The sequence below is a fragment of the Symphalangus syndactylus genome, chromosome 12 (assembly GCF_028878055.3).
Source record: "Symphalangus syndactylus isolate Jambi chromosome 12, NHGRI_mSymSyn1-v2.1_pri, whole genome shotgun sequence".
Classification (NCBI taxonomy): Eukaryota; Metazoa; Chordata; class Mammalia; order Primates; family Hylobatidae; genus Symphalangus; species Symphalangus syndactylus.
Genome location: NC_072441.2, coordinates 94,799,439 through 95,043,636, shown reverse-complemented (window position 1 = coordinate 95,043,636; position 244,198 = coordinate 94,799,439). Strand labels below are relative to the sequence as shown.

Here is a 244,198-nt window from a genome sequence, read left to right as displayed (position 1 = left end):
AAACCAGCTATTGGCTTCTGCCACAGTTGCCTCTTCCTAAGTTCCACATACCCTCTCCATTTTACAGATGAGGAAACTGAGGCTCAGAAGCAGAAACTCATTGGAGGTAGCATTGCTAGTAGGTGATGTAATGAAGATTAGACTCAATTCTGTCTGATTCTGAAGACATTGCTCTTTCTACTTGAAAACGTTTTCTCTTGATCCCATGAATGAACAGGATGGTGGAATGGAGGACATGTGGGAGTGGAGACAGAGTTAAGGTTTTTTGTTTCAAATTTGTAAAATTTGTATATGGCAGTTGTTACTTATAATACAGGCATCTCAGGTATAACAATATATATGCATTTCTGAAAAACCTTGCATTCTTCAAAATCACACACTAAAACTAATAGGACGTACAGGAAAGTTAGGATTAGAGGAAGACCACATAAAACCAATGGAACTTTGAAAACCAATGGGCCTTTGTAGCCAGATCACTTTCAAAACATTAACAACCCTTGCGAAAATACAAGTGATGTTAAATCTTGGTGCTAAATCTGTTAGCACCAAGCATCACAGTCAGTCACCCTTAATATGGGCACTCATTTCTACAGAGACCTACTCATCACAATTAAAAAACTATCAATTCATCCACTTGTCTATCTTTTTGACAATACTGCACTGTCTTGATGAGTGTAGGTTCATGATATCATCATTTTTCATTGTAGAGTCCTTTTGATTATTTAAGATTGTTTTGGCGAGTCTAGATCCTTTGCTTTTCTACATAAATTTAAGAATCAACTTCTACATTTATAAAATATATGCTTACAATTTTGATTGGGATTGCATTTAATTAATAGATCAAGTTGGGGAAAATTGACATCTTAATATTGAGTCTTCAAATTTATGAAAATGACATATCTTTTCTATGAATTAGGTCTCTTTAATTTCTCTCAGAGGTATTTTTTAGCTTTTGCTGTAAAGGTTTTGCAAGTATTTTGTTAAATTTAAAAGTGTTTTATATTTTTGATATTATTATAAATGATATTGGTTCTTAAATTTCTATCAGTTTTGATTAATTTATTTTGAAGTTCTGTTATTAGGCACACACACATTTAAAATAGCCATGTCTTCATATTGAATTGGCTTTTGTCAATAGAGAAATATTCCTATTGATCTCTGGTAAATTAATATGACAACGTTTTTATGCCTATTGTCTTTATGGTATTTTTTTCATTATTTTACATTCAACCTATCTCTGTTATGATATTTAAAGTGGATCTTCTTTTTAAAATCCATTCCGACAATCTCTACCTTTTAAATTGAATGGTTTAAGTCATTTATACATAATTATTGATATAGTTTTTAAAAGTCTACCATTTTGCTGTTTATTGTTCTATGTTTTGTTCTGAGTTTCTGTGGTTACAGTTCCCTTTCCCTCCCTATTTTGAGTTAATAAAATATTTTAAAACATTCCAATTAAATTTTATATTGGATTAGTAATAATACATTTAAAAGTATCTATGACATATATATGTAGGGAGTATACACTTAACTAATTATTAGTTATGCTTTAGTTTCTCTCTCAGGAAAATGGGACTTGATATATTAATCTCATACAGTTCTACTGAGAGGCTAGAGAAGATCTGTCTGGCTGAAAGGTAGCTGCTGTAGCTCATATAGAAAGCCTGTGAAAACAGGTCTCTGATCTCTTTCAGCAAAACCTGCCCTCCCTGTCTTGCCCAACAAAAAGTAAGAAAGAAAAAAAGAAAAATTATGGGAAAATCCCCCACTTGGGTCTCAGCATTATTCCTAAAGTCATTGCCATTTTTATGGGATGGGATATTCACCCAGAGTTGCAGAGGAACAATCATGTATTGGGAAGAAGAGAAAGAAGGAGAGAGGAAAGTGATATTGGGCTAGTCTAAGGAGCCACCAAAGTGAAGGCTGTAATTTCTAGATTATTTTGGCATTGCTGACCCTGATTGGTATGGCAGGGCCTAAAGCTCCTTCTGATCCTAGGCAGCAAAGATTGTCCCCTCTGACCTTGCCAGGAGCCACACAGCTCCACAGTTGCTCCTCTTCCCTTCATGAGGAGAGTGCCCATCCAGATTTTCACCCTTACTGTCTTGGAAAGTCATTCCCTCCAATGATTAGAAGCTGCTATTCAAATGTCTGGGAAGATAAGCCAATGAGTTGAGGTATATGAAGGCCAACAGCCATGGTGTCTTAGCTGTAGAGCAGAGAGGTGACCAACTCAAACTGAGGTCTGAGTAGCTTTGATCACCAGATGCCAAGGGAAATGAATCAAGGGCAACATGCCTGACCCGTTGAACTTGTCTCCCCTCTACTTCCTTAGCTTTAAGGCAGGAGAAATTGAAGATAAGAGATAGTGAGAAGGCAATTGATACCTACTCAATAAAGTTCAACAGAGACAAACTAACTTGAACTATTACAAAAATTTTCTTGTCTGCTCCTGGAACTCCTCCTTTTTATTATTTGAATAGTGACACATCTACTTCCAGCAGCCAGATCTCTTAACTCTTCTTTTATATTTTCCATTACTGTATTCCTTCCTAATGCCTTTTGGGGAGTGTTCCTTGACCCAATCTTCCAGTTCACTAATTCTGGGATAGAGGCTGGCTTAGTTTAGGTTTCTGTGAAAGCAGAGCCTGAGATCACAATGCCTGTCTTACTTAGGAGATGATCCCATAGCCATAGCCCACTTCATAACACAGGTTTTGTTGACTTTTTTTCTGTCCCACTTTTCTTGTTCCATCACTTCTGCTTCCTGGGCAACTAGGGCTCATTCTACTAGGGGCCCTCTGATAAACTGTAGAATGTGCCTCAGGATTGTAGCACTGAAGTGAGGAACAGCTGGGTCATTTATCTACCACTTCCATCCCATAGGGATCTACTGGCTAAGGGCTGTTTCTGGGGCTATCACCTCCCCCACACTTCCCAGCTGCCCCCCATAGGCTGGTAGAAATCTCCTGAGGGAATAAAGAAGAGTGTAGCATGCACTTGAGTAGGTGCAGAGGCATCATGCATGGACCTGTCCACTATAGCTGAACTAAAAGCAGGTGACCAAGGGAATGAGGTGTAGGGACCACAGGCACTTGCCCAGGCCCTCAGGGTGGACAGCCTACAGGCTTCCCCACCTCAGGGAGACCCTGACCCTGGGAGACTGCTTATACCTCAGCTTCAGGCACTGCTCCTCTTCAGAAGCCTTCGCTCCTGATTGCAGTCACTCGGCCTCAAGTGTGGGCTGCGGGGAGTCCCTCTCTTGTTATTTTCTCTGGCGAGGCACCCTCTTCGAAGCTTGCAGCTGATTCCTGTAGTGTTGGGCTGCAGCAGCCCCTCTTCTCTTTACCAGCAGTAACTGGACAGGGAATAATTTGCTCAGAGCAATACAATGAAAAGAAAAGAGCCGCTGAAAGTTTTTCCCAACCCAAGAATCCTCCTAGACGCCACTTTCTTTTTAAGTCAACTAGTGGCCAGTTTTGAAGATATTATCCATTTAGCATCTCTCCTATGAGTCTTCCTCCTCCCCATTCTCCTTTCTGTTGCAGCATTGTTCTGGGGCATAGAGACCTGGCCTCATCTGCTTATATATTCCTGGTTTGGAGCAAACCTTGTTTTCTGCTCATTGGTAGCCCTTCAAGCCAACTTTATGCAAAACCAGGGAAGTGGCCTCTGAATGGGCAAGTGTCTAAATTAAGCATTTCAACCTTCAGAAAAGGATGTCACCCTAACCCCACTCCACCCTTCTTGGCTGGCTTAAATTTAAGAATATTTGCACTTAAATCTAACTAAGAATATTTGCAACCCAGAAATTTCAAGAGATTATAAGTTTGGACTTACTGCTGACCGATACATTTCAAAACTTCCAATAAAAAATACTTACAGAGAGTTGTACAAAGTATAGAATATTCTTTACTTTTTCCTTGTCTCAAGCCAAGTCATCGGATCTGCATCTTCGGTTGGAATCACTCTGAGCCCCTCTGGAATTCTTTTACGTAACTACTTTAACGTTATTCCACTGGGCATCATTGTAGGAAATTGTTAGACGCAATATTAGGTCTCTCATTTTTGTATTTATCGTTAGAGTATTGTTGAGGACACTGCTCACTACACTGTAAATTACTTGTTCATGAAAATCCACCAGATAATTTTCTCTCAGGTCTGCTTACTAGGAAGATTTTTGCTGCTAAGTTTTTTTTTTTTTTTTTCCCACGATCTTGGCTCACTGAAACTTCCACCTCCTGGGTTCAAGCAATTCTCCTGCCTCAGCCTCCCAAGTAGCTGGGATTATAGGCGTCTGCCACCACACCCGGCTAATTTTGTATTTTCAGTAGAGACGGGGTTTCACCATGTTGGCCAGGCTGATCTTGAACTCCTGACCTCAGGTAATCCACCTGCCTCGGCCTCCCAAAATGCTGGGATTACAGGCTTGAGCCACCGCACCCAGCCTCTTATTATTTTTTTTCTATTCCCATTAGGTCATAAGTTTTTGCTACACATAAGCAAATCTGCTATAGACACATTGTGTTAAGGACACCATGAATTATATACAACTTGTGCTTTCCTCATTGCGATGATTGCTAGGAAGTTCAAAGTCAAACTTATATATGTCAAGGAACTGGTTAGGATTTTTCTAAATGGAGTTGGTGAACTAACTTTGTCCATGATTTCATCTCTCTCTCTCTCTCTCTCTCCCTCTCTCTCTCTCCTTTTTTGCCCTCATTGTAGCTTCACAGTGATTTTGACTTTATTTAGTTCTCATCTTTTATGTATTTGTGGAATCCACCTTAAGTCCTCTTGAAAACAAGATGGGATTGAGTAGCAGTGAATATGAATAATAAAAACAGCTGTGGGGAGTGAGGTTTAAGCGCCTGGAGCTGGGGTTGGGGAGGGAGAGTTTTGGCTGATTTAGCTCCTTGGGAGTCACAGGCCTGGATGAGGGGCACGACATGGAGGACATGGCCTGAGTGAGGGTGTGCGGTGAGAAAGCAGCCGAGCACGGGTTCCGAGGACAGCTTTATAACAGATGGAGGAGACGACAGTGAAAGGCCTGCAGCAAGGCTGGAGGAAAGCCCGAAAGAGGACGGGCTGGGAAGCAGGAGAATATAGGTTCTTCCCTTTTGAAGTATTTTAAACAAGCCCATCATGTTTCTATTCTGCCCTTTTCCTCATAAAATCAACAAGAGGAATTGCACAGTTGAAAGACTTAATTGAGCATAGTTTATTTGGCTTGGCAGGCTTCTATGATTTTTTTTTCCTCTCCTGAACTAAAAAAAAAGGCTACCCACGGAGAGAGAAGCTTTTCTGTTTCCACCTAAAGTTCACTTCCCACATTCCCAGCAGCCTTGGCAGACCCCTGTCAGTCTGGTCTATGGCGAGAGTAAGCGAGCTTTCAAGCACTTTCAGTCTGAGAGCACGCCCTGGTCTACCAGCGGACCCCCCGGGGAGCCAGGGCCCAGCCTCTCCAAGCTCCTGTGGCCGAAGGTGACGTCAACACCCACTGCGCGCCTTCAGAGCGGCAGCGAGGCGGAAGTGGATTTCTGTAGAGAGGCACCTGGACTCATAATTTAGTCTACTTTCACTGCCTCCCCCACTTGGCAATCAAAACCGGAGATGCTTTTGAGCTTTCTTTTGTGCTGCCCGGAGAGGAGATGGGCTTATTGTGCCAACGGGCAATTATTTCGTATCGCTCTACAGAGCACAAGGCTGCAGCTGTCTTGGAGCAGTAGCTTTGCAAGGTGGATTCAAAGTGTTTCGTCTCACCAGGCATCCAGCAAGAGGCTTCAAACACCCTGCGGGAATACTTAGTGAGCAACTTTCTAGACACATCAGCCTCAGAGAATCACAACTAGTCAGTCTCCCTGTCTCAGTGTCTTGCGGTGTGCATATACCTGCTAGAGGTTGTCCAGGGTGGGGACAGCATATTAGAGAAACATGAACAGTCAGGTGAGGAAATGAAAGAAGAACTGAATTTTATAAAGCATATTCAAAAGCATGACCCATTTTAATCTTCACAGCCACATTATCAGCCAGGCATTATTCATCTCAGTTTACAGATGAGGAAACCAAGGCTCGGGATATTAAAGTGACTTGTCAAGGATCATGCAGCTGGTTAGTGACAAAGATAGAGCCCAAACTCAGGGCTAACTATTTTAGTTCTGGGCTGTCTTATAGATTTTTTTTTTTTTTTTCCCAGAAAGAGATTGAGAACCCTTAAATAAAGATTAGTTGCTTAAGCACAATTCATACCATGAGCCTTAGTCTCTCCCTTCAGGAGCAATCTATACAGTTTATCAGCTCAGGGCAGCCTTCCTCCTCTCCCAGCTTGTTACTTTCATCTTCTTATTCCGACTTTTCTCTAACTGGCTTTCATTGTCTTTTTTATGAAACTAAAAACATCCTGCAGTCCCTTTGAACCTATTCCATGACAGAGGAGAGCTCTGTGGCTTGGCCAGGGAACAGTTAAGCAGAGCAGAGAAACAATGCCACCATCAAATATTGTCCAAGGTTCCACTAATAAGGGTTGTTCTCCAGACCAGACAGGACCAAAGAGCAGGGTTGCATTTGTGTTATTTCTGCTCCCTTAGCTTCTCTACAAGTTTGATGCCATGGAAATAATCGAGGAAGACCTGAAAACCAGGTGCTCTGGCTTTGTGTGACTTTGAACAGTGGCAAAGTCTCTGGAGTTTTTTCCCTCTTATTGGTAAGAGAATGAGTCAGGAAGAGGTTCAAGATCCTCTTCTAGCGCCAACAGTCATCTGTATGGAAGAAACCAGCATTTTTACCTCTGCTTTTGACTTATCAGTGGGGTTGACCTGCAATTTCTGAATATGGCAAATGGGAATATGGGGAAAATCATATGAAAGAATAGTCTAGGCCGGGCGCGGTGGCTCACGCTTGTAATCCCAGCACTTTGGGAGGCCGAGGCGGGCGGATCACGAGGTCAGGAGATCGAGACCACGGTGAAACCCCGTCTCTACTAAAAATACAAAAAATTAGCCGGGCGTGGTGGCGGGCGCCTGTAGTCCCAGCTACTCGGAGAGGCTGAGGCAGGAGAATGGCGTGAACCCGGAGGCGGAGCTAGCAGTGAGCCGAGATCGCGCCACTGCACTCCAGCCTGGGTGACAGAGCGAGACTCCGACTCAAAAAAAAAAAAAAAAAAAAAAAAGAATAGTCTATTCTTTTAGAGATGATCTTTCAGCCTGAATCAGGAGAATAATGTCGTTTCTTTTTCCATTACTTTCTGAGGAAGGAAAATATGTTCACTCTTGTAACTCCAGTGCCTAAAACAGTGCTAGGACTGAGCGTGCGTTCAACAAATATTACTTGAATTAATAAATTAATAAAATAAACTTAAATATCCAAGAAATCCAATATTTCTTAAAATTCAAGACTCTAATTAATATTTGAAAATCTTTGTGTTTTTGTCCATGTGCTAAGTACATGTCTGTGACACTCCATGGTCCCCATACCCCACCCTCCAATTGAGTTTCCATAGGACCTGAGGTCTCTTTGGCATTCAGATCTTGCTAGAATTTAAGGCTGTGTTAAGTAACAAAAGTATAATAACTTGAAGCATGAGGAAAAGCCTCATCAGAGACACGAACAGACAATGCACAGGAAAAGAAGTGAGAATTACACTTAACCCTGGGAAAAGATGCTCAACATCATTCACTTATAAGTGTAAATTGAAACTACACTAAGATACCATTTCCCACCAGTAAGATTGGCAAAAATCCAAAATGTGGACGACATACTTTATTGGTGAGGCTAGGGTGAAACAAACACTCTTCTACATTGCTGGTAGGAATAAAAGATGGCATCATGATGATGGAGGGGAATAGGGGGAAATTTAGCAAAATTATATGTGCATCTACCATTTGACTCAGCAAGCATACTGAAATTTATCTTTTAGAAATCTAGATTTTAGAGCACTATCCCAAAGCCACAGTAGCAAAAATATGACAAGATGTACGTACAAGGTACTGTTACAGCATTATTTGTAATAACAAAAGACTGGCAACAATCAGAATCGATAGCACAATAGTTAAATAAACAATGCTTCAGCCACATAATGATACACTGCAGTGTAAAATGGGGATTATCTCTATACAGTAAGTGATCTCTAGGGTATATTGTTAAACGAAAAAAGCAAAGTGAAGAAAAATATGTGTAGTAAGCTACCATTTACATATGAAAGAAAGAGTAGAACCTATCTACCTATCTCTGTAGGTATGCATTTGCTTACATTATAAAAATCAATAAAAGAATAAAAACTATTTTTAAATAGCTGTATAGAAGAGGAGAGGGAGGAATATCTGAATATTCCAAAGATTTGTCTTTAGAAACATAAATTATTTTTTAATTATAAAACAAAATTAAATAAAAACATAATCCCCCAAAGCAAAAATAAATGTGATTATATTTGTGTAGACAGTAAACACCATTATGAAACAAAGAAAAATAATTTCAAATGAATTTATTTTATTTTATATTTTTTCATGTCAGATGGGTAATGTGCCCATGCTGTAACAAAGTTCGAGGGTGGCACATCTCACACATGCACATGCAAACTCAATCATCACACTTAAGCTACAAAAGCAACCTCAGGCCAGGCGCGGTGGCTCACGCCTGTAATCCCAGCACTTTGGGAGGCCGAGGGGGGCGGATGACGAGGTCAGGAGATCGAGACCATCCTGGCTAACACGGTGAAACCCCGTCTGTACTAAAAATACAAAAAAAATTAGCCGGGCGTGGCGGGCGCCTGTAGTCCCAGCTATGCGGGAGGCTGAGGCAGGAGAATGGTGTGAACCCCGGGGGGCGGAGCCTGCAGTGACCCGAGATTGCGCCACTGCACTCCAGCCTGGGTGAAAGAGCGAGACTCCGTCTCAAAAAAAAAAAACAACCTCAAATGACTTTTTGTTTTTTTTTGAGACCATGTCTCCGATCTTGGCTCACTGCAGCCTCCACCTCCTGGGCTCAAGCAATCCTCCTCGAACCTTCCAAATAGCTTAGACCACAGGCGCGTGCCATCACGCTCAGCTAAGTTTTTAACTTTTTTAGACACAATGTCTCACTATATTGCCCAGGCTAGTCTCAAACTCCTGGTCTCAAATGATCTTCCTGCCTTGGCCTCCCAAAGTACCGCGATTACAGGAACGAGCCACCACGCCCAGCCTACACATGACTTTAAAACAGCAATTTGGCCATGTATTCCCATTGAGATCAATCCTAAGGACAAAAAGAACAACAAACACAAAAACAAAACCTTGAACTGTTCTCAGTAGTCATATTGTTGGTGGTAGAGTTGGTATTGCTATTTTGATACTACTGTGTTGTAGGATAAAGAAAAGTGATTATTTGGTTTCATTAAGAAATATATATTTTTGGTGTGGTTGAAAGGAGATATAGATTCAAGATTGATAAGTTTAAGTAAGAACCTGTAGACCTGTATTTCATTTGGAGTATCTGTATGAAATCATGACGTGTTTGATCTTAAAAACATATTTTCTAGTTCTGCCTACTGAAGAAATCCAGACAGAGTTTCTGACTGTAGTCAGGGATCCCCAAGACCAAACTCAGGTTCAGTGATTCTCTAGAAAAACTGGCAGAACTCAGCAAATCTGCTGTACTCATGGTTACAGTCCATTACAATGAAAAGATACAGATTAAAATCAGCAATGGAAAAAGGCACATAGGGCAGATTGCAAGAAAGACAAGATACAAAATTCCGTTTTTCCTGTCCCAGTGGAGTCATATGGACAGCCTTAATTTTTCCCAGCAATGATGTGTAGCAGCACATACAAGGTAGTGCCAACCACAGAAGCCTTTTTTTTTTTTTTAAATCTGGGGTTAGTAATATGGACATGAATTTCCAAAGGTCAACTGATACTGCATGGCCCAGGGCATCTATCAAAAATCACATTGTTAGCATAGACTACCCGGTATGGCCCAAGGTCCTACAGAAACAGACATTCTTACCAGGAAAGACATCCCAAGGCCTTCAAAGTTATCTCCCAGGAGTTGGTCAAGGGCCAAACTTTCTGTGGAATGTACAGGGTTTGGGCAACCCATGCCTGCTGAGTCAATCCTTTGCTGCAAACTGACGGCAAGGCACCACTAGTACACAGATTGTGGTAAATACCATTGCTGACAAACAAAAATAGGGCTTTTTGGAGAAATGACTGAATCCAGGTCTAGGGAAGGTGAGCCTAGAATATATTCAACTCAAACAACTCAACAGGAAGAAAACAAATAACTTCATTAAGTTATTCGTGAGCAAAGGACGTGAATAGACATTTCTAAAAAGAAAACATACAAATAGCCAACAGGTATATGAAGAAAATATCCAACATCACTAACAATCAGAGAAGTATAGATCAAAACCACAATGAGTTATCATCGTACCTCAGTTAGAATGGCTATTAAAAAGGAAAAACATCAAGGAAGAAGGAAGTTATCAAAGATTATTAGAATTGTGTCACTAGGACTCAGATGTCAATCTAAATAAGTTTCCACTGGCCAAAAGACAGGATGACTTAAGCAATGATAATAAAGATAATTATTACAGTAAAAACTTTAAAACCACATATCCATTTTTATAATGATACTAAAATAACCACAACAACTCATTGGTCCCCTTTAGAAGATACTAGGAATAGCTCACATTATTAATTTAAAGATAGGTAAATAAAACATTTGTTCTCTTTTTCTTAAATGATTAGAAAAACCAGATATTTGATATGGTGTGTTGGTAGAGGGGCTTCTCTTTGCAAAAGTATTTCCGCTGAAAAGAAAAAGAAAAAGAGAATGGGATAGAATTATAGTATCCTTATGTTTCAAAACCTACTGAAGTAGTGGATTTGGGCAATGATCATCACTCTCAAAAAAGAAAACAACAGAGACTGTCCCTCCTATTAGAAATACAAACACCACCTGTAAAGGCCTGAGGTGGGGGAAAAATGTGACCAAGTATCTAGATGTAATTACCAGTTCATAATTACCATATCATAAGTGATACAGGCCAGAGGAAAACATGTTAAATGATCTATTAGGGCAGCCATGCAGTCAGCAAAATCCAGACTATAGGAAACTGCAGTATAACTATGGAAAATTACAGAGCTTGTTTTGTCACAAAAATTCTTAAGTTTGCAGAAAATAAAGCGGGAACCTACAGAATAAAAGAGACACATCAATAAATTAGAATCTATGATACTTATTTGTATCTCAATCCAAACTATCAAAATGTAAAACAAAAAACAAAACCAAAATCATTTCTAAGACAAGTGAGAAAATGTGAAGACTGACTACTGAATAATATTAAGGCATTATTATAAATTGATTTTAGGTGTGTACTGAGATTGCCTGATCTTTTGGGTTTGTTTTTGTCCTTTTTAGTCCTTATCTTTCAAAGGCACAGACTGAAATCCTTATAAATTAAAATAATATGTTTGAAATTTGCTTCAAAATAATCTGGTGGGAGGTATAGGGAATGGGTAGGGTTATAGGTGAGACAAAATTTGCCATACTTGTGTTGATAGCTGTTTAATCAGGGTGAGAGGTACACTAGATTCTTTATATGTTTTCTCTACTTTTGCATGTTTGAAACTTTCTATAATAAAAAGTAAAACCAAAAAAAACAACAATAAAAACAAAAGCCCTGTATCAAATAACAAGATGGCCCCAGCATTTTGATTGAAAAAAAGAATAATAGGGAATCTCCCTTCCTTCCTTCCTTCCTTCCTTCCTTCCTTCCTTCCTTCCTTCCTTCCTTCCTCCTTCCCTCCCTCCCTCCCTCCCTCTCTTCCTCCCTCCCTCTCTTCCTTCCTTCCTTCCTTCTTTCCTTCCTTCCCTCCTTCTTCCTTCTTTCCTTCTTTCCTTCCTTCCTTCTTTCCTTCTTTCCTTCCTTCCTTCCTTCCTTCCTCCCTGCGTCCCTCCCTCGCTTCCTTCCTTCTTTCTTTCCTTCCACAAATATTTATCCATTATCTACTCTGTTCCAGGCAATGTAAAAATAGCAGTGAACAGCTATAGTAACCAAAACAGCATGGTATTGGTATAAAAATAGACACATAGACAAACGGAACAGAATAGAGAACTGAGAAATAAAGCCACGTATTTACAGCCAACTGACCTTTTACAAAGCCAACAAGAACTTACATTGGAGAAAGGATGCTCTCTTCAACAAATTGTGCTGGTAAAATTAGCCACATGCAGAAGAATGAAACTGGACTCCTAGCTCTCACTATATACAAAAATCAATTCAAAATGGATTAAAGCCTGAAACATAAGACCTGAAATTATAAAAATACTAGAAGAAAACCTAGAGTAAACTCTAGGACATTGGTCTAGGCAAAGAATTTATGACTAAGACCTCAAAAGCACAGGCAACAAAACCAAAAATAGACAAATGGGACCTAATGAAACTAAAAACTTCTGCCCAGTAAAATAAATAATAAACAGAGTGAAGGGCCAACTTGTTGAAAGGGAGAAAATGTTTGCAAACTATTCATCTGACAGGGTACTAATATCCAGAATATACAAAGAACTCAAACAACTCAACGGAAAAAACAACTCCATTAAAAAGCGAGCAAAGAATGTGAATAGCTATTTCTCAAAATAAGACATACAAATGCTCAACAGGTATATGAAAAAAATGCTCAACATCACTCTCAGAGAAATGCAAATCAAAACCACAATGAAATATCATCATACCCCATACTCCTTTTTATAATGGCTACTATTAAAATGACAAAAAATAATGGATGCTGCTGAGTATGTGGAGAAAAGGGAATTCTTACACATTGTTGGTGGGAACGTAAACTAGTCTGGCCACTATGGAAAACAGCATGGAGATTTCTCAGTAAACTAAAAATAGATTGACCCAGCAATCCCACTACTGGGTACCTACCCAAAGGAAAAGAAATCAATATATCAAAGAGATACCTGCACTCACGTGTTTATTGCAGCACTATTTACAATAGCAAAGATATGAAATCAACCTAAGTGTCCATCAGCAGATGAATGGATAAGGAAAATGTGGTATATATATATGATGGAGTACTATTCAGCCATAAAAAAGAATGAAATCATGTCATGTACAGAACACTGATGGAACTGGAGGTCATTACCTTAAGTGAAATAAACCAGACACAAAAAGACAAATATTACATATTCTCACTTAAATGTGGGAGCTAAAATATTTGATTATGTGGAGACAGAGAATAGAAAGATAACAGAAAGGGTGAGTTGAGGGTAGGTGAAGTTGAAGAGAAGTGGGCTAAAGCACCAAGTGTACAGTTATATAGAAATAATAAATTTAATGTTTGATAGCAGAGTAGGGAGACTATAGTTAACAAAAACGTATTATACTCAGGTGATGGACACCCTAAATACCTTGACTTGGTCACTATGCATTATATATATGTAATAAAATTTCACATGTACTCCATAAATTTGTCCAAATTAAAAAAAAAGCAGTGAACAAAGAGAAAGACGAATTTCTTTTCCCTGTGGTGGGAAAAGGTAATCCTAAATAAAATGAATGAGTAAAACAAAGTATGTCCAATGCTTAAAACTATAATGGTGGATAATAAATCAGGCCAGGGGGCTACAGAATGTGGATAACTGCTATTTTGAAGAAGGGGTCAAGACCTCATTGAGAAGGTAACATTTGGGTCAACACCTGAAGAAGGTGAGGAGAGAGGTATGCAGATATCTACAGGAAGAGCATTCTGGGCAGATGAACCACCTAGGGCAAAGGCCTTGAGGCAGAAGTGTGCTTGGAGTATTTAAGGAAGAGGAAGGAGGACAGTGTGGCTGCAGCAGAGGGAGCAGAGGTGAGTGTGGGAAGCAAGGCCAGGGAGATAGTGCAGGGTCTTAGTGGCTACAGAAAGGACTTTGACTTTGAACTTTGACATGACTTAAGATGAAGAACCAGTACAGGTCTGTTTGTTTTTAAGCAGCTTTATTGAAGTATGCATTAATTTCCTGGAGCCGCCAAATAAATTGCCATCAATGTGTGGCTTAAAACAGTAGAAATTTATTCTTTCACAGTTCTGGCAGCAAGAAGTCTGAAATTGGGAAATCTGGAAGCTGAGCTCTGGGGAACTATAAAATTTTGAGGAAGGGAGATAATGAAAGAGCAGCTAAGACTGAAGAGCAACCAATAAGGCAAGAGAGAACCAAGAGGATGCGTGGTCCTAGAAGCCAAGTGAAGAAACTGTTTCAACTGTGTCTACAAAATATTGCTTATAGGTCAATTAAGTTGAGGACTGAGACTTGGACCATTCGATTTAGCAATATGGAAGTCACTGGTGGCCTTGATAAGAGTAATTACAGTTGAGTGACATGGACAAATGCCTGATTGAGTTCAAGAGACAATGGGAGGAGAGAAATTGAGGACAGGAAGAAAAGATAATTCTTTTGAGAAGCTTTGCTCTGAAAGGGAGCCAATAATGAAGCAGTAGACAGAGAGGGGTTCAAGGGTTATTTTTATTTTTAATGAGAGAACTAATTGTACAGTGATGGGAATGATCCAATTGGGAGGGAACCATTAATGATGCCAAAGAGGGGAGAACTGCTGGTTCAACACTCTGAGTCTGGGATAAGATTTAGAGAAGAGGAGAGTTATTGGCCTTAACAGGAGCACCAACAAGTTATTCATTCTAACAGGCAGGGTTGAGGATGGAGTGGGGGACACAGCATGTGGTGGTGAGAGCTTATAGAAGTTCTCTTCCTCAGTGAAGTGTGAAGCTAAAAGTGAGGATGGGAAGGAGATGTTGGCATTTTAAGGAAAGAAGAGAAGGTATGAAAGAGTCATCTAAAAGAAGAGTTAGCGAATGAGTGGACTAGGGAAAGAAAAGCATGACTTGATAGGCAGTGGATGAGGCAAATGCAGTAGTGTTAAGGGCTTCATTGAGGGTGGTGGTCATGAATTCACAGTGAGACCAGGTAGCATGGCAGTGTGCTTTTCTTCAGCGTTATTCAGATGTGTAGGTGTTGGTGTGAAGTAGGCAGAGAATTGTGTTTAGCAAGGCTTTAGATTGTGCCACACAATTGTTTAGTAAGGGAAATGGGAATGTATACCAGGGACTGATCATAACACTTGATTGTAGACTTTGAACATGGTAAGGGTCAAAGTGTGAACAAAAGCATTGTATGACACAGGAAAAAATATAATTAAATTAATGGGTTGTAGGTCCCATTAAACCTACAAGTTCAAAAATAGGAGAATTGTTTAACTTGGGGTGCCAGAATTTATGAGCTACAAATGGAGGTGGTGAGCAGAGAGTATAATGTTGAAATGGAAGGTGTGGAGTTGTATTACTGGTATATGTCTAAGAAAGTGGACAGTAGAAGCAGGGTGAAGGGCAAATTCCTGAGGAGAGGATGTCAAAGAACCAAGACATCTGATCCATGAGAAGATCATCTCATGGAGACTGAACTCTCCAAGAACTAAGGCAAAAGTAGTGTTGGAGAGTGTGACAGAGCTCAGAGCTAAAATAATCAAAGAATGAGTGGGAGTGATCTGGTGGAGTAGATGACAGCAACAATGAGGAAGAGTGGTGACATAGTTTGTCAACCTGACCTTCCCCTGAAGTAAGTCATAAGACCCTCACGTGAGAGGTGCCCTTCCTCTACCTGGAGGAAAAGGAAAGGAACATCCTTATCTCTGAAGATCAAGAGATGCCAAAAAGCATATGAACAGGCAGGCCTCGCTAAGTTTCTCCCAGTTCATTACCATTAGACCATACCAATTCATCCTATCATATTTCTCCATGACTATCCATTCTTTATAAAATCTACAAAAAAAAAACACTCAGGTTTAATTGTTTATTCGAGTCTTTATTTCCTTATCAAGGCTCCCATATCATACAGAACTTATAAATGTGTATGCTTTTCTCTTGATAATCTGTTTTTGTTACAGGATCTCAGCCATGAACCTAAGATGAGTAGGAGAGATATCCTCCTCACCTCACATAACAATTTCCATTTTTTCAAAGAAGGAATAAAGAATATATGACTGTATGCTTGATTGTTATAGTTCTATAGGTGTATAATACTTTGGAAAAATACCCAACAACTGGCCACATTGATGTCTTGGAGAAAGGAATTAAGTACATGGGGACAATGGTGTCATCCCTAGGGGTTACCATGTATCCCTGGTAACTTTTGAATTTGAGCTACATACATACAATGCCAATTACAAATAGTAATAGTGATATTAATTTAAAAGGATGTCTTTTTGTTTTCAAGTTGGGGAGACAAAATATACATACACTTCTTATTATAAAATGGAAAGTGTTTAGTGTCCTAAGAGAAGCAGATATGAGATTGCATTCCAGGCTTGGCTAGAAAGTCAGGGCTGGTGGAAATTTAGGTACAAGTGTGAGTTTGTATTTTGTTTAAATATACTTTAATGGAACTGGAATGAATGCCCCAATCTCCAAGTTCAAGTCATGTGCAGCAGTGCTTTAGCCTCCAACAAGTTTTTCGATTAAAAGCAGGTGCCAGAAAATTTGTAAAGTTCCATAAGTGTGCTGCTAGCATCTGGTAAAAGTCAAGGGTTTAATATTACTAGTTAAAAGCTTTTTAAACACTCATCACCCTCTTTTGTGACCTGTTCCAGTGTTAAAGTAGCTGTGCTTAACACCATTGTGTGCCAGTGGGAGACAGAAAATGCATGTTATTTTTAGCAAAGTCTAGTGCAAATGGTGGATGCTCTTTGGACTCTGCTGGCAGATTTGATTCTTAGCTCCTGGAAAGCCAAATTTATTTAAATTGCCATCCTTGTCTGTCGTCTCAAAGAGTGAAATGAACTTTTCCAGTTCCTCAAACTGTGATGTGGTGGGTGAATAAAATCCCAAGGTGGCATCCAACTAGGACTGGATTGAACGTTTCTTTCTTTTTTCTTTTTTTTTTTTTTAAAGCTAAGTAAGGACACAGAGTTTCAGCTCAGCAGCTGATAAAGACATCTGATTTACTGGGAACGCACACGGAACTCTTCCACCTTTATTTTCTAAAACAGGAAAAGTCTCAGGCAACTCATTAACTCTAGCTCTTCCAAAATCAACTGTCTTAAATATTAAGATACCCTAACTTGAGAGAAAGAAAACTCTACTTCAATATTTTACTGCCCAAGTCACCAAAAAGCCTCTCAAAAAATTTCTCTTTATTATTAATTAAAGAGAAAGGGTCTTACTATGTTGCCTAGACTGGACTCGGACTCCTGGGCTCAAGCAATCCTCCTGAGTAGCTGGGACTACAGGTGAGCACCACTTTTCTTCCTTGAATCTATTAATATGGTAAATAACATTTATAGAATTTTGAATGCTAAATCATCTTGCTCTCCTGAAGAAACTCAACTTGGACATGACTTTTTAAATATATTGAAACACTATATTCCTTGTAAGTTTAGAATTCAGTTGTTAAACTGTGTGGCTTTGGCATTTTATTCTTTAGAATACTTTAAACTATTGTTTCGATTTCTCTGTTTCAGGAAATATAGGCTTTCTTTCTTCCTGAGACACTTCCAGTGAATTATATTTTTCTGGGAATTTGCTTCCAATTCATCCAAGTTCCCAAACTTATTGGTATGGAAAGTTCATATTATTATTTTATGTCCTTAACCCCTGCTGGTCTGAACTTAATGTCCCCTTTTGGAACATAATGTTGTTTGTACCTTCCCTCTTTTTGCTTGCTTTATCTCACCAGAGTTTTATCTATTTTAATATTTTTCAAAGAGCCAACTTGGGCTTTGTTGAACCTATTATATCTTTTCTATTTCATTGATGCTTTCTTTTTATTATCACCTTCCTTCTATATTTAATGGGCTTATTCTTTTTTCTAACTTCTTAAGTTGGTATTTAATTGTTGAATTTTCAGCCCTTCTTTACTTGTAATATAAGTATTTTCTCAATACTTCTATATTCTAATATGTAGTGTTTGATTATTGTACAGTTGTTAGGAAGAATTTTTACTATCATTTAGTCATAAGAAGGTTTTAGAATCCATTATTTCTTTCAGATGTACAGGTTTTAAATGTTATAAAAAATTTTTATTGATAGATGAATAGTGGAGAAAGAACATGACTGTATGTCAATTTCTTGAAATTTATTGAGATTTAATTTATGGTTTGGCCCATTATCATTTTTTGAAAAAGTTCCATGTCTGTTTGAAATGAACGTGATTGACAAATTGTCCATTAGATCAAATTTGTTAGTTTAAAATTTCAAATATTCCAATACTTACTGGGTTTTGGTATGCTTGACTTATCAATAATAGACTTGTGTTTAAATCTTTTGGCATGATGATGGATTTGTTTGTTTTTCCTTATATTCTATTAGTTTTCATTTTGCATTTGTTGAAATTATTATAATAGGTGTATAAAAGGAAAAATCATTGAATTAACCAGGAAATATAAAAATGTTGAGTATTTTATATTTCCTGGTTAATGCAATGATTTTTATACTAAACACTCTTTTATTTGATATTAATATAATTATAACAGGATTGGTATTTCTGTTTATCTATTTTTAAACTTTTATTTTTAGGTTCAGTATATATATTTTTTATCCTTTTTCTTTTTTCTTTTCTTTCTTTTTTCTTTTTTTTTTAAGACTGAGTGTTGCACTGTTGCCCAGGCTGGAGTGCAGTGGCACTGTCTCAGCTCACTGCAACCTCTGCCTCCCAGGTTCAAGTGATTCTCCTTGTCTCAGCCTCCTAAGTAGCTGGGATTACAGGCACCCGCCATCACGCCCAGCTCATTTTTTTGTATTTTTAGTAGAGACAGGTTTCACTATGTTGCCCAGGCTGGTCTCAAACTCCTGACCTCGTGATCCTCCCGCCTCAGCCTCCCAAAGTGCTAGGATTACGGGGGTGAGCCACTGCGCCCAGCCTATTCTTTTATTCTTCATCTTTCCATAGCAATTAGCTTTAGGTATAAATCTTACAAGCAGCATGTTACTGGATTTTTAAAAACTCAGAATGGCAAACTTTTAACTGGTGAGTTTAGTCCATTTATATTTATTTTAAGTATTGATATGTTGCATTAGATTTTACCATTTTACTTTATACTATTTTCCTTGTTTCCCAACCCCATGTTTTTCTTTTTTTTCCCTTGCCTCCAGAGGTATGAGTTAATTTTATTGTTGTTGATTGCATTTTTCCTTATTCCAATTGTTTTCTATTGGTTTGGAATTATTCACTTTATTTATATTCCCTTAATGGCTACCTCTGAAATTTTGCCACACCTATTTGACTTAATAATATCAAGTGTAAAATAATATATTAATTTTTTAATAAACCATTCTAATAACTTAGAATACCTTAATTTCATTGAACTCTCCTTCAGACTTACATGTTATTATAGATCCAGTATTTTAGTCCCATCCTTTTATAACCTCACAAGTTAATAAATATATTAATAATTACAATTTTTATACAAACAATATTTGTCTAGATTTGCACGTTTGCCATTTTATGTCCTTGCTATCTCATCATGCATCTCAGACTGTCCTTCTAGGATAATTTCAGAAGTCCTTTACTATTAGTTCAATTGGTGGCAACAGACTTTTAAATGTATACATGTATTTACTTGATTCTCTTTTTTCAAAGATAGTTTATTGGGTACCCAATTCTAGTTTGATAATGATTTTCTTCCAACATTTTGGAGATATTATTTCACATCTCCTGACTGCCTTTGCTGCTGCCAGAGTTTTCTGTCACTATCCCTTTGTAGGCAATATTTTTCTGTGGCTGCTTTCGAAGTCTACTCTGGTGTTCATGAATTTTCCCTTCAATATCTTTGGGATAGGTTTTTATATTTATCTTGAGGATTCATGTTTTTCATTATTTCTTACAATTTTCTGCCATTATCTTTTTAAATATAGCCTCTCATCCATCTCTCTATTCTTAAACCTCATCTTTTTCCTTCATATCTCTTAACATTTCTCTTATGTTCCATTCCATTGTCTCTTTTTTCTACATTTCTTCAGAACTATTTTCCAATGCAGTAATTTTCTTTTCAGTTGTGATTAACTTCCCATTGTGGGTTTTTTCACTTCAACAATTCTAATTTGTTTTATTTCTGGAAGTTCCTTTTGTTTCTTGTTCTTCAAATACACCTGCTTGCTCTTCTTTGTGAATGAGTCTTTTATGTAAACATTTTTATGCATAGCTCTTTTATTTTCTACGTCTTGACAATTTCAGTATCTGCAGTGGGTAACTGTTACTTGCTGATTCTACTCTCACAGTGTGTCACCTTTTTTAAGGCTTTGTTTAGTGAGCTTACTCCTTGATTTTAATCTGTAGGAATCTTGGGAAACTAAAATGGACAAATATTTCTTAAGAGAGGATTGTTACCTGTTTCTGACAGTGTCCAAGGGTTGCCACCAACCTGATACAATTTCACCTCCCTGAGAGGCAGAAGTCTCAGGCTCAGGCTCTCTACTTTGCTGCTGGCCCTAGGCTCAGACTAATGATAGCAGTGCTATTTGCACTTACCCCCAACTCCCAGGCCATCCATTCCCAACTTCCAAGCTTCCTTAAAATTCCTTCAGTCCATCTACAGGGGTCAAAATGAGGCAGACATGCTTAGAGTAATGACCGCTCACTCAAAAGAGGTCTAATTGAACTAGTGTACTGCTTCTAGGAGTGCAACTCCCATATCCTCTTTAATCTCATTGTCACGAGTGACGAGTCACAGAAACTCCTAGTCTACTAACAGTCGTAACCTTCACATCCTTATCTGCTTTGACTCCACCAGGACCAACTTTTTTTTTTTTTTTTTTTTTTTAAATTTTTATTTTTTTTATTTTTTATTTTTTTGAGACGGAGTCTTGCTCTGTCGCCCAGGCTGGAGTGCAGTGGCACAATCTCGGCTCACTGCAAGCTCCGCGTCCCGGGTTCACGCCATTCTCCTGCCTCAGCCTCTCCGAGTAGCTGGGACTACAGGTGCCCGCCACCACGCCCGGCTAATTTTTTGTATTTTTTAGTAGAGACGGGGTTTCACCGTGGTCTCGATCTCCTGACCTTGTGATCCGCCCACCTCGGCCTCCCAAAGTGCTGGGATTACAAGCGTGAGCCACCGCGCCCGGCCAGGACCAACTTTCTTATGTCCTTTATCCTTGTTTATATCAGTTACTACAAGAACCACTAGACTCCTAGGTCACTGCTCATCTCCCACACCCAAATCTCCCTAAGGTTCTGCACATCTCTACTGCAGCCTCTTCTCCTCACCAATTCCTGAACCCTTCTACCATGCCCCCTACAACTTATGGTTCATTATCAGCAAAACTGCTTTAATTTCAACCATTTTTCTTTCTTTTCTTTTTCTTTTTGTTGTTGTTGAGACACAGACTCACTTTATCGCCCAGGCCGGAGTGCAGTGGTGCAATGTCAGCTCATTGTAGCCTCAACCTCCCAGGCTCAAGTGATCCTCCCACCTTAGTCACCCCAGTAGCTGGGGCTACAGGCACATGCCACCATGCCTGGCTAATTTATGTATTTTTTGTAGAGATGGAGTTTTGCCATGTTGCCCAGGCTGGTCTTGAACTCCTGAGCTCAAGTGATCCACCTGCCTCAGATTCCCAAAGTGCTGGGATTACTGGTGTGAGCCGCCGTGCCCAGCCTCAAGCATTTTTCTGATTTCTCCCTTCACTTCCTTGCTAAAACTGAAATCTGGCTCTTTCCTGAGAGCAGTATTCCCTTGTAGCCTTCTCAACTACTGGCTATTTTTCTTTCTTATACCTCTGTTACCACTGGGCCTGGAGGTGAGATAGTGCCTTCTTGTTTCTCACTGTTACTTTCTATCTTCCTTCTCTCTAAAACTCTCAGTTTTTTCATGTCATCAGATTTTAACACCTATAACCCTCATTTTGATGTCACCTATCAACCCCTGGGTTAACCCCACCTCCACCCTCCATTTTCTAAATAATTTTGGCTCCTGGGATACTACCACCCTCTCCAAGTCTTAATTACTGGTAATTTCAATGTACATGGAGATGATTCTTCCAACATCCTGACCTCTCATTTCTTTAAAAAAATTTCTATTTCCATAGGTTATTGGGAGAAGGTGGTGTTGGGTTACATGAGTAAATTCCTTAGTGGTCTGTGAGATTTTGGTGCACCCATCACCCGAGCAGAATATACTGCACACAGTTTGTAGTCTTTTATCTATCACCCCCTTCCCACCCTTTCCCCCTGAGTCCCCAAAGTGCATTGTGTCATTCTTATACCTTTGCATCCTCACAGCTTAGCTCCCACTTATTAGTGAGAACATATGATGTTTGGTTTTCCATTTCTGCGTTACTTCACTTAGAATAATAGTCTCCAATCTCATCCAGGTCACTGCAAATACCATTATTAATTCATCCCTTTTTATGGCTGAGTATTCCATTGTATATATACACCACAGTTTCTTTATCCACTTGTTGATTATGGGCATTTGGGTTAGTTCCACATTTTTGCAATTGTGAATTATGCTGCTATAAACATGAGTGTGCAAGTATCTTTTTTGTATAATGACTTCTTTTCCTCTGGGTAGAAACCCAGTAGTAGGATTGCTGGATCAAATGGTAGTTCTACTTTTAGTTCTTTAAGGAATCTCCACACTGTTTTCCATAGTGGTTGTACTAGTTTACATTCCCACCAGCAGTGTAGAAGTATTCCCTGTTCACTGCATCCATGCCAACGTCTATTATTTTTTGATTTTTTGATTATGGCCATTCTTTCAGGAGTAAGGTGGTATATAACATTATGGTTTTGATTTGTATTTCCCTAATCATTAGTGATGTTGAGCATTTTTTCATATATTTGTTGGCCATTTGTATATCTTCTTCTGAGAATTGTCTATTCATGTCCTTAGACCACTTTTTGATGGGATTTTTTTTTCTTGCTAATTTGAGTTTGTTGTAGATTCTGGAAATTAGTCCTTTGTCAGATGTATAGATTGTGAAGATTTTCTCCCACTCTGTGTCTACTCTGCTGACTGTTCCTTTTGCCATGCAAAAGCTCTTTAGTTTAAGTCCCAGCTATTTATCTTTGTTTTTATTGCATTTGCTTTTGGGTTCTTGGTCATGAAATCCTTGCCTAAGCCAGTACCTAGAAGGGTTTTTCCAATGTTCTCTTCTAGAATTTTTATAGTTTCAGGTCTTAGATTTAAGTCCTTGATCCATCTTGAGTTGATTTTTGTAAAAGTGAGAGATGAGGATCCAGTTTAATTCCCCTACATGTGGCTTGCCAATTATCCCAGCACCATTTGTTGAATAGGGTGTCCTTTTCCCACTTTACGTTTTTGTTTGCTTTGTCAAAGATCAGTTGGCTGTAAGTATTTGGGTTTATTTCTGGATTCTCTATTCTGTTTCACTGCTGACTTCTCAGTTCCTTAAACGCCTCTACTCCAACGATCTTGTTCTCTACCTCCCTCAGGAACTCATTCATAAAACAATACCCAGATTATCTATCAGTATCTGTGACCTTCTATAATCTTAATTTCATGCATTGCACTCTCTGACTACCACCTCCTGTCTTTCTAGCTCACTCCTCCTGGTACCACAAAATCTCTATCTATCCTTCAATCTTACCTCCAATCCATTGATCTAGTCATCTTGATACTTTATTCATCTTCCTACCCAGTCTATATTTTTTACTGAGGTAAAATAGACATAACAATTTACCATCTTTACCATAAGTGTACAGTTCAGTGGTAATAAATACATTTATATTCCTTTTGCTCCTTCATGTCCCCCATGCCCTTCCCCTTCCTGGCCTATGGTAACCACAAATCCAGTATCTTCTTCAGATCTGCTTTTTTAGCTTCCACGAGTGGGAACATGCAGTATTTGTCTGTGTTTGGCTTATTTCACTTAATGGCCTCCAGTTCCATTCATGTTGCTGCAAATGACATGATTTCATTCTCTTTTATGGCTGAATAATAATATTCCATTGTGTAGATATACCACTTCTTGTTTACTGATTTATCAGTCCATGGCTATTTGGGTTGTATCCATTTTGGGGCTATTACAAGTAATGCTGCTAAGAACAGTCACGTGCAAGTTTCTGTAGAAACATGCACAGAAATGGAATTGCTGGATCATATGGTCACTCTGTATTGAATTTTTTTAGGAATTGCCAAATTGTTTTCCATAGCAGCTGTACCATTTACATTCCCACCAGCAATGTATGAGGGTTCCAGTTTCTTTACATCCTTACCAACACTTATTTTCCTTTTTTTGATGATAGTTCATCCTAGTGAGTATGAAGTAGTATCTTTTTTGTTTTGATATACATTTGCTAATGACTAATGATGTTGCACATCTTTTTGTATGCTTATTGGCCATTTGTATTTCTTCTTTGGAACAGATATTTGAAATATCTTTTCAAGTCTTTTGCCTATTTAGAAACTGGGTTGTCTTTTTTATTGTTAAGAGTTCTTTATTACTCTGTATACTAGACCTTTATCAGATAAATGATTTGTAAATACTTTCTGCCATTCTGTGTGTTGTCTTTTTCACTTTCTTGATAGTATCTTTTAACGCACAAGGCTGCTTTTTAGGACTTAGTTTTGATGTATTCCAAATTATTTTTTCTTGTTTGTTCTTTTGGTGTCCTATTAAGAGACTGTTGCCTAATCTAAGGTCATGAAGATTTACACTTGTATTTTCTTCCTCTAACAGTTGTATAATTTTAGCTCTTACATTAGGTCTTTAATCCATTTTGAACTAATTTTTGTGTTAGGTAGGGTCCTGTCTTAGTCCATTTGTACTGCTATAACAAAATACCTGAGACTGAATAATTTATAAAGAACTGAAATTTGTTTCCCATGATTCTAGAGATTGGGAAATTCAAGATGAAGGTGGTGGCAGAATTGGTGTCTGGTGAGGGCTGCTCTCTGCTTCCAAGATGGCACCTTGTTGCTGCATCCTCTGGAGGGAACACTGTGTCCCCACATGGTGGAAGGGACAGAACAAGAGTGTGCTTCCTTCAACCTCGAGCCTTTTTACAAGGGTGCTGATCCATTCATGAAGGCTCTGCTCGAAGGCCTCCAAAAGGCTACACCTCTTAATACTGTAGCATTGGGGATTAAGTTTCAACATGAATTTTGAAGGGACATCATCATTCAAACCATAGCATATCTAAATTCATTATTTTGCATGTGGATATCCAGTTGCCCTAGAACCATTTGTTTTAAAGACTATTCTTCCCTCCATTGAATGGTCTTGGCACAGATATATGGGTTTATTTCTGGAATAGACTCTCAATTCTATTCCAATGATTTACATACATCTCTCCTCATACTTCAGACCACTTTTATTAATGCACTGTAATTGTTTACTTCCCCCATTAAACTGTGAGTTCCTTGAGATCAGGAGCCACATCTTTATTCATCTTAGTATTTTTAACTCAGCATTTAACAGACTCTCAAAACATGTTCACTGAACAAATGAAACTAACCACTTAGTTTTGAGGAAAAGAATGGGAATGGAGTCTACAATAAAGATGGTTCCCTTTCCCATGTAGTACCTTACCTTATGAAGTGGCTTTGAAATTCTGACATCCCTGAGGAGCGCCTCTGCGCAGCCGCCCCGTCTGGGAAGTGAGGAGCGCCTCTGCCCTGCCGCACCTTCTGGGATGTGAGGAGCGCCTCTGCCTGGCCGCCCCGTCTGGGAAGTGAGGAGCGCCTCTGCCTGGCCGCCACCCCGTCTAGGAAGTGAGGAGCGTCTCTGCCTGGCCGCCCCATCTGGGAAGTGAGGAGCACCTCTGCCTGGCCGCCCCGTCTGGGATGTGGGGAGCACCTCTGCCCGGCCGCCCCGTCTGGGAGGTCTACCACAGAGGCCAGAAGCAATGTGGGGGCTGGACGTGGTGGCTCATTCCTGTAGTCCCAGTACTCTGGGAGGCCGAGGTGGGTTGATCACTTGAGGCTAGGAGTTCGAGACCAGCCTGGCCAACATGGCGAAACATATGAAAAATAAAACTGACAAACCAACCAACCAACCAAGCGACAACAAAACAGGTCTACCCTGGAGTCATACTCTAATTTTTTCTATTTTCCTCCCTTTCTGATCCTTTATCCCACTTTCTTTTTCTTCCTCTTCCTTCTTCTTTGTCAAATAGAGGATTGAGTTATTATCATTGATCCATACAAAGTCCCTCTCTCATTTATTTTAATTCCCACCCCCCATTTCTATTCCCCGTCTTCCCATGTGCAACCTTCCTAATATGTTTGATATGCATCTTTTTGTTTGTATGTACTTTTAGAAAATGTTTATTGTTTTGTGTGCAAAAAAAAAAAAAAAGAAAAGAAATTCTGACATCCCTTCTCCATTACTCAAATTGGCAATTATTGATTCTAACATGTAGTGAACACCTTCTCATATAGAAATATGGGCACCACAAAGTTTGCAACTGAGAAAAAGAGATGTTATGAACCAAAATAGCTGTAATTAAAAACAGTTAAATGTTATAAGATAATACAAAGGAAATACTACTGGAGTTAGAGGGGGCAGAAATCACTGTCAACCAGGATATCCATGAGTATACCAGTCACCTAGTTTTCCTGAAGGGCAATTAATACTTAAAACTCAATGCCAAAAGATTTTTTTTTAAAAGAGAAGACAGGGTTTGAATTTTACTAATGATATGGTTTGGGGATTTTGATTATCTTTGAAGGGAAAGACCAGCTGTTCTCTTAAAATAAATCCCTGGGCCCTATTGAATTGTTTTTGTTATTTGACATATACCTCAAAAGTACAACCAATACTATTATTTAAATTAAAAAATTAACTTGAACAATTCACAGAGGACTGAATTAAGGTGACAGAGAATAAGACTTAGGTATTTGAAGTCATGAGTCTGAATATTTTAAGCCTTCCTCATCTTCTCCACCCAATTATTGATAAGCTGAGTTTTTCAAAGTTATTATTATTAGTTTTGTAGAGGCAGGGTCTTGCCCTGCTACCCAGGCTAGAGTGCAATGGCATGGTCACAGCTCAATGCAGCCTTGAACTCCTGGGCTAAAGTGATCCTCCTACCTCAGCCTCCCTGGTAGCTAGGACTACAGGCATGCACCACCACGCCTGGCTAACTTTTTAACTTGTTGTAGAGCTGGGGTTTTGCTATTATGCCTCAGCTGGTCTCAAACCCTGTCCTCAAGTGATCCTGCTGCCTCAGCCTCCCAAACTGGTGGGATTGAAGGTGTGAGCCACCACCCCCTGAATAAGTTGATTTTTAAAAGACACAATGGTTTCAAAGCTTTGATATGAAGTTTTTAAAGAAAAAAAAACTACTAGAAAATATAATATATAAATTTAGTCTATGAATTGTTCTTGTTCAAAGATCTGGTATCAGAAACAGATGAATGCGAGATGGAGGACAATATAGTGTATTAGGAACATGATCTATACAAAAGGTCAGCCAATTAAAAAAAAAGGAACATGGTCTTTGGAGTCAGACTGACTTGGAATAACAACAGTTCCTTCAGTTAGGAGCTATGTGACCTGAGCATTTTTTGGTCTCTTAACATGTATCGCCTCCTTCAGAGTGGTAATAAGGATTTAATAAGATGACACATATAAAACGTCCACAAGGTAGGTACTCAACAGTTAGTAAAGGAAAATATGGGTATTAATAAAAACCAGAGGCCCAGGACAGTCATTCTCTGTAATCAGAGGGACCAGAGTTTGGGGTCAGACAGACTTAAATCAAATTGTTGCCTCTGCCAATGTCATGTGTGGTCTTGGCTTGTGGTTTAAAGTAAAAGGGGTTACCATACCTGTTTTACTCATCCTAGGTTATATATTACCCCAGGTTGAGAACATAAGCCGGTTTAAGTCAGTCAGAGTGAACACCTGACTCAATATAATACCTGCTTGCTTTGCAGTCGGATGGATAAGAAATTCATTCAATATCTAGCCATGTGATGTGATTTAGGGTATATTACTTAACCTTTCTAATTTTTCCTTCTCATCTTTCAAGTGGCTTCTTTTGCCAAAGTAAGTATATTTCAATAACTTTTTAAGGTAGCAAAACTCTGTGTTTGTTAAAGGCTAATTTTCTTAGTTATTTGCAATAAAAACAGCCTGCAGGTCTCTAGTGTAAAGTTCCCATTTCATGACAGGAAGAAACAGATTAACACTATTTTAGAACCTTTCATAACAGATATTCAATACCTTTATTATCAGGGGGAAGAATTATCAATCTCTAACATTCCCAAAAGTACAACTCTAAAAATGTCAGTTTTGTTCATATAGGACTCCAAATTTTAATGATATACCCATCATACAGCCAGGAAGCAGAACAATCCCTCAAGAAAAAAAGCACAAATGCCAAGATGCTCTCCAACCACAATTTTTTTAAATCTATGAAACAATTTCCTTACAAGTTAAGTAGTTTTTATAGTAGGGACACTTGTCATTGATGTGATCTGTTTAATATGACTCTAGTAAGAAGGAAGTTGGGCCTGTTATTGTTTTCAGAAATTGAAAAGAGTATCATCATTAAGATAAGGAAGAGAAAGATTTGTATCCATCTTTTTGGGACATGTAAGGTGAGAGTGAAGTGTCACAGTTGGAGAATTTGTGGATATTGCTGGAGGAACTGGAGATGCTCTCTAGTAAGCGGGTAATCCCTCTTCCCCGAACCCTGCTGTTTTGGCCAGAAATTTTCACCCTAGATGGGTAGTCACCTAGGATATTGAAAATACGAGAAAAGAGATATAGCAATTTTATAATTTTATTACAAAGAGATGCCTCAATTAACTGACTCATCCTACTGTAGGCCTTTCACTAAGCCATAATTCAATGGGTCAAGAATAGAAAAATGTTTTTGTTTTCAGCCCAGGAAACTTTTAATTGAAGTTCTTTAGGCACCACTTGAAATTTCATGTTACTAGCTTTTAAAGTTTCTCACCCCACAAAAGATATCATTAAAATCAAAACTATAAAGCTATTGCTGCTACAAGAAAAATAGGTTTTCTTTTAAATGCCCTGACAAATTCTGAGAAGTTACAATGCATCCAAGTGATGCAAAAATGTACACATCTAAATTGTTCAAGGTGCTAATGCCAAATAAAACCCTCAATTCAACAAGCTCCTTATATCCTAAAGCTAATTTAGATATCACTGTTTAAATACCACACCCTGGGATCTTAGTAATAGGCTCTAACATCCTTTAGGTGCATTTTTGTAAAATATAAAAGTTGCTTACCAATGGGTGTGTTTGATCTTTGTTCCTGATTAGAAGAGTTGAAATGAGAGAATCCTGAACTCCCCACCCTTAGCTTCTGTAAGGAGCAGGAAAATACCAGGGGGAAAAATGTTTATTTCTTATCCATTATTGGATGGTCTGTCTTCAATTTCATATTACTCTTTAAAAATGCAAACTAATACTCAAATACTTTTCCAATGTCTTATCAATTTTTGCTGCAAAGAGGGGGGGAAAATAGGATAGACTTTGGAGGGAGATTAGGAATTACAGGGTAAAAAAGGGTTTGCCTTTTTTTTTCTAAAGGTGAGATTATAGCACGTTTGCTGATAATGAATTAGAACAGAGGGAATCCCTGATGATACAGGAGGGGAAAATTACTGAAGCCATGTCCTTGAGTGGTAAGGGAAGGAAATCTAATATACAAGTAGACAGATTGGTTTTAGATAGGAACACAGAAAATTCATTCATTAAAATAGGAGTAAAGCAGAGGATATGGTAGATGCAGGTAGATGAGTGGTAGGAATATGTAGAAAATCTCTCCCAACTGTTTCTATTTTCTCAGAGAAGTAGGAGGCAAAGGAATCAGCTACAGCAAAGGTGAGGGAAGAGATGATGAAATTTGAAGGAAAAAGGTGGTGAGAAATAACTGTCTAGGAGAGTAGGAAATTAATCAGACTAGAGAAATGGGTATCTGTCAGGCAACAATAAAGGCCCCTTGAAGTTGGTGGTGATGAATAGTCAGTAAGATCGGTCAGCATGGTAGTTCCTTTCTAGCCACATTTAGTGTCACAGGCATAGGAAGAGAGTAGATGAAGAGTTACATGTAATCAGGGTTAGTATTTGTCAGGTATGATGAAAAACAGAGGGCCAATGGAGTTGACAGTGCATGCAAGGCAGTGGAAAAGATAGGCCAAGGAATCTGAGTTGGGAAGGAAGGAGGTGAAGGGTAGAGACAAAGGTGGTAAAGGAGAAGACATGAGGCTACAGCATTACTAGTGTGAATGGTGCCCTGGGGTTGTGCAATGAAGTGGCCCTGTAAGGGAGTATAAAACAGTGGAGGCATAAATGAATTGTACATCCCAGTAGAGACTAAATAATTGTTCGCACAGGGGTACTAGAAGATGGTGGTAGTCTGAGAGGGGGATGTTTGAAATTGAGATTATGAAGGAGGTACCACTGAGGTCCAGGATACGATTGTTAGGTAGAAGACAGGATTATTGAAGGAGAGGAAGTCGAACTGAGAGGTTAGGCAGTTGGAAGGACTATGTGTAGGGAAATTGAAATAATTCTGATGGAAAAACCAGTTTTCTGGATCAGTGTTCTTCTAAGAACGAGGGGAACCAACTCAGGAGTCTGCTGACTCCAAAAAGGGGCCACTTGGAGTCTACTGATTCCAAAAAGGTACTACATCCTGGACAACAGGAAATTCAATGCCTAGGAATTTTGGGGAGACTGTATAAAGAAGTCTGGAAGCCACAATCAAGGACACTACTTCAAATCTAGGCCCATGACACATGAAGAAGAAAAAGATGTCACCATTTGAAAAGGCTAATACAGAAGCAGTGTCCTTAGAGGAGGGTCAAGTTTTAGTTAGAACCAAGAAGGTAAATAGACTTTCCCCCAAAGAAACTGAAGATACCTGAAATTTTGCTGATAACTAAGGCTGAGAAAACCCACAGGAAAGTTTCTCAGGAGTTGGGGAGGGCTGGGAAATAGGACCAGCCAAATAAGACGAGTCTGGGAGATGAGAGAGAATCTAAGAGTCCTAGGCTTCCTATAGTAACTGATGTAAACAATGAAAAGGCACATTATTGAGATTAATTCTGATGATGTGAACACAGATGGTGGTGATGAAGCTAAGGAAGGGTTTCTCAACCTGGGCACTAATGATATTTTAGGCTGGAAAATGCTTTGTTTTGGAAGGCTGTCCTGTATAGATACAGTGCTTAACAGCATTCCTGGCCTTTATCCACTAAATGCCAGGGGCACCCCCTCCCCAGATGTGACAACCAAAAATGTCCCCAGGCATTGTCAGATGTCTCATGGAGGACACAAAATGGAGTCGAGAACCACTGGGCAAAAGGTTTAAAGGGAGGGTAGAGAAGGGTCTTGCCCAGAGTACATATGGAGAGCTCTGAAGTCCTTCCGTTTTTATTTTTAAATTATCATACAGTAAAACTTTTTTCTTGGTGTACACATCTATGAAGTTTAACATATGTACAGACTTGTGTAAACACCACAATCAGGATACAGAGCCATTCTATCACCTCAAAAACCTCTCTCATGCTCAATCCCTTTACAGACACCTTGTTCCCACCCCTAACTCCTGGGAACCACTAATTTGTTCTTGTTATAGTTTAGTCTTCAAAAAAATGTCATATGAATGGAATCATACAGTATATTCTAAAGCACGGAATTTTGGAGACTGCTTCTTTTGTTCAGCATAATTAACTAGGATGAATCTAGTTGTTTTTATCAGTAGTTCATGCCATTTTTTGAGTTTCCTTTTCACTAAATGTTTATTTTAAAATAACGATATTTATTTATTATCTATTAAGCTCTAAGGCAGGGAGGCCTTGGTATTGTCATATATTGCTGCATTTAATCCTAACAAATACTAGCCCCTAATATTGTTCTTGTTTAATACATAAAAAATTAGTACAGAAAGTTCAAGTATTGTGCATAAAGTCACAAAGCTTATACATAGCAGAACCTAAAATAAAATTCAGGAATTCTGACCCTAGAGCCCATACTCTTAACTGCTATGCACTTAGTGGTTTAGAGGCCTACTAATAAGTAAACAGCAGGGAGGGAAGGAAGGTGGTAAGGAAATTAGATAGCTTTTAATCAAATCCTAAATCAGGTCTTAAATATTTTTGAAGTAGATGTTTAGAATATTTATATTACTTACATTCAGATATTTAATTTTTGGAATAAATCTTTGGAAATGTTTTACATAAAGACTAAATACCAGTTTTAACTTTCTTAAAACTTTGTTAAATTCGTAGGAAATATACCAGAGAAAAAAGAATTTTACACAAGATGCAACCGGATTAGGAACTGTTTGACATTCCATGAAGGACTTCAAAATAATGTTTAAGGGGAGGGAAAGAACCAAACAAAGGCTGATCTTTTGCTGCTGTTGGCCAGAATCACATTGAGTAGAACAGCTAAAGAAACCAGCAGCTCTTAAAAGTCAGTTCCTTACCTGGTAACGCCCTGCATCCAATACAACCATTTTGGGTGTCACACTATTGCTGGCCTCATAATCTTGTAGTGGTACATGAGCCTCTGTGAGCTGGATTCCAAAGAGAGTGGCCAGAGAATTACTGATGCAGTACCTTTAAAAGAAATAAAAATCTCACTATCAGAATCTAATTTAATTCATCTAAAAGTATTTGTATTTTAAAATCTCTAACAAAAAGAAAGCATCTGAGATACTGTTATAAACTGGGAAAAAATAAATTTGGAGATTCAGAGAAGACATATAAATAAATAGCAATACATATAGTAAAACAGGTTATTACTGCTAAGCAATCTTTTGATTGCCAGATAAAATTTGAGGTTCATTTTAAGGGCATGGCAAGGAAGGTAAAGATTACCAGGATTCCCAAATGTTTAAGGCAAGGAGATGGCAGCGGCAGAAATAAGACTATAACCATAAGCACTAATCTATCCTCTGAACTAATATCACCCACTGGGCTACCAGAGCACCCAGATTATCTAGGGCTCCAGGTACTTTCACTACAAAACGAGAACAAAAGACCTATGTGTTAGAGTACCCCAATAAGGAAGTGGTTCTGAAGGTTCACCCATATTGCTAGGAGAAGTGACATGGACAGAAAATAAAAGGAATATCATGTACAAAACCACCTTTATTTTTATTTTTTATGAGTACATAGTAGGTGCATATATTTATGGGGTACACAAGATGTTTTGATACAAGCATGCAATATGTAGTAATCACATCATGGAAGATGGTATATCCATCCCTTCAAGTATTTATCCTTTGTATTATAAACAATCCAATGATTCTCTTTTAGTTATTTTCAAATGTACAATTAAATTATTATTGACTATAGTCACTCTGTTGTGCTATCAAATACTAGGCCTTATTCATTCATTCAAACTATTTTTTGTACCAATTAACAATCTTTACTTCCCCCTCACCCCTCTAGTACTCTTCCTAGCCTCTGGTAATCATTCCTTCTACTATCTCCATGGGTTCAATTGTTTTGATTTTTAGATTCCACAAATAAGTGAGCACATGAGATGTTTATTTTCCTGTGCCTGGCTTATTTCACTTAACATAATGACCTCTAGTTCCATCTATGTTGTTGCAAATGACTGAATCTCATTTTTTTTTAATGGCTGAATAGTACTCTATTGTGTATATGTACCACATTTTCTTTATCCATTCATCTGCTGATGGATACTTAGGTTGCTTCCAAATCTTGGCTATTGTAAACAATGCTGCAACAAACATGGGAGTGTAGATATTTCTTCAATGTATTTCCTTTCTTTGGGGATATACCCAGCAGTAGAAGTGCTGGATCATATGGTAGCTCTATTTTTAGTTTTTTGGAGAACCTCCAAACTGTTCCCCATAGTGGTTGTATTAACTTACATCCCACCAACAGTGTATGAGGGTTCCCTTTTCTCCACATCCTTACCAGCATTTATTATTGCCTGTCTTTTGGATATAAGCCATTTTAAACCAGGGTGAGATAATATCTCGCTGTAGTTTTGATTTGACCCCCTTTGTTTTAAAAGAGCATTGTGGAAACAGAGTTACCTGGATTGCCAAAGCTATAGCAAGCAAAATAGCAGAGAATAATTTAATCAGAATACAGTATTATGAAGAAACTCCTTTCCCCAACTTACGCAATCTTCTTGCAAACAGCTAAAGCACAGAAGAGAATATCATTTTCTTCATGCCACTTGCACCTGTACAACAAAATGGACTTTAATATCCTAACTGAAGTAGCAATGCTTAAAGGTTTTTATATGCCAGATTTCTATCTGAAATCTTTTAAAAAATAAGGTTACTTGAAGGTTAAAACTTCAAATTTAACACAAAGATTTTTAAAAAACAGATTTTAATGCTACATTCTCTGATACAAATTCATGATACTATGCAACCTACACATAACCATACAGTCAAATTTTACCTTGAAATAAAATGAGTGCTTCTGGCACATTAGTGACATGCACTCATTCAACATTTATTCAATGTACACTATTTGCTAGGCCTTGTGGTAGGCACTAGAAATACAGTATTGAAAAAATAGAAATTATTATCCACACAAAACTTACTTTCTAGTGGGAAAGAAAGATCAAGAAAGATACGCAAGCATAATACACAGTAAATTGGAAAATTGGGAAAGTTCTAAAGAGAAAAAAATAAAAAGATGATATAAAATATTGGGGAGGAACATTTTAGATAAAGTGTCAATGAAAGGTAACACTGAGAAGGTGGTGTTTCAGTGGAGATCTCAGGAGGTGATGTTGGTGGGGAAACAACGGAAATAATTTGTGTAAGTCAATACAAGGTTACAGACACTAAAATAGCACACTTTCATGACAAGAGCTGTTATAAACTTGTGTATATCTTTCCAATGAGTACACAGTCCATTAAGACTCATAGCAGCTCTACTTGTACAATACAAAGCTTGCCTAAACTTAGCAAAAGTCTTCATTTAAAATTATAAACACACTAAACAGTGTAAAAAGTCCATTATTTGCACTGGATGAAAGTTATTTCATGCATGGATGAATGGAAGACCACTTAAAAATAAAATTAAGAATTTCCCACTGTTTTTCCAAAGAAAAGTGAGCCTATAAATGTGGTAGTTCACAAAACTGTAACATGAAGCCTTAGGTTAAAAGTTAAGTTATATAAACATACTATGTATCGGCAAAAAATAAAAATTAAGAAAACAAAAAAACTCTAAACTGGCTGGGCACAGTACTCTATAAAGTACTCTGCCTTTCTACACAATCTTCTATATCCTGTTAGAGCTATTAGTTTGCTTTTGTTCCCTGGATTATCTCATTCTTCTGGATTGTGAGTTGTGGTCTATTTTGTTCTTTTTCATGTTGCAGGCTTTTCTTGAATGCCTGATTATCCTTGACTGCGTTCATATTTAGATATGAGGTGCGATCTCTGCTCACTGCAACCTCCACCGCCCGGGTTCAAATGATTCTCGTGCCTCAACCTCCTGAGTAGCTGGGATTACAAGCATGTGCCACCACGCCTGGCTAATTTTTGTATTTTTAGTAGAGACAGGGTTTCACCATGTTATCCAGGCTGGTCTCGAACTGCTGACCTCAGGTGATCCACCCACCTTGGCCTCCCATAGTGCTGGGATTACAGGCGTGAGCCACTGCGCCCGGCAGGCTTTCATTTCTCTGAGTCACTATTCAGGCCATTTTTTATTGGAAAGGTCCCCCCTTTCAACCCAAATCTCTGCTCTAAGAAATTCTATCTTCACAGAAGAAACAAATAAAACATTTATTCCATATAGTAATTAATAGTTTTAAAACCCTCACAACACTTAAGTGATGTCTTCTGCATATGATTTTTCATAACTTTTTGAAACTCTTTTGGAATTCTACCAGAATTTACCATACATGACTAGTATCTTCACACTAGAGTCTTATTGGACAGGAGATTCTGAGGCCAAGGATGATCGTGTCACTCTTTCCCATATTTCCCACAGAAACTCTCCCATACAAGTGCCTTATACACAAGAGCAGCTCCAATCCTGCTAAGTATCAAAAGCTCATTAAAATGGACTAAGAAAAACTATTCTAAAGTGATAAAGTATAAAACTGCATCTCTTAATACTATCATTGCTGGGGTTTCTGGTTCAAGATGGTGAATTAAACACCTGCACAAATTTACCTCTTCTTGGTCCTAAGATGCTGTGAAGATGACAGTCAAAGAATAAAAATGGTAGATGTCCACAATAAAGGAAAAAAGCAGGAAGAGGCCTCCATAGAAGACATTTTAACAAATCTGTGGCAAGTAAAATAAATGGTAACTGATGAAGCTGGAAAGAAGTCACAGTCTTCAGTGCTCAAGAGGCTAACAGCAGAAGAAGGTCTGCCTATCAGAACTCTGGAGAGGCTCTGGACTTGTTAACATGTCTCTACTCACAGAGCAGAAAGGGAAGACACGAGGCTGAACTTCTGTAAAAAGAACAGTCTACTTCCCTGACCCTCCATGCAAAAAAGTAAACTGTTCTTGGAAAACCAGGCAGCAAGAATGGCTGCTGGTACCCTAGAGCAAAGCCTTTCATGTTCTAGCATTTAGGATTTTGCCTCCAACTAAACATCTCTCTTGTCTGCTTTCCTTACAGGAAAGCCTCATCAGTTAACAATCCCCACTGAACAATATGGAACACTTGGCTTTGTAGCCTCATTTCTAAATATGAATGCAATCAAGAATAATCAGGCATTCAAGAAAAGCCTGCAACACGAAAAAGAACAAAACAGGGAGACCACAACTCACAATCCAGAAGAATGAGATAATCCAGGGAACAAAAGCAAACTAATAGCCCTAACAGGATATAGAAGATTGTGTAGAAAGGCAGAGCACTTTATAGAGTGGTAAAGAAGACCAACTACTTCACAGGAATTTATGAAATTATTACATCCAGAATCCCAGTTTTTTCTCATCTGTTCAACCCTCATCAATACTGATCATGGCTATGATGATTTGTATAACATAGCAACACTTACAGGCTGAGAGGTACTGAGACTTTGAAAAGCCTCTGCCCACATTTTAACTTGTCAGAGCTCATCAGGGCTTGTGCCAAGTCCTCTTCTCTTTCTACTGTTTGCCGAGGTGATCTCATCTACATGTTGTGAGGTCCATCAAGGCAGAAGACTTGTCTTCCTGTACTGTATCTTCAGTGCCCAGCACATAGTGAAAAGAATGCTGACACTACCCAAACCACTTCACTGCACTCTAGCAGGACGACAGTTGCTTGCCTGCTATCTCCAGATGTGATGCTTCACCAGGACCTCAGAACATTGTAACCTTGCTCCTCTCCTCCTCATCTATCCAGTAGTATACACCAGAAACCTGGGCGTCGTCTTTCATTATTTCTTTCCATTTTCTCTCCCTGGGTCCAGTCCATCAGCAAGGTCTACTGACTTTAACCTATCTTAAATCAACCTATTCCTTTCCATCTCTCCTTGTGTTCTTGCACGTTTAAAACTTTTTCTAACGGTTTATGACCTCCAACTGCTTCAACCTCATCTTGTGCATTCTCCTCTTCACTTATTACTCCCCAGTCACACTGATTGTCTAACAATTTCTAGTAAATACCAAGCCTTTACCTCAAGGCTTTTCGATCTCTGTCTAGAGTGCTCTTCTTACCATTTTTTTGCATGGCTGCATCTTTCTCCCACTTCGGTTCTAATGTCACACCCTCAAAGTCTTCTTGACCATTCTATAAAGTGGTCTACTTTTCTATACATTCTTCTCTGTCAGAGTGTCCTGTTGATTATCTTCTTAGCACTTATCACAAGCTAAAATTACCATTTTCTTTATTATGTACTGTATGTTTCTTTCCTACTTAACGGTTAGCTTCTTGAAGGCAGGGACCACATTAATTTTGCTCACCTTTGGATCATCTTCTGGCACAGAGGAGGTGCTCAATAAATATTTGACTAAATAAAGGCTGCCATGTTTAGTCAGCAGATCATAGACAGTGAATTAGTCCAAGAAGAATTATGACAAGAAGCATCAGGAGAATAGGGGACCTATAAAAATTATAAATATTCTAGCCTCCAAAATGCATGTTATTAACAGACTGTTTACTTAAGATTCTAATATTCAATTTGTCTAACTGTACTCAATTTCACCAATACAAAACCTACCCATTTCTCTTAGAACTAGACAAAACATTTATCACAAATTTATTACAAACTTTAAGGTCTTTTAGTAAGCATTTAAGAGCAGTGGTTGGAATAAGTTTCATTTGCTTATATTAACAGATTCTAACAGTTTCTATTGTACACTAAAATCCAAACTCCCTTGTAAAATATCATACACTTGAATCTTGTTATGTTATGAAGCTCAATAAAAAGTAGATCCATCCTGTCCAAAGAAGTTTAGTAAAGTGCCTACAGTACTATGTAAGAGTTTTACCTTTAACAAAATCCCACGGCATGGACCTCAAATAATGTCTTAAACTAGAGCTACTCTAATCTTGTTGTAGAGTATAGCTACTCTGCTGAACTCAATACTGTATTTCTTCAATTATAAAACACATTTTCTTGACATTCTAATCAAAATTAGAATGCATCTTAAAATTGAAGGTATTGCACAATGTCTATTTGACAGTCTAGAAATAGTTGCCATTATCTAACCATGTACAAATTTAATTATTAATCTTGATGGTAACCAGACATTTGCAATCCTTCAACATTTTAGTCAATAAACCATTTAAAGATTATTTGAGGACATATTAGTTTGTCCCCGAAAACTTTCTTTTGACCTCTTCTGAAAAGATCAAGAAAGAACTGGCATCAAAACTTGCAGAAAGGGTATGCTTAGAAGAAAACCCCAGAGACAACAGTGGAATTCTTTTTTAAGAAATGCTGTATCGCCAACACTCTTAATGGCACAGAGGACAATAATGTATAAAAACATGGACAATGAATGACTCAATGTGAAATTTTAGAAATACTTCAGCCTGTAACTGAGGTAATGGTACATAAATCCAAATATCTTAACACATCATCCATAAGCTTTACAGATTAACAAGAACAACAACCACAAACGTGGTGGGGAAAACAAAATCTACACCTACAGCATAACTAGAAGAACGCTACAAAACTCAGTTGTCTATAAATAGAAAAATGAAAACTGTAATTTCCAATGGAGCAATTTCTCAATCTCCTACCCCAATCTTTATATGGAGTAGAGTCCAGAAAAAAACCATGGGGAAGAAAGAAAGAAAATGGAGAGCCTAAGATTAAATTAAAATCATTCTTACAATGAGGAAGCCCATTCTTTACGTAAATATTCAAACAGTCCTAGTAGATCAGAGCACTGACTATAGGCAAGTGCCATGCTAAGTGAAAGAGGAAGGGGGAAGTGCCCTTTAGAAATCAGGTGGAGAAAAAAAAGTAAAGGGGGAAATTTAAGATCATGCAGGAAATAAAATTCTAAGAACCTACAACCACACTCCCACCACCCTGAAAACATTCATTAAAGAACCTGTACTTTGTCACACTGACAGAGAGGAAGGTTCTTGGAACAAAGACTCTCAATCAAACCTCCCGCTAAATTATCAGCCTTGTCCAAGAAACGCAAAGGAGCAATGTATCTTCATCTACAGAAAGCTATTATGGGAAGAAAACAAGCTATTATAAGAAGAAAATAGCCTGGCATGATGGCTTGCACCTGTAATCCCAGCAATTTGGAAGCAGGAAGATCACTTGAGGCCAGAAGTTCGACACCAGCCTGGGCAACACAGCAAGATTCTGTCTCCACGACAAATGAAAAATAACTAGGTAGGCATGGTAGCACATGCCTGTAGTACCAGCTACTCAGGAGACTGAGGCATGAGGATTGCTTGACTCTAGGAGTTCCAGGCTGCAGTGAGCTACGACTGTGTCACTGTATTCTGGCCAGGGTGACAGAGCAAGACTCTCTTAAAAAAAAAAAAAAAGAAAAGAAAACAGAAAAGGAGAATCAAAACATTTTAGCTGATAATTTCTCATACCCCCACCCCCAAAAAAATATGAAGGAGGGGAAAAACGTAACATTACTGTGTTAGTCTGTTCTCACACTGCTATGAAGTAATATTTGAGACTGGGTAATTTATAAAGGAAAGAGGTTTAACTGACTCACAGATTTGCATTGGTGGGGAGGCCTCAGGAAAGTTACAATCACGGGAAAGGCAAAGGAGAAGCAGCCACCTTCTTCAAAAGGCAGCAGATTGGAATGAGTGCAAACAGGGGAAATGCCAGATGCTTATTAAATCCATCAGATCTCATGAGAACAGCATGGGGGAACCGCCCCCATGATCCAGTTACCTCCACCTGGTCCAATCCTTGACACGTGGGGGTTATAGGGGTTACAATTCGAGGTGAGATTTGGGTGGGGACATACAGTCAAACCATATCAATCACCATTCCATGTTAAATTAAATATCCTCAAAAAGAATGTCAGAATATAAAAACACACCCTAAATGAGAAACTTCAAAACTAGAAACAGAAATAAACAAAAAAGAAGAAATTACGCAACTCAAGAAAGAGAGGAGAAAAAAGACAAAAACATTACAGAAAAGAACTAAATTACCAACTGCCCAAGGCTGAACAGATTCATTTGTAAAGTTAATAAGAGAAACTGAAGAAAGCAGAAACTATCATGAGAATAAACAAAGTAAAAAGGGTCAGAAAAAGTGATTAAAATGAAAGGCAAAGAAGATCAAACATACATATATATTGGACTCCTTATTTTAAGAAGAAACATTAAACAGTGGAACAAAACTAATATTAAACTATGATCTAAAAAAAAAAATCTCCAGAAATAGAACCTGATTCTGTATATTGAAAGGACTCACCAAATGTCTCAGAAAATGGACCTGCATATAAACTCAGAGAAATAGCCTAGTAACAGTATTAGACTTTAAAAATGAAAAAAGACTAAGGTCTCCAGGCAAAATGATCAACTAACTCCAGTCAAAAAGATCAGATAACTAAGGCCAAGATAACTAAGGCCAAGAGAATTAACTGACCAAATTTCACAAAAGGAACACACAAAGCCATAAAATGAAGTTGCATTTTCTAGAAACTCAAGGAAATATGGTGTAAACCATTAGAAAAAGTTTTAAACATGCAAGAACACAGGGAATACTCTTCCATGAGCCCCTGATCAATTTACTGTATCAAGGTTCAGCAAACTTTAACTTTTACGGCATCAAATATCACAGCAGCCAGCTTACAACTACAGGAAATGCAATGAAACACAGACAGAAACACAGTAATAACAGGAGATTACTGTCAACACAAGACATATCAACTGGATAAAATATAACTAAAGAAAATGTAAACAATACAATCAATGTAGATGACATATGTGTGTGGATCTCAAATGCTACATCCCGAAAAGAAAGTATATTCTCATGCCAAGAGAACAGTCACAAAAATTGATTATATATTAAGTCAGCAAAAAAACCCCAAATACCAGTAACTTCCATAAAGTAAAAATATTATAAACACTTTCTGACCACAATGTAAAGACATTGGAATTTACTAAAAGAAACAAAATGCAGAAAGCCCTTTTCACCTGGACATTTAAAAGCCTTGTTTTAAAGAGATGGTGGTTGAGAGTTAAAATGACATAATTTATTTAAAATGGCAATTAAAATATTGCATGCAATAATCTACGTAATTCATTGAAAACAATGATTAAGAGAAAATTCACTCTACTAAACACATAAAAAAAATCAGGCAAAAGATAAATTACATTTCCAGCCCCCAAAACTAGAAAAAGAACAACAACATACAAAGAGAATAACAGCAAAAATTAATTAGGAAGAGAATAGAAAAACAGGTCTAATAAATTAAAATCCTATTGTTTTGAAAAATTAAAAGACAACAGATTTGCTTACAAAAAAATGAGAGAGCACAAATATACAATGACAAGATAACCATTGAAACAGATGAAATTTAAAAAAATTTTGAGACCACACTTCCTTGCAGGTCTTTAAACAAATAACTTTGAAAAGCTATATAACATGTATCATTTTCTAGAAACATACAGATTACCAAAATTTACTCCATTAAAATTAGAAAGCCTAATAAAACCAATTTCCATAGAAGAACAGAAAAAGTTATCAAGGAACTGCTCCTACAAAAATGCGCCAGTCCTAGAGATGCACAATATGTGTGAGAAAAATTTTAAAACATATCTGAAAGACACAAAAGTAGATTTGAACAATGGAAAGATGTCCCTAGTCTTTGGAAATAACTCAACACTATAAATATTTCAGTTATCCCCAAGTTAAGTTATAAATTTAATGCAATCCTAACAAGCTTTTTTTTAATGAAGCTAGAATAAAGTGACACTTCCTAATATTATTTTTGTTTACAAAATGGAAATGCTTTAGACATTCAAAAGCTAAATTAGCAAAAATGGAATACAAACAAGCAAATGAACTTAACTATTAATATATTCCAAAAGAGTAATTTGTACTGAAAGGGGAAAAAAGAACCTAAATAACTTCTGAACAAAGTATTTTGACTATATACTTTCAGACTAAAAGCGATTATAAACAAACTCTAAACAGTTGTATGTCTTTTTTTAAAAATAGTGGTACCATATAATTCTAAAAAATACTTACAGCCAGGGTTCTCATTCTCAGAGAAAGGAAGTTTTTTAAAAAGTAAAAAAACTAGAGAACTCTATGGTATTGGATTGAAATTACAGGTTAAGTGTGAACTCATGATAAGATAGAGATGGATAAAAAGACTGAGAGACCTAGCTACAAACAGATGTATATGGTGTGCACGCACACACACACACACACACACACACACATTTCCTAGCTCTCTACTAAGGGGATCTAGAATCAATGATACTCTAGTAAGAAATGAGCACATCTACTACCCAGATTCTATCTCCTAACTATTATGCTCCACTAAAAGAAACCAGAGTTTCTCGGGAGAAATGGCTAATCCAGGGCTGGAACAAAGAAAGTACAAGATAGGCCTGGAACATATTGTGCCAAATAGAAAGCAAAGAAGCACTGTTAGATAGAAAGCAATGAAGCAGTGTCAAAAGGGCACACAAACCCCTGCTTGAAGGTACTCCCACTGGCCATATATGGAACAATTTGATCATAAAAATAAATTACAATAATAGATTAAAATGTATTGAATAGGAATCCATGAGTCCATGCTCATATAAATGAAAAAAAATAAATAAATGGGTAAAAAGGAGAAACTTTTTTTTTTTTTTTTTTTTTACAGTGGAATGCCAACCAATAAATGCAGAAGGAACAATCAAATTAGAAAAATCACCTTTCACAATGATAGTAACAATTGACTCAGACAAAAAGCAGCACTTGATACTAAAATTTGTATATGAAAGTTTGAGGAAGAGAATACAATACCTACCCAATTTGAAAGTATTTCCCCACAAAATATTTATTAATTATATGGTAAAAAGCCAGGAGCAATGGCTCACGCACGTAATCCCAGCACTTTGGGAGGCTGAGACGGGCGGATCATGTGAGGTGAGGAGTTCAAGACCAGCCTGGCCAACATGGTGAAACTGCGTCTCTACTAAAAATACAAAAATTAGCTGGGCATGGTGGCGGGTGCCTGTAATCCCAACTACTCGAGAGGCTGAGGCACGAGAATCACTTGAACCTGGGAGGTGGAGGGTGCAGTGAGCTGAGATTACGCTACTGCACTCCAGCCTGGGTGACAGAGCAAGAGTCTGTCTCAAAAAAAATATGTATATATATAATATATATATTTTGTAATATATTTATAAATATATATATAAATATATATAAAATAAATACATATATATATAAATATATATATTTGGTGTGTATATCTATCTATATATATATATTTGGTAAAAAAAAACCAGTAACTTTCCAATAGAGAAATATTGATAGGTACTATCTTAAACAAGTGATCAAAGTTATCATCATCAGTAATGGGACAAACTGACATCATATGCCTCCAGATATGACACACTGAGCAGTCAGTCACATAATCCCTTCTGTGGTATTCCTGCCAAAAATGCATAATCTCAATTTAACCATAAGGAAATAAGGATCAACTAAAAGTGAGAAACATTCTATAAAATAACCGGCCTGTACTCAAAAATGTCCAGATCACAAAAGTGAAAATAAGACTGAGGAACTGTTTCAGATTAAAGAGATATAATAACTAAGTGCAACATGTGGTCTTGGACCGGGCTCTAGAATTTTTTTGGCTATAAAAGACATAGTGGAACAACTAATACAATATGAATATGGTCTCGGATTAGATAATAGTATTGTATCCTATATTCAATATTCCTGATTTTGATCATTACACTATGGTAATATAAATTTTCTATACACACACACGCGCGCATGCACACACACAGTAAAATCCTACAACACCCAGTATTCCCAGGCAGTCTCTCATCTAAGTACTAACCAGGCCAATCCCTGCTTAGCTTGTGAGATCAGACAAGATCAGGTGTGTTCAGGGTGCTATGGCTGTAGACTAAACATTCTTATTCTTAGGAAACACATATTGAAATATTTAGGTATAAAGAGGCATAATGATAGCAACTTACCCTCAAGTGGTTTTGAAAAAGTGTATATATATTTAGAAATAAAATTATAAAGAAAATGTATTAAAATGTTAGCAATTAAGGAAACAGAATAGTAAACTTTGTATTATTTTTGCAACTTTTCTGTAAGTCTAAAATTATCTCAAAATAAAAAATACTTTTGCCAATTTATTTCACTTATATATTCTTTTACATGTAAGTACAAGAGTTCTATGTAATAAAAATCTGTCTAAATAAATTTAAGGACATTCTCTCATCAGTATAGAAATTCTAAGTCATAAGAAAGAACAGTTTATTTGGCAGGTTTGTTTTTAGTGATACACAAATAACAATATATCTTACTATCAATGAAATTTTATATTCAGGGAAATACAATGATTCTAAGCTGTTATGGGAAAATATTGCATAAAAAGGCAAAAATAGTCCTACCATATTTTCTCAGTTTAGGAAGTAAGTCAAAATGACTCTAAAACAAAAATGCTAGCAATACCTTGTGTTGCTAGAATAATCCCACATAGCCACATCTAGGAGGCTTCGAATCCAAGTCTTAGAGGGCTCCTTGAGAAATTTTTGTTGGTAGATCCCCACCACAAGATCCTCTACAGTGAGAAGTTGTAGATCTTGCCTGATTTCTTCCATTAGGAAATGGAAAAACACATACAATTAGTAAATTTAGATACTTGGAAGATATCAAAGTGGAAACAAATACAGATATTAACTATAAAGCACTTCCGCAGCAACCCAGAGTTTTACTTACCTGATGCCTTTGCCATATGCTTCAAACACCAGTTGACTCTGGTTCTATCATCAGACTGGAGAAAGCAAAAAAGAAAACAAAACAAAACAAAAAAACTACTTGTAACTTCTCCTACTTTGAATGACTTCTAATGCTGTCCTTTCAAAATGTGGGGGTTGGGAGGTAGGGGGCACAGGAGAAAGACTGAAGAGTTTGTGCCAATGAAATGAAAACTACAAAAAATTGACACATATTAGAAAAGACTACAGCTATTATTAGTCAGTTACATTTATACAGAAATGTTAAGATACTTTATGAGAAGCAAGAGAGACCTAGGGTATGTAAATGAAGAAACCAATGTTCAGAAAAAGATAGATAATCACCTCACAGTTATACTAAGTATCAAGGTTAAAACCCAACTTTTCAACTCCAAGCCTGGAAGAATATAATCTCTCTAAATATTACAAACAAAGAAGGAAGGGATTGCTACAAAGACAGTTTTGAAGAAAAGGTATTCTTGTTTGGAAAGATAGGTGTACAGAATAGAATGGAGCATCCATTCTTAAGAGTAAAAAGATATTGCAGATATTTCAGAAAGAAGAACTCAGAGAACATGAACTCTACCAAAATAGAAATATGTTTAGCTTTTGCAGTCTTCAAAATCCCTCCAAAATTGGAGACATTTTTAAAATAGGCACTATACCTAATTACATTCAAAACAATTCAAAATGAATGTGTTTTAAGACACACAATATACAGACAAAAATACACAGGCAAAAATTCTTTGTTTTATGGATCTTTTGGTACTATAAATTGATATCTTAAAAGAACTTCTTAATCTGAAATTACCTTGCAGTAGATAGGTGGCCAGTTCCCTGGGTTGGGATGAATAAATCTATAAAGGTTTTGTAACACAGTTGCTTGGTTATGCCCACGTTCAAAATTTGAAATAGGAATCTTGTGACTAGAATCACCTGAGGGAAATAAAAAGTTCAAACTTTGAGCAAGATAAATATTATGGGGTAGGTATGGAAGTGGGGGTACAAGAAGAGAGTAGTGGGTAACACATAGTTAAGTACTTGTACAAAGCCCCGTTTTGGTAAGGATTTTACATATTTTAACCCACAGTCTTACAGCCATTCTATGATGTGATGTGATATGTGTGTGTGTGTGTGTGTATGAGAAACAACTGAGAATCACAGAAATTAGTAAGTTAATAATTGGTAAACAGTTGAGTCATGACTTAAACCCAGGTTTGTTCAGTAACCAGGCCTGTGGTGTTTTACTGTTCCCATGCTGCCTTTCATACATTAGTAAGGCTTGAGAACTTAATAGTAATGACTGCTTTATAAAAAGTTATATGATGACACCCACTTCACAGGAAAAAAAGGCCAAGTAATTTAGACCAACTTTCCCACAGAAAATAAAAAAGCGTAAGGATATTAAGATCACATAGAGCATTAAGGAATTAATGGGTTAAGATTAGATAATGTATCAATTCAGAGACGTGAGATTAGCTTTAGGGAAGTTTTTCCTCTGGATCATTTGCCAATTCCGGAAGAGGAAGCTGAATGACTGAATAGAGTGCTTTTAACAGCTTCTGGGCCTGGCCTTCTAGGCCCCCAGGTATCTTAAAAAAGCAAACACAAACCCTTTCCAGAGGAAGTTAACATTATCATAAGTCTCAAATTACTCTGAAATCATTACTTTCACCAAATACTCCATGAACAATCAGGTACGCAATAAAACAACAATGAGAACGAATATATAGTTGACAGAAAGATACCCACAGGTACTCCAGATTTTGAATAGACAGATTTTACATAATTATGTCTGAGGAGATCAAATTACAAATTTTAGCATAAAATTGTTAATTATATATATTAAAAAAAAGATTCAGGAAGCCAGGTGTGGTGGTGTGCACCTGCAGCCCCAGCTACTTGGGAGGCTGAGACTGGATCAATTGAGCCAGGAGTTTGAGGCTGCAGTGAATTATGATCATACCACTGCACTCCAGCCTGAGTGAATGAGCAAGAACTCCATTCCCCTTTACTCTCCCCCAAAGAGATGCAGGAGTTGTTCAACTTCTAATGATAGATTAGGGAAAAGCTGAACAAATAAAACACCTTCGAAGACCCACAGAGACAAAAACACGATGAGGAATCATGAATCATGGGCCTAAAATCTTGGAAAGCAAGAAATCTTAGAAAGCTGAATCTGGCAGTTGGGTTTGTTTCTTCCCAGGGCCAGTTACCAATTCTGGAAGAGGAGATTTAGAGGCTGAGAAACAGAACAGAGTTTCCAATAAACTCAGACCTGGTAAGAACTATTTTATTGCAATATTACTTACCTAAAAATTTATAATTAAAAAAATATTCCATTGTCTTCTGCCTTCCATTGTTTATGCTGTGAAGTCAACTGTAAATTTTACTAATAATCCTTTGGTGATTACCTGTCCATCCTTCCCCCTTTTTCCAGTAAAGGCCAACTAAAAATTGACTTTTGTGATGTCTGAAACCCAATTTAAAACCACCTCAATCCATGAAAATGCATTAAGGTAATCTGAGATGCTAGTGACTCCAGCTTTCTGACAGACACAATCATAAATCTTCTTTGGAGAGAAATAACAAGATTTCATATACACTGTTTAGCACTCGAAAATAACTAGACAATATGAAGAGATTCTGTTAGCTTGACTGAACATCACCATAACCAACAGACTATAAAATCAGCTCCAAAAAGAAGATCCCTATAAGAGGATTATCCGACATAACACTTTAAAATAACTAGGCTTATTATGTTTAGGGAAATTAAAGGCAATATTAGTAATTTCTGTAGAGCCATAAAAAAGAATCAAATTCAAAATCTTAAAATCTATTCCCAAACCCATTTTATAATGGCAAAATAACCTTGATAATAAAATTAGATAATCTTAGTCTTTAACATAAATGGAAAAGTCCTAAAACAAAATAGTAACAAACAAAACTCGGTATATTGTATGTGAAATATATAGTGACCACGCTGGGTTTGTTCCTGGAAGACAATGTTCGTTTAACACTAGCAAACCACCACATGAGGCCGGCGCGGTGGCTCACGCCTGTAATCTCAGCACTTTGGGAGGCTAAGGTGGGCAGACCACTTGAGATCAGGAGTTTGAGATTGGCCTGGCCAACATGGCGAAACCTTGTCTCTAATAAAAATACAAAAATTAGCTGGGCGTGGTGATGTGCACCTATAATTCTAGCTACTCAGGAGGCTGAGGGACGAGAATCACTTGAGCCTGGTAGGCAGAGGCTACAGCAAGCTGAGATAATGCCACTGCACTCTAGCCTGGGTGATGGAGTGAGACTCTGTCTCAAAAAGTAAATAAATGGCCACATGAACAAAAGGCAAAAATCATACGACATGCAGAAAAAGTATTCATTAAAATGTGCAACTGCTATCTCCCTAGCCAGATAGGGAATATAAGCATATCTTGGAGATGCTGTGGGTTTCAGTTCCAGACTGCCACAATAAAGCAAGTATTGAAATAAAGTGTCACGCAAATATTTTGGTTTCCCAGTGCATATAAATGTTTACTGTACTCTATAAAGATATGACTATATTAAGTGTGCAGTAGCATTGTTTTAAAAATGAACATACCTTAATATAAAAATATTTTATTGCTAAAAATACTACTGATCATCTGAGTCTTCAGTGACTTAACAATCTTTTTGCTGGTGAAAGATCTTTTTTAAAAAATGTTTTTATTTCCATAGGTTTTTGGGGAACAGGTGGTATTTGGTTACACGAGTAAGTTATTTAGTGGTGATTTGTGAGATTTCGGTGGACCCTCACCTGAGTAGTATACACCGAACCTAATTTGTAGTCTTTTATCCCTCACCTCCTTCCCACCCTTCCGCCCCCAAGTCCCCAAAGTCCCTTGTATCATTCCTATGCCTTTGCATCCTTATAGCTTAGCTCCCATTTATGAGTGAGAACATATGTTTGGTTTTCCATTCCTGAGTTGCTTCACTTAGAATAACAGTCTCCAATCCTACCCAGGTTGCTGCGGATGCCATCAACTCATTCCTTTTTATGGCTGAGTAGTATTCCATCATATATATACACACATATATATACTACAGTTTCTTTATTCACTTGTTGATTGATGGGCATTTGGACTGGTTCCACATTTTTGCAATTGCAAACTGTGCTGTTATAAACATGTGTGTGCAAGTTATCCTTTTCGTATGACTTCTTTTCCTCTGGGTAGATGATATCCAGTAGTGGGACTGTCAGAATTTTCAAATGGTAGTTCTACTTTTAGTTCATTAAGGAATTTCCACATATTTTTTCCCATAGTGGTTGTACTAGTTTACATTCCCATGCTGGTGGAAGATCCTGTCTTGATGTTACTGGCTGCTGACTATCAGGGTCATGGTTGCTGAAGGCTGTAGTTGCTGTGGCAACTTCTTAAAATCAAACAATGAAGTTTGCCACATTGACTCTTCCTTTCATGAAGAATTTCTCTGTAGCATGTGATATTGTTTGATAACATTTTACTCACAGAACTTCTTTTGAAATTTAAGTCAATCCTTTCAAACCCTGCTGCTACTTTACCAAGTTTATGAAATATTCTTAGTCCTTTGTCATTTCACCAGTGTTCACAGCATCTTCACTAGGAGTAGTTTCCATCTCAAGCAACTAGTTTATTTTCTCATCCATAAGAAGCAACTCCTTACCCATTCAAGTTTTATTGTGAGACTGCAGCACATTTTCAGGTTCCATTTCTAATTCTAGTTCTCTTCTATTACTTCCTCCACTGAAGTCTTGAACCGCTCAAAGTCATTCATGAGGGCTGGAATCTACTTCTTGCAAACAACCTTTAATGTTGATATTTTGACCTCCTCCAATGAATTATGTATATTCTTAATGGCATCTAGAATGGTGAATCCTTTTCAGAAGGTTTTCAATTTACTTTGCTTAGATCCATCAGAAGAATCATCATTTATGATGGCTATAGCCTTATAAAACATATTTCTTAAATAATAAGACTTGAAAGTTGAAATTACTCCTTGATCCATGGGCTACAGAATATATGTTGTGGTAGCAGGCATGAAAACATTAATCTCTTTACATCTCCACCAGAGCTCTTGGATGACTAGGTCTACTGTCAAAGAGCAGTAAAATTTTGAAAGGAATCTTTTTTTTTCTGAGCAGCAGATCTCAACAGTGGTCTTAAAATATTCAGTAAACCATGCAATAAGCAGATGTGCTTTCTTCCAGGCTTTGTTGTTCCATTTATACTAGCACAAGCAGAGTCAATTTAGCATAATTTCCTAAAAGCTCTAAGATTTTCAGAATGGGTAAATAAGCACTGGCTTCAACTTAAAGTCACCAGCTCCATTAGTCACTAACAAGAGAATCAGTCTGTCCTTTGAAGCCAGGCACTGACTTATCCTCTCTAGCTATTAAACTCCCAGATGGTATCTTCTTCCAACAGAAGGTGGTTTCATTTTCATTGAAAATCTGCCATTTGCTGTAGCCACCTTGATCAGTTATCTTAGCTAGATCCTCTGGATGACTTGCTGCAGCGTCTGCGTCAGCACTTGCTCCTTCACTTTGCACTTTTATGTTATAGAGATGGCTTCTTTCCTTAAACCTGATGAACCAAACTCTGCAAACTTCAAACTTTTATTCTGCAGCTTCCTCACCTCTCTCAGCCTTCACAGAATTGAAGACAGTTAAGGCTTTGTTTTGTATTAGGCTTCAGCTTAAGGGTATGTGGTAACTGGAGAATGCTGATCTATTCTGACCACTAAAACTTTCTTCATGTCAGCAATGGGGCTGTTTCACTTTCTTATCATTGGTTGTTCACTGTAGTAGTACATAAGTTTCCTTCAGGAACATTCCCTTTGCATTCACAACTTGGGTCATTTGGCACAAGCAGCCTAGTTTTTGGTCTACTGCAGCTTTTGATATGCATTCCTCACTAAGCTGAATCATTTCTAGCTTTTGATTTAAAGTCAGAGACATGCTCCCTTTACATAACCCTTCCTTTCACTTGAACACTGAGAGGCCATTGTAGGGTTATTAATTGACCTAACTTCAATATTGTTGTGTCTCAGGGAATAGTGAGGCCCAAGGAAAGGGAGAGATATGAGGCAATGGCCAGTCAGGGGAGCAGTCAGAACACATACAACATTTATTAATTAAATTTGCCATCGTATATGGGCATGGTTCATGACACTCCAAAACAATTACAATAGTAACATCAAAGATCACTGATCACACATCACCATAACAGACATGATGATAATGACAAAGTTTGAAATATTGCGAGAATTACCAAAATGTGACACAGAGAAAAGCAAGCACATGCTACTGGAAAAATGATGCCAATAGACTTGCTCAATGCAGGGCTGCCAGAAACCTCAATGTGTAAAAAAATGCAATATATGCAAAGTGCAATAAAGTGAAATGCAATAAAACAAGGTGTGCATGTAGAAGGAAACATCTTTATCCTGATAAAGGGCACACACCAAAAACGGGGGCGGGGAGAGAAAGAAGAAACTACAGCAAATAGCATACTCACTGACGAAACCCTAGAAACTAGAGGTCCTGGTCAGTATACTAAGACAAAGCAAATTTAAAAAATTTTAAATGAAGATATATAGATTAGAAAGAACGAAGTGATTTAACTTATATGATAAAGTAATTTTCTAAAAACTCAGAGTTTACCAATGGGTGGGACAAAACCAAAATATAAAAGTAAACAATTAGAAAATATAATTTCAAGGGATATCACTTATAACAGCAACAAAAGGCATGATAAACTATAAATTTAACGAATGACATTCAGATTGTTAATGGAGAAAATTATAAAATTTTACTGAAAGACATTACGGATCTAAAAAATAGGAGGGAAGCCCCATGTTAACAAATATAAAGATTCAATATAATGAAGATACCAGTTTTCTCCAAAATGACCTAATGTAAAACAGGAAGAACTGATTCTAAATTGTGTTTGGAAGAACAAAGGGTCAAAGCAGCCATGATATTCCAAAAGAACGAGGTCGGTGGCTTATCTATATCATCAAACTACTGTGTTTAAGAATATGATATTGACAGCAAAAAAAGTAGAACAGAACAGAATAAAGAGAACAAAAGATCCTCCCACACACAAACAGAAACATGATATGATACAGGTGGCACTACATATTGGGGTACAAATTGATTATTCAATAAATGAGGCTGTGATAAATGATTATCCACATGGTTAAAAATTAAAGTGAATCTCTCCCTCACACTATACACAAGTCAATTCCAGGTAGAATAAGAACTTGAATACAAAAAATAAAGCTCTATAATTTTTAGAAATAGAGATTATTTTCACAACCTTGGGGTAAAGAAGAATTCTTGAATAAGACACAAAATCCCACAAATGATAAAAAATATCGACACATTTACCAAATTAAAAATAAAAACAAGCTGGCACAGTGGTGCATGCCTCAAGTCCCAGCTACTCAGGAGAGTGAGGCAGGAGGATCACTTGAGCCCAGGAATTCGAGCCTGCAGTGAGCTATGACTGCATCTGTGAACAGCCATCATGCTCCAGCCTGGGCAATAAAGCAAGACCCCATCTCTAAAAATCAAAAAATGTTTAAGAAGTCTGTTCATTAAAAGACACCATAAAGAGAGTGAAAAATACAAGACACAAACTGAAAACAGGTATCTGCACACAATTTTTAAAAATCCATCAGCAGATAAGATAAACTTCCACAAATCAGTAAGAAAAACAAACGATTCAATAGAAAACGAGTGAAAAATACTGAGTTAAAAAATACAGGAAAGGAAATATATATATCACGCTTGTAAAACCCGCGGCATGCAGGCCTCATGCGGCCCAGGACGGCTTTGAATGCAGCCCAATACAAATTCATAAACTTTCTTAAAACATTACAAGATTTTTTTGTGATTTTTGTTTGTTAGGTTCAACAGTTATTATTAGTGTTAATGTATTTTATGTGTGGCCCAAGGCAATTCTTCTTCCAATGTGGCTCGGGGGGGCCAGGCGCGGTGGCTCACGCCTGTAATCCCAGCACTTTGAGGACCCAGGCGGGCAGATAACGAGGTCAGGGGTTCAAGACCAGCCTGGCCAACATGGTGAAACCCTGTCTCTATTAAAGATACAAAAAATTAGCCGGGCATGGTGATGCACACCTGTAATCCCAACTACTCAGGAGGCTGAGGCAGGAGATTCACTTGAACCTGGGAGGTGGAGGTTGCAGTGAGCCGAGATCGTGCCACTGCACTCCAGCCTGGGCGAGGGAGTGAGACTGTCTTAGAGAAAAAAAATGTGGCCCACGGAAGCCCAAAGATTGGGCACCCTGATACATACAATAGGTTAGTTACATAAACATTGAAACAAGTAAAATTAAATACATCATTTAAACAAATATGTACATGTAGTAAAACTATTCAGAAAATAAATACACAAAATTCAAACACAAAATTCAGAATCATAGTTTTCTCATAAAGAGGGAAGGGAATGCCATCAGGGAGAGATATAGGGACTTTCAATGGCACTGGAAATGTGCTATTTTTTCAGTTGACTTGTGGGTGTTTTTTTATTAATGTTCTTTATACCTTAAATAAATGTTATAATCTGCTCTGTGTGTAGAAGCTTCCTTTGAAAAGCTGATGGACCTTTTGTATAGGAAACTGAAAGCAATTTTCAAAATGTTGATGTTTTAAAGCAGAATTTCTTTCAAGAAAATCATTAACCAGTAAAATGGAGAGAAGCAGAGCTCATCTGGCTAGAGTGGGGAAGGAGAAGAACCAGGACCTCCTATACTCTCACTCATAGTTCATAAAAGATTAGATAGCACAGGAGTATTTGAGAGATCCATATGCATGTTCCTTAAATATCACTCAAATTCTTCACATCCACATGTAAATTTGTTCCAGTGTGTTACTATACAAAACATGGTCTCCTCCAAATCAGCTCAATTACATTAGCATAAGCATTTTTAGTTATTATGGTGACAGGTGTCACTCTAATAGTCATTTATCTTATTTAATTGGCATATTTCCCGGGATCATCAAATTGGCAACTTAAGACACACTCAAATTGGTAAGCTCCAAACATTTTAAGTTTCCTTGAATGAGAAACATTGTACTCAGTTTCGACTAGGTTGAATAATAAATTAAGAAAACATTTCTAGAATCTTTAATAGATTTTTTTAAAGAATCATGCTTTCTGTTAATCTGATTAATTTGAAAAGGTTGTAAAAATAGGTTGTCAAAAATAGATTTTTAAGAAGGATTTAACAGAATCAAAATAGCAAAGAAACAGTAAGCCAGTGACAGTCTCAGAAATGAATGTCTGGCACATAGTAGGGATTCCAATGCATTTAACAGATGAATAAAGCTGAAACAGAGTTTAAGTAAAAACGTGAAAATTAATTCACTGGCTAAATTTCCATTTATTTATTTATTTTTTTAAACTGCCATCTAGGTCAATAACCTCAGATGATGTAACAGTTGGGGATATTACCTATGTTCACACTTTAAAGCAAGTACAAAATTGTTCTTCCATATTGTAATTACTTTCCATTCAAAGCTATGTAAGAAGGAACTACTGCCAGGCACGGTGGCTCATGCCTGTAATCCTAGCACTTTGAGAGGCTGAGGCGGACAGATCACCTGAGGTCAGGAGTTTTGAGACTAGCCTGACCAACATGGAGAAACCCCATCTCTACAAAAAATACAAAATTAGCCAGGTGTGGTTGTGCATGCCTGTAATCCCAGCTACTCAGGAGGCTGAGGCAGGAGAATCGCTTGAACCCACGAGGCGGAGGTTGCAGTGAGCCTAGATTGTGCCATTACACACTCCAGTCTGGGCAACAAGAGCAAAAGTCTGTCTCAAAAAAAAAAAAAAAAAAAGGAACTACTAAAACAATTCTCCCTTACATTTCTTATTCCATAGTCTACAACCCTGATTCCAGTCAAATAATGAATTAGTACATATTAAGAATTCAAAATATACAACCAAATATAAGTCCAAAATATGTTCATTTATAAAGAGCAGTGTTATAAGTATTATAGCTGCTGGTTGTGGCAGATATGAAAAACTTTTTTTTTTTTTTTTTTTTTTTTTTTTGAGACAGAGTCTCGCTCTGTCGCCCGGGCTGGAGTGCAGTGGCGCAATCTCGGCTCACTGCAAGCTCCCCCTCCCGGGTTCACGCCATTCTCCTGCCTCAGCCTCCGAGTAGCTGGGACTACAGGCGCCCGCCACCATGCCCGGCTAATTTTTTTTGTATTTTTTAGTAGAGACGGGGTTTCACCGTGGTCTCGATCTCCTGACCTCGTGATCCGCCCGCCTCGGCCTCCCAAAGTGCTGGGATTACAAGCGTGAGCCACCGCGCCCGGCCCGAAAAACTTATTTTTAATTTCAAACACTTCTACAGGCTAGCTGTCCACATTTTTAAGTTAAAAAAAAAAAAAATTACTGGCTGGGCGCGGTGGCTCATTGCCTGTAATCCCAGCACTTTCGGGAGGATGATGCGGGTGGATCACGAGGTCAGTAGATGGAGACCATCCTGGCCAACATCGTGAAACCCCATCTCTGCTAAAAATATAAAAATTAGCTGGGCATGATGGCATGTGCCTGTAGTCTCAGCCACTCAGGAGGCTGAGACAGGAGAATTGCTTGAATCAAGGAGGCAGAGGTTGCAGTGAGCCGAGATCACGCCCCTCCGTTCCAGCCTGGTGACAGAGCAAGGCTCCGTCTCAAAAAAAAAAAAAAAAAAAAAATTACCTTATAGACAGGAATCATTAAATAGTCCCTATGCACTGACACTTTTAATATACATTTAAAAATAAACCTATTCCGATTTTCATTCTATTTAAGCAGAAAATCACTTAAAACCTAATTCCCAGAAAAAGGGTTTAGTTCAAGGGCTTAGATATACAGTCATGCCCTTTGGTTGCAAAATACTTAGAAAACTGTTTTCCTCATCTAAAAAATTCAGAACTCTTTATTTTTGAAGTATTAACTTTTAACACATAACTGAAATGGATGTCCCTGAAAATAGTCCTAAATCTAGATAATTTGAGACCTCTTAAAAGGCTTTCCTAAGTACCCAGCCACTAAGAACAGCCGACCTTGAGGTCAAAGGATATATACAGAAAATAAAACAATTCCCTGAAAAGGGACAGTATATTATCAGTCTATAAAAAATTTAAAGATCACAGACACCATCTATCACATCTATGCAGATTCTCTAACAATAACCTAAAGTTATTTTCCTCTTATTTTATAGTTTGTGTGTAAAAGGAGTAAGTCTAACCAGATATGAATACATTCAAGTCGCAAATCCTACCCCATTCCTTTATACTTACTTGCAGCCTGACAATGAAATCGAAATCCTCGTGGAATTTCACCTGCAATACAAAAGATCGTGTTAAGAAGAAGAAATTTCAAAGTTCTCTAGTGCTACAGTAATACTTTATAAGATGACCAAGTTATCACACAGAAAGGTAATTTTTTTTACATGAAAATACAAAAGATTAAACTTTTATAGGGTTTATTTTTAACCAAAGGTATGAAAACTGTTAAGGAATTTGGTATATTGTCTAAGCTACTTTTAAAAGTAAGTTACTCCTTACAGAGAAAGAAATGCTAGATAAAGAAAGCATGTGTCAAAAGAGTCTTAGCTCCACGTCCATGCATGGGCCTTAGGGGGCCATAAGGGCGTTGATACAGCAAGGTGTATATGCGTTTCTCAGAGTAAAAACAGTCCCCAAATTCTGTCTTTTTAATATTTTACAACCTATGTGGCGAAAAGCAGCTCTTTGACTTGTCCTAAGTAGCAACACTCACAAGTGTCAGTAGGATGATTATTAGTTTTTCTGTCATCTAAAAATGAGGAGGAAAAAGTGCTGGGATGTCCTAATTAATTTTAAAGTAATTGATAATTGACAAAACTAAAAATGAAGTCATGTCCCCAATCTCTTCTCCCTATATATTTTTCCTACTTACCTTCAAGGGTATCAAATCCTATGTGTTCATACCTACCTTGCTTTTTAATGGGATGGAACAGTAGGAAGAAGAGATGCTGATAATATCTGAGAGCTGATTAAGTATTAGGCTATTTCCATATTTGTCATCTATTCCTTAGAACAATCCTCCAATAGATATTATCCCCACTTTACAGATGAGCTAATAGGTTCAGAGAGGTTAAGTAATTTCTTCAAGGCTACAAAGTAATAGCAGCTTAAAAAGCTAGTTACCACTGAGGTGAAGGATGAGGCAGAGAAAGAAAAGATCATGGCATACACAGCTTTTAGAAAATCCCAAGATGTAAGGCCATAGGTAGGTGAATAGCAGGCTATGAATTGTTCAGATAGTCTATCCATCTGATTTTAATGGTAACTTGAGGTAAAAGCCTAAACCAAAAAACCCTTTGTCAACACCTAATTCCTAACAGTTTTTCAGTAAGTATTATGAAGTCTTGTTACATTAAGAACACAGCTGTACATGAGCTTGTAAGAAAAAGTACTATTACCAAATAAAGTCAAGATTAAAAAAAAAACACACACGTTTAAGCTCTAGCATCTACTCTGACTACTTACCAGGATTTATAAAACTGTGGAAATCTGCCATAATACCTTCTTGGAGAGAATACTTAACACAGCCAATTTCACAAGGGAGGAAGCGCTGTTCACAATGAGGAGGTAGCTCACCATGGCTAAAAATGTTCAAAAAATAAAAAATGCCTCCAAGGAGAGCTAAAAAATAAATTGTAAGATAAAATGAATAAATGAAAGTCTCAAATTTACCTCTTCCACAAAAACCTCTTTAGTTGAAGGGAAAAAATGTTTTAGAACAATTTTCTTTCTGTTCCTATATTCCTAAATGAGCTGGAAAAGAGAAAACCAATCAGCCGTACCAAATAAAGAAATCAAAATTCTTCTAATTACAATTATCAAGGATTAAAGTAACCACTCTTTGCATGAAGCAACAAAATTATTCCAACTTGCAGCCAGCTCTACATAATTCGGCCATAGATAAGTCCTGAATCTCAGGAATGATATAGAGCAGTGACCCATGTTCAACAAATATATAGGTCTGGGAAACGAAGCTGAGCAGAATCAATGTAGAAAGATTGATTGTTCATAGTTCAAGTAATATGAACTATGAACAATTTAGTTCATTCTTTTTTCACTTTTTACCAATACATATAAGACCACCTATAAATCCTCTAAAGCAATAAAGGAATGTGAGAATGTGTGAAGTGTTATTTACCAAGATTGGCCACATTTAAGACTGTTAAAAGTTTATCAGTGTTCAACAAAGGCAGAACACAATAAAAACAGCCAGAAGGAATAGCAACGACCCTTATTAACTATGTTCTCTTCTTGGCAAGTTCCATAATTCATTTGTATCTTTATAAGCCCCCTCCACCACCCAGGATTTTTAAATATTTTATTCTTAATTGACAAATAATAATTTTTATGAGGTACAATGTAGTTTTGATACATGTATACACTGTGGAATGATTAAATCAAGCTCATTAACATATCCATCACCTCACTTTTTGTGGTGTGAATATGTAAAACCTACTCTTACCAATTTTGAAACATACATTACATTAACTGTAGTCATCACACTGTAGAATAGCTCTGAAAACGTTATTCCACCTGTTTACTTTTGTTTTAAGTGTATTTAAGTGTCCAACTGTAAACAAGTCTAAAAAATACCTATGTTTAACAACATATAAAGTGGTAGAAACAGACCAGATTTTTGTTAAAAAAAAAACCACTCTCCTATTTTATTTCAACAAATTACCTAATCTTTTATCATGTCAGTACCACAATATTTAACACTTGCAGTTATTTACTTTGAAATGGTGGATCAAAATGAACAGAAAACATTTCTACTGACAAATATAGTGTTTTGGGCACTCAAATTTATCTAAGCAAAATATTTCAGGATTACTCTACCTTGATCACCTTTTAAAGACAAAGTTGTCATATCTGGAGGTGAAACATTCTGCTTTGGTACAAGCATGCCTGGCTTCCTCAGTGGTGTGAAAACAGGTTTCTAAAGAGGAAGAGAATGATTGGCTACATAAACTCTTGCTGGACACTTTAGACCATACATTAAAATTTAGCTAAATAACTGCAAAACAGCCTATAGATTACCAAGGTCAATGAATCCAGTGAATAAATATATCTGTCAATAATACCAACACCCAAAGGCAGAATAACAAATTATAAATATTCTGAATCAGAAGGGGAGTGGTAAATAACCAATGCCACTACTACTGAAAGCCATTTTGCCCACTACTGATTATCCAAGATAATCATCCTGAGCCACCTACTACATGCCAGGCCAGTGGCCAAAAGCACACCATGCCCCAAAGTACTCTAATGTTGCTTGTTTTTCACTTAAAGTCAAAACCAGATTATGTTGTCTCCAAGTCTCACATGAGGTACACATACACCATAGCTTAAGTTTTGAGGAGAGATATCTTGTAAGAATAAGGCTTGCAAGTATAAGTACAAACTCAACTGAGCTTCTACTCATAAATCCACAAAATAAAACTATCTCTTGAGTTTCAATCCAATGTTGACAGTTTAAGAATGGAATTTTACCATGTAAGAATGGAAAAAACAAAGGGTGGGGTAGCACCAACAATTACCTTGCACTTTCCTGATACAAATCAACAACAAATTTTATTTAGTACTTTTAACATTCTGCTACACAGAAATTTGCCCAAATAAACTTCAACTTTCTTTTTTTTTTGATACAGTTTTGCTCTTTCGCACAGGCTGGAGTGCAGTGGCGCAATCTAGATTCACTACAACCTCCGCCTCCCGGGTTCAAGCGATTCTCCCACCTCAGCCTCCTGAGTAGCTGGGACTACAGGCGTCTGCCACCACGCCCAGCTTTTTTTATTTTTTACTTTTAGTAGAGTTGGGGTTTCCCCATGTTGGCCAGGCTGGTCTCAAACTCCTGACCTCAAGTGATCTGCCCACCTCCGCCTCCCAAAGTGCTGGGATTACAGGCGTGAGCCACCGTGCCCAGCCTATTCAACTCTTCTAAGACATACACACATACACCAACTAATCCAAGTCTTGTTATTTCAATATTCTAAACACAGCAGCTGGCTTTGTTTCAGGTGTCATTTTTAAAAGAATGGTATATTTTGCTAAAGAAAAAAAGACAGAATGGTCTAAACTACTTTTAAGCCCCCACTGCCCACCCCCCACCCCCGCTAAGGCTCATTAATCACAGAAGAGTTGAAAGGGACACCTTGATGTCATCTAGTACAACCCCTAGATTTTACACTCCCATTACTGATCAAAGTGTATTGTCTGCAGGTTTCCTAACAGGAATTCCCCAGGCCTTTCACCACCAAATTACACCAATGTGTGCATGCCCTAGTTGTGGAGGCTGTTGTTTTTTTTTAACAGGCATTCTGACACCAGGGGAAAAGAAGAACGTCGTCTTCGCACTAACTGTACCCCCAAAGCAGTCTACCCTTGACATTCACTCATTCACTCATCCAGCCTTTACTGAATACGCCTATGTGCCAGGCAGATGGCGGCTCTTCTCTTGTTAACTTTACCTGATTCTCTGAAGGCCCAGAGTCCTTTCCCTGAGCAGCCCTCCACTCTCGAGCCATTTCTGCGTATTTCTCCTTTTCTTCCTCCCTCAGAAGCTTTTGGAGATTGAAGGGGCAAAGAAGAGAAACAGCCGTGAGGATCCCGTGCTCCAGGGCCCGCAGGCAGATGCTGGGGCATTACAGGGAGGTGGTTCTGGTGTCGGTTTGCCCAGGGCCACAAACAGGGGCCTTCCTCTTCCTCTGGCAGGGCCAAGCCGCCTGACCTCCTCGAGGCCTTCTGCCCTCCCGCCTCACCCTCCGGCTTGCCCAACTGCCCTGCTCAGCCCTCTCACTCCGCTCCAGCCTTACCGTCCAGTCTGCGGAGCAGTAGGGGATGGCATCAGCAACGCGAGCCACAGGCAGGCCTCGTCGCCGTAGTTCGGGGATCTTCTCCTGCACGAAGAAATAGTAAGCATTCCGGCTGGCCTTGCGGTTCGGCATCGCAGCGCGGACACGTTTCCTGGCCTTAGATAGCACAAAGCACCGGCGCCCTCGCCGGGCTCCCGCCCTAAGTAACCGAGGTAGGCGGCTGCGCACGCAGCCCGCAACTCTCGGCCAATCAGGAAGCGGCGCGCAGTCGCATTGCCCTGCTGGGGGAACAAACAGCCTGAGACTGGAAGATTCCGGCTCGGGCCGCTTTGGTGAGGTCGGGGGGAGAGCGTGGTCGCAGGTGCCAAGTGCTCTGATTGGCTGGGTGCATGGCAGGCGGAGGCATTGTCACGTGGGAGGCCTGGAGCAATTTCTGTACATTATTGCGTAATGTGCGACAAAGTAGGTAGAGAAAAAGAGGAGCTGTGGGTGTTTACGTGTTTTACAGGTACAAAGGGCCAGCCAGCTTTGTGCCAAGCACTGTGAAAAGTGTTGAGGAACATGTATGAGGAACATGACAAATAATATCTTCCTTGCCCTCAAGTTTACAATCGAATGAGGGGAGAGGATGACAAAAACCAGTGAACCAACGAAACCGAATTTTTTAAAAGTACATTTAAAAATAAGTGTTAGAAGGAAACATAGAGGAAGAGCTTGAGATTTAAAATATCCTTACATATTTATAGATTTCCTCATAAAACTGTTTCTTTTTTGTCAATTTTATTCCTAATTAACAATGAGTTTTTATGAAAAATTTCTTTAAAAAAATTGTATTTTCTAATTGGTTACTGCTGATGTCTAGAGAAGGTATTGATTTTAGTTTTGGTCCTATGTATTTAGTCACACTACTGATCTCTTATTTTAGTTTACATCGTGCTAGTTGGTTCTCTCGGTTTTCTAATTATGTTTCCCAGAGAAAATTCCTTTCTCGGGTCAGCTTTCTAAGTGTGTGTATATGGGGTATGTATGTGTTTTAAAATCAAGAATGGCAGTTGAAATTTGCTAAATTTCTGGATCTTTTCAGGTAATCACACGGTTTTATCTTTTAATTTTTTTTTTTTTTAGACAGGGTCTCAGTCTGTCACCCAAGCTGGAATGCAGTGGCACAATCCCAGCTCACTGCAGCCTAGACCTCCTGGGCTCAAGTAGGACCTCCCATCTCACCCCCCGGAGTAGTTGGGGCTACAGGTGCACACCAACAGGCCCCGGTGATTTTTCTGTTTTTTGTAGAGACAAGGTCTCCCTATGTTGCCCAGGCTGGTCTCACACTTCTGGGCTCAAGCGATCTGCCTGCCTAGGCCTCCCAGAGTGCTGGGATTACAGGCGTAAACCACTGAACCCAGCCTAATTTGTTAACATAAAGAATATTGCTAGATTTTTCTAACGTTGATGCATCCTACCATTCCTAGTATAAACTATAGTTGATCATGAGGCTTTGCTTATTTTTTAAAAAACATAATATAGAATTTTGGCTTCCTTGATTATAGTAATATTGAATTGTATAGATTTTGTGGTATTTTCTTTACCAAATATTGGTATCAGGGTTGTGTTCAGATAGAATAATAGATGGGAATTATCTATTCCTTGACAGGTTGGTAGAGCTTATTAGTAAAACTCTCTGATCTTTTATATCTTTGGAGGGTTAGTTCACCTTTAACTACCATTTCAATATCTTGTGTATAGTTATTAGTCTTCTCAGTTTTCTTAGTTTTCTTCACCTAATTTTTGTAATTATATTTTCCTGGAAAAATTGTCTATCTCATTTAGATTTTTCTAGTGTATTGGTATAAAATATGGCAAGGATCTGAAGCAGCTGGAACTTTCATACATTATTGGTGGGACAACTGCTTGACAGTTTCTTATACTTATCATAGGACCCAGCAATTCCATTCTTCTAGGAAAATGAAAATATATATCCACAAAGCCTTGTAGATGAATTTTGAGAGTAGAACTATTCATAAGAGCTCCAAGCTGGACAACCCAAACGTTCATCAACAGGTGAACTGATAAATTGTGGCACATTCATATAGTAGACTACTACTCAAGAATGAAAAGGAATGAACTATTGATATTCGACATGGATGAATTTTGAAATTCTGTTGAGTGAAAAAAGGCATACATAAAAGTATACATAGGATGTGATTCAATGTATACAAAACTTGAGAAAATGTAAAACTGTAGTTATAAAAATCATATCAGCAGTTACCTGGAGCCAGGAGGTGGGGAGGGGAGATTGAGAACTGACACAGGGAACCTTCTGGGTTGTCAGAAATGTTCTCTACCTTAATTGTGGTGTTGGCGGCTATTAGTAGTATATATTTGTCAAAATTCATCAAACTATGGACTTAAAATAGGTGCGTTTCATTTTAAAGTCAACAAAGCTGACTTTAAAAAACATTGGCATAAAAACAAATGTAACAGTTGATTGTAATTTTAAACACACACACACACACACACACACACAAAGTCCCCTTCCTTTTCATTCCTATTTATGCCTTCCAGATTTTTTTCCTTAATACTTGCCAAATTTTATTTTATTGATCTTTTAAAAAACACTTGTAGTTTTATTGATCCACTTTACAGTTTTTCTTTCCCTTTTCACTCATTTCTGCCTTAAGTTTATTAATTCCTTCTTTCTACTTCAGGCTGTTTTATGTTTCTTTTTTTTAGTTTCTTGAATAAAAAGCTTTGTTCAATTTATTTTCTTGCCTGTTTATTATGTTTCTAATTTTTTCCTTCTCTGTGTTAGCTGGATTGATAAGTATTTTTTGCTGTACTTTCTCTTCCACTGGTTTTAAGGTTATACAATCTATTTTTCTTCATTCTGCTGTTACCCATAAATTTTAGTGCACTTGTTTTAAAACTTACATTTTTATCACAACTTTTACAGCTAATAGGTATTCACATCCCCTCTTCCCAAATAGACAAGCAGCTTAGAAAATTATTACTTCTTCCCACTCAGACTTTCCCACTCCATGCACCACCATCCCACTTCTGTCTCCCACATTGGTATCATCTGGGATTTTAATTTCACGTTGCTTTTTTTTATAACAACATTTAGATATGACTGAAGTATAATAAACACAATATGTCTAAAGTGTATAATTTATTGAGTTTAAACTTATGTGTACATCTGTGAAGCCATCACTGCCATCAAGATAATGAACATATCCATCCCCTAAAGTTTCCTCGCTACTCCTTTACGCTGCTTGAAGTTGCCCACAGTTTACTGATGCTCTGTTCATTTTTTTCCTTCAGTCTTTTTTCTCTGTTTCATTTTGCATAGTGTCCATTGGTGTCTTTGTGTTTACTAATACTTTATTCTGTAATGTCTAATCTGCATTAATTCCATCCAGTGTATTTTTCATATCAGATTATTTATTTTCATCTCTAGAAGTTGATTGGGTATTTTTAAAAAATCTAAAAATCTTTAAGCATATCTCTACTTAACATAGTCTATCCTTCCTCTACGTTGTTTAACATGGAATACAGTTGCAACGTGTAATATAATAACCATTAATTCTTGTCTACCCATTGTATTATCTGTTTCATTTCTGGGTCTGTTTCTACTGATTGATTTTTCTTCTTATGGATTATGTTGTCCTGCTACTTTTGTATGCTTGGTAATATTTGATTGGACGCTGGTCATTGTAAATTTTACCCTGTTTAATGCTGCATATTTCTATATTCTTATAAACATTTTTGGGCTTTGTTTTGGGACACAGTTCTGTTACTTGGAAACAGTTTGAGGCTGGTTTTCACTCTTTTTCGGCTTACTTTTCTGCTTTGTTATTTGAGATCAGAGCAATCTTTAAGGCTAATTTTCTCCTCTACTGATACAACATCTTTCTGAGTACTGTACTTGATATTCCATAAAATTTAGAGCCAAATTCCACTTTGGCTGATGGGAATACAAACTATTTCTAGTCCTATGTGAATTCCAAGGATGGTTACTTGTAATCCTTTCAGGTTGTTCTTTCTTTGGCTCTGTGTAGTTTCTTCCCACGCATGCACTGATCAGTATTCAGCTCAGGCTTCAAGGGAGATCCTTACCACATCTCCAGAGCCTTTTTTTTTTTTTGGTCATTGTGCTGTTCCCTTGTTTCTGGTACTCTGCCCTGCAAACTCTATCCACTGTGGTGCACCTGGACACCCACCTCCATCTCCTCAACTCAAGGAGATGCCACGGGGCTCTGCCTAGGTAACCCATTGTGATACTGCATTCCGGTACTCTCTCCAGGCAGCTACCTGTGGCAATCACAGAGCTCACCTTGTTTGCTGTGGTTCTTTCAGGGGTTACTCATCTCTACTCCCCAATGTCTAGTGTCTGGAAACATTGTTTCATATATTTTGACGTTTTTTTATTAGGTTGGTGCAAAAGTAATTGCAGTTTTGTTTCAAGCTACTGGATACATTCATTTCCTGTTACTCCACCTTGGGCAAGATGGCTTTTTCATATTTTAACATTTTTAAAACCATATTTAGATTTAACTACCAAATTTTTAGATGGGTGATCAGGGCAAACCTCTATGAGGAGCAGGTGGCTTTTATAATGAGAAAGGATGGAAGGAATAGAGCTAGTCATGTGAAGAATTGAAAGAAGAGAGTTCTAGACAGAGGAAACAGTATGTGTAAAAGCCTCAGGTGATAAAGAATTGGGTATCTCTTCAGAACAGATGGAAGACTAGTTAGTGTTGCTGTACTGTATCTAGTCAGGTGAAGAATGGTGCTTGCTGAGGTTGGAGTGATCAACAGAGATTTGGGCTTGACCATGACCATTGTAAGGGGTTTGAGTATTGCTCTAAGTACAATTGGTGTTCATTTAGGGGGGCTATTTTATATTTATTTATTTATTTTTAATTGACAGATACAAATAGTATATATTCATTGTGTACAACATATTTTGAAATATGTATATGTTGTGGAATGGCTAAATCAAATGACTTAACATATGCAATACTTCACATACTTATACTTTTTTTTGTGGTGAGGACACTTGAGAGCTACTCTATTTAAGGGTTTTAAAAAAACGTCATGTTTTCTATTTGGAGAAAGAGTTCAAAGCATTAAGAATGGGCATGGTGAGACCAGTTAAGAGGCTCCTTCAGGAGTCCATGTGGGTGATGATGGCAACCTCGAACAAAAAGGAAAGGCTGGACTCAAATTGTATTTTGGGAAAAATAGAACTAGCTAATGGATTGGTTGTAGGAGTAAGAAAAAAGGAGGAGTCCTAGGATTTTGGCTTGAGTAACCCACTGGCACTTAGTGCTTTTACTAAGATAGGGAGGACTTTGGGGCAGAGGGAAACAGTGCTAATGCCAAGGAGGGTCCAAGGTCCAAAGCTCCCAATAATTTCTATTATCTGCTCCTCTCCTCATAGGTCCATTTTTTTTTTTTTTTTTTTGAGACAGGATCTCATTCTGTCAAACAGGTTCGAGTGCAGTGGCGCAATCACAGCTAACTGCAGCCTCAGTCCCATGGGCCCAAGTGATCCTCCCACCTCAGCCTCCCAAGTAGCTGGGACTACTGGTGTGCGCCACCATGCCCAGCTAATTTTTGTATTTTTTGTAGAGAAGGGGTTTCGCCATTGCCCAGACTGGTCTCAAACTTCTGGGCTCAAGTGATCTGCCTGTCTCAGCCTCCCAAAGTGCTGGCATTACAGGTGTGAGCCACTGCTCCTCTCCTTCTTTGATAAAATTGATTTTTTCCTATTTTAGTTAAGTCCTACATAAACAGAATAGCTTTCCCCACTTTCCAACCAGATTGATTTTTTTCTATTCAGAAATTCTAAAGGGTGGCAGGTTTGGGTTGAAATATGTGGAGGGGGTGGATCAAGAGTTCTATTATGGACATGTTCATTTTGAGATGCCTACTATATATTCAAGTGGAGATGTCAAGTAGGCAATTGACCATGTAAGTCCGGAGTTCTGGGCTTGAGAAAGAATTCAGAAGTAAGCCACATAAAGATGGTATTTAAATTCATGAACTAGATGAGATCATCTAAGGAGAGTGAAAAAAAGGATCCACGATGGAGTCCTGAGGAACACTAGCATTTAGAAGCCAGAGAAGGAAGACCCAGTAAAGATGACTGAGAAGAACATGTGAAAAAGTAGGAAGAAAGGCAGGAAAACCAAGAGAGGGGAGTGATTCCAGTAGCAAGTAGTTCATTTATTCAATAGATATGGTTCATTTATTCAATAGAGCCCACTGAATACTAGCCTCTATTTTAAGCACAAGAATAGGTTGAATAGAAAAAAGCTTATAGTGGAAAAAAAAACAGGTAATAAATAAATAAACTATTACATATATAACAAGATGTCAGAACATCCTTTTGGACAATAAGTCCAATGAATAAAAATAATGTAAGATATGGGAATAGCAACAGATAGAAGGTACAATTTTAAGGTTAGTAAAGGCCCTATATGAAGAAATGAAATTTGAGCAAAGACTAGAAAGAAGAGAGCAAGCAAACCATGAAGATTTCTGGAGAAGAGCATTCCAGGCAGAAAGAATAGCAAGTGCAAAAGCTCTGAGGTGGGAGCATATCAGGTATGTTTGAGGAACAGCAAAGTCAGTCACATGGCTGGAGTAAAGTGAGTGAGAGGGAAAGTAGAGAGAGTATTAGAGAGGGAGCTAGGGCCAGATCATATAGGATTTACAGGGCCACCATAAGGACTTTAGATTTTTGTCTAAATTGGGGGAAACCATTGGAGATTTGGATGACTATTACTTTTTTTTTAAATTAAGTATTATGAGGTGTGATTTTCAACCAAGTATGTGTTATGCAAACCACTGAAGAGCACCACAAGTGTTCTTGGAAAATGTGGCTGAGTTTTCTCCTGATGGTAGTTTAAGTGAAGGCCAACATTATTCAGTGTGCATCTTCCCTCCTGTGCTAATAATAATAATAGTAGTAACAATAGGTGACATTCATTGCAAGCTACATCTGGCTTTCTGCTAAACACTCCACAAGGGTTATCTTATCTCCCCTTCACAACAACCCTATGAAATAGATTCCATGATTATCCCCATATTGCAGAAAAGGAAATTGAGGCTGAGTGGTGAAGTGACTTCCACATGCCACACAGCCTTTGAGTGACTTTGACATCTATGAGATCCCAACTTAACACTCATTCCAATCTGTTTATCTTAGATGTTCAAGGTTGTTTATTACCTGATGCTTTGCCAAAGTTAAGAGATAAATTTCTGAGTACCATCTAGACATTGTTTGAATGTGCTCTCAGATTCTTTAGTAACTCAACCTGATGTCTGGTTGATTCCTCCTGCTTGCAATATACATGTGAATTCTACCTCTTGTGACTCCTTGCAATGTCTTTCTCAATTGATGTTAGCATTCTCTTCATGCTGCTCCTTGTTAGGTGTTTGTTACTTCTTGAGCTCTTGTAATGAGCTCTCCCATGGAAGAGACCACAATCTGTTGTCTCTGTCTCCATCAATTCATCCTACACCCTGTGGCCAGAATAACTTGGCTGAGACACAGGTCTGATCTCGTTCTACTTAGAAATTCTCATGGATGGTACATTGCTGGTGGAATTACGTGCAGATCTGCTAGCCTGGTTTCCTTTGGTTCAACTTCAGCCTACCTTTCCAGCCTTATTGCTGACTCTGCCTTTTATAAACCTATGCTCTGGGCAGCAGTTCCTATTCTCACCTCTGCCTATTGCTTGTGTATCTGTACTACCTCCTGCTCCCTTTCTGCCTCTAGAAATTCTGTCCAGATGATGTTAAAGCTTAGCTCAGGGGTCACCTTTTCATGAAGATATCTCTGACCAGGACTACTGATAACTAATTGACCCTCCCCCACTTAATTTTCCTACCATATTTGGTACATGTCCTAATACAGGCCCTGTCACACCATCATAAAGACCACATATTTGCCTCCCTCCCTCCCTCTCTACACACATGGAGACAACTCAGATGTAAGCTCTTTGACATAAGGGGCTGTGATTCATTCATCTTTGAATTCATATTCATTTTTAATTTCTAGATAGCATAGTGTCTAGAATATAGTAAGTATTCAATAAATGTGTGGAATAAATGAATGAATTCAGGGAAAAGAAAAGGAGAGGTGAGGAAAAGGGAAGATGAATACCCCGGGGGTAGTTTGTAATTAATTAGACAAGGACACATTGATCATCTCTATGTAAAAGGCACCTACTCAGAATTGGGGAAGGAGTATAGAATTAACACTTCTGTGAGAGATCCTCACCCCGCTACTTCAACACAAAGGTCAAGGCTGCTGTTTTCTAACCCTGATCTTTAAAGCCCACATGCCACTTCTCTTGCTTGAGCAGTTTCTTTTCATGGTGCTCGATGTTCTGGCCTTCTCACTCTAGCTCTCTTCTCTGTCCATTTGCTGAGGGTGAGGTCATCGGATGACATATTTGTTCTGGCTCATTTCCCTCTCTCAGGTTCTGTCTTTGACCTGTGCCAGGAAGAAGGCCTTTAGGAGAATGTGAAGGGCTGGGCTCTGAGAAACAATCTTCTGGCTAAATCACCAAGACCCAGAGCCCAAGGCAGCTTCATCTTGTAAACTATAGGCAGCCAGTTACCCTTTCTTCCTATAGCCTTTGGGCTATAGGAAGCTGCTTGACCACTAGTATAAGAATTGCTCTGCTGCTCATCTGGGGGGCTGTCAATGCTGTTCTGGTCTCCAAAGGATGCTAACAATGAAATAAAAACAGAAACAAAAGCAAAAACTGGAGGCAGGGCTCCTAAAAGAGCAGTAACCTTCATCTCTGGCTCTGTAACTTACAAAGAAATTATAGGTTGCACTGTCAGTAAAAGCTCCCAGGGCTCAACTGCTCATAATTAACTTGATTAACTGCTCACGAATGAGACATAATGAGAGCAGGTGTACATGTGGGGGCTTTGTATCTGGCTGAAGATACAGGCCTGACAAAACACCTGTCACTCCTTCTCCTTGCTTCTCTCCTTTCTGCAGGGATGTCCTAGAGACTGGAGGACAAATTTACAATGAGTAAATTTTGGCATGGGCACAGCTTTTGTCCAGCATCTTTTCCTATATTACAGAAATATTAGAGGGTATAGAAAGTTATAGGCTGGGCACAGTGGCTCAAACTTGTAATCCCAGCACTTTGGGAGGCTGAGGTTGGAGGATTGCTTGAGCCCAGGAGTTTGAGACCATACTGGGCAACATAGCAAGATGCAGTCTCTAAAAAAAAAAAAAAAAATTAAAAATTAGCTGGGCTTGGTGGCATGCACTTGCAGTCCCAGCTACTTGGGAAGCCGAGGCAGGAGGATAGCATTGAGCCTAGGAGTTCAAGGTTGCAGTGAGCTATGATGGCACCATTGCAGTCCAGTCTGGGTGACCGAGTCAGACCCTGTCTCTAAAAGAAAGAAAGAAAGACAATTATAAAGAAAAAATATAAATGAATGATGATCTTCCCAGAGATAACCATTGTTACTCATTTGTTTCCTTTGTCCCTTTTAAATGTATTTTTTCATATTCGATACCAAGCTCTAAATATACTTTTATGTTCTATTTTTCTGCACATTATCCTTGGATGGACCTTTTTAGGGAATGCTTTGGTAGAGAGCTAATTCAGGCAAGGGCTGCCCCCACTGTTGAGCAGGATCTAGCTTTAGGATGGGGCACACAAAGCATCACCTAATTCAACACCCAGCACCACTGCAGTTGGATTTGAAGCCTGAGACTGCAGGTTCTTGGATTAAATCTGCTGGAAGTACATGGAATTTTCAACACATTGTCCCAGCCTTTTACCTTTTTAAATTTCTAGATAGTATGGTGTCTAGTGTCCAAGTTCAGATTTTGTTTTGTTTTGTTTTGGCATAATGCATTTGTATACTTGCATTTCCTTTCTTTAAAGCATTTTCTTAATGAAACAATTTATTCAACATGAAAGGACTTCAAGATTGAAAATGTTTTTGGTTTTCAGTATAGGGTGCCTAGAGTCTCCAGTTTTTTTAGTTCCTTGGTTTTTTTGGTTCCAGTTTTTTTAGTTCCTTGGTTTAATTTAGTTTTTTTTTTTTAACTTATAATTCATTGAGGGTGGTTTTGAAGGTATGGAGGATGGGAAAGATAGCAAACCCAAAAGGTAGCAAGAGAAAAAAAAAGATGGACCAAACTTACATGAGAAAAATGGTATCTGTTTCAGAGTCATACTTCATATATTCCTCTTGGAATGCAGGATCAGAGAGAAGTAGAAATATAATTTTATCTGTGTGCTTTAAACAGACTCACGTTAAGCAGTATTCATGTGCATGCATGCCTGTGTGTCTGCAATGAAATCATGTTTTAAAGAGGATTCAGCTACATTATATTTATAACTATGTGGTTGCTACCAGCTACCAGCATGTCTCCTTGCGGTGGTTCACTTCTCTTTTCTCTGTGTCCTAATTCTGTTCTATAGTGTAGAGCTTTGCTGAAGCAGCCTGTTAGTCCCCCCACCACATACAATCCCAGCTGTGGCTTCCTGGGAATCTTGTTCTGGTCCCATACAGGTCCTTGTTCTGACATGTTTGTCTCGTTGCAGTAGAAAGTTTGAAGTATTGCAGATCCAGACCCCTTCCTTGGCTGTGATGAATCAATCACTCTATTTGGGGTCCTGTCCTATTAGGTCAGAATGAATGAACAACTGGAGCTTAACCAGATCCAAGGCTCATTAGAAAACATCAGCTCAACAGCTTCCCAGGAGAAAAAAAAAAGATAGGTATTGCTTCTTAAACATTACTGTGCATCGGAAGCACCTGGGGAAAGTGGTTAAATTGCAGATTTATGGGCTCCACCTGGAGTTTCTGATCTCATTATTTTTAGTAGAGCCTGGGAATCTGTGTTTAAGCAAACATAGTAATATCATCCTGATACTGGAAGTTCAGAAACCACATTGGGACTCTGGGTGCCATATCCCATCACCCACCACCAATATGGAAAAATAACACCATTCTCCCATCCTCTTTCCACCTCCATCCCTTAGGCTACATGTTTTGAATCATTGCATATACTTCAAAATTTATATTAACCCTTCATCACCTTGGTAACATGTGCAAGGTGATGGAGGGGCACACACTGTGATTCACTCCAGTTTAGCATCCCCTTCAGGATGGCCTGGGCCCCACTCACTCAGGAAGATTCAGGATACACCATGTGTACCTCTCTGGCTATAAAGTAGACATGCAGGGCACTACATGGAAAACACATTTCTGGGATGATGGACAAGGCAACTGCATTCTATGATTCATTGTGGCACAAGCTCTTCTTCAAGTCTCCTGATTCCTTGTTCAACTACACAGACACCTCCTCTGAGCAGACATGAGTTCATTTCTGTGGGCATTCACGTTCCACTTCATATACACATCCAGGCTCCCTTCACTCAGTCCATCTCCCATTTTTCACGTATATAAACTTGCTCGTATGTCCAAGTTTTGCATAAAATGCCATTATTTTTTGAGACAGGGTCTCACTCTGGCACCCAGGCTGGAGTCCAGTAGCGTGGTCACAGCTCACTGCAGCCTCAACCTCCCAGGTTCAAGTGGTCCTCCCATCTCAGCCTCCAGAGTAGCTGGGACTACAGGTATGCACAACCACGCCTGGCTAATTTTTGTATTTTTTGTAGAGATGGGGTTTCACCATGTTACTCAGGCTGGTCAAACTCCTGAGCTCAAGCGATCCGCCCACCTCAGCTTCCCGAAGTGCTGAGATTACAGGTGTGAGCCACTGCACCTGGCCAAAATGCCACTGTTATGTATGCTTGGATAATAAACACTATTCAAGCTCTTTTGTGCACTGTGTGACACACACACATAGATGCAGCAAATGGCAGAGCATAATACAAATATATCATCTCAATCTTCTGGTGTAGATGTTCTTTTTGTGGTGCAAACAGTATATGCTTTAGAGTCAGATTCAAATCCTAGCTCTGCCACTTACTAGTTGCCTGATCTTAGAGAAGTTAGTTAAATGCTCTGGGCCTAAGTTCCCTCTTTAGGGTTAAATGACAAGGTTTGTAAAACATGTAGAACTCTGCCTAGAACCTAAAGGAAACCCACAAATGTTAGGTACCTCCTATATTTTTATTTTTCTGCATATGAAAGGAAATAGTCCTCAAATTTCTCTCATGCAGTACATAGCATGAAAAAATCATCCTGGCCAAAATAAGCAAAGAGTTTATGAAAGGATATTGGGTGGCTCAAAGAAGTGCTGGGGAAGTGAAGAGCCAAGTGTAGAAGAGAGGCTAGAACCCAGAGAGCCTGCAAGACCACAGCCAAAAATCACACCTTGGAGCATCCTGGTGGCTTGACCTCTGCCACAGCTGATCGTGTACACTGGATGCTGCTGCTGCCTCAGTGACAAAATCAATTCTCCACTGTCCTTGTTCCTTATATCCACCACTTGCTCCAGAATCAAAAAGCTCTGAGGGAGAGGTCAGCCTGGCTATGCCAGGGGCCCGGGCCTGCACTCCAGCTGGGATGGTCAGGGAGGTGGCTCTAGACTTTCTGGCTTCTGCAGTTGGAATTTCTCAGAATAAGAAGGGAATTGAGATGTCAGGCAGCCATAAAAGACGGCTGTCCAGGGTCTATTCTTACCATTTCTCACATGTTCACATACATATCCTCCCTGTCTGCGTACACATTCACTCTTAGGTGTGGAGTCTGTTTGCTCCAGGAATTCCCCCTCCAGCCTGGCACCACTCTGTTTTCAGATGCTACTTGAGACCTTTCTGCTATGTCTCTTTCCTCTGCCCAGAATGCCCTCGCCTGCCCCCTTTCCACCAGGGATCCTTGAATGGCTCAAATCTTGTGCTTTCTGCAAATGCCAGCTCAGATGTTACCCCTCCTTTATCGTGGTGCCCCCTCCCCACCCACAACTAACTTACTCCTTCCTCTATGTTCCCAAGGCACTTTATGTCTCCATTATTGCACTTGACCCGTTTTACTAGGAAGAAGTATCATGTCTTTAATGGTCTGACCTTTCTCCCTTTCCTGGACCCAACATGAGGCTCCTAAGGGTAGGAAGCCTATCTCATTCCACTTTGTAACCTTAGTTCTTAGCAGCTAGTAGAGACTTCATAAATATATTTCTTAAGCAAATCATACATTTCTCAGTTCTCTCTCAATAATACATTTTGAGACACAAGACAAATCCGTCTGACAAATAGGAATAATCCATGTGAATGCGTGCTGGAATCTATAAAGTGTTGGATGGATTTAAGCCGTTATAATCATTTATCTCATTGTGGTTTTACATATTTTCTGTTAAAGGGCCGGATGCCCTTATTCTACCTCATATTTTAACAGGAAAAAGTAATGACGCGAGATTCCCGCCTACCTTTTTCAATTCTGCGGAGCCTCTTGCCTGGTTCCTTGCACTGTCAAAAAGGAAACCAGACGGAGGGGCGGGGTACCGCAGAAGCGAACATTCTAGCCTAGAGGACTTGCTAGTTAAGTCCCGTAAGAAGTTACGCCAAGTCCCCGCCGTCCCCCACCCTCGCCGCTGTCGCTCTCTCCCCGTTCAGGTTGGCTGTGGCTGCCCGCAGACACAGGCTCCCCCTGCTCGAGTCCCCAGCCAGCGTTCTCGCTGGGGTTCCCGGGCGCGGGCGTCCCTGGGAGAAGCCGCGATGATCGCTCCCCGCTCGGCGCGGCCCGCGGGGCAGCCTCCCCCGCGCCTCTCGCTGCTTGCCACCCAGCGACCCCCTCTCCCCGCGTGGCCTCAATCACTCCACGCTGACCTTTGGGCCGCCGGGGGCCAGCACGTGACCGAGAAACTTTGGCAGTCGCGGCAGCGGGCCGCGGGGCGGAGGCGCGGGAGGCGGTGCGGCGGCCGAGCTCCCCCGCGCGGCGGGCTCTGCGGCGGGGAGGCGCTCGCCCCGCGCCGCGCTGCCTGGGCGTGCGGATGCGCCGCCAAGCGCCGCGCGGACCCCGGAACCCCGCGGCAGCGCGCGCTCCGCCGGCGGCGCGATCCAGCCCCCGGCCCCGCCTGCGCGGCCGGCCCGGCGGGCGCTGCGCCCAGGGACGCCCGGTGCCCGCCGCTCCGCTGCCGCGAGGTGACAGCGATCCTTCTGTTCCAGCCATTTCCCACTTTCCTCACTCCGTAATTCGGATGGGAAGTTGGGGAAGATGGACAGGGTCTTGCTGAGGTGGATTTCTCTCTTCTGGCTAACAGGTAAGAGTCCTTTTCTACAGAAACGAATAACTTTGTATATTCCTGTATTGGTTCTGTTCTCACCGCGCCCCCCCTCACCCCCCATTTTCCTCCTTACTGACCGTGTTTAAAGCTGCTTAGCGGTCTGGTGGAAAGTGGGGGAGGGGGCAGCGTGTGTGTTTGTGTATGTGTTTGTGTGTGTGTGAGAGAGAGATAGAATGATGGGGGCGGCGGGGAAGAAGCCCAATGACAAGTGAGACGCATCTAGATGCAGGTGTTTGACTCATTGGCGCTGAGGTTGTTCTTTCGAATGCATTTCCCCTCCATAAAACGGTTCTCCTTCGGTCTTATCCTGAGTTTGTAATGCTGTGAGTCCTGTGAAAAGCCTGGCTGGAATAAAGGAAGCTCAGAGGGAGCTGATTAAATGAACTGGTTTTCTGGAGGTGGAGGCTGGAGGACTGTCTCCTTAATTTCTTCCCTAGAGAAGGAGGGGGACCCAGGGCATTCTCTGTGGCTCTCTGGAGGGTGCAAGGAACTGGAGGTTGGGAAGGAGATGGGGAGGGAACCTTCACTGGTTGTGGAGTTTAGAGTCTGGCTCTCTCTCACTTGGTATCATTTGGGGAGTGGTCCCAAATGATAATTAGAAAGCAGAAGAGCCTTTCTAATAGGTGCACTCCCCGCTCCCTGAAAGATAATTTGCAGAGAGATTTAGAGGCATTGGGCTTCTCCCCAGCATCAAAGTCACTGGTCTAGCTGGGTCCTCTGTGTCCTCCCCTCCTTTTTGGTGAACTTTCTCCCCATTCTCCTGGGGTCAGTAGATGCTCTTGTTTTTAACCCATTTCCCCACATGAGGATTCCGATTCCCTTAGGGATACGGGGCCTTCGGGTGGCCAGCCCTGAGAGATTCACAAAGCAGCCCTGCTGAAGGGAGTGGGATGGGGGTGAGGAAGGTCTGGATAACTTGAACTGGGTCAGAGGCAACCATTCAAATCAAGGTGGAGGCAGAATGATGGAAGAAATGGAAAAAGGGGTCAGAAAGGTGAGGACAGGATGGGGGTGGAAAGCAGGAGAGAAAAGGGAAAATAGTACCACATGAGAAGTTTTGTCACCTCTAGGGTCACCAGCCAGAAGATCTGGACAAAATCAAGGCACTAGGCAAAGCAGAACAAGCTTAAAACAGCTAAAACAAGTCATGGAAAGGGGGTAAAGTACATTTAGCAAGAAAAGGCAAATACCCCATTTCCCTTAGCTTCAGAATAAGATTCTTCATTGCCTAAATATTTTTCCCATTTCAAATGAAATGCCCCTAACATTGCCGTTGTCCCACTGCTGGGTTTAGGCTGGGGGAGGCACCCTCAGCAGAGTTAGCCTCTTCTTTTGGCTGCTTTGAGTTCATCCCTCCCACATTATTCAAATATGAATCATCTCTAATTTCAGGGTTTGGCTGATCCATGCCATCCTGCTCCCCTGGCCTCCCAGTGCCTTCCACTCCCACCCTCACTGATTCTTCACATCCTTAATCTGCCTCTACTCTCGGTTATCAATATTCTCAGAGCACTTAGTCCTTAAGCCTATATCACAACAGCACTGAAGTCAGCCAGGCATCCGGGGGAGGGGGTCCCTGAGTCAGAGATGCTCTTACAGACACGCTGGGGTCTGCCTAAAAGAAGTACTCTGGGGGTTTGCAGGGAGTGAGAGAAGAAGGGAAACATAGAGCTCTCTTTAGATGGCTCACAGCTTTTTATGAAATGGAATCATATCACTGGAGGGGACTACAGGAACTGTAGTTCAGCCCTCTCAGTTTACAGAGATGGAGTCCTAGAGAGGCAGTATGCACATAGCACGTTCGTGATTGATTAGGGACTAGATCCCAGTTCTCTCAAACCCCAGACCAGTCTCATTTGCCCTCTCCTAAGCTGCCTGTCTGGGCTTTTTGCTGGAGGGCTTTTTGTTTTATTTTTGTTTTGAGGGAGGTGATGCTTTGTCTGTGCCTTCTGCCACCTGCACCTGGAGAGGCTGTTCTGCTTGGAATCAGGCAACAGGTTAGTTATCAGGACCAGCTCAGCTGTCAGATGGCTGGGAATTCTTTGCTCTGAAAGTGAGACTGACTCCTGGGATCCCATTGATCATCCTCTGCTCCCTGCTCCTGCTTTCTCCTCATCCCATCACTGCTGTCAGAGGTGTGGACAGACAAGCTGCCTCTCAGCCTCAGCAAAGTAAAGGAGCAAACAATGGCGGCTGGGGAGGGGAGGGAGGAGACAGAAGCAGACAAGGAGGAGATGAATTCAGACTCATTCTTCACAGAGAACCATGAGAGGAAAGGTGAGAAATTTTAGTCCAGCCCAATCAATGAATTCTGTTTTGAGGGGGTGGTAGAAAGGAAGGGAGACAGGGAAGAACAGATTAAAAATGAGACAGAGAGCCAGGAAAAAAAACCACATTCATTCTTCCTCTCCCTCCCTTTCTCTCCCCACCATCTCTCTCCCACTCCCTCTCTATTTCTCCTCCGCTCCCCTCACCTCCTGTTTCTCTTTTTTAATGCAAGCTGAGCAATTTCTAATCAACACTTCAGTTTTTTCCTCCAGGCTCTAGCAGCTCCTTCCTTGTCTTTCATTACTAAAATTCTGTATTTCTTCCTGTTATATATTTAGCCTCATGATTCCTTATTGCCATTGTGGTGTTGCTTCCTGTAATATATTGGTTTTCTTATTGTTGCTGTTGTTGTTGTTATTTTGAACAAAACGAAATGCTTACCAGCTGCTATTTTAGCAACAGGTGCCATCTAGCAATAAGACTTGAAGGAGGGTTCATTCTGTCTTTGTTCCTGAATATGGGTGGCGTTTCATCCTTTCCTGGCAGCAGAGGCTGTGAGAAACGCTGGAGCTGTGTCGACACTCTGGGAACACTCCTGGAGCAAGCGATGTGTTTTCCTGGAGGCTTCTTTGGCTATCTCTATGATAAAGATTGCTTGATGGATTAGCATTTCTTTTTCTTTTCTTTTTTTTTTTGAGAGACAGTCTTACTCAGTCACCCAGGCCAGAGTGCATTGGCACCATCTCGGCTCACTGCAACCTCTGCCTCCTGGGTTCAAGCAATTCTCATGCCTCAGCCTCCCAAGTAGCTGGAATTACAGGCACGCGCCACCACACCTGACTAATTTTTGTATTTTTAGTAGAGTCGGGCTTTCACCATGTTGGCCACGTGGGTCTCAAACTCCCAACCCCAGGTGATATGCCCGCCTTGGCCTTCCAAAGTGCTGGGATTACAGATGTGAGCCACCATGCCTGGCCCTGGATTAGCATTTCTTTTGGTTTCACTTGTTTGTCTATTCTACAAGCACATATTAAATTCCTGTGATTTCTAAGTATTATAATAAGTGCTGAGAATGAGGCGCTGAAAGACATAGTCCTTGCCCTCAAAGTGTTGTCAGTCTAGTCAGTGATTCAAATAAGTTTTCAGCCATGCACAGTTGTTCGTGCCTGTAATCCCAGCACTTTGGGAAGCTGAGGCAGGCAGATCTCTTTGCGCCCAGGAGTTTGAGACCAGCCTGGACAACATGGTGAAACCTCATCTCTACAAAAAATACAAAAAAATTAGCCAGGCACTGTGGCTTGCAGCTGTAGTCCCAGCTACCCAAGGGCCTGAGTGGGAGGATTGCTTGAGTAGAAGAGCCTCCGGGAAGTAGAGGCTGCTGTGAGCTGAGATTGTGCCACTGTACTCCAGCCTGGGTGACAGAGTGAGACCTTGTCTCAAAACAAAAACCAAAAACCAAGTTTTCCAGTCACTTTGTCATGGTAGTTAAAGGTCCTTTGATGAGAGCCACACACCTGCTGTGAGAGCATGGAGGAAGCACACTCAACCCAAACCAGGAGTGGTGCAGCAGCTCTGAAACAAATTCCCAGAAAACATGATAGTTGAGTTAAGATATTTGTTCATGAATAGTCAGTGAGTGACTTACTCCTATGTCCCAGAAGTTATGCTGGGGTTGATAAGATGAATAAGTCATAGCCCTTGCCTTTAAGGTACTCAGTCTGGTGGTGGAGACACCAGTTATGGAGTAGCATTGTGCAAAAGCAGTGATAAAGATCTGTACTCTGGAGTGCCTTGAAGGGGCCCCCAACCCAGCCTGCAGTGGGAAGGGAGGTATCAGAGAATGATCATTAGTTGGTCTGGTTTCATGTTCAGGTAGACACCTGGTGACTGAAGGATAGGCTTGGGTGTAGAGAGTTAAAATGTTATTAGCCCTGGAGAAAGAAGAATCACTTTTAGAGACTGCTGACACCTCAACTTCCGTTATCTCTTTTCCTGTCCTGTATACCTTCCAATTTCTCCTCCTCCTCTGTTCTACTTTTCTCCGTGGAACTTACCTTATTCATCTTCTTTCATCACTTTAGCACAGCTCTCCCGGCTTGGCATCGTCCCCCAGCCTGGATGCTTCTTTCTGGACTAGGAGAGGGAAGTTGTTTGAATATCCTCATCACTGTTTACACTTTAGACATAGGAGTATTCTGGGTGGCTAGTTTATATAGACTTGGGTATCAGTATGAGTAGTTTTGCACTACTCGCACTACAGTGCAAGTACCTAGTGCTTAGTTCAGTATTAGTAGTATTAGTACCAGGACACGGTTCGTAGAAAGAGTCCTCACCTGGGAACTGAGGTTCTAGTCCCACCTCCTCCATAAATCACTGTATAACCATGGGTTTGGATCTTGGTCTTAAATATTGAGCAAGGTGATTTTTAAACTTAACTTCAGCTCTAAGATTCTAGGGTTCTGAAATTTTCCCTATTAAAATTTGATGAGTTGTAAATGAAAGCTAAAGAGTGACAGGTACATGATTCCTTTTATAATTTACCCAGGAAGAGCCATCAAGGGAGACCCAGTTATTTTTTTCTTCAGACTTTCTCAGACCATTAATGATTGGAATGAAAAACACCAGGTAGAAAGGAAGAGCTCTTCCTCAAATTTTCAGAAGAACAAATGGAGCTGTTGCTGGACGGGACAGGTTCTTCTCTGAACAATTAAATGTGATCATATTGGGAACTGGTAAAGTGAGGCAAATACTTTGGACGAGATGGGATGAATCTTACTCCAGCCAATCTGGTCCTAGAATGTCCCTTCTAGTCCCAAATTTTTGTTCTGGGACTCACCTGTTCACCCCTTCCAACTATTTTTACTCTTATGCCTTCTTTTTCCCAATGTTGTTCTCACTTATTTACATCCTATGATGCTTTTCTGTGTGTTAAATGGCTTTCATAGACATTATCCCATTTGATCTTGCCAAGTAAGTAGGGCTGGTATTACCTACCTATACTTTAGAAGACCAAGGCTCAGAGGAAATAAATGACTTGTCCAAGCCCATGATATCTTTCTGGTTAAAAGAATAAGAAATAATGTCACTGCCTTAATATGACTTGGTTATTCGAAGTGCCTGAATTCAGGGAAACATTCTTTTCTGGTTAAGGTAGATCAAACTATAACTCCTGATTTCGGTGAACATACATGGTGTCTATTATGGGGCATTGGATATTGAGGCACAGAGTTCATAGAACTCAGGGAAATAGTGCAAGAAAAGTGAGAAAGAATGGCAGTTAGTTTATTGTAATGAAATCCTAAGATCTAGTGGGAAAGGGGCGAATGAAGAGGACTCCAGCAAAGCACATGAGAGCAGAGGATGTGCCCCAGTGACAGAGCAGAAACTGATGGCACATCAGAGCCCATCTGGGACTAGGGGCTGCTGCTGTGCTCTCAGGAGCCACACAGGATGTAGCCACAGCATATGCATGCTTAAAATCTCAGTCTTCAAGATAGTTTTTGGCTTTCTGAAAATGAAAGAAAGTGTTTTGGATGACTAGAGTTCTTTATGGGCCAAGGAACATGGAAGAACTCGGAAGAACATGCTGCTTTCTCTATTCTCCTTCAGCATGTGGAACCCTACAGAAAGTGGTGCTGAATAAGGAGTAGGGCCCTTGCATTCAGCTGAGACCCTGTATCATCACTCCTTCCATGCCCTTGGCTCACCAGGAGGCAGCGTGTGTGTGTGTGTGTGGGGGTGGTGAGGCTCAAACAGACCTGGATTTGAATGCCAGCTTAGGATTTTATCTTTTTTGTTGTTGTTGTTGCTTTAATAATGGAAAGCTAACCTACCTTATAGGGTTGTTGTGATAATTAAAATTAAACTATATAAAACTTCTAACACAATATTTGGCACACAGTAGGCCTTCAATACTTATTATGAACCCAAACTAGATGTATTTGTCAGTATTTTGATGCAGAAACAAGCAGCGCCCAAATCTCAATAGCTTACAACATACACTTAGTTCTTGCTCATATTATATGAGACCTGCAGTCAGCTGTGGGTAGCTATGGATTGGCTAGGTTTGATGGAGTTGGCCCAATTCCAATTCTCTTCTTACTCCAAGACCCAGGATAAAGGAGCAGCCACTATCTGAGCATTTTGTTCTCACAGTGGAGGGCAAATGCTCAAGGGGTCAGGGCAAGGGCAGAGCCAAACCATACAAATGCCTTTAAAGCTTCTGCTTGGCCGTAGCTACGGCACATCTGCTCACAACCCATTGACCAAAGCAAGTCATGTAGCCAAGCTTGAGTCTACAGGGTGGTAAGTATACTCTGCCTACAGGGACTAAAGCAAGGATGGGGAGGAAACAAATCATTGGGAATAAATACTATAATCTGTCAACTGGGTTAAATTATTCAACACATGTATGGAGTACTTACCATGTATCAGCCTTTAGAAGTCTGCAGAGGGAACTTGTTATTAGTGGGGGAGATAGATGGCTAAATAAGAAATTCTCAGGGAAAGTGATGTGATTCTTTGGGGTACTGTGACTGCTGTAAGAATAGGAAGAAGCTTCTAGAGGCAGTGATAGCTGAGCAAGTCCTGAAGGATAAGTAGGAGCTGGCGAGAGAAGAGTGGGATGGGGGAAGGAGAATCTGCAGAGACAACAGCCTGTGCAAAGGCCAAGAATCAGGGGAGGGCATGATGTTTTCTGAAAACTCAAATACTTTAGTATGGTTAGAGTATTTAGTACTGTAGGAAGAATGGAAGGTAGTAGCCCCATCTGAAAGGAGCTTTTGTGCTCCTGAAGGCTAGAGGGAATCTTTTAAGAATCAGAGCAAGAGAGTGGCACAATCAGATGTGCATTTTAGAAATATCATGTGGATCTCAGTGTGGAGAGTATATTAGACATGGACAAGGCTTGTAGCAGAAATCAACTAGGGGACACTTGCAGAAAGCATGGTGAGACACAATGAGATCCTCAACTCACATGGTACAGTGAGGATGAGAGAACTGGACAGTGACCAGAGGTGGAGGACATAGGACTGACTTGGATGGATGTGGTGGTTGAAGGGGAGAGAGTGTCAAAGTGCCTCCAAGTTTCTGGCTGGGGACTGCTGGAGATGCCATTCATCAACATGAACTAACACAAGAGGAGAAATGTGTTTTGTTTTGTTTTGTTTTGTTTTGTTTTGTTTTGTTTTGTTTTGTTTTGAGACAGAGTCCCACTCTGTCGCACAGGCTGGAGTGCGGTGGCATGATCTCAGCTCGCTGCAGCCTCTGCCTCCCAGGTCAAGCAGTTCTTGTACCTCAGCCTCCCAGGAAGCTGGGACTACAGGCACACATCACCATGCCCGGCTAATTTTTGTATTTTTAGTAGAGACAGGGTTTCACCATGTTGGCCAGGCTGGTATCGAACTCCTAGCCTGAAACAATCTGCCTGCCTCAGCTTCCCAAAGTGCTGGGATTATAGGTGTGAGCCACTGCATCCAGCCAGGAGAAATATGTTAAGGAAGGAAGATGAAGGTTCCCCTTCCTCCCTTCCCCCTCCCTTTCTACCTTCCTACCGTCCTTCCTTCCCATTTAAAGTATAGCCTAAGCTGTTATAACTAAGAGATCCCAAAATATTGTAACCCACACAAAAGAGTGTATTTCTCTCTCCTGTAAGAGTCCAAATCTGTGGGGATAAGCCTACCATTTCCAACATGCAGCTTCCGAGACTGCTCATAGCCATTTCTCAGCAGGAAGGGGCAAGAAAAGCAGAGTTCCAGGGCAAGCCACTTATTTTGAGAGAAGTGGCCCAGATGTTACACACATCGCTTCTCCTAACATATGTTTGTCCTGAGCCTAGTCACATGGCCATGCTTAGCTAAAAGAGAGGCTAGGAAATATATACTACTTGGCTGGCCAAATTAAACCTGGGAATTTCTATTACTGAAAGGAAGAAGGAGATGGTTAGCGTCTCCATCTACAGATGGATGAGTTTGAGGTGCTTGCATAACATCCTGATGGACAGTGAAGTTGTATATTTGATTCTGGAGCTTAGGAAAGAGATCTAGACAGGAGATACAGATAACAAGTTGGTAAAGGCTGATAAGAGCTTTGTTAGGGAGTTTTTTCCTGTCTTAAGTGGCTGTTCCATCCCAGAAGTCTTACCCACTTGGAAACCAAGACAGTTTTCAAAGTACCTCCACACTGCAGGGTAAAGACTGACCTCTTTTAGCACTGCTTTGTCCCATTGGAACAGCATGTAAGCCAGCTAGATATCACCCATGAACTCATTTCAGGTATGTGGAAGATGAGGCAAATGAGACAGAAAGAAAATGTTTCTAGCTTTTACCTACGCAGTGATGGCAGAATACAAGAAAGGATGGCACACTTGGACACAGAGAAAATATGCTTGATGAATAGCAAGATTTGTGTAAACAAACACCAGAGTTATTGGCAGCAAATAATAACTATGCCATGAGCAAAAATCCACCTGGGCAGTGGCAGCACTGGTGTTTACCATGGCTCTTTGGAAAAGAGTGACATATTGCTGCTTTTGAGACTCTTGTGGGGAAAACACACGAAAATACTATCATGTTTTTAAAAATTTCAAGATGGTACATCTGGTTACCCTAATCCTAGAGTGGATTGAGCAATCAGGTATACCATGGTAACAACGAGAAACTGATTCTGGCCAAATTAAGCAGGAAAGTACTTTATTGGAAAGAAGTTGATTAACTCACAGAATCAATGGGAAAGCTGGAGAATGAGGCTCAGAAAACAGGCAGATTCCAAGGCAATGTCTACTATTCTTGGTAAAGCCTTTTTATTTTAGTTTTTTTAGGTTTTTTTTTTTAACACAAGTTTATCGAGGCGATGAATAGTTCCTATTTTGAGAAGAAAAAAAGATTCAAGCTGCATCTTCTTTGTCTTTATACTTTTAGCCTTGTCTTTAAATATTTCCCAAAATGTTTTATTCTCATCTTGACAATGCTACTAAGGGCTGAACAAGCTTTCTTTCCTTGTCTGAATTATGACCAAACCCAGAGGAGACGTTTACTCATCTCCCTATTCATCTCCTACACTTAAAAAACCTGCCCATTGGTTGTTCCTAAAAAGTATCTTAGGAAATTGGGACTACATGTTAAAACTGTAAAAACAGAAGATGAATGTCTTAAAGAATACCTAAGTTGGCTGGGCGTGGTGGCTCACGCTTGTAATCCCAGCACTTTGGGAGGCCGAGGCGGGTGGATCACGAGGTCAGGAGATCGAGACCACAGTGAAACCCCGTCTCTACTAAAAATACAAAAAATTAGCCGGGCGTGGTGGCGGGCGCCTGTAGTCCCAGCTACTTGGAGAGGCTGAGGCAGGAGAATGGCGTGAACCCGGGAGGCGGAGCTTGCAGTGAGCCGAGATCGCGCCACTGCACTCCAGCCTGGGCGACAGAGCAAGACTCCGTCTCAAAAAAAAAAAAAAAAAAAAAAAAAAAAAAAAAAAAAAAGAATACCTAAGTTGACCAGCTTGGCCAACATGGTGAAACCCCGCCTCTACTAAAAAAAATAAATAAATAAAAAATTACCTGGGCATGGTGGCGTGCACCTGTGGTCCCAGCTACTTGGGAGGCTGAGGCAGGAGAATCACTTGAACCCAGGAGACGGAGGTTGCAGTGAGCCGAGATGGTGCCACTGCACTCCAGCCTGGATGACAGAGAAAGACCCCATCAAAAAAAAAAAAAAAAAAAAAAAAAGAATACCTAACTTGAAGGCAGGCAAAGAAAGATTTATACAGATTGGGCATTGCTAATCTGAAAATTTGAAATCCAACCAAAATCTGAAACTTTATGAGTGCCTACATAATGCCAAAAGTGGAAAATTCTATACCTGATACATTTGCTTTCTGATTGTTCAACGTACACAAACTTTGTTTCATATACAAAATTATTAAAAATATATAAAATTACCCTCTATATGAAATATAAATGAATTTTGTGTTTAGATTTGGGTCCCATCCCCAAGATACCTCTTCATATATATGCAAATATTGCAAAATCCAAAAAAATCTGAAATCTGAAACACTACTGGTCCCAAGCATTTCAGATAAGGGATACTCAAACTATATTGTCATACTGAATGAAGAAAGAATCTGAAGGCCACGGTATGCTGAGGAATGGGCAATTCTGAGGTCAAATCCTGCTTTTAGTACTCAAAGAGTTAAGGGGTGGGTGAGCATTATACAGTATTTCTAAAGATGCCTGTCTCTAATGATGATAATTTTCCATGACCTTCAGCAGCAATCTTTGTTTCTCTAAAATGGGGCTGTGCTTATAGATCTGCCTCCCAAAGATGCTGGCAGGAATAGCTTACAACTAGTGGGGGAAAGGAACTTGCTTTGAAAAAAATGAAAGTGCTAAAAATAGGAATAGCATTGCCTTAGAGTCTGTGTTTGTTATTCTTGCAAGAACACAGTTCATCATATATAGAATCTTTTTCTTTACATGAGAATTGGGGCAGGACCTTTTTTTGCACATGCAGCGAGACATTGTCTGCACTTGAAGCTGATCTTCCCTAGCCTGGTGACGAGGTACCTACACCTGGAGATTAGCTGAGATGGGGGCTGCTGCTCTGGGCTGTCACTCTTCATTCTACCTTTAGGCAGCTTTCCTAGTTATTGGCCAGAATCCATTCTCTGAGCTGGGGACCACCTGCTAAGAAAGGCCCCTCAGACTCACAGGTTCGGTTTTCATTCATTCATTAATTCATTCCACATTTTTTTAGCTTCACCTGTATTCTTTGTCTTTGCTGTATACTAGGGATACAAAGTCAACCAAATCCTGGCCCCTGCCCTCAGGGACTCTATAGTTAGAAATGAACTTTATATTGAATTTCTCAAGATGAGGGACTGGTCTTTTAAATCTGTTTTGCCAGAACTTAGCGTAGTGTTTCAAAATATGTTTTTGGTTGAATTAAAATTAGATAGTCAAGGGTGGTTTTCCTGGAGGTCAGGGCACCAAAACAGTTAAAAGAATAGTCTGATGGTCTAAGAATGATGACTCCTTCCTCTGCAAAGCAGAACACCACCTGTGGTCTTCAATTCTAGTGCTTCTTTCAGTGAGGAATTCTTAAATTTTTTTTTTTTTTAGATTTAGGAGGTCTAATTTTTACAGGTGTATTCTCTACGGTATAATTCTTTACCTTGCTTCACTTCTTTTCCTCTCTTTTGCTCTCTCCCCTAAGGTGCCTCTCTATAGAATACCTGCTTTAGTTTATAGGATGAAGCACAGGTTCTTTCTGCACCTCTGTAAATTTCTTTATAGGAGTTTGAAACTCAAGTCCCATATGGTGTTACCAGTGCCTGGACTTGGAGGCCCAGCCTTCCCATTGTACCAGCGTGTGCTTGTTTATGTGTGGGCAAGACCCTTTTTCAGTGCTTCTCTATGTCTGCCTCCCAGGAACTCCTTCAGTTACATGGCCTAATATTTGCCCAGGAGGAGGGGATAACATAGTTATTGTCAAAGGGTTGGAAATATTTCAGTATGGCTGGAGCATACTGGGGGCCGTGTCAAGGGGAAAGCCTTATATGCCATGTCAGGGTATTTCAATTTTGTCCTGGAGGGAATGGGGAATCGATGGAGGCCTCAAAGCAGGAACTGACATGATTGATGTGTGTTTTAAAAACAGTATTCTAGAAAAATATGGAGAGTGGATTGGGTTGGAAGTAGGAAGACCATTTAGTTGGCTATTCTCAAACCCAAGTGGTGGTGAGGACCTGTGTAAAAGGATGGTGAAGATCTTTGGAGCCAGTCAGTCTAGTTCAAACCTAAACTGTCACCTGCTAACCTTGAGATGTTAGGCAAGATACATACATACATACATTGTCTGAGCATCAGTCTGTTCATCTATAAAACAGGTATAATAACAATGCCTACTTTATAGGATTTTGAGAGAATTCATTAGGATACTACATGAAAAGTGCTTATTAGCACAATCTCTGACACACAGTAAGCATTTTACAGCTACTATCTAGTAGCAGAAATAGAAACTTGATTTAAGGGAGTGACAGTGGGAATAGAGAAGGATCAAATTTGAGAGATATTTAGACTTAGCGACCAACTGAATGTGGTCAGGGACACAGAGGAAATTATCAAAACTAAGATTTCTATCTAGGGCAATAGATTAAGTGGTATTTTGGCAAAAGAACGAGGGATAGAGAAAGGATGAGTTTATAAAAAAAGAGCTAGGGTGGGAAAAGAGGAGATGATGAATAAGGTTTAGACATGTTTAATTTAAAGTGTTTGTTAAATATGCAGATGAGGCTTAAGGGAGTTGGGGGTGTGAGACATAACTGGTAGTTGGAACCTTGGGAGTAAATCAGATTTCTTAGATCACATGCACAGCTTATCACTACAAAGAGGCTGAAAATGTTTAATTTATCTGGAATTCAAATGTATAGTTACGTATTCTTTTTTTTTTTTTTGAGACAGAGTCTCGCTGTCGCCCAGGCTAGAGTGCAGTGGCGCAATCTCGGCTCACTGCAGGCTCCACCCCCGGGGTTCACGCCATTCTCCTGCCTCAGCATCCTGAGTAGCTGGGACTACAGGCGCCCTCCACCACGCCTGGCTAATTTTTTGTATTTTTAGTAGAAACGGGGTTTCACTGTGTTAGCCAGGATGGTCTTGATCTCCTAACCTCGTGATCCGCCCGCCTCGGCCTCCCAAAGTGCTGGGATGTATAGTTACATATTCTTATTAGCCTGTATAGACTCCAGCATAAGAAGTACTTGTTCTTGGTACCTGGTTTTTGGCATCTGACAAGTAGGAAAATTGAAAAACAAAAACAAAAACTCTAAGAGGTAGGACCCCAGCTCAGGATACTCCCCTATTCCCAGGGCAGACCTCTCGGGAATGGGAGCCAGAGAGAGGGTATCTCCAGGTCAGACTTCAGTGTCCACAGGGTACTGGCAATCCTAGTCCCCATACAAATTAGCTACCAGCTCTGAGGGGCCTGATCTATGGGGCTCCCATGAGAGGTATTTTTTGAAGTTGGATTTATAGCAGCATCACAGTTTCAGATTTGGATCAGCCATGCATGAAGGTATAGGAAACAATACACAACCCTCAGGAGAAGTGGCAAGTATTAGGGTCCCAGACAAGCAGGCCAGAGTTCAGGGCAAGGGTTCAGACCCAGTGGAGCAACTGGATTGCAAATCAGGATACCAAGGTGGAAAAACAGTCTCCAAATAAGGTAAACACAGGTTGAGAGAAAGAGATGCTGCCCAGTGGTATAGGAAACCTAGACACTCACCAGGGATCCACGGTTAGGGCCAGAAGAGCAATTCTAGACCCTACCCTCCAGTGGGAATGGGGGTCCTGATAAACTTGGTCAGGGCAGTTTGGGGACTGGATGGCATTCATCTTACAGTTTGAAACCTGTAGTGCGGAAGTAGGGATTGGCATTTTTACTTTTATCTCCAACACTTCACTCTGTGGTTCCCAAAGACCCAATAAACTCGCATTTACTTGGAATTCTAGTCCTGTCTTCTCCAGATCTACCTTTAGCTTAGAGTCCCATTGTGTCTGTATGTGTATACATGTGTATGCATGTGTGCACACACATGCAGGGTTACTCTCTACTTCTGAGTTCCAGGAGGTGCATAAGTGATGTGCAGTGAGGAGCATACCCAGGCACTGTCACTATTGAACTCCTAATGATGTATTCTAGCATTCTTGTGCAGTTTTTGCCCTGTACACACTTGGCATCTGACACCTTGATCTCTGTACTTTCGTAGCTCTAGGTTTGTAGCTTCACAGAAGTCAGCAGACTGCTCTTGATAGCCTCAGCAATGTTAGCAACTACATTTATTGAATGCTCACTATATACCAGGTATTATTCTAAATACTTAGCATACAATCTTACTTAACCCTCAAACAACTCCATAAGGTAGTTACTATTATTCTGGTTTTGCCAGCGAGGAAACTGAAACTCATCAGAGTTGAGTAGTTTGCTTGAGGTCATGTAGAGCCTGGATTCTTACTTAGGACTGACTACAAAATCCATGCCTTTAAGTATCATGCTATAAAAAGGCAGATGTTTCTGAGAATGTATTTTTAATTTTTATTTTTTTGGAGCATGAGTTTATGTTTATGTCATAGAAGCTGAGAATTGACCAACCTCTATTAATAATTGATTAAGAGAGTCCAGTGGCTTGCTGAAGTGGCTAATCTCATTAACAGAGAACAGAGCTTGGAAGGAGGTTATTCTTAGTAATTATCTAATGAACAAAACCCCAAACTTTCTCTCTAAAAAAGTAAATAAATCTCACTACAGTTTTGTACAGCACCCACCTGGGTGACGAAATGGTCTGTACACCAAACCCCTGCAACACACAATTTACCCATGTAACAGACCTGCACATGTACTCCTTGAACCTAAAACAAAAGTTGGAAAGAAGAAAAAAAGAAAGGCTAGGAAATGTGATTTCCCAAGCAGCGCCAGAATAGCAGGGGAGCAGAAAAGAGATGTGGTCAAGCACACAGCCTTGTATGGGAATGGTGCCTGTGAGTGGTTATCTAGCCTCAACCACTGCTAATTGAAGTCATTTCACCTCGCTTGTCCCATTTTTATTACCTGAAAAATTGGGGTGTAACTAAGGATTTGAAGAATAATTACAAGGTTAAAAAATTAATGCACTAGAATTTAAGGAGAAACTATAAAGAAATTTATTTTCCTAATCTAGCTGCGTAAGTGAGGGAGAATGGAATTAGCCACATCAACATTTAGTGGTGGTGAAGGGAAGCATGGGAACTAGGGTTCTTCAGTGAGGTTCCAGATGGAATTGTTTGCCTTTTGATGGGGCTGATCTATATAATCTGGATGTAATCAAGCCTGGTGGTGATGGGTGTTTATCAAGATTCAGGATGGGAGGTGAGGGGAAAGGCTGGCAAGGTGAGGGAGAATTAGCATTTGAGACCTACTCTTTACCGGTCACAGTGCTCTTCTACTGAGTCTACTCTCTGAAGGTGCCCAGTGAAAGAACGTTTGTTAACAACTCTGAGAGTAAACATTATGATGCTCATTCTATAGGTGAGGAAAATGAGTCTCAGATTGCATAAGAAACCATCACTAGTATATGGTCAGATGAGATTCAAAGCCATTCCTATTTAATGCCAACACTATTTTACTACACTTCTGACTCATTTAACTAGTTTCCTCTGCAAAGTCCTAGAAATTCCCATATTAATAGCCATTCACTTGCTCATACATTTCTTCATTTATTCTGTAGGTAGCTATTGAGCACAGGGTAGGTCCAAAATGCTTTGAGATTTGATAAATCTCAAATACTCTGTTGTATTCACTTCCAGATGTTACAGAATGCAGAAACCCTTTTCCCCAACAGGAATTAGGACCTACTTTTTCATTGTTCCTTTCATTGAATAGAGACATTGGTCTGGATGTCAGAAGATATGAGTACAAATATGTATCTTGCCCTTGTCAAGAGTCCTTCAGTAAAGAGGCATATTCATAAATAAGTTTATGCTTTAGCTGTGGGAGTGAATTGGCTTTGCAGGATGTCATTGTGAACACTGGCACTAATAAAGGACAGGACTCCATGGAAAGTAGTCCTTTTTTGCATGTCTCTGCCCCAAGCTACTTGGCCCCAAGCTGACTTAGCAGTCTCCTGGATTCAATTCAGAACTTCTTTATCATATCTTCATATTCGTTTTTTCTGCCTCTCATCGTAATTCTATTTCTGCTTCTAACCTCACATCAAGCTAGAAACTCTTGACTCTCCCATTCAACTGAGAAAGTTATGTTCCCTTTGCTTGGAATTTCTAGATCTTATCATTGAGTTCATGTGGGACCTTTGCTTCTCAAACACTCCCCTGGTCTCTCATTCACTGAAATTTCTCATTCTTTCTTGGTCACCAAGCCTCACGTTGGATTTTTTTACCACTTAAACTTCTCATCTGCTTTTTAGCCCCCCCTTTTTTTCCTTCTTTTTATTACCCTTCAAAGCTTTTGAACTTAGTCTACTGCATTTGATCTGAAATCCTCCATTTCTCTCAAAGACTTATTTTCCTCTTCATCTCTGTCCCCTTTGCTGGGTCACCAGCTGGAAGGGAAGTCACTTCCTCCTGAAGTAATACTTCCTGGCCTCATTGTCATTATTTATCAAATATTTGTTGAGTACCTATGGGCTCACAAGCTAGGGCAGTAAGGTAAGATACCTTCCACACCTGACAAGTCTGACAGGTCTGAAAGGCATGAAAAGAAATACTCGGAAGACTGTGAGAGTCAATGTCTAGAAGAAAATGCTGGGTGTACTGATAGCACAAAGGAGGAAGTGATAAACTTATTGGTCAGAGAAGGCTTTACAAGAAGCCCTTGAACTGGGTTTTAAAAGATGCAAAAAAGTTGCCCAAGCAAAGAAGTGAGGAAAAAGCATCCCAGAAACAGGAGACATCATGTGCAAAGACCTGGAGGCATGAAACAGGATATCCCACTGGGGAAGCCATTAGTTGTTTGATATTCTTGGAGCTTGGTGCTCAAAGAGAGGTGTTTCAAGAGGTGAGAGGTGAGGCTGAGGAGGTAAGAGGAACTAGATGATGGAGTACCTTGCCAAGGACTTTGGGTTTTATCCTGAGGGCTATGGAGGATGAGTGAAGGGTCTTAAGAAAGAGAGCCATAACAATCAGTTTAGAAAGATCATCTGAACTGTAGCAAGAAGAGTGTGCTGGATGTTGACAGATTAAAGGCAGGGAGACCAAACAAAGGATTATTGTAATATTACAAGGAGGAAATGAAGAGAGTCTAAGGAAAGGCAATAGTAATGGGGTTAAAGAGGAGGGAAGAAATATTAAAGATTTTAAGAGATTAAGTTAATATGACTTAATGCCTGACTGGATATAGGGAGTGAAGTTGTATTGGTCCACTCTCACACTGCTATAAAGAACTCTCTGAGACTGGGTAATCTGTGAAGAAAGGAGGTTTAATTGACTCACAGTTCCACAGGTTTAACAGGAGGCATGACTGAGAAAACTCAGGAAACTTACAATCATGGTGGAAGGCAAAGGGGAAACAAGCACCTTCTTCACATGGCAGCAGGAGAGAGAGTGAATGGGGAAGTACCACACACTTTTAAACTATCAGATCTCGTGAGAACTCACTCCCTATCATGAGAACAGCACAGGGGAAACCTGCCCCCATAATCCAGTCACCTCCCACCAGGCCACTTTTCCAATTTGACATGAGATTTGGGCAGGGACACAAATCCAAACTATATTAGAGGGCATATTTCTGCACAAGGCAACCAGATGGATATTAATGCCATTAATTGTAATTGTGAAAATGATGTTGAGGGGACACAAGTTAGGGAAGTGAAATGGAAAAGTGTGACCATGTGATGGAAGGTGAGGTCCAGGATATGGACGCTGTTTGGAAGTGTTTATTCTGTTTTGCAGCCATGGTCGAAGGCCTTCAGGTCACAGTGCCCGACAAGAAGAAGGTGGCTATGCTCTTCCAGCCCACTGTGCTTCGCTGCCACTTCTCAACATCCTCCCATCAGCCTGCGGTCGTGCAGTGGAAGTTCAAGTCCTATTGCCAGGATCGCATGGGAGAATCCTTGGGCATGTCCTCTACCCGGGCCCAATCTCTCAGCAAGAGAAACCTGGAATGGGACCCCTACTTGGATTGTTTGGACAGCAGGAGGACTGTTCGAGTAGTAGCTTCAAAACAGGGCTCGACTGTCACCCTGGGAGATTTCTACAGGGGCAGAGAGATCACGATTGTTCATGGTAATAACGCCCCTATTTTGAATCTAGGAAATGGGAGGGAGGTTAGTTTCATTCTTCCCTTCCCTTATGTCAATGTGGTGATATCCTAGCCTCTCACCCTTTCAGACCCTCAAGACTTTTATTTTATTGGAAATGGGAGCATCAAGAGACCTATCATTGCTTTAACGGGAGGGTGAGGGGGAAAAGGGTGGATCGTGTAAAATCTCCTGAAGACATACAGATGAACTTTGGAAAGAGTCTTTCCAGAGCCCAGCATCAAGCCTCAGGAGCTTGTTTTTAGAGCTGAATTGACACAGGTTTTAGGGGAAAAACTTCTTCAGCCAAACGTCCTATACCTTGACATCAGCCGTCAGGGTCCTTTCCCAAATGTGGAAAGCAGACTTTTTTGCTGGGAGAAGGGATGTATGCATACAAATAACAGAGCCAGGTAGATGCTTGGCCCAAGCCCCAGGTGGCTTTGCATCAATTCCACCGTTTTTCTTGCTCTCTAAAGCTCTGGACCTCAAAAGGTCCCAAGAGTCTGATATGATCTATTTGATTATTTGAATTTTGAAGAACTCCTGTGATTTTACCTTATTTCCATGAGTTCAGAGTAATTCTGGCATTTTCCTGGCTCTTAGGGGCCTCTGCAGGCCTGGTTCAAAGCCATCGCCTACTCCTGTAACTGGACTAGAACTAGACCGGTTTCTGACAGGCTCTAATTGTCCTTCCTTGGAGATGCTAGTTTTTGTTATGGTTCTGTTGGTCTTGTTTGTTTGTTTTAAGCAAAGCACACATCTTTCAACCACCATCCAGATAAAGAAAGAAAATACTGCAGATACCCCAGAAGGGTTCTCTCTTCCCAACCCCCATTGTTCAGTGTTTTTCTTTCAGAGAACAGAGTTTTAGGACTGAGTCCTTCTTTTTGTGATAATAGATGCAGATCTTCAAATTGGAAAGCTTATGTGGGGAGACAGCGGACTCTATTACTGTATTGTCACCACCCCAGATGACCTGGAGGGGAAAAATGAGGACTCAGTGGAGCTGCTGGTATTGGGTAAGTGAAAACAACAGGTGACATTTTCATCTTAGACCGCTTGCACTTGCACTGTATCCTATCCCTCTTCTCACTTCTCCCCCTGTGTGCATTAGCAGGTTGCATACACAGTCTTATCTTTCATGCACACTCCCTTTTAGAATATGCTCTTTATGAGCAGTAGCTTTATTTATTATGTCTTACTTCTTGAAAGCTGTGACCCCCCCGCCCCCACCTTTTATCATTGTCCCAAATATTTCTTCTACTTTCTTTCTTTTTTTCCCTCCTTTCTACTTTCACTTTAACCTTGATTTCTCTCTTGGTCTTGTTTATATGCTAATTTTGAAGAAAATGCTAGAGGCCTTTGAAGCAAGGTAGAGATTACACAGAGATAAGAATTCACTGATGTGTCAGAACCTCAGGAGACATCAGGAATCTTTTCCCACTGGATTATCTCCACTTAAAACAATCGTAAGAAAAGACAGCTGTAAACTGGAGTTTAGTAATAAAATATGCCCAATAAAAAGAGCTGCTTGGGAGATGTACTAGTGTTTAATTGGAAGCCAGATATCTTGAAACCTGAAAGTGTCCAAAGTTATTCTCAAAGCAAATACATCTAATCCTTATTAATATTAATCTCCTCATAAATGAAAACTCATTACTTTTGGCTACTTTCCTTTTTTGTGGTTTCGAGGAATGTCAGTGGGAGTTGACCTCTTTGTATGAAACTGAAAATTGAGCACATATTTTGTGCTCTATTAATGTTGTTTGAACAAGAAAATTAGAACATACAGAAATAAGAAAAGAAACTGCATAATTGTAGGGAAAAAGGTAGTTCAGGATATACACTTAAAGCTATTTTCAAAAGAAATTACATTTTTATAGCTTCCAAGAAACCAGGTGATAGCAATTTGGAGTAATCTGTAAGGGTGCCTCCTATTAAAAATAAATGAGGTTGAAGGTAGATTTGTACCCTATGTAAAAATTGTAGAGAAACTCAATCCCTAGGGAGAAAGTGGCAGTTGTTATTTAGGATTTTTAGTTTAGTCTTTATCATGATTGTGTGACTTTGGCGAAATAACTATTCTGTGCCTTAGCATTATATTTTTTATTGTTTTATTTTTAAAAATTATTTTATTTGATTTTATTTTTGAGATAGAGTCTCACTCTGTCGCCCAGGCTGGATTGCAGTGGCTCAATCTCAGCTCATTGCAACCTCTGCCTCTCAGGTTCAAGTGATTCTTGTGCCTCCGAGTAGCTGGGACTACAGGTGTGTACCACCATGCCCCGCTAAGTTTTTGTATTTTTTAGTAGAGACGGGGTTTTGCTATGTTGGCCAGGCTGGTCTCCAACTCCTGTCCTCAAGTGATCTGCCTACCCTGGCCTCCCAAAAGTGCTGGGATTACAGGTGTGAACCACCTCGCCCACCCAGCCTCATTATATTTTGTAAATTGGATTAAGGTAATAATGGGCTGCCTTATTAGAAGGTTGACTTAATTCAAACAAAGTCTTTGGGTCCAATATATAAAGTGTTAACTTGTGAGTTGTAAAAGAATGGAAATATGACTGATACTCAGCAGGAAATGAAAGAGTAAAAGGCTTATATTGACATTGTAAAAGAACATAGGGAGATCAGATCTGGGATCCACTGTGACTCTGTACATCAAAAATGAATAAAAAGACACATTTTTTCTTAATCACAACCCTAATAGCCAAGTTTGAAGGAACAAGTGGCTCATTGAGCCCACAATTAGCTAATTGTGAACATAGTTATTTGGCCAGTGCAGCCATAGGCAGAGAAGTAATTGCCTGTGCAGGAAAAGGAGGCCAGGTAAAAACCACTTTAAATAATTTGGTCCCAGTTGTTCTGCAAACATGGGGAAATGAATAGTGAAAGCTTTGTCATCTGAGGATGTGTTGAAGTGTATGAAGGGCATTCCTCTGGATCAAAACATGCAAAGCAACTTGGGCAAAAATGCTATTCTCAAGGAAAAAAAGGGCCAGCAGCGGAGAGGTGAGTAAAACAGAAGTTCAGATGACAGTGGTTGCCAATTATGGGAGGAAAGATGAAGAAAAAAAATCAGTATTACTCTAAAGGAATCATAAAGGAAAACTTACCGAGGCTGCAAATCTAAACTCGTTGCGGTGGAAGCAGCCTGTCTATGAAACACAGACATGCTAGGGCTCTTGGTAGGGAAGAAACGCATCATTCTGTTTTGTTCAACATTAGAGATGTTCAAAGCGTGATAAATTTGTCATGGAAACTTTTTAGGGCAACACTAGCTGTGTTACTTATTTAAAGGGGTTAGTTAGAAATCTACAAAAAATTTTTCTGAGTCCATAAAGCACTGTATTTACTTTCCAAATACAAAATTCTGAGTCTTTTTTGTCTTCACATCCCTTTATACAATATTTCAAAATGCTGTCACAGTTGTAAAATTTCTTATTTTGGGATTATTTCATCCTGCTGGCCTATTTGTTAAGTATTCTTTTTATGTGAGACGAGGAGAGCAAGCTGATTTCTGAGTTCATTCCTAAGGAGATGAAGACCTCTGTGGGAAGATAACTGAGACCCACAGTTTGCTAATTATAATGTTCATGAACCGCTGGCTCAGTCATTGAATTTTATATGAGGGATGATTGGAGGATTTGGTCTAGCAAAAGTGGACTTGGAGCAGGGAGCATGAGAAGTGTCTCCAAATATTTGAAGTGAAATTATATAGAAGAGAGAATGGAAACATACTCTGTCTGGCTAGATAAAATGGAATCAGGAGTGGAAGTGACAGGGAGGGAGTCTATTTCAGTGTAAAAGAAGAGCTGGAAACATCTAACATTAACAACTGGAGACATCTAAAGATGGAATAAGTATTCTCAGAAATGAGTTCTATGTCCCTGGAGGTACTTATGCACAGGAATAGGTATTCAGTTAAGTTACTTTTGAGCTTTATTTCTATTCTAAAGTTCTTGGTTTAAAAAGTAGATGAACATGATTGATGTGACTCCCTTGATGAATGAGAAAATGATCTCCCAGGAAATCAATCCTCATGACAGAGAAAAATAGAGTAACAGATTGGTTACAAGAACATGCAGGGTGATTGATGTTCATTCACAAGGAACCCAGAGGAATACACTGCGGTCTTTTGCAGTAGGTCAGGGCTAAGAGGACTAGTCCCTCAAGAGTGAGGAAAAAAACTATTGACAGTGGCTTGAAAGAGTCAACTGCTGTAGCTTTTCTTGGAGATGATCACAAAATGGGGAGCAGAAAACAGGTTGAAATTACAGAAGATTAATTAGTAAGGAAAGATGGGTTAAAGATATAAATTAGAGGCAAAGTTAAGAAGAATTTGGTTTCTTCATTATACTCAGAAAGGTAAGGATGGAAAAGTTGGTGGAGCAAGATTGTGAAGTATCTTATATGCAAGACTAAGAAGTTTGGACTAGATTCTGAAGACTTAGGGGAACCAGTGAAGAAATCTTAACAGAGGTATTGGATTAGATCTTAGGGTCAGAACAATTATTAGCAAGCAGGGTAGGTGAAGTTCCTGTTGACCCAGTTTGGTCAGTTGTCCCCTGCTTAGCCTTTTGAGACCAAGGGCTCTTCATAGTTACTTTATCAAGACACAGAGAAAAATTAATTCTCCAGAGTAAATTAAGATACTGTTACATAAAAGAAGAATAGATGTGGGATGCCAAAAAAACAATATGTGTCTACCAGAGAATGCCATTACTACATCTAGCACAAATACTAATGTACACTGAAAATAAGTTGTAGTTTATAAAATTGTTCTGTAACAATCTTGTAAGGTAGGAGGGCAGGTATTATTTTCCAAATGAAAAAATTGATGTCTGTGTTTTATGACTAATATCCTAGTTAAAAAAGTGTCATCGATCAAACTCAAGTGTTTTGATTCCTAGCCTTATCTCTTTCCACAATACCACATGACCTGTCTGTATGAAGAAGCTATAGAATAAGCTATGTTAAAAAAAAAATGTGGTTACTGCTTGAGGCCGTGGGTAATGTTTGTTACTTGCTCCAGGTTTGCTTCAGTATTTCACTTTATTTCTTAGTCAAACTGCCCACAACCATTGACCAAAGCTCTGACTTCAAATGCATAGTTGTTATTGTCTAGATTGCATTCCTTCCCACTGAGCATGACTCACCCCTCCTTCCACCCTATACATCTGAACCATCCACAAATCGCTATGGCTGGCTCTTTCAGTGGTTTCAGAAATATCCAAAGATATGTGATTCACAGAAATGGGAGGACAACCACTGATTCAACATTAAACACAAAAACTATACTGAACACCCTTTAATGTCTTTTTGATGATTCAGAAGGTAAAGTCATTGTGAAGATGGAAATGCATATGGTGTTTTGGTGCTTTAAGATGACAGTGACAGGTACCTTAGAAATATTTAGACAGTTATTTGGGATCATAGGGCCATATCAGCAGTCACGGAAGATGGGAGTGTCCAGAAATCTGCCATCCAAGATTAGAAATTTGTCTAGGATCAATGGTAAGGACAGTCTGTTTATAATCTGGAACCATGCCACTGTTTGGATAGGAATAAAGTTCCCTGGGGCATCTCCAGCTGGCAGGCAAAGGACTTCACCATTTCAGGAAGGCTCAAACAGGGAAGTTATTTTAAAATCTAAAAGCACCTTGCCTTGTTCTTATGTCTTTCGATGTACAATCTGAGGGCTTGACCCCTTCTTTCTGATGTCCTATGTGGTAGCTTATTTTTTAAAGGCCTTTAATTAGAAAAAGGGGAAAAAGGCCTGGGAGGAAATGTGACTGGCCTGTGGGCCAAGAATAGAATAAGAGGATATGAGGGAAGGGGTGTTTAGATTCACCCTAAGGAAGACATTCCTAATGGTAAATAACAATTTTTGGAAACTATGGATGGTTGAGGGAAATTATAAGAAACTCCTTCTCTGATGAACTTTTAATATGGAACAGGTTCTCTTGTCGGGGATATTATGATAAACAAGATGGTTTTTCAGTATACTTTCTATGATTCTGACTTTATTTAAAAGATCCATAGATGGCAGAATTAATTCCCTATTGAGGGTGATACCTCAAATACTGCTGTTTTGTGTTGTTTTAATATTGTTTCTGTTTTAGAAAAAAAGATACGTGCTTATTGTAAAAATTTCAAACAAAACATTAAAGTACAAAAGAAAGTATCTCCTAAAGATCTCACTATCAAAAGGTAACTGTTGTATTTTTCAGAACTCTTTTATTGTAAGGGATAGAGGCTCAAACTGGCTTAGGGGAACTCTGGTAACAGATAATTTGATTTACGTAACAGATAAATCGGGGGTATTTCTAGCTTCAAGCATGGCTAAGTCCTGGTTTTCAGATTATGTGTTAAAGAATCTCTGTCTCCTCATCTCCATCTCCTGGCTCTGCACTCACTGTGTTAGCATCATTTTCAGGCAGGATCTCTCTGCATGGGGCAGAGATGACGGCCCCCAGCAGATCCACCCTTCCATGGTCTTTAGCACCTTCCATCTCAAGAGGACAAAATGCCTTTTTCCCCATAGTTTCAGTAAAAGTCCTGTTGTTGGGGGTGGCCTGTGTGTGAGAGGACTGTAGTCTACCACCCAACCCCAACTGAACCTATGAACTGAAGGGAAAAGGGAAAAAGAGTAACTTCTTAAAGGAAACTCTGGCAATTTGTTTCCAAATGAAGAAAAGAATGTCAGGCAGGCAAATAACAAACATTAACATTTTGGGGGATTCATCCATTTGTGCTTCTTTATGGTCCAAATGCAATGCTAATCCAGGAGGCCAGAAATAGGTATGGTCCCAGCAGGTCCTTGTGAGTAGGCGCTCATTTGGGATTGAATCTTCCCCACGAATGCAAGCCCACAGAATTGCCTTTGTTTTCCTGTCACGCTCCTATTTTTTCTTCTATCTCCTCCTGCGATTTAACCAGAAGTACGTTATATTATGTAGACAAGTGGTAAAGGAATGGGCAGGCATGTGTGTGTGTGTGTGTCTGTGTGTGTGTGTATTTTAGATCAAATTATTCACAATACTGTGCCTGAAATTGTTATTCTGCTTTAAAATAAACTTCTCCGTCCACTAGTATTAAAAAGCCATATAACATAAAATTAGTGAACTCTTGGGAGGAGACGTCTCAGAATTTGCGATTGACTTTAGTGATGTTTGATGGGAGCATGCATCTTAAGGCTATGCAGAAATGCCCCTGCACCCACCCCTGTGTTACTGCTGCCTCAGTTTGAATCCTGTCCACCTCCCATCCCTGTGACTTCAGTTCAGTCTCTTCAGAAAGGCTACTTGTTGCCAATGCTTCCCCTCCCTCCTTCTCCTCCTCTTTGCCAGCCCCAGCCTGGTGCTGCTAACCAAGGAGATTTGACGATTAAAAGGGCCTCAGCTCCCAGAGTTCCCATGGCAACAGCCTCCTTGGAGGTCTTTGTTGCCTGCTAAAACTTTGATCTCTCAGAGTGGCTGCTGCTGTTTCTTTCTAAGATTTACAAACAGAGGAAGAAGGAAAAAGAATGAGGGAGAAGGAAGAAAAAGTTTTCTCCTGGCAGAAGGGAGAAAAGGAATTAATTACAGAGCCACACTTTCGCCATAAATTTGGAGACTACTTCTTTGGAACATCTTTTGACTTCAGCTGTGCCTACATTTTCATTTGTAAACTCAATTATGCATCAGATATGCTTCAGATTATGCATCAGTAGGGTTGATTCCCCAAAGAAAGCAGAATCATCCTTTCTATCATCAGCAGACACCTGTGTCTTCAGGTTTCCAGAACAGCTGAAATAATTCCATAGTTTCCCATGAGAGATAGAAAACAAATGAGGAGTGGCTTTTCAGGCCTCAGCCCCACTGCCTTTTCTCCCAGCACTCTCTCCTAGCTTTGGCCTGCTCTGCCCTGAGCTTACCTAGATGCCCCTGCTGGTCTTGTTTTTAAAAAGAACCAGACAAAAATGCATTGAAGGGATGGAGGAGAGGGAAGAGCCAGAAAAGTTAGCCAAGTGTCAACTAGAATCTGATTCTGGTTAATGACTGCCAATAATGTTCATTCTACTGAATGAAGAGTGGAGTAGGGCTTGTGGTTCCTTCAAAGATGTGGGATCATGCCTTTCATTCTTTGCAAGAAGCTTCCTTTGGCCTTCAGACCTTTCTACTCCATAATCTCAACCTTGCTCTTTGATAAGGCACCGTGGAGTGGAGTCAGTTCTGCTTCAAGTATGATTTGTATTTAAATTATGATTTTAAAAAATGATTGCTTTTTGCATATTATATCCCTAGCACAGTGAGGATAAAAAATAAAAAAATGACAGCGTCTTGTCTCTATAAAAATTACTGTCTTCTGGTGAAGATAAAAGGTATATTTCTGAAGCAGTTAGAGAACAATACAAGAAAATATTAAAGCTGTATTTGGATATTAAATATGTAGGCCATTGATTCTTAAGAAGGGGCAATTTTTGCCTTTCCAGGAGATATTTGGCAATGTTTGGAGATAGTTTTTGGTTGTCACAACTTGTGGGATGCTGTGGCATCTAGTGGGTAGAGACTAGGGAGGCTGCTAAGCATTCTACAATATGCAAGGCAGCTCTCCCATTCCCCAAAGGAATTATCTGGCTCCAGATAGAAATAGTGCTGAGGCTGTGAAACGGATCTTGACCAAAGGTCTCTCTGTCCACTGTGAACAGCAGAGGCTTCCGGGTCAGGCAGCCCTGGGCTCAGTGCAGCAATATGAACTTGGACAAGTCAATGTCTATGAGCATGGGTTTCCTTAGCTGAATAAATGGGGAGGGGTAATAAAATTTACACAGAAGACCTATTGTGAAGATTAAATGCACAAAGAACTTAGTAAATGTTAGCTCCCTTCTCCCACCCCTTACCACTCCCCACACCACATCGCCAGCGTTTCATCCCTAATCTGAGGGAACCCTCTATAGGGAATTCTACATGTGGGGACTCCTGCTAAAGAGCTGATTTTCCCTTAGCCCATTCCACAGGCAGAGGCTTTAATGGCCATCTGTGAATTGGCAATCCTATTGCTAATAGATTCACATTTTCTCAGTGACATCTGTACTGTGTTTTGCCAGTAGTGACCCTAATCAGCCCAGTGGAAATCTTCCTGCGAGTGAGTTTGAAAGCATTCTGTCCCAGCATGCTATCTTTTGGTTGCTGTTGGAAGCCCCCATTTCTCAGTGGATGACCCTTAGTTAATTGCGGGGTGTTTACTGCCTAACCTAAATACAAGGATTAGGTCACACAGGCCAGGCCATTTGATGAAGTCTGGAGGGGTCTGAAGAACACTGGAATTGAATTAGGATCTGGGTAGGCTTGGGAAGACTTTAGATAGGATGACTTTACAATTTTACAACTTATCATCCAAACTAGGATACTCTTGAGAGTGAAAAGGGAGGACTTTTAATAATTTCTGGCAAGAGAACAGGCATAAACCAGAACTGTCTAGGCAAACTGGTATGATGGTCACCCGTCTTTAGCTGCTGACCACCTTGAAGGGTCTCCATAGATTGAAGAGAACAGAAGATCCAGAGGGCTGGAGGGTAAATTAGTGTCGGCTCACCTCCACCTGCTGAACCCTGCTGCTAGCTGGCATTTCGTTCCTGGGGACCTATGTATGTGCACATACATCTCCATTCATCTACGTACTTGAATCTAGCAAAGGGGCCCAGCAAAGAGATGGGGGTTTGACGTAACAGTTGTTTTCTGAAAAATTTGCCCTAAGATTTTTGAACCATAAATGACGTCGTTCGCGGCCGTTCACTGCCCTGTGTTAAGAGAACAAATGCGGTCTTGCAGGCGCTATTTCCCGTTCCCTAAGCCCCCAGCCACCCCGGTCGCGCCCGCCGCCCCCTCCTCGCAGCCTTTATTCCGCCTCACTATTTTTGCTTCACTTGTTGCTCATCACTGTGGGAGGAAACTCGGCCTTCAATTAGCGCGCATTCCTGGCGGCCCGCGGTTGCCGTGGTTACCCCGGGCAGGAGCCGGAGCAGCTGGGTCAGCCGCGCGCTGCATTGTAGTCGGGTGGACCCGCGCCGGCCGGAGCGGGGGAGGAAACGGGGGCGGAGGGCAGGCGCGAGAGTGGGTGGCACCGAGAAATCGGCTCAGCCCCTGGAAAGAAAGAATGGCAGCTCTTGAAAGCCGGGCAGGAGACAGTTGTCCCATTTTTCTCCAAAGCCAGCTGCCGCTATTCAGGCGTGCAGGTTTGCGTTCACACGGGGGCTGTGCCTCCGACTTTGCTGAATTGGCTTCCCATGAGAGAGTCTGGGAAAGGCCCCATGGCCAACCCCTTCACACTAAGGGGGCTGGCCACGGAGGAAAGGGCAGGAACTCTGACAGTTTGAGACCTACCAAGTGTGTGCCCCTCTGTGTCTGCCTGAGACCGCCAGGGCCTTTGTTGGTTAAAGAAAGTGGCCATTCTTGCTATCTTTGTATCTGTGGTAGTCTGATGGATGGAGCAGTGACTTCAAGACACCACACTGGGCTTCAAGAAACTCACTTTCCCCCTTCCATGACATCCCACGCTCCTCCACTGCATTTTAAAGTCAATCTAGCAGTCTTCTGCATTTCACCTCAGGCCAAGTCGACCATGTTATATTTCTAATAATATTTTGTATTGATTCGCTCTCTGGGGGTGGAGGTTGAATCACTATATCACTTTGTGAAGTCAGATTACTTTGCAATCATTTTTGTTGTTTATTAGTTTGTAGCAGCATGGTGAATGCCTTTTAATTAGCCCACACTGTGTTATGATGTATTCTCAGTGATCATTTTTTTCCGGTTGCAACTTTAAAAGGTGCTGAATATTTCAGTTATCTCCAACATTTCCTACATCCAAAAATTGTATTTTAATTACATAAGTAGAGCAGTAATGCCAAAAACATGAACAAATTTCAGGGTCATTCACTACAAATATTAGGAGACTAAAAAGCAGTTGGTGCACATTTCTAAATGAAGGATAAGCAAAGTTTTGGGGTGGTGAGATATTGGGAAAAATACTGGAATTGGGGTGAGTACACCTGGTTGTATTCCTGGCTTGATCATTAGTGAATTGTGTGACTTGGGGTAAGATTCTTAACCTCTCGGAGCCTCAGATCCCTGAAGCATAGGGTAGAATATGGACTAGATGACCTCTAAGATCCTTTCTAGTTATAAATTCTGATTCTAGGATTCCGTGGGAATAGAAGTCAGCTCCTTAGGCCAAGCTTATAACTACTGCCAAAAACAAAAACAAAAAACAAAAAACCAGCCTCAAAGCACTTATTAACAGTTAATTGTAGATGGTCCAATACTAGTTATTTTATGGATAGAATTCAGTTTCAGAATTATTCTCTTTTAAGACTATAATTTAAAGTGAACTAAAATGTAAAGGACACAGAAAGAAAAAGTAAACATATGAAATGCTTAAGAACATAGTTTATAAATATATATAAAAGAAAGGGGGCTATATCCACATTTGTGATAGTCATAAACTATATTTATTAAATGCATGGTTACCATGGGAATATAGAATAAAAACTGGGATGTGTGTGCCCTTGGGAAATTTCCAATCTATTTGGGATTCCAAATAGCCATAGAAACAACTTAACACTTAAAAGCATAGCCATAGAAACATCTTTACACTTAAAAGGGCCAGAGAAAGGCATCTGTTCTCCTCAAAGACATAGGAGTGAAACATTTTGGAGGGTTAGGAGCTGACAGAACAGGGGGTGGATACAGTACATCCCTGAAAATGGATCTAGGGCATCTGAGGAAAGCTTGAAAGTGGGATGAAGCTGAGATGTGCACTAAACATAAGGGAGAAGAGGGGAACCACACGGAACTGGGGAAGAAAGGCATTCTTCACTGTCCTGAACAGAAAGTTCATCTGTATAGTGTATTGGCAAACCCTAGGAGGACTCCAGTTTAGTAAGTTTAAAGAAATGGAGATAACTCTGCTGTCAGCAGTGGTGTCATAAAGATAAAGGAAATGTTATACTTCCTTTTCCTAAGTTCCAATGCATTAAACAATGTGTTATCAAGTGATTGAGTAAGCAGGTTCTGAAAACAGGTTTGTCCTAAATCCTAAACTTCTGTACCTTCCATTGTAACGTTGAAGGCTTGGAAATGATTAGAGCTTGGATTTAAGTTTTAAGAGTAGAGACCAAAAAGTCTTTTTGGCTGAAATTTTTATGTGTATTATATCTCTGTAATGACTTCCTCAGAAATACCCTAGGATAACTTCAAAAGTGGCAGTGGCAGAAAACAATTGAAATGGGGAATTTTATAGGTAAGATAGGTAAGTTATTTTATTCACAATGCATATTTCTACCCTGATCGTTTAATCCGAAGAGTGTGAATGTGTTTAGCTCTAGAGTTTGTGACAGCATGATATGAAACTGGCACTTGTGTGTGTGCATGTACAAAGTATTAGTATGCCTGATTCGTTTGGTCTATTCAACTTTTTGGTGTGGGGTAGGGTGGTGCTTCTGTCTCCTTAGATAGCAAGATGGCATTTGGGGATATTCCAATGACTGGAGAATGCTCCTGGCATTCTTCCCTGAGTTCAGAAGTGTTAAACATTCTGCAGTATATAGAATAATGCTGCATGAATAAATGAATAGTTCTTTCATATTTTCATTAAAAGCCTACTTCCACCTGAGGTTGATAAAGTCACTATAATGAGCAGCAAATCAGAAATCCAGCAGCAAATCAGAAGTCCCTGCATACTGAACAAGGGGATTTGCTATTGGAAACACTTCAAGTTCCTGATGGGTGGGTGAGGTGCCTCCTTACGCTGGGCTTCTGGAGATGCCAAGCGTAGAGCATAGTCCCTGCTCTGGAGGGGTTTCCATCTTGCTAGTGGAGGCACTCATAAAAGTAAAGGCACATTGCAGCCACGAGATAACTGCTTTAGTGAAGGCATGTGCAGTGGTCCTAGGGAGCATGGAGGAGGAAGAACCTTCTTAGTGCAGCATTCTTACAGGGCTGTGTCAGAACATATCTCAGTCTTGTGGACTCTGTAGTAAGGAATTGAACAAAGCAGTTCAAATGCTTATCTAAGCAAGGAAAGTAAATCAAGTTTGCTTTGAGGGGGCTAACCTACCAAGAAAAAGGTATAAAAAAAAAAACTTGGGGAAATGCCACTAGGACATAATTTGTTGTGAAATGTGCAAAGATAATGTTCTGAGTAGAAGTGGGAAACCAGGCAAGGAGTAGGTCTCTAGGGAAAGGCCCCATGACCGGGCAGAACCTGATGTCAAAAATGCAAAGAGGGCTGATGAAAACTAATTTGGTGGGAAGATTTAATAGGTCTTGTGGCACAGAAGCAGATAACTAAAGCTGAGTTCTGTGTGGGCTAGACTGTGAGCATCTCAAGTGTCTCAAGGGAACACATCTTGTCCCCTGTGTCTCCACCTAGCTAAATATAAATTTATTTGTTGAATGAATGAATGATGAATGAATAAATGAGAGACATTCCAACAGTGAGCTGGTTTGCAGGAATGTGTACAAAGAGTTCAGTTGAGGATAACTTCAAGTGGCAGTGGCAGAAAACAACTGAAATGGGGAATTTTATAGGTAAGATAGGTAAGTTATTTTATTCACAATGCATATTTCTACCCTGATCACTTCATCCGAAGCGTGTGAATGTGTTTAGCTCTAGAGTTTGTGACAGTATGATATGAAACTGGCACTTGTGTGTGTGCATGTACAAAGTATTAGTATGCCTGATTCGTTTGGTCTATTCATGTGGAAATTTCTTAAAAGTAATGGGTTCTGCAAGATTTGGGGGAAACTGTTTGAGTGCTTACATAAAAACTGTATTTTCCACTGATAGTTTGAGCTGTGGTTTGAAAAGAGTAAATGTGGCCTTCTATTTGCAGGGCTTGCTTTCCATCCTTTCCTCAGGCATTAAAGTGACTTGTAATTGCCACTCTTAAACTGAATCCTGGAAGAATGACAGCGATTTACAAGTTTGGTAAAGTGCTGCTGAAATCTGGAATGTATTTACTGCAATTGTTTAGACTCTCTAAGATCAGGCCTTCATTGGATATGATAGAAGAAAAGATAAAGCATTTCTAACTAGCAATAACATTCTTAGGAATTGTTAGGGAAGAAGCTGGAAATGGAATATTTTCAGAAATATAAGATTCCAGCATAAATCCACTTTTTAAAATGCCTTTAGGTCCAATAAAATGTAAGTAATGGTGTAAAAGCTATAGAGCTTTGCACCGTCTCTGCTGTTGACATGATATATTGGGATTGTCTGCTCTCCCAAAACGCCTACTGTATTTTGAATTCTGAAGATATTTAATTTCACCCACTTTACTGCACATATCACCTACACTACCCTGCGGCTAACACTACACAGGTGCGTTATGGGAAGCACTCACCTTCTGAAGCATCAGCTATTGACTGTTGCTTCAGGGAGTATGAGAAGCTTGATGTATGTCTTCCTGTTGGAGTGACAAGCTTTGTGAATCACCTGTCCATATGTCTGATACACCCTTTCCTTATTTTAATTTTTTCCATTACAAAAGTAAAAAAGTCTAAAGTAAAAAAATGCAGGTTCCTTCACTGTTCTTCCATGCTGCTCATTCTAGCTCCCTAGAAAAAAGAAGGGCTAACAATTTGGTGCGTAATGCTATTGTTACCAATTTTAATTTGAACATAGGTGACTAGATCTTGTATTTACTATCATTCTGTGTGTGGAAGTAATGTTAGAACACCATTAAGGTAACCTAAACAGCCTATGGGGAAATGCAGCTTTGTGTTTTACCATCCCATAAATTTATGTGTGTGTGTATACCTTTCAGAGGTTGCAAACTCATGATTTCTGGGCTCTATGCAGCCTGCAGACATATTGTGTATGGCTCACCCAGTGTTTTAAAAATAATGAATTGGTTGCCAACATTTGAAAATCAAGTTATTTCACATAAAATCTGGGGCCTGGAAAATACTGAAAAATAGGATGATCTGAAACCCTGAAGACACATTTCTATGGGGCCACAAGTGGCTGGAGGTGACTAGTGGCGGCCTCCTAATGACATATCTAGCTACTCCCTGTTATATCTGGCCAGCTGCACTCATTTGCATTACCTGCTGGTGCCCATAGACGTTTGAGTTTTTAACTCCAATCACTGAGTATCAGATTTGGGAACTAAAAGTGATATAAATAGAGTGACCATATAATTAATTGTCCAAACTAGAATACTTTGAGAGTAAAAAGGGGTGCCATTAAAAATTACACCTGGACCATAGACATAATCCACAACTGTCCTAGACAAACCAAGATAGATGGTCTTTCTGTTTGTAAACTACTCCATTCAACCCCTTCATTTTACTAATGAAAAAACTGAGACCCTGAAAGGGAAAGTAATTTGCCTGTAGTAATCACCAAGTGAAGTAATGATAAAGTTGCCTTAAGTATTCTGACTCCCAGTTCACTGCTTTTTCCAATATAACATGCTCTATATAATATGTATAAGCACCACATCCTCCTTGAATGTATGGATTCTTTTTTCTTTTTTTGTATAACAAGGATGGCCTTTACTTTAGTTTCCAGTACCTTGTCCCTCATTTCCATCTCAGACCTTGTCAGAACGGTACTGGATTCTTATAGTTAATTAATTATCACAGTCAGTTTGCTATGGGAGCCCACAAATTGGTAGCTTATAACATCAATGACATTTCTATCATGAATTTAAGTAATGATTTGGACCATAGCATATCCAGAGATGTTTAAAACATTGGTAGTCTTGAGAAGTGGAGAGTAAACACTAGCAAAGTTTCTGATTTTACAAGATACACCAAGATATATATTTACAAGTGCTAATTATGCAGATTGAAAAAAAACACAATAAAAATCCACCATCAAGTACATATCTGACAACTGGATTGCTAAAAAAACAGTATGTATTGACTTCTTGATCATTGATTATTGCCTGGTCTTCAAGAAATCTCCAGGAGCCCAAATTCCCAAATCTTTGACTAGGTGTTTATTACCTCATTGAGTTTCCAAGAGATATTTTTATAGAGAACACTCAGAGAAGACCAATGCATGCTGTCTCTTAATCCCTTTCTCAAACTTTGGCCCCAAATCGTTACTAGTTTCCTACCCTAGGGAACTGCATAAGCCTTAGGGGCACCTCTTAGTCTTTTATGAAGGCTTAGGTCAAAGACTAGCCTGAGAAGACACCTTTTTCCAATGTCCCACTTGACTCCTACTTGTCCTTCCAAGAGACCTTGCAAGCAGCAGAGCAATCTTACCATGTCAGCTGCATGAGATGGGGGACAGAAAGAAGGAAGCTGTATTTGCCAAGGCCAAAAGCAGAGTTGGCCTAAGTCAGCCATCCCATACTTCCTTACCTTGGAATATACTCTGGTCTTAGCTTTTTAAACATGGGACCATCACCCACATAGACTAGGACTCATGTTACCACACTGGCCTTGTAGAGTTGAGGAGAGCCAAGAAAAAGTGAGCAAAGACCCCTCTACCCTGCTCACTAAATCTTGCCCCAGCTCCAGCATACTCCCCTAGTGTCCTGAAGGAGCCCCTTTTTCTTTGACCTTTGTCAGAGCTTCTTTTCTGTGGGTGACTTGATAGAGGAAGGGACAAGTGACCAACCATGACCTTAGATTTAAAATATGAACCACACACATGAGTAACCTTTTCTCTAATGCACCTCGACAAACTTTAACATGAAGGAATTATTTTCTAAATGAGCCATATCTATATGCATGAAACAGATCGCCAGAGCTGTGCTGTCCAATAGCAACATGTGTCTACTAAGTCCTTGAAATGACAATATTTTAGTGATAGTCACATAAGCTAAAAATAGTATCACATTAATTTCCTTTGTTTCTTTTTACTTTTTATAGTACTTCCTAGAAAAGCTAAAATTATCCACATTGCTTGCACTATATTTCTGTTGGATGGTGCTGTTCTAGAGGTATATGTCAGGTACCTAAATGAAGTAGAATTCAGTTGCATGTTTAGGTGCTACAGTGACTTTTTACCATCATCACAAGTCTGAAAGGAGGGAAATTTGCTAGTTGTTTACAGTACTACTAGTTTATTAGCAAGGCTTCAGTGTGGTAGAGATATAATGTCAGGGGCAGAAGTTCATAACAGGACTTCACCTTGATATGAGAACATGATGAAAGCATTCATCATGTCTTTCTGTAAATCAGGCTAGTTTTAAAACGGACTAATCTGCTCCCTTACGTCTTCCAGCCTCTTGTTTCCTGCACAGCTCTTTGCTTCCCAGAGCCCTTGAGGGGCACCTGTTCTGACTCCAGCTTTTAAGTTTCTCTGCCATATTATGCAGAAGGTACTTGGGTCCATATAATGCCAGCTGTGGGTGCCATATGGAAAAGCCATACCATCTACATATGTACAGTGTATTTCAGAAGCCAGAAGGAGTGTAGAGGAATGTGTAACTGATCTAGTTTTATCTTTCCCTTGCCTTTGAAAATTTTAATCATTGAAATATCTTTAGGCCGCAAATAGAATCATGTAGTGAGATAATTCTGAGTTAAAACCAAATATGTACTTTTGTTTTTATATGGACATAGGACTGTGTATGGATGTATGAAAATGTAGATTGAACATTTGGATACAGACGGGCTTGACTTTCCAATGAAGTGTATGGAGATGGATGTATAAATGAATGGAGATAGTGTATGTCAGTCTGCTGAAGCAGAGATTTCCTCCTCCTATAAATAGTTGGAGAGAAAGTTCTGTTTCTGCTTCTGCTTAGTTTAGGTGCAGAGTTCATTTAGATGGCTGCCAAAGATTGACAGAGAAAGTCATTCTCTTGTCTCACCCTAGCTTTGGTGATGTGCTTCTCATACCACAAAGAGCATGCACTAATGGCCCCACATATGGATGGTACCAACTGGAGCCAGGCTTTAGGCTATGTTTTCCTTTGGAATAACCACTTTCCTCCTTCTTTTCCTTCTACTTCTTCTAGGCAGGACAGGGCTGCTTGCTGATCTCTTGCCCAGTTTTGCTGTGGAGATTATGCCAGGTATTCGGTCATTTAATTCTTTATTTGCTTGATTTGCTGTTATTCCATCTGTCTTGCTTCTGCATTAGTCGCTAATTGCTTCTTTACTTTATTGCCACATTTGTCTATATGTCTCTGATCTTTTCTGGGATTAACTAAACCCATTGGAAGGGCTTTTAAATTGCATTCCTTCTGTTACTAGTCCTTAAAAGAATAATGATAATTATAAATAGGCTGAGATGGCAACCCAGTCCTTTGGTGTCAGGCATGCAGGCTCTTTGGCAATCTCCATGCCCATTTCAGTATTTCAGCTGTACCCATATACCTAAAAGTATTTTTAATAGAATCAGTATTTGTCTGCCTTCCTTATTTCCTAAGTTATATGTTTACCGATTCATTATTGTACAACTGTGTTACTCTGAATTGCCTTTTATAACATCATCAAACTTTTTTTTTCAAACCTTACGAAAGCTATGTACCCCTCCTCCCTTGAAAAATACACATTTGCAGACCTACATTACTTTGTACACAATTTCAGGGACTTATTAGTCCCTTCGAGTCCCTACGGGTCCACGGACCATATGTGAAGGACATCTGGGACAAATATGCATTTCTGTCTTTTTATGTACCTTCAGTTGAATCCACCAGCCTAGACAAACCAACATCAGTTTGGTCCACAGTTGAGGGAGGCACAGAGAGAAGCAAGAATGAACCGTGGGGAAGAACATATCTAAACTCAAACAGTAGGAAAAGGGATGATTTAGTCTTGTCTTGGAGGGTTTCTGCCAAAGTTTTAAGAGCTGCCTAACAGCAACAGAGATACAAAATATCCCCAGGTATTGGTTTTTAGCTTAATTCAAATTTTTAAAAACATCCAGAGTCTTCACCATTGAGCTTCACTAATTATTCATCTATGAATTCTAGTCCCTTTCCATAAGGTGGCCAACCCAAACACAGACATTCTTTTTACTGATGTTGCTCCCAAGGACACAAATGTATGCCTCTTTGTAATCCCCTTATCCAGAATTCCCTCAATTTGTAAGCATTTGTTCATCACAAAAACAATGTTACATTGCAGTGCTTGAAACTAGATGTTACATGTCCCAGTCTCAAGAAAGAGTTACTGTGTTTTTCATATCTGGCCCTATATGGCTAAATTTCCCTCCCTTTGATTCCAAGAATCCTTTCACAGATAATATTATTTTGTTTCTCACATATAACTTTCCAGTCTTATCCTTGACTGCTTGACCCAAGTTGTAGCCACCACTTCATACAGCTCATCTAAACCTAAGAGCTCATATCTATCTCAGGCTACATTACATTATTGTGCTGTTACTAAGGCTTAGGCCAAAGCTTTCTGCTATCGATTGTCCTCAGCATGAATGCTCTCCAGACCACTCCAGCCAGGCACAAGGCCTTCCCATTCCCTCACTGAAGAGAGGTTGACCTGTTTAATTTGAATGTATTTCAGAAAGATTAGTGAGGAGGGACATTCAGGAAACATGTTGTTTGTTTCCTCTCTGAGGAAATTATGATCTAAACAAAGTCATTTTGTTAACCATTATTATACAACCCATTATTTAATAAAAATATCATATTCTCAAGCTCCCAGGAATGTCCATTTAATTGAAGGAATATTTAATAATCAAAATCTAAGAAAAACAATGTGAGCTTGAGGTTCATTGTAAAGGGATTTGGGATAGATGGCTTTTAACCAAAATGAATTGCTTTAGTCGTTTTGGCTTTTAAAGGAAAGCATGGCTCTCCCCAGTCTGTCCAGGCTTCCAGGGGGAGGTTGGGTCCTATAGCCAAGTCTCTAAAGTATGATGCCGAGACAAGTCATCTGAGGGCCACAGTCATTTTTATCTAAGCCACTTGCAATTTGTTTCCTTTCTCTTAATCTTTTGGATGGGCAAATGAAATGGAATTCACATTCAGCTTCTGGCAGAGCTGTGAAAGAGGCGGAGTTAACAAACATACCCAGATATACATGTCAGCCTTGCCATTTATCCAAGCTCAGAGCCACTTGAGCCCTTGGCTAGGTTGGCTGCCTAGCATGGGCAGCTTCAGTGTGATCAAACCAAACTCACTCTCTGTTCATGGGGACAGTGTCTTCTCTATGGAGACCACGTCTCTAGTTTTCTCTAGCCATGGATTGTTGTCCTGGTATAAACAAAAGGTTTGGATCTCAGCACTGGTGCTGAGTACAGGAAAGGTGTTCTAGGGGCAATCAGCAGGGAAAGCAGGTGAATACATTACATAAGGGGCCTGGAACCACCTAACTATAAACTACATCTAGACTCCTAGACATAGAGACCGTTTCCTCAGGACTTAGACTTTTATAGAGAGGATTAACTTGACAAAAAAAAAAAAAAGTATTCACAGAACCCACCACTTCATAGCCCAGCAGACAAGGTTCTCCCTCCCCCAAGCCACGATTCTTTCAGTTCTGGTCCCATCCTTATTCTGACACTACGGTCAATAGTGTAAAATAAATCCTTTCCCCAGTATAGGACTCTGAAATCCCCACATTGTTTTGTGCTGGTTATTACATGTACCCAATATAACATAGATAACCTTCTTTCCCTCTTCTCCATTCCCTGGAACTGAGGGTCTGCACTCCTCACTCTCAGAGTTCCTCTTGAGTGTTGGGGCTCTGTCTCCTGTTAAGAGAAGCTTTCTTCCCTAGGTCCCTCCTCCTCTCCCCCTTTCACCGGGAGATGCCAATCAAAGTGCACCCTGCCCTGGAGGTGGGCTGCCTCGAGTGTGGATTTCTTTGTGTATCCTTCCAGAGTGGGTGTTTGTTGGCCTGGTGCTCCTGGGCGTCTTCCTCTTCTTCGTCCTGGTGGGGATCTGCTGGTGCCAGTGCTGCCCTCACAGCTGCTGCTGCTATGTCCGCTGCCCATGCTGCCCAGATTCCTGCTGCTGCCCTCAAGCCTGTGAGTACAGTGACCGCTGGGGAGACAGAGCGATCGAGAGAAATGTCTACCTCTCTACCTGACAGCTGTGTGCACTGGGTTCCTCCTCCACCTCCTGTCCTGCCACCCCCAAGATTGGACATTCCAGACTCTCTTCTCCACTGGGTGCCTCTGGCCTCAGGGATGACCATTCTCATTTGCCTTTTCACCTATATACACCTCTCCACACTTCTTATCCATATCTATCACTCCATGCATTTGGAATTCTCATGGACACTATTGATAAAATGGAAGGGCAGGTTTGGCATGGTGAGGTTGTGGGGTAAGACTGTTCCCTCTCCCTGGGGCATTCAAACTAGAGGAAACCTTCTCTGGTCATTCCCTTCCCATGCAGAGAACCTCCTTTTCATATAAGAAGAGTGTGCAAACTGTGGCCTTTGGGCACCCACCCAGCCACAGATTTGTTTTATTTACTCCCATGATGACATGGGCCACAATAGGGCCTAGTTCTTATTTGAGGATTCACAATTTTTACCTTACTGGCCAAGCCCATATAGACATTAAGTTTGGTACCCCTCCCATAAACCAAACACATCTTGAAAGAGAGAGGCACACCAGGTATCTTTAGTGTCTTCAGGAATAAAGCAGTTTCTAGAAGACTCAGGTTATTTGCTCTGCTTTTGAAATCACAGAGCAAGGACTATGTGCAAGCCCATTACTTGCTTTCCTTCTCAAGAGAAGGTTCAGGATCCTCCTTGAAGCAGCCCTGTGCAGTCCCTGTGCTAGGCTGCCTCCAGAGGGGCCGAGGCAGCCTCCAGACAGTGTGGGTAAGAGTGGGCTGCTGCCGTCACTGGGGATGCTGCTGTGACAGCTCCCAGAACCACTTAATTACTTAGTTGCCAGGTACTAAACATTGTAATTCCTTTTGTCGTTGCCGTTTGGTGGAGCTGGAGAGTCCAAGGGAGTGGGGGAGAGTGATTCTGATGAATCAGTTCAGTTCTAGAAGAACAAATGCTCACACATGCACATACACACATCCAGGAGCTCCCTGAAGTGCATCCTCAGGGATTTTTGGTGTGAGGGTTGTGGAGGGTGGGACGACGTAATCTCTCTTGCTCTTGATCTCCCTCCACAGTGTATGAAGCAGGGAAAGCAGCAAAGGCCGGGTACCCTCCCTCTGTCTCCGGTGTCCCCGGCCCTTACTCCATCCCCTCTGTCCCTTTGGGAGGAGCCCCCTCATCTGGCATGCTGATGGACAAGCCGCATCCACCTCCCTTGGCACCAAGTGACTCCACTGGAGGAAGCCACAGTGGTAAATGTAGTTCCAGACTGCCCTGCCCCATGCTTGTCTCGGGCCCCCACAGTGGTTCCTTGTTAAGAACAGTCAGTTCAGTGATGTGTCTTTGGAAAATAGTTTTCTCCGTTCCAGAAATGGGATCCTTCCAGCTATGTCAGATATCTTTTAGGGTACATGTCATGCTTTCCAAGGGCTGCAGGACATTGCTGACCCCTGCCTCCTCCCTAGACTCCTCAATTACTAGAACTGTAAGAAAAGAGACAAGGTAGCCCTTGAAGGTTCATTATTCAGTTAGCAAATAGTTGTTTCATCCCTACCTACAGGAGTCCACTACTACTATGAGGGCCTGCAAGAAGTGTAGGACATGGTTTCTCTGACAAGCAGCATGGCCTGGTCAGGGAGAGAATGGACCTTTATTAGGATAATCAGATGCTAAAGAGTATGCTAAAGACAATGAAAGAACTGGACTGGTCACAAAATCTTCAGGGAGGAGGTGAAATTTGAGCTGAGCCTAGAGGAATGAATAGGATATAGGAAAGCACATTCAGGGGCTGCTGAGCACCCCAAGTGGGAAGGTCAGCATGATGAAATCCCAGAGCTGGGAGAACACAGTGTGAGTATGTGACAGTGTCCAATTTGTCAGATTGGCTGGAAGAAGGTAGAAGGATATGATGGAGCCAGATTGGGGAGGGCCTTGAAACCCCTCCAGAAGATCTGGGGCTTGGAGTGAGAGCCACTGTGGGCAGGCTCCTGAGGGCAGAGGTGGCACCATGACAAAGGGAGTGGCAAGTGGGAGACAGTGGAGCCAGAGACCATGAGCTAAGGTGTGGTTGAAGTGGTTGAGATATGTGAGCATCTAAATTATGATGGAGACAATGGGAGCGAAATGTGTGGGTAAAGCTGAGAGACACTTTGAAAGAAATAATGAGATATTGGGGAATGAAGGAAAAGGAGGCTTCAGGATGACCCCAAGTTGTCTAGATCATAGATCATAGACGTAATTGAAATAAGTCGTAAGGAGAGCTGATTTAGCTGAAGGTTAGCCCCATTTGAGGCACTATAAATTTGTGGTTATAGTCAGGGGTAGGTAGGAGGTATAGGTGGAGGGGCAGCGTAGGGTGGAGAGGTGAAAGGGCATTAAAATATAGCTCTTCTGGGGGCATTTGGACAGGATTACAGGGTAGTGAAGGTTGGAAGTGTATGTGCTATAGATTTAGAAGGTTATTTTTAAATCCCTAGATGTAGATGAGCCGCTGGGGTTGGTAAAACAGACATTTCTTCCCTGGAGGTATCTGGACTGCCTCCAATGTGAAGTGGGGAAGGGTATCTAGCCCACCTAATGAGCTGCCAGTGCCTGATTGTAGAATGAGTGGCTATCCTCAGTGAGTAATTAGGATTTGTATTTTTCTCTCCCAGGAGCTATTAGTAGAATTCTGACATCTGATACAGAATGAGTCACAGACTGAGAAGTAAAAGTTAATGATCAGTGACACACAGGGAATTAGAGAAATAAAGACGATATAATCCATTTCCATGAAAGATAAAGTGGGCAAAAGAGACATTAGTGGAACTTATCTCATACTCTTTATTTGTCTTTTTTCTAATCTTTCTTCCCACCAGAATCCTTTCCCCCTTATTTTTTATTTAATGGATTATCTAATAAAACTGTTCTTATTCATAGAATAGCAAATACTTGCTCTCTCTCATTTTCTATCTTTTTCCAGTTTCTCTTTGTTGCAGTTCAACCATTTTGGTCTCATTCTGCCATACTAACCAATTGTAATTAGAAGTGGCATTAAAATAGGAAAATATTTCACATAACAAGAAATGTCAAGGTAAGGTAGTTCCAGGGTTGGTTAACAGAACAGTTCAGGTGGCAGCCCTGAAGGACCTAGTTCCTTCTGTCTTTTCTTCTGTTATCCTGAGCACATCCCCTGTCCTCCTCAACTGGCTTACCTCATGATCTCTTGATGACTGCATAGTTCCAGGTAATTAAGCAAATTCAGAGATTGAAAATGGTATTCTCTTCCTTGTACCACTTTTTTCAAGAGTGAGAAAAACTTTTCCAGCAGACTTTCCCTTTTAGTTTTATCAGCAAGAATTGGGCTCATGCCCATTCACAAACAAAATTGGCTTGAACTACTCAAGACGCACCTCTTAGGCCTAAACAACTATTTACTTTGGAAGTGAACAAAATCACGGTTCTGTTAGCAAGGAAAAAGAGGAAGGGTGGCAATCAGTGTCACCGCAGCTAGTCTGGCCCATGCTGTCATGGTCTGGTTGGTGGAGCCAGGACAGACTTCTTCATGATCCTCACCAGGCATGCTTCTGTACTCATGGTCCCATGGGGAGTGTTAGTAATGGTGTTTGGCTACTCCTCCTTTAGCAAAGGTGGCTTATGCCAGTGTTCCATGTAGATTATTCTTTAAAGAACATTAAAAATGTTAAGAAATGTTAATTTACAAAAATGTCAATTTAGCCTATTTTATATTTATGTACTACTTCAATTTTAGGGTAATTATTTCACAACAGTAATTTTTCAGATTACATTTGTACACAATAGTCTTTTGAACACTGTGTGGTTGAAAAGGGCATCTTTGATGAACTATATATAGTATAGCCAGTTGGTTCCTGAACGGAAGAGGTAAGAGGCACTCTAGTTCCTTCTCCCATTCTTCATGGCAGCTACTTGAGACCTTGTTACCAAGCAAGAAGACTGCCTGCTCCTGTGCTGCTCTGGGTCCATCCCTTTGAGCTTTGTCAAGGCTCTCTCTGTGTTGAATACCCACACTCCGCCCTGTTCCCACCTCACATCTCCATTCTTTTCGTCTTTAGTGACTCCTTCCTGTCAGCATTCAAAATATGCTAAAGTCTCTCCCATTAAAATACAACAATTCACAAAAATCCTGTGGTCCTCAGACGTTGCTTTCCTGTCCCTTTGCTCTTCTTCACAGCCAAACTCCTTGAAAGAGTTTTGAATATTAAATGTTTCCTTTCCCTCTGCTCTCACCAACTCCCCGGCTCCCTTCCATCTTGCTATTGCTTTCACCATTCCAGAAACCAGCTCTTGCTAAGATTGTCTGATTGCTAAATTTAATGGATGCTTTTCAATCATTACCTCCCTTGACTTCTCAAAAGCATTTGCCACTCTGAGGCACTCATCTTTCTTTGCCTTTCTCAGCACTGCACTTTGTAATTTTTCTTACCTATCTCCGTGTATGCTGGGTGTTCTTCCACTGTGCATCCTCCAGATGTTCCTGTTTTGTTTGAGGTCCTCTCCCTGGGAAACCTTATTCACTCCTGTGGCTTCAGTCATCATCTATATGCTGATGACTTCTGATCATTATCTCCAGCCTCTCTTTTGCTCTTTAATACTGTATATCCAGCTGTCTTCTGGACATCTCCACCTGGGTGTTTTGCAGGCATTTCAACCTCAGCCCCTAGGAAATTGAATTAATCTGCTGCTTCTTCATTTCGAACCAGCTTCTACATATCTTATCTCAGTGGATGGCATTATTGTCCACCTTTTAGCCCAAACCAGAAGCAGAGACTTCATCCTTATCCCTTCCTTCTCCCGCACTTCCCTCATCCAATTGGTCACCAAGTCCTTTAGATTGTAACTCAAAATAACCTTGAGTTGGTTTCCTTTCCTCCATCTCTACTGAAACTGTCCTAGTCCTTGCTGCCATTACCTCCCACCTTGCTTAACACAATCATCTCCCACCTGGTCCTTCCACATCTACTCTGCTTTGCTCTAATCCATTTTGTTTCCACATCTACCTGTCCTCCACCCATTCTTCATGCAAAAGAATTGAGTAGGCAAGTAGGGTTTTGAAATGTCATTTTCAAAATTAATAAGGATGTGTATCTATATATATGCCTACTGTATGTATACAGAGAATATGCAAATTGTAAGAATCACTTCTCCCACAGCTGAGCTGCTGTCACCTTGGGGGTGGAATCTGGCAGCTGTTCCATCATCCATAAACAGCTTTACTTAGCTTATTAAGATAGGACAGGAAGAACAAGGCTATATCCATGAGTATCTGCCTCAGAGACTTCTTTTGCAACTTTTACAAGTTGGATTTTGGCTGTAATGGGGAAATTAGCTGAAAATTACCTAAGCCTTAATTGGGTCAAAAGTATCAGCAAAAATCCTTTAACAATAAGAATTTTTAAAATTATAGTTTGGCATCAAAGTGAATATCCCAATATCCCCTCTCCAGTGAAATTGAAGTTGGCAAGGCTAATAAATTAGAGGAGGTGAAGTATGAAGAGCCACAGCAACCAAATGACTTGGGCCAGACTGAACTTGAAAACAGATAAATCATCCATCGATCTTAAATTGAACATCACTGGGGAAAAGTCATTTTCCAAATATGCTGAACTTTGGCCAATAGTCCAGGACATTTCTTATTAAAACATCACCATATGTCCCAGAGAGTTCTGTGATCTTCAGACAAATTACAGATAAAAATCAATTTGACACCATGCTATTTGCTTTCAAATCAAGAAACATTTAATGAATGCCAACAAATTTTACCTGCCCTCAAGGAATTTACAGTCTACCAGGTGGTCGCTGGGGCTTGTAAGTGGAAATAAAATGAGTAAGTAATACAAGGCAGTATATTATAAGATTGATCCATAATGCCAGCTCAGAAAGGAAAATCTCATCCTTGGAGAGTAGGGACCAGGAAAGGTTTTCTGGTGTTTCATATGTTCCTCAGAATATATGTGACATAGAGCTAGAGTCTACCAGGATCAGAGAATAGTTTAGTGTATTTGAACTTGTAGCTTATCATTTTTAAAAAGTCCAATAGCTTTTAAAAGGAGAATTACCCAGGTTTTTAGCTACTGAAACCAAATGGATGCTACTCCTAAAGTCAAAAGATCAATACTTTGCCTCTGTCTTTTTTGACAAATTAGAGGAATTTAGATTTCTGAAGTCATGGGCTGCTGTGACAAAGAAGTCAAGGCTGAAAGTATCCGGTACAGTGGAGTCTCTTTATAATGCCAGCACCGAAGGCAAAACTATCATCTTCATTTGAGGCTATAAATGGTTACTGTAACTTTTCAGGGACATGATAACCTATGCATACACAATCAAATCTGTATCATAATGAGGAGTGTAATTTGTTATAATGACATAGAAAACTATGCTGTAGTCCAAGTGGCAATTAACTGAGGATCCTCCAGCTGCTTCTCAGGGTAGCAACCATCTCTCACCGACTATCTCTCTCTGCCAGGGCACAGCTGGTACATTGTTCCATATAGCGACAACTTTATGGGCCCCCTCCCCCATGACCTCTAGCTCAGTATCACTGAATGTTTACCATAACAGTGCTTCAGAAATTAGAACACCTAGATAAAACCACAGCTCCAGGTAGGGTAGGCCTTTTTCATAATGCCTACAGACATGCTAGTTTTCCTTAAAAAAGAATTAATAATAATAATAATCGTGATACTTACCTAAACTTTTCTACGATCCAAGCCTTTCCCTTCTTGGTCAAAATTCTCCAATAAACCACCCATATGGCCTCATCTGCTATATGTTGTAGTCTCTTATAATATGGTTTCTATTCCCAGTTTCTCCTCATTCATTCACTCATTCCTTCATTCATTACAAACACACATATTTCAAATGTCTACAATGTGCCAGGCTCTATGCTAGGTGCTAAGGATACAGAAGTGAACCTAGTCCTTGCTCTCAGGAAGTTTGCAGTCTAGAGGGGAAAACTCTACTGAAAATGCACTTCTCAAAGAAACCATTAACCCTGCCCCGATTCCCAGGCTGACAGCAATGCAACGAACATTTTTTAAGTTCCCCACTATGTGTAAAGCATGGTTTTAGGCACATGGAGATTCAGAACCGTAAGCATTCTTTTCCTTCAAGAATCTTTGGGAAGATTAGACATTTATACAGATAACTTGAAACAAACTAGAATATATTAAGGGCCATAATAAAATTCAAACTGAATGATTTGTAAGTTAGAGGGAGAGACAGAACTTTTCAAGCTATGAGAATCAAAGAAAGCCCTTTGGCTGAGGCAGCATTTGAGCAGCTCCTGATAATGATAGAGAACTCAAAGTGCTCCACTGATTTGGTCTTAGTTGTCCTCTCATCTTTAAGAGATTATTTAAAGGTTGGGAACTATTCATTGCATTTTATAGACATGAAAACTGAGTCATAGATAGGTCACCATTTCTTTGAGGTCCCTCAATAAATAGCACAGCATGCCTGCACGATGCCCAGTTCCCCACTTCCCAGGCCAGAGTCTCATCCATCAGACATAACTGCCTCCAGAACAGACATAGCAGTTCCATGGGATAATTGCATTTTAATTGAACTGTCTGTACGACTCAGTAAATGCCTCTGTAGAGATGGAAGAATGTTTAGCTTGATAAATAAAATTATTTCTGCTAATCATTGCTTCCACACAAGAGTTATGGATCTAACCTCTGGGAGAAAGTGCCACTAAAAAGTGTGTGCTGAGATTCATTAATTTTTTTTCTAAGTAATTCCACAATTTGAGATGAATGTGGACTGCCCAGTATATTCTCATATAGAAAATCAGTGCACCTGCAAATGGGTGTGTGGGTGACTTCTGTTTTTAGTGCTTGGACTGCAATTAGAGTGCTATGGAATTTTATATTTTAATCTTCCACGTAAATAGCTTGTGTGGGAGGGCTTTGTCCACAGCCAGGGTAACATGGCCAGACACTATACAGCAGGGTTTTCTCTGAATTTACATGCAGTCATATGGTTTCTTTATGGTGTTTGCCCCACTTTGGGAACAGGGAATGTTGGAGTTAGGTCACTAGCTTACATCCCATTGAAAAGTCCTGAATAGCTGGAAGATAGGACCATGCTGTGCAGACCATACAACCCATGGCATAGCTAAAGCAGTTCTTACTCTGGGCTTTCCTTCCTTGTTTTTCTCACCTGTCTCTTCTCACTGCCTCTCTTCCTAGACTCTAGAGAGGCAAGATGCCTAAATATGGTTAAGCTTCCATCAGACTACATGGTTCCAGCCCTGGCACTGCTAAATTTTTCCTGGGCAAGTTATGAAACCCCTCTGACCCAAAATTTCCTCAAACATAAAATATGGCTGATAACAGTACTGTTTTAGGTGATTCTGAGGAACAAATGTCCATGTAAAGTATTCAGCACAGTACCTAGCACATTTTCAGTGCCCAGTAAGTACTGACTAATTACCATTATTTTTCAGTACCCATCCCATCATTCCCTTCTCTCTTTCATTTTTTCCTCTTTCTCTTATCTGTGCATTAGGCCCACTGGTATCTATCACTCTTGGGGCTGGTATTGGGATAGACTGATACTTAAGTGATGTGGGGCTTAAACAGCCTTTGTCTCTGACAATATGAGTGACAGAGATGTAGGAGATGTTGTTCTCTCTCCTACTTTAGTTTTGTTTTTTATTAAGCCCTGAAAATAACAGCTGCTTGTAACCACATCGCAGCAGGTCAAATTAATTGTGTCTAAAACACAGTATTCCTTCTCCTAAAAGGAGAATGCTAAAGAAATAAAATGGAACCATAATTAAAAATCCAGTTTGAATTTTTTTTTGTACTACTATGTATATGGTCTAGAAATTAATATTAGCTGTTATACAAAACTCAGTTTAAGGAACTTTTGCACTATCTCCTAGGTAACTCAAAGTTTTCAGGCCAACTTTGTCAAGGTCCTTGATGTTTGAGTATCTGTAAGTTACCTGTGCTCCCGCAAAGTGAAGGTGGGATCCTCAGACACTAGAGTGACGCATGTCCTCAGTCTAGAAATTGGTCTTTTTTTAGTGTGAATACGCTCCTCCAATGGAATGCAAAAGCGTTGAGAAGATGAGCGCTAAGTGGAGCTGTAGGAGGTCAAAAGATAGGAAGCAGAGGTTAACAAATGACTAAAAATAGACTGTAATGGAATTTTGTCGTTGACCTTTAGGTCCTCCATTCCAGTGGTGCCATCTGATAAAGGGGATCACAGATATGGTCCCATATGTATAAATATAGATTGTTATTTCTGGGTGATTTCAAAAAGAGTTGTTATAATTGGAAACCCTATTTTCTACTTGGTAAAATAAACGGAGGCCTCCTTCTCCTGATATTTTCCTTTTTCAGCTCACCTTCTTGTGCTTTTCTCAACAGTTCGCAAAGGTTACCGGATCCAGGCTGACAAAGAGAGAGACTCCATGAAGGTCCTGTACTATGTTGAGAAGGAGCTGGCTCAGTTTGATCCAGCCAGAAGGATGAGAGGCAGATGTGAGCATCTGTTAGTTTTCTGTGATCTGTGCATTATGCAGGAGTTAGTATGTAAAGGGGATTTGGGGGTCACCAAACTTGGGCAGCCCTGAGCTGGCAGGCTTAGAATTAGCAGGGGTGCTGGTGACACTACTGAAGAAAGTAGCTCTCAGTACACACAGGGAAAAAAAAGGTCTTCTGGTGTGAAGAGTAGAGCAATTCGGTAGCATCTTGGTTTATGTTGGTTCTCTCCATGGGGCAGTCAGTATTTCTGGGGCTGTGTTATCCATGCCCCATGGAGAGAACCAACATACTTTCTTTGAATATATTTTAAAGGGAGTAGAAGGGAAAGACTAATAAAGCATTCCAAATAGTGTTTCCCTTCTACTCCCTTTAAAATATATTCAAAGTAATGTCTTAAGATGTGGAAGCTTAAGTATCAGTTTTTTCCAACGTGAAGGGCGCTAGCCTTGAACAATACAACCACCAACTCGCTGCATGGAGGCCTCCTGAAAGTGAAAGAACAAGTCTGGCACGTGAATCTGGAAAAAAAGAGGTTGTTGCTCCTCAAAGATGCCAGACAACAGAGATTAAGGGGCGAGCAAAGAGGCTGATCCTCTTGTCAAAAGAACTTTTTGAATACTAAGTCTGAGGTGGCTGGGCCCCAACCCTTAACTCACCCCTAGCCCTTGGATACTTTGCAGCTGACACAGCTGATTCTTGGGGTGGATTCCAACTTATGTATCATGGGAGGTAACACAGGGCAGGTCCCACATGGACACGCTCATTATCAGAGGGTGCTAGTGGGTGTGGAAGTGAGGTCATTACGCTGTCTCTTTACCCTCCTCTTCTTGGAACTAACGAGAGACTTGACGGAATTGTTGGGGAAACAGTCCCAGACTAGAGGAGCTTTATTCAGATTAAGGACAACATATTCCACCCAGTTTGCAATTCTAAATTCATCCTGTCTGCGTTGTATCCATTGCTGTATCCTCCCACCACACCGACTATAAAAAGACCATTTCCAGATTGGAATGTCAGGAATGCAGATGTCACTGCACTTGACAAGCTAGTTGTAACAATGTTGTCATGGATCCCTGTAAGGGGCCAGAGACAGAGTGAGTCAGGGACCACACAGGAGACTGTGCAGGAAATTTGCGAATTTCACAGCTCAGAGAAAAAGTTAACAGCTAAGGTTAAAACTAAAAGAAGAATTCTGATTTAGGTGATGTCTTCTGTCTCTCTACTTGATTAAAATGGTCTCTAGGGGCTTAATGGTCATAAGGTAATGGACTCTTAGAGTCAAAGGGGGTCTTAGAGATGGCCTAGGTCAACCTTTGTAGTGTGCAGGTGAGGAAACAGAAGCCTAGGGATGCAGTGACACAATTAGGACCAGATTCCAGCTCTTCTGATTCCTAGTCCTGTGCTCTTTCCAGAAGAAACTCTCGGGCAAACTGTGGATGGCTCCATGGCTCCATTCTGTTCAGAGACCACAGCCTTCTAGCTAATAGGACTTTAGAATGCCAGAGCTGGAAGGGACTCTGAGGTTGTTGAATCCGTCCCCTTCACTAAGGTAGAGAGGGAAAGTAACAAGCGCCAGTACTCAATGCCAGTGCCAGAACTGGAACCCTGATCTCCTGGAACCTCAAGTTAATATTATAATAACTGCATAGAGATAAAGTAGGAATACTGTTTACTTTGAGAAGTCCTATTCCTGAAGAACATAGTAAACCATGGGCTGGATCATGGAACTGGGCAATCTTGAAATCTCATTATAAAATGGATCTCATGGTTTCAGGTTGGGGCAGGAGAGTAACAGATTCTGTAAGAATTGAGTTTGAGGTCCAGGCTCATGAATTTGCTAGCCAGTATGGTCCTCATTTGCTTTGCCCTTCTAAATGGTGGGGGTTGTTTAGGGGATGTTTTTAGTCTGGGAAGTTCTAGTATAGGGCTCAGCAAACTATATCTCCTGGGCCAAATATATTTCACTTCCTTTTTTTTTTTTTTTTTTTGAGACAAGGTCTTGCTCTGTCACCCAGGCTGGAGTGCAGTGGTATAAACACAGCTCACCGCAGCCTCAACTTCCTGGGCTCAAGGGATCCTTCCACCTGAGCCTCCCCAGTAGCTGGGACCACAGGCATGTGCCACCATGCACAACTAATTTTTTTTTTTTTTTTTTGAGACGGAGTCTTGCTCTGTCGCCCAGGCTGGAGTGCAGTGGCGCAATCTCGGCTCACTGCAAGCTCCGCCTCCCGGGTTCACGCCATTCTCCTGCCTCAGCCTCTCCGAGTAGCTGGGACTACAGGCGCCCGCCACCACGCCCGGCTAATTTTTTGTATTTTTAGTAGAGACGGGGTTTCACCGTGGTCTCGATCTCCTGACCTCGTGATCCGCCCGCCTCGGCCTCCCAAAGTGCTGGGATTACAAGCGTGAGCCACCGCGCCCGGCCTTTATTTTTTATAAAGATGAAGATCTTGCCATGTTGTCCAGGCTGGTCTCAAACTCCTGGGCTCAAGCAGTCCTCCCTCACTGGTCTCACGAAGTGCTGGGATTATGGGCATGAGCCACCATGCCCAGCCCCACTTCCTATTTTTATAAATAAAGGTTTATTGGAACACAGCCATGCCAATTCACTTATGTTGCATCTATGACTGCTTTCATGCTGCAGTGGCAGAATTGAATAGTTGTGCCAATATGGCTTGCAAAACCTAAAATATTTACTCTCTGGCCCTTTACAAAATGAAGTTTGCTTACCCCTATCCTAGAGTTACATTATGGATGTCTGTGAGATGGGGGCAGGTCGATGTTTGTGTTCAACTTGGCAGAAATTTTAGCACAATATACAACTTAGACAATCCATCACTGTGAATAGTGAAACATAGATCGTCCTCATTATCTAGATAAATAAAAAAAGTCAAGTATTCCCTGAAGTTTAAGGAAAGTTCTGAGCCAACAATGCTATTTTTCAGTAGGCTCATTTGGTGCATTTTAAAGGCCTCTTCTGTGTGATCCCTGGGATATTGGAATTCATGGGGATCATGAGAAAGGGAAAGTTCTAGATTTTATTAATCAACAGTATCTGAGTTATTTTCCTTAAAATAGGCATAGTCCCTTCTTTTTAGATGGAAGAAAAGGTTAAAAATTAAATTATAATTAAAAATCAACTGATTGCATGATAAAATTGAATGGCATTCATGGTAAACGCTGTGTCCCTGGTGAAACAGAACTAGGAGGCTGTGTTGGGAGACCCTCCCTCATCTTTGTGCAAAAATCCCCTGTTCCTCCAAGGACTCTTGGGGATAGCGAGGGGGGAAAATAGAGGGAATCTGAGACACATATTTCCACATCTTGGCCCACCTCTCACTCAACAGCTAGGCCTGAAATTTGGTAAATGTTGTTTTTGATAATATTTTGAAGTTCTAATTAAAGGACTTTGGAAAACCAATGGATTCAGTTACATTGCAAATAGATTCACTAGATTTATTTTTTAAGTAGAATGAAATTCAATACATTTCAAAGTTTTATAAGTAAATAGTTGAGTTTTTGTTTATTTTTTCCTTTCCAGACTGTGATTCTGGTCCTTGTTCACAAGTGCTTTTGCAAAAAGCTACTTAGGCCACTTTAGGAAATTAGAAAGCTGTGACTAGATACCCCCATTTGTATTTTTGGGCTGGGGCCAGAGTATAAGTAGAGGCCCACTGTTATAAGTACAGCACACCCTCCTTTTCTTCCCATACTTCCAAAATGCTGGCCTAGCCACTCATGGACACATACCCCTGGAAAACTTTTTTGGGACGGGGAAGAGGTCTGTCCAAGTGCTGGAAGTGAAGTAGGCTTGGTGGTACTTGAGCAGGATCCAAGTTCCTAGATGAGCATGGGCTAAGGCAGGGGGTTTATGGATACTAGGTACAGGTTTCCCCTTGACTATTCAACTATTCTGTGGACTTCCTGCTCTGTGGGGAGGGGCACAGCCAAAGGAGGCCAGAATGCGGTGCCTCTACAGCATATGGCGGTACTGGCTCTGAAGGTCCATCTTAAGACTGGGCCAGCAGTAAGGAAGATGCTGCGATCTCTGGCTTCTGTCTCTCTTTTTCTGTTTTTGGCTTAACATGTCTAGGATCAACACAGCTCATCACAGAATTATAAAGGAAGAAGAAAACATTTGAACAAGGATGATGATGTACTAGGAGGAGGCCAGCAACAGAGATCCTGAGTTCTGGAAAGCCTGCCTTAGGTGCAACAATAACAAACTTGTTCTCCTATTCCAAGAACAGAGCATGTAGGAACCTCCCTCTCTGTAAGCAAGTAGGCTTCAAACTGGAGCCAATTCCTGCTGAGCTAAGAATACAAACACTACTTAGGAATGAGGCAGGAGTTTCCTGGAGCCTAGGGTCTCAGCCCTTAACAGGATTCTCTTCCTGTCTAAAACAGAGAAACACATAGAAAGCTCTATCATGCCTGATTTTGTCCCTGCAGATAACAACACCATCTCAGAACTCAGCTCCCTACATGAGGAGGACAGCAATTTCCGCCAGTCTTTCCATCAGATGAGAAGCAAGCAGTTCCCTGTGTCTGGGGACTTGGAGAGCAATCCTGACTATTGGTCAGGTGTCATGGGAGGCAGCAGTGGGGCAAGCCGCGGGCCCTCAGCCATGGAGTATAACAAAGAGGATCGAGAGAGCTTCAGGCACAGGTGATGGCTGTGAGGGGCAGGTCTGGTCGGTGTGAGGGGGCAGGAGCTGGAAGGCAGGGTAGATTGGAGGCAAGGAAGATGCCATCCAGTAGCATCTCTGTCTCCCATTCCAGTTTATCCTGACACATCTCTCTTTCTACAGGATATTGAACATCTCACATTTGTCAAGACAGGGAACACTTGTGACATGTGTAGAAGTAATTATTCAAGACCTTTGAAATGGGTCCCCTAGACCCTTTAATGAACATTAATATATCTCTGCCCTTCTCATATATTTTATCCTATAACCTCTAAAAAATCCCACCCATCAGCTCCATCTTTTTTTTTTTTTTCGGTAAAGACAGGGTTTTGCCATGTTGACCAGACTGGTCTTGAACTCCTGAGCTCAAGCGATCCACCCACCTTGGCCTCCCAAAGTGCTGAGATTACAGGCATGAGCCATCATGCCGGGCCATCTCCCTCATTTTTTGATCATTTAGTATATGAAAGGTAAAATGCCAAACACTTCTCCTACATTTAATTCTCATAACTCTAAAGGGCAGCTACTATTAATGTCCCTATTTTAAGCTGGGAAAATGGAAACTTCTAGGTGCTAAGGCACTTACCCAGGTGATGTGGCCTCCCACAACAATCGTGGGAGGCTAAGATTTGCTATTCCCCCTAAATAGCACCTTCACCACTCATCTGTCCTTTACCTTAAAAGACAGTCGACATTGCCTTTCCCTGACAAATTGCAAGCGTCCTTCTCCCCTCCTGCCCCAGTAGGTAACTTGGCCCTCGGCTCTGAGGGAAGAAAAACCCTCTCTGTGTGTCACCACACGTTACAGGGACTCCTGGGACCATAACTGTGTGTACTGACACCTGCGCTGGCTTTGAGGGTGGAGACGTGTGGCTGTCAACCAGACGTCACAACATAATGACGAGAAGGCAGCCCTACGGTGTGTCAGTATTCCATAGGATACAGAATATGTTCTATCCACACAACCCCATTTTGATGCGTGGCACACGAGTGGGATAGACTCGGTTGCCCCTACTTGACGTTCTAGGGTGTGAGAGGAGCCTGGAATGCTTCATCCAGCCTGGAGCGGAGCTGAGGCTCAGGCCGAGGTCTCCTGAGCGCGGCCCCAGGAAACGATGGGTGCTCTTGGGAGGTCTACCTCGAGCTTGAGGGAGGGACCGGCCGTCTGACCCCCTCCTCCTCTGCCCGCAGCCAGCCGCGCTCCAAGTCGGAGATGCTGTCGCGGAAGAACTTCGCCACGGGGGTGCCGGCCGTTTCCATGGACGAGCTGGCGGCCTTCGCTGACTCCTATGGCCAGCGGCCCCGCCGGGCCGACGGCAACAGCCACGAGGCGCGGGGCGGGAGCCGCTTCGAGCGCTCGGAGTCGCGGGCGCACAGCGGCTTCTACCAGGACGACTCCCTGGAGGAGTACTATGGCCAGCGCAGCCGCAGCCGCGAGCCCCTGACCGATGCCGACCGCGGCTGGGCCTTCAGCCCCGCGCGCCGCAGACCCGCCGAGGACGCGCACCTGCCGCGGCTGGTGAGCCGCACGCCAGGCACCGCGCCCAAATACGACCACTCGTACCTGGGCAGCGCGCGGGAGCGCCAGGCGCGGCCCGAGGGCGCCAGCCGCGGTGGCAGCCTGGAGACGCCGTCCAAGCGGAGCGCGCAGCTCGGCCCGCGCAGCGCCTCCTACTACGCGTGGTCGCCGCCCGGCACCTACAAGGCCGGCTCGTCGCAGGACGACCAGGAGGACGTGTCCGACGACGCGCTGCCGCCCTACAGCGAGCTGGAGCTGACCCGCGGCCCGTCCTACCGCGGCCGCGACCTGCCCTACCACAGCAACTCGGAAAAGAAGAGGAAAAAGGAGCCCGCCAAGAAAACTGTGAGACTGCGTCTGCCTCCCCTCCTCCGAGGGGACTGAGCGGGAGCCGCCAGGCAGGGCGGGCAGTGTCACTGTCTGGCGGCCGGGGAGGTGGCGAGGCGGGAGGGTCCCGCCCGAAGAGGCCGCAGGGGCCTGCGTGGGCGAGTTCGTCCGCGAATGCTAGGCTGGGGGCTTTTTCAGACTGACTCTGTCCAGGGCCACGTGAAGGAAGGAAGCAAGGGCTGGAAGAGTTGAAAAACAGGCAGAAAGTTGAAGGCGTGTAGATGGTTTTACAGGGAGCATTAGGTATTTAACCAACTCAGAAGCGTTTAGCATCAGGGATTCTAGGAGCCATCACCACCACTGGCCTTTAGTGGGCTTCTGAGATCTGTGTGCAGAATCTTCAATGCATCCTTCTATGTACATTCCTCCCCAGCCCTGCTTGGGGCGAGGGTTTGTAACTTGCATCCGATTTCTAAGAATCCACATCCCAGAGAAGGCTAAGAGCCACTGCTGTTTGCAAAGGACGACTCATGTCTGTCCTCTTTTGACGTTTTATTGAGTGTAAACTGTATTGTGCCCGTATATGCGAAGGAAATCCTTCGGTCCCTACCCAGTTCATTGTCTCTTTTGTAAGGGGTCTTATATAGACTTCATTATTTTCAAAATGCCAGGAGCTGCCTACTCCGTCCCACAGCCCCAAAATGGGAGCCCTGGACCTGAGAGAAACGTTGGGGGACAGTCACAAATGTCCGCTGTGGGGTACCAAGTGCCTCTGACCCCCATGCTTTGGAGATCACTCTCCAAGCACAACTGCTTCTCCCCCTTCGCAATTACCCTGCCTCCCCACCCTTCCGTTTTTTATGAATCCAAGCTGGACGTTTTCTTTAGTGTTTAGTATGGGGAGAAGGAATATGAACAGAAAAAGGTTTTGACACAGTTATTAACCCTTCCAAAGGAATTCAGTGTATTTTATTTTTCCTTAAATAAAAAAATGCAATAACCAAAGTACTGTGAGTAGGGAAGAAACTTTCAGGTGATTTCAGGTTTATGGAATACCAACCACACTTGCTGTTGTGGAGCTCTAAACATAGCAGTTATCCTAAAGAGGATGAGAAGTTATTCTGTGACCATGGAACTAAGCCTGTCAGATGTACGCTGGCTTTAGCCTCTGCTGAGGCTTAGGATCAACCATCACAGGTCTAATGAAAGGTTCTGAGAGTCAGGGGTGCCTGGCACCGAACGGGTTGTGGACTCTGCCCAGAGAACCATCTGTTATCTGTTGTTTTCTTTAACTAGCATGTGGCTTAATGTTGGGCTTTTTCTGCTCTTTCCTAGAATGACTTTCCGACCAGGATGTCCCTTGTGGTCTGATGTTGTCAACATTTCTCTGGATGATGAGAAATCAGACATGGACTACGGGGACAAGACACAAATCCAAGAGCCAGCAGGCCCAGGACCTTCTCTGGCCATCACCTTGGAAGATTTGCTGATCTCTGCTTTGGCAAGGGATGGGAGGCAGCCTTTAAGGGAGGCTGATTTCAAACCTCTGTGCCCATCTAACTAGCTTGAGAAACTTACCAAGAAAGCAAGAATGTGTGAGAACATTCCTGCATACAGAGTTTCTCAACTATAGCGTTTATCCTGCCCAACCTCCTTCCTTAACAGAACCAGGACTCCATTTACAATTCTGAAAGAGAGTTAGCTCTGAACTGCTGAACTCCAGAAATTGCCTATGCCTACAATATGTTTTTCTATACCTCCTGTGCTATACTTAGAGACAGAAGAATTTATTACTACTATTAGAAGAAGGCCTTCTTCTGACAAGGGAAGATAGCTTCAAGTCAAAATATACCTTTTATCCCCATCACTTTCCAGTCACTAGTCAATGACTGTTGTTTCACTAAAATCAAAAGGCATTTGGTGAGCTCAGTGACAGTGACCTCTGGGACAATCAAAGAAATGACTTCAATTTGCTGTTCTGAATGACAATTCTTAAGTAGCTAGGACAAAGCAAAAGCGAGTATACCTTTTTGAAAATCTGTCTAAGTGATATTTCCTTTTCCATTCTGAGAACGTAAACTGCTTTTTCCTTTTCTGCTGCACATGTCAATATCTGAGTCTTAGACATTAAGGGCTCTTCTCTTCTTCCCCTCTCCTGGGCTTTCCACAGGTTGGTGCCACACACAGAGCCCTGCCTCCCTCTGCACTCTGATTAGATTGTCATTGGATGCCTTGTGATAAATGCTTAAAATACACACATGAAAGAGAAGAGGGAGGAAAGAGGAGAAGGCAGTAATGCACATAGAAAAGAATGAGAAGGAATTTAAAAGGGAAATAACATCATCTCATTATATTTTGAATTTGGACCATTTCACCCACAAACTTCACTCAATGTTTTCTGGTTTTGTGCTTCACTTACCGTTAATTGTTTCTGCCATCCCAGTTCTGCCATTCTAGGATATGGGGGATGTGGAACATATAGCATTTGGCCTGACTAAACTGCCACTATGGCTGCTTTCAAGAGATTAGAGATACTGCTTTCTCAGGAAGGAGTACTTCCTATTCCCACCCTTGCCTAAATGATAGATTTTCCCTAAATCCCAAAGCTAGATCTCTGGATTTTATCGTTTGTGTAGATAGCACAAATGACCACAAACTCTTTCCTTCTCATCAAGAGGTGCCATCTTTTTTCCAACCCCTTGAATCTGGAGTTGGTTATGTGATTTGATTTAGCCAGTAGCCCAACAAATGTGACACAAGCAGAGACTTGAAAAGTTCTTGTGCATGGGGCTTGTCCTCTTTTGCTGCTCTTGGGAACCTTGCAACTACCACCAGGTGAACAAGCCTGGACTATCCTGCTGCATGACAAAAGAAAAGGGCCCAGTTACCCCTGTCACTCTATCTGACAGCCCATCAACTTTCAGCTGATACAGACGTATGAGTGAGTCCAGGCAATACCAATAGAAGAACTGCCTATCTGAACCCAGCCCAAATTTCTGATTCCTACTCGAGGCATGAGAATTTGATGCATTCTTTATGTTCATTTCTCTTCAAGAACAAACCTGATTCGTTCTTGTCTGAATGTTCATCCCTGAACCTCTTACTCCATCCAAACTTGTGTTTCTCATAGCCTCCGCTATTGTTGACAGATTTTTATCAAAGCTTTTCACGCTGCACTCTTGTGGGGTACATGTTTGGGTCAAATCAGTGGAGGCTTGACTCTGCTGTCCCTTAATCCAGCAGTGGTTTCTTCCCTGTCTATGGATCCGTGGACAACCTCTGAAGATCTTCTCTTTACCATCTTTTTGGTCTTCTCCAGAGCCACCCGACTGGAGCTAGACCCTATTCTCGGAGTACCATTCCTCTAGTATCCATTTGTACTTCATGACATTTCCAAAAAAAAGTCCTATGTTTGCAATGAAATAAAGTGGCTGGTTGAGGGTCGGAGGGATGAGCTGGTATGTGTCATTGCTTGGAAAATTGACCTGCCAAAGGACTTTCCTGTTGCTTTCGCCAGTCCCAGAGAAATCAGGAAAACAGTTGAACCCAGTGCTGGCACTTCCAAGGGCTGGAAGACACAAGCCATAACCGTGGTGCTGAGTTTTAGACTTGCTGGTGTCCCTGGCCTCTGAAAGGCTAGGTCTAGCCTGTCTGTTTGGACCCCAGTTCAGATGGAAAAGATGATAAAAAACATTTCTTAGTCACCAGCTTTGGATTTCAACTTGCTCAGGCAATTTTGGAGAATATTGGGTAGCTGTGGTAGCTATTACCGCTTTATACTGAGCACTGTGTCAGGCTTTTCACCACCAAAGAGCCTCATAGCACCAGCTGCAGAGACCAAAAATAATGTTTTTTTAAAGCTACAGATGTGTGATTTTGGTGAAGGTTGAGGGTAGCAATGGGAAAGAATTAAAGAATTATTAAAATTGGAAACCTGCAATTCTAAAGACAACAAAACTACAGATAGATTGAAAAGTACGAAGAAGATAGCAGGCTACTGAATTAACCTTGGGAGTTGGGACCACGTTGTCCTTTGTAGAACTGGATAAATCATTCAGACTTCCAGGCTTTCAGTAGAGAGAAAAAGTAGTTGTTTCTGGGTATATGGACAGGAGTTAAGGCTGAGTTGACAAGTCAAAGCTTGCTGTCCTCAGCACCCCTGACTTTCCTCTATGTGTCCTTTTGTTTCTTCTCCCTTGAATAATGTGTCCTGCATAGGAAATGGTTACATTTGTTAGCTTCTGTCCTAGGTCTTATTGGGGTAAAAAGTAAATCTTGTGTAAGACATAATCTCTGTCCACTAGGACCCCGTAATTTAATAGGGGAAATAAGACATGCTCAAGAAAGGAGATTTTATACATAGAGTATGAAATAGTGCTATGGATAAATTATAATAAAACCAGATATTTAGTTTTTTTGAAAACTTAGAATACTTTGATATTAAAGTGTTGTATGTGTTTGTCCATCATCTTATTTAAACATAGACTCGGTGATCTGAAAAGCCAGTACTCAAAAGTCTGAACTGAAAAGAGGTGAATTAGGATCGGGAAAGAGTGAGCTGCAGGGGTCCCAGAGGAATGATGCATAAGCTGCTGTGCTTGCCTATGAGTCACTACTGAGTCAGGAACATGCTGGAGGAGGGAGTGTGGATGCAGGTGGCAAGGAGGTGTCCCCTGGTAGATGAGCTGCTTCTCTAGGCCATGCATGGATTCATTAGGAAGTTGGAGACAATGGCCATGGACCTCGTGCATGTCGGCTATTCCATCCAAGCACATTCACAGGGGAGCTCAGCGTGGCTGCTCCTGCGGCTCAGTTCTGCAGCTGTGAGTGCTGCTGCCCATCTTCACCAACACAGGGCAGGTCTCACGGAGATGCTAGGCTTCACATCCCCCTTCTCATGATCCTCACTGTGCACTTGACATAGGATTAGGCATACTAGAGATGGGAAAAGGCTGCCACCCAAACCCAAGGCACCTGACCACATCTGTAAATATTTCTGACTAGTCCACAAAATTTCACATAGGTAGTCTGATTAGATCTTGCCTTTGAGAGAAGCTGAAGTCACAGATACTGTTGTAATTTACCACCACTCCCCCAACCCAAATTTTTTAATAGGTGAAGAAACCATCACTGCCATTAATGAAGTCACAAACCTATTAGGTCTTTAGACTCCCAACCTCTGGATCTTTTCTGCTGATCAGTGTTTCCCAAAATTGCCTAACCATAAGAATTAACTTGATTGTTGCTGTTAAAAAGGTATTGTTGGACCCTGCCTTGGAGATTGATTGGGTGAGTCTAGAGCCAGAATTCATATTTTTAATATGCATTCCAGGAGACTCCTGGGATCAGATGCATTTGGAAATTGTTGCACTAAGTCATACCTCTGTGTACTCCAAACAGCTAGTCCTGAGGCTTCCTTGGGCCTTAGAATTTTTTTCTTCAAATGTCCTGGTGAGGTCCCTCTCAATCCTTTGGGGCTGCTGTGGTGAGTCTCTCAGAAGTCTGGCTGTGACCTGGATGGGCTCACCAGAGTACGCTCATGGTAGTGGGAAAACAGGCAGAGAGAAAGGAGTGTCAGGTGCACTCCCGGGGAGCCTGTTGTAGATATTTCCATTCCCAGAATAGTGATCTATTGTGACAGTCTCAGAACAGACAACAAGAATTACAGGTAATTTTCTCATTCCCTTGATATATTTTTAGCAAAACTTAAATCATGAATAGAAGGAAAAGATGCCATTGGGGAAATGGAAAAACTCAATCATTTTATAAAGCATACAAATTATAAGGATGACTGGCCAATAGCACTTCCACTTTGGTCTTACCTAAGGTTGGGTAGACAAGAATAATAAAAGTCCTCATTTTATATCCTTCCAAAATCAGATTTAAATGCTGCCAGCATCTTAATGGAAGTCTGAAATTGATTGATAGGATGTAGAAATCCAAATTCACTAAAATAGGGGGCCAGCTACTTAAAGTCCTAGAAGGAAAAAGTGCCTGTTTTTTTTCTGCCATTATCCTACCTCCTAGTCATCTGGGAAACTGATCTATGAAGCTTGAAGAAGGGGCATTTAACATCAGAGTGGCGCAAGGGCAATGTTGAGCTGCTTTAAGCAGCAGTCTGAGCTTTAGCACTATTTGAAGGGGAGAAGGTTAATACTAATAATATTTGTGTTATTTTTATGATATATTACTGTTTACAGAACACTTTCATTTGATCCCAACATCAACCCCTGTGATTGAGGCAGGGCAGATGTTGTGGTCTCATTACATAGAATGTAAAACTGAGGTTGAAAAATACTAAGTGACTTGTCTGTAGTCAAATGGTTTTTAAAATTATAAAGCCAGGCCTTCTGACTGTCTTGTCTAGTGTCCTTTCCAATTCCTTAAATACTCATGGGACTGGAATCTGGGTATTCCAGATTCCAGTTTCTCGTCACAGCCAGACATCTGGTGAGGAGAGCCGTAGACTTGATGCTTGTTCATATGTCATGGATGTGGTGAAGCTATGAAGACAGATACTGTTGCTGTTTCATCCAACTAAGCACCATTCCTCAAATGCCAATCTAAGAGGGAGTTGTGGCTTCACTCAAGGAGAGTTTCATTTTCTTTTTCTTTCTTTCTCTTTCTTTCTTTCTTTTTCTTTCTTTCTCTTTCTTTCTCTTTCTTTCTTTCTTTCTTTCTTTCTTTCTTTCTTTCTTTCTTTCTTCTTTCTTTCTTTCTTCTTTCTTTCTTTCCCTTCCTTCCTTCCTTCCTTCCTTCCTTCCTTCCTTCCTTCCTTCCTTCCTTCCTTTCATTCATTCTTTCTTTCTTTCTTCCTTGAGATGGGGTCTTGCTCTGTAGCCCATGCTGCAGTGCAGTGCAGTGGTGCTATCAGCTCACTGCAGTCTGAAACTCCTGGGCTCAAGCAATCTTCCTCCAACAGCCTCCCAAGTAGGTAGGACTACAGATATGTGCCACCATGTCCAGCTATTTTTTTGTTTGTTTGTTTGTTTGTAGAGATGTGGTCTTGCTATATTTCCAAGGCTTGTCTCAAACTCCTGGCCTCAAGTGATCTTCCCACCTTGGCTGCCTAAGGTGCTGGTATCACAGACATGAGCCACTGAACCCAGCCGAGAGCCTCATTTTCATTAGCTGTGCTGTGAGGGGTAATATGTGCTTCAGGTTTTCTGGGGAATCCTTCTGCAGAGAAGTTTCTGAACAAAACTACAGTTTCATCTGGATTCAGAATTCTAGGCAGAAGCTGCTTAACAGCAAAAATCTGGCATCTTCACTACATTTTAAGATTTTAGGTAGAACTAAGAGGGATCAGATATAGAGAGATAAGGAATGTGAGAAGGAAAAAGATATAGTAGTTTAAATTTTTCTTAGAGTTTCTTGGTGGGGCTGGACATGAAGTAACTAGTCTGACTCATTTCTTCTGGGAAGGCTGAAAGAGACACAAATAGCTTCTCTTTTACCTTGGCTTTAAGGAAAAGCTGTTTTATTAACAAAAGTATTAGACACGACTGCATAAGAAATTTGCTTTGTGAGAATAAAGAACAAGGGAATAGAAGGGTAGGACAGAGAAGGGTGAGAAGTTGGCTTCGTGAGGGCCACCTATCAGTTGTTTTTGTGCCTTGTTTGTGACATCAAAACTGAAATGTTTGTATTACTATTGTCCATGACTTTTTTTTTTCTGTGTCAGACATACGCATTGAATTTGGTTGTAATGTTTTAAACTTAATAAAGAATTCTTACCTACATTTGTTACCAAGAACTCATAATTAACACAACTGTGGTTAACCATGATCTGACATTAAATGGCCTCAGCAAGAGAAAAAAAATCATACGATACATGTCCTCCTCTGATTGTTGTAAGTACGGTAATAGAGGAATACATATTGTGGGGTTACAGAGGGGGCTGGTACTGACAGAGCAAAAGGTATGTTTTTACAGATTGTAATAAGCTAGATAAATTCTGTTGTCACTCTTACTGCTCTCCACAGACTGTGTAACATTCAGAAGGAGATGAAGGGTAGGAAAGGTGTTTGGATAAGGTGATGGTACCTAGCTCATTTTCAAGATGGGCACAAGCATGTGCCTGCTAGAAATTACACTTGGGGAAGGGAGGAAGGAAGCTATTCGTGGGAGGACATTTTAAGTTCTGTAAAGATTTGAGAAATTCCACAGCACCATAATTAAGAGGAGGCAATTAAAAACCTTTGTTAGCAAAAGAAGTGATAAATACTTCAGAGAACTATTAATCCTGTTTTGGATGGCTAAGCCCTCTCAAGGGAATTCCAGATTTTAGGGGCCTTGTCAAGCAGAAAATCTGTTTTTGCTTGAAGCATCTGGGCTCAATTTTTTTTCTTTAAGTAGTTAACTTAAAAATGTTAACATGTAGATTTAAAGACTCTAAAACAGTTTAACTCTGATTACCTCCTTTGTATTATTTTGTCTAATGTTTTAATTCCATCTTGGTTTTTCAGCTTTATAGAATATTTTTGTTTTCATTTATAAAGTATTTGTTTAGAATCTCCTACATGTTTTTTCCACACATCTTTTTTTCCTATATTTCAGCTCTTCCTTTTGAAATCTTTTCTTTCTGAAGAAAGTTTACTTCAGTAATGATTTGTTGGTAGGATACTCATCAGTCTTTGTTGATCTAAAAGTCTTTATTTCATTCTTGTTCCTGAAAGATAATTTCACTGATTATGATTCTAGATTGATAGTTATTTTCTTTCAGGACATTGAAGTTATTATTACACTCCCTTCAGACTTTTATTTTTGTTTTTGAGAAGTCAATTACCAGTTTAATTATCCATCCTAATCTGTCTTGTCTCTCTGACTGTTTTAAATATTTTTTTGTGTCTAGTGTTCTTTGGTTTAATTGACATGTGACCAGGTGTGGATTTCTTTTTATTTATTCAGATTAGGATTTGTGGTGTTTCCTAAATCCGTGGATTGGATTTCCCATTAAATATGGAAAACTCTCAGCTATTAGCACATCAAATATTTCCTCTTCTTTTTAAACTCTCTCTTGAGAATTCCAATTAAGCGTTAGATTTTTTTTCATTCTATGCCCTATATTGTTTAATCTATGTTTTGTATTTCCTCTCTCTGTGTCTTCGTTTCCCTATTCAGGTAAATTTCTTCAGGTTTATCTTCCAGCTCACTAATTTTCTTTTCAACTAGCTCTAATCTCCTTTCTTTGAATTTTAATTTTAATTAATATATATTTAATTTCTAGGAGTTTAGTTCTTTTTCAAATCTGCATAGTCCCTGTTGATAGTGTCTTGTGGCTTACTTTTTTTTTTTTTACAATGCCCTCTTATTTATCTGAATATCTTAATGATACTAACTTAAAATTTTATATCCAGTAATTCCAATATCTGCAGTTTTTGTGGGTCTAATTTTAGAGTTTGTTACTTCTGCTAACTTTCACTCACAGTTTTTTGTTTCTTTATGGTTTTATAGTTTTTTATTGTAAGCTCATGTGTGGTGCAATGCCATATTACATTGTGGCAGTCAAGAAAAACCTTTCTTGCTCCTTATCTGCCTTCCATTTCTCCATAATGACTCTATGTATACACAGCAACCCTGGGGGACCCAGGAAGAATGCATGATTGAGTAAAGAAGAAGTAAGTGTGCTAAATGGGAAAAAATGAAAAAGGCACACATACATGCATTTCTTTCTAACGCAACCTCTGGACTGCAAACAAAAACTTAAGATGGGGAGGGCAAGAGGCTTTAACTTTATATATTCTTTAGAGTTTGATAATATAAGAGAATGGCTGTCTTAATTATAGACATAGACTATTTTAGGGTTTAAAAGTGAACAGAAGGCTCTTAATTGTTAAGAGTGGCCAAATAAATTATGGATATAGATTTCATTCAAGAGGCCAGGAAGGCCGGGCACTGTGGCTTACACCTGAAATCCCAACAGTTAGGGAGATAAAGGTAGGAGGATAGCTTGAGCCAGGAGTTCAAGACCTGCCTGGACAGTATAGCGAGACCCCATCCTCCACAAAAAGGTAAAAATTAAAAAAGACGAGAAAAAAAAGAAGAACCAAGGAAGGACTAGACTCATAGGATGGATTAAAATTAGGCAAAACAAATAATTCATTTTCCCCTATGATTATCTAATTCTAATCCAATTTTTATATGCTTTCATTTCAAGATATAAGAAGTAGGCTAATTTCAGGTTCTCTTAGAAAATCTTGGCAGAGACATCCTAATCATACTCATCACACCACTTAGGTGAAAATTACATTTTCTGCTGAATTGGTTATAAGCATTTCCTGAATGCTTATCAGGTGGCCTAAGATGACTCACCAAAAATGGCTTGAGGTGTAGAAGTAGCTAGGAAGTCGCTTAGAGGTGAGTGAGTTAGTCTGACACGCCATCTAGTGGCACATGTCCAAGAGAATGACTCTATTGCTAATCTTCCAGTATTGGGTGGAGCTGTGCCTCACATTACTTAAGGGATGTGTTTTTGAAAAGCTACATATGAATTTATATAGCTTATTTTAATGCTATATGTGAATTTATATATATGAATTTGTTTTTTGAAAAACAAATTAAGTGCATTAGGAATTCTTTCTTTAAAAGTGTTTCTTAACACTTTGCAAGTTTAGAACTTGCCATATTATGTTTTTGAGGCAGGCTTCTGTGGGTATAATGTGGGGAAAACCATGAGGTTTCTGCTTGGGATCAAGTGGGATTTAGGCACATGCCTTTTGTGATTTAAAGCTGTCTCAAAGAGTGCTTTTAACACCATCGAATTACAATTGTTTTCTGAAGTCAGGTCAGGACTCTGATTCTGCAGAATTATGGTGAAGCCAGTTTCTCTTTAACAAGCAAAAACTATGTCATCAAACTGTACAACCAAAGGACGTAAATAGTCCATTCCCTAGTCTTCAGCTGTACAAAGATGAATTAATCTCTGTCTCTTGTTCTCTCTCTCACTGTCTCTAAAAGCCAAGCAGAGGAGAAAATTCCAGACATGTCAAAACACTTTACTTTTTTTTAAACAATCCTTGCTCTCTGGAGATATTTTCTCATATTTTGTTACAAATTTGTGTAGAAGCATAGCCACAATGGATTTTTTCTGGCTCTTTTTCTTTCTCTGAGATGTTAATGTCCAGTAGAGCAAAGCTAGAGGGATATATATATATATATATACACACACACACATATATATGTATACACATATATGTATATAAATATGTCAATTTCTATTAACACTGTTTTTGGAAAAACCCTTTGTTCAACTGAATGTAGTTAAATTATAATGGACATTAATACCCAACCCCATCCTCCCAGCCTCTTTGTGTTGCTGGTATGACTTAGGCACCTAGCTTTTCTCATTCCCTCAGGCCAAGGTGATAGCCACTGATGTTTCATTCCTTTGGCAGCTGTATTAGTAAAAAAAATTTTTGGTTGCAAATGACAGGAAGATAGACTAGCTTAAGAACAAGAAAAGGAGAAATGGAGCTCATCTATTAGAGAGATCCTGGAGTAGCTCACAGGCTGGAAGAAGAGCTGTAGGAACTGAGAACAAACCTGGGTCTCAATGTAGTAAGATTCCCTGTCCATCATCCACACCTACTTGTATTTTTGCATCAATACATTTTCTCAGTGAGGATGGACTTACTCCCAAAGGCAGGAATATAGTCACTAGCAGTCTGAGAGTCACAACTTTCCAGCTCATTTGACCAAGCAGGCAAAAGGCTTTACTCATGAGAACAATCCTGGAGAAAGACTGTGGTCAACTCATATTGAGTCATGTACCCATATCTGAGCTAATCATGTGGCCAGAGATGTGGCAAGTCTGTTTATGACCAGGAAGGTGAGACTGCGATGGACTGGATAGTGGGATAGGAAGATTTCTCTAAAGAGAGAAGAGAGGTGTTATTAACAGAAGAAGTGAGAACAGCGATGCTGGGCAGACAAAACACATACACAATACCAACGGCTGTCTGCTACTGCATCCAAAAAGATTCTTTATCTGCAGCCACAGAGCCCTGAGCAACCAGCCTTTCTGGCTTCCTTTTGTTGCCAATTCCCTCACACATATTATTTCTACCCAAGGCTTCAGGGAGGCTGTTTTTAATGCAGTTCAGTGACAAATCCTACCAGAGCCTTCCTATATAGCAGTGAATGTCCTTGGTTATACTTGTCTCGTTCTGAATTTAGAAATCCATCTCTGTGTCACTGCCTTTATTAGGACCTTTCATCTCCCCCTGGATTCTTCCGGTACCCTCATTTCTTCTCTCCTACTTCCTGTTGTCTCTTAATTATTCACCTTCTACTTTTTTTGTTAGAGGTTCTAGACAGTTTCAAGAAAAATACTTGATGCTGGGCAAGGTGCTTCTCCCTTCCTCTCTAAGTTCCATAGAACAGGGGACATTTTGCTTCTCTGTTGCTGTGGACTGAGTGTTTGTGTCTTCCCCAAAACCCTAATCCCCAGTGTGATAGTATTTGGGCATGAGGCCTTTGGGAGGTGATTAGGTCAGGAGGGTGGAGCTCTTATGATGGAATTAGTGTCCTTATAAGAAGAGACAGGAGAGAAATTACTTCCTCTCTTTCTCTGCCATGTGAGGATACAGCAAGGCATCTGTCTGCAAACCAGGAAAAGGACCTTCACCAGGAACTGAATGTATTGGTGCATTGAGCTTGGATTTCCCAGATTCTAGAGCTGTGAGAAATAAATTTCTGATGTTTAAGCCAACTAGTCGATGATATTTTTGTTACAGCAGCCTAAAGTGACTAAGACACCTATCCACCTCTTCATTCCTTTCTGCATAAGCATAAGCAGGAAAGGAGAACTACCTGGATTCCTTGAGTGTATGAAGTTCATCATGCCACATTTCAGAGTGTAAAGTAAGTGTTTATGCACCCCACAGTCTCTTTCTGGTCCTACACCTTTCACTTCCTGTTCTCAGGGATGGCCAGCACATTTGTGCTTCCTTCTCTCATGTGAAGGAGAACATGTGACTTGGGCAGAGTCCTTTCTTTGCATCTCAGCTTCAGACCAAAGTGGCCTTCTCTAACATGGTTATCAGAAACCCTGCATTTTGAGAGTTGGTTGTTCTTTGGTGAGCTCCCATTTAACTCGTAGCCTTTATGTATGTGCAGCATTGGTCATGGAAGAATAAGACTGTCACTCAAAATATATATAATTTTTACATTAGATTATGTGACTTTTAAAATGTATTTTCTTAAAATACTTACTAATTGCTTCCAAGCAACCAATATCTCACATTCCTCTGATTATTGATTACTCATGATACTAAACTTTCTTTCCATTCCAGAATTTGATACAGGAATTCAGACAAAATATTGAAAATGTTTTAGCACATTTAGAGCAACAGATTCTGGAGTGGGGAGACTCCATTTATTAAGAGATGTTCCCTCAAAAAAAATGAACAACAGGCCTACAGCACACTCCGTGAAGAGAACCTGGAGAGTTTGCTCGTTGTTCCATGGCGATTCTTGAGATGTAAATAACTCTATCACAGGAAGGTGGATTTTCACAGTGATCCAAACTCAAGTCACTCACAGTAGGCCATGGGGAATTTTCAAAAGGAAACCTCTTCTCCAGACACTTGAAGGCTCTTGTGTACATTTTCAGTGCTTCAGAGAGAAACGTCTTCAAGAACTGGTAAACAGCTGTTCATCACAGCAAATACATTTCTCGTTCCAAGGAACTCATCAACACATTTTTTTCTCTCTCTCTCAAGGAAGTTCAGAACTAAGTGGAATCATTTAAATTCTTGACTTAAGGAGACCAGCAACTTTGATATGCTGCCAAATTATCCTCACAGTATCAGAAAGAAAAAATTGACCCAAAGACTTGCGCTGTAAGAATTGTAAGTGGTGAAAGGGAGCTACCTAACCCTGGTTTTTGGTAGAGGGCAGTCTGGCAGTGGGCAGTGCTGACCTGCACAAAGGACAGGGGCAATGGGGCACTGGGCTGCATGCCATGGAGGCCCTGAACTGATGGGTGGCTGGGCCCCCTAGGTCCAGGCAAAACACTAGAGCATCACACAGTTTACTCGTGAGGTTGAGCCTGAGGGTACATCTGAACTCTCACATACAGCCACGTCATATCTTGATAAGGGCTCTCAGTCATGAAATTCCAGACCTCCGAATGTTTCCTAAGCAGAAAACTCAAATAACAAGTGGTTCGGTTGAAATTAAGATACCTGGCAAGACTAAAGTCTGACTTTGCCGCTTTCTGCTTAAAACCCTTCTGGCTCTCCATAGTCTTTTTCACATATTGTCAAGTGCCTTAGAACATGCAAAGCTCTTTGTGATCCCACCCCTTTCTGCCATCACAGCTTCATTGCCAGTCTCTACCTCTACTTCTTTTCTACTTCTTTCCTGTGCTGTAATATGCAGAAACATTTGTAGGGCTTGACTACACTGTGTTGTTCTGTACCTCTGTTCCTTTATTCCAGAATACCTTCCTCCCCCTCTCTGAGCACTTTCTTACATACATTTTAAGATTCAGCTTGGATATTGCATCTTTTAGGAAGCCCCACTCCCACCAGGCTGAGTTAAGAGCCCCAGGTCCATGCTTCCTCTGCAGTGTTCGCCCTGTCACCATGTTCAATCCAAGAACACAAAATGATCTATTTTTGTGTCTGGTTACCCACTGGAATGCAAGTTCTTTGAAAGTATTCTTTTTCTTGGTATCCTTCATACCAGTGTGGTATGTGGCATGCAGTAGGTCTTGTAGCGTGAGCTTAACTAAACCAAAATGAGATCATTTTATGATATCCTGAGAGCTCTGACCTCAGGAAGGCTGCAGAGCAGTCACTCCCACGCAGGTTGAATAAGCGCAAACACTTTTACATCCAGGTCACATCTCAGCCAGTACAAATGATCTCAGCCACTTTAAGGCTTTCAGCTTAGCCATACCCTAGAACAGAGGTTGGAAAACTTTTCAAAGGGACTTGCTAAAAAACGGATTCCTTTCACATAAAAACCTGGAGGAGCGAGGAAGGCAGGCGATGAGGATTGTTTTCACTTATAAGCCATGGGCAAAAGAGATTCTGAGATAGAGTATGGCCACAGATTTTGGAAGTAGAAACACCAGAGGCCGTCTGTGAGTTTCCAACCTTGGCTGCTCACTCCAACTGATGATTTATTTGTAGCTATAGAGGTTCTAAATGATGCTGTGGCTGGGACATGAAAGAGGCAACCAGTCCAAAAGCTGTTTGTATGTGTTTTTATCAGCACACACAATTACTATTCCCAAGCTCTAGAGAACCACAAAAAAGTATAAGCTATGTGTATAAGTTAGAGACATCAGGGTTGGACAGCTCAGAGGGGCCTGGAAAACATCCTGTCAAGGTAGAGGGGAGGGTAAGCCATTGAACTACTAGAGAAGCTACTTAATCTTTGGTAGACACTGGGTCTGCTCCCTCTCCACCATATCTGAGCCTCAGTTTCATTTAGTCTAAAAGGTAACAAATCAGTGTGATAGGTAGAAAATTTAAATGCTATGAGCACTCCTCAAATTCTTTCTCCTTCAGGGCACACCAAATGCTGAACAGCTGGCTCAGCTTCTGCAATTTTGTGGTATTAAACGATATAATGGGTTCACAAGGAAAGAATCCAGTGGAACCTGGCTCAGCTCAATTGATTTACATGGAACCAGCTGACTGTGGGAGAGAAGAGGATGAAAGAGATCATGGCCAGAATGGGCTAGCAGAGTTTGGAGAGGAAAAAAAGTAGATTTTGAGTATAACCAGTATTTATAGGAGATTTTGAGAGAGAGATAAAAAGAAGCTTTTAAAGTTTTTAAGTTTTTATTACGAATATAATCCCTTTTGGGATTTTTGAGAGACTTTAGAATGTACAATACAGGGCCATAGGTTAAACTGGTTATAACAATATTTAAAAGTCTCCCTTCTGAGTAAGGCCTTTATCTTGTTACCTAGCACAAAGGGATTTTTTCTTTTGCAGTTTTTTTGAGGAGGTGTCTCTATACTTGGCATGAAAACCAGGGGAGGAAAATACAAGATGCCCTCCTGTGTACAGTGAAGTGGGGTTTTGGAAGATGTGCTCCAGAGAAAGGCCTCTGGGCCCCCACAATCTCTCCATGTTGCACAGACTCTCTCTGACTCCTGTGATCTGGCCCTGGCTGTCCTGGAATACTACCCTCTACTCCTACAGAATTTTAAATTGTTCCACAGTATATTTATGTACATTGTTATCTGAGCCTCTGAGTAAAGCAAAACAGGCATGATGTTCCCTGTTTTACAGATGGAATAGTCAAGACCACAAAGGGGAGAATGACTTCTCAAGGTGATTTAGAAAACAGCAACAAACAGCAGTGGAATTGGAGCTAGCATCCAGATCTCCTGAATCCTTGTTCATTATTCCCCATGACACTCAGTTCTTGCTTTGTAAACAGCTACGGAGATTGTAGAAGCTCATATGAAAAGGGGGTGCAATGAACAGGAAGTGCAGATTAAAGAAGTGTGGAACCTGGAGTGTCAATTGATACAGTGCAAGCCATGTGGCTGCCTGCGTACTAACATGCAATGGTAAGAAGGGCCTGCAGATCCACTGGCAGGGGGCAGGTTCAGAGTCACACCCAAGAGAGATCTACAGACGATGGCAATGGGCCAGATCTAACAAGATGAAATGAGAAGGGATAAATGCAAAATCTCACATTTTGATCTGAAAGATAATTGCACAAGGACAAGATGGGGAGATATTGCTTAGGATACTCTTATCCTTTTATTCAAGTTATTTTAAAAAGTATTTGTTGGGCACTAATCATGTCTATACAATGGTTTGGCACTGAGCTTACAGCAGTGAATAAGATTAAGACAAATAAGGCCCCCTACCCTTACGGAGCTCAAACTCCAGTGAGGGAGACAGCCAATACACAAATACTCAAATGATTTCATAAAAGAATCAGTGTTGAAAATAACTCAGGATCATGGACATTGACTGTTAAGAGGAGGAAAATATTAGAAGGGTGGTCAGAGAAGGCCTCTCAAAGAATGGGACATTTTCAAACTGTTACTTGAAGGATAAGAAGAAACCGAGATTGGGAGGACCATCGGGCAGAGTTCTAAGGAAAGGGAGAACAAGTGAACAGTGCTTGAGGTAGGCATGATTTCAGAATTTTTGAGGAACAGAAGGGAAGCCATCGTGGTTCAAAATTAGTGAGCAAGGAAGGATGTGGGAGCTGATGTTGAAGAGGCTGCAGGGGCCCCCAACATCACCTAGATCATTTAGGCTGAGAAGGCCATTATAAAGATGCCAGACTGCTAGGCATCCTCCCCAAATCTCTTCTCTTTTTCGTCCTTAGAAAAAGACTCTTATCTGGATAGCTAACCAGAGACTAAATTTCCCAGCCTTCCTTACTGTGAGTTGTGGCCATGTGACTACAGTTATTGCCAAAGGAATGTGAACAGAAGAGATATGTGCAACACCCACCTTACTTGACTGAAGGGAAATTACTTGCCTTTAACTTCCTTCCCTTGAGTGACCAACCATGCAAATAAGGACAATGTACTAGCCTTAGGCATGGTGGAGCAACAAGATGGGAGGAACCTGGCTCCCAAATGACCTCATAGAGAACTGGCCTGCCTGGCTGGACTAAGTGAAGGAGAAATACACTTCTCTCTTATTTAAGCCACTGTATTTTGAGGTCTTTATTAGAGTGATATAGTCTTTACTGTAATTAAATCAATGAGAAATGTGGACTTTTTTCTAAGTTGGAAGCAATTAGAAAGTTTCAAACAGGTGAATGATGTGGCCTATGTTTGAAAAAGATCATTCTGACTTCTGTATGGAGGACAGATTATGGGAAGACGAGAGTGGAAGAAGTGAGAACTGTTGGAGGGCGAATGCAGATTTTGTGTGGGGGACAATGGAGTAGGATGATGGCAGTGGAGAAGGATATACAGGGTAGATTATGAATGTATTTTGGAGGTAGAGAAAATAGGCTTGTTGATTTATTCAATTTTGGAGACAGTGAAGGAAAAGGAAAAAAATATGATTCCTAGGTTTCTGACTTGAATAACTAATGAAACAGCAGTGGAATTTCTTGAGGTGGACAAAACTGAAGTGCAGGGTAGGATAGGATGCTTTGACTGCAAAACAAACAAACAAAACTCAGAAAACTTGACATAAACTGGCAAAAACAATAAGGACATTTATTAGCCTACAAAATGTAGAACAGGCTACAATAATTGGTTGTCCCAAAAGTTTAAATATGTTACCAATATCTTTTTAACTCTACTCTTTGCCATTCAAGTTTAAGCTTCATTCTAAAGCTGGTTCCTCCTGTGGTCGGTGACTGAGACAATGTGTTTCCTCACTCACCTCCAACACGGAAGACAGAAGTCATTTCTCTAATTATATAATACAAGTCTTTGTAGCCTGAACTTCCTGACTTAGCTTGTCATGTTCTGATTGGCTTAGATGAATAAGGAACAGGCTTGGAGTTACTGCCCTCTGATTGGCTTAGATGAATAAGGAATGGGCTTGGAGTTACTGCCCTCTGACTGGCTTAGATGAATAAGGAACAGGCTTGGAGTTACTGCCCTCTGATTGGCTTAGATGAATGAGGAATAGGCTTGGAGTTACTGCCCTCTGACTGGCTTAGATGAATAAGGAATAGGCTTGGAGTTACTGCCCTCTGATTGGCTTAGATGAATAAGGAATAGGCCTGGGGTTACTGCTCTCTGAGTCATAGCTGTTGCATAGAGGGCAGTATATGACACCCAGGCAAATTCAGGTTCTGTTGGGAAGGACAGGAAGAAGGATTGATTCAGAGTCTATGTTATGCACTTTAGCTTTTTGTTTCTTCTTCCTAATCTGTAAAGTGGAGAGAGAGATATGTGCAGCCTTGGCAGACAGAGGAGGTCCAGGATCTCACAGAAAAAGAGAGAGATTTTTGCATCTGTCAAAAGAAAGAAACTGCCTGGGCCTAGTGGCTTATGCCTGTAATCCCAGCACTTTGGGAGGCCAAGGCGAGTGGATCACCTGAGGTCGAGAGTTTGAGACCGGCCTGACTAACATGGAGAAATCTTGTATCTACTAAAAATGAAAAATTAGCCGGGCATGCTGGTGCATGCCTCTAATCCCTGCTACTCGGGAGGCTGAGGCGGGAGAATCGCCTGAACCTGGGAGGGGGAGGTTGCAGTGAGCTGAGATCATGCCACTGCACTCCAGCTAAAATCTCTCTGGCACCAAGGGGGAAGGTCACTCCTAATATCAAAGGGACCCATACGACAAAACTGCTGCATGGATGAGGTAATGTGAATGTCAGTGGTTGTATTTTATTAACACAGATACCTGTCTGCAACCAATGGGCCTAAGCAGCCCTGTGGGGGAACTAGGGAAGAAGGCAGCAAAATAAAACCCTGCTGGCCCTGGTTTTTGTGTTTCAGAAATCCAGTCTTTTGGCCTGTGAGAGAATGATCACAGAGGATTCTAAAACTGTCTCCCTTTTATAAGTCACGTCTATAACATTTGAGAAATCAGGCCTTGAATATAAAAAGACAAATTGGGACAGTGCCATTGAGGGCAAAAGGAACCTTAGTTCAGGATGAGGGAGGGAAGAGGAGAGGACCAGCAAGAATAATGTCTTGGTGTCAAAGCCTCACCTGCTCTCCAGGCAGACAGATTCTCTGGTTGGGGGGCTTTCTTGCTTGTCATTCTATGAATAAGAAACTTGTTCAAAAGCTGTTCATAGTTGGCCATGGAGAGGAGCTATAGGAGAAATTCTTAGTTAATGTTTGTAATAATCCTGAGGCACCTAGTGATTGTAAGGTTGATGGGCATTCGGCCATCTGTTTTCCCCCAAGAGGAAGGGAGCAGAGTTTATTTTCAATCATTAATGTTGCTGCCAAGAACCTGAAAAACTCGGGGAATGTGGAGCATTTGAGGCATTGCTCAATTAGTTTGCGTTAGATACACAGAGTATGAGCCCCTTGTAGCCCCAGACTGTACTTGCAGGCCACCAACTCTGATTGCTAAAAATGGAAGGTGACCAAAGAGACCAGGCAAAGCTATAAAGCTATTGGGGCTTTGCTTCTGCTTTTGAGTGTGCTTTTGGTGTGCTCCACCTGTCATCTTGTATTCCTTCAGGAAGAGCTTGGTCTAGGGATTTTAAACATCAGAGTAAATTGTTACAAAAGTAGAATGAAGAAGGTGGGAAAATCCAAAGCAAGCAATTTTTCATTTAACCTTAGAAATAAACTGGAGTTTTAACGTAAAAGTAACAGTAACTTAGAACTACCCATACCACCCCACAAAACAAAAGGTCTGCACTTTCATCTATTTTTTCTACTTCTGTTGGTGGCCTCATCAACTGCAGTTAATTAATACAAGTCCTAGGAATCATCACAGACTTCTCTTACTTTCTCACCCCAGTACAGGAGTCAAGTGTCTAGGTCCCAGAGTCAGACCTCCTGAATTCAAATCCCATCTTTGCCACTTTCCAGGTCTGTGAATTAAGCAAATTATGTAACCTTTCCGAGCTGTGGTTTACCCATCTTTGAATATGGATAACAACCCTATCTGCTTCATAGAAAGAAATAAATATTAGAGAATATTATAATTATCCAAGCAATTACTGAGTCCTGTTGATTTTACCTTTTCAATATCTGTTGTATTTGTTATCTATGGCAATCTCAAAGTGTGTGCAATGAGATGAAAGGTTTTATTTGTGGGGGTAGGATGCTTGTGAGAAAAGAAATCAGAGAGCAAAAGAATAGTGGGAAATGGAAAAGGGACAGACATAAACAACTCAGGGTTTTTGAAGAGCGTGATGGGTGAGGCAGCCCTGTGGTGGAGGGCATGAAAGATGGCAATAGAGAGAAGGAGGCTGCCATGGGGGGGCATGAAAGGGTAGCAATAGAGAGAAGGAGCCTGCTGTGGAGGGCATGAAAGGATAGGAATAGAGAGAAGGAGCCTGCTGTGGAGGGCATGAAAGGACAGCAATAGAGAGAAGAGGCTGCCATGGGGGGCATGAAAGGGTAGCAATAGAGAGAAGAGAGGCTGGGAGGCTGACCTGAGTGTGGAACTTTGGAGACAGATATATACTGACATTCGAATGACCTGGGTGTCTTGTTGAAAATACAAATTAGGATTCAGCACAATTTAGGTGGGACCTGAGATTCCACATTTCTAACAGCCTCCCAGATGATGTCAATTGTGCTGGATTTTAAATGACTCAAAGTATCAAGGGAGTAGAGCCAATCCTTGCATTGTCCTTTGACCTATGTAGCCATCTTTGGAACTCTTACAGATCTGTTTGCATTCTGCTGTCATGGAGCTTGTCCCAAAATAATTCTTCATCTTCCCCTAGCCCTCTTGTGGATATTCACATAAGTACCAGAGCAAGGACAAGAAGGGTTGTATGGAAAAAAGCTAATATATACATATTTTGAAATGATTTTAAAAGCAGATCTGAATGCTTGAATGTTTGGTATCAACTTAGCCATAAAACATGAAGAAATATTTGATTTTCTGAAATCCAGTTTTTTCTATGAACAAGTTCTTGAGAGGACAGCAAAAAGGCCCCTAGCTCATTTTGAATCTGCTAACTCCTGTCAGCTTGTAAAGTGAAATAGGTTATCTCCTCAATTACAACTTACACAATCACATAACCAAAGAATTTGGTTAGCACGTGCATGTTCAAATTCCCTCAGACTGTAAACTCCTTGAGGATAGCAATCATGTCTTTTTCTTTTTCTTTTCTTTTCTTTCTTTTTTTTTTTTTTTTGAGACAGAGTCTCGTTCTGTCACCCAGGCTGGAGTGCAGTGGCATGATCTCAGCTCACTGCAACCTCCGCCTCCCAGGTTCAAGCAAGTCTCCTGTCTCAGCCTCCCAAGTAGCTGGGACTACAGGTGCCCACCACCATGCCCGGCCAATTTTTGTATTTTTAGTAGAGATGGAGTTTCACCATATTGGTCAGGCTGGTCTCGAACTCCTATACCTCAGGTGATCTGCCTGCCTTGGCCTCCCAAAGTGCTGGGATTACAGGCGTGAGCCATTGCACCTGGCCAATCATGTATTTTTCATCTTTTTATTATTATCATAATTATTGGTTTTTTGAGACAGGGTCTTGCACTGTCACCCAGGCTGAAATGCAGTGGGGCAATCATGGCTCACTGCAGACTTTACCTGCCAGGCTCAAGGGATTCTCCCACCTCAGCCTCCGAAGTTGTTGGGACTACAGATATATGCCACCATGTCTGGCTAATTTTCTTTTTTTTTTTAAGATGGGATCTTCCTATGTTGTGCAGGCTGGTCTTTGAGCTCCTGGCTTTAAGCAATCTACTGCCTTGGCCTCCCAAAGTGCTGAGATTACAGGTGTCAGCTACTGCATCTGGCCTCCTTTTTGTCTTTGTATCCTTAACACTAAGTACATACTAGGGACCCAAACATTTGTTAGGGAAAAAAAGAATGTCTTTGGCATTAAGAAAAGTAAATGATCTCATCATGTCATATCATGTACAAGTGATAAGAGAAATAACATGCAAAGCTTCAGAGTGTGCCCTCCTTATCTGGAAGAGGTGGAAAGATTGTCAGATGAAAAACTGGTGAGAGCAGAAGATACATTACACGCCGGTTAGGGAGGGTGTGCTTTGAGCCACCTGGTTATCCAGCCATTCTGGACCTTTGGCTGGACACAGGCTGGAAGAGTTCTGGGAGCTACTTTGGGCCAGGGTGGGAAGACCACAAAGAGAAAAGAATAGCTTTGGGGTGGAGTTTTGGTAGAAAAGACAAAGACACAGAATGATCTGCAGAGTCGGAGGAAAGTGGATGTGGGGAGCAAGGGGCTTTAGAGAACCCTGAGGCAGAAATATTTCTATTTCAACATCCTGTATATGGAACACTTCTAAATCTTTGTCTCCAGCCAGGACTCTCTCCTGAATTCCACCTGCACTGCTTCGCAGACATCTCAACCCTGAAGACTATAGACTCCTCAAAGGCAACAGGCATAATACCAAATTCGTGCCCAAACTAGACTTCATTTCCTATGGGTGTCTTATACTGTTTAATCTAGAAACTGTGGAGTCATTGTCAACTTGTTTTCTTTCATTGTGCAGTGCAACCCTGATGCTAGCTACCCAGAATGAGTTCAAATGTCACAGGTTAAGGGCACATTCCATCACAAGACTGCCCTTACCTCGGATGCCAGCTGCAAGCTCAAGGGTTCCTAGGTCACCTGCACTTTTGACCAAATGGCTACAAATTTTGGAGTTTCCCATGATGACTTCAGGTTTAATAATTTACTAGAACAACTTATGGAACTCAGGAAAACATTATGCTTCCAATTACAATTTTATTATCAAGGTACAGATCAGGGCAAGCCAAAAGAAAGATGCACAGGACAAAGCCTGGGGAGGTCCCAAATGTGAAGTTTCTCTGTCCTCAGAATGTGTCACTCTCCCAGGACATTGATGTATATTACCAATGAGGAGGCTCACCTGAGCACTGTTGTCTGGAGTTTTTATTGGGGTGTCATTAAATGGGCATGATTGATTGAACCATTGTCCATGTGATTGAACTCAATCTCCAAGTCCCCACTCCTCCCCTCCCTAAGGTTGGGAGGTCTGGTCGGTTTCACTTGGCTCAAAACTCCCAACTTTTACTCACATAGTTAATCTTACTGGCATGGCCAGCCCCCATCCTGAAATCATCTAGTGGCACACCATGAATCACCTCATTAGCATAAATTAGGGGTGGTCCAGGAAGCCCAGCATAAATAACAAAGACACTCCTGTCACTCAGGAAGTCCCAAAATTTAGAGGTTACCTCCCAGGAACCAGAGATAAAGACCAGCCAAATTATTCAATATACAACACACACCCACAGCCAACCCATTACCAAGCCACACCAACTTCCCCTCCTAAATATCTTTTAAATACAGCTCCTCTGTTCCATCCCTACTGACACTGTGTAGGTCTATATTAGCTCTAATGTGGACTATTGCAATAGCCTCTTAACTGGTCACCTTACTGTTAGTTGTATTTTCCCACCAAGTCATCCTTTACTCTGCTATCAGAGTTGTTATTCTAAAGCCCCAACATGATCATATTCTTGTCCTGCACAAAAACTCTCAATGGTTCCCAATTGCGTATAGCAGCAATGTGCAATAGAAACATAATGTAAGCTGCATATGTAATTTCAAAGTTTTTGGGAGCCTAATTTTTTTAAAGTAAAAAAAGTAGGCTGGGCATGGTGGCTCACGCCTGTAATCTCAGCACTTTGGGAGGCCTAGGTGGGTGGACCACCTGAGGCCAGGAGTTCGAGACCAGCCTGGCCAACATAGTGAAACCCCATCTCTATTAAAAATAAAAAGTTAGCTGGGTGTGGTGACATGTGCCTGTAATCCCAGCTACTCAGGAGGCTGAGGCAGGAGAATCACTTCAACCCGGGAGGCGGAGGTTGCAGCGAGCTGAAATCGTGCCATTGCACTCCAGCCTGGGCAACAAGAGTGAGACTCCGTCTCAAAAAAAAAAAAAAGTAGATGAAGTTAATTTTAGTAATATAATTTATTTGATCCAAAATTTCTAAAATATCATTTCAACATGAGATATATATATATATCTGTTTCCATTTTTAACTTTACATGAACAGAATTAAATAAAATTAAAATTCTTCCGCTTAGTTGTAGAAGCCACATTTTACCTACTTGAGAGCCACTGACTGTCTTGTTCAACAGAACAAGCCTACAGTACAAAGAAAACTTCCAGCTTGTGGCATCCAACTCCTTCACATGCTGACTCCTGTCCACCTGTATCCTATCTCCTGCCATCCCATCCCTCCTGCCAACAGCAGCAGCACCAGCACCTTCTCTGGCCACAACAAAACATCTGCTCTTCCTCCAAACAGACCATTCTATTTCTCACTTCTACACCTTTGTCCATGCTGACTTATCTGCCTTAAAAGTTCTTTCTCTCAGTAATAGAGCCAGAAAAAGTGACATATATTGTTGAGCATTGATGGAGTTCAGGACGTGCTACTTTAAAATATAGCACCTTGGCATTTCAGAAAACAGCAGAAGCAGAAGCTACCCTCACCTTGCCATCACTCGTCTGCCCTGAAGCAGGACATAAGACCCTCATTCGAGAGATGCCCTTCCTTATGTCTGAAGATAAAGGAACATCCTTATCTCTGAAGACATAGGAACATTGAGAAGAATGGAGTATGCTTATCTATGAAGACATGGGAACACTGAGAAAAATGGAGTATGCTTATCTCTGAAGACATGAGAACACAGAGAAGAATCTGAACAAACAGGGCTTGCTAAATTCCCTGCAGTTTATTGGCATTAGATTATACTCTTTTGTCCTCCCATTGCATTTCTCTGTGACTGTCCATGATTCATCAAACCTGAACATAATAATATACAAGTCTACCTGTTTCTTTAGGTCTTCATTTCCAAAGCCTCCCATGTTCATAAATATATTAAATAAATGTATATGCTTTTCTCTTGTAAATCTGTCTTTCATTATAGGGACCTCAGCCATAAACCTAAGATGGGAGAAAAAGATATTCTTTCATCCTCTACAGTGTTACGGCCTGATTTTGCCCCCTCAGTGAAGATATCTCAGGCACTCCAGACTGAGGTTCCTCTAAGCCTCTGCACTTCTGTGGTGCTTTAATACCTCTTTTGGAGTAAACTATATTTTCTGCATCAAAGGTTGCAACACATGATTTGACACCTCTACTGACAAATAGGCAGACTATTGAAAATAAAGGGAAAATGTTTTTCGCAATTATAGTACTTATCATATGATATTGAAATTGTGTTTGTACATGCCTGAGTGGCAAGCTTCTCAAGGTCACAGTTTCTCGCCTTTGTATCCCCAGTTCTAGTTCAATGCCTGGTGGCTGTTAGCTCCTTCCCCACTTATTAGATTAAACAGGACAAATCTCTCCCCATGCATACAGCAAATACTCCTGGGACAGGAAGTTTGTGAATCAACTGTGTACGCTGCTTCTTCTTTCCCTTAACCTTCACTGCATTTTGCTTTATTAAAACATTCCTAGAATGTTTGTTCCTATTCAAGGTATACATAATCAATGACGATAAAAACTGTTACCAATTGTACAGGGGTTTACATTCTGACTTAGACTAAGAAGACAAAATATAAAGGACAGAGGGAGAGGCATCTTACAATTAGAAGGAAGAACCTGGCCAGCAGGGAGTTTTTTTGTTGGAGTTGCTGAAAGCATACCTTGTGTATACCCAGGTACTGCTGGGTACAAGATTAAGTCGTTTCAGAAAGAAACCATAGTACAGCTACTTTGGAAGTCAGTTTGGCGGTTTCCTACAAGACTAAGCATACTCTTACCATGTGATCTAGCAATCACATTCTTTGGCATTTACTCAAATGAGTTGAAAACGTGTCCACACAAAAATCTGCACACGAATGTTTATAGAAGCTTTATTGCCAAAATTTGGAAGTAACAAAGATGCCCTTCAGTAGGTAAATGGATAAATTGTGGGATATCCAGACGATGGAATATTACTCAATGCTAAAAACAAATCAGTTATCAAGTCAGGAAAAGATGTGGAGGAAATTTAAGTGCATATTACTAAGTGAAAGAAGCCGATCTGAAAAGGGCTATATACTGTAGATTCCCAACTATATCACATTCTGGAAAAGGCAAAAGTATGGAGACAGGAAAAAAGATCAGTGGTTGCCAGGGGTTAGTGGGGAGGAAGGGGTGATAGGTGGAACATAGAGGATGTTTAGGGTAGTGAAAGTATTCTATATGAAACTTTAATGGTGAATACATGTCATTATACATTTGTCAAAACTCATAGAACGTACATCAAGAGGGAAGCCTAATGTAAACTATGAACTTTGGGTGATAATGATACATCAGTGTAGATTCACTGTAACAATGAACCACTCTGACAGGGGATGTTGATAGTGAGGGAGCTTATGTGTATGTAGGGGGAAGGGGATACATGTGAAATCTCTATACTTTCTGCTCAATTTTGCTGTGAACACCAAATTGTTCTAGAGCTAAATTGTATTAAAAAAATCAATGCCATCGAATGAGGAAAATATCTGTTCATGAGCTTCTGTGATGCTTGAGGAAAAAGTAGTTTCCTACATTCTCCATGGCTCAGAAGCCTCCCTGAATCCCAAGCTGGGTGAGGTAGGTACTCCCTGCACCTGCCACCCCCCAATTCACACATTTGCTCATTCATCTTCTTTGCTAGACTGCGAGCCCCTTGAGGGCAAGGACTATGTTTGGTTTTGGTGCTGCACCTTCATTGTCTGGTGCAAGGCCTGGCATCTATTAATGCACATGTGCTCAATCAGCGAATCAGGGTGTGGACAGCTAACTGCTGACTCCAAGCATGCTGACTCCAGCCATACCTCTGGACACCTCATAGTACAGTTCTGCAGGAAATCAGTGGTGCCTGATGCTGCAAGTGGCATTTTCTCCAGGGAAGATGGGGCAATTTCTTCCTGTGCTATGTTGGGGTCTGCTTGAGAGCCCACCTGAAAAGGACGGTTTCTGTTTCTGTAAACAGCATAAAAATGGAGAAAGTAAAAACACTAGGATGGAGTTCTTGATGGAAAGAAATCTCTGTAGATGAGGAAAATAACAATCAGCCAAGGGGAAACCGATGGAGATTTGGGCCGATCTTGTTTCAGGCCCAACTCCTTCCCTTACCTACTGAGTGAAGGTGCACAAGTCACCAATCTCTGCAAGCCTGTTCTTGATGAATGGAATGAGAAAGCACTTGGGTTGGATGATCTCAATGCTCTCTTTTACTTTTGTGATTTAACAAAGCCCCACAGCAAATGAATTATTTTTAGCCTTGGTTGTCTACGTGAAGCAATTCAGCAGCTGTCTCTGGTATGCTTTCATTTATTACCTTGTTTAAAATAGTTATTATTTACAGTAATTTTTATTTCATTATGGTGCTGGGATTCTCAGTTGCCCCTCTCTAGATCTACTGCATGCTGTGCCCTGCAGACTGCCTCTTTTGTACTCCCTTGCCATTTCAGTTTGGCCAGTGGAAAGCACTGGAAGGAGACCAGTGGGCAGGGAGAGAGAGAGGCCAGGGTATTTCTTCTCCATTCCTTCCCTGCCGTACTAGTTTCCTGGGACTGTCATAACAAATTGCCACAAACTGGGTAGCTTAAAGTAACTGCAGTTTATTCTCTCACACAGTTTTGGAGACCAGAAGTCCAAAATCAAGGTGCCAACAGGGCTGGCTCCTCTTGAAGGCTCTTAGAGACCATCCCTTGCACGCCTCTCCCCTAGCTTCTCATGGCTGCTGGCAATCCTTGGCATTCCGTGGTTTGTAGACACATTACTCCAATCTCTGCCTTTATGTTTACATGACTTTTTACCTTGTATCTTTCTGTGTCTCAAATCTCCTCCTTTCTCGTATAAGGACACAAGTAGTTGGTGTCCACCCTAAATGCGGGAGGACCCGTTAAGCCCATCCTAAATCCAGGATGATCTCATCTCGAAATCCTTAAATACATTTGCAAAGACCCTATTTCCAAATAAAGTCAAATTTACAGGTACCAAGGGTAAGGACTTGGACATATCTTTTGGGGGCCACAGTTTAACCCACTACATCTGCCCTGATGTCATATCTCTGATAAAAGCAGAGACATCTAGAGGAGTGGTATCTCTTCCATAATTCAATTCTCATGAGTAACACTCCTCTCTTTGTCCCTTTTGCCCTAGGAATAGTAGTAGTTTCCCTTTATTAGCTAGACTCTGAGTGTCACAGAGACCCTGTGATAAGAGATTAAATTGTTAAGCATGCTTCTAGTCAAAAATAACAGGCTGGGCGCAGTGGCTCATGCCTGTAATCCTAACAATTTGGGAGGCCAAGGCTGTGGATCACCTGAGCTCAGGAGTTTGAGACCAGCCTGACCAACATGGTGAAACCTCATCTCTACTAAAAATACAAAAATTAGCCAGGCATGGTGGTTCATGCCTATAATCCCAGCTACTCAGGAGCCTGAGGCAGGAGAATCACTTGAACCTGGGAGGCAGAGGTTGCAGTGAGCCCAGATCATGCCATTGTACTCCAGCCTGGGTGACAGAGCGAGACTCCATCTCAAAAATGATAATAATAATAATAATAGCATAAGAATAAATTTGTATTCCTGGAAAATAACTGACAAGAAGTGAAAGTGAGCCTGGACATAGAGTTCATAAAGATGAAGCTAGGCAGGAAGATAGAGTGAATTTTATATTTTTCTTGAAGAAGAATCATCTTGTATTTGATTCACTTTTTCTGAGCATTTCTCAGAATTCACTTGTTAGAATTTACTGGGAAAATAAGAAGTAACAGTCATTTTGAGGTAAAGACTCTGAATTTAATGTCATATCAAAGAAATAGGTCTAATATGTAAGAATTATCTAGGATTTTTTAAAAAGCTATTGATTTTATACTTTAATGTTGATATACTAAATTAGAATCCATAGATATGTTCTACATATCTTTACACCAAACTCTTAACACACAAGGGATTAATTTATGAATATTTGGAGTAAGACAGTCTTGGTTTGGGTTCCCCAAAAGGCATACCCTGAAATAAGGATTTGAGGAAAGTAGTTTATTGGAGAGGGCTGGTCCTGGGAAAGTGAGACAGAGAAAGGAAGGACGTCAATAAAGAATACATCGTTAAGGCGGTTATCATTTCCCACAACTGTAGCTCAATCCAGATGGATGAATGTGAGAGGCTATATAGGAATGCCTCCTTCACCTGAGTTGAGAAGTGAGGAATCTGGACTAGTTATTCCTCAACTCCTTGCCCATCTTCAGTTGAGAACTGCTTCTGAGGGCATGACTCTCCAGAACTTCTGGCTTATCCTTTTTGCCGGGCTGAAGAAAAGTCCTCAGGCAGAACTTTTGGATATTCACGGTGACAGCATTGGCTTATAGAGGTGAATGTGAGGGGGATATAAGTGGGATACTGGCAGCAGCTGCTCAAGAAATTATTGTCATTAAAGAAAAAGACAAAACCAAAAATACACACATCCTGGCAATGTGGCAAACTTCCTTCTGTCTCTGTTCTTGCCGTTGCTACATTGTGGGCAGAGTGTAATTCACCACCTCCGTGACTCGTGTTGTCCAATGGAAGGTTGAGAGACATGATAATAGCAGATATTTTAAATGACCTGCATGCAGGAGGTTTCCTGTGACCTCCTGTGCCTCAGTCATCTCTGTTTTTACTTAGAATTCCACTTTAGGGAATCAGTTCTACAAAAATACATGCATACAAAAATTAATTATGTAAAATTATGGTCATTGCAGAATTAATTGTAAAGGCCAAAAAAATAGAAATAACATTATAATATAAGAATGGGTAAATAAGTTACAGCATATTCTTTCTGTAGAATTTTATGCAGTATGTCCTTAAATGGAAAGATGTGAATAATATACAAATTTGGAAAAGCAAATTTCAGAACTATATATAATCCCCATTTTTTAACAACAAAGATGATAATTATGCATATTCAAAGACACATATTTGCATCTTTCTTATATACAGTTAGAAAAAAACTGAATGTAAAATATATCTTTGGGCATTGCAGTTGAGGGAAGTAAAGGAAACCCCTGCTAATAGTTCTTTTAAATGTCATACATGAAACATGTATCAGAGGAAAAAAAGAAATTTTTATTTCAATAGGTTTTTGGGGAAATGATGGTGTTTGGCTACATGAATAAGTTCTTTAGTGGGGTTTTCTGAGATTTTGCTGCACCCATCACCCATCACACTGTACCCAATGTGTGATCTTTTATCCGTCACCCACCTCCCCCACTTCCCATTCCCAAGTCCCCAAAGTCCATTGTATCATTCTTGTGCCTTTGCATCCTCATAGCTTGGCTCCCTTTAAGATAAAAAATTTAATGAGCAAAGGATACAAAATGAAAGTAAAAGGTTTTTTCCTTGTCTTCATACCAGTCTCCATACCACAGATAACTAATTCTGTAATTTATTCTAAAAACTCTTTTAATGCATATGTTCACACCATATATGCATCTGTCAGTTCTTATAAAAATGTTACATGTGGTACTGCAAACTTGTTCTTTTGACTCTTGAGGTCACAGAACTACCTCAGTCTTTTCACAGAGGCATCCTTATTCCGTCATACAGGTTTACTGTTATGAGTTAACTTGCCCCCACTTATGAATACTGGGTGTTTCCAGTCTTTTGCTGTTGCAAAACAATGTAGCAATAAATATTCTTGTTCATATATTTTGCTAAACATTTGCAACTATATCTATTGTGTAAATTTCTGGCAGAGGGATTACCAGTGAAAGGAGATGTACATTTTAACTTCTGAAAGATATTGTCAAATTATCCTCCAGAAAGAACACACCAATGCACATTTCCACCAATGACTTGGGAAAGTGTTCATTTTCCCTTTAGGTTTGTAGCACTAGGTGTCATTAAACATCTATATTTGCCAAAGAGGTGAAAAAAATCTTATTTATTAATTGTTGTTTATTTGTATTTATTTAATTCTGAGAGATTAATTTGTCATTTGTTTTCTGACCAGTTGTATTCCTTTTTCTGCAAACATTAGTAACCTTTGACCATTTTCCTCTTGGGTTGGTCATCTTTTTCATACTGACTTGTAAAAGCTCTTTGATAATTGAGGAAGTTTAACTTTTTACCATTTGTTCTGCAAACACATTTTTCCAGTTTGCTATTAATCTTTTGACTGTTTATGGCATTTTTTTTTCTCATACAGCATTTTGAAATGTTTATATGGTTGAACATGTTAATTTTGTTTCTTATTGGCTTCTGGATTTTGTTCTTATTTAAAGCAGCCTTTCTCACCACAGATTATAAATTCTTTTGGAAATTTATCTTTTTTTATGTTTAAATCATTGATCCAGCTGGAATTTATTTTGGTGGAGAGGAATGTTTACTTTTAACTTTGTAGGTATCTAAAATTATTTGAGTTTTCTAAAATGAGCAAGTGTTCCTTCTATAAAAGTGCCAGTAAATGAAAACAGATGAATGAAATGAAAAGATAAGGCATAATAACCCACAGGACAAAGCCTAGAGACAGAAAGACGAGGTAAGAGGTATTTTAATCATCTCAGTTGGGCTATTCATTCAATACATTGACCACCTATTATTTGTCAGGCCCAGTGCTAGATCCCAAAGACATAATAAGGGCCTGGATTGAGAAACTGACAATGGTAATGAGAATGAGGAGAAGAACTGATGGAAGTGTTTTAGCCCATAGAATGATCACCATGGCAACGGGAGCCTGAATCATCACTATGGAGACACAGTGCTTCAGATTATGACTAGAGGGATAGTGTCATTTTGTCAGTGAAAATTTCGAAAAAGGTAAACAGGTATGTTGCAGATGTTTCAAAATAACACTATTACTTGCCAAATCGAGGTTAGTGCCCTGCTTTTTCCCACTGTTCTGTTTGGGAAGACTAGAGACAAAATAATTCACAAATAACATAGATTAAGACAAGCACAAGCTTTATTTGGTCATTTCTGCTCATGACTGCACCAGATAGGAACAGCCTTTCATTCAAAGACGTTAGCATCCAATATAACACACATCACATATATGGCCCAGTGTCCTGGACCTCTGATCCCCAGGCTGCTTAGTTGTTTGGAGAGACTACTCATACATTTCTTCCCTGCAGCAACCATGAAGACCTCTGTCCAACACTTATGGCCCAAGAGAAACACATATATCTGGGAGTGAGACTTGGTTTTAATGGGGAATTTGATTAGGGATTGAATTATTTGATTATTGCCAATATGTGGCAAACGTGACTTGCTTAATGAGTACAGCTGAGGCCGCATTCATCATTACGTCCAAATAATAATGTCTCTTCACCCCTCCCTCTGCACACAGAACTTCCAGCCTCACTTTCAGGGGCACTGAGAACTTCGGCAGTCATGGCAGCCGAAGGGGTTCACACAGGCTTTAGGTCAGTCTGTAACAGCACTGTGTTTCTACCACTGCCTGGCTCTGGTCACTGCTCACGCCACTGCCAATCCTGTCCTGCAGTGTCCAGCCACCATGTAGGCCTAAACAAAGTGACTGCTTCCCTTTTATCTGTTCACCTTTAGGCTCTTCCCTAATTCCCTGTGCACAACTTAAAGTAGATTGTCACATTAGGTGTGAATTTTATTTTTATTTTCTTTTTATTTATTTATTTATTTATTTATTTTTTTATTGAGATGGAGTCTCACTCTGTCACCCAGGCTGGAGTGCAGTGGCGGCACAATCTCTGCTCACTGCAACCTCTGCCTCCCTGGTTCAGGCAATTCACCTGACTCAGCGTCCTGTGTACCTGGGATTACAGGTGTGCGCCACCACACCCGGCTAATTTTTTTTTTTTTAAGTAGAGACGGGGTTTTACCATGTTGGTCAGGCTGATCTCGAACTCTTGACCTTGTGATCCGCCCACCTCGGCCTCCCAAAGTGGTGGGATTACAGGTGTGAGCCACGGCGCCCAGCCAGGTGTGAATTTTCTTAAAGCTTCGGGATAGCCAAAGGGAAACTTATAGCTGGTTACCAGATGAGACTGCTTTGGGGAACAAGGCCCAGGCTCAATCACCTCCATGTGACTGAGGCCAGTTTACCTCCATCTTGGAATGCCCTCAACAAGAATCTATAACTTTTTATAAAATGATTCTGTAAAATTGGTTTCTGATTTGAGCCTAGCAAACATCTTGGAATTTGCTTCCTTTAATTCAGTGTACTTAATATCTAGGCTCTCCAGGAATGTATGGGGTTCCCAGCCCACAGGGGTCCTCTGCCCTGGCTGATGTGGTAGGTGCCCTGTGCCTATTAGCCTACCACATAGGTGCCCTATCGCTTATTAAATAGGGTGTAGGGGGAAAACTATGAGGAATGGTTGCCCATTAGAATCTCTGGAGGGCTTTGAAAAATACTGATACCTGGGTTCCATTCCCCAGACATTCTAATTTAATAGTTCTGGGGAATGCCCAGGGCATGGAATTTCTAAAAATTCTCCCAAGTGATTCTAACACCAAAGTTGAGAACCACTGCTCTTATGAAAGCTATTGTAGGGTGAATTAAATAGAAATAATCTGTTCAAGCAAGCAAAGTCCAGTAATCTCCTTTGGTTATATCAGGCTCCAGAAATGATGGGCAGGCACTGCATGTTTTCTGTAGTCCCCCTTGAGCTCTCCATAGCAACCAGATGGAATGGATTCCATTGTCCTGGCCTGGTTGGTTCCACGCTATCCCCTACATGACATGGAAATTGTTGGAATAGACTAGACATTAATTTATGTGGACATGTTAAGTGTTTCATAAATGTTTCCTAACATTATTATTATCTGGTGAGAAGCTGGCTCTGCTGGGCATTAGAACACACACACACACAGTTCCTTCTTTCCAGTGTCCTCTTTTCTGCACATAGTGGAAAAGGTTGAGGCTCCTATTATTGGCATTCTGCAAAACTTGCCATGCAGGCCCAAAGCAATACAAGTACTTTGAAGTTTGAGGCTACCCAGCAGCCCATTATATCTAGTAGTGACCACCATTTACTATTTTGTATTGGGTAGGCATCCCTCAGGTTGAAATCACTGCCATGGAAGCAGCCAAATTTCATGACCCTGGTTTACACCAGCTATCACCCTCTTCACAGGCAAATGGAACATCACAGGCTTCCAACAGATTCTAATAATGCAGAAGTAGCAAAGGACACACTTCTGGAATTTTTTGTTTGAAGTTGCAAGCCCCCCAAATCCTACTAGGAAACAGAGCAAAGCCAGCCAGCTGGGTTAGGATCTACCACAAAGGTACAGTTCCACAAAGTCCATTTTAAATAACACATGGAAATTGCAGTAGTCCTAGTTTCATGTTGGTGAGGCCTGCCTCATCTTCCTGAACTGGGGTCAATCATTCAGATACTATTTTCTAGGTTTGTACTCTACAAAACAATTGGTAACTTGGGGAAAGCAACAAACTCAGGTATCATATATTTGTAATTTAAAAAGACAGGGCTGGGTACAGTGGCTTACACCTGTAATCCCAGAGCTTTGGGAGGCCGAGATTGGCCAATTGCTTGAGCCTAGGAGTTCAAGACTACCCTGGGCAACATAAAAAGTCCCCTCATCTCTACAGATGAAAAAAAAAAACAACAACTGGGCATGGTGGTACACACGTGTAGTCCCAGCTGCTTGGGAGGCTGAGGTGAGAGGCTCACTTGAGCCCGGGAGGTCGAGGGCTGCAGTGAGCCATGATTGTGCCATTGTGTTCCAGCCTGGGCAACAGAACAAGACACTGTCTCCAAAAAAAAAAATCCATCTCTATAAAAAATAAAATTAACCAGGTGACAGAGCAAGAGGAGGAAGAGGAGGGGAAGGAGGGAGAGGAAGAAAAAGAAAACAAAAAAGATTATTCTGCCTAAATCTCTTACCTATCTGATGTGCATCTAATGAGGACAGTGCAGCCTATAGAGGGGGGTTCTCTCAAAATGTGGGTGCAGGGCATGCATGAGCTCCATCCCCACAGCGTGCAGAAATCATGGAGCTGCAGGGAGGTGTAGTAGAATGTGGACGGTTGAAAGGATGGCATCAGCTACATTGGTTGGAGGGCATCAGGGAGTTTTCAGACCATTCCAGCTTGTCTCAGATGAAATCTTTGGGAAGAAATGGACAGGGGCACTTACACTAGAGTAAGCAGTAGAACATGGTAGCTAGTGTATGAGTTCTGGAATGGGGCTTTCTGGGCTTATGTCCAACTCTACTAGATGTTACTAGATGTGTAACTGTGGGCAAGTTTACCAGATGTGTAACTGTGGGCAAGTTTCTTAACTCTCTATGACTTAGTTTATCTCCCTGTAAAATGGGAATAACAATAATAGTACCTACCTTGTGGGGGTTGTGGCAAGGATTTTAAAGCATTGCCAAAAAACATATTCAGTACAATGCTTGGCGGATATTAAGTGCTCACTGGAGTTAACATATTTTTGTGCTTATTGTGACAAAATGGTCTCTGGTGTCAGTGAGATCTAGGTTCCAGTCTTAACTCTGCCACTTCCTGTGTAACCTAGAGCAACTGAACTTTCCTGAGTCTCAGTTCCCTCACTTATGGCCTGGGGATAGCAGCAATTCAAACTTCACTGGATTATGATTTGGGCATAAAGTAGTAGACCCACTTCCTAGCAGGTAGTTTGTACATATCAGCTGTTGTTATTTCCTAGAGCCTGATGAGAAAGGGCTCACAATGGGTTGCACTCTACTCTCTTCCTCATTCAGGACCCAAGGTAGGGGGTGGGGCGGGGGAGAGGGTAAACTCTACAGGGGGCCTCTGTATGCCCTGCCCTTACACTCAACTGCTCTCAGGCCCCTTTGGTCCGCAGCTCCCAGGTTGTCTCCAAATGTGACAATTCGTCAATTTCTTCCTGTAGGTAACAACCCTGCCTGTAATATGGCAGTGATTTTGAGTCGATTCCTGCCATTATTGGAGGGTCTGAAAGTCGCACCTTTGTATAACCCCAAGGGGCAGTCCAAGGGGCAGGACTTCCCAGGGTCCGTAGAAGGAATGCGCAAGGGTCAGGTGGCCACCAGAGACCTGCTGCCGGTGGCCAAGGGTATCATCCCGGGCCGAGGTTCCAGGCTGGGACGCGGAGACCCACGGCCCTCCTTGGGATCCCTGGCATCCTGGAGGAAAGGTGAGGGCGCATCACCCCCTGGCGGCAGCCGGGCAGACTCCAAAGCGGCCGAGGTGGTGCTGCGCGCCGCGCCGTCTCTTCTTCCTCTAGCGAAGGCAAGCAATGCTGCTGCAGGGACATTTCGCTCGCGCCGGGGGCCAGCTCTGCATTCTCGCTTCGTTTCTCGGACAACAGCAGCTTTAGTGCTAAGAGCAGCACTGTGCCGCCCGCTCATCCCGCCCCCAAAGCCAACTAACCCTCCCACACTCGCTTTCTGCAGGAGGCGGAGTTTTCAAGCTGAGAGGCCGTGAGCGCCTAGAATTGGGTGACCGCAGGGAAAGTCCTTCCTGAGGGACAAAGGCCGCCCGCGCCGCCAGAGCAGGTGAGTTCTTGAACTTGAGAGAGCCTAGGACGCACCTGGGCAGGTGCCTGGGTGGTGGCCCTTGAGAGTCAACATAAGTCAACGAGGCCAGGACCGAACCAGCCGGCCTGAAAGTGCGCGATGTCCTTCCTGTCCAGTGTGAGTGGGCATTGTCCAATCTGTTGAGTGCTTGACTAGAACAAAAAGAAAGAGGAAAGGCCAATTCTCTCTCTTGAGCTGAGACATCGTCTCCTTCTGCTCACTGCCCATGGTTTGGGGCTTCCTACTCCTTAGCCTTAGGAGTGCAGGACTTATATCCGTGTCTTCACCTTCCCGCAGTCGCCTCCATTCCTCGGGCCTTTGGACTAGGACTGAATTATACCACCAGCTTTCCTGATTCTCTAGCTTGCAGATGGCAGATGGTGGGACTTCTTAGCTTCCATAATCTCATGAGCGATAATAAACACACACACACATACATTTTTTTCTATTCGTTCTGTTTCTTGGCAAACTGGGAATAGAGGGTGACTTTCCAAATGTACAGCAAATATCATACTTCCTGGTGAAATGTGAGAAGGAGTGCCATGAAAGCCAGGTGCTCTGCCAAGAGGCCCACCATGAGTACCAATGCTCTGCATGCAATGGAAGTTCTGGTCTTGACCTGTTGAATACTGTTGCCACTAGCCACAGGTGGTTATTTAAATTTAAATTGAATTAAAAATTCAATTCCTGAGTCTCACTAACTGTATCTCAAGTGCTAAATAGCCATACATGGCTGCCGTATTGGAGAACCCACCTATAGGACATTTCTATCATTGTAGAAAGTTCTATTGGACAAAGCTGGTCTAGCCAACACAAGAACCAAAAAATGAAAAAAGAGGCCTAAGGGTTGGAAAGAAAAAGGCAAGTTTTTCCTAATCTGTAGACGGTATGATTGTCCACATAGAATATCTAAAAAAAATCTGCAGGTAAACTATTAGAAATAATAAAGGAGTTTAGCAATGTCAGTATACACAAGATAGGCATAGTAACAGCTATGACATACTGACTGTTACTACACATTTGGCACTATGCCAAGGCTTTCATGTACTCTTACATGTTACAATAATTTAATTTTTACAAGAACCCTGAAGTAGCATTACTATTCCTACGTTGCAGATGTGGAAACTGAGGCAGAGTGATTAAGTAACTTGCTCAGAGTCACACAGCTAAATTAGAAGAAGCCAGAATTCAAACCTCAGGCAAACTAGCTCTGTAGTTTGCACTTTAACACCATGCTATTTTGCCTCCATTGCTTTCTGAAGTCCCAACAAACCAAATTAGACAACATAATAGGAGGCTGGTCATTGTGGCTTATGCCTATAATCCCACCATTTAGGGAGCCCGAGGTGGGAGGATCATTTGAGCCCAGGAGTTCTAGACTATCCTGGGCAGTATAGGGAAACCTCATCTCAACAAAATAATTTAAAAATTGGCTGAGTACGTTGGTGCGCACCTGTAGTTCCAGCTACGCTAGATGGAGGCTGAAGTGGGAGGATCACTCGAGCCTGGGAGAAGGAGGTTGCAATGAGCTGAGACTGCGCTACTGCATTCCAACCTGGATGACAGAGCTAGACCTTGTCTTTTAAAAAAATGTCTCCACAAGAACAACATTTGTGAAAGAAATTAGGCATAATGCTCACAAAAGATGCAAGACTGAACGCCTTACTTTGGGGAAAGTCCTGGCTCTCAAGGCTAGAGAATGCTGTTTGGTATAATTGTGGCTGTAATTCCAGACAGTGAACCACCTCCTACATTTCCACCAACAAATCTGTCCAAATCTTCTGAAATTCATTTATCAAGCTCCTTCCCTGGGGTCAGATTTTTCAGGGCAACACCAGACAGCAATTCATCTTTCTGGATCAGCACTTGCGGCTTTCCCTCCTTCCAGAGGGTGATATCAGTAGCCTATTCTTCATCCAGCATAGTCTTGCTATGTTAGTAGCAACTTCAGTGACAGTGCAGCAGTTTGGAATCTCTACCTGCCCAGAGTGCCAAAGATCTCTCCAATGCTTTACCTTCATTACTATACACACTTTTTTTTTTTTTTTTTTTTTTTTTTAGCACTGTAGAGAAGCTCTTATCCACATTCTAAGTAGTGATCAAAGGCTTCAAAATTTCCAAATTTTATTTGGCTACGTGGTTACAGAGGTCTGAAGGGGTTCTTTTCCAAATCTTTCTAAACATGAAACTTCTAGCCTCCACAACTGTGGGATAATGTTTCAATTGTTTAAGCCACTTAGACTGTGGTATTTTGTTGTAGATGTCTGAATGGACTAAGACAAGTACCTATAAAACTTAAGAGGGTCTTAAGCTGGGGCTCATGGTAGAACTGTGTCCAGTAAAATTGTTCTAAATGTAATCCTATGTTATTTATGCATTAAAAAATTATTCTTAGAAGGACTCCAAAGGTGTCACCAGACTGGCAGTGAGATCCATGGCATTGAAAGAAAAAGGATTAAGAACCTCTTTACCTCCTTCCATCAGGTGTAAAATAAATAGATGTGGTATCAGGGCAAGATGACTCTCAACTTATTTTCAACCATAAATTTTACAAGGGCCTAACATATTCCATGTTTATAACCTTTAACTATATTAAAATCTGTAGACTGATGCAGACATAGAGGAGGAAAACATTACATAGAATTTTCTAAAATATTTAATTCCAGCACACATTTATGTTGAGTTTGAGCCACCATGTACCATAGTACAACCATATGTACAGGTACCATATGGATAGTTAGCATATGCATGTACCTTATGTACCACAGCATACATATAAGTATTACAAATCACAGCAAATGTTATAAGTTCAACAAGAAAATTGAATATATGATTAATAATATTTTAAAGCCAAACTGTAAGAGTCCTTCCAGTAAAGAAGAGCTGCTGATGTCTGAAATGGAAACAACTTGCACATTTGCTGACAGTGCTTAGAGAAGGCTAATGAGTCAATGGTAATGGGTAAGTGGAGTAAGAAAATCAATCAAATATTTTTGCTATGCTAGGCCCTGGCCACTGTAAAGAAGGAGTCTATGATTTATTAAAAAAACGAAATAAACTAAATCTAAATATCATATCTTGTATAAAGACAGAATAATAACTATATAATCTCCAGAGCTGGAACATCTCAGAACTCCTTCAACATCAAATCCCAATGTCAATCCAAAAGACAAGCGTTGGCGACAATGGGGAGAAATTGAAATCCTTGTACACTGTTGGCAGAAATGCAAAATGGTGCAGCCACTATGGAAAACAGTGTAGGGGTTCCTCAAAAAATTAAAAATAGAGTTACCATATGATCTAGCAATCCCACTTCTAGGTATTTATCAAAAAGAATTAAAACGAGCATCTCAAAGAAATATTAGCATTCCTATGTTCATTGCAGCACTATTCACAATAGCCAAGATGTGGAAATAACCAAAATGTTCATTGACAGATGAATGGATAAAGAAAATGTGGTGTGCGTGTGTGTGTGTGTGTGTATATACACAATGGAATACTATTAGCCTTAAAAAAGGAAGGAAATTCTGCAATATGTGACAACATGGATGCATCTTGAGAACATTATGCTAAATGAAATAAGCTAGTCACAGAAAGACAAATACTGCTGCATGACTCCACTTATATGGGTATCTAAAATAGTCAAATTTATAGACTCAAATAGTGGGATGGTGGTTACCAGAGACTGGTGAGAGGGGAAATGAGGAGTCACTAATCATAAACTTTTAGTCAAGCAACATGAATAGACTCTAGAGATCTGCTGTGCAACGCTGTACCTGTAGTCAATAATAATGTATTGTGCACTTAAAAATTTGTTAAAAGGGGGGCTCAACGTGGTGGCTCATGCCTGTAATCCCAGCACTTTGGGAGGCTGAGGCGGGCAGATCATGAGGTCAGGAGATCAAGACCATCCTGCTAATATGGTGAAACCCCGTCTCTCTACTGAAAATACAAAAAAAATTAGCTGGGCATGGTGGCACATGCCTGTAATCTCAGCTACTCGGGAGGCTGAGGCAGAAGAATCTCTTGAACCCAGGAGGCAGAGGTTGTAATGAGCTGAGATCGTGCCATTGCACTCCAGCTTGGGTGACAGAGCAAGACTCTGTCTCAAAAAAAAAAAAAAAAAAATTGTTAAAAGGGAAGATCACGTATTATGTGTTCTAACCACAATTAAAAAAAGAAATCCTAATGTTAAAAGACCAGTGCTTAATAAAATACAGAATAAGAATGGGAAAAATTAAGGAGGTACAGGCCAGGCTCTCATAAATATGTAAGTAAACTGGCTATGAGAATACACTTTTTAGAGGGTTTTCCTTTGTTTGTACAGAATTATATTTATGAAGGAAAAAGTTGTATAGAAACAGGCAGTATATATGAATAATACCAGCAATCTTCAGTTATCTATCTAATGAAATGGAAAAAGATATGGATAATATAAAGGAAATTTTATGTAAGTGGAGAATACATATACATATTTATACACATGATCCATATACTTGGAGAAATATTCATAAATACTTAGATGTCAGGTAAGGTTGGATCCTCAGATGTCTGTTCTCAGCAACTTATTGAGTTGACTCTACTAGTTACTCTCAAACCAGCTTGCAACCAGCTGGATGATCCAAAAAATAGAAAAAAAAAAAAAAAACTAGACTAAACATTTGTCAAGTTCCTTGCTCTTTATAAAGCATTTTGACACATTTTCTCTGAAGCTATTTATTAGTTGCACTATGCATTGTACAAATATTGCTATACGTAAAAGATTTAGAATTAGTTTCTTTAAAGTAACCTTCCAAATTACAAGTGGTTTTAATATTCATTTCCTTTCAAAAAAATTTGTTTTTTAAAGTCGAGGTCTCAATCTGTTGCCTAAGCTGGAGTGCAGTGGTGCTCTCATAGCTCACTGTAGACTTGAACTCCTGGGCCCAAGCAATCCTCTCACTTCAGCCTCCCCAGTAGGTGGGACTACAGGCATGTGCCACCACCCCCGGCTTGGTATTCATTTATAATATTGTGTTCGGAATTGGTTCCTTCTGGCGGGTTCTTGGTCTTGCTGACTTCAAGATGAAGCTGTGGACCCTCGTGGTGAGTGTTACAGTTCTTAAAGATGGTGTGTCCGGAGTTTGTTCCTTCAGATGTTCAGATGTCTCCTGAGTTTCTTCCTTCTGGTGGGTTTGTGGTCTCGCTGACTTCAGGAGTGAAGCCGCAGACCTTCGCAGTGAGAGTTACAGCTCATAAAGGTAGTGTAGACCCAAAGAGTGAGCAGCAGCAAGATTTATTGTGAAGAGCACAAGAACAAAGCATCCACAGCGCAGAAGGGGGCCGGAGCAGATTGCCTGCTGGCTAGGGTGGCCAGCTTTTATTCCCTTATTTGGCCCCGCCCACATCCTGCTGATTGGTCCATTTTACAGAGTGCTGATTGCTGCATTTACAAACCTTTAGCTAGACACAGAGCGCTGATTGGTGCGTTTTTACAGAGTGCTGACTGGTGCATTTACAAACCTTTAGCTAGACACACAGCACTGATTGGTGTGTTTTTACAGAGTGCTGATTGGTGCGTTTACAAATCTTTAGCTAGACACAGAGCGCTGATTGGTGGGTTTACAATCCTTTAGTTAGACAGAAAAGTTCTTCAAGTCCCCACCCGACCCAGAAGCTCAGGTGGCTTCACCTCTCAGTATTACATTGTTTGGTCAGATGTCAATTTAAGTATATTATATTGTCTAACATTACAGTTTAAGTGGACATTTAACTGAAAAACTGTAGTAAAATTAGTGCTAATAGGTGTATAAGTGCTGAGAGAGAAAGGAATATTTAATTGAGCTAGACGTATGAGTACTGTCAAGCATGGGTTCAAAAAGAAAATCTTTGAGGGCCTATATCTTTCTTCGTGGCTAGAGACAAATGAGAAACAGGGACTCTTCCTGGAAGATGTACCCAACTATCTGTGGCCTTTCCTAGTCCTGTTGAATTGATCCTTGAATTGATTCATATATATGTTTGAACTTGATTCAAGAAAATGGAGGTAGCCAACCATAAGTCTCAAAACCAGCAGAGACGAGATATGTGTAAAGGGACAGAGCCATGTGATTTGTTAAAGTCAAGTTAATTAGAATGCTGAGTGCAAGTGTGGGGGTTATGTGGGAAGGCCAGTGGTGTGTGAGGTACACAGGTAGGGTGAGTTCAGATCATGAGAAAATTTGAATGGTGGAGTCTGGAATTTGTTCAGCAGAGCGTGGGAAGCCATGGAAAACTTAAGCGGATATTTTTAAAATGTGTCAAAATTTACCCGGAGTTTTGACACAGAGAGGAAGACTTTGCCTGACTTTTGTATCTCCTTTCACCTGTATATCTCCAGTACTCAAAGAGTTCCAGACACATAATAGGAGCTCACTGTATGAATTCAAGTGAAGAGAAGGTGCCCAGCTGGCATTGCAGCCAGGACAGGGCTTGTGGGTTTAGGTTGGACAGTGAGGAAGTTGAATGAATGAACTTAAGGGGACCTCTTTGGAGAAATTACACAAGATTTAAAAGCTATCTAGGATTATTTAAAAAACTTTGGGAGGCAATTTGACAATATACACCAAGGCATTTATAAATATTCCTATCATTTGATCCAGTAATTCTATTTGTGGGACTCTATGCTAAAGTAATAATCCTAAAGGAGGAAAAGTTTTATGCATAAAGAAGTTTTGCTTCATTATGCTATATGCTTCAAAAGCAATATTACAGTATTGCTTTTAATAGAGAAAAAATGGAAACAGTCTAACAATTGGGAAACAAGTTATTGTGTACCTTCTATCTGTGGGGGTATTTAATATGTTGTCATTAAAATTATTATAAAGACAACGTAATACCACAGATAAATCCTTAAGTTTGAAAACGTGCAAAATTGAACACAGAGTATTTTAAGTCATGGGAGTGTGCGAAGTGAAGGAGAAATCTCTCTCAGTTAAGTGTTCGGGAGTGGTAAAACACTTTTTCTTTATCTTTCTGTGTATTTTCCAAATTTTACATAATTACCTCATTTACTCAAATACTTATTAAGCATCCACTATGTGCCAGGCGCTGCTCTAGGAACTGCGGGTAACAGTGAATAAAACACAACTCCTGTCCTTGAGCCATAACATTTACAAGATAAATCAACTGAATGTCATATGAGACGATTAGTGCTCGGGGAAAAATAAGGCGAGGAAAGAGTAAAACTGATACTGCATTTACTTTTTGAAATGGAGGGGTAAGGTACTCCTCCAGGCAGAAGGACAGCAGGCTGAATTCGGAAATGCCCCAGCGGTAACAGAATGAAAGGGCTTGGGACACGCCAGCCTGTCAGCAACGCTGCAGCCGAGGCGGGGCGCGCGGGTTTAGGATGGGCGCGCGACAAGGTGAAGCGGATCACGTGACTCGAGGGGCGGGAGGAAGAGAGCAGAGTTTGGCCGGGCACCTTCCCTACAAAAAGGCGGGCGGAGCCGAAAACCAAACAAACGACTTCTGAGAGATTGGGGGCGGGACTGACGGCGGCCGGCTTAGCTTCCAGAACCAAGGCCTTCCGCCGAGTTGGTTTTTGGGTTGTTGATCGCGGTGGCCGGGCGGTCTGCGGTCGGGCTGAGACGCGCGGAGCAATGGCGACCTTTGTGAGCGAGCTGGAGGCGGCCAAGAAGAACTTGAGCGAGGCCCTGGGGGACAACGTGAAACAGTAAGAGCTGCCCCAGCACAGCGTCCAGGCCAACACGCGGGTGCTCTCCTGGCCTCGGGCTGCGAGCCCGAGGGGCCTGTGCAGCCTGGAGTCTGCGGCGGCGGGGCTTCGGGGTTTCTCCGGCCGGGGCGGGGCGGGCCACCTGAACTCACCGCCCTGGAGGTACCGGGCCTCCTGGGCGCGTGGGAGACGTTGGCGGGCGCCGTTGCTCGGGACTCTCTGCCCTGGGTGGGGCGGGAGAAGCGCACTTCGCACCCAAGGGCCTGCTGAGCAGGTGCGGGCCCCAGCGCGGGCGTGCGGGATGTGGGAGGCTGACTTGGGCCGAGTGAGCCGGAGCCCTACGCGGCCAGCCAGAGGGCATAGCGCAGGGCGGCCCGCCGCTGGAGGGCTTCCTGGAGGTGGAGGCCTGTTGAGCTCGTGTGATCTGCTAGGGATTATTGGTAAGCTCTTTTGACAGCAATTTCGTAAGGCAGACGGACCCTCTGGTGAAATCAGAGTCATTGAACACTACACTTATAGTGATGATAGCAGTAGCGGACATTTAAACATTTTAAGCTCTCTAAATATATTATCTAGTCCTTACAACAGATGTGAGATAGGTACAGTTGTTATTCCCATTTGACAGATGAGAAGACTGAGACCTAGTGCGGACAAGTAACTCTTCAAAAGTCACTGTCAGAGTTGGGACCCACGCTTTTGATTGCTGACTGATGCCTTAGAGGGGCTGTAAAGGATCCCAGAGACGTCCAGCCAGACCTTCGTCCAGGTTATGGCAGGGGACCTAGTGTACCGTCAGGTTAGATGCAGAATGGCCAAGGGTAAAATCAGTATCCAGCCAAGGCCAAAGCCAAACAGCAAAAAAGGAACCTTTGGGATACAAGGAAGAGTTTGGAAATTTTCAAAACGTTATTACAACTTTATTTTTCAAAAATATAGGAAGCAAATGTAAACGTTTAAAATTATAGTGCCTGTGTTGTTGCTGGTAGATGGCTTCTCTGGTATTCTACACATTTGCATTACTCAATGGATGCATACTTTTAAATGATGTTGGTGGAGGAGCAATTTGGAAATACTTAATTTTTCCCCAATACTTTCTTTTCATCCTTCTCTGTTCTTTATTATTGCTGGATTGAAATTACTTAGCTTGGATGTCATACATGAATTTTGGAGTTTTTCTTTCATGTGAAATTTTGGGGTGGCAGAGTTGACAGCCTACTTTTCATCCTAACAAGATAATAATGGAAACTATAGAAGGATTAGAATTAAAATCTAAACTGTTATTTTAGCATAATTATTTAATTTTTTGGTGAACATTTATTTACGCCCAGAGATACGTATCACTTTTTTGGGGGGGGATTGGGGTCTTGCTCTGTGGCAGAGGCCGAAGTACAGTGGCCTGATCACACAGTTCACAGCAACCTTGATCTCCTGAGCTCAAGAGATCCTCCCCTGCTGTGAGCCTATAACTGGGACTGTAGGCACGCCCCACCAATCCTGGCTAAAGTTTTTTTTTTCAGAGACAAAGTCTTGCTGTGTTGCTAAGGCTGATCTCAAATCCTGGCCTCAAGCAATCCTCCCACATTGGCCTCCCGAAGTTCTGGGATTACAGGCATGAGCCACCACACCCGACTATAATGTTCCACCGAAAATTATCTTTCAATATTCATGTTCACTGTGCTTATTGAATTAAATATTCTTACTTATTTTAATAGGTAAAATTGACAGCTTTCACCCTAATTACTATAGCTTTTTACTTTTATAATACCGACTGATAAAATTTACCTTTTTTTTTTTTTTGAGATGGAGTCTTGCTCTGTCGTCCAGGCTGGAGCGCAGCGGCACGATCTCTGCTCACTGCAACCTCTGCCTCCTGGGTTCAAGCAATTCTCTGCCTCAGCCTCCTGAGTAGCTGGGATTACAGGCACCCACCACCACGCCCGGCTAATTTTTATATTTTTAGTAGAGATGGAGTTTCACCATCTTGGCCAGGCTGGTCTTGAACTCCTGACCTCGTGATCCACCTGCCTCGGCCTCCCAAAGTGCTGGGATTACCGACGTGAGCCACCGCGCCCAGCCAAAATTTACATTTTTAAGCACATAAGAGGCATTTCACTCTGTTCCATCTAGAATGCTTACAAATATTTGAAAGCGAACGTTTACATACCAAAATAAATCTGAAGGACCTGGCTTGTGTATGATTGCCTTTAACCCTGATTAGATGCAGTGGTGACCTCTGTCATGCCATACTCATCAGTTACAGGTTCAGGGCTGCCAAAAGTGTTTTTGAAGTTAGCATTCCTTATTTAGTTTTTAAAGGCCAAAGCCGACTGTCTGATGTTGGTCAAATACTGATGCCAAAGCTAAATTTGGTGCATCTGGAGTGTGAATCCCCACTAAAATGCAATTAAAAGAGATTTTTATGACAGAAACAGTTAATGGTACCGTATAGTTCTAAATTTGTTTTTCCATTCTCTCATTGTTCTTTTCCCTTCTTCTTAAAAAGTGCCTCTGGGTTAAATAGTCAGTAATACTGTTGTACTGTCCAGTCATTTCTCGTATTTCCTCCATGAGCAGTTTGCTTTGGTTTGCACAACCTATTTAAGTGTGGTCCTTGGTGGTAAGCAAAACATACATGGTTATGCATGGAGGCTGGATATGAGTTATTTGCTATTTATCCAGTGGTCTGAACAGCCTTCATGTCTGACTGGTTGGGTTATGTGCCTAAGCTGCTTCCGGGAAGACATGGGCTTTGCTAGGCAACTCACTTTGTATAGTAGCCAGTAGAATGCCATGTTCAAATAGGTGCCTGATTTCTTTTGAGGATTTGATCATATGTTATTTATTTATGCATTTATTTATTTATTTTGAGAGAGAGTCTCACTTTGTCACCTAGGCTGGAGTGCAGTGGTGCGATCTCGGCTCACTGCAGCCTCCACCTCGTGGGCTCAAGTGATTGTCCTGCATCAGCCTCCTGAGTAGCTGGGATTACAGGCACCCGCCACCATGTCCGACTAATTTTTGTATTTTTAGTAGAGACGGGGTTTCGCCATGTTGGCCAGGCTGGTCTTGAACTCCTGACCTCAAGTGATCCACACCCCCCTTGGCCTCCCAAAGTGCTGGGCTTACAAGCATAAGTCACCGCGTCCCGCCATGATCACGTTATTTAATATTCCTTAGGTATATCCAGTGCTTCGTAGTCTGACCCACTTACACTTCTACCCGTTGTTCTGACCTTCACAGGGATTGATTGACTTTGTTTTTGGTATTTGTCGTTAGTCTGTTTGTGTTGCTATAAAGGAATAGTTGAGGCTGGGTAATTTATAAAGAAGTTAATTTGGCTCACAGGTCTGCAGACTGTACCAAAAGCATGGCACCAGCATCTTCTGGTGAGGGCCTTAGGCGGCTTCACTCATGGTGGAAGGTGAAGGGAACCTGCATGTGCAGATCACTTTGTTTTTTTTTTTTTTTCTGGAGACAGAGTTTTGCTCTTGTTGCCCAGGCTGGAGTGCAATGGCACGATCTCGGCCCACTGCAACCTCTGCCTCCTGGGTTCAAGCGATTCTCCTGTCTCAGTCTCCCAAGTAGCTGGGATTACAGGTGCATTCCACCACACCTGGCTAATTTTTGTATTTTTAGTAGAGACGGGGTTTCGTCATATTGGTCAGGCTGGTCTCAAACTCCTGACCTCGGGTGATCTGCCTGCCTTGGCCTCCTAAAGTGCTGGGATTATAGGCATGAGCCACCGCGCCCGGCCTGCAGATCACTTTGTGAGAGGAAGCAAGAAATGGGGAAGGTGCCAGGCTCTTTTTTAACAACCAGCTCTTGGAGAATCTCTTGCAGGAACTCACAGAGTGAGCGAGGTCTCACTCATCACCACCAGGAAAGATAACACCAAGCCATTGGTGAGGAATCCTCTCCCCTAACCCAAACACCTCCCATTAGGCTCCACCTCCACCATTGAGGATTAAATGTCATCATGAGGTTTGGTCAAATATCCAAACTATAGCAGTATTGTTGAGGGAAACAGTCATTTGTCTGTGGCTATACAGTGAGTTAACACAGGGACCAGGATTGGAGAGCAAGTCTTTTAACTCTTGGTAGCTAGTTCTAGCTCTTTGGGCTAAAACTTTTGCCACTGGAGAAAATAGTTTGCGTTATTTTGATAGAGCTTCCTGGTAGAGCCTTGTTTTAGTTCTGGAACAAGTTCACTGATTCCAAATATACATTTGCTTCTTATAAAATACTGACATAGGACTTTTAAATAATAGAGTTTTTCTCCAGGTTACTATTTTTTGTTGTTGTTGTTGTTGGATAGAATGGGATAGGAAAAGACCTTTGTTTTTCTGTGGAGCTTTATTTTATTTCTTTCATTCCTGTCCTTTAAAAAAATGTATGAAAGTGTCCACTGTTGGAAAGTTACTGTTGACCTATTGACTAATGAATGTGCAGCTATCAAGTGGAAAGGGTACCAAGCTCTAGAGCTGCACGTGTTTTGTTGTTGAGTGAAATGGGCCTGAAAGATGGCAGTGTCTTGGGTTTTGGGCCACTTAAGACCCCATAAAAGCTATGGGTTTTCTCCTGAAAAACAACAACAACAACAACAAACATGAACCCAAAGCTTTGCATGCAACTACATATGACCATAGTCAATTACATATAGAGATACTAAGATGACTTGAAGCTAATCCACATACAGAGGGAGTCCTGCCATGGGCATTATATGGCAGTGAAAATATTAAATCATCCCGTTTAGAAATCTGATTTTTTTTTTCCTGTTAGGAACTCAAGTATTGAGTAATTTTTCATCCCATTCCATAAATAAGAAGCAGCTTCCTTAAGTACCAAAACAAGGGTTGTGGATGTGATGTGAAAAGTGACATATTTTACTCTGATTTCTAACACTGTCGTTAAAGTGTAAAAGGTTAAGTCATTTTTTTTCTACCAGTTATCAAGTAATTTTTATTATTAGGTGTTGATTTTCACTTTAAAAACTACCAAGTTTCTCATATCCCCAGGCATTTTCTTTGTGCTGAGATGTTTAGAAACCCATTTTTTTTTTCAGCCGGTTAGATTGAAAGTTGAGTTTATCTGAAGGGAAGGATGTCACCTAAAACAAATATAAATGACTACTCCCCTCTCCGTTAAACACACACACTTTAAAATATTAATCTTACATGCAGGATTCTGGGGAGTAGGTCTATAAGAAAGGTGACAGTGAGAAATAAGGGTATAGCTATAATAGTTTTGGGCTAAGTGAATCATGAGTCCAATTCTGTGACTACCTGCCAATTCCCTTTTATTTGTTTTGAGACAAGGTCTTGCTCTGTCACCCAGGCTGGAATGTAGTGGTGTGATCATGGCTCGCCGCAGCCCTGACCTCCTGGGCTCAATCAGTCCCTCTACTTCAACCTCCCAGGTAGCAGGGACTACAGGCATGCACCAACATGCACGGCTAAGTTTTGTATTTTTTGTAGAGAGGGGGTCCTGCCATGTTGCCCAGGCTAATCTTGAACTCCTGGGTTCAAGCAGTCTGCCTGCCTTGACCTCCCAAAGTGCTGGGATTACAGGTATGAGCCACCACACCGGCCAGTCCCCTTTTAGGGAGGATTTTCCTTTCTTTGTTGGTATTCTGATTCCTAGGTGTATTAGTTTGTTAGGGCTGCCATAATAACAAAGTACCGCAGACTGGTTCGCTTAAACAACAGAAATTTATTTTCTCACAGTTCTGAAGGTTGGAAGTCTGTGATCAAGATGTTGGCAGGAGGCCTCTCTCCTATAGATGACAGCCTTCTTGTTGTGTGTTCACATGGTTATTTGTTTGTGAATGTATCTGTTTACTAATTACCTCTTCTTATAAGGACCCCAATCATATTGGATTAGGGCCCACCCTAATGGCCTCATTTTAATTACTGTTTAAAGGCCCAATCTCCAAATACAGTCATATTCTGAAGTACTAGGGTTAAGGCTTTAACACAGGACTTTTGTGGGGGGACACAATTCAGCCCATAGAACCAGGGAATGCAAAATTTCCTTTCCTGAGAGTTGGAGCATGTATGCTGAACTTGGGGAAGAAGCAAAATGTGTTCATGCTGTAGCCTCAGCTACTCAGGAAGCTGAGGTGGGAGGGTAGCTTAAAGCCAGAAGTTCAGAGCTCTGATTGTTCCCCTGCACTCCAGCCTGAGTGACAGAATAAAAAACCCTGTCTCTTTAAAAAAACAAAACAAACAAACAGAAAAAACTAGAAGCAGCCAAATTTGTGGTTCTTAGTATTGTTTCTGCCTCTGCAGATACTGGGCTAACCTAAAGCTGTGGTTCAAGCAGAAGATCAGCAAAGAGGAGTTTGACCTTGAAGCTCATAGACTTCTCACACAGGATAACGGTAAAATAATTATCTGCGGAGTTGTTTTACTATTCTATAGTTTTCCTAGATTTGTAGTAAAGTCTTTTCCCTTTTTAAAAAGTAAAATTTTGGTTTTGTGGTGTATAAGGTTATCTTAATAATGTGGATATTTAAAATTAAGTATAAAGCATGGCAGAATAGGGGATATCCAAAATCTTGAGAAGCTAGACCAAAGTTATGATTTCCTTATGTTGAAAATGTTTTGAATTTGATTGTCACTATCTTTCCTTTTTCAGTCCATTCTCACAATGATTTCCTCCTGGCCATTCTCACGCGTTGTCAGATTTTGGTTTCTACACCAGGTAAGGGAGTGGAAATACTTCCAGTGTGTTTAAGTCAGCAAAGCACTAGACTTTAGCTTTCTCTAATAGACACAGCTAGTGTTTGTAAAGCAGATGTTTTTGAACTGCTCAGAAGAGAAGTTTTATTAGGTAGATACAAATTCTTTTACAGAATCTTTTTTTTTTTTAAAGCAAAAACTCTTTAAGAAAAAGGTATGATTTCTCATGTTCAATTTTTGGCATACATTTTAATTCTTTCCAGTGGAACCCAAACCTCCTGAACCCCTTTCAGTGTCATCCAAAGCTTGAATTTCTATTTCTGGAGAAAAAGTCTGTTCACAAATTAGCTATGCAATTTGATCACAATTTTTGACACCAAACTTTTCTTTGCCAAAATTGAATAGTACAACACCAACATTTCCTCTATAATCTTCATCTTATGATGCCAGCTCCTACATCAGTAAAGTGTTTTTCAGCCAAGCCAGATGTGGGACTACTCTTTTCTAACACCCAGAAGGAAGGACTATCTGAATGTTCGTTTTCACAAGCGCTTTCTCCCTGGGTGGTATTGTGTAATCTTAGGCATGTCCAAGTCCTAGCCCCCGTGGACCCCTGGGTCCGGGCGTGTTATGCTGGGAGAGCTGGGCAAGGCTGCTCTGTGTGCCACCCTCCCTCACAGGCCAGTTTGCTAAATGGGGGAAATGGTGGTGTCCCTCAGAATGGGGCTTGAGAAAGCCAGAAGGCAAGCGAGGAGGTAGCCCAGGAACAGGAGGGCGCAGGGTGAGCACCGCAGCAGGGACTGCCCAAATCTACGGAGCCTTGTAAAGCAGGCTATGTCCCTGTGCTTATATTACCTTTTGATATTGACTCCCCACTAGCTACATTTTAGATTACTTAAGTAAATGAGAAGTGAGGAAGAGGGTGGGAGGTCAGGATGAAGAAGGTAAGGGGGATGAAGACAGGGCAGCTGGTGTTAGGTGTCCTGTACCTAAGGGATAGCTAACTTGAAAGGTGTCCGTAGCAGGGAGGTGGGGGAACCCAGCATATGTTGGGAACCTGGACTTCCACTATGTTCTTAGGTAAAATAGCACCTGAAAGGTCAAGCTTCAGCACCTGTGTTTGGCAGATTATTGATAGAGAACAAGAGGTAGGGGATAGTAGCATGTTGAGGGAGTAGGTGGAAACGAAACCTGTCACTTTAACCTGAAGAGAAGATTAAGCTATAAGTCACCTCTTTCAACCATCTTATTTTAATCAAAAACAAGTAATTAAATACATTGAAAATTTTCCTCATGATAAAAGTCATCCTGGATTTTTAAAAAAAAATTAGGCCAAATGATTTATTCAGTAGTTTTTATGTTTCTAAATTGCAGTTTATCTCTATTCATAAGACTACGAAAGTTACCACTACAATTGTGCTTACCAATTCCCGTTGTAGATTAAATTGAAAATTTTTAAGGGCTTAGGATGATTCTGATGATCATATGTCGAAAGCTCATGTTTTATATATAAATGGCTGGTATTTTTTGTCCTCTCTCTCTGTTTACTTCTACTGTATGATAAAGAACTCACAGCCAGGGCATGATGGCTCACGCCTGTACTCCCAGCACTTTGGGAGGCCGAGGCGGGCGGATTACTTGAGGTCAGGAGTTCAAGACCAGCCTGGCCAACATGGTGAAACCCCTACTCTACTGATAATACAAAAAAGAAAATTAGCCAGGCGTGGTGGTGCACATCTGTAGTCCCAGCTACTCAGGAGGCTGAGGCACGAGAATCGCTTGAACCTGGGAGGTAGAGGTTACAGTGAGCAGAGGTTGTGCCACGGCACTTCAGCCTGGGCGACAGAGTGAAACTGTTTTTTTTTTTTTTTTTTTTAAAGAATTCACATAAGATCTCCTAACACCTCGTTCTTTGACCCTCAAAGAAGTCGTTGTTAATGTGTAGTAAACTGTGAGCACTTGCTCGTGGGGTTGTCTTAGAGAACAGTGACTGCCTCCCTCCCCTCACCACACTCATCACCACACATTCTTACACCGTGTCAGATTTTTGATGTGCTATTTAATTTATATACAAGTAGACTTTAGCCATTCCTTTTTTATGTCAAAAGTTAAATCATAATCTATTTTGTTGTATAAAATTTAATTTGATCAGTAAAGCCAGTATTGTGAGGATTACATCTTACTTTTTAGGGAAGCATATTGTAAATTGCCACATATGCCAAAGATAAATGGAGTGATCAGAAATAAAAACCCTGGTTGATAAGAGTCAAGAGACTTAGGTTCAAGTGTAGGTTTTGCCACTAGCTTACATAATACAGTTACTTGGGCTTTCAAATTTATAAAATAAGCACAGCAATATCTACCCCGTAGGATTGTGAAAAAACAGATGAAAGAACTTATAAAAATAAAAAATGCCAGTCAGACACGGTGGCTCAAGCCTGTAATCCCAGCGCTTTGGGAGGCCAAGGTGGGTGGATCACCTGAGGTCAGGGGTTCAAGACCAGCCTGGCCAACATGGTGAAACCATGTCTCTACTAAAAGTACAAAAATTATCCAGGCGTGGTGGCAGGCATCTATAATCCCAGGTACTAGGGAGGCTGAGGCAGGAGAATCGCTTGAACCTGAGAGGCGGAGGTTGCAGTGAGCTGAGATTGTGCCACTGCACTCCAGCCTGGGTGACACACTAATACCCTGTCTCAAAAAAAAAAAAAAAAAAAATTGCCAAACAAATGTTGAAGTGGTATTCATAAGTACAAGTGACTGATTTTAATTAGATAAAAACCTTTGATATTCTGAATGGTTGTTGATAGTTATTTTAAAGTAAATGAAGAAGCATTTGGATTTTGAGAATGTATTCTTCCATTGAGCACCCCAAACTTCTCAAAATGAAATTAATATTTGTTAGCAACAAAGAGAAGATTTCTATTAAAAGTAAAATATAGTTCTTTGTACCTCACAATTTTGGATGCGTTTTCTAGTTTTCTAAGCTAGGCAGGAAAGATGATATTAATAATAATATTTGTGGAGCACAGCACACTAGACACTTTATATGCATTATTTTTAATCCTCACAACAATTCTGCAGGGTAGGTATTAGCCTGTTTTTATAGATAAGGAAACAAACTTCAGAGAAGAGAAAACAAAACAAAAGAAAAAACTTGCCTTAGGCCTTATCCAGCTAGTATTTGGATGTGTTGGATCAAAACTGAAATCTAAGTGCCACTAAAAAGCCTTCCCTTTTGTCAGGGTTAGGCCTTACCATGCTTTGCTTGGCCACACAGCAGCAGCTGGTAAGCTCTGAGTTTGCAGGCCTGCTCCTTTGCATCATCATATGCATGTCCAGCCTACTTTCCTGTCATCACTTAGCGTCGTTTCATTTATCAGGAAGGGATTTCTTGGGAAAATCATCTAAGATTGGTTGACCTTATCAAGTGAGATCTGTGCATGCCAAAGATAGGAACCTGACTTCCCAAACAGTTCTTTTTAAACTGAGGAATCTGGAATATTTTTTTTTTCAAAGTGTTAAAAACGTTTCTTTCCAAAAATATCAAAATTGTAGGAACATTTTACTATGATTATGGGTGATATTTTTCTTTCTTAAAAAATTTTTTGAGTTTTCTTTTTTTTTTGAGGCGGAGTCTCGCTCTCTCGCCCAGGCTGGAGTGCAGTGGTGCTTTCTCGGCTCACTGCAAGCTCCGCCTCCCAGGTTCATGCCATTCTCCTGCCTCAGCCTCCCGAGTAGCTGGGACTACAGGTGCCCACCACCACGCCCGGCTAATTTTTTTTTTTTGTATTTTTAGTAGAGACGGGGTTTCACCGTGTTAGCCAGTATGGTCTCGATCTCCTGACCTCGTGATCTGCCCGCCTCGGTCTCCCAAAGTGTCGGGATTACAGGCTTGAGCCACCACACCCGGCCTTGAGTTTTCTTTTTAAGTGTACTATAGTGAGGTTGTATTACTTTTTTTTTTTTTTAACATTAAACAATATATGTTCATCGTTAAAAAAATATCAATAGCACAGAAGGTTTTATGATAAAAGCTTGTTCCCACCCCTAGACCTATTCCCAAAGGCAACTACTTTTTGTTTTTTGTTCTTCTGGTGGGACCTCTTTAGCCGTTATAGTTGCTTAAATCTGTTTCTGGATTTACTGATTTTAACATCTCTGTCTTATTGCTCTGTGTTTGAGATTTCCTGAACTGCTTGGGCCTTTCTGTTGAATGCATTCTTTAATTCAGCAATTTTAGTAGCATCTTGTTTCATGGATAAACATGTTCTGAAAGTTTTCTGTGGATACCTGTTGGAAATTTATCAGAATTCTTTTGCATTTCCTGTCTAGGACCTCTTTTTTTTTTTTTTTTTAAGCTTGCTCTTTCTTGTCATGTGAAAGAATATTGTCAAATATCTGGTGATTAATTGTTGTCCTTTTCATGTTTAAGAATGAAGCATAAAACTGCCTAGAGACTTTGCTTTAGAGTAAGCTGACAGGAAGGCTACTGTAAAACTGGGGGTCTCCCAAGTTCCCATATGCAGAGAGCTTTGCTGTAGGGTACCAACATCCATACCAACTACCTTAGTAAATCCCAGAAATTGTGTTCGGTTTAACTAGAGAAGAGTCCTTATTCCCTCCCCACCTTCCTTCTAACCCCCTGCCCCAGCTATTATAAATACCCTGCTCTGTGTCATTCTGTGCATGGGAATGAGCCTTCATGGGCCCGTGACCTGCATTGCACAGAAGGGCCCTGCACTTGGTTTGTACCATCATTATCTTGAAATTCTTAATTTTTGAACACGAGGCTCAGCACTTTGATTTTGTACTGAACCCACTTTTGGGGGTGAGTGAATGGGTTTGTGTGGATGATTTAAGGATATAGACATTCCATTAATTTTGTTTTTAGCCTTACAGATCCCTCCTGGTTTCCACTCACTCACATTCTCCCAATCCGGGTTGTGGGTTTCTTCCAGGCAGGTTGACGTGCTTCTGCCTCACTTGCCACCTTCCTTGCCTAGCCTAGGTTACAGCTTCCATGGGTCTGCTTCACGAGTCTGCACCCTTTTAGTCCATCCTAGAAATTTATTGACATCTCATCGTGTCTGCCACTCATTTTCCTTTTTAATCTCTGTTGTGCAAGTGTGCCATTTACCTTCCTTACTTTCATATTTTGTAGCATCTTGGGAGAGGAGATAAATACATGTGCTCAGTTCATCATCTTAGACCAGCAAATTCTGTCCTGCATCTATAATAATACTACTGCTAATAAACAAAACACCCAATAAACATTAATTGAAAATATAAAAAAATTTGTCTTCCTAAAAAAAGTTGCAGCTAGGAAAAAAATGCGATTTGAGAGGATCGATAATTTTATTTAGAGAAGTAGAAAGAGAAGGTTTTGATTTAAGCATTCATTAGTTATTTGCATTTCATGAGCATTCCATGCTTTTTACCCCAAATGAAAACAAACTTAGCAGCTATCAGTTGTCATTATTTTTACTTATGGTTATATATTTCTGTCTCCTAGACGGTGCTGGATCTTTGCCCTGGCCGGGTGGTTCCGCAGCAAAACCTGGGAAACCCAAGGGAAAGAAAAAGCTTTCTTCTGTTCGTCAGAAATTTGATGTAGGTTGTTCTTTAATACATCTCGATAATGACTGATTGAAGTACTGGCATGTTGGGACTAGCTTTAGTTTTTAAATGAATATTAAAATACTGGTAGTAGAGTTGAAAAAAAGGGAGTATGATTTGGGAAGAAAAGGGTTTCAAGGATTGTGAGTTCTAGGTGTCTGAATTTTTATAGTTCTTGTTTGTTACTGCTTAAATATTAATGTTATCATTAGTACCTAATGATTTTTCAGTTATTCAAAACAATGCCTTTGTCTCTCCTGTTAAGTATTTTTCTTGAATGAATAATGTTTCTTGGATGAAGACATCTGTCTCAAGGGCTCAGGCAGCCTGGAGGCCTTTGATGGGATCCTGGTGATGCCCCGCTGGGCCCTGAGCCTTTTGAGGACTATTAGAGATGTCATGAAGGCATTTGGCTATAAAATTTGTAAGCATTTTAAGACAAATTGCTTTTTTCAGTGTATATTTAGGGAAAAAAAGCTTCCCCAAAGTAACCCTTTTATAGGTTTATGGAGTATTGATAGCTTTATTGATTAACATCAATAAACATTTATTTTCACCTTGACTATATGCTTTATATCAGTAAGAATGTAGAGGCCTTTGGGATCTCTAGAGAGAGATGTCTGATTTAAAAAGACATGTTCAATACAAAGTAGTTTTGTACTTGGAAAATGGAAAAATAACTGCGTTGTTTTCATAATATCAATTTCAAACAGGGACAAACCATCTTCACTACAAAATCTTTTATATTAGCCTTAAGCAAAAGCTACCGGGGCATAACTCCCAGTGGTGATGGAGAATATGAATGGGCTATCAGAATCTCCCTGGGGAAGGCTGAGATTTTTATGAATGAAAAAGACTGAGAAAAATAGTCATGACTGTATCTTAGGTTCTGTGTTGAGAATTCTAAGTAGAAAATAACAGCAATTAAATAGTTACACTACATAGCATTATCTTGGAATATTTGTTACTAGATCTGCCATATTGGTTAGCTAGGCTTTTTAAGATTTAATTGAATCATTCATTATATATTTATACTTTTAGAACCTACTTACCGTTAGATTTAAAATGCTCTGACTTGTTTGAATATAGTTCAATACTTCTCCTTCTCCCTCAGTTATTTTTAACACAGTGCCATACATTCTGTGATCATCAAGGTATTAATTGAATAGAATAAACTACTACGCAAACTACCATTATTCCCCTTAATCCATGTCTTCATTATTACCTTGTATTGGATGTGAATCTGTGATTATTTGTGCATGAATTAACTCTTTTTTTCCTTAACCCCTGTGGTATAGTTTTGGTGGCATTAATTTGTAGGATCTCAACTTCAGTACAGGAGTTTACTTTTGTGTCTTGTTTGCCACTGTAATGAGTAATTTTAAAAAGTTTTTCTTACTCATAGCATAGATTCCAGCCTCAAAATCCTCTCTCAGGAGCCCAGCAATTTGTGGCAAAGGATCCCCAAGATGATGACGACTTGAAACTTTGTTCCCACACAATGATGCTTCCCACTCGAGGCCAGCTTGAAGGGAGAATGATAGTGACTGCTTATGAGCATGGGCTGGACAATGTCACCGAGGAAGCTGTTTCAGCTGTTGTCTATGCTGTGGAGGTTGGTTTGCTGTTGGGAGAAATAATCTTACAGGTTGAATGTGATAGGCTTGTGTGTTGTTTAAAGTCGGTATTGCAAGAAAAGAATCCAAATGTCACTCTGATTTCACAGAATTGTCATTGTTGAAGTTGTTTTCTGTTTTTTTTTTTGAGACAGCATCACTTTGTCTCCCAGGCTGGAGTGCAGTGGCATGATCATGGCTTACTGCAACCTGGAAATCCTGGGCTCAAGTGATCCTCCTGCCTCAGCCTCTCACGAGCTGGGAGTATAGACGTGCGCCACCATACTCAGCTAATTTTTAAAAAAATTTTTGTAGGTATGGGGGTCTCTCTCTGTTGCCTAGCTGGTCTCGAATTCATGGGCTCAAGTGATCTTCCTGCCTTGGCCTCCCAAAGTGCTGGGATTTACATGTGTGAGCCATAGCACCTGGCTAAAAGTTGTTTTCTTTTAAGAGGAGAAACTCATTATAATCCAAATAATTGTCTTCAGTTAATAGACTAAGCTTTTCAGAAAGGTTATTTATGGCATAACTCTTCTGGTTGATCTGATGTTTTGTCAACAGGGGAACAGTTTTTAAGGAAAGAAATGAAATTGAGAATCCTAAAGATTAAAGTCACTTGTTTTTGCTGTGGTACAGCACTGAAGAGTATTAGTCTTGGCATCTGAACAGCAGGTTTCTTGTCTCTGCACATGATTTCATTTGTCCATTCATTTTATTCATTTAGTTACTTGACAAAACTAGTTTGATGGGGTCTATAATGCACGGGTACAGTCAGGCGACATTGGATTTTCAATTCTCTGAGTCCTGTTTTCTTCATCTGTACCTCAAAAATAATAACAGTTGTCCCATGAAGTTATAAACATTAAATGAATTCTGCGTGCAAACCAATTTAAATAGTACAATAATGTCTTGATATAAGTGTATTTTCCTTGGTATAACTGAAACACCCTGCCTGATGCTGGCTCCCCTACTAATAATGGTAGCCTGGGATGAGTTCTGTCACTCTATTTTCACAGGCTTCCTCAACCTTTTCTTATATACTTGGCTCTCATGAAAGTGAAGAGAAATCAAGTACCTAATTTATTTTGTGTTTATTTCCTATATATCTGTTGTTTATGTGGCTTTTGAGAGAGCCAAGGTTCTTTTCACGCAAGGATTTTGGTTCCAATGATACCAGATCTTAAAACTTTTTGTCCTATTTTAAACAAAGTTTCAACATAGTTTGTCTCTTTTTAAAAAGTCATTTTTGCTCATGCCTGTAATCCCAGCACTTTGGGAGGCTGAGGTGGGCAGGTCACCTGAGGTCAGGAGTTCGAGACCGGCCTGGCCAACATGGTGAAACCTCGCCTCTACTAAAAATACAAAAATTAGCCGGGCTTGGTGGTGGGCACCTGTAATCCCAACTACTTGGGAGGCTGAGGCAGGAGAATTGCTTGAACCTGGGAGGCGGAGGTTGCAGTGAGCTGAGATCGTGCTATTGCACTCCAGCCTGGGCAATAGAGCAAGAATCCATCTAAAAAAAAAGGCATTTTTGTGTACTTCTTTTAAAGCCATCTAAAACTCAATTTAGAGATGTAAAGACTTTTCAAATTTCATGTATAGCAAGCCTGTCTTAAAGAGAACTATTAATACATGAAAATAAGCATGTCCCCCTCTTTCCCATACCCTCCTACTCCTTTGGTGTGGCTCCGTGGCTCTTCATGTGAACATTCATTTGGTTCTAGCATATACTAACCTATTCTGTATCTCCATCTAAATGCTAATAAGTGTTTTTTTGGTCAATGGAAGTTTTATGATTTGCTTTTAAAGAGGATATCATGCTATTTTTCTTTTCTTATTTTTACAGAATCACCTTAAAGATATACTGACGTCAGTTGTGTCAAGAAGGAAAGCTTATCGGTTACGAGATGGTCATTTTAAATATGCCTTTGGCAGTAACGTGACCCCGCAGCCATACCTGAAGAATAGTGTAGTAGCTTACAACAACTTAATAGAAAGGTAAATGAAGTTTCTTGTGATTTTGTTCCATCTTTTGCTAGTAGTTTATACTCCTCTTATGTAATAGACCATTGTTAAATAATTGATTGTTTTCATAGGTTTAAAGTACCTTTAATAGGAGTACAATTTTATTTTTTAAAGTCCTATACTTGCCTGAGATCTAGTGAATTATTTTGGTACCCTTTTTATGAGAAGTGAAGTTGCAGAGTTTGGCTGCTGCATGCGGGTTTAATGTGCTTGTATCCCCGCGCCGACTTTCTTAGGTGCAATGGAGTAGTGCATAGGCGGTGCATCCTGAGGGCTCCTGTGGGGCATCACCTGCCCAGTGGGGACGTGAGCCTGCTTTCATTTAGAGGCAGGGCCTGTGATTGTTGGGTCACAGCTGGGTGTCTTGGTGGTGGGAGGAGGAGGAGTGGTAGATGTTTCTCCAGGCCCTCATCTGGTTCTTGTAGGCATAGCTCAAGTTAGTGGCCTGTGCCTGGTGTCATCACTTGCTTTTGGCCTCCTGCTGTGCAGACATGGTCTCTCAGCTCACCTCTGGGATTCCTGTGTCCTCTTCCCATTGAGGGCTTCAGGGTGTCTCTATGTTCTGAGTCACCCCTTTATGAAACAACCTAGATTACCTTCATCCCTGTGTTGTCTTTCTTATGCTTCCATCTCCCTTTGTCCTCCACTTCCCCCAAAGGGAATTTAGTCTGAATTTTAAGCCTTTGGGAAAAGAAAAAAAAAAACAGTAATGTAATTTTCTGTATGGTTACTGAAGTGACTTGAATTTCTTGTGATTTGCTGGACTTTGCATATCTGGTTCGTTTGGGAGAAGAGAGGTAAAGAGATAACTGGGACTTGCAAGTTCAGAGAAAAAAGTATGTATGACTGGGAAGGGTGGCAGGGTGATTGGTGAAGTAACAGGAAGGGAAGGCAGGAGGTGTAGGTGGGAAAGCTAAGAGAGCTGGATAGAGAGAGTGTTGATACCACATGTGGGAGTTTGTGCCAGTGCCCATTTCATGACTCTGAAGACCTTTACAGGGGTCATGGGCCTATTTTAACCCATCTTAAACTGGTTTCACTGTTTAGATTGCCATATGTGGTGATTTATTGTCTGAATCACATTCAGGCCTGTCTGTTTGGGATCATTCTTCTCTAGAAAAAAACAAATCCCCAAAAGTGGCTTCTTGTAGTGGGTGATGCTGGGAGCAGCGTCTGGCCCTGGCGGGACTCCCAAGCCCTCTTTGCCCTGCTGGCCAGTCTCTGAGGGCTTTTGCCTTTCTATTGGCCACTTGTTACTGTAACAGGGCTGCTTTTGTCTGATGCTTCAGTCCCACGCTGACGTTCCACTGTGCCTTCCTCTGAGTTACTGCTTTACTCTTTTGTTTTACCTCTAGATATGTCCTCAGCATTGTGTATACCTCCTACTGGGTTATGAAGTAAAAACTATGTCTGACTTCTCAGTTTGTATCTAGCGCTATTTTGGGAAATTGGCAGGTTCTGGATTAATTTTCCCCACTCACCATTTTTGCCTGTTGCTTCTGTGCTATGTCTTCTTTTCTTCTCATTTATTTTAGAACCAGTTGTCTCCAGTACCATTCACCTCCCTCTTTACGTTATTTGTTTTGAATGTTATATTCCTGTAGTTAGGTCTATTAGTTTTTTCAACTGGAAGTTCAGTGTCCTGAGCTAGGTAAGTATTTTAACATTGTAGAAGAAGGAGGGTAAATATAGTTGTATTATGTTTTATTTCCAGCCTTTAAAAATTAAAATTACAGACTATTCATGTCTACAGGAGTAGACATTGAATGGATTTCTAATCCAATTAAAGATTTTTTAAATAAGATTCTAGCAGGCCACTCCTGTCCTTGCTCAGTTATCTCCATGCTGGGACTATTTCTGAAATTTTTATTTTCAGCCCTCCAGCTTTTACTGCTCCCTGTGCTGGTCAGAATCCAGCTTCTCACCCACCCCCTGATGATGCTGAGCAGCAGGCTGCACTCCTGCTGGCGTGCTCTGGAGACACTCTACCTGCATCTTTGCCTCCGGTGAACATGTACGACCTTTTTGAAGCTTTGCAGGTAAGTCTTGGCTCCTTAAACTTTACCTAGATTTATGGGTAGGTTAAGAGATTCTTTAAGTCTACAAAGGTATTCACTGGGTTTTTCCACTTCTTGGCTTCGTGTTTTTCAGTTTTGTCTGTTATAAAAGCCATTATTAATACTAGCCTCATTTTTCAAATCCTGAGCCCATCTTCTATCTCCCCAATAAAGAAAGAAAAGAAAAAAAATCCCTTGTTCTCCTATTCCTGTTTCAGAAGCTTGTTATTTCCTTATTTTATTGTTATGTAATTGGTGATTCATTTTATTGTCTGACTGAAAGTTTATAGGTGGTGTGTATATTTTGTTGATGTAAACCCTTTTATATGTCAGAAAAATAAGTCTACTGAAGTATAATTGGACACACGTTAATTTTTTAATCCCAGGTGCACAGGGAAGTCATCCCTACACATACTGTCTATGCCCTTAACATTGAAAGGATCATCACGAAACTCTGGCATCCAAATCATGAAGAGCTGCAGCAAGACAAAGTTCACCGCCAGCGCTTGGCAGCCAAGGAGGGGCTTTTGCTGTGCTAAATTAGGATTTGAGGGTGTGGGACCCTCACCAAATTCATTGATTACTGAAAATTGAATGTTTTTTGGGTCCACATTTCAAGGCTGAAGTGTATAGTGTATATATAACCTTTCCTATGGAAATGTGACATTGAGTACATTTTGTGTTGCTATTGTGAAGCCATTAATATAAATCTTTGGTAATGACCCATCTCTGTATATATGTGTTCCCAGTTGTGGGAGCAGGCACTAATGAAATCCTGTGCCTGGAGTGGAGATATTTAGGTACCTGAGGCTTAGTGTCCTGTGGTCTGCATGTAAGACAGATGACATCCGAGAACAAAGAAGCTGTTGTAACTTAATCCCCCGATCAGCAGGATATCTGTGTGTTCAGTGACATCATACATTCTGTATCTAGAAGTCCAAAATTTCTGCCTTTCTCCTAAAGAATGTGTTCTTGCATTTTGGTTGAAATAACCTACACAGTGTTAAAAATCAGATACCTCCTTTAGTGACCAGTTGAAATTTTAATAGCGATAGGTAGCCCCTGAGAAATTTATCACTATAACTCCACAGGAAATATGACTTGGAAGTGCTCTGTGTACTAAACAAAATAAAGCCCCTCTTTGCATTTAAAACCAAAGTCAAAACAAAACTCATGTAATGCAATTAATTAACTTTGTCTTCCCATGACTCGTTTTGTTAAATATGCCCAAAAACTTAGATTGGCGGTTTCTTCAGTTAATTATTCCTATAGAATGTATTTTAAGAAATCTATACAAATTGGATATATGCTTGGTAATTCCCAGTTTCTAGGAGGTACCTGTTTCTACCGTTTCAAGTGATAAAGTGAAAATAATTTACATTCGATAGCGTTACTGATAACAACCTACTTTTTTTAAAGAGATATGTTGCTTTTCACTTAAGGGATAGTGTTGATAGATAAATTAGAATGTATAGATAGGTTTGTGAAAGTCTAATGACTGTATAGATATGTATATATGGTTCACATATCTGGATCTGTGTATTTGATTTTGTACTTTAAATGTGACAAATAAACCTTTTGGGAGAAAACTTTGTTGTTTATTAAACATTATAAGGAATACTGCCTTCTACAGAAATATGAAAATTGCCTGCTTTATGAGGGCTTGGCAGAGACTTCTCAAAATAATGTACTAGATGAGAAAGATTAAAAAGCAGATTCCAATTAAGGTATGTCATTTCTTTTTTTTTTTTTCTTTTTGAGATAGGGTCTCACTGTCACCCCAGCTGGAGTGTTGTGGTGTGATCATGGCTCACTGCAGACTGGACCTCTGGGCTCAGGTGATTCTCCCATCGCAATCTCCTAAGTAGCTGGGACTACAAATTCACACCACCATGCCCGCCTAATTTAAAATTTTTTTTTTTTTTTTGTAAAGACACGGTTTTACCATGTTGCCCAGTCTGGTAATGAACTCCTGAGCTCAAGCCATCTGCCCACCTTGGCCTCCCAGAGGTTAGGATTACAGACCTGAACTACTGCACCTGGCCAGGTATGTAATTTCTTATGTATAGATTAAGACTTCTTAAAAATAAATTCAATAGCTTAGTTTCAGTTCTTGGCACAAGCCATTAGTTTTAGGTGAGAAACTACGTAAGAATTTTTAGGGCTTGGAAGAATTTGAACTGATACTCGAATATAGTTTTGGTTTGGACTACTCATATACCTGGGCCTTAATGCTGCCTAGGGAATATGTGTGAAATTTCATAGTTCCATAGATGGAGAGGCAGCCAGGAGCCTTGACTGTATCCTGCTGTCCATTGCAATGTCAGGTTCCATAGGCTGTATGGCTGTATGTACAGCACAGAGGAAACTGCAAACAGGAAAACTTCTCACTACTCTCTAGGACATGGCCTGAATTCCTAGTCACCTACCCACCTGGTGGGACCATAGAATGCTGGAAGACTCCCTTTGCCTCATGTATTTCAGGTCTACACTCTACTATCTGCTCTCCATGCCAATTTTCCTATGAAATCATTTTCTAAAGAGAGGAGATGGGGTGAAGTGCAGGGCAGTAAGGTAGAAACAGTAATACTTAGCATTTTCACAAGAGCCCCTGAAACATCTGAACTCTGTCCACCAAAGGCTGGTTCCATATATAACAACACTGCCAGCTGTGGGGACTCTTGAGTGCAATCTCTTCTCTAATTAGGTTAAGAAACAAATGCTTATTATCAAGCATCATGTAGAAAAATAATTATTTTAACGAGGGAAAAAGCTGTTGGAAACCATATAATTTCAGACTTAGAATAAAACTTGTTTTTTCCTGAAGGAATTTATCACTGTGCAAAACCAGGTGATAAGGCCGGCTGTATTTTACCAGGCAGGTGGGAGGACTCGCTTAGCATGTTCTTTTGTTGTTGTTCTGAATTTAAAAAAAAACACATTTTAGGTTCAGAGGTACAAGTGTGCAGGTTTGTTATTTAGCACGTTATCACCTTTATCACCCACTTCTCTCATCAACCAAGGACAAACACTTCTTCTTTCCATTGCCTGAAGTGATGACCACAGGTAAATGCCATGTCCTACCATGCCTTTGACTCATTCCAAAATGGCTCTGGGAGGAAGAGTAAGAGTAAGGAAGCTTAGTCTAGGGGTCAGACTTGGAGAGTGGCTCAGCATTTAATGCTGATAGGTTGAAAAGGAAAAATAACACTGCCAGATTATTCCTGGAGAATCGACTACTACTTTATGGGCACTGTAAATTGTCAGGACTAATTTTACTAAAAGTGCATAATTAAGACTTATGGGTTCATCATACTTTCATTTAAAATTCAGATCCCTTTATGGGATTTCTTTCATGTGATTTTGGTAATGTACCACTGCTGAGAGCATACAAACATGACTGAGGAAAAAAGCTATTTATGCCAAACTTGCTCCACTGCACACTTTCTTCCCTGTGTCTTCACAGATACCAATATTACTTACACTGCATCTCATGAACACTTTTTGATTGAAAGATGTAATATATTGGTACCAAACTGGATGGAGAATAAGGTGTAGCCAATAACTTGAATGTAACTTTTCACAATGCTAATAGGTAAAGAAATAAAACCACCATAGCCTATTGTCTTTATTATCAAAGTTTATTGATGGGGTCAGTTCCTATCTACTAGGGAGTACAACTGTATCTCAATATGTGCTATAGTAATTCTAGGGTAACAGCCATTCTGCAAAATAGTTGTACTGGGGCTCTGTTAGGCATAGATCATAATTAAGTCAGTGGAAGAATGAGCCCAGAGAAACCCTGGCAGCAGAGCCGTTACTCTAGGAAAGTTCCAGTGCTATGCAACCTGTAAGGCATCATCGCTTAGCTGATGATGAGACTCACGGAGGTGTTGGTGGAGCGAAACAGGAGTTGAACCCATTTTCTACTCTTCTTGGCAGGGTAACTATGGCTCCAAGGAAGAAACCCAAACTTAGGTCTTGTAAAATCTTTTAAGCTCCCAAAGCAAGAGAAATAAGACATGAAGAAAGAGCCAGTAACTAGGACAGATGAAAAATTAGGTGGAATTGGAGGGAATGGAAACTTCTGGAATGCAAAGTAGCTGGGTTTAGATGCCATTTGAGATGACCAAGAATACAGTACAGGTAAAAGCAAATGGGGCAACAATTCAAATATTGACAGTTGTTCAGATACTAGAGGTTAAGTAAAATTTCCCCCCTTAGGGGAAAACTGGTTTAAAAGGATCAGAAAGGTGAATCAGTAACAGGATAATGAGTACCTGAGTAGAAATAGGTGTTTCAAGATGCCAAGAACAGTTTAATATACAGGTGAGCTGAGTCTACAGGAAGGAAAAAGTGGTTATGGCAGCCTGTTTCCAGATTTGATCATTGGAATGACATTTCTAGCAATGGCTTTGTCTGTGAGGTCCTGGCATATTTTTTGTAGCACAGATCGCTTTAAAGGAATGTTTTCGTAAACTCAAACTTATGTGGGAATGCAAATTACTATAGTGTAAAAATTCAGTGACCTCCCACCTATTCCTGCAGGGCAGGAGATCAGAAGTCTTAAAACAGCTGTGGCTAAAAGCCCAAGCCCTCCCACTGCCCCTGTGATAAAAATATTAAGAAATTAACAAAACAAGCATCAGATGAGTCAGTGGGCCTTGTACCATGTAGACAACAGATAATTTATAGCGACTTCTTCTGCAGGCAGCCTGAGAAACAAGAGCTTGCATACGAAATCCTGCCCTATCATTAAATATAACAATGAAAAAAACAGGGTCATTAAATGAGACCCTAAAAAAGTCTAGCTGCCAATCAGGTTGGGAAGATAAATAAAACAGCATAGTTTATTTTAACCTATATCTTCCACACTAACCTAGTTTGTCTATAGAAAAGCCATCTGCTGGCACCAGGCCAGTGTGTCTTAATTTTCTTGTTATTCTAAGTATCTCATTTTTCCAAAAGAGGAAATGTGTAAGTAGTAGGCGTACATAGGTAACACATTTCTACAAAGCCTTCTCTGTAGTCTTGACCTGTGTGGGGACAGGGTCTACTTTTGGAAGCATTTTCAAAGGCAGAATAAAACTTTACTTGAGGTTTTCTCCACAGAAGGACACCAGAGTTGTGCCCATATGATGAGTCCCTTGTTGGTGTTGAACAAATTGTCTTTTCTCCAGGAAATAACCTTTGTTCGTTCATATTTACAGGTTTCTTTTGATGGACAGATGGAGTAATCTCCAAAACAAGAAATGGGGCAGAAGCAGTTTCTTTTATGATCATGTCTCTGATGAAATGATAGGTCCTAGACTTTTCTGATACCTTGTATGGTGTGGGGAGGGGCTGGGCTGTGTCCTGGGATGGATGTACAGGCTGCTGTCTGGACCCGGGCTGTTCAGAGCCCCGTGGCCTTTTCCTGATGTTCCCTGCGCATCCAGCGCATCCACACTTTCAGGAATAATCATCTTGAGGAATTTCCTCCCCAGCTGTTTAAATCAGAGTTCCATTTGCTGGAAAACAGAGAGAACCTAAATGAATTAACCCTTGGCTTTTTGGTATAACTTTTAACAAACATAGTAATTCCATCATTCAGATTTCCAAATAGAGGACAAGAGGTAGTTTATGCCCACTTGGTCTCCCAAATCTCTTGTTCATTGTGAATCTGTCTACTCCCATCGCTTCCTCAGGAGCTGCAGAGAGAATTGTGGCAGTCTAGAAGAGCAAAAGCTCATGACCAATATTAGAGGCCAACATTCATAAATGCAACTTAGCATAGCTTTTTCTCCTTTCCTCTTCTAGAAGTTTTTAATCATGTCCCTGAGGTGGTAAGGAGCTTAGGAAATTAAAAGTGCACAAAAATGTTATCTAACAAGGAGAGGGAAAAGCAAAAGGTAAATGAAGAAAAGATGGAAACTCAATGTAATTCAGTTTGATATCCAATGCAGGCAATGTCAGGGTCAGCAGAAAAGGGAGGCTGGATTCCTGGGGTTTCTCAAAGCAAGGAGGACCCAAGGGGGAAAAAAAGCAATTTTGGTGATTTTAAATGTAATAGAAGAACTTCTCGCTCCATTGTAATTCCAGGGATCCCAGAATTACAATGGGATTCAGCAATATGAGTACAATTTAATTTGGAAGCAAGGCAGGAGACATAAGTCACTCTTTGAAACACAGATGGACTTATATAGCTGAAGTGGGTAAAATAAGGCTCCCATTAGCATTTCATTTGGAGAAAAAAGCAAGGAAGATGGAAATACCTAATTATACTTTAAAAGAAAGAAAAAGAATGTGTGAAGATGGTTGACGGTTTCAGGTCCTCTGTAAAAGAGGTGGCTTCTTCCTTCATATAAAATACTGTCTGGAGGATCAAATTAATTTATAATTAGGGAGATAAGAACGAAGAGGTAAATTAATTGTTTGTTCTTTGTGGGTGTCCCCCCTGCTGTACATGCTCATCCTCCTCTCTGGAGGTGTAGGTGGGTGGGGTCATTTCACTAGTGTTGTCTCAGTTAGGCCTCCATTCCTACTTTCCTTTGAAAGCTGTTCTTTTGTGTACTCAACCCAGAAAATTCCAGGCCTATTGTCCTCAGCCCTCAAGCTTTACTCACTAGAGTCCTAGATATGCACCCTGTTTTATTTTCTTTTTTTGGTGTAAAGATTCAGTTTAAAAATACCTTCCTTCAGACATCTGCTGACTACAGGAAATTATTGTCATAGCCCATGTGAAGGTCATAATGAGACTAAGATGATGTTTTAAAATTCCTGAACTCCGTAGGGAAAAGCAAGCAGAAGCTATTATTCTTACTCGCTGGTGGCATACTGTAGACAGCTCCAGGACTGAGACCCAAGGCCCGGAGGACACTGTACTGAAGGCACACTTAGTGCTCTCCCTGTGTCACGGTCTTACAGGCCAGCAAAAGTGAGTAAAACTGTCCCAGCATGTCAGTTACACATACTGACCCTAAATGTTCAGCATAATTTAAAAGGGAAAGAAAAAAGTTGGCTTTTCAGACAAAATTTTGTGTGAACTGAACAGTGTCAGACTATGCTTCTTTGGGTCCAAATAATTTCAACTTTACAGCTCTCAGATGTTCTGGCAGCTCATTCTTTGTTCATTTCACCTATTATACAAGTGTTTCTGGGTCCAGGCCACAGAGCAAAATAGACACAAATAAATCAAATAATAAATGTTTCATATAAAGGAGAAAATGCTAATGGTCTGTTATCTATACCAGCAGTCCCCAACTTTTTTGGCACCAGGGACTGGTTTCATGGAAGGCAATTTTTGCAGGGACCCAGGGAGTGCGGGGTAGTGGGCGGCAGGATAGCTTTGGGATGAAACTGTTCCGCCTCAGATCATCAGGCATTGAGGAGCCTGCAACATAGATCCCTCACATGTGCGGTTCACAACAGGGTTCGTGCTCCTATGAGAATCTAATGCTGCTGCTGTGACAGGGGGCGGAGCTCAGGTGGTAATGCTTGCTCACCTGTCGCTCACCTCCTGCTGTGCAGCCCAGTTCCTGACAGGCCATGGACCGGTATGGTCCGTGGCCTGGGGGTTGGGGACCCCTGATCTGTACTACTGCACTGTAGGCTCTAAGGGAACTTAAAAACAGAAAAATAATGGAGAGAAGGTGTTTGTTTGTAGAACACAGACATGTCAGCAAAGGCACTGAGTATCTACTCCTGAGTGGTTACCTTTCCCTTTCCCTTCAGTTGCCCTCAGCCATGCTTTCGGTGTCACATTCTTTTGGTGGTTCTCCTCCTCCTGGCAACTCACTCTCGATTTCCCACAGGACATCGTCTTCTTCCTCCAAGTTGCTGGAGATATGGCACTTCTTGAATCCTTGGACGATGGACTCACTTGAGATGCTATTCCATGCGACCATGACCCACTCCAGAAAGAGGCCCAGGGGTGGCTTCTTAGCATTCCCAGTTGGGCTCAGCGCCAGGTTCCCAGCCAGAAGCCAGTTGGAATACTGGGCCCGCACACTGTCATTCAGTGGCTTGTAGACCACAACATCCAGCACCTGAAGCTGTGAGGTCAGACCCCCTGGGATGATCACCATGTCAGTGTTCATGCTTTCCATGGAGTTCTTCACGGAATCTGTGGCATGGCCCCGGAAGCCATTCAAGATCAGCATCCCTCGCTGCTTGGGCACCGCTCCTGTCCTCCGTCTCCACACCACTTCCAACCAGTCCTGCATCAAGTCTTCAGTCATCCACCCATACCGGTGGCAGCGGATTTCCATCCCACTGGGAAACTTTCCCGGGGGGATATACGTTCCCCTCAAAATGATGTACGGTGGTAACTTCCTCCCATCAGCCAAGACACCAAGCATTGCTGTGATTTTCAGTTTTTCCCTGCCTGGTGTCTTGACCAAGACAGGCTTTTCGCCCTGGTTATCAACAGTTACCCGTGACGGCACCTCTAAACAAATGGGCGTCTCATCTGCATTCCCCATCTGAGCTATCTCATAGTCATGCGCCCTGCGCAGAGCCAGGACACTGCGCTGGTAAGTGACGAGTTTCTCAGTCAGGTCTTCTGGCAGGTGCTGGGGCACGGGCACTTTATGCCTCAGAGACAGGTCATACCTTCTCATCATTCTTCGACACCAACCCAAGCTTGCCTTGAACCCTTTCTCTGGAATGTTCATTTCCTGGGCGATTTCGAGAGCTTTCAGCTGCATCGCCTCCCGGGTGATGGGGTCCCCTTTGGCCTGCATGTATCTGACATATTCGGCCACACGCTGGTCCACCAGAGCAAACCTCCCATTCTTGGGGCCTCGGAATGCCCGCCGCATGGCGTGGGCATTTTGAAGCTGTGGCTTCACTTTGCGCCAGTCTCGAACGTTTTTTTCCAATACTCCAAACTGCTTGGCAGCCTGGCAGTTGTTGGTGCTCTCGGCATATTCCACCACCATCAGCTTGAACCCTGCGTCATAACTGCGGCGCATGCCCCGGCTGAACTGAAACTTCCCAGCTATGTCATCAGCCGAGAGGTCATACCCTGGGAAGCCCATGGCCATGTAGAAGGGGTACCCCTCAGTCCATTCGGGCAGCTCTGTGATATCCCGAGGCAGACGGAGGCCAAAGCTGTCAAAGTGCTGAGGCTGAGGAAACTGGGAGGTAGCATTCATTGGGTTTGGCCAGTCTGGAGGCTTTACATCAGATTCTTCATTTTCTGGGAGACAAATAATGAGGGGCAAAAATAATGCCAGTAAGTAAAACGGCTTATACCCTGATTTTTGGGGGTTGAAATGCTAAGAATACCTTAATCTGAAGTTCACCAAAAGTAGTAACTTTAATAACAGGTAACATTGCCTAAGTCCTTATCCATACGCCAGTTTATATGGACTACCCACACCTAGTTCTCTTAATAACTCTTAAGTATCACTGTTCCCTCTTTGCAGATGAAGAAGGGGAGGCTACAGAGGTTACATAATGCACCAAGGTAGCCAAGCCAGAAAGTGGCAGAGCTGGGAACTGAACAGAGGCACCAAGCTTGGACCAAATAATTTGGGGGCCATGTTTGCATCAAAATACTTTTTATGTGAATGAGAAGCCAAATGTTAACCATACTACCATATAATATTACAGAGATGCATCATGGCCTGAATCATATCCCTTTAGAACCAGGAAAACCTATAGCAAAAACTACACTTAGCAAAGTTAAGCTTATAAGGCAGAAAATTAGTTCTTGCACATTAACGGTGGAACCGGGTTTCACTTTATATTTAGAAGGTGGTCACAGAAGTTGAGTATGATTTGGGGAAATTACCCTATCTCACCCAAACTAAAATGTCATCAGTTGTAGGATGCATCATTATGTGCCACTAAGAAAGAAAACACTACTAATTAAGCTATGACATGCCACTGATTTTAAGAGGCATTCTCAATTTCAGAGACAGTAAAGCAATGGGAGAAAAACATGTCTCAGAGTCAGTGAAATATGGCATTTTAAACTCTTACTTCCGGAGAAAAGACAAAACTATTTTGGCCGTCTGGAGGCAATGCCATATTTATTCAACTGCGGCCTCAATAACCATTTTTCTTGACAAAGGACTAGGTACTTCTTAGATACATTTGCTCAAATGTATGCTATGACTGCTATTGCTTTTTCTATCCAGTATGAGATGGACAGGGAGCCAGGTAACTCAGGAAGCATGCTTCCTCTCACTATTCTTAGTTTGCAGAGGCACATGGTACGCTACTGAGGTAGCCCTGTTCAGCCAGAAGGTGCACTGGACCAAACACTGCACAAGCCTCATTTTGTTTCATCCACAAAGAAGGTCATACATCGAGTCTTTTTACTCAGAGCTGACAGAGGAAGAATGGAAGCTCTGAAGTAAAAGCAGTTGCCTGTTAACACATTGTCACACATTTAGCACTGCAAAGAGGGAGATTTCAAAACTCCAAAACCCATAATCCTTCTACCTCTTAAATACCCCATGGAATGTACACTGAAAATCCCACTTCACAATGTTCCCAGCTGGATGGACACTGAACTGCTTTACTTGTAGTACCTGCAGAGGTGCCTCCTTGGAGCTGCCACTCGTCAGAATTCTGAGACTCCTCCTCCCCTTCCAAACGGGTGATCATGTCTGGCTTAGGGAATGGGAATTCTGTTTATAGGAAATAAAATAGGTAACAGCTGTGTGTTACTGTCCTGGAGCACTACCAAAATAAGTACTTTAAAATACTTAAGAGCCACTCTCCCCTTCTTTGTGAAAAACAAGGGGAAAAAGGCTCAGGGATACTTCAAGAAAAAAGATAATGGAACATATGTCTCTCTAAGGGAATGGGTAGATCTCTCCTAATGAGGGACGGTATTGGCACCAACAATAAAAGAACTGCATTTAGCAGGGAAGAGGGTGAATGCAGCTGTTGATCCAATTAACATTTTGGTATCTGTATAAGCAAACTGGGAAATCTCTTCAAATGATTACATTCTGCTGATAAGATGTGTGATATCAATTTGGGGTGGAAGTTGGGGAGAAGAGCAAACAGTCTTTGGGAGGGTATGTCCCCAAATTTCTGAGGCTGACAGGGTAACATTAACGCCTGCCTTCTCTTGTAAGGAACAGTGAGGCACAGGCCCAGATCCATGGTGACACTTCTAAGGTTATACGGTTTTTATCCTTAAATGTGAATGCCGGGGTTGAATGGGGGCAGTTCTGAGGCAGCATGGGTTGCCGAGTAGGACGACACAATATTTATATACTGCCCAAATCAAAAATTGGAATAAACGGGCACGGACATTGAGGAGGCAGAGTCTAAGTTCAGGACATAGGGACACTGGATATACCAGAGAAGAGAGGCATGGGAACAATTCTCTGGGCTCAGAGCTTCCAGGAGACAAAGGAAAACAAAGCTTTACCCAGGGACAGGACAGTTTCATAATTCATCCTCATGACTTCCCGGTAGAGGGCCTTTTGTTGCTCCGTCAGAACTTCCCACTCCTCATCGGAAAAATATATGGCCACCTCATCAAATAGGGCTGGTACCTGGAAGAGTGAACAGCCCTTTCACAATGACAAACAGGCACATGCAGACAGACTTTCAGAGCGGACAGGACCTTACAGACAGCCTAGCACAGCCTGTCCTCTCACAGGTCAGGTGAGGGACCCTGACCCAGGGGAAAATGGACTGTCCACATTCATACAGCTGCTGGAGGCCAACAAGGGCAAGAGCACAGTCCTTCTGTGCCCACCACAGCGGCTGCCACTGTCAGTTCAGATAAGGTAAGCAGCACTTTGAGAAGAAAACTAACTCCCTACCATGATCACCGGTTGGAGGACACTGGGACATTGTACCCTCCTGCACTGTGGTGAGAGCTGCTTACGGCTCACCTCTGACCCAAGACTTAAGCCCCCCACACCCAGACCAAGTGTTCCACCAACACACGCACCCCCAATTCCCTCCCACCCCAGAAAAAGACCCTCGGCCCCGGGCGGGGTGAGTTGGGTTTGTAAATCTGAATAGGATCACTGCCCTCCATGAGATCTTTGTGGGTTTCCAGGGCACTGCATTTCCAAGGGTACTAACGAAAGTGTTAGACTTGGAACCCACAGCTGCCCAGGGAGGAGCCACTGAGAGAAGGGGCCCTACTTGGCCTTTCCAATCCACAAGAGCATGAAGAGGAAGAAAGAAGGGCTAATTACAGCTTAATATATGTAATGAGATGCCAGAGCAAACTCATTCACTTTGATCCTGGACCAGGTAGGCAGAAAGCCCAAAGGACTGCATCCCTCCCCTATTCCTCTGCTTCCTGGCCCAGCACCAGGGGGCTCCTCAGTAGCCCAAGGCAGCCGAGCCACCCAAACCAACCTCCTGTTTTTGTTTTTAACTGTATTTCTTACTTCAGTCATTAAAAATCCTACTCCAAAGCTCATCCTATTTAGTGATAAGAAGGCACTGGATGGCTTGTTTCAGGCTGGTTATTTTGTATTGTTGCCTTCGAAGCTATTTCCCAAAGCTGTATCTTGGGTCTGGGTGATTATGATACTGTTTTTCCTCAGCTTAGAAAATCAGTGTCCATATGCTATATAGCCTGCAGCCACTTCAGGGGTCAGGCCATCAGTCACTTACATACATTGGCCTTTCCTCCCTGACCCAAGGAAGCCCCCTCGTTCTCTCCCCACCTCCACAGCACCTCACACATAAGAAGCACGTACTAGGAAAGGGCCTGTAACTGCTTCATTTATTCCCCTCAACGGGCCTGTGGAGGAGTAGATACGCCTATTTTTTTTTTTTTTTGAGATGGAGTCTTGCTCTGTTGCCCAGGCTGGAGTGCAGTAGCACAATCTTGGCTCACTGCAACCTCTGCCTCCCGAGTTCAAGCCATTCTCCTGCCTCAGCCTCCCTAGTAGCTGGGATTAGAGGCACATGCCACCATGCCCCTACTTAATCAAGGAGAATATGGGCTTAAAGAGGTCTCATTTCCAGGCTAATGTCATAGCCAATAAATGGTGGGGTTGCGTTTTGGGCCCACCACTGCCTGACCCCAAGGATCCAGCAATACCAAGCACAGCTGCCTCCCTGATGACTAACCCTCAACTCTCCCCAGCTCTGTGCTCCACTTGTACTCAGCTGTGTGCAGTTCCCTGAACAACCATTCCCCGACGCCCCCACACCTTGGCCCATATTCTCCCCTGGCCTTGGAGGGCCTCCCCTTTCTTGGTCTGGCTGACACCCACCCATCTTCCAGGACTCAACCCCAAATCCCTGCTCCCCAGGAAGCCCACTCTGTGCCATGCTGTGAGCACACCCACATGTCCCTGAGATGCCCTGGGCTCCACACTGCCGGGGCACTCATCACGCTGCAGAATTCTTTTGGTTGACTTGTCTGCTCCCTCCACTAAAATCTGAGCTTGTTGAAAGCAGGACCTGTACTCACTCCTTTTTGCTTCCCTAAGCCTAGGACACTTCCTGTAGCTAGTAGTCACTGAAAAATGTGTTTTTGAATATACAATCTAGGCAAATCTCTGGATTTCCCTTCTCTTGTTCTACTTGGAACTGTTTCAAAGAATCATTAAATTTTATCTGTCACAAAACCAAATCTACTCTTTGGAGTAAGAATGGACAAACATCCCTAAGTGTGAAATATGAGGTAAAACGGCTTCGTCTCCAGGTTTTCCTCAGACTTCCTCGCCCTGGAAAGCCAGTCAGCCCAGGAATTTTCCACCCCACTCCTTTCCCAGTTCCCAGGCTTTTAAAGAACTGTCTCTTTGGCCTTTCTTTCTCCCTGGGAAGTTCCAGATCTAGGCCATACCTATTTATAGTCCCTTTCCCTTTGCTGATAAAATGGGAACAGGACTGGCTATGCCTGTCATTTCAGAGGGGCCATCAATACTCTTGGGGGGGGTAACATATTCTAGGCCTGGTAAAAACATCAGGTATCAGGAGCCCTGAAGCTGCAGGAAGAAAGCTGGGGGCTGGTGCAGGATTCATCTCCTCCTATTGATGACTGAGCCACGGAGGATCTTCAAACAAGCCCACATTATGCTCCAGAGGCACAGTGTAGTGGCTTAGAAATTCTCATCACAGCAAGCCTCTGTGAGAATGGAGCGATCCTTCAGCCAGGCCCTGCTGCGCAGGCCTCCCCTCGCTCCACAGAGGCCTTTTATCTGGCTCAACACAGCCCAAGGTAAACAGGGCCGGCCCTGGGCAAAACTGAGAAGTCAGGCAGTCTGTGTACCACCTCCAGACACCCCTTCTTGGCCTTGCAGGTAGGGACCCTCAATCCCTGCCCTCCTCCCTTTCCTCAGAAGATCAAGGGCTCACTGGATAAGTGTTCTTCCTCTAGCTTGTGTGCACTGCCTTGCTCTGCTCAGGAAGTTGGCATTCCAATGCTATCTCAAAGGGTAAATGTTGTAAAGTGCTTACACCTTGCACAGTCTCGCTAAAGCCTTGCAGCTACCCAGCAAAGACGCAGGGATCTCGGGGCACGGGGTAGTTTGTACTGATCCACTGATGGAGTGCCTGCTATGTGCCAAGCACTGTATAGGACACTCAATCATATAAATATATTCTCTCACTGAATCCTCTAAACTAGGGACACGGGGATCACTACCTCACTTTTATGGGTAAGGAAACAGAGTGGTTAGGTAACTTGTCCAAGGTCACAGAGCTAGAAAGTCTGATGCCAAAGCTTTGCTTTCTTAGCAGGCCACTCAGGCCTGAGCATGGTGGCTGTAGAGAGCCTGAGGCCTCCCTTAGAAAGATGGGCTAAGGCCTCATTCCACAGAGCTAAGGAGAAAGCTCAAACTCGCTGGCATAGCACTCCATGTCCTCCTGGCTGGCTCTGGCCCCTGGCCTGGCCTCCTATGCCTGATCCCCTTCCACTCCCTGCCATGAGTTTCAGGTTCCAGCTGCAGGAGCTGCTCCTAACTCTGCACCCAAGCTCCTCTCCCCAGTGCTTTTGCCTGTGCTGTCCTCTTGCCTGGAATGCAACCCCCTTCCCTTCCCTTCCCTTGGCTGATTCCATAATGACTAAGACTCAGTTCGAAGTACATTTTTTATTTCTTCTACTTAAAATTGTATTTCTATTTCAATTCTATGGAATTTGATCCTAATATATTATCATAGTTCTTATGCTTGAAAAGCTTTCACTGATCACCCTAACATAATTCTCTATAACCAAAATACATATTTTAAAAACAGATTCTTTTCTTCTAATTTAATGCTCTAGAGCAGGGTTTCTCAACCTCAGCACAACTGACATTTTGGGCCAGTTACTTCTTTGGTGTGTGTGTGTGTGTGTGTGTGTGTGTGTGTGTGGCAGGGGGGTGGCATCCTGTGCACTGTAGATGTCTAGCAGCACCCCTGGCTTCTACCTACTAGATACCAGGAGGATCTCCCAGTCCCCAATGCACCCCCCACCAAGTCAGACAAACAAAAGTGTTTCCAGATATTGCCAAATATCCAGGGGTGGGGAAAGGGGGTAGTGTTTCCAGATGTTGCCAAATGTCCAGGGGTGGGGGCAAAATTGCTCAGTCAAGATTAGGCCTTGTCCAGGAGGCCCCGGAGTTCTCAGCCTGAATGAGGCATCCCCCGATCTTGGCTCCTGGTGCATCCTTGCAGACTTCCACCACTGCACTCTGCACACTATGCTTACTATTACTTATGTTTACTTTCCTGCCTTGCTCACAAGGCTGGAAATTCCATCAGGAAAAGAGCCTCTCTTTATGCCCAGCACTGTGCTTGGTAACTGCGGATGGATGGCTGATTGCCTGGAGGCCACAAATGCCCAATCCCCAGCACCACCAGCTGCTGGACTCCCTCCTCCAGCCCTTCTGGTTACTTCCTTCTTTCCCCACCCAAGCACGGTTGGTCTTCATCTTGCTCCTTCCTCACTGTCCCAACACATTCACTTTTATTGCACCTGTTCTCCAAGGCTCTCCATTTAGATGTTCTAGGTTGGCCAATTTAGCCTCAAAGCCCTGAGTTTCGACTGCCTTGAGGTCTTGTTCCAGGCTAAATGGACCTGACGCCTGCTCGGATCAGAATTGGGAAGAAGGATGTGGTGGGCAAAGAACACTGATGAGACAAAGGCAGCGCAGCATCCACAGCTAGAGTGGCAAACTGAGACCCTGTGGTTGCACTGCCTTTTTTTTTTTTTTTTTTAAATTAAGGTATAGCATACATATGGTAAAATGCATTACCTTTAAGGGTGGAGCTCAGGAGACCTGTTTTGAAGAACAAATGTCAGTGTTCATGTGTATCCTTAGGGCAAGGCAGATAATCTTTCTGCATGCCAGTTCCCTCCTGTGGTAGGGAACAATTTAGAAGTACCATGCTTGTATGGATAGGGGCTCTTCACGGAAGCAAAGGATACTATGTATACTGACAATGTTTATACACAACAGAAAATAAGCAGAGAAAAGGAGTGTCAATTTGTTGCTTATTTAAAATGTTTACTATTAATGCCTAATTACCAACAAGTCCAGTAACTACGGTGAATAACTATAAATATCTACTGCATTTGCATTTGTATAAACTGATCTCTATCATACTATTCTGCGTGTATACCCTGAATGTCCGTATTCCCTGCTGCCCACCATCTCTATCCAGGTCAGCTGGACAGGCAGCTCTCCTGTGTGAACTGCGGTAAGAGGTGCTCACACAGAACCAACTGGCCTAACCTCTCATGTCAACCCAATGACTCGAGTCTTATTTAAAATGGTTCCCTTCAACCAGCAGTAAGTCAACAAACATTTACTTGGTGCCTACAATGTGCCTGGCATCAAACACAGTGCAGGAGAAGTGGGTGAACAAGAGACAAGGTCCTGGCTTCTAGGACTTCCAATTGAACGATGACAAGCTACATGGCTGAGGGACTGTTTCCATAACCACCTCCTCCATTCTTTGCCTGCCTTTTAAAGCCACAGAGCTGTTTTCTCAGGAATGCAAACACACCGGGCTGGGCTATTTTTACTTCCTACGTCTGTCTGAGGAGGAGACTTAAAGCAAGCTGGGCTCTCAGGCCTGCATCTGCTGGCTGTGTGGACTCCACACCTTCTTACTTACCCATCCGCCCTCAGAGCAGATTCGTACTTTCTGCATGTCTGCCGGGCTGTCCTCTAGTTCCCGGCTCTGAATCTCTTCTTCCTCTTCCTCTTCTTTCAGGGTCAAATTGAGAGGGTAGGCTGTGGACTCCATCTCTGCAAGCAAGATTCAGGTTCAGAAAAACCAGGTGTCACTGTGACCTCCCCAAAGCCTGTGATGGGGGAGGCTGAGCCACATACAAACCTCTTTAGCCCCAAGCACTGTTCCCGCTGCAGGGAAGTAAGGAAACAGAGTCGGCCAGGAAGCTACAGGGTGACATGTTTAATTATGATAAGAGAGGCTATGGGTAGATAACATACCTGGCTGCCTTCAAATATTTAAAAAGCTATCTGGGGAAGAGAACCCAGACTGGTTTGTAGAGACTGGATGGCAGAACTGAGGTCAGCCAGTGGGTAAATATTCCTGGAAAAGGTTTTAAGCAGTGAGAAAGGCAGTACTTTCTCACAGACAGTGCCACCCAGACAGGAATCAGAGGCAGGGGAAGAGTGCTGATTTCCTATCAGTGAAGGTGTCTGAACACAGATTGGACACTTACTCAACTGGAACGGGTGCTAGAAGCCAGTTAAGCATGGGCGGAGCGGTTGGCTCAGTAGGCCCATTGCTTGGATTTTCCAAATTCAAAGGTTCTGTCCACGAGCTGGTTCAGAAAATAGGGTCATTCTACCTTAAGGGACTTTGCAAACCCAGGAGTCAGTGACTAACATAGCGAGGGGTATGCCTGGATACCCAAAAAGGTGCAGAAATCGGCTGGGGCCCACCCCGACAGGGAAATAACCCATTGCCTCTGGGCTGCAAATTCTCTATTCGCTGACTCTTGGCCAGTACAAAGGGCCGCGCTCCTGCCCTCCACGGGCGCGGGCAATTCCTAGGTGTGGAGTGCGGGTGCATCTTGAGGGCTGCATCGGGGGACCTCCAAAGAAAAGATCCCTCTGGAGTTCAAAGCCGGTTCCTTAGATATTTCCAAAAAAGATAGGCGAACGCGGCATGGATGGGTCTAGGCTTCAGATGCCTGCAGCTGGGGCCCGAACTTGGCCGCGGTCTCCCTGCCGGCTCCGGGGCAGAGGTGGGAGGGGCCGCCTCCCCGCGCTAAGGTGCCGCAACCAGGGCCGCCGCCCGCCCTGCCCCGCCTGCGCCACCGCCGCCGCGCCCCCGGGCGCGTTCGGATTTCTCCAGCCATCTTGCCCCATTTCCCTTTCTCCGCGGCCCCGCGCCGGGAGCGCTTCCGCCGCCCCCTCCGCCCGGCCCCCCTCCCCACCTGGCCCCCTCCCGGCCCCAGCGCACCTGCCGGGCGGCGAAAGCCGGCGCCGCCCGCCTCCCCGGCGGGCCCGCAACAAAGGCTGCGGCGGCGGCGGCGCAGCCTCGGCGCTCCCGCCCCCGCCGCGGCCCAGCCGCCCGGGACCCGGGGGAGGGGCCGCGCCGCCGCCGCCCCCGCCCGCGCGCACTCACCGCCGGGCCCAGCGGCCAGGGCGCGGGGTGGGGACGCGAGGGCTCCGGCCCGGCTGTCACAGCGCCATCCTTTCCGCCTCTCCGTCCTCCCGTGCGCGCGGCCCCTCGGGAGGGAGCGGGGAGGACACGTGGTGGGAGGAGGGAGGGTCCGGCCCGGAGCTGAGGGTGTTGGGAGGCGAGGGGAGGAGCGCGGCTGATGTCAGCAGGCCTCGGCGGCGCCGGGGGACGGAGCCCGCGCGAGCTCCGGGGCCCTCCTCTAGGCGCGGCTTCCGGCCGGTCCGCGCGCCGTCCGGGCAGTCCCTGGCGGGCCTGGGCAGCCGTGCCCTCGGCCTTCTCCTGCCCCGCCCGATGCAGGCCGCTTCCAGTGCTGCGTGTGACCTCGGCGTGGACGAGGCAGGAAGAGCCCGGATTGATTTTAACCGAGCGTAGCGTGGGCGCACAGTTCCATGTGCTCATTTGCAGTCACCAGCGGGTTGCACTTGCTTGGACGAGCTCTCCAGGCGTTCTCGTCCCGCTTCAGGGAATGAAAGGCTAGACCGACAAGAGCGTGTAGGGGCATGAGGAGGGGTCTTTGGGGAAGAATATTCGTATTCTGGCAGCAGGCTCCTGTCCAGAACTTCGTCATATACATGGAGAAGGAACTTCCTGATTTTTGTAGCTGTTGCTTAATATCCCAAGCATGTAATCCCTTGGACGAAGTGGGTGTATAGAAAGACCTTTCTTCTCCAAAACGTCCAAAGGAGTTGTTTACTCTCGGCTCTGTGGACAATACAACAAAAGTGACCCGAGAAGCCCTGAAGCCCTTTTCATTCCAGAAAAAGATTCTGGGTATGGGTTTTTGTTGAGAACTTGTTGAAGAAAAAAATTATTCTGACACTTGTTAAAACAGTAAGGAAGACTTTATACAGGGTTATTGCTATAGGTGTAAAGATGATCACACTAGGGGGAGAGATGAGGTCTAACACGGAATACAGAAAGGACAGCTGGGGATGTATAGCCAAGGAGCAGAACGAAGGGGTCAGTAGATGGAAAGTTACTGATACGAGACATCAAGCACCTAGAGGGATTCTTGCTGAACCCACTTAACAGGATTCTTGCCGAAGGCAGGCTAGGGAGATCGTATATCAAGGGTGGGGGAATGAGAAATTTGATCAGATATCCAGGGTGATCAGATATCAAGGGTGGTGATTTCTCTCTAACCTGACTTAGCAGGATTCTTGCTAAAATAGAGCTGGGCAGGCCAAAGGTTCGGGGGTGAGTGGTCAGGGGACCAGGGTGGAGGCCTGCTGAAGAAGAGGGCTTAAGCCTGATTAAACTTTGGTCAAGGAAAGAGTCCGTCAAACTCTTCAGATTGTCCCTGAGACCTGAGTATCTGTTGGAAAAGACCTGTCTTTCCAAGTTTTCGTGGCCACTACTACTTCTATGTGAATTTTACTTCTCTCTGTCATGGGAGAGGTCACTGTGCACTGTGCTCTTAATACATAAAATGTAGCATGACATAGCATACACATTTTGGAAGTGCAATCACGGTGACAACCCAAGACCATAGAAGATCTAATCTGTGGGTGGAAAACATCGTTCAAATATTGGGAGGGAGGCTAGAATTTATTTTTTTGTTTTAATGAACAATTATTTTTGTGTAAAAGTAAGTATTGGTAGAACAGGAGTGACATCTTAGTTTGAATTGATTGACATTGCCCTCTTAATTTTTCTGAGGAAATGGCAGATTCAAATAGAAAGTGAGGAGGGCATTAGGAAGGGAGAAGAGTACTAGGGATGTTGCTGGCACCCCAGCATCTTCGAAAAGAAGTTAATACAGTTTTGAGATAGACACACACACGCGCACACACACACACGCACACGAAAAACCCTACTAGGTTAGAGTTTTAGTCTCTGAGAGCCCTCATGTTCTCAGGGGCTTGGATTAGGTGTCCCTGGGAAGAAACTAACAGTGACCCACCCGAATTCTTGACTTTGAACCCACAGCCCGATGATCTCAATTACTGTTAGAGGATCCACCTTTTTACGGGTCTGTAATTGCTAACAAGACTTACTCTAGGAGCAAGGTGCTGGCCTAGGCACAATACACTGCAGACTCATGTTTAAGTGGTTTTCTAAGTCATTGTGCTTCTCTCTGCTGGTGTTTCATCTGCAAAAAGAGAGTTGAACCATATATTGTCCTAACATTCCCTCAGCTCTATTATTGTTCCCATTCTCCATAAGACTTTATCTGAGTCTGAATGGGGAGTTATTGAAGCCAGTCTTTGAGACAGTGCATTACTCTGGTAATTCAATAGGATGAGTTTCTCTTAGTTGGTGGCTAATATCAGCCGAACATCCATTTAATCAACATAATAGTTCTTTAATGATGCTGTTGGTCTGACTTCATCCTTCCTCCTATTGAATTATTATAGTACACAAACCATAGGAATTCCAAAGGGCCTCAAATTTTACAAAATACTCATTTCTAACTGTAGTGTTCCCTGGTGAATACACATTTCTGATTTCCTTCAGAGAGGCCCCACGGCCGGGTCAACATAGCCACTGGCCACATACGTCTATTCCTCGGGGACTGCTGTAGACTGAATTAATAGTCTCGGTACTTTGTGTCCCTGTGGTAGTGTTATAAGTCACACCTTTGCTGAGGTGTCATGTGCAGAATGTATTTCAATGCCACTTCACTTGGCCTGCTTCTATGGTGAGCTTCAGCCAATGGAATGTGGGAGGGAGTGACTGTGTGTGAGTCCTGAGTCCTAAGAAGCCTCAGAAGTTTCTCTTTGCACCTCTAGGAGCTTTTGATCTCTGCTATGACAAAAGCATGCTTGAGTAGTCACTGCCCCTCCAATTTCGGCATCAGAAGGAGGCATGTGTTACAGAGCTATCCTTGCTAACATGAAGACCAGTGACCATTAGAAGAGATTATTGTTGTTTTAAGCTACTGAGGTTCTGGGGTGCCTTGTTATAGAGCAATTTTGAGGGTGTAGCTTATTGAGATGATGACAAGAGGCAACCTTGGCCTTAGGGCTCCCAGCCCTGGCCCTCAAGGAGTTGCTCTGAAGCAGGAGAAGGAGAATTGACCATTTTGTGGTAGATATCCTCAGGTATGTGGACAAGGAAATCCTAGATGGAGAGGAAAGGAGGAGAGAACCAAATGGGGAAGGAGCATCACTGCTGACTGTATCTTTCTTTTTCCTGGGATTCTGGCACTTCAGAAAAAGAGCAAGATGTGAACCCTAGCCCTAGAAATTACCCCATAAGAAGCCAGGCATGCTGGCTTGTGTCTGTAATCCCAGCTACTCAGGAGGCTGTAGGAGGATTGCTTGAGGCCAGGAGTTCAAAACCAGCCTAGTGGAGTTCAAAACCAGCCTAGGAGTTCAAAACCAGCAACATAGTGAGACCCTATCTTTTTTCAAAAATATTACCCAATAAAGCCAGAAGTTATTCCTGGGACATCTTGATAAAATGGTAAGGAAAATCCTGCTCTGGTCCGTTCCTTGGAAGGACTTAGAAGTTCTTGGAGAGGAGGTGTGTTGTTTGAGCACCTCAGAGAGTTAAGGAACACTCAGTGGTTTCTTTAGAAGAGGAAAGGGAATTATAACACTTAGGGTCATACTATTATAGCTACTGTAACAAACAGACCCCAAATGCATAAAGGCACAAACACAACAGAAGTGTGATTGATGTAATAGTCCAGGGTGTTTCTGTCCACAGGTGACTCCTGATGCTGTGATTTAGGATCCGTGTTCTTTCTGTCTTTTGGCTTTGTCGCCACCTGGGGCCTGTGGTTTTCTCCATCTGCTAGAGTGAAGGGGAGAGAAAATGAAGAAGGCACAACCTTTTCTTGCCCCTACAGTGACACATGTCTCTTTTATTCACATTCCATTGGTTGGGATCAGTTACATGGTCACACCTGTATGAAAAAAGGTTGGAAAATGTGTGTGTTATCTCCATATAGAAGGGGAGTAGAGGGAGGGAGGGGGAGGAAGGAGGGAGGGAGGAAGGGAGGGAGAGAGAGAGAGAAGAAGGAGAAGGAGGAGAAGAAGGAGAAGAAGAAGCAGAAGCAGAAGAAGAAGGAGGAGGAGGAAGGAAGGAAGAAGAAAGAAGAAAAAGGGAATTGGCTCATGTGATTATGGAGGCTAAGTCTCACAGTGTGCTGTCTGCAATTTGGAGAGGCAGGAAAGCTGGTGTTATAATTCGACCTGAGTGTGAAGGCCTGAGAACCAGGAGCTCCAATGTCTGAGGGCAAGAGAAGATGGACACCCAGCTCAATAAAAACTTTTTGTTCTATTCAGACCCTTAGTGGATTGGGTGATGCCTGCCTATGTTGGTGAGGGCGGATTCAAATACTAATCTCTTCCAGAAATACCCTCACAGGAACACCCATAAATAATGTTTTACCAGCTATCTGAGCATCTCTTAGCCTAGTCAAGTTGACATATAAAATTAGCCATCACAGGTATGATATTTCTAGGTGTAAACTTTTTGATATTTATTCTGCTTGGTGTTCTCTGAGTTTCCTGGATCTGTTTGGTTTGGTGTCAATTGCTAATTATGGGAAATTCTCAGCTTTTTTTTTTTCTGTTTCTCTCTTTCTGTCTTCTCCTTCTGGTATTTCCATTATGTGTGTATTATACCTTTTGTAATTTTCCCATAGTTCTGGTATTTTTTTCTTTTCTGTTTTTTTTTTTTTTTTATTTTCGGTTTGGGAAGTTTCTTTTGACATATCTTCAAGTTCACTGATTCTTTCCTTGGCTGTGTCAAGTCCACTAATGAGCCCATTAAAACATTCTTTATTTCTGTTATGATAGTTTTTATTTCTAGAATTTCCTCTTTCTTCCAACTTCCATCTCTCTGCTGACATTACCCATTTGTTCTTCTTTGTTGTTTACTTTTTCCATTAGATCTCTAAGCATATTAATTATAGTTATTTTAAATCTCAATTTTCATAATTCCCAACTATCTGCCATATCTGAGTCTGGTTCTAATACTTGCTTTATCTTTTCAAACTGTGTTTTTTTGTTTTTGCCCTTTACCATGCCTTGTAATTTTTTTCGTTGAAAACCAGACAAGATCTATTAGGTAAAAGGAACTGAGATGAATAGGCCTTCAGTGTGAGGTTTCATGTATATGTGGCTGGGAGTTAGACTGGGTTTATTGTTTGCTGTGCTTGTAGTGTTGGAGTCTAAAATTTCCTCTCGCGCCTGTGTTTTCGTCTGCACTGCCGTCTTTGGATTTCTGTAGACTCTTTCCTAAATACAGTCTGAGGCTTGCATTTCTTTTATCCGTAAGCCGCTGTTACTAGACAGGTGCCTGATTGACATGGTGGTAGGATTTGGAGGGAGAAGAAGCATTCTTTGATCCTAAGATTAGGTCTCAGTCTTAGTGAGCCTGTGTCCCTGGGCTGGGACCTTCACAAGGGCTTCTCAGCTTCCTCCCTTTCCCCGCTAAATGAGACAGGAAGAGCAGGCTGGATTTAGGCATTTCCCTTCCCCAGGTCTGGTAGACTCTGGTAAAACCCATGTTGGTTAGGCTCTGATAAAATAGTTTCCCTTGAGGGCAGGCTATAGTTGAGAACTGAATGCTCTGGGATTGTTTCAAAAGGGTTAGTTGTCCCGTTCCCCTTGCCAGAAGCATTAGGGGAACTTTCTCTGATTTTAACCCTGAGAACCTGATGGAGCTTCTGGAGGTAAAACTTCTGAATGTGTGGGGGCTCCGCTACAACTGCCCCTCCCCTGGTGGGGAGAGGTTACCTTGCCTGCAAGTCCACATTGAGCCTCTGACAAGTGTTCCTACTGTACTGGCTCCAGCAGTGGCTTCTGCACCTGTAAGCCATGATTGTCTGTATCCCTCTGTCTCTCCATTTGTTGAGGTGGCAACTTGCCCTGTGACCTCCATTTTCTGATGGATCTAAAAAAAATGTTAATTTTCAGTTTGTTCAGCATTTTTTCTTGTGAGGATGGGAGTTACTACTTCTAAGCTCTTTATATGTTTGGACTGGAAACTGCTTCTCTTATTAGAAAAAAATTCATTTACTCATGGAAGAGAATGAAAATCACTTGAAATTCTCATCAAACACATATAACTGATGAAAATGGTTGTTTCTTAGGAAAAGCTGAGGGAATGACATCAACTTGTGGCTCAGTGAAGATAACTAAGTAAGGTGATAAATATATGAAATGTAATATTTATCCATTAGATGTCCAGATTTTCACTGAAGGAATGAATTTAGAGATTTTGGAGGAGTAAATGGGTGCTTACTTGTTGTTTAGTCTTCTCTAAATGTCATTGCTCCCAGCCTAGCTTTTACTAGGAGCTAGAAAGAAGACAGTTCTCTCATGAGAGAATGAAATGCTGGTGTCTTATATTGCCCACCGGAAGATTCTAAGTGCTTTGGAATCCACTTCAGCAGAGAAAGAGTTGATACCTAACTACAAAATTACAAAAATTAAGTGGCCTGGATAAAAAGGCATCTGTAGACAAAGTCAGACTTTTCTTCATAAGTAATTTTAGATCAGCACGTTTGGTGGAATCCCTAAAGTTCTGAACTTCAAGCCTGGTAAAATAATTTTGATCTGGAAAAATTTTAAGCATATGTTAACAGTTTGTTAGCAGTGGCAAATATCCCAGTTACTGGCAGCAAATGCATATGGGTCTGCAGCAACCTCAATTCTTGCCTCCTCAGAAGAAAGAATTTGACAGAGGGAGATAGGCAGAAAAAAGAGACCAAAGCAAGTTTCAGAGTAGGAGTTGAAGTTTATCAAAAAGCTTTAGAGCAGGAAAGAAAGGAAAGTATACTTGGAAGAGACCCAAGTGGGCATCTTAGAGGTCAAGTGCTTGGTTTAACGTTGAACCTAGGATTTTATATACTGGCCTACTTCAGGCATCTTGCACCCCTTTCCCTTCATTCTTCCCTTAGCGTGAGCTGCCAGCATGAGTGGTGCCCTGCTTGTGCTTTGAAGGTGAGCATGCATGGTGTGTTTACTGGAGTTGTACGCAGGCTCACTTGAGGCTTTCTTCCCCTTTCCGGTGGAATGCCCCTGGAAGGTCATACTCTACCATTTTGCCTCTTAATGTACATGCTTTGGTTGCAGCCAGCACCAGAGAGAGGCAGTTTGCCAATAGATAAAATACACGAAATTGGTAATCGGCAGCTTCCAATAAGATCTCAGGAACTGGACAAGTGGGCTTGCCAATTATCATTTTAGAGAGGTAGTGTGACAACTGCCAGACTATCACCTGATGGTTGCCTGACATTCCTGGTGGGTTGGGAGAGCCCTGTCCTGCCCTGCTCGTGCTTGACTAGCTACCTACTGTAACAAGTTGTCTTGTAGAAGTTATAAAAGAGTACTAGTCCCATGAATATAATTTCTCATCTGCTATGGTTTGGATGTGACTTGTCCCTGACAATGTGATTGTGTTGAGAGAAGTTTGTGTCTTGAGGTATCCACTTTCATGAAAGATTCATGATGTTCAACGGAGTGAGTGAGTTCTGACTCTAGCAGGAAGAGAGCAGATTTAACAGAGTAAACCAAAAAGTATCTGAGACAGGTCAGATTAATTTAGCGGTTAGTTTTGCCAAGGTTAAGGACCATGGCCTGTGACACAGCCTCAGAAGGCCCTGAGAACATGTGCCCGAGGTTGGGTTACAGCTTGGTTTTATATATTTTAGGGAGACAGAAGCTATGGGCAAAGACATAAATCAATACATGGAAGATATACCTTGGTTCAGCCCACAAAGGCAGGACTTCTCAAAGTGTCGGGGGCTTCCAGGTCCTAGGTGGTGTATTAGTTCGTTTTCATGCTGCTGATAAAGACACACCTGAGACTGGGAAGAAAAAGAGGTTTAATTGGACATACAGTTCCACATGGCTAGGGAGGCCTCAGAATCATGGCCTGAAGCAAAAGACACTTCTTACATGGTGGTGGCAAGAGAAAAATTGGCAAGATGCAAAAGTGGAAACCCCTGATAAAACCATCATATCTTGTGAGACTTATTCACTACCACAAGAAAAATATGGGGGAAACTACCAGCAGGATTCAATTGTCTCCCACTGGGTCTCTCCCTCAATACATGGGAATTATGGGAATACAATTCAAGATAAGATTTGAGTCAGGACACAGAGCCAAACCATATCATTCTGCCCTTGGCCCTTGCAAATCTCATGTCCTCACATTTCAAAACCAATCATGCCTTCCCAACAGTCCCCCTAACTTTAACTAATTTCAGCATTAACCCAAAAGTCCACAGTCCAAAGTCTCATCTGAGACAGGGCAAATCCCTTCTGCCTATAAGCCTATAAAATCCAAAGCAAGCTAGTTACTTCCTAGGTACAATAAGGGTACAGGTATTGCGTAAATACAGCCATTCCAAATGGGAGAAATTGGCCAAAACGAAGGGGTTACAGGACCCATGCAAGTCCAAAATCCAGCTGGGCAGTGGAAGTTTAAAGCTCCAAAATGATCTCCTTTGACTCCATGCCTCACATCCAGGGCACATTGATGCAAGAGGTAGATTTCCATAGTCTTGGGTAGCTCCACTCCTGTGGCTTTGCAGGGTGTGGCACCCCCCCCCCCCCCCCACTGCTTTCACAGGCTGGCATTGAGTGTCTGCAGCTTTTCCAGGTGCACAGTGCAAGCTGTCGGTGGATCTACCATTCTGGGGTCTGGAGGACAGTGGCCCTCTTCTCACAGCTCCACTAGGTGGTGCCCAGTAGGGACTCTGTGTGCGGGCTCTGACCCCACATTTCCCTTCCGCACTGCCCTAGCAGAGGTTCTCCGTGAGGGCCCCACCCCCACAGGAAACTTTTGCCTGGGCATCCAGGAGTTTCCATACATTTCTGAAATCTAGGTGGAGGTTCCCAACCTTAGTTCTTCACTTCTGTGCACCTGCAGGCTCAACACCATGTGGAAGCTGCCAAGGTTTGGGGCTTGCACCCTTTGAAGCCATGGACTGAGCTGTACCTTAGCTGCTTTTAGCAATGGTTGGAGTGACTGGGATGCAGGGCACCAAGTTCCTAGGCTGCACACACCATGGGGACTCTGGGCCCACCCACGAAACCATTTTTTCCTCCTAGGCTTCCAGATCTATGATGGGAGGGGCTGCCATGAAGACCTATGACATGCCCTAAAAACATTTTCGCCATTGTCTTGAGGATTAACGTTTGGCTCCTTGTTACTTATGAACATTTCTGCAGCCAGCTTGAATTTCTCCTCGGAAAATAGGTTTTTCTTTTCTACTGCATTGTAAGGCTGCAAATTTTCTGAACGTTTATGCTCTGTTTTCTTTTTAAAACAGAATGCTTTTAACAGAACCCAAGTTACCTCTTGAATGCTTTGCTGCTTAGAAATTTATTCCATGAGATACCCTAAATCATCTCTCTTAAGTTCAAAATTCCACAAATCTCTGGGGCAGGGGCAAAATGCTGCCATCTCTTTGCTAAAACATAACAAGAGTCACCTTTGCTCCAGTTCCCAAAAAGTTCCTCATCTCCATCTGAGACCACCTCAGCCTGAACCTTATTGTTCATATTACTATCAGCATTTTTGTCAAAGCCATTCAACAAATCTCTAGGAGGTTCCAAACTTTCTCACATTTTCATGTCTTCTTCTGAGCCCTCCAAACTGTTCCAACCTCTGCCTGTTACCAACTTCCAAAGTTGCTTCCACATTTTTGGGTATCTTTTTAGCAATACCCCACTCCTGGTACCAATTTACTGTATTAGTTTGTTTTCACACTGCTGATAAAGACATACCCAAGAATGGAAAGAAAAAGAGGTTTAATTGGACTTACAGTTCCACATGGTTCGGGAGGCCTCAGAATCACAGCAGAGGCAAAAGGCACTTCTTTTTTTTTTTTTTTTCAAGATGGAGTTTTGCTCTTGTTGCTCAGGCTGGAGTGCAATGGCATGATCTCAGCTCACTGCAATGTCTGCCTCCTGGGTTCAAGCAATTCTCCTGCCTCAGCCTCCTGAGTAGCTGGGATTACAGGTGTGTGCCACCATGTTTGACTAATTTTGTATTTTTAGTAGAGATGTGGTTTTTCCATGTTGGTCAGGCTGGTCTTGAATTTCTGACTTTGGTGATCCACTGCCTTGGCCTCCCAAAGTGCTGGGATTACAGGCATGAGCCACTGTGCCTGGCCTAAAAGGCACTTCTTACATGGCAGCAGCAAGAGAAAAATGAAGAAGCTGCAAAAGCAGAAACCCCTGATAAAACCATCAGATCTCGTGGGACTTATTCACTACCACGAGAACAGTATGAGGGAAACCACCCCCATGATGCAATTATCTCCCAATGGTTCCCTTTCACAATATGTGGGAATTATGGGAGTACAATTCAAGATGAGATTTGAGTGGGGACACAGAGCCAAACCACATCAGGTGGATTCAAAAATTTCCTAATTGGTGATTGGTTGAAAGAGGCTTTGCCTGAAGAGTTGAAGTTAGCAAAAAGAAATGCTTGAGTTAAGATAAGGGGGGTTGTAGAAGCCAAGATTCTTGTCATATGGATGAAGCCTCCAGGCTTCAGAGAGAATAGATGGTAAATGTCTCTTATTGGAACTTAAAAGGTGTTAGATTCTCCAGAATAGACTCAGTAAGGGGAGGGGATTCTCTACAGAATGCAGATTTTCCCCCACAAGAGACAGCTTTGCAGGGCCAAAATATGTCAAAAGACTGTATTTTGGGGTAAAATATTTAGATTTCCTTCAGGGTTAACTATCTGTCATGTGATGCTATTCCAGAGTCAGGTTGGAATTTGGTATCTTATTGCTGCAAAGAGTCGTTTTTCAGTCTTGTGATCTCTATTTTAATGTTAATGCTGTCCAGTTGTGCCTAAATTCCAAAGGGAGTAGGGTATAATGAGGCCTGTCCCACCTCTCCTTCCCATTATGGTCTGAACTAGTTTTTCAGGTTTCTTTCAGGTCCCCTTGGCCAAGAGGGGGGTCCATTTAGTCAGTGAGGGATGTATAATTTTATTTCTGGCCTACAGTTCCTTTGTGCATTCTCAGCTTCCCCCTTTCTTGCTCCATGACTTGAAGAAGCATGGTGCCCTCACTGGATGAGCTGCCCAAACTTGGACTCCCTGGCCTGCAGACCCATAAGCTAAATAAACCTTTTTTCTTTTAAAATTACCCAGTCTCAGGTATTCTGTTATAATAACATGAAACTGATTAAGACACCATCTATTGGGTCATTCCTGTCAGCAGAGGAACATGTTGTGTTATCACTTATTTAAAAGAAAACATTTTACCAAATATTAAAAAAAAAACCATATTTACCTCATAACTCCCTCCAAGTACCTTTTCTCTGTTGCCTTTACCACAAAAACCCGTTTTTTTTGTTGTTGTTTTTTTTTTTTTCTGAGACAGAGTCTTGCTGTGTCACCCAGGCTGGAATACAGTGGCGCAGTCTTGGCTCCAAACCTCTACCTTCTGGGTTCAAGCAATTCTCCTGCCTCAGCTTCCCGAGTAGCTGGGATTATAGGCATAGCCATTACATGGCTAATTTTTGTATTTTTAGTAGAGATGGGGTTTAACCATGTTGGCCAGGCTGGTCTTGAATTCCTGGCCTCAAGTGATCTGCCCACCTTGGCCTCCCCAAATGCTGGTATTACAGGTGTTAGTCACTTCATCCAGCCAAAATCCTGTTGTTCTTACTGTCTACTATGCCTCTCTCCCATCTTTCCCTTGAACATTCTCTAATCATGTTTTCTCTTCCAATGCTTTTCTGCAGCAGAACTTGTCAAGGTCATCAGGAAAGTCCATGTTGCTAAACGGAATGACCAATTCTTAATCTCCACCTTACTTGACTGTGGTAGATAGTTACATGGCTGGTCCCCAAAGATTCATACCTCTCAGGATCCATGCATTGTGTGCTTTCTTCTCTCATTAATTCTGTACTTGGCCATGGGACTTGCTTTGGCCATGGGACATCAGCAAGTCTGAAGCAAGCAGAGGCTTGACAAGCACTTGAGCATTGGTTCTTGCTCTCTTGGAGCCCAGTTGCCAAAAAGAAGTCTGGGCTTTCCTGCTGGAGAGGTCATGTGGAGGAGAGTCAAGGTGCAGCTGCCCACATTAACTACCAGGCCTGTGAACAAGGCTATCAGGAAATAACCAGCTTCCAGCCAACCTGCTGTCTAACTGCAGCTGTGTAAGTGATCCCACGCAAGACTAGCAGATGTACCACATAGCTGAGCCCAATCTGATTTGCTGACCCCCAGAATCATGAGCAATAAAATGGTTGCTTTAAGTCACTAGATTTTGGGGTGCTTTTTAATGCAGCAATAAACAACTGATATGCTTGACTCACAGCAGCATTTGATAAAGTTGATCATGGCATGCCTACATATAAACATGTATATATATATTTATTTTAATTATGGTAAAATATACACACAACACAAAATTGACCACTTAAATTATTTTTAAGCATACAATTCAGTAGCATTAAGTACATTTACATTTAGTATACTCATTGCCACTGTCCATTTCCAGGACTTTTTTATCACATCAAACTCTATCCATTAAACAATAACTGCTATTCCTCCATTCCCCATCCCCAGGCAACACGATTACAAGTTCTATCTCTATAAATTTGCCTATTCTAGTGTGTCATATACATAGAGTCATACAATATTTGTCATTTTGTGTTTAGCTTATTTCACTTAACATAGTGTCTTTGAGTTTCATCCATGTTGAAGCATGTGTCAGAATTTCCTTCCTTTTTAAGGCTGAATAATGTTCCATTGTATGTATATTCTGCATTTTGTTTATCCATTCATCTGTTGATGGACATTTGAGTTGTTTCCACTTTTTGGCTATTGTGAATAATGCTGCTGTGAAGGTTGGAATACAAGTATCTATTTGAGTACCTGTATCATGACTTACTTTTTGAAACCTTGTCTTTACTTGGCTTCCGGGATATCACTGCTATTGTTTTTCTCTTATTGCTTCTTCTTAGCTTTCTTTGTTGTCCTCATTTCCCACATAGCTGACCATTTGAATGCCTCAGGGCTCATTTCTTAGACTTCTGTTTCTATACTCATTTCCTTATTTCATCTGTTCTCCTGGCTTTACATACCCACATTTGAAACAAGACCCACATTGATTGATGTTCCAACTTGGACCTCTCCTCTGAACTGCAGACTCATATATCCAACTGCCTGCCAGAAATTTCTATTTGAATGTCTAATAGCTATGTCAAACTAAATCTGTCCAAACATGAAATCCTGACACTACTCCCAAGTTATTCTCCTATAGTCTTCCCATTCTATTAAGTAACAGCTCCATAATTTCAATTGATCTGGCTGTTATTCTTAATTCCTTTCTTTTTCCTTTCAGCCATTAGGAATTCTGTAGGCTTTTTCTTCAAAATATATGCATAGTCTGTCCTCCTCTACCATCCCCATCCTTGAGTAAATTGCCATCACCTCTCACTAGGCCACTGACAATGACCTCATAGCTGGTCACTTGGCTTCTACCTTTGTCCCCTACAGCCTGTTCTCAACACAGTAGGCAGATGGTTTTAAAAAGGTGAGGTCCTTCCTCTGCTCAAATCCCTCTAATCAGCATAGTACGATTCATAGCTATTACTGTGTCTACTAAGGCCTTCCATCCCTTCTTCCTCTGAGCCTTGGCACTTGCTGTTCCTTTCCCTTGGAACACTCTCACCTTCTCCATTCCAATGTCCCCATCCAGATGAGGCCCTCTGTGATTACTCTTTATAAAGTAGTTGCTTTCCCATGCCCCACATTCTGTATCTCCTACACTCCACTTCATTTTCTCCATTGTACTTAACACCATCTGAGATCCTTTATATTTACTTGTTTATTTATTATCTTTTTCCTGACTGAAATGTAAGCTCCATGGGTAGAAGGACTTGGTCTACTGTGTTAATTGCTGCAACCCTGGCAGCCAGAGCAGTCCGTGGCAAATAGGATGCCCACAAGAAATTAATGCTCAATAGATGAAGAAATCACGAGTAACTCTGCCTCCTGGTGTTTATACTAGAATGTAAATCTGCAAAATATGCCTTCAGGAACAGGACGAGATGACCTTCAGAAAGTAGTTATTTGATGTATACATATTAGATTATGGAGATTGTCCTAAAGATAATACATTTCATTTTAGTACAGAATAGCTAATTATTTTTTCTGGCAGTGGTTACAGAATCAGACTGTTTGTTTATTGCAGCCACTTATGGTCTGTGATATACAATCAGGAATTTTATTATCCTATCATTCACTGACGCAGTGGTGGAAAATAGGGGAGGGAAAGGAATGTCAAAGAATAATTCTTTAAAAATGAAAAATATACTCATACTTGGCTGGGTGCAGTGGCTCACGCCTGTAATCCCAGCACTTTGGGAGGCCGAGACGGGTGGATCACTTGAGGCCAGAAGTTCAAGAGCCGCCTGGCCAACATGATGAAACCCTATCTCTACTAAAAATACAAAAATTAGTTGGACATGGTGGTGCATGTCTGTAGTTCCAGCTACTCACTCGGGAGGCTGAGGCAGAATTGCTTGAGCCTGGGAGGCTAAGGTTGCAGTGAGGCAAGATTGTGCCACTGCACTCTAGCCTGGGCCACAGAGCAAGACCCTGTCTCAAAACAAAACAAAACAAAATATATACTCATACAAAAATAGAATGAACATACATCAAAGATTTATTAAGCTTGTTAATAAAGGGATCAGCAAGATGGTAAAGCTGGTGTCAAGATCATTTGAAGAAGTTTTAGGCACTGAGGAAAGAATGTTGAATGCCAGGTTATATGCAAACCTGGGTTAATATCACACTGGCCAATAAAACCATAACTTTGTGGTTCTCCTTTCTATAGTACAGGAATTGTTTGCATTGCTACCTAATGAAAATCTGCAAGTTATCATCTAACCTCACAGTATCTGGGCCCCAATCAATAATAAATAGCAAGTCAAACAAAGGTATGTCTACTAGAGAATCAAGTAATTTTGGGGTGTGTCTGTTAAACAAAGCTTCAGTCTCACATTGAAAGGGCATGCAGGCCGGGCGCGGTGGCTCACGCCTGTAATCCCAGCACTTTGGGAGGCCGAGGCGGGTGGATCACGAGGTCAGGAGATCAAGACCATCCTGGCTAACATGGTGAAACCCTGTCTCTACTAAAAATACAACAAAAATTAGCCGGGTGTGATGGCGGGCACCTGTAGTCCCAGCTACTGGGGAGGCTGAGGCAGGAAAATGGCGTGAACCCGGGAGACAGAGCTTGTAGTGAGCCGAGATTGCACCACTGCACTCCAGCCTGGGCCACAGAGCAAGACTCTGTCTCAAAAAAAAAAAAAAAAAAAGAAAGGGCATGCAGTTCTCCTTCTGTCTAATTCCCAAGTTTTGGATAATTTTTCTTAACAGTAATGTAGACCTAATTAATCTAAAAGTAATTTCTACTTAATAAGTTAGAATTTTTTTTTAAAGAAGAGATTTCTAATTATAAAAAGTAGTGTGACCTTATTTTTAACCCCAGAATGAGAACACTCAATTTGACACATTCGAAGTTGAGGATGGATAACCAGTAAGGCAGCTTATTTGAAACCAGGATTTCCAGACAATTGTGAAGGGTGCTCAGTATGAGAATATAGAGTCTCCCCCGCCATTCATTTTTCCTTTAAAACATTTTCTTGATTAAGGAGTTTTTGTTTTGAGGTGTGTGCAATGTATTATCATGCTCAGAAATCCATGTAGGTAGGGAAATGAGCATGCTGTGGAACTGGTCCTAACTGTTAGACCACACGGGATTGTGGCTCTGTGGCTGGACATGGTCCTCCATAGAATGAGGTTGTAGGGGCTGGAGCCTCCACCCTCACAAATTTGGAACTGTGTTTTCTGCTCTATCAATGGTAAGAAACTACCAGAGCAAAAAGAAGATGGGAAAAAATGAGGAAGGAATTGCATTATCTCATATAATTTTTGCATCACAGTGGGTATTATTATTTCCATTTTACTGAAAGAAAAGCAAAACTTAGAATATTGTGTAATAAAAGATTGATGCAGTTAGTGGCAGGACTGAGTTTATTCATCTCCAAAGACAGCTATTTTTTCTTTTTCTTTTATTAAAAATGCTGGTCACAGCCGGCCCTTGTGGCTCACGCCTATAAACCCAGCACTTTGGGAGGCCAAGGCGGGTGGATCACCTGAGGTCGGGAGTTTGAGACTGGCCTGACCAACATGGAGAAACCTCGTCTCTACTAAAAATCCAAATTAGTCAGGCATGGCGGTGCATGCCTGTAATCCCAGCTACTGGGGAAGGCTGAGGCAGGAGAATTACTTGAACCCAGGAGGCGGAGGTTGCTGATGAGCCAAGATCGTGCCATTGCACTCCAGCCTGGGCAACAAAAGCAAAACTCTGTCTCAAAAAAAAAAAAAAAAAAAATTGGTCACTGCTTCTATCTGGGTGGCTCAGCAAGGCAGATGGTTCATAGTTCTTGTCTCTGACCCTTGTGTTACCATCTTAGGTTTCTCAATACACTTGGAGATCTTGAAACATGGCCTGGCACAAGGTTAGCACTCAGTATATGTTGGCTATTACCTTCCTTATCTCTCCTCCATGCCGCCCCACTCTCCATATTGATATCGGTAGTCCAGACCTACACAAGATTTGACACTTCAGGGTATGTTCACTCTCATTGTTTTATTTGATCCTTGCAATACTCTCATGAAATCGGCAGGGCAGGTATTATTTCTACTGTTTTACAGATGAGAAGACTGAGGTTTATGTAGATGAAACACCCTTCTCATGATAACATCAAATATTAAAAGGCAGATGTGGAAAATAGAGGCATCCCCGTGGCACCGCACAATGCCACTACCCCTTTGGCCACACTGTTGTTTTTCATTCGTGCTATTTCCATGCTCCCCACAGCAAGCCTGGGTGACAATGGCACTTTTCTCTCTGGAGCGTCTCTTCAATCTTTTCTACTTCTTCCCCCTCCCCTTCTCCTTCAACTTTCCTTTTGAGAAAGGTTCTTTGGAAACCTAAAAGAGGGTAGCATCAAACCCTAAAACCACACATGCTGCAGAGTGAGGGAGGGCTGAAGGCTGAGCGCCCTGCTCCTGCTGTCCATTTTGGGTAGAGCAGGAGCTCTGAACCAAGCCAGGGCGGGAGGGGAGGAGGGTGTATCTAAATTACACCAAGAAATAGATACTGAGGTAAAATTCACAATAATAAGCTAGGAAGCAACCTCTGAAGAAATTCACTTCCTACTTGTTCTTTGTAGCACCCCCAGAAAAAAAATACTATGAGGATGTTGAAGAATCAGATGGGATTATTAGAAGTAATAAGAATCGTATTAGTAAAAATGCATATTAATAATATTACAAAATCCTGGGTTTTGGAATGAGACACATCAAGGGTCTAATACCAACTTTGCTACTGCTGAGCTTTTTTGGCCTTGGGGAAATTACCCCCACCTTTGTAGCCTCACTTCTCCCTTTGGTTAGAAGTAAATCAGCCAATCTGTGCCAAGTGCCTCCCATAGTATCTGGAACACAATGGACACACGGTGGAAAAATAAAAAGAGAAGACAGAGATGGGACAAAGATACTGTGGGCATTAAAAACACTTAACAATGGACGACCTTAATGGAATATATATTCACTTCATACATTTAAAAATTTAAAACTATTTTATATATTTATTCCTGATTTTTGCTGCTTTTATCTTTTTAGACACATATTGATTATGGAAATTGGTGAACTTGTCCTTAAAAGTAATTACCTATTCAACTCCATACCCACCAAGAAGAAGGATGTCCCTCCCACAGAAGAGAAGTCTCCATACCTGGTGTATGAGCCCTAAACAAACCAAAGACCAAAACATTTCCTTTAACCACTTCATTCCATTTCCCACAGGTGGCTCAAGACAGAGCTAAAGTGATTGGGGAGGCTTCCTCGAGCAGGAGGTGGATACCGAGTTGAAACAAGTAGAAAGAAGATAAGGAGTTAATGAATATGCCTCATATTATTCTTCAAAGGGCTTTAGATTTACAAAAAGTTTCAAAGGTTAGAGGATCCTAAAGGGGGAAGTAATATAGGTGAGACCAAAAGGATGTTTCAGGAGAACCCGAGGGAAAGAGGCCATTTGGTGTTATAATTACATTTATAATTTATGGAAACTTCAGAAGGTTTACAATATGATAAAAGCTTAAAGATATTTATTGTTAACTAACAAAAATAGCCAAGCAATGGTATCATAACCTGTGATCTATTATATCCATTATAATTATTAGATTAGTAAAAGAAAAAAATGCAAGTTGGATAGTGATACTGTTTGGATCTGTGTCCCCACCCAAATCTCATGTTTGATTGTAATCCCCAGTGTTGGAGGTGGGGTCTGGTGGGAGGTGACTGGATCATGGGGATAGGGTTCTCATGAATGGTTTAGCACCATCTCCTTGGTGGTGTTTTTATGATAGTGAGTGAGTGAGTTCTCATGAGATCTGGTTGTTTAAAAGTGTGTAGCACCTCCCTCTTGTCTCTCTTCCTCCTGCTCCAGCCGTATGAAGATGTCTGCTCCCATTTTGCCTTCTGCCCTGAGTAAAAGTTTCCTGAGGCCTCCCCAGAAGCAGATGCTGCCATGTTTTCTGTACAGCCTGCAGAACTGTGAGCCAATGAAACCTCTTTTCTTTATAAATTATCCAGTCTCAGGTAGTTCTTTACAGGAGTGCTAGAATGGACTAATACAGAAAATTGGTACTGAGGAGTGGGGCATTGCTGTACAGATACTTGAAAATGTGGAAGTGACTTGGCAACTGGGTAAGGGGCAGAGGTTGGAAGAGTGTGACAGGCTTAGAAGAAGACAGTGAGATGAGGGAAAGTTTGGAACTTCCCAGATACTTGGCAAATTGTTGTGACCAAAATGCTGGTAGTCATATGGATAACAAAGTCCAGGCTGATGAGGTCTCAGATGGAGATGAGAAAGTTATTGGGAACTGGAGTAAAGGTCATATTTGTTATGCTTTAGCAAAGAACTTGGAGGCATTGTGTCCCTGTCCTGGGGATCTGTGGAACTTTGAACTTGAGAGTGATGATTTAGGGTATCTGGTAGAAAAAATTTCTAAGCAGCAAAGCAGTCAAGATGTGGCCTGGCTGCTTCTAACAACATAGGTTCATATGCATGAGCAAAGAAATGATCTGAAACTGGAATTTATATTTAAAAGGGAAGCAATGTGTAAAAGTTTGGAAAATTTGCAGCCTGATCTTGTGGTACAAAAGAAAAGCCCATTTTCTGGGGAGGAATTCAACAGCTATAGAAATTTTCATAAGGAAAAAACAGCCAAGTGCTAGTATTCAAGACAATGGGAAAGGCCTCCAAGGCATTTCAGAGAACTTTGTGTTAGCCCCTCCCATCACAGGCCTGAGGCCTAGGAGGAAGAATGGTTTCTGGGGCCGGGCCCAGGGAGCCAGTGCTCTACATAGCCTTGGGACACTGCTCTCTGTATCCAGGCAGTTCCAGCTCCAGCTGTGGATAAAAGGAGTCCAGGTACAGCTCAGGTTGCTGCTTCAGAGGATATAAGCCATAAGCCACGGCAGCTTCCACATGGTGTTAAGCCTGTGGGTGCGTACAGTGTAAGAGTTGAGGCTTGCAAGCTTCTGCCTAGATTTCAGAGGATGAAAAGCCTGGATGTCTAGACAGAAGCTTGCTGCAGTGGCAGAGCCCTTATGGAGAACTTCTACTAGGGCAGTGCAGAAGGGAAATCTGGGATTGGAGCCCCCACACAGAGTCCCCACTGGAGCACTGCCTAATGTATTTGTGAGAAGAGGACCACTGTCCTCCAGATCCGAGAATGGTAGATCTACCAACAGCTTGCACCCTGTGCCTGGAAAAGGTGTAGGCACTCAACACCAGCCCATGAGAGCAGCTGTGTGGGCCAAACCTTGCAAAGCCACATGGGTGGAGCTGCCTAAAGGCTTTAGGAGCCCACCCCTCACACTGATGTTCCCTGGATGTGAGACATGGAGTCAAAGGAGATTATTTTTGGATCTTTAAGATTTAATGACTACCCTGCTAGGTTTCAGACTTGTATGGGGCCTGTAGCCCCTTTCTTTTGGGTGATTTCTCCCTTTTGGAATGAGAGTATTTACCTAATACTTGTGCTTCTATTGTATCTTGGGAGTAACTAACTTATTTTTCATTTTACAGGCTTGTAGGCAGAAGGGACTTGCCTTGTCTCAGATGAAACTTTGAACTTTGGACTTTCAAATTAATGCTAGAATGAGTTAAGACTTTGGGGGATTGTTAGCAAGGCATGATTGTATTTTGCAATGTGAGAAGCACATGAGATTTGGGGGGGCCAGGGGCAGAATGATATGGTTTGGATCTGTGTCCCCACCCAAATTTTATGTTGAATTGTAATCCTCAGTGTTGGAAGTGGGGCCTGTTGGGAAGTGACTGGATAATGGGAATGGAGTTCTCACAAATGGGTTAGCACCCATTTGTTTCAGGCACTGTTTTCCACCACACTTTCTTTCCCCCAGCTTATGGTGGGGAGACCAAATAAACCAGGAAGATAGGAAATAGAACTGAAATTAATCCCTTCAGTGCTGTTCTCATTTTAATGAGTGAGTTATCATGAGAGCTCGTTGTTTATAATAAAAATGTGTTGCTCCTGCCCCCTCTCTCTCTTCCCCCTGCTCTGGCCATGTGAAGATGCCTGCTCCCACTTTGCCTTCCACCATGAGTAAAAGCTTCCTGAGGCCTCCCCAGAAGCAAATGCTGTCATGCTTCCTGTCCAGCCTGTGGAACTGTGAGCCAATTAAACCTCTTTTTTAAAATAAATTACCCAGTTTCAAGTATTTCTTTATAGCAGTGCGAGAATAGACTAATACAGACAGATTCTACTGGAACTCGATCTCTTTTAGAGTAGAGGAGGGAACTAAGCTGGTGGACAAATAATTGCCATCTACAATAGATGAGTGCAACACATTCTAAGGGGCTGCAAAACACTATTGCTATCTTTGGAAGGAGAAATAAAAGACAAGGCCAAAACTACAAAGCAGAACCTTGTGGAAATTCTGAGCTTGCTGGAAATTCTGAGCCTTGTAAAATTCTTAGCTTTTTGGTCACCAGGCTTTCTTGGGCCACGGTGTGCAAGATCTTTTGGGGCGAACTCTTAGAAGGGTGCCAACTGCTAAGGGTGCCATAGGTTACACACTGTGGGGCTCAGTGTCTACTGGTAGCAACAATGGCAGCAGTGATAACAATACGAGTAGCTAACAGTGGCAGACGGCCTCCTCCTTTCTTCCTATTTCTCTTGCCATTCCTGACTCTTGCACAGGATGATCTTTTTCTATCCCATAGACATAAATAACCTCAATAGATATAAATACACTTCAGAGCATAGATAATAACAAGAGTAGTAAAGTAATAAGGGAAGGGATAACTTTGGGGTATTTATCACCCATGTATTTAATTTAATTTATTTAATTTTAAGTTTAGTTTGATTTTTACTTATGGCTGTGTTTAACAACCACTGACCAAAAGGCTTGAAAATGTAACAACTGGCCCTTATGAGCAGGTTCATGACTGGAGGACAGCTGAAAGAATCAGGTATTGGATATTTATGAAAAATAGGTGTTGGAGTTACCAATGTGGATAGGTTTGCTAGGCAAGGAAATAAAATGACTTTTATTCAGTCATTCCAAATTGAGGCGAGAAGAGAAAATGATATAATTTATTTCCATGAAAGCGCTTAGGTTAGTGGCAATCTAGAATTATTTCTTAAGATCTGTCATTGTCTTCATAGCTCCTTTTTTTTCTCCCTCACAGGTTTTCTCAATAGTTTTTTTAAAAAAGCTTTATTGAGATATAATTCATATATCATAAATTCACCCATTTTAAGTGTTCAATTAAATGGTTTTTCATATCTCCTTTAACTGACCTTCCTTGGAAGCTTCTCTCATTTTTTTTCCTCCTCAGGGAGAAAATGGAGCAGATCACCATGTTGATTTCCTGTCTTAAAGATTACAACTACTTGATCATATTACATAATATTATATACAGTAGTAACTTTTTTCAGGATAATTAAAACAAATATTTGCAGCAAAGTGGATTCCTTTCAGATAAGCCTCAAGCTGAAGGGAGAGAGCCCCTGACAGTGGAATGTCGGGTTATCAGTGCAATGTTTGGTATTACTCTTCACATAACTTCAAGGTGTCTCTGAGACCACACCCGTAACATTGATTGGGTTTCAGGCACTGTTTTCCACCACCCTTTTTTCCCCCCAGCTTATGGTGGGGAGACCAAATAAACCATGAAGATAGGAAATAGAACTGAAATTCACTATGGACTTTTATGTTAATGTCTTTATATAAATTATAATCAATAAAATTACTGATGCCAGTGGCTGCTGTCATCACACTGGTTGCAGCAGGGGCTGTACACTCCATAGAACTGGTGGAATCCCTGCCTTTTCTGAGTTGGGACAGGAGCTCCCTGGGTGCGGCTGCAGCCTCCCAAAAAAAGGCTGCAGACCCAGGCCTTTTGCTCTATGGGGCAGGCAGAAGCCACGCCCTCCTGGGCAGGGCTACATTCTGGATCTGAGCCTCCCTGTGCTCTTGGGGTAGGCTGTGAGCAGGCAGGATTTGCCCTCTGGGGTGCAGCTGAAATTGCCTGACCCTCAGCTGCAGACCTGGCCCTTCCACTCCATGGAGCAGGCAGGAGCTGGGGACAAGCGGGAGCCCTGCCCCTTCCTAGTTGGCAGGGCAGGGGCAGGAGTTCCCCAGGTGCAGCACCTGGGTATCTCTGCAGCCTGCATCCTCAGGCCGGGAACGGCCCGCCCTCCCCTGCTGCCTCAGAAATGTCTGCTCCTGCGGCCTGGTGCTGCCTCTTCTTTACCAGCGGCAACTCCAATCTCAGAGCAGGGTTGGGACTGAGCCCCAGGGGCATGAATGGCAGTGGGAGGCAGACAGATTCCTGGGTGGAAGTGGATGGGTCCCCAGTAAGGCTCCACTTTCAAGCTAGGGAGGGCCTGAAGGCTAGGGGCTGGGCTGCCAGTCCCCTGGACTAGAGTGGGGACTCATGGATCCTCTTCTGCTAGCCCATGGCCACCCATGGACGAATTGGCGTTCACTTCCTCCCGTCTGAGGTCCATAAAAGCCCAGGGCTCAGCCAGAGCAGGGCAGAGGATGGCCAGAGGACGAAGAGGGCAGAGAGAGGACAAGACGACCAGCTGCAGAGAGGAGTACCCTCTCTGCTGATAGCTAGAGATGATGGGATGACCAACATCAGAGAGGAGCTAACCTCTCTCTGAGAGCTGCAGAGACGACCTGCCTGCAAGAGGAACCACCCTCTCCCTCTCCAGGGTCTCTTCTTGGCTGAGGGCTGCAGATATTGGGATGACCAGTTGCAGAGAGGAGCTATCCTCTCCAGGGCTTCCTCTGCTGAGACCTGAACACTTGCTGGATGACCTGCCTACAGAGAGGAGCCCATCTTCATCTTGTTCACCCTTTACTTGTCTTTGTACCTCATTCTTCCTGGATGCAGGACAAAAACTTGGGCAACAGTGTTGTGGTCACAGAGGTTTCTGGCCAGAATATTGACAACCGCAAATATCCCATAACATTACTATTAAATTCTTCATTTTATAGATGAGGCAGTTGAGGCTTAGAATGAATAACTTGTCTGCATTCGTACAGCTGGTTCGTGGTAATATAGATTCCCTTGATCTGCAGTGATGCTATGCAGGACCTCATGTTGGTAAATCATGAGTTCTGTAAAGCCCTGGAGAGGCACTGTGGCAAGGAAAGCAAATTGCATCCAGAATAGGTTTCAGTTTAGTAAGGACAAATTGCTGCTTCCTCTATGGTGGAAGAAATCTGATGTAATCAACTAGCCACACAGTGGCTGGCCAGCCTCTGCAAGAGATGATACCATATCAAAACTCAGTATTGGTCTCTGCTACTGGCACATTGAACACTCAACAGTGGCAGGAGCTAGATCAGCTTTAGCGAGAGGAGGCCCATGCTGTTGGGCCTTTGCATAGCACTTGTCACTGATATGGCCACCATGGACCAATGCACAAGCAAAGTGGTGGCCAAGGAAAGAGCCTGGTCAAGGAAAAAGGATCTCTGCCAGGTTAGTGATGGATGGCTCCCTCTTGGACATCAGTGTGAGACACAGATCTAAGCACTTTGTGGTCACTCCAATGGGTCCATTCACATGCCTCTTCCTTATACTTGTCTCCAATATGCCAATCTTGCTTTTTCCAGCACCCTGGTCAATCAGTTAATCCATTGTCCATTGCACAGGAGCCCTAGTGCATCTCATTTTTCCTTTCGTACAAGAGAAATAACCTAGTATACTGTTCAAAGTTCTGCCCATTGGGAGGATTTCACTTCCTCACTGTCCTTCCAGATCATTTACATCGTTTACCTTCAGCTTGTACCAACGTATCAAGGCAATCAATCCATGAACCAGGCCTGAGATTTTCTTTCTTCATCGGTTGATTGTAGGGCCGCTGAGGAATTAATTTGAAGGAAAGATGTCTATGCATTAGAAATAAGTGACATTGGAGTCTGGACCATGCAACTTATCTGTGCTCTCCTGACCTACTCAGGCCAGGTCCGAAATGTTTTCTTTCTGTCATACTTTTTTAACCTTCTGACTCAGTAGATTTGATAATTTCTAGCTCATTAAGGGCAGCTTCTGCGGTATATCTAGGACATATTTTTCTTATAACAGAGGGCAGGAATGCAAAGACCAACAGAACTAAGCACGTGCATTTAGAATTTCTGGCTGCTTATAGTGTACACATTCCACTCACATTCCATTATCAAGAGCAAGTCACCTGTCCAAGCTTGACACTGGAGCGTGGAAGTATACTTCACCCATGAGGAGGCAAGGCAAGGGAAGGGCTGTATAATGCTCTGACAAGGGTGGGAGCAGAGAACTGTAGTCTGCCACATTCCTGGAGCTGTTTTTCACCATTCCTCTCCATCATTATCTCTTCCTAAAATATTTATTGTTTATACCACTCTCCATCTTCTGTTGAGTTATATAAGGTTTTTTACATTATTCTTTGGTTTAGGTATATTATATCTTCCTGGTAAGCTTGATAATAGGAACCAGGAATTATATTTCCCTCATATATTTTAGCACAGTGCTAAGAGCATCTTAGTTCTTCAATATAATTAACTAAGGGGTTGATAGCATCTATATGATAAAATCATAAGCCACATCAATTTTCATCTGGTAGCTCTATGATCCCTGAGGATATACTTAAGAGACATTTACCTATTATTATTTTACATATATGAGAAACTACCTCTTTTACAGCTGGTTCAGAGAAGTGCAAGTTCTAAGAAGAAAAATGAAAGCTCATTTATTCATTCAATACATATTTGTTAAATGCCTATAGATATACTCCTCCTTCAGAGAGCTTAGAGTTCAGCAGGTGCAAACCCTGGGGTGTTTTCCGATTATCACAGAGAATGGACTCTGATATGATTTCAATTTAATAAAATGATGTGGTGGGAAGGACATCAGGGGCATATGATCTTATTCCCTCATAACATTAGTGTGGAAAGTTAGTTTATATTTAACCACTAGGTGGTAACATAATGGTGTAGTTAGACATAACGTACTCAGATTCTGTATTTGCCAAAAAATTCTAGTCAATTATTACCAGCAGCTGTTAGGCAAAGGAGATAACGAGTCCATGAGGAGATTAAGCCAAATGTTTTTAGCCACCAGATGCTATTAGCTTTTTTCTTCTGTAAAGTGGATTAATGCAAGATTCTAGTTTGTTTATATAGTTGTTAGAACTCAGCTCTTTATTATGCCATCTTGTAAAGCAATCTGTGGCTAAATGATAATCTCTGGCTAGCTTCTGTTTTAGCTAAGACACTCAGGGTCAAGGGCACCTGAACTGCTTTGTGCACTGCTGACCACAGCCAGTGCACGTGCTTCCATGGGAGATGAAGAAGCCTCTCAGAGCATCACAGAGAGTGCTGGAGCTCTCAGCTCTGTTCTGTTTGCCCTGATCTGGGATTGTGAAAGAGAAAACACTATAATTTCTAAGGCTCAACTTGATTTTACCTTCCATGCCTATTCAGGCCTTATGCAACACAGGTAATTTTACAGTCAAAAGGACCTGGTTGACATTTTGGGCTGGATGATTAAAAACAAACAACGACCTGGGTTTGAATCCTGGCCCCACCACCACTTATTAGCTGTGTGACTTCAGGCAAGTTATAGTTTTGTAGGTGCAAATGGGGGAAATACTAATTTTACTACAAAAGGCTGTTGTTGCAAGGCCTAAGTGAGAATCTATATCTGTAACTCTGTCCATATCTACATCCATATCCATATCTACTAGTACTATTGTCATGCCATAGTAGGCACCCAAAATTATGAATGTGCTTCCCAATCCCTTTGCTCCTCAGATCAATCAGTTTTACAAACAGGCCAATCTTCTTGCTGACCCCAAATATGGTTTTCTCATTTCCATCTTCAGAAGGTGATGAAATACGAACTGCTAGAAAAATGAGTGCCCTTCCCTCAATCTTCACTTGCCAAAATTCTATCCTTCCTTTGAGATCCACTTAAAGTGCAGCTCTCTATCATAATTATTACGTCTTAACATTTTACAGTCTTATTTTGTTCTCTATTTTAGTTGTGAGTGTTTTTGTTTTTTCAAGAAAAGTAGATACATTATGATGATGATGATGACTTTCCTGTTAACATGTATAATATGATATAAAAATGCTTAATTTTTTTAACTTTGATATATGAAACTATTCTAAAAAAAAAAAAAAAAGATTGCAAATAGCCAAAGCAATCCTAAGCAAAAAGAACAAAGCCAGAAGCCTCACATTACCTGACTTCAAACTATACTATAAGGCTACGGTAACCAAAATAACATGGTACTGGTACAAAAACAAACACGTAGACCAATGGAACAGAATAGAGAACGCCAGAAATAAAGTCACACACCTACAGCCATCTAATCTTCACAAACAAGCAACCAGTAAAAGTGATATTCTAGTTCTTCTTTTGTAGAAAACTGTAAAAGGAGTACTTTTATCCCTAAAAGGTAAAAGGCAATACTGCTTTTTGGGGATAAAAGTACTTCTTTTGTACTTTTCTTTAATACTTTCATCTTTTATTTTAGATTCACAGGGTACATGTGCAGGTTTGTTATTTGGGTATATTGCATGATGCCGAGGTTTGGGGTATGATTGATCTTGTCACCCAGGTACTGAGCATAATATCCAATAATTAGTTTTTCAACCCTTGTCCTCTTCCCTCCCTTCCACCTGTAGTAGTGCTCAGTGTCTACTGTTGTCATCTTTATGTCCGTGAGTAACCATTGTGTAGCTCCTCTTTTATAAGGGAGGACATGTGGTGGTTGGTTTTCTGTTCCTGTGTTCATTTGCCTGGGATAATAGCTTCCAGCTGCATCCATGCTGCTGCAAAGGACACTATTTCATTCTTTTCTATGGCTGCATTGTATTCCATGGTGTATATGTACCACATTTTCATTATCCAATTCACCATTGATGGGCACCTATGTTGATTCCATGTCATTGCTATTGTGAATAGTATTATGATGAAGTGTCTTTTTGGCAGAAGGATTTTCTTTGGATATATACTCAGTAATGGGATTACTGGGTCAAATAGTAGCTCTCTTTTAAGTTTTTCTGAGAAATCTCCAAACTGCTTTTCACAGTGGCTGAACTAATTTACGTTCCCTCTGTATAAGTGTTCCATGTTCCCTGCGGCCTTGCCAGTATCTGCTATTTTTAGATTTTTGAATAGTAGCCGTTCTGACTGGTATAAGATGGTATCTTATTGTAGTTTTGATTTGCATTTCTCTGATGATTGAGCATTTTTTTCATATGTTTGTTGGTTGCTTGTGTATCTTCTTCTTTTTTTTTTTTTTTTGAGACGGAGTCTTGCTGTGTCACCCAGGCTGAAGTGCAATGGCATGGTCTTGGCTCACTGCAACCTTGCCTCCCGGATTCAAGCAATTCTCCTGCCTCAGCCTTCTGAGTAGCTCGGATTATAGGCACCTGCCACCACACCGGCTAATTTTTGTACTTTTAGTAGAGACGGGTTTCACCATGTTGGCCAGGCTGGTCTTGAACTCCTGACCTCATGATCCACCCGCCTCAGCCTCCAAAAGTGTTGGGATTACAGGCGTGAGCCACCGCACCCAGCCACGTGTCTTCTTTTAAGAAGCGTCTGTTCACAACCTACAGAATGGGAGAAAATTTTTGCAATCTATCCATCTGATAAAGGTCTTATATCCAGAATCTGCAAGGAACTTAAACAAATTTACAAGAAAACAAAAACCAACATTAAAAACTGGGCAAAGGACATGAACTGGCATTTCTCAAAAGAAGACACTTATGTGGCCAGCAAACATATGAAAAAAAGCTCAACATCGCTGAGCATTAGAGACATGCAAATCAAAACCACAATAGGATATCATCTCACACCAGTCAGAATGGTGATTATTAAAAAGCCAAGAAACAACAGATGCTAGAAAGGCTGTGGAGAAATAAGAATGCTTTTACAATGTTGGTGGGAATGTAAATTAGTTCAACCATTGTGGAAGACAGTGTGGCCATTCCTCAAAGACCTAGAACTAGAAATACCATTTGATCCAGCAATCCCATTACTGAGTATAAACCCAAAGGAATATAAATCATTCTATTATAAGGATACATGCATGTGTATGTTCATTGAAGCACTATTCACAATAGCAAAGATATGGAATCAACCCAAATGTGCATCTGTGATAGACTGGATAAAGAAAATTTGGTACATATACACCATGGAATACTATGCAGCCATAAAAAGGAAAGAGATCATGTCCTTTGCAGGGACATGGATGGAGCCGGAAGCCATTATCACCAGCAAACTAATTCAGGAACAGAAAACCAAACACCCCATGTTCTCACTTGTAAGTGGGAGCTGAACAATGAGAATACATGGACACAGGGAAGGGAACAACACACACTGGGGCCTGTCAGTGGGGTGTGGGGGTAGGAAGAGCATCAGGATAAATAGCTAATGCATGCTGGGCTTAATACCTAGGTGATGGGTTGCCAGGTGCAGAAAATCACCATGGCACACCTTTACCTATGTAACAAACCTGCACGTCCTGCACATGTATCTCAGAACTTAAAAAAAAATAAAATAAAATAAAATAAAATAAGTAGCATCTGTTCATATCTTTTGCTAATTTTTCAATGAGGTTATTTTTGCTTGTTGAATTAAGTTTCTTATAGATTCTGAATATTTGATCTTTGTCACATGTATAGTTTGTGAATATTTTCTCCCATCCTGTAGATTGTCTCTTTACTCTGTTGGTAGTTTCTTTTGCCGTGCAGAAGCTCTTTAGTTTAATTAGGTCCCACTTGTCAATTTTTTTTTGTTGCAATTGCTTTTGAAGACTTAGTCATAAAATGTTTTGTAAGGCCAATGTTCAGAATGATGTTTCCTAGGTTTTCTTCCAGAATTCTTACAGTTTGAGGTCTTACATTTAAATCTTTAATCCACCTTGGGTTTTTTTTTTTTTAATATGGTGACAGGTAGGTATCCAGGTTCATTCTACTGCATATGGCTAGCCAGCTATCCCAGCAGCATTTATTGAATCAGGACTCCTTTCCCTATTGTTTGTTTTTGTTGACTTTGTCAAAGATTAGATGGCTGTAGGTGTGTGGCTTTATTTCTGGGTTCTCTATTCTGTTCCATTCATTGGTCTGTGTGTCTGTTTTTGTACCAGTACCATGCTGTTTTGGTTACTGTAGCCTTATACTGTACTTTGAAGTCAGGTAACGTGATGTCTCTGGCTTTGTTCTTTTTGCTTAGGATTGCTTTGGCTACTTGAGCCCTTTTTGGGTTTCATATGAATTTTTTTCTAGTTCTACAAAAAATGACATTGGAAGCTTGATGGAAATAGCGTTGACACTGTAGATAGTCTTGGGCAGTATGGCCAGGCATGAGTCTTCCATTTCATAATGAGAAGATAAATTCCTTGGGACCGGATACTTTGTCATAGACTTCAGTCGTATTCTCCAATGAATTTAATACAGTGCCAGGCACATGCAAGACTTAAAACACTAAGGGATTTGAACTAACACAAGGACTGCTTGGCTCTTTAAGAGCAACTCACAGATGTACCATTTGCAAGTAATTTGAGATTTAGAAGATGACACCGATGCAGGACAGGCAAGCCCTCAAATTGGGGCTTAGCCCAGGAGGATTCTTGGCTTCTCCCAGTAAAGAATTTAAGAGTGAGCCAGTGCTGTTAAACAGCAACTTTTATCAAAGCAGCAACTGTACAGCAGCAGCAGAGGTACTGCTTGTTGAGGAGCAAGGCCACGCCATAGGCAGTGTACCCAGAGTAGCAGCTCAGAGGCAATGCCGCACTAATATTTATACCTACTTTCAATTATATGCAAATTAAGTGATAGTTTATGCAGAAATTTCTAGAATGAGGGAGGTAACTTCCAGGTTGTCAGGTTGTTGCCATGGAAAGGGGCAGTAAGTTCTGAGTGTTGCCATAGCAATGATGAACTGACATGGCACACTGGTGGGAGTTGTCCTTTCCAAAGCTACTTTAGCTCTGAACCTTTTTTAGCTAGTCCTCAATTTGTCCAGCATCTGAGCCTCACCTCCAGAGTTGAGTCCCACCTTCTACCTCAACACCAAAAGTTCAATTTAGCTACTCTGATTCTGAATTATTCTTTACTCCAGGCTTTGGTGAAGTTTTTCAAGACCCTTGAAACATATTTATTGAACTATGTAATATTGATAAACATTCTGTAAAAAATAAAGTGTCATTAAAGATATGCATGGAATGACTTAGACACAGCCAGTAATTTTTTTCTTTCTTCTGTAAAACGTTTTATTTTAAGAATGTAGTTTGATTATATGTTATTAGAAGACACTCAGGCAGCTCTTAGGCCTTTCTCAGACAATTCACCTTGATGAAATTTAGTCCCAGGTTGTCTTGTTGTCTTCCCTCTTCTAGCCATGATTGCCTTTGTTTCTGTGGATATAGACGCTCACATGTGATCTACGATATTTGTCTTATTTGCTAAAGCTAAACATTTTTGACAAGTTAGATCTGTTAGAGAAAATTCTAAGACAAGGACGTATAAACAGATTTTGGATTCTGTGCTATTTATATTTGTGTCACGGACTCCTCTCTCATCTCATCAGTTTAGAGAATGCACCGTTGTTTATAATGATGAAATATTTTGACACATTTCTTTAGAGTCCTGGAATCAGGAATACTTGAACTGTTCCTGAATATTTCTATATTCACTTTATATACCATTCAATTTTATAATCAACTCACCACTACAGGTATTTGTACCTTCCACTAGTAATAATGAGTAAATACTCTATACTAGCAATTTTCACTTCCAGAGAAAAGAGGCAAACAATTGTGCAAATTGTATTCTCTAGACTGTATAACATCTAAATAAATTTTTAAAAGTAAGAAACAGATTAAGCTATATACATAGTCTATTATGCATTCCTAAACTTAAAGAACAGTAATACAGTAATAGTATGTATCCAGATACCAAATTCCTGAGTTTAGAAACTTTCTGATTTTAAATTGAACTAATTTTATTGTTTTCTGCCATTGAATTCCAAAACCTCTTCTAATTAAAAAAATTAAGCATTATTTAAGTGAAAACAATATTATTTCTATCTGTGTAGTTGTTTCAAAATAAAGATTCTTTTAAATGTCAGGCCCTGATGCAATGGATAGATAGATGGGTTGACACATAGAGGGATCAATAGATATATAGACATATACAAACTTTTACACATACATGTATATGTAATTGCTTGTATTATATTTATATTTAGTTTATATTTCTGTTTACAACTACTTTATATTTACATACATATATGTATGTATGTAATATATGTATGCTATATACAAGCACACACACACACACACACATATCTATATATATGCATTATGGCTTGAATGTATCCCTTCCAAAATTCAAGTGTTGCCAATGTGATAAGAGTATTAAGAGGTGGGGCCTTTAAGAGGTGATTACGCCATGAGGGCTCCTGTGTTATGAATGGGATTAAGGCCCTTACAAAAGAGGCTTCATGCAGCTTTTGGATGGCTTTGTCTTCTGCCATCCACCATGTGAGGAGACAGCATTCTCATCTTCTGAAGGATGCAGAATGAAGGCTCCATCTTGGAAGTGGAGAGCAGCCCTTGCCAGACACCTGAACCTGCCAGTGCCTTGATCTTGGACTTTCCATTCCCCAGAACTGTGAGAAATAAATTTCTTTTCTTCATAAATTACCCAGTCTGAGCTATTTTGTTATAGCAGTGCAAATAAGCTAAGACAATATGTAT

At 41.3% G+C, this 244,198-nt stretch overlaps 4 protein-coding genes, 2 long non-coding RNA genes, 1 other non-coding gene and 1 pseudogene across 19 annotated transcripts; 3 read left to right on the top strand and 5 right to left on the bottom strand.

Annotated features, from left to right (window-relative positions):
• Positions 1-8,505: 8,505 nt before the first annotated feature.
• LOC134735044 (small nucleolar RNA U13) lies at positions 8,506-8,607 on the bottom strand. Its single transcript, XR_010117905.1, has one exon. It is a non-coding gene; the product is annotated as a small nucleolar RNA U13 (small nucleolar RNA).
• Positions 8,608-28,137: 19,530 nt separating this feature from the next.
• On the bottom strand, positions 28,138-61,494 carry MAEL (maelstrom spermatogenic transposon silencer). 4 transcript variants are annotated; one of them, XM_063625052.1, is made up of 12 exons: positions 61,239-61,494; positions 60,894-60,986; positions 59,263-59,362; positions 57,892-58,047; positions 56,659-56,700; positions 46,120-46,244; positions 45,292-45,346; positions 45,025-45,166; positions 34,090-34,152; positions 32,414-32,546; positions 29,206-29,281; positions 28,138-28,684 (listed from the first exon to the last, which is right to left on the bottom strand). In XM_063625052.1, exons 1-12 carry the CDS (start codon positions 61,368-61,370, stop codon positions 28,497-28,499), a joined length of 1,305 nt encoding a protein of 434 aa, XP_063481122.1. In that variant the 5' UTR covers positions 61,371-61,494; the 3' UTR covers positions 28,138-28,496. The 4 variants fall into 4 exon arrangements, with proteins under 4 accessions (XP_063481122.1, XP_063481123.1, XP_063481125.1 ...); XM_063625053.1 differs by having other exon boundaries at positions 59,272-59,362; XM_063625055.1 differs by lacking the exon at positions 57,892-58,047.
• LOC134734906 (uncharacterized) lies at positions 44,347-44,465 on the bottom strand (annotated as a pseudogene).
• A 134-nt stretch (positions 61,495-61,628) lies between the features above and the next one.
• On the top strand, positions 61,629-143,279 carry ILDR2 (immunoglobulin like domain containing receptor 2). Of its 3 annotated transcripts, none has more exons than XM_063625050.1 (10): positions 61,629-61,700; positions 93,185-93,517; positions 94,434-94,553; positions 111,506-111,562; positions 114,334-114,480; positions 115,595-115,771; positions 123,917-124,030; positions 128,486-128,702; positions 129,913-130,585; positions 131,903-143,279. In XM_063625050.1, the coding sequence occupies exons 2-10, from the start codon at positions 93,187-93,189 to the stop codon at positions 131,936-131,938; spliced, it is 1,872 nt and encodes a 623-aa protein (XP_063481120.1). In that variant the 5' UTR covers positions 61,629-61,700; positions 93,185-93,186; the 3' UTR covers positions 131,939-143,279. The 3 variants fall into 3 exon arrangements, with proteins under 3 accessions (XP_063481120.1, XP_063481119.1, XP_063481121.1); XM_063625049.1 differs by lacking the exon at positions 61,629-61,700 and adding an exon at positions 75,217-75,462; XM_063625051.1 differs by lacking the exons at positions 61,629-61,700; positions 111,506-111,562 and adding an exon at positions 75,217-75,462.
• On the bottom strand, positions 99,753-103,567 carry LOC134733991 (uncharacterized). 2 transcript variants are annotated; one of them, XR_010117438.1, is made up of 3 exons: positions 103,431-103,567; positions 103,114-103,318; positions 99,753-100,461 (listed from the first exon to the last, which is right to left on the bottom strand). It is a non-coding gene; the product is annotated as an uncharacterized lncRNA (long non-coding RNA). The 2 variants fall into 2 exon arrangements; XR_010117439.1 differs by having other exon boundaries at positions 103,200-103,318.
• Positions 143,280-162,868: 19,589 nt separating the features above from the next.
• On the top strand, positions 162,869-170,134 carry LOC134733989 (uncharacterized). Of its 3 annotated transcripts, none has more exons than XR_010117437.1 (3): positions 162,869-162,918; positions 167,498-167,599; positions 170,016-170,134. It is a non-coding gene; the product is annotated as an uncharacterized lncRNA (long non-coding RNA). The 3 variants fall into 3 exon arrangements; XR_010117436.1 differs by lacking the exon at positions 162,869-162,918 and adding an exon at positions 165,214-165,361; XR_010117435.1 differs by lacking the exon at positions 162,869-162,918 and adding an exon at positions 166,967-167,238.
• A 4,849-nt stretch (positions 170,135-174,983) lies between these two features.
• TADA1 (transcriptional adaptor 1) lies at positions 174,984-204,193 on the top strand. 3 transcript variants are annotated; one of them, XR_010117434.1, is made up of 11 exons: positions 175,077-175,316; positions 181,604-181,695; positions 181,953-182,018; positions 187,512-187,609; positions 189,021-189,230; positions 191,078-191,229; positions 193,133-193,295; positions 195,079-195,151; positions 195,247-195,360; positions 200,086-200,229; positions 201,107-204,193. XR_010117434.1 is itself a non-coding variant. In XM_063625047.1 (8 exons), exons 1-8 carry the CDS (start codon positions 175,243-175,245, stop codon positions 193,850-193,852), a joined length of 1,008 nt encoding a protein of 335 aa, XP_063481117.1. In that variant the 5' UTR covers positions 174,984-175,242; the 3' UTR covers positions 193,853-194,902. The 3 variants fall into 3 exon arrangements, 1 of the variants encoding a protein (XP_063481117.1); XR_010117433.1 differs by lacking the exon at positions 200,086-200,229; XM_063625047.1 differs by lacking the exons at positions 195,079-195,151; positions 195,247-195,360; positions 200,086-200,229; positions 201,107-204,193 and adding an exon at positions 193,700-194,902 and having other exon boundaries at positions 174,984-175,316.
• On the bottom strand, positions 196,936-212,105 carry POGK (pogo transposable element derived with KRAB domain). 3 transcript variants are annotated; one of them, XM_063625044.1, is made up of 6 exons: positions 211,827-212,096; positions 210,342-210,475; positions 204,691-204,817; positions 203,837-203,935; positions 201,009-202,494; positions 196,936-198,823 (listed from the first exon to the last, which is right to left on the bottom strand). In XM_063625044.1, exons 2-5 carry the CDS (start codon positions 210,471-210,473, stop codon positions 201,023-201,025), a joined length of 1,830 nt encoding a protein of 609 aa, XP_063481114.1. In that variant the 5' UTR covers positions 210,474-210,475; positions 211,827-212,096; the 3' UTR covers positions 196,936-198,823; positions 201,009-201,022. The 3 variants fall into 3 exon arrangements, with proteins under 3 accessions (XP_063481114.1, XP_063481115.1, XP_063481116.1); XM_063625045.1 differs by lacking the exon at positions 211,827-212,096 and adding an exon at positions 211,662-211,788; XM_063625046.1 differs by lacking the exons at positions 203,837-203,935; positions 204,691-204,817 and having other exon boundaries at positions 211,827-212,105.
• Between the last annotated feature and the right edge of the window lie 32,093 nt (positions 212,106-244,198).

Coding starts and splice junctions, on each gene's coding strand:
- TADA1 (XM_063625047.1), top strand. CDS start 175,243: ATGGCGACCTTTGTGAGCGAGCTGGAGGCGGCCAAGAAGAACTTGAGC. Junction 187,610..189,020: donor CTGTTCGTCAGAAATTTGAT/GTAGGTTGTTCT, acceptor TCTTACTCATAG/CATAGATTCCAGCCTCAAAA. Junction 191,230..193,132: donor TACAACAACTTAATAGAAAG/GTAAATGAAGTT, acceptor TTTTATTTTCAG/CCCTCCAGCTTTTACTGCTC.
- POGK (XM_063625044.1), bottom strand. CDS start 210,473: ATGGAGTCCACAGCCTACCCTCTCAATTTGACCCTGAAAGAAGAGGAA. Junction 204,818..210,341: donor TCTGCTCTGAGGGCGGATGG/GTAAGTAAGAAG, acceptor TCACTCTTCCAG/GTACCAGCCCTATTTGATGA. Junction 202,495..203,836: donor CCAAGGAGGCACCTCTGCAG/GTACTACAAGTA, acceptor TTTGTCTCCCAG/AAAATGAAGAATCTGATGTA.
- MAEL (XM_063625052.1), bottom strand. CDS start 61,370: ATGCCGAACCGCAAGGCCAGCCGGAATGCTTACTATTTCTTCGTGCAG. Junction 56,701..57,891: donor CCACAGTTTTATAAATCCTG/GTAAGTAGTCAG, acceptor TTTGTATTGCAG/GTGAAATTCCACGAGGATTT. Junction 29,282..32,413: donor TGGATGCAGGGCGTTACCAG/GTAAGGAACTGA, acceptor TGCTCCTTACAG/AAGCTAAGGGTGGGGAGTTC.
- ILDR2 (XM_063625049.1), top strand. CDS start 75,417: ATGGACAGGGTCTTGCTGAGGTGGATTTCTCTCTTCTGGCTAACAG. Junction 115,772..123,916: donor CACTGGAGGAAGCCACAGTG/GTAAATGTAGTT, acceptor TTTTCTCAACAG/TTCGCAAAGGTTACCGGATC. Junction 128,703..129,912: donor CGAGAGAGCTTCAGGCACAG/GTGATGGCTGTG, acceptor CTCTGCCCGCAG/CCAGCCGCGCTCCAAGTCGG.